At 41.9% G+C, this 256,241-nt stretch overlaps 1 protein-coding gene across 1 annotated transcript; it reads left to right on the forward strand.

Moving 5' to 3' along the window:
* The first annotated feature begins 110,173 nt into the window (after window positions 1-110,173).
* LOC139411278 (mitogen-activated protein kinase 8 interacting protein 1b) lies at window positions 110,174-237,349 on the forward strand. The gene is made up of 13 exons (XM_071157348.1): window positions 110,174-110,414; window positions 131,389-131,450; window positions 157,800-157,911; window positions 172,444-172,698; window positions 207,520-207,601; window positions 208,917-209,996; window positions 216,070-216,145; window positions 219,808-219,980; window positions 228,289-228,392; window positions 230,268-230,384; window positions 231,308-231,378; window positions 231,646-231,744; window positions 236,563-237,349. Exons 1-13 carry the CDS (start codon window positions 110,295-110,297, stop codon window positions 236,633-236,635), a joined length of 2,424 nt encoding a protein of 807 aa, XP_071013449.1. The 5' UTR covers window positions 110,174-110,294; the 3' UTR covers window positions 236,636-237,349.
* The last annotated feature ends 18,892 nt before the right edge of the window (window positions 237,350-256,241 follow it).

Here is a 256,241-nt window from a genome sequence, read left to right on the forward strand (position 1 = left end):
GAATTACGCTTTGTTGCCGACTGACATTTCCTGACACCGGACATTTTCAACAGGTGTTGAGCGTTCAGAAATTCATCAGTTATGCTGCGCTCTGGCACACTAAGATGAGGGTCTTTTGTTGAGAAATGTAGCTAGATAGGTAGCTAGGTAAACAATGAATCCCATCGTATGATGTTTGCAAGACAGCCAGCTAACACTAGCTAGCTAGCTAGATAGTTAAAAGTACACTTTAACTTGAAATGAAAATCTTTGTCAAAATTAGAGTGGAGTCTTTTGTTGGGTATATTGAGTTTCGCCCCCTTTTTGCCCTAAGATCCATCTCAATTCGTCGGGGCATGGACTCTACAAGGTGTTGAAAGCGTTCCACACTGATGCTGGCCCATGTTGACTCCAATGCTTCTCATAGTTGTGTCAGTTGGCAGGTAGTGGATCTCTAGTCTGACTAGCTCGTTCCATCTCATCTCACATATGCTCATTGAGATATAATGACTGATCAGGCCACTAAGCTGAATTAACTGTTTATGGAACCACTCCTGGACAATCCTAGCCTTGTGGCATGGGGCATTATCCTGCTGAAAACATCCATTTGCAGATGGATACACTGCTGCCAAGAAGGGATGCACCTGATTTGCTGTGTTGTTCAGATATCCTGTGGCATTCAAAAGTAGCTCCACTTTTATAATGGGGCCCAATGTGTACCATGAAAACACAACCCACACCACCATTCTGCAAGGTTTACATGAGGCATGATGGATGCATGTACTCATGGTTTTGTCCATACCCTAGTCCTCCCATTAACGCGAAACAGCAGGAACCAAGATTCATCAGATCAGGCAATGTTTTTCCAATTCTCCTGTGATCAGGGTTTCCATTCCTTAGCCCACTGCAACTGAAGTTTATTGTTTTTGCTGAAAGAAGTGGAACTCTGCAAGGTTGTCGGCTGCCATAGCCCATTCGTGTCAAGGTACGACGAGTTGTGCATTCTTAGGCACCAATGTTGTACTGGACTGTCAGTTGACTAACAGTAGCCAGTCTGTTGCTCTGCACAATTTGTGTCAGTCTCCTTTGTCCTCTTTCATCAATGACCAATTTTACACCACTAGCCTGCCGTTGGCTGGATGTAGTTTGGGTGATGGACCATTCTTGATACAGTGGTTGCTCCACAAAAAAGTTTTGCGATTATGCTGTGGTACTTAGAGGTCATTTGTGGTTTAGTATGGTACCCTGCGTCACCACTTCATTGCTCCAGACCAACGCAAGGGGAAGTTAGAGCACAGATTATGCTTTTGGGTCCTACTATGTCCCTAATTGACAATGAATGGGCGACATAAACCTAATTAGAAACTGATAATTGTGCACGACTTCAGTATTACTTACTAAAACGGTTGTTACAGTAACGTTTATATATATTTTTTTGTTAGGATTATTTTGCTCTTACTGTAGTAGTGTTGCCCACTCCCGAACAATCACTTTGTACAGTGCCTGAGTGGTGCAACGGTCTAAGACACTGCATAGCAGTGCATAATTTGTTGCTACAGATGCTGGTTCTATACCTGTGCCAGCCTCAACTGGGAGACCCATGAGATGACTGTAGGTTTGTGGTTTCTCACCCTATAAAAACATAAATAAATAATTCTAAATAACAAACTGGCTTTATTTACAAATTAGAAAAAATGTCTCACCCCATTTTCAAGATTGGCCTTTTTCTCGCTGATTTTATGTTATTTGAAAAGGAAATCATCCCCAAAATATTGTTATTTTTAAACAAAGCGATTATTCTTATTAATTTAGAATGATATAAAAGCCCCATGGATAATCTCACAGATATATTATTAACCCTGTTATTAGGAGGACAATACAGTAAATATTGGTCATGGCTCCCGAGTGGCGCACAATGGTATTGCCTTGCAGTTCTCCAGCTGTATCCGCTGAAAGCGTGCGAGGTTCAAGGTACGAGGGCAGGGGGCACGTGATGGGCCGTAGAGCCGCACACAGAAGACAGACCTAGCCCATGGAGGAGGAATATAACAATATAAACAATATAACTAATAATTGCATCTTTATGCTTTCGTTAATAAAATAATGATAAAAAAGTATTTCAAAATGCCAATGTTTATTTAGTTATGGATCCATAACGAATTACTATGAAATAAAATATCACTGAAGTACAGAAATATCCTCCAATCCTCTATACGTACAGTGGGGAGAACAAGTATTTGATATATGCTGCCGATTTTGCAGGTTTTCCAATTTACAAAGCATGTAGAGGTCTGTAATGTGTATCATAGGTACACTTCAACTGTGAGAGATGGAATCTAAAACAAAAATCCAGAAAATCACATTTTTAAGTAATTAATTTGCATTTTATTGCATGACATAAGTATTTGATACATCAGAAAAGCAGAACTTAATATTTGGTACAGTAACCTTTGTTTGCAATTACAGAGATCATATGTTTCCTGTAGTTCTTGACCAGGTTTGCACACACTGCAGCAGGGATTTTGGCCCACTCCTCCATACAGACCTTCTCCAGATCCTTCAGGTTTCGGGGCTGTCGCTGGGCAATATGGACTTTCAGCTCCCTCCAAAGATGTTCTATTGGGTTCAGGTCTGGAGACTGGCTAGGCCACTCCAGGACATTGAGATGCTTCTTACGGAGCCACTCCTTAGTTGCCCTGGCTGTGTGTTTTGGGTCGTTGTCATGCTGGAAGACCCAGCCACGACCCATCTTCAATGCTCTTACTGAGGGAAGGAGGTTGTTGGCCAAGATCTCGCGATACATGGCCCCATCCATCCTCCCCTCAATACGGTGCAGTACCCTTTGCAGAAAAGTATCCCCAAAGAATTATGTTTCCACCTCCATGCTTCACGGTTGGGATGGTGTTCTTGGGGTTGTACTCATCCTTCTTCTTCCTCCAAGCACGGCGAGTGGAGTTTAGACCAAAAAGCTCTATTTTTGTCTCATCAGACCACATTACCTTCTCCCATTCCTCCTCTGGATCATCCAGATGGTCATTGGCAAACTTCAGACGGGCCTGGACATGCGCTGGCTTGAGCAGGGGGACCTTGCGTGCGCTGCAGGATTTTAATCCATGACGGCATAGTGTGTTACTAATGGTTTTCTTTGAGACTGTGGTCCCAGCTCTCTTCAGGTCATTGACCAGGTCCTGCCTTGTAGTTCTGGGCTGATCCCTCACCTTCCTCATGATCATTGATGCCCCACGAGGTGAGATCTTGCATGGAGCCCCAGACCGAGGGTGATTGACCGTCATCTTGAACTTCTTCCTTTTTCTAAAAATTGCTTGTTGTTGCCTTCTCACCAAGCTGCTTGCCTATTGTCCTGTAGCCCATCCCAGCCTTGTGCAGGTCTACAATTTGATCCATGATGTCTTTACACAGCTCTCTGGTCTTGGCCATTGTGTAGAGGTTGGAGTCTGTTTGATTGAGTGTGTGGACAGGTGTCTTTTATACAGGTAATGAGTTCAAACAAGTGCAGTTAATACAGGTACTGATTGGAGAACAGGAGGGCTTCTTAAAGAAAATCTAACAGGTCTGTGAGAGTCAGAATTCTTACTGGTTGGTAGTTGATCAAATACTTATGTCAAATCAAATCAAATCAAATCAAATTTTATTTGTCACATACACATGGTTAGCAGATGTTAATGCGAGTGTAGCGAAATGCTTGTGCTTCTAGTTCCGACAATGCAGTAATAACAAGTAATCTAACTAACAATTCCAAAACTACTGTCTTGTACACAGTGTAAGGGGATAAAGAATATGTACATAAGGATATATGAATGAGTGATGGTACAGAGCAGCATAGGCAAGATACAGTAGATGGTATCGGGTACAGTATGTACAAATGAGATGAGTATGTAAACAAAGTGGCATAGTATAGTATAAAGTGGCTAGTGATACATGTATTACATAAGGATACCGTCGATGATATAGAGTACAGTATATACGTATGCGTATGAGATGAATAATGTAGGGTAAGTAACATTTATATAAGGTAGCATTGTTTAAAGTGGCTAGTGATATATTTACATCATTTCCCATCAATTCCCATTATTAAAGTGGCTGGAGTTGAGTCAGTGTCAGTGTGTTGGCAGCAGCCACTCAGTGTTAGTGGTGGCTGTTTAACAGTCTGATGGCCTTGAGATAGAAGCTGTTTTTCAGTCTCTCGGTCCCAGCTTTGATGCACCTGTACTGACCTCGCCTTCTGGATGATAGCGGGGTGAACAGGCAGTGGCTCGGGTGGTTGATGTCCTTGATGATCTTTATGGCCTTCCTGTGACATCGGGTGGTGTAGGTGTCCTGGAGGGCAGGTAGTTTGCCCCCGGTGATGCGTTGTGCAGACCTCACTACCCTCTGGAGAGCCTTACGGTTGAGGGCGGTGCAGTTGCCATACCAGGCGGTGATACAGCCCGCCAGGATGCTCTCGATTGTGCATCTGTAGAAGTTTGTGAGTGCTTTTGGTGACAAGCCGAATTTCTTCAGCCTCCTGTCATGCAATAAAATGCAAATTAATTACTTAAAAATCATACAATTTGATTTTCTGTATTTTTGTTTTAGATTCCGTCTCTCACCGTTGAAGTGTACCTATGATACAAACAGACCTCTACATGCTTTGTAAGTAGGAAAACCTTCAAAATTGGCAGTGTATCAAATACTTGTTCTCCCCACTGTAATTATTGACGAAAAGTCACGTCATATGTTTTGATATACTGTAGGCCTACCGTAGACGACATGAGCCTCACTAGTGTTGAGTAATGTTCTGTTAATGTGTTTAAGCCAATCAGTCGTGTTGTGACAAGGTAGGGTTGGTATACAGAAGATAGCTCTATTTGATAAACAATCAAATCCATATTATGGAAAGAACAGCTCAAATAAGCAAAGAGAAACAACAGTCCATCATAACTTTAAGACATGCAGTTCAGTCAACGCGGATAATTTCAAGAACTTTGAAAGTTTCTTCAAGTGCAGTCACAAAAACCATTAAGTGCTATGATGAAACTGGCTCTCATGAGGACCACCACAGGAAAGGAAGACCCAGAGTTACCTCATTAGAGTTACCAGCCTCAGGCCAAATAAAGGCTTCTCGGATTTCAAATAACATACACATCTCAACATCAACTGTTCAGAGGACACTGCATGAATCAGGCTTTCATTGTCAAATTGCTGCAAAGAAAACACTACTAAAAACACCAATAATAAGAAGAGACTTGCTTGGCCCAAGAAACACGAGCAATGGATATTAGACCGGTGGAAATATGTCCTTTGGACTTATGAGTTCAAATATGAGACTTCCAACTGCCAGGTCTTTGTGAGATGCAGAGTAGGTGAACGGATGATCTCCATCCGTGGTTCCCAACGTGAAGCATGGAAGAGGAGGGGTGATGGTGTGGGGGTGCTTTGCTGGTGACACTGTCTGTGATTTATCTAGATTTCAAGGCACACTTAACCAGCATGGTTACAGCAGCATTCTGCAGTGCAACGCCATCACATCTGGTTTGCGCTTAGTCGAACTGTAACAAATCTCTTCTTCATCTGAGGAAGAGTAGGAAGGATCGGACCAATAAGCAGCGTGGTAAGTGTCCATGTTACTTTATTAGCACTGAACACACACAACAAAATAATAAAGTGAATGGAAGAAACTAAACAGTTCTGTAAGGTGACATATACTAAACAGAAAACAACTACCCACAATCATAGTGGGAACACAGGCTACCTAAGTATGGTTCTCAATCAGTGACAATGATTGACAGCAGCCTCTGATAGGGAACCATACCAGGCCAAAAGCAGAAATACAACACGTAGAACAAAAAATTGAATGCCCACCCCAACTCACGCCCTGGCCAAGCTAAAACAGAGACATAAAAAATAAACTAAGGTCAGAACGTGACAGTACCCCCCCACCCCCCAAAGGTGCGGACTCCGGCCGCAAAACCTAACCCCATAGGGGAGGGTCTGGGTGGGCAACTGTCCAAGGTGGCGGCTCTGGCCAGGGACGTGGACCCCACTCCACCATAGTCTTGGGCCACTTAGGTGGCACCTTTGGAGCGGCGACCCTCGCCGCCGACCTCGGACTGGGGACCCTTACAGCGGGCCCCGAATAGACGGGAGATTCCGGCAGCGCTGGACAGGCGGGAGGGAGACTCCGGGAGTGCCGGCATGAAGGGCGACTCCGGCGGCGCCGGAGTGACGGGCGATTCTGGCAGCACCTGACTGACGGGCGGCTCTGACAGCTCCTGACTGACGGGCGGCTCTGGCAGCTCCTGACTGACGGGCGGCTCTGGCAGCTCCTGACTGACGGGTGGCTCTGGCAGCTCCTGACTGACGGGCGGCTCTGGCAGCACTGGACAGGAGGGAAACTCTGGCAGCGCTGGACAGGAGGGAGACTCTGGAAGCGCTGGACAGGAGGGAGACTGGAAGTGTTGGACAGGCTGGAGCACCTGGAGGGAGGAGACGGAGAGACAGCCTGGTGCGTGGAGGAGGCACCGGATGGACCGGACCGTGGAGGTGCACTGGAGGTCTTGAGATCCGAGCCTGCACAACCTGTCCTGGCTGGATACTCCCCGTAGCCCGGCAAGTGCGGCGGGGTGGAACAGACCGCACTGGGCTGTGCTGGCGAACCGGGGACACCGTGCGTAGGGCTGGTGCCATATACCCCGGGCCGAGGAGAAGTACTGGAGACCAGATGCGCTGAGCCGGCTTCATTTCTCCTGGCTCGATGCCCACTCTAGCCTGGCTGATACGAAGCGCTGCGATATAGCGCACCGGGCTATGCCTGCACACTGGGGGCACCGTGCGCCTCACGGCATAACACGGTGCCTGCCCGGTCCACCTCTCGCCACGGTAAGCACGGAGAGTTGACTCAGGTCTCCTACCTGACTTAGCCACACTCCCCGTGTGCCTCCTCCCAATACATTTTTGGTGCTGCCTCTCGTTGCTGTTGCGCTGCCGTGCTAACTCCTCATAATGCTGCCGCTCTGCTTTTTATTTATTTATTTAAAAAAAAATTTTTTTACCTTTATTCAGTGAAGTCAGTTAAGTCAGTTAAGAACAAATTCTTATTTTCAATGACGGCCTAGGAACAGTGGGTTAACTGCCTGTTCAGGGGCAGCAAAGTGAATCGAAGAAACTAAACAGTTCTGTAAGGTGACATACACTAAACAGAAAACAACTACCCACAATCATAGTGGGAACACAGGCTACCTAAGTATGGTTCTCAATCAGAGACAATGATTGACAGCTGCCTCTGATTGGGGACCATACCAGGCCAAAGACGAAATTCAACACCTAGAACAAAACATTGAATGCCCATCCCAAATCACGCCCTGACCAAGCTAAAACAGAGACATAAAAAGGAACTAAGGTCAGGACGTGACAGGAGCTATCATTTATTTTTCATCGGACAATGATCCAACACACCTCCAGGCTGTGTAAGGGCTATTTGACCAAGAAGGAGAGTGATGGAGTGCTGCATCAGATGACCTGGCCTCCACAATCACACGATCTCAACCCAATTGAGATAGTTTGGAATGAGTTGGACCGCAGAGTGAAGGAAAAGCAGCCAACAATTGCTCAGCATATGTGGGAACTCCTTCAAGACTGTTGGAAAAGCATTCCAGGTGAAGCTGGTTGAGAGAATGTGCAAAGCTGTCATTAAGATAAAGGGTGGCTACTTTGAATAATCTAAAATCTAAAATATACACACTTTCTTGGTTACTACATGATTCCATATGTGTTATTTCATAGTTTTGATGCCTTTACTATTATTCTACAATGTGGAAAATAGTACAAATAAAGAAAAACCCTTAAATAATTAGGTGTGTCCAAACTTTTGAATGGTACTGTTTCTGATTATGAACTTTGTAGCACCAATGTTGTCACTCATCTCAAATATTCAGTTATTTTCTACACATGCATGTACATATTTGTATGGACTTTAGAAAAGGCATGATGTACTGCAGATAGTCTACTTCGGAATGCTTCTAAAAAAGACTGGGTTGTTTGGATGACCCATATGCTGGGTTGCAGGTATTGGGTCACTTAGTTGTTGTTAAAAAAAAGTATATCAAGTTTGGGTTGTTGATGCTGCGTTATTGAGTGGGTCAGATCAGAAGACTGGTGGCACAGCTTAGTAGGGCTGTGGCTTTCAGATAGTTATTTTTGGCCACCCATGAGAGTAAATGTAATTCCAGTTAATCTGTTCTGTGTTGTTATCACATGAACACTGACATATTTGTAGTTTTAATGAGGCTTACATAAGTTTATGAGTTCCTCAAGAGCCTATGCATATCCCAATGTTGGGGTAGTTTGTCTCTTACCTAAGTTACCTCTCTTTGTTACAAGTGAGCAATTGTAATCTGAATAAAGGCCAAAATAATTTTTGTAAAGGCCAAAACATGTATTTATTGTTTTAGAAGAAGAAGAACGCTGAGCCAATTGTGCGCCACCCTATGGGACTCCCAATGTGATACAGTGCCTTGCGAAAGTATTCGGCCCCTTGAACTTTGCGACCTTTTGACACATTTCAGGCTTCAAACATAAAGATACAAAACTGTATTTTTTTGTGAAGAATCAACAACAAGTGGGACACAATCATGAAGTGGAACGACATTTATTGGATATGTCAAACTTTTTTAACAAAATTATTCAGCCCCTTTACTTTCAGTGCAGCAAACTCTCTCCAGAAGTTCGGTGAGGATCTCTGAATGATCCAATGTTGACCTAAATGACTAATGATGATAAATACAATCCACCTGTGTGTAATCAAGTCTCCGTATAAATGCACCTGCACTGTGATAGTCTCAGAGGTCCGTTAAAAGCGCAGAGAGCATCATGAAGAACAAGGAACACACCAGGCAGGTCCGAGATACTGTTGTGAAGAAGTTTAAAGCCGGATTTGGATACAAAAAGATTTCCCAAGCTTTAAACATCCCGAGGAGCACTGTGCAGGCGATAATATTGAAATGGAAGAAGTATCAGACCACTGCAAATCTACCAAGACCTGGCCGTCCCTCTAAACTTTCAGCTCATACAAGGAGAAGACTGATCAGAGATGCAGCCAAGAGGCCCATGATCACTCTGGATGAACTGCAGAGATCTACAGCTGAGGTGGGAGACTCTGTCCATAGGACAACAATCAGTCGTATATTGCACAAATCTGGCCTTTATGGAAGAGTGGCAAGAAGAAAGCCATTTCTTAAAGATATCCATAAAAAGTGTAGTTTAAAGTTTGCCACAAGCCACCTGGGAGACACACCAAACATGTGGAAGAAGGTGCTCTGGTCAGATGAAACCAAAATTGAACTTTTTGGCAACAAAGCAAAACGTTATGTTTGGCGTAAAAGCAACACAGCTCATCACCCTGAACACTCCATCCCCACTGTCAAACATGGTGGTGGCAGCATCATGGTTTGGGCCTGCTTTTCTTCAGCAGGGACAGGGAAGATGGTTAAAATTGATGGGAAGATGGATGGAGCCAAATACAGGACCATTCTGGAAGAAAACCTGATGGAGTCTGCAAAAGACCTGAGACTGGGACGGAGATTTGTCTTCCAACAAGACAATGATCCAAAACATAAAGCAACATCTACAATGGAATGGTTCAATAATAAACATATCCAGGTGTTAGAATGGCCAAGTCAAAGTCCAGACCTGAATCCAATCGAGAATCTGTGGAAAGAACTGAAAACTGCTGTTCACAAATGCTCTCCATCCAACCTCACTGAGCTCGAGCTGTTTTGCAAGGAGGAATGGGAAAAAATGTCAGTCTCTCGATGTGCAAAACTGATAGAGACATACCCCAAGCGACTTACAGCTGTAATCGCAGCAAAAGTTGGCGCTACAAAGTATTAACTTAAGGGGGCTGAATAATTTTGCACGCCCAATTTTTCAGTTTTTGATTTGTTAAAAAAGTTTGAAATATCCAATAAATGTCCTTTCACTTCATGATTGTGTCCCACTTGTTGTTGATTCTTCACAAAAAAATACAGTTTTATATCTTTATGTTTGAAGCCTGAAATGTGGCAAAAGGTCGCAAAGTTCAAGGGGGCCGAATACTTTCGCAAGGCACTGTACATAATAATAATAATACTTTTTGTTGTATTATTTGTTTGGTCTTTTCTGGTGGATTAAACTGAAATTGCAACCAATCACGGCCAACCTAACTAGTAAATACATTTGACGATAGAATTCTCCCCCTACCCTCCTTCTAGGCAAGTCTATTGTCCAGCTACCTGATAATAGCCATAATGGCGCTTTACAACATGACTGTGTGTGTTAAAGAGTATTTTCACGTAAGCAACAATTTGTTTGTCTTCATTAGACAACTTTGTTCCAATTTTTCTGTAATTCAATGATATTTATTCCCATAGTAATTCATTATGGATCCATAACTAAACAAACATTGGCAATTTGAAAGAGTATTTTTATCATTATTTTATTAACGAAAGCATAAAAATGCTGATGAAGAAATACAGTACTGTACAGTATATGCTTTTACACTTGGATAAAAACGCATTTTGAAGATATAAGCCACCTGCATTTGTTTATTAGGCTATAGCAGACCAGCATAACGGTCCGGACAGCCCTTGCTGTGTCTGGTGAGCAGTTGGTCAAGTTCTGTTGTCAGAAGAGGAATGGAAATGTCAGGGTGAACTGACAACCTGATGAACCCGCCAGGTATATTGACTCTGCCTGTCGGAGGTGAAGTTCCAGAGCTCACATGTGTGCCTGACAGGGATTGTGATTCCATCGCGTTCCTCTCCCTCTTCAACGCATAATTCTCCGCCTGAATCTCTGCCAATGCCGCCTGGCTCTGAACCAATGCATCAGCTGTCGCCCATATCTCTGCCCTCAGATAATGTTTCTCTTTCTGCTGGTCTGCCTTCAATGACTCGATCTCGGTCTTCAAAGTTTGAATCTGATCCATGTGCACCTTCATCAGATGAGCAGAATGGTACCGCCCTGATCCCCCATCGATTACAGTGGCCACAGTAGTAGGTACAGTAGGCGACAATACTGTAAAGTAGCCCTAATAATGCTACTTTGCTAATAATACTAATAATGCTGCTGGTCTTTACTGTATGCTGCACATTTTTAGATTGTATTCCATTTCCAGCGAGACAATTCAAGCCATCGACTCGCTGATGGCTGAAGATTGCCTTTGACAATCTGGAATCTGCTGGTATCACAGCACAACATCAACATCACTCAATTTGTATTGTTTTTATTTCACCTTTATTTAAACAGGTAGGCTAGTTGAGAACAAGTTCTCATTTACAACTGGGGCCTGGCCAAGATAAATCAAAGCAGTTCGACACATACAACAACACAGAGTTACACATGGAATAAACAAACATACAGTCAATAATGCAGTAGAAAAAGTCTAGAAATAGGCCATGGTAGCGAAGTAATTACAATATAGCAATTAAACACTGGAGTGATAGATGTGCAGAAGATGAATGTGCAAGTAGAGATACTGGGTGCAAAAGAGCAAGCTAAATACATAAATACAGTATGGGGATGAGGTAGTTGGATGGGCTATTTACAGATGGGCTATGTACAGCTCTGACAGCTGGTGCTTAAAGCTAGTGAGGGAGATATGAGTCTCCAGCTTCAGTGATTTTTGCATTTCGTTCCAGTCATTGGCAGTAGAGAACTGGAAGGAAAGGCGGCCAGAGGAGGAATTGGATTTGGGGGTGACCCATGAGATATACCTGCTGGAGTGCGTGCTATGGGTGGGTGCTGCTATGGTGACCAGTGAGCTGAGATAAGACGGGGCTTTACCTAGCAAAGACTTGTAGATGACCTGGAGCCAGTGGGTTTGGCGATGAGTATGAAGCGAGGGCCAGCCAACAAGAGCGTACAGGTCGTAGTGGTGGGTAGTATATGAGGCTTTGGTGACAAAACGGATGGCACTGTGATAGACTGCATCTAATTTATTGAGTGGAGTGTTGGAGGCTATTTTGTAAATGACATTGCCGAAGTCGAGGATCGTCAGGATGGTCAGTTTTATGAGGGTATGTTTGGCAGCATGAGTGAAGGATGCTTTGTTGCGAAATAGGAAGCCGATTCTAGATTTAATTTTGGATTGGAGATGCTTAATGTGAGTCTGGAAGGAGAGTTTACAGTCTAACCAGACACCTAGGTATTTGTAGTTGTCCACATATTTTAAGTCGGAGCCGTCCAGGGTAGTGATGTGGGCAGGTGCAGGCAGCGATCGGTTGAAGAGCATGCGTTTAGTTGTACTTGCATTTAAGAGCAGTTGGAGGCCACGGAAGGAGAGTTGTATGGCATTGAAGCTCGTCTGCAGGTTAGTTTACACAGTGTCCAAAGAAGGGCCATAAGTATACAGAATGGTGTCGTCTGCATAGAGGTGGATCAGAGAATCACCAGCAGCAAGAGCGACATCATTGATGTATACAGAGTCGGCCCGAGAATTGAACCCCCATAGAGACTGCAAGAGGTCTGGACAACAGGCCCTCCTATTTGACATGCTGAACTCTATCAGAGAAGTAGTTGGTGAACCAGGCGAGGCAGTCATTTGAGAAACCAAGGCTGTTGAGTCTGCCAATAAGAATGTGGTGATTGACAGAGTCGAAATCCTTGGCCAGGTCGATGAATACGGCTGCACAGTATTGTCTCTTATCGATGGCGGTTATGATATTGTTTATGACCTTGACCTTGTTTTGTACTCTTCTGTAGTTTCGACCCAATGATTTGTCTGACAAACAAAGACCTTCACGTCATGCAGGCCCAGGCATGGTTCAAAGCTGGAGAGACATTCATCGATGCCATCTTCACAGACGAATCAACCATGGCCCTTGATCAATTTGATCAAAATTGCTACAGAAAAAAAGGAAGAAGATCAAGTATCTGCTCAAACTCCATGTGTGGGGGCAATTTCTCATCAGGGACCAGGCCCATATTTGTAATTTGATGGTAAGTTTTGCTTTTTACAAATCAAAAGGTACATAAAATATTGTAGCCTACACCACACAGACTGCAATGTGTTCCACAATAGTTCATTTTTCAGGCATCATGGCTAGAGATTTCTTTGAGGAAGAAATCATCAAGAAATATGCTGGACCCTATGTCAGAGAGGTGTTTCTAGGTAGGATTATAGCAATATTTTGTTATGTTTAGGCCTATGTACATGTATATTTCTAGTATTGTACCTAATGTTGGCCTAAGGTTAAATAAATATAAATTAATAAAAGACCTACAACACCTACGGTTGTCCTACACTATATCTAAAAATGTTTTTTTAATCTCTACATGTAGGTCTCCAGATTTAAACCCGATCAAACTTGTTTGGCATCAACTGAAAACATCCATCCGTATCTCTGCCAAGCCTACAAGCAAAGATGAGCTGGTCAAGACCATCAAGACGTTCTGGTTAGAGAAATTGACAATACTACAGTGCAACAAATACAATGATCATCTCAGCAAGATTTTACCTGTGGTCGTGGAGCTGGGTGGAAGTACAACTAAAATATAGGTTAAATAACCATCTGCATTTTGAATGTCTTTTTTCTAATTATTGTATTAACAAAAGCATAAACATGTTGATGAAGAAGTACTGTACTGCTGTTTTGATTTAGAAATGTAACACTTCAGAGTACTTAAGCATCGAAGAGATTGCAGGTGGGGGGATGTTCATACCTAGAGTAGCTAGGCTATAAAGAGTATATTGTCCTGTTAATTGGGCTACAAGTGTTTGAACCTCTCTAGTGTACGTGGGACGGTAGCGTCCCAGAAATCCGTCCCAGAAATCCCATTATTAAAATTCCTCAAACATACATGTATTTTACACCATTTTAAAGATACTCATCGTAAATCCAGCCACAGTGTCCGATTTCAAAAAGGCTTTACGACGAAAACAAACCAAACGATTATGTTAGGTCAGAGCCAAGTCACAGAAAAACTCATTTTTCCAGCCAAAGAGAGGAGTCACAAAAAGCAGAAATATAGATAAAATTAATCACCTTTGATGATCTTCATCAGATGACACTCATAGGACTTCATGTTACACAATACATGTATGTAAGTTCATATTTATATCCCAAAATCTGAGTTTAAATTGGCACGTTATGTTCAGAGGTTGCAAAACATGTGGTGATTTTGCAGAGAGCCACATCAATTTACAGAAATACTTATAATAAACATTGATAAACTTAATGCAACCGCCTCGTCAGATTTTTTAAAAACTTTACAGAAAAAGCAAACCATGTAATAATCTGAGTACAGCGCTCAGACGACAAATCAAGCCAATTTGATATCCGCCATGTTGGAGTCAACAGAAGATGGAAATAGCATTATAAATATTCACTTACCTTTGATGATCTTCATCAGAATGCACTCCCAGTAATCTCAGTTCCACAATAAATGTTTGTTTTGCTCGATAATGTCCATAATTGATGCCCAAATTCCTCCTTGTTGTTAACGTGTTCAGCCCAGTAATCCAACTTCATGACGCACGAGCAGACAAAGTCCAAAAGTTCCGTTACAGTTCGTAGAAACATGTCAAACGATGTATAGAATCAATCTTTAGGCTGTTTTTAACATAAATCTTCAATAATGTTCCAACCGGAGAATTCCTGTGTCTGTAGAAAACAATGGAACGCAGGTTGCTCTCATGTGAACGCACGATACTGAGCTCGTGGCTGCTGGCAGACCTCTGACTCATTCTCCTCTCATTCGGCCCCACTTCACAGTAGAAGCCTCAAACAAAGTTCTAAAGAATGTAACATCTAGTGGAAGCCTTAGGAAATGCAACATTATCCCATAGACACTGTGTATTCGATAGGGCAAGAGTCGAAAATCTACAAACCTCAGATTTCCCACTTCCTGGTGGATTTCCCACAGACATCATTCAAACAGTTTTAGAAACTTCAGAGATTTTTCTATCTAAATCTACTAATTCTATGCATATTCTAGCTTTTATGGCTGAGTAGCAAGCAGTTTAATTTGGGCACGCTTTTCTTCCAAAATTCCCAATGCTGCCCCCTACCCTAGAGAAGTTAAAATATGTTTTCATAATGCCAGCAGCTATCCATCACTACTGTAAAAAAAAACACAGTATCTTGTTTACATCTGTTTACATTCTTTATTGTAACCACAATGTTACAAATATTTTGTATCTACCTTTCCAATTACTTTTAGAGTTTGGGATTAATTTGATTGATATTATGGTGTTTTTATTTAAAAAAAAACGAAAAACCCTACGGGTTTCCTTTAGGATGGAACGGAGAATATGGCGCTGTACAACGTGATGGTAGGGAGTAGGCTACAGTACTGGGCTATTTAGCTAAAGAATCCCTGTCGTGCTGCCACGTGAGAGACCTGTGATTAACTCCCTGATGGGGAGGAAGGAGTAGACTGTCCTTGTAAATAAGAATTTGACTTGTCTAGTTAAATAAAGTTTACACTAAGAACATAACATTTCTACACCCTAATTGTATAATAGTAGTCTAACCAATACTCACATGGAGATTCAGTAAAAATAGAAATCTCATTGAAAAATAAAGACCATGCATGTCCCCATGCACGTCTCAGGACAGCTTGAAATGGGGCTAAAATAGTTGTAAGCTGTGCTTCAAATCCTATTGCTTCTTACTTCAATATTCTCTTTAAAGAAATAAGACCTCACAACTTTTAACCTCTAGCGACTCCCAAACCCGCATGCGGGACCGTAATCATCGCCTGAAACTAATTAGCATAACGCAGCGGACATAAATATCCCTAGAAAATGTTCCTATTCATGAAAATCACAAATGAAATATATTGAGACACAGCTTAGCCTTTTGTTAATCACCCTGTCATCTCAGATTTTCAAAATATGCTTTACAGCCAACACTAGACAAGCATTTGTGTAAGTTTATAATAGCCTAGCATAGCATTATGCCTTGCTAGCAGCAGGCAACCTTGTCACGGAAATCAGAAAAGCAATCTAATTAAATTGTTTACCTTTGATGAACTTCGAATGTTTTCACTCACGAGACTCCCAGGTAGATAGCCAAAGTTCATTTTTTCCAAAAGGCGAAACAGCTCCGTTTGTTCTTCACGTTTGGCTGAGAAATTGCCCGGAAATTGTGGTCACCACAACGACTACATTTTTTTCCAAATTAGCTCCATAATATCGACAGAAACATGGCAAACGTTGTTTAGAATCCATCCTCAAGGTGTTTTTCTAATATCTATTAGATAATATATCCGCCGGGACAATTCCTTTTTCTCTAGGACCGATTGGAGTAATGGCTACCTCTGTACTTTACGCGAGAATCTCTCTTGGAGCCACCATGTGACCACTTACGCAATGTTCCCCCATACGGCTATTCTTCAACAGAAATGCGTAAAAAGACGTCACAATGCTGTAGACACCTTGGGGAATACGTAGAAAGCGTAAGTTTGTTGATGGTACATTCACAGCCATATAGGGAGTCATTGGAACGCAGCGCTTTCAAAACCTGGGGCACTTCCGGATTGGATTTTTCTCAGGCTTTCGCCTGCAACATCAGTTCGGTTATACTCACAGACAATATCTTTACAGTTTTGGAAACGTTAGAGTGTTTTCTATCCTAAGCTGTACCTCCCCTAGAAAATACCTCCCCTAGAGTCGCAACAGGTTTTAAAGAAGGAAAGAAATTCCACAAATTAACTTTAACAATGTTAATTGAAATGCATTCCAGGTGATTACCTCATGAAGCTGGTTGAGAGAATTCCAAGAGTGTGCAATGGTGTCATAAAATTCGTTTTGATTTGTTTAACACTTTTTTGGTTACTACATGATTCCATGTGTGTTATTTCAAAGTTTTGATGTCTTCACTATTATTCTACAATGTAGAAAATAATAAAAATGAAGAAAAACCCTTGAATGAGTACGTGTGTCCAAACCTTTGACTGGCACTGTATATATGTATAACTTATGTTTTATCAGTGGGTGCTGCTGCACCCCTAATTCCTGTGCTGCAGTAACAGATGTGAAATCACATTACCAAAGTGCTGCAATTAGTCTCACTCGCTCACGGGTTAATGAGTTTGTGGAAATGGGTGACCCATTCCTCATTAGATAGTTTCTCACGCACTGATGAGAGAGAGAGAAACAAGGGTATGTGGTAACTACCCAAAGTAAATAGTAGGCTACTCTATGCATGGGGAAATGGTAATCTACTACTGGGGATATGGTAACTTTCTCAAATACTCTCACATTCTCACTGCAGAATTCAACGTTCATCCACGTTCTCCAAACATCAAACTTTGAAGTGTTTTTGTTGCTCATGCTGCTCTGTGCCATTCCATCTTTCCAAACATCAAATTTAAAAGTTAATGGTTAAGTTCCGGCACTTATTCTGAATGGTTAAGGTAAGGGCTAAGGTTTGGGATAGAGTTAAAACAAAACAAAAATAAAAAAACTGTGTCCACAACTGGGATTGAACACAACCTTCTTATCCATAGTCATGGGATTATGCCTATCTGCCACCCACATCCACAATGCTTTAGCAAAACCCAAGCCTACTTGATGGTACTAGTGCCCACCGTTGTCCCTAATGGCTGGTTTTGAAGGCATTTACCAACATCCTCAGGACATGGACAGAGGTCCAATTTTGACATCAACCTACATTTTAATTGTACAGTATGGTAACCTACTATAGGGAATATGGTTACCCAGAAAATGAGGATATTGCAATATGCCTGACAAAGATCTTCCAGTCAAAATGTTGCAAAATAAAATCACATGAGTAACTGAAAACAAGGAGGGAGTATATATTATATATATATTATTTTTTAGAGACATGGCTTGATGCAGAGGTCAGAGATTGGCAGCAAATAGATAGCCTGGGGAGTAAGTCTTCTAGGGCACAATGGAGGACATTAAAGCAACCAATTAGCAATCAATTACTGACATGTCTCTCTTCTGTACCTTTTGTTTAGTTAGTGTAGAGCAGGCTACTGCTGGGGAAACCCCATTCAGATACCAGGCACCTGCTCTGTGTGTGTGTGTGTGTGTGTGTGTGCGCGTGTGTGTGTGTGTGTGTGTGTGTGTGTGTGTGTGTGTGTGTGTGTGTGTGTGTGTGTGTGTGTGTGTGTATGGGGGGGTTATGTGGTATCTCAGTGATATGTGGCTCCTGCCTGAGAATGTTACTGTCTTAAATGAGAGTTAAGGGAGAAGAATGTTGTAATTACTGGGGTTGGGTTTAGAGAGACTGATGGACAGACAAACAAGACACTTCCATGTGTTTCTTTGAACCAACACTCACTTACTTACATCCTCTTCTCACTATGTGAGAAAGAGAGAGAATAAAGTAAGCAAGAAAAGTAGGGCTGTATATTTGGAGCTATGTTTTGACAAATGGTGTTGAAGGATGTTGAGTACACGCACACACACACACGATTCACACCTAGGGAGAAATGGCGTGTGTGGAAGCTCAGGGTGACTATCATATTAACTCTACATCCCAACAGCCAGTATCTATCATCATCAACACTAACGTCTGCTCTGAGCCTCAGCACTAATTTCTCTCTAGCATTGGTTTACACCGGGCGCTAACATGCGTCCTTTGTCATGATCTTGTCCACATTCTGATTGCGCCCACATTTTCAGAAATATGTCTATACATGGTATTAAAATGTGTGTCATATCCGCCACTGTGTCTGCATTGTGACCAGATGTCCTGGTCCATCCCTGTATGCTAATTATTTGACAGCTATTCTTTCAAAATAATATTTATTAATTTTAAGACAAATATTGATGCCATAACTCAATGGTGCCTGTCAATAATTTTAGAAGGTGGGATGGATAATGATGATTTAAAATTGTTTCACTGGCTCCTGAGTAGCGCAGTGGTCTAAGGCACTGCATCTCAGTGCTAGAGGTGTCACTAATGACTCTGGTTCGATTCTGGGCTGTATCACAACCGGCCTGATTGAGAGTCCCATTCGGGTGTGCACAATTGGCCCAGTGTCATCCGGGTTAGGGGAGAGTTTGGCTAAGGTAGGCAGTCATTGTAAAATAAGATTTTAACTGCCTCGTTAAATAAAAAATAAAAAAATAAGTCTACACTTAGATATACAAGATATCCAGAGCTAATGCGTACCTGACTATTTCCGGAGGTTGCCAGGAAGATCAGATCATAATGTGTCTTTTGATCATCTACACCCGTGTGAAAATTTGGTCACAATCAGAACGTAGACAAGATCAGGACGAAGGATGCATGTTAGAACCAGGTATTTACACGGGACTTCTCTCTCTCTCCCTCCTCCTGTTTGTCTCTGGCTCTCTCCATGTTTTCCCTCTGCCTGTATCTCCAATCCCTTCCCTGTCCTTCCCTGTCCTTCCCTGTCCATTTCTATGTTTCTCTTCCTCTCTCTTTCCCTCGCTTTGTCTCCAGCACTGTTTATCTCAAATCAAATAAAATCACATTTTATTTGTCACGTGCCGAATACAACAGGTGTATTACAGTGAAATGCTTACTGACAAGCCCTTAAACAACAATGCAGTTTTAAGAAAAATACCTGAAAAATAATAAATAAAGTTACAAATAATTAAGTAAAATAACAATAGTGAGGCTATAAACAAGGGGTACTGGTACATAGTCTATGTGCGGGGGCACCGGTTAGTCGAGAAATTGAGGCAATATATACATAGATAGGTAGGTAGGTAGGTAGGTAGGTAGAGTTATTAAAGTGACTTATGCATAGATACTAACAGAGAGTAGCAGCAGCGTAAAAGAGGGGGGGGGGGGCAATGCAGTGGACTTCCGGCGCCGACAGAGATGGCCGCCTCGCTTCGCGTTCCTAGGAAACTATGCAGTTTTTTGTTTTTTTACGTGTTATTTCTTACATTAGTACCCCAGGTCATCTTAGGTTTCATTACATACAGTCGAGAAGAACTACTGAATATAAGATCAGCGTCAACTCACCATCAGTACGACCAAGAATATGTTTTTCGCAACGCGGATCCTGTGTTCTGCCTTACAAACAGGACAACGGAGTGGATCCCATGCAGCGACCCAAAAAAACGACTCCGAAAAAGAGGGAAACAAGGCGGTCTTCTGGTCAGACTCCGGAGACGGGCACACCGTGCACCACTCCCTAGCATTCTTCTTGCCAATGTCCAGTCTCTTGACAACAAGGTTGATGAAATCCGAGCAAGGGTAGCATTCCAGAGGGACATCAGAGACTGTAACGTTCTTTGCTTCACAGAAACGTGGCTCACTGGAGAGACGCTATCCGAGGCGGTGCAGCCAACGGGTTTCTCCACGCATCGCGCAGACAGAAACAAACATCTTTCTGGTAAGAAGAGGGGCGGAGGCGTATGCCTTATGACTAACGTGACATGGTGTGATGAAAGAAACATACAGGAACTCAAATACTTCTGTTCACCTGACTTAGAATTCCTCACAATCAAATGTAGACCGCATTATCTACCAAGAGAATTCTCTTCGATTATAATCACAGCCGTATATATCCCCCCCCAAGCAGACACATCGATGGCTCTGAATGAACTTTATTTGACTCTTTGAAAACTGGAAACCATTTATCCGGAGGCTGCATTCATTGTAGCTGGGGATTTTAACAAGGCTAATCTGAAAACAAGACTCCCTAAATTTTATCAGCATATCGATTGCGCAACCAGGGGTGGAAAGACCTTGGATAATTGTTACTCTAACTTCCGCGACGCATATAAGGCCCTGCCCCGCCCCCCTTTCGGAAAAGCTGACCACGACTTCATTTTGTTGATCCCTGCCTACAGACAGAAACTAAAACAAGAGGCTCCCACGCTGAGGTCTGTCCAACGCTGGTCCGACCAAGCTGACTCCACACTCCAAGACTGCTTCCATCACGTGGACTGGGACATATTTCGTATTGAGTCAGACAACAACATTGACGAATACGCTGATTCGGTGTGCGAGTTCATTAGAACGTGCGTTGAAGATGTCGTTCCCATAGCAACGATTAAAACATTCCCTAACCAGAAACCGTGGATTGATGGCAGCATTCGCGTGAAACTGAAAGCGCGAACCACTGCTTTTAATCAGGGCAAGGTGTCTGGTAACATGACCGAATACAAACAGTGCAGCTATTAATTCCGCAAGGCTATCAAACAAGCTAAGCGTCAGTACAGAGACAAAGTAGAATCTCAATTCAACGGCTCAGACACAAGAGGCCTGTGGCAGGGTCTACAGTCAATCACGGACTACAGGAAGAAATCCAGCCCAGTCACGGACCAGGATGTCCTGCTCCCAGGCAGACTAAATAACTTTTTTTGCCCGCTTTGAGGACAATACAGTGCCACTGACACGGCCTGCAACGAAAACATGCGGTCTCTCCTTCACTGCAGCCGAGGTGAGTAAGACATTTAAACGTGTTAACCCTTGCAAGGCTGCAGGCCCAGACGGCATCCCCAGCCGCGCCCTCAGAGCATGCGCAGACCAGCTGGCCGGTGTGTTTACGGACATATTCAATCAATCCTTATCCCAGTCTGCTGTTCCCACATGCTTCAAGAGGGCCACCATTGTTCCTGTTCCCAAGAAAGCTAAGGTAACTGAGCTAAACGACTACCGCCCCGTAGCACTCACTTCCGTCATCATGAAGTGCTTTGAGAGACTAGTCAAGGACCATATCACCTCCACCCTACCTGACACCCTAGACCCACTCCAATTTGCTTACAGCCCAAATAGGTCCACAGACGATGCAATCTCAACCACACTGCACACTGCCCTAACCCATCTGGACAAGAGGAATACCTATGTGAGAATGCTGTTCATTGACTACAGCTCGGCATTCAACACCATAGTACCCTCCAAGCTCGTCATCAAGCTCGAGACCCTGGGTCTCGACCCCGCCCTGTGCAACTGGGTACTGGACTTCCTGACGGGCCGCCCCCAGGTGGTGAGGGTAGGCAACAACATCTCCTCCCCGCTGATCCTCAACACTGGGGCCCCACAAGGGTGCGTTCTGAGCCCTCTCCTGTACTCCCTGTTCACCCACGACTGCGTGGCCACGCACGCCTCCAACTCAATCATCAAGTTTGCGGACGACACAATAGTGGTAGGCTTGATTACCAACAACGACGAGACGGCCTACAGGGAGGAGGTGAGGGCCCTCGGAGTGTGGTGTCAGGAAAATAACCTCACACTCAACGTCAACAAAACTAAGGAGATGATTGTGGACTTCAGGAAACAGCAGAGGGAACACCCCCCTATCCACATCGATGGAACAGTAGTGGAGAGGGTAGCAAGTTTTAAGTTCCTCGGCATACACATCACAGACAAAACTGAATTGGTTCACTCACACAGACAGCATTGTGAAGAAGGCGCAGCAGAGCCTCTTCAACCTCAGGAGGCTAAAGAAATTTGGCTTGTCACCAAAATCACTCACAAACTTCTACAGATGCACAATCGAGAGCATCCTGGCGGGCTATATCACCGCCTGGTACGGCAACTGCTCCGCCCTCAACCGTAAGGCTCTCAAGAGGGTAGTGAGGTCTGCACAACGCATCACCGGGGGCAAACTACCTGCCCTCCAGGACACCTACACCACCCGATGTCACAGGAAGGCCATAAAGATCATCAAGGACATCAACCACCCGAGCCACTGCCTGTTCACCCCGCTATCATCCAGAAGGCGAGGTCAGTACAGGTGCATCAAAGCTGGGACCGAGAGACTGAAAAACAGCTTCTATCTCAAGGCCATCAGACTGTTAAACAGCCACCACTAACATTGAGTGGCTGCTGCCAACACACTGACACTGACTCAACTCCAGCCACTTTAATAATGGGAATTGATGGGAAATGATGTAAATATATCACTAGCCACTTTAAACAATGCTACCTTATATAATGTTACTTACCCTACATTATTCATCTCATATGCATACGTATATACTGTACTCTATATCATCGACTGTATCCTTATGTATCACTAGCCACTTTAACTATGCCACTTTGTTTACATACTCATCTCATATATATATACTGTACTCGATACCATCTACTGTATCTTGCCTATGCTGCTCTGTACCATCACTCATTCATATATCCTTATGTACATATTCTTTATCCCCTTACACTGTGTACAAGACAGTAGTTTTGGAATTGTTAGTTAGATTACTTGTTGGTTATTACTGCATTGTCGGAACTAGAAGCATTTCGCTACACTCGCATTAACATCTGCTAATCATGTGTATGTGACAAATAAAATTTGATTTGATTTGATTTGAGTATGGGTAGCCATTTGATTAGATGTCCAGTATTCTTATGGCTTGGGGGTAGAATCTGCTTAGAAGCCTCTTGGAGGCTTCACGGCAAGCGGAAGCCTCTAATAGGCTTCTAAGCAGAGAGAACCGTCTATGACTGGGGTGGCTAGAGTATTTGACAAATCTTTGGGCCTTCCTCTAACACTGCCTGGTATAGAGGTCCTGGGTGGCAGGGAGCTTGGCCCTAGTGATGTATTGGGCCGTACGCACTACCCTCAGTAGTGCCTTGCGGTAGGATGGCCGAGCAGTTGCCATACTGGTTGCATCCCTGCCTAGTATGGCAACTGCTCGGCCATCCTACCGCAAGGCACTAAAATGAAAATACTGCCCCCTAACACCAAGAGGTTTTAAGAGCATATTAGCATTGGAATATGAAGGGGAACACCTATATGAAGGGGAACACCCCAACGAACACCTATGGGAATGCATTCAACCAAAATGTATCTTCCGCATGTAACCCAACCACTCTAAATCAGAGAGACACCCATGGCTCATCCAACCATTGATCTATTAATTCACAGGAACATAAACATATGCTCCCGTCACTTCTCACACTACATACAAGAGTACATTTTAAATGTAACATTTATTTAACTAGGCAAGTCAGTTAAGAACAAATTCTTATTTACAATTACGGCCTACCGAGGAACAGTGGGTTAACTGCCTTGTTCAGGGGCAGAATGACAGATGTTTACCTTGTCAGCTCAGGGATTCGATCCAGCAACCTTTCGGATACTAGCCCAACGCTCTAATGACTAAGCTACCTACCACCCCTGTAGATATACTACATTGACACAAGTATGTGGACACCCCTCCAAATTGATTTCAGCCAAACCCATTGCTGACAGGTGTACACAATAGAGCACACAGCCATGAAATCTCCATAGACAAACATTGGCAGTAGAATGGCCCGTACTGAAGAGCTCAGTCACACTCAACGTGATACCGTCATAATACGCCAACCTTTCCAGCAAGTCAGTTCGTCAAAATTCTCCACTTCTAGAAATTTCCCCAGTCAACTGTAAGTGCTTTTATTTTGGAAACTGCTAGGAGTAACAATGGCTCACCTGTGAACTGGTACAGCCACAGAAGCTCGCAGAACGGGACCGTCGAGTGCTGAAGCGTGTAAAAAATGGTCTGTCCTCGGTTGCAACACCCACTACCAAGCTTCCTCTGGAAGCAATGTCAGCACAATAACTGTTCATCAGGAGCTTCATGAACTGGGTTTCCATGGCCGAGCAGCTGCACACAAGCCTAAGACCACTATGCACAATGCCAAGCATTGGCTGGAGTGGTGTAAAGCTCACCACCATTGGACTCTAGAGCAGTGGAAACGCGTTTTCTGGCGTGATGAATCATGCTTCACCGTCTGGTAGTCTGACGGAAGAATCTGGGTTTGGAGGATGCCAGGAGAATGCTACCTGCCCGAATGCATAGTGCCAACTGTAAAGTTTGGTGTAGGAGGAATAATGGTCTGGGGCTGTTTTTCACAGTTCAGGCTAAGCCCCTTAGCCCCTTAGTTCCAGTGAAGAGACATCTTAATGCTAGCATACAATGATATTCTAGACAATTCTGTGCTACCAACTTTGTGGCAACAGTTTGGGGAAGACCCTTTCATGTTTCAACATGGCAATGCCCCCATACACAAAGCGAGGTCCATACAGAAATCATTTGTCGTGATCGGTGTTGAGAACTTGAGCCCTGACCACAACCCCATCGAACACCTATGGGATGCATTGAAATGCCAACTGCGAGCCAGGCCAAATCACCCAACATCAGTGCCCGACCTCACTAATGCTCGTGGCTGAATGGAAGCAAGTCCCTGCAGCAATGTTCCAACATCTAGTGGAAAGCCATCCCAGAAGAGTGGGACCGTTACAGCAGCAACGGGGGGATCAACTCCATATTACTGCCAATGATTTTGGAATGAGATGTTTGACGAGCAGTTGTCCACATACTTTTGTCAATATAGTGTATCTAGTCTCAAAGTGACTGCATGGTTCTAAGCTCTGGTCTCTTAGTTTCCATTAACCTCTCTGAACCACCCTTCCCGGATCCGGTATAATTGTCATCAGCAACGCTGAATAGCATAGCGCCACAATCAAATAATATTACTAGAAAATATTCATATTCATGAAATCACAAGTGCAATATTGAAAAACACAGTTTAGCCTTTTGTTAATCCACCTGCCGTCTCAGATTTTGAAATTATGCTTTACAGCGAATGCAATATAAGCGTTTGTGTAAGTTTATCGATTGCTCGACAAAACAATAAGTACACTTAGCATCAGGTAACTTGGTCACGAAAATCAGAAAAGCAATCAAATTAATAATTTACATTTTGATGATCTTCGGATATTTTCACTCACGAGACTCCCAGTTAAACAACAAATGTTCCTTTTGTTCCATAAAGTTATTTTTTTATATCCAAATACCTCTGTTAGTTTGGTGTGTTATGCCGAGGAATCCACCAGGAAAGAGCGGTCATGACAACGCAGACAAAAATGTCTAATTATATCCATAATCTCCACAGAAACATGTCAAATGTTTTTTTATAATCAATTCTCAGGGTGTTTTTCAAATATCTATTCGATAATATATCAACCGGGACAGTTGGCTTTTCACTAGGACCGGGAGTAACAATGGCCGCCTTTCTCTTTTGCGCACAACTCACTCTGAGAGCCCCGACCTATCCACTTACGCAATGTGTTCGTTCACGCTCATTCTTCAAAATAAAAGCCCGAAACTATGTCTGAAGACTGTTGACACCGTGAGGAAGCGATAGGAAAAGGAATCTGGTTGATATCCCTTTAAATGGAGCAATGGGTGGCTATGGAACATGGAGTTTTCAAAATATAATCCACTTCCTGGTTTGATTTTTCTCAGGGTTTCGCCTGCAATATCAGCTCTGTTTAACTCACAGACAACATTTTGACAGTTTTGGAAACTTTAGAGTGTTTTCTATCCCAATCTGTCAATTATATGCATATTCTAGCATCTGGTCCTGAGAAATAGGACGTTTACTTTGGGAATATTATTTTTCCAAACATAAAAATAGTGCCCCCTAGCTTCAAGAGTTTAAGGTTGCGCTACTGGTTATCAAGGACAATGTTGAAGACGTAGATGTTGTTTTACACAGTCAATCGAAATCTGTACATTTTCCCCACAAAGCTGTCGCCTCAATCTCAAAAAGGAATTTCTTACTTTCAATTACCCTCAAACTTTGGAATCAAATAGGCAAGGTTCCCTTCATTCAACATATCATTTTCAAAATTGTCCATTGGCCTTGACCTCTGAATTTATTTACAGAAATAAAGAAATGTTAGAAAAATAGCTATCTATGCTAACTTAACTACATAAAATGTAAGGTAAAATGTAACCACAGAACAATGCTTTGCTCTGACATTAGTTAGAGTGGCTTGCGAAAGTGTTCACCCCCCTTGGCATTTTTCCTATGTTGTTGCCTTACAACCTGGAATTAAAATGGATTTTTGTATCATTTGATTTACACAACATGCACACCACTTTGAAGAAGCAAACTATTTTTTATTGTGAATCAAACAAGAAATAAAACCAAAAAAAGAGAACTTGAGAGTGCATAACTCTTCCCCCCCAAAGTCAATAGTTTGTAGAGCCAACTTTTGCAGCAATTATAGCTACAAGTCTCTTGGGGTATGTCTCTATAAGCTTGGCACATCTAGCCACTGGGATTTTTTCCCATTATTCAAGGGAAAACTGCTCCAGCTCCTTCAAGTTGGATGAGTTCCGCTGGTGTACAGCAATCTTTAAGTCATACCACAGATTCTCAATTGGATTGAGGTCTGGGCTTTGACTAAGCCATTCCAATACATTTAAATGTTTCCTCTTAAATCACTCGAGTGTTGCTATAGCAGTAGGCTTAGGGTCATTGTCCTGCTGGAAGGTGAACCTCCGTCCCAGTCTCAAATCTCTAGAAGGCTTTGCAGCTCCTTCAGTGTTAACTTTGGTCGCTTTGTTGCCTCTCTGATTAATGCCCTTGTCTGGTCCTTGAATTTTGGTGGGCAGCCCTCTCTTGGCAGGTTTGTTGTGGTGCCATATTCTTTCCATTTTTTAATAATGGATTTAATTGTGCTCTGTGGAATGTTCAAAGTTTCCAAAGTAATCCAACCCTGATCTGTACGTCACATTTAGATTGCACACAGGTGGACTTTATTTAACTAATTATGTTACTTCTGAAGGTAATTGGTTGCACCAGGTCTTTTTTTAGGTGCTTCATAGCAAAGGGGGAGAATAACATATGCATGTACCATTTTTCCGTTTGTTATTTAAAAAAAAAAATTTAAACAAGTTTTTTTTCATTTCACTTCACCAATTTAGACTATTTTTTGTATGTCCATTACATGACATCCAAATAAAAATCAATTTAATTTATAGGTTGTGAAGCATTAAAATTGGAAAAATGCAAAGGGGGGGGGTGAATACTTTTGCAAGGCACTGGATGTGTGTCCGTGTATGTGTGTATTTGAATGAGAGTGTGTGTATATGCATGTATAAAAACACCTGCAAGGCATCAGCCTCAGGCCTCAGGCAAACCGGCATTAGCAAACATACTTTTTATTTTGACTTTATTTTTTTTACTTTATCTTTGACCATCATTCATGCAACTCCACTCCCACTTCTTCAAAACACCAGTCTCAACATCAACAGTGAAGAGATGATTCTGGGATGCTGGCCTTCTAGGCAGAGTTGCAAAGAAAAAGCCGTATCTCAGACTGGCCAATAAAAATAAAAGATTAAGATGGGCAAAACAACAGACACTGGGCAGAGAAACTCTGCCTAGAAGGCCAGCATCACGGAGTCTCTTCACTGTTGACGTTGAGACTGGTGTTTTGCGGGGTACTATTTAATGAAGCTGCAAGTTGAGTACTTGTGAGGCTGTTTCTCTGTTTCTCTATTTCTCTGTTTCTCAAACTAGACACTCTAATGTACTTGCCCTCTTACTCAGTTGTGCACCGGGGCCTCCCACTCCTCTTTCTATTCTGGTTAGAGCCAGTTTGCACTGTTCTGTGAAGGGAGTAGTACACATCGTTGTACGAGATCTTCAGTTTCTTGGCAAATTCTCAGAATAAGAATAGACTGATTTTAAGAAGAAAGTTATTTGTTTCTGGCTATTTTGAGCATATAATCAAAACCACAAATGCTGATGCTCCAGATACTCAACTAGTCTAAAGACCAGTTTTATTATGTGATAACATAATTGCAAAATTATTTTCTAATGATCATTTGGCCTTTTAAAATGATAAACTTTGATTAGCTAACACAACGTGCCATTGGACACAGGCGTGATGGTTGCTGATAATGGGCCTCTGTACGCCTATGTAGACATTACATAAAACAATCTGCCATTTCCAGCTACAATAGTACACTGTATTAATGATCAATTTGATGGTATTTTAATGGACTAAAAATGTGTTTTAATAAAAAAAAACAAGGACATTTCTAAGTGACCACCAAACTTTTGAACGGTACCCCATATCTTTCAACTATGCAGTGATGTTTAACATACAATTTCTATATAATCGAATATAATACACAGATTGCGAGTTGAAGATACAGCTGAAGTCAGAAGTTTACATACACCTTAGCCAAGTACATTTAAACTCAATTTTTCACCATTTCTGACATTTAGTCAGAGTAAGAATTCCCTGTCTTAGGTCAGTTAGGATCACCACTTTATTTTAAGCATGTGAAATGTAAGAATAATAGTAGAGAGAATTATTTTTTTCAGCACGTTCTCAGTGAATCAGACGTTTACATACACTCAATTAGCATTTGGTAGCATTGCCTTTAAATTGTTAACTCCGGTCAAACGTGTTAGGTAGCCTTCCACAAGCTTCCCGCAATAACTTGCGTGACATTTGGCCCATTTATCCTGACAGAGCTGGTGTAACTGAGTCAGGTTTGTAGGCCCCCTTGCTCACACACGCTTTTCAGTTCTGCCTACAAATGTTCTATGGGATTGAGGCCTCTTGTGATGGCCACTCCAATACCTTGACTTTGTTGTCCTTAAGCCATTTTGCCACAACTTTGGAAGTATGCTTGGGGTCATTGTCCATTTGGAAGACCCATTTGCGACCAAGCTTTAACTTCCTGACTGACGTCTTGAGATGTTGCTTCAAAATATCCACATAATTTTCCTTCTCATGATGCCATCTATTTTGTGAAGTTCGCCAGTCCCTCCTGCAGCAAAGCACCCCCACAACATGATGCTTCCACCCTCGTGCTTCACGGTTGGGATGGTGTTCTATGACTTGCAAGCCTCCCCCTTTTTTCCTCCAAACACAATGATGGTAATTATGGCCTACAGTTCTATTTGTGTTTTATCAGACCAGAGGACATTTTTCCAAAAAGTGTGATCTTTGTTCCCATGTGCGGTTGCAAACCGTAGTCTGGCTTTTTAACCTCTTGGAACTCCCCATACCGGATCCGGTATCAGGAATACAGACTCAAGCTCATTACCATAACGCAACGTTAACTATTCATGAAAATCGCAAATGAAATGAAATAAATATGCCATCTCGCAAGCTTAGCCTTTTGTAAACAAAACTGTCATCTCAGATTTTCAAAATATGCTTCTCAACCATAGGAAAACAATAATTTGTGTAACAGTAGCTAGCAAACAAAGGATTTAGCGTTAGCATTAGCGTTAGCATCCAGCACGCAACATTTCAACAAAAACATAAAAGCCTTCAAATAAAATCATTTACCTTTGAAGAACTTCTGATGTTTTCAATGAGGATACTCTCAGTTGGATAGCAGATGCTCAGTTTTTCCAAAAAGATTCTTTGTGTATTAGAAATAGCTCCGTTTTATACATCACATTTGGCTACCAAAAAAAAAACGAAAATTCAGTCCTCAAAACGCGAACTTTTTTCCAAATTAACTCCATAATATCGACTGAAAACATGGCAAACGTTGTTTAGAATCAATCATCAAGGTGTTTTTCACATATCTCTTCATTGATACATCGTTCTTGGACACATGCTTTCTCCCCTGAATCAAATGGTAAAGTGGAAGCAGCTGGCAATTGCGCACCGAATTCGACGCAGGACACCAGGCGGACACTTGGAAAATGTAGTCTCTTATGGTCAATCTTCCAATGATATGCCTACAAATACGTCACAATGCTGCTAAGACCTTGGGCGAACGACAGAAAGTGTAGGCTCATTCCTTGCGCAATCACAGCCATATAAGGAGACAATGGAAAACAGAGCTTCAGAAATTCTGCTAATTCCTGGGTGATGCATCATCTTGGTTTCGCCTGTAGAATGAGTTCTGGGGCACTTACAGACAAAATCTTTGCAGATTCTGAAACTTCAGAGTGTTTTCTTTCCAAAACGGTCAAGAATATGCATAGTCGAGCATCTTTTCGTGACAAAATATCGCGCTTAAAACGGGAACGTTTTTTATCCAAAAATGAAATAGCGCCCCTAGAGATCCAAGAGGTTAATGGCGTTTTTTGGAGCAGTGGCTTCTTCCTTGCTGAGCGTCCTTTCAGGTTGTGTCGATATAGGACTCGTTTTACTGTGTATAAATATACTTTTGTACCTGTTTCCTCCAGCATCATCACAAGATCCTTGCTGTTGTTCTGGGATTGATTTGCACTTTTCGCACCAAAGTACGTTCATCTCTAGGAGAGAGAACGCGACTCCTTCCTGAGCGGTATGATGGCTGCGTTGTCTCATGGTGTTTATACTTGCGTACTATGGTTTGTACAGATGAACGTGGTACCTTCAGGCGTTTGGAAATTACTCCCAAGGATGAACCAGACTTGTGGAGGTCTACAATTTTTTTCTGAGGTCTTGGCTGATTTCTGTTGATTTTCCCATGATGTCAAGCAAAGAGGCACTGAGTTTGAAGTTAGGCCTTGAAATACATCCACAGGTACACCTCCAATTAACTCAAATGATGTCAGTTAGCGTATCAGAAGCTTCTAAAGCCATGACATAATTTTCTGGAATTTTCTTCTGACCCACTGGAATTGTGATACAGTGAATTATAACTGAAACAATCTGTCTGTAAACAATTGTTGGAAAAATGACTTGTGTCACGCACAAAGTAGATGTCCTTACCGCCAAAACTATAGTTTGTTATCATGTAATTTGTGGTGTGGTTGAAAAACGAGTTTAATTGACTCCAATCTAAGTGTATGTAAACTTCCGACTTCAACTGTACATTTTAAACCTGGACCCTAAACCTGTACGGTTTACCACGACCTGGTTCAAATTAAAGGTACACCAAATTTAAAGAGATGGCTTTAGATAAATGTATTGAAAACCCTATTGAATGAAAACTCCATGCTAAAAAATTTTGGCCAGCAAGTGGGAGGGTTTTCAGTGGTTGAATTAAATGTATTCAGTGTGCGCAAGGGAGCCACACCTGCAAAGCCCTTTACACACCTGCATACGGTAGCTAAGTCTGAATATCAAATATCAACAAACACATAGAAAACAAATAGATTTGAGTCAGGCCCAATGTGTTTCAGAGTAGGAATGATGATCTAGGATCAGTTGTGTCTTTTATATTGTAATTAATAAGAAGGGGGAACTTATTCTAAAATCGTCACTCTTACTATGAGATGCAATGTCTCCCACCTCTCCTGTCTCAGCCTCCAGTATCTATGCTGCAATAGTTTATATGTCGGGGGGCTAGGGTCAGTCTGCTATATCTGGTGTAATGTGTGAATTTAAGCATCCCTCTAATTCTCTCCCTCTCCCTCCCCTCCCGGAGGACCTGAGCCCTAGGACCATCTCCCAGGACTACCTAGCCTGATGACTCCTTGCTGTCCCCTGTTCACCTGTTCGTACTGCTTCTCCAGTTTCAACTGTTCTGCCTGCAGCTATGGAACTCTGACCTGTTTACTGGACGTGCTACCTTGTCCTGGACCTGAGGTTCGACTCTCTCTCTCTCTACCGTACCTGCTGTCTCGAACTCTGAATGCTCAGCTATTAAAAGCCAACCTACATTTACTCCTGAGCGGCTGACCTGTTGCACCCTATACAACCTCTGTGATTATTATTATTTTACCCTGCTATTCATCTATGAATGTTTGAACATCTTGGCCATGTAGTGTTATAATCTCCACCTGGCACAGCTAGAAGATGACTGGCCACCCCTCAGAGCCTGGTTCCTCTCTAGGTTTCTTCCTAGGTTCCTGCCTTTGTAACGAGTTTATCCTAGCCACCGTGCTTCTACATCTGCATTGCTTGCTGTTTGGGGTTTTAGGCTGGGTCTCTATATAGCATTTTGTGACATTGGCTGATGTAAAAAGGGCTTTACAAATACATTTGATTGATTGATAATGAATACGGTTACAGACCTCTGATCCTATTCCAATAAAAAGTCATTTTAATCAAATTATCTTCATTAATGTGTGATGCATGAATACAGTATTGCTCCAGGGACATAGCAAGGAATATGCAGCACATTACTTCAGACAATCAATATTGGATTTCTCTCTGAGCAGCTGTGTTGGCTCCTCTGACATTTTCTACCAGCGCAAAGTGATCTGTCATGATTAAACGGGTCTTTGTAGTTTATCAACATTCATTATTAGCCCTGTTGATGCATGGATTGGGACTTGGTGGCAATCAACTAAGCAAACCTAAAATAGTTTTTGTTTCTGTTCTCTACAAATAGGAAAGAGGGTGTTATTTAAATCTAAACCAAAACACAAAACGTGTGAATGCAGCTTCTGATAAATACATATATCAGTCACACTTTATTTGGATAGTCCATCTGTAGATGCTGCTTGCTAAGGTTATGGTTAGGTGTAGAATAAGGGTTAGGGTAAGGGTTAAGTTTAGGGTTAGGATAAGGGCTAACGTTATTGTTAGTAGATATTTAGTTGAAATGTTACTGATGGAGCATCTACAGATGGACTATTGTTTTAAAGAGATTGTTTGTGTCTGTAACAACCAAATAGTAGTGGTACGTCTGTGGGGTACATGCTTGTCTGTGCGGCATACATTTCTTCTCTCAACAAAAGAAGGATGAGGAGAGATGGGTGTGTGTGTGTGTGAGAGAGAGAGAGCGAGAGAAAGAGTAGGAGAGAGAGAGAAAATGAGTCTATGTGCTATTCAGTACAAGTGTGTTTGTGCGTCTGTGCAAGCTTGAGTGTACACTAAAAGATCTGTGAATGTTACAGGCATCAATGGCTGCTGTCTCTTTTGGACAGAGAAAACACTAAAATCGTAATATTTAATTATCTGTCCTGGTTTGTCTGTATAGATGTTGATATATTTAGGACTGTGTCTGTGAAAACTCACATGGTAGTTTTGTATATAAAGATATGTATCACTTTTAGTATATCTATTTGTGTACACATGATCATTGCGTTACCATGTTAAATTTTTTAGAAGATTGTGTGTGTTATCTGATGAGGCTATGCAGGATACGTAATCTTCCCACTAGATTGTAAATGGTGGTGTTTATTTTATATACATGTGCATGTTTAAATTGAACTATGTATTATGCAATAAATCTATCTATACATGCCGACGGGTATGTGTTGATTTACCGCTAGACCAAGCTCCTCAACATTGGGAATGGGAGTAGATAGGTAAATACTGTCATCTGCTGGTAACAGGTAGGAACTGATGTCTACTGCTGGTAAGTTCACAGCTACACAGTAGGCCTACTCTCCTCAGAAGTGACAATCAATTGATATTTCAACAGTTCTCTCGCACTAACCTCATTGTCTGTGCAGCCTATAAGCATCAGAATTCTGAATGATTGTTTGCTTAAAATTTTATCCCAATAAAATATTGAAAATACATAAAACATGATTGTTACCAAGTGTGTTTGAATGGAATCAATAATTTTATGCAGTGTGCTAAATCATTGTCATTGTGTGCATAGATGGTGTACCATATAAGGCTCTCAGAACATCTCTCTCTGTCTGGCTGGTCCAAACTGGGAGGTGCCGCTCATTACAGCCACCACAGGAGATTAATGGTTCAGTCAGAGTGGGAGGGAGAACCAGGCTGAAAGAGGTAGAGGTCCAACTGATGATGCGTTGCGATTTTCAAGTCTAAAGTAGCCTGCCCTCCTTGTCTCCTCCTGTAATCTGAGCTAACGTGAAGTGACAGGTGAAAGCTAAATTCTCAGTAGGTGTCTACCATTTTGCTTTCAATGCAGTTCAAGGACAAGAGAGGAAGCTAATTTAGACTATTGAGCCCTAAACTCTGCTGCTCCCCTCCCTCTGACCCATAGGCATAAGACCTGGACTTTCAGGGCTTCAGTCCCAAAGCCATAATTCACTTTCATCTCACACACCGTCCTGATATGCATTACATTCATTTACAGAGATACATATAACCATTCAAAATAGGAGAGCATTGTTATCCATAGAGGATCATTAGCTTATTTTTTTAATCACAAGCACATTCAGAAGGGAGGACCATTTAACTTTTATAAACAGCTGATCATTGAGTTGCAGCTGTCAGTGAGCAGCAGCTAAAATAGACCTTTTGCAACACTCCAAATTACAATTGCTGGAAAACAGTTTGGAAAGCAATTGGCTAGGCCTACTGAAAGAGGAGAATCTCATCTTTCCAAAACTATCTCAACTCCCTATATTGCTGCAAACAGCACCTTTTTACAACCGGAGAAGCCTATCAAGTATGGTTTTGAAGGGGAGCTTGTTGGGCCATCCCCGGTGAGTGCGCATATTCACTATTTATCATTGGGTGAGTTAGTGCTGCTGGCAATTTTTTTTAAAGACAAATGTTTTTCCCAGTCCAGGCTAGTAAGATGCAGTTGGATAATTCACCTGAATATTGAGCATGCATTGAAAGCCCATCAATTAAGTCCTAGATGGTACTTGTCAATTTCTGTACTGAGCCAGGCAGTGCATGATTTTGAATATGCTCCCAAAAAAACACGTGAAAACAAAAAATCGGCCAAGACAGTGTGTGATTATGTGGTTCAGTGTTGTTTTTTGGCAAAAATAGCAAGTCATGGCTGAGGGTCTGATGGTCTGGCTTCTTCTATTCTGGTTCAAATGAGGAAAAGGAAAACAAGCCTTCAGATGGATGTCATAGTCTACTGTTCAATCTGTGTCTACCCTCTTTGTTTCGTATTGGTTGCATACAAGACAAGGGGTTGGGTTGTCAGTGTAGCCAAGTAATTGTTGGTCTATTAATGGAGTGGACTGTAAAGGAGTGGGCTGGTTCATAGGTGTAACTGGTTGACACTCCTTGTTGACACCTATCCAACCAGATTTTTGAGAGTCAGTGAGGTGAGAGGTGCTTCTAGGATTTGCCTACATTTGGGGCTCAGCCTCACTGACTTACCCTCGAAAATCTGGTTTGATGGGTGTCAGCAAGGTGGTTTAAAACAGTTCCACCTACAGTATGAGCCAGACCACTCCATTACAGAGGACAACACCGACACACAAAGACTGTAATCAGACATGATTGTGTGTGTGTGCTTGTGTGCATGTGCGCATGTGCCTGTGTGCGTGAGTGCTATCTGGGAGCAGGTGTGAGAAGGTGGCCTGCACGCTGGGATTTAAAATGGTTACGAAGTGTGAACTCAACACATGATCTGAGTTAGCTATGACCACAGCGGGGATTTTAGGTTTCACGCCTGGCAACCAGTGGTAATCCTCACCATTATAGAGAGCTCTCTCCGAATGGCTTCTCTTGTCTCTTTCACTGCTCAGCTAACGCAGGGATTATGGAGCACTTTCCCTAGTTTGGTTTCGTGAACTGAATATATTCTCCGACAACCTCCATGAGTATTCCATTTTACTGTGTACTGTTTTTCTGTCCTACATTATTTATTTATTTTATATCAAGGTTTCGGACCATAGCTGCTGGAGCAATGGGTGTGAAAGGTGTCATGACTATCCTGTGAGGTCCAAATAGGTCAGATCAGGTTTGAAATGAATAACTTCTACCAGAACCCCTCTCACCCGCAGAGGGGGGGAGGAGGGAACTGGAGGGGGTAAACTCACGCCCTATTGTAATTCAATGTCGAAGATTCAGGGATCCCTCTCCAAATTCACAGAAAGAATGTGACTTTGTTTCAAGATACTTTTTCCCGCCGAAAATCTAACACATTCAAAAGCGAATACTGGAACTATATTTCTTACATAGAACATGGGGAATGGTCAGAGTTGATCTAAAGAACACGAATGTTGTTTTGTTTATGTTGTGATGTCATAAAAAAATTATAAAGGAAATACTGTAACTTGGAAAGTATACCCACTACATGTGTGAAGTGTCCATCCTATGCGTTGTGCATGAAATATAAAAATTATAGTGTTTTTGTTAAGGGACATGATTTTAAGAGCCATAAGAGATCATTGTTTTATGTAAACTTTGCACATTGACAAGTGACACCCCTGAGGGAGGTCAGAGAGTGTGTCAGCTTGACGGAACCACCCTTCACGTTACTCTCATCATCCCACTGGGAACCATCGACACGGCTGGCTAGCCTATCTTCAAAGAAGCATCTTCCAGAGTGAAAGGAAGGAGAATAAACTCAGTGGTTCTGTTCAGGACTACACGACAAGTCACAGAATACTGGACAACTACAGAGAAGAACAACAGTAGAAGACTTGTTGGAACCATTAGGGACAATCAGAGCCTAACCTCCTTTTCAAGGCCCTATCCACCAAGATAGATACACAGCGAACCAAGGCATTTCACGTAAATACATTCATGATTTCTTACTCCAAGCAGGCGGGGGTTTGTGTGCAAAGTATAGCAGTACTATAAGTGAGAGTAGTTTCTAAATGTACCAACGCTAAGTGTCTCTGTGCCTCTCGCCCTCTCCATGTCTTTTGTAGCAAGCAGCCATATTGTTGTCAGTCCAATATGGACCTGTTTTAAAGTATTAAGTGTGTATGTTTATCCTGTGTTCCCATTTAATTAGCTAGTAAATAAATAATTAAACCAATTTGTGTAGTACTGAATCATAAGTAAGGCTCTGGTCTTTGCACAACGATGATATGATAAGAGGTTATGATTAATAAGGTGACTGTTTATTCAGTTGGATTTAGGGGGCGCTATTTTAATTTTTGGATGAAAAACGTTCCCGTTTTAAACAAGATATTTTGTCACGAAAAGATGCTTGACTATGCATATAAAAGCTTTGGAAAGAAGCCACTCTGACGTTTCCAAAACTGCAAAGATATTGTCTGTGAGTGCCACAGAACTGATGTTACAGGCGAAACCCAGATAAAAATCCAACCAGGAAGTGCCGCATTTTTTGAAACCGCCTCATGCCAATGACTCCTTATATGGCTGTGAATGAGCTACGAATGAGCTTACGTTTTCCACGTTTTCCCCAAGGTGTCTACAGCATTGTGACGTCTTTTTAGGAATTTCCCTTGAAGAATGGCTGCAAGGGACCATATATGGCATGTGGTCACATGGTGTCTCCCGCAGAAAACCTTGCGTAAAATACTGAGGTAGCCATTTTTCCAATCGCTTCTTATGAGAAACCAACTGCCTCGACGGATATATTATCGAATATATTTGTTAAAAACACCTTGAGGATGGATCCTAAACAACGTTTGCCGTGTTTCTGTCGATATTATGTAGCTAATTTTGAAAAAAGTTTGGCGTTATAGTTGTAGCATTTTTCGGTCGATTTCTCAGCCAAGCATGGTGAAGAAACGGGAGCTTTTTCGCCTACAAAAATAATATTTTTGGAAAAAAGGAACATTTGCTATCTAACTGGGTGTCTCCTGAGTGAAAGCATCCAAAGTTCTTCAAAGGTAAATTATTTAATTTGGTTGCTTTTCTTATTTTTGTGAAAATTATGCCTGCTGCCAGCAGAGCCTAGCATAGCATTATGCCATGATAAACAAATGCTTGTCTAGCGTTGGCTGTAACGCATATTCTGAAAATCTGAGATGACAGTGTTGTTAACAAAAGGCTAAGCTTGTGTTTGAATATATTTATTTCATTTCATTTGTGATTTTCATGAATAGGAAAAGTTTAAAGGGGTATTTATGTCCGTTGCGTTATGCTAATGCGTTTGAGGCTATGATTACGCTCCCGGATACGGGTTTGCGCGTCGCAAAAGGTTAAAGATGTGATTGGTAAAGACCTTCAGAGTTTAATTCGGGAGATGGTAAATCTTTAACCTTTTTGGGATAGGGGGTAGCATTTTCACTTTTGGATGAATAGTGTGCCCAGAGTGAACTGCCTCCTACTCTGTCGCAGATGCTAATATATGCATATTATTATTATTATTGGAGAGAAAACACTCTGAAGTTTCTAAAACTGTTTGAATGATGTCTGTGAGTATAACAATACTCATATGGCAGGAGAAAACCTGAGAAAAATCCAACCAGGAAGTGGGACATCTGATGTTTGTAGTTTTTCAAAGCTTTGCCTACCGAGAACACATTGAGATATGGATGAGGTTGCACTTCCTACGGCTCCCATTAGATGTCAACTATCTTTTAAAAGTTGAATGAGGATTCTACTATAAAGGAGGGGCTCATGAGACCTGTTTGAGTCAGTGGTCTGGCAGAGAGCCTCGGTCTCATGACTCGCGCTCCCAACAGAGTTACCACGCGTTTCAGTGCTTTTTCTGAAGACAGGAATTCTCCGGTTGGAACATTATTGCTGTTTTATGTTAACAACATACTATCGATTGATTCCATACATCGTTTGACATATTTCTAAAGGACTGTAACGGAACTTTTCGGGTTTTTGTCTGGATGAAATGCTCATGCCTCATGAAGATGGATTACTGGGTTGAACACGCTAACAATAAGTGGCTATTTGGACATAAATGATGTAACTTTATGGAACAAATCAGTCATGTATTGTCTAACTGGGATTCTTGGGAGTGCATTCTGATGAAGATCAAAGATAAGTGAATATTTATGGTGTTGATTCCAAAATGGCGGCTATTCCTCTGGCTGTTTTTGGTTCTGAGCGCCGTTCTCTGATTATGCTTTTTCCATAAAGTTTTTTTAAAAATCTGACACAGCGGTTGCATTAACCTTTTGAATCTAGGGGGCACTATTTTCATTTTTGGAAAAACAACGTCCCCAAAGTAAACTGCTATTTTGTCAGGACAAGATGCTAGAGTATGCATAGAATTGACAGCTTAGGATAGAAAACACTCTAAAGTTTCCAAAACTGTTTCCAAACCTTAGGGAAGCCATAGAAAAAGGAATCTGGTGGATATCCCTTTAAATGGAGGATAGGCATGCATAGGAATAGAGAGGTTTCAAAATAAGAGGCACTTCCTGATTGGATTTTCCCCAGGTTTTCGCCTGCAATATCAGTTATGTTATACTCACAGACAATATTTTGACAGTTTTGGAAACTTTAGAGTGTTTTCTATCCTAATCTGACAATTATATGCATATTCTAGTTTCTGGGCCTGGAAAATAGGCAGTTTCAAATGGGTACGTTTTCTTTTTGCCAAAAACGAAAATCCTGCCCCTTTCCCTCAAGAAGTTAAAAACATTCTTAAGATTGATTCAATACATCGTTTAACATTTCTCCACTGACTGTTACGAAACTTTGTCACGTTATAGTGGACGCGCTTTGTGACTTTGGAATTGTTTATTAACAAACGCACTATCCAAAGTAGCTAGTTGGACATAAATGACTGACATTATTGAACAAATCAAGCATTTATTGTGGACCTGGGATTCCTAGGACTGCATTCTGATGAAGTTCATCAAAGGTAAGGAAACATTTATCATGTATTTTCTGGTTTCTGTTGACTCCAACAAGGCGGCTAATTTCACTTTTGTTTTGAGCGCCATCTCAGATTATTGCATGGGTTTCTTTTTCCGTAAATTTAAAAAATAATCTGACACAGCGGTTCATTAAGGAGAGGTATATCTATAATTCCATGTGTATAACGTATTATCATCGACATTTATGATGAGTATTTCTGTTGTATGATGTGGCTATGCAAAATCACTGGATGTTTTTTGAACTAGTGAATGTAATGCTCCAATGTAAACTTTCTGATATAAATATGAACTTTATCAAACAAAACATGCATGTATTGTGTAACATGAAGTCCTATGAGTGTCATCTAATGAAGATTATCAAAGGTTAGTGATTAATTTTATCTCTATATGTGCTTTTTCTCTCTCTCTCTATGGCTGGTAAAATTGGCTGTGTATTTTAGTGAGTTGTTGGTCAGCTAACATAATAACTTGTGGTGCTTTCCCCGTAAATCCTATTTGAAATCGGACACTGTGGTGGGATTAACAACAACACTACCTTGAAAACAATATAAAATACATGTATGTTTGAGTAATTTTAATTATGAGATTCCTGTTCTTTTGAATATGGCGCCCTGTACTATCACTGGTTGTTGTTATATCGCTCCCAGTAACGGGATCTCAGCCATAACAACTTAACATACATCTTGAATAACGTTACAAAAGGAGAATTACATTGACTTCAAATGAGCGATGGAACCGAGCTGCCTCTCACGTGAACGCGCGTGGTCACCTCATGGCAGTGGTTACTCATTCCTGTCTCCTTCAGCCCCCTGTCACATTAGAGTCATCAGACAAAGTTCTATTGACTGTTGACATCTAGTGGAAGCCTTAGGAAGTGAAAACACATCCATATCTGGCTTTAATTTCAATGGGAGCTTGTTTGAAAATCTACCATCCTCAGAAAAAATCCAAACAGGAAGTGGAACTTCTCAGGTTTTTGCCTGCCATATGAGTTCTGTTACACTCACAGAGATAATTCATACAGTTTTAGAAACGTTGGAGTGTTTTCTATCCAATACTAATAATAATATGCAAATATAGGCAACTATGACTGAGGACCAGGCCGTTTGATATGGGGACCTTTCATCCAAGCTAATCAATAATGCCCCTGCCCCCTATAGGCTGTCTCATCGTTGTTGTGTCATCTGCAAACTTAATGATGGTGTTGGAGTCATTCCTGGCCATGCAGTCATGGGTGAACAGGGAGTACAGGAGGGGACTGAGCACACACCCCTGGGGTGCTCCGGTGTTGAGGATCAGCATGGCAGATGTGTTGCTACCTACCCTCACCACCTGGGGGCGGCCCGTCTGGAAGTCCAGGATCCAGTTGCAGAGGGAGTTGTTTAGTCCCAGGATCCTTAGCTTAGTGATGAGCTTTGATGACACTATGGTGTTGAACGCTGAGCTGTAGTCAATGAATATCATTCTCACTTAAGTGTTCCTTTTGTCCAGGTGGGAAAGGGCAGTGTGGAGTGCAATAGTGATTGCATCATCTGTGGATCTGTTTGGGTGGTATGCAAATTGGAGTGGGTCTAGGGTTTCTGGGATAATGGTGTTGATGTGAGCCATTACCAACCTTTCAAAGCACTTCATGGCTAAAATTATGTCTGTGAGTATAACAGAACTCATATGGCAGGTAAACTTCCAAACAGGAATTGGAAAATCTGGGGCTGGTTGATTTTTCAACTCATCGTCTATTCACATCCCAGTAAGATATGGATCTGTTCGCACTTCCAACACCTTCCACTAGATGTCAACAGTCAGGAGAAACTAGAATGAAGCCTCTAGTGTGATGTGGGGCCGGATGGCAGCTATTTGAGTCAGTGGTCTGGCATAATACCAGTTCCTTGTCAGGCACATTTCTCGTGATATCGCCGTGCATTCCTTTACTCTGTAGACAAAAATGAATGCTCCGGTTGGAACGTTATTGGATATATGATAACAACATCCTGAAGATTGATTCTCTACTTAATTTGACCAGTTTATTCGACTTGGAATATAACTTTTTGAAGTTTTTGTCTGAGTTCGCCTGGACTGGCGCCAGCATTTGGACATGTGAACTAAACGTGCTAGCAGAAGTAGCTCAAATGGACACTAGTAATGGACATTATCGAATAAAACAACGATTTATTGCGGAACTAGGATTCCTGGCACTGCATTCTGATGAAAGATCATCAAAGGTAAGGGAATATTTATGATGTAATTTCGTATTTCTGTTGACTCCATCATGGCGGAGAAATGTTATGTACCTCTGAGCGCCGTCTCAGATTATTGCATAGTATGCTTTTTCCGTAAAGTTTTAAAAAATCTGATAGCGGTTTCATTAAAAACAAGTGTTTCTTTAATCATATGTAAAACATGTATCTTTCATCAAAGTTATGATTAATATTTCTGTTATATGACGTGGCTCTCTGTAATTACTCCAGATATTTTGGAGGCATTTCTGAACATGGCACCAATGTAAACCAAGATTTGTGGATATAAATATGCACATTATCGAACAAAACATAAATGTATTGTGTAACGATGTCCTATGAGTGTCATCTGATGAAGATTATCAAAGGTTAGTGATTCATTTTATCTCTATTTCTGCTTTTAAGACTATCTTTGTCTGGGAAAAATGGCTGCGTGTTTTTTTGGATTTGTTGGTGATCTAACGTAAATATATGTTGTGTTTTCGCTGTAAAACGTTTTAAAAATCAGACACGATGGGTAGATTAACAATATGTTTATCTTTCATTTGCTGTATTGGACTTGTTAATGTGTGAAAGTTAAATATTTCAAAAAAATATTTTTGAATATCCCGTGCTGCCTTTTCAGTGGAATGTTCTGGGGGGTTCCGCTAGCGCAGTCCTTCTCAAATAGTGGGGCGCGCCCCCCTGGGGGGGCTCGGAGCGATGCCAGGGGGGCACGTGTGACCCCGGGGAACATGCTTTTTTAACCGCAGGGAGTAGGGTTTTTTTGCACCGAACAAGAGCACACAGCACAGAGCAGGATATATGAAGTGCAGATAACAAACCCTTAAGAGACACCATGGAAAAATATTTAACAGGGATGAAAAGAAAGGCGGATAGAGACGGAGATAACGAGACAAACGTAAGTCTCCCGAAAGCTAAGACGAGGAAATATGACGAATCGTATGTAGCGCTTGGCTTCACTGTGACTACGGTGGGAGACGAGGAAAGACCGGTATGTTTACTGTGTCTAAAAATGTTGGGAGCGACAGCATGAAGCCAAATAAATTAAGGCGTCACTTAAAGACATTACACCCCAATCACGCTGATAAGCCGCTTGAGTTTTTTCAGCGAAAACGTGCTGAATATTGCCAACAATCGTCCCGCTTTGTGAATGCTACTTCAGTAAACCAGCAAGCACTGTTAGCATCATATAAGGTGGCGTACCAAATTGCTCAGTGCAAAAACCCCACTCCATAGCAGAGGAGCTGATACTGCCTGCAGCATTAGACATGGTCTCTGTCATGCTGGATGACACAAGTGCTGCTGCAAAAAAAAACTCTCCCTCTGTCCAATGACACTGTCGCCAGACGTATAAATTACATTGCTAACGATCTTAAAGAACAGCTGGTAGATAAACTCAAATACAAACATTTTGCCTTACAGTTCAATGAAGCGACTGACAGCTTATGTACGTTTTGACATGACAAACTCCGTGTGAGGATCTACTTTTTTGAAAATATGTCAGAGACAGAGCCACAGCTGAAGAGCTATTCAAAATGCTGGACTGCTTTCTGACTGAGAATGGGCTAAAGTGGGAGAACTGCATTGGTGTTTGAGGTGATGGTGCACAGACCATGGCAGGGATGAGAAAAGGACTTAGGGCACTCATCAAGAAGGCCTCACCTAATGCTGAGTGGACACGCTGTGTTATACACAGAGAAGCACTGACATCAAGGCACCTTTCCTCTGAATTAAGTGAGGTTATGACTGACATTGTAGGTGTAGTCAATTTTATAAAGACCAGACCACTAAAAACAATCTGTGAGATGGGAGCTGAACATCAAGCTGTGCTGTTTCACAGTGAAGCAAGGAGGCTGTCACGAGGAAAAGTCTTGTCCCGAGTTTGAGCTCAGAGAGCAGATAAGAATGTTTTCGGAGCAGGAGCACAAGTATGACCTCACAGAAACATTTTGTGATGAGAACTTCCTGGCAAAACTGGCCTACCTGAGTGACATATTTGGAAAGCTAAATGAACTAAATCTACAGCTTCAAGGGAAAGATAAACACCTCCCTCAGGTCACAGACAAGATCAGCTCTTTCACTCGAAAGCTTGCAATGTGGGGCAGGCGACTTGGTGAAGGAAATACTGATTCATTTGAGAACCTGCACTACTGACTATGATGCCACCTCAGTGATTTCATACCTTAAGGAGCATATTTCATCACTGATGGGATTCTTTAAAAAGTACTTCCCTGAAAACAGTTCCCAATATGACTGAGTGAGAGATCCTTTCAATGCACCAGCTCCAACTGGTTTCAGCTCTGCAGAGGACGACCAGTTCATTGAAATGATGTCTGACTCCACATTGTGACTGAGGTTCACATCACAGACACTGAGTGAATTCTGTCTGAGTGTAGAGAGGCAGTATCCACTCTTAGGGCAGAGGGCCATGGCCATTCTTCTTCCTTTTGCAACATCTTATCTTTGTGAGACTGGCTTCTCTGCTGTTGCTGCACTGAAGACCATGTACAGGTCCCAGTTAAACGTTGAGCAGGAGCTGAGAGTTGCAGTATCATGCTTCAAACCCCGCTTCGAAAAGCCGTGCTCTGCAAAACGTGCTCATTGTAGCCATTAATCCTGACTTCCTCATTTTGATTTTAAAAAATCTGCACAAATTGTTTTATTCATTTTTGTTTTATAGGTCAAAGTGTTTCATCAATTGTGCTCCTGAGTTAATGTTGCTGATCAGTTCGAATTTATTATTATTTATTGATTATATTTTATTTTATTTTTCAGTATCAAATGGTCAAAAAAGGTTTACAGTTTAAATAAGTTTTAATTTTTAATTTTTTAAATTTCAGGCAAATTGATGCACTTTAAGTATTTTCTGTTACAGACTAAAAAACAATGTTAATGAACTTATTCTTTCTTGTAAGTTGATCTATATTTATAAAATAATTGAGGAGCACTGCGCTAGCGGAACGTGTGTCCTGGACTCCCCGTCCTATCTCACACACCTATTTGTATCCCTTGCTAATAACCTCTCGGCCATTCCTCAAATAACCTTTTGGCCATTCCTCACAGACCTCAATTATTAAGCTAGTTTTATTTATGATAGTAGTTTATTTATGATAGGTCATTGCGGACCTGCTCCTCTCTCAATCGATTCCTTGCTAATACATAAAGTAAAAGTCTCCTATCCCCCAAATTCGTGAATAAAGATTGCTGACCTTGTCTTGAAGACTGTGAAAAGCAATATGGGTTGGATCTCGTCACCACCTATGTCGTGTACCAGTTCACCTCTGGCCTGAAATATTCCCTCAATTCAGAGGTCAGGTCTATGTCTTACGGATCCTGGATCCGCCCGTGTACGGTTTTCAGCCGTTCCTTGGGACGACAGAGGCAGGTATTGAGATCCGGCTCGAAGGACCAATTGTCACGAGAATTATGTTCTCAATGTTCATAAACTCAATTTAATTAATTACTCAGCCTGAAACCCAGAAATTGTAAGAAACTGGTTGAAATGAATCAGACGGAGGCCCAGCTACAATAGTCAGAAAATGTATTTACGAGAGCGCGCTGCTCTATTGTACAAAACAATTCATTTTATACTGGCTTCTCACGTGCACACACATTCACACAAACATACGCACACACATTCACACTAACATAGCATACAATGTCCTGCTACCCGGCCGAGAAAGATAAGGGGATTCCGTGAGACTTACTCCCCCTCCTCCCTTAAGATATGGAGACTGGGAAGTACTCTCTGTGGCCGCAGCCAAGGTCGGCACTGAATCTTGCTCAGACAGTCTGTTATTCAAATAAGGTTTATTGTACAGACTATGGTCATGCATAATTTTAATCAATTTCATATGCATACGATTATATGGCTTCAGGGTTCAGAGTGGATTATTCTAGACATTCATATAAATTCCATCAACAACCAAACCGTGATATAGCATAGCAATGTAAAACAACAATAATTCAGACTGTACATTTTTTTCCCCTCAAGATCGATGTCACAGTACCTGTGCTGAACTTCACATCCTGTCTTAGCACATTGACGGCAAACTTGATAGATCTGATAGAGTGGGTACTGGTCTTCCACTGTCAACTGTGACTCCATATACCAGGTAGATCTGTTCCGCTCTTTTGAGGAGCTGAAAGTGTCAGCCCCAGGAATGTCCCGTTGGGTGTTATGTGGATTTTGGAGCAGCGAACTGACTTCTTTTGGCAGGGTAACAATAAATTATACTCCACTCTACCAGTGTATGACTTCAGTTTCCAGTACATCAACTATGTTCAAACTTTAGGTCCCTCGCTACTATATGGGTTAGCCTCCTGCACCACTGTCCTGCCATGCCTCCCTTGCATCCAATATTTCTTGCTCTTTACAACATAAGTACTTTTCTACTTTTGCGTTGGCTTTCACCTGCATTGCTGGCAACACTATGCACTGGCCCTACTTTAACTCAAACATAGTCAGCCATAGTGAATTAGAGTATGTGTTGTTATAGTATTATATAGTATAGTTATAGTATTGTTGTAAGTTATTTCATATCTTCCCCATATGTATTTTTCTCTTACCAGAACAGAATGATCTGTCGGGACACTTTTATAAAAAGCTTCTTTGAGTGGACGTACTGCTGCTCTGAAATTGATCAGGTCTGCGATATACAGTACTTTGACACCCCAGCCTGTTCCCCCGGCATGCTTGTAGTGTCAGTGGATGGGAACAAGAAGCTGTATTGACTCAAAAAAGGGTATGTAAAACTATTCCTAATTGATCAAATAACACCATACTCTATACAATTTAAACAATCCAAACAGGCTTTGGCTTTTCTCTGTCCAGTCTTCAAATGCAGTTGAGCTCATTTTTAGCTTAAATGTTTTCAGTTTGTAATTAAATTAATTATCAATATTGTCAAGTGTCCCACAATCAGTTACTGAGATTGATTGATATTTCATGTCATATATAATGCATTTTATGTATCCTTTCAAGGGCTAATGACAAATTATTATTTGATGGCGTATTTATCTGCAAGGATGAGGATGTGTCTGACTTTGTGAACTATGTCCATACAACGACTAAACATGTACATTTGATGCATATCTTCTCATCTGTCAAATAGGACTAGCCTTGGGCCATCTGACTCAAAGGCGGACTCGTTATACATTGTTCCAATAAGAACGTGATTTTGGAGAGATAGTAATCCTCTCTTCAAGTCCAGGGTCGTTACACCACTCCCTCCGTTCAGAATGCTTCACTGTCCCAAATGCAACACACTTTACAAGTGCTTCTATTTGACAGTCAATCTCCCACTTCTGATCTCCATTGTAGCGAACACAGGTCAGTGCACAGGTCAGTGCTATCTAGATTTGAAAAACCTAGCCGCGTTAAGGCTTTCTCCAAAAAATGTTCAACCTATACACTTCTACTTCCATGTCTAGGGTTATGGAAAAGTGGTATATGGAGCATCCCAGTGGACAGCAGCTAAAGAGTTGTCAAGGAAAACAAACAAACTTGATGAAGAGGGACTCGAGATTGTCGTCTGCCACCATGGAATACTTCTGAGGAGCATCAACATGATGCGTAGAGAGACCTTAGCATACCCACTGTTCTTGCAGAAGGAATTGTCTGGCAGCAGGAACATACAGTTCAGGTGTACGGATGTGATCTGCAAATTTTGGCCATACCTGACCGAAGTTGCCCTTCATTGTCCAGAGCTCGCCAATCTTCTAGACATGAAGCCACTTCTTTCTGTCATGCATGCAAAGGCACATCGTTTGAAATGCAATACGTTTTTCTTTATTAAACTGTTGAAAGAGAATTTTCAACATCAGTCCTTTACAAGGCTTCCTATTTAGATTTGTGTTATTCACATAATTGCTATACTAAGTCAATATTATTTCTGAATTAAGATGAAGTGGGGAAGATGGAATCAGGAAGGAGCTGGCACAACTCTGAGGGAGGAGGTGTTTTTTTTCCTAACCCTAACTGGTTTGTTCTTTATCAATTTATTTTCCAATATCATTCTAATTGATGTGTAGAATGATATGTAAATTCATTAGAACATACATAACGCTGTACTGAATCAGCACATGTCAATTCAATGTCTGAAGTGGTGCACTTTTTGAAATGTGTTTTTCATCATAACTATTTAAGAGATAGCAATATACACACCAATAGTGAGACACATAGGAGTAATTAAAGAGCCACACACAGATTGTGATATCAACTATAGTGATTGGATAACGGTAAAAAGAGCACATACATAGATCATAGAAATACATACACATAGATTGTGAGAAATATCATAGTAACTACAAGGTTTTATTAAACATGGGTAGTATATCCTCAAAGGAGGAATTAACGGGAAATGAGAAATATATGCAGGGAAAAGATAAGAGGAACACCTATTTTGGCCCGAAATGGAGGAAAAAGTACGGATTTGACGGCCGTTTAAATATAGAAAAACTGGAATCAATGATTAAACAAATAAATAGGGTTTGTGGAGACAAGGCAGATAAACAACGGGCAGAGGGGCAAGACACAGCGAGGGTATGGTTAGCCGAGGCGAGGAAGAGAGCTGAGGGAGAAAAGAAAAAGAAGGAAGATGTAAGTTGCCGGCAACAGAGAGCAAGCACTCCCACGGCTCCTCTGAAGGTCCCTCATCAGCCTAAATTATGCCCCACCCGGTTAGACCAGGCACGGAGAGAGAATCCTGATGATGCAGAGGGAGGGGTAGAGTCGGATGTGGATAGGGCTGGCTCATCCGACTCTACCCCTCCCTCATCATCAGGATTCTCTCTCCGCGCCTGGTCTAAACGTCATGAAAGATTTAACTGAACGAGGACGTAGGCTGAACAAGCGACAGGATGTAGGGGAAAGAGGTAGAGACAGGGCTTTACCACGCAAAAGGCTGAAGTCGCATAACCAGAGCCCAGGGAGGAGAGGAGTAGCAGAGTGTAGCAAATCAGGACATTTGGCTAAGGAGTGTGAGGAACCATGCATGCACTGCGATAAGGTGGGCCACAATCACAGAGACTGTAGAAAGGATAGGAGAGAGGCTCAAAGGCAAGAACAGACAGAAAAAGTTCAGGCACCTACACCCAGACTCGGAGGAGGAATAGAAAAAAAGGAGATCAGTACCTAATGGTCACTATCGGAGTATCTGTAGATTAGCATAAAGGAAGATCAGACAGGAACGGAATATTTCATCTTGGGGAAAGAGCAGGAAAGATTTTAAACAGAAGGGGAAAAACAGAGAAACGCGATGATAGATACGGAGAGTTTCCTAGGAACGCGAAGCGAGGCGGCAATCTCTGTCGGCGCGGCGGCCATCTCTGTCGGTGCCGGAAGTTACAGATAGAAGCTAAAACAAGAAGCTCCCACGCTGAGGTCTGTTCAACGCTGGTCCGACCAATCTGATTCCACGCTCGAAGACTGCTTCCATCACGTGGACTGGGATATGTTTCGTATTGCGTCAAACAACAACATTGACGAATACGCTGATTCGGTGAGCGAGTTCATTAGAACGTGCGTTGAAGATGTCGTTCCCATAGCAACGATTAAAACATTCCCAAACCAGAAACCGTGGATTGATGGCAGCATTCGCGTGAAACTGAAAGCGCGAACCACTGCTTTTAATCAGGGCAAGGTGACCGGAAACATGACCGAATACAAACAGTGTAGCTATTCCCTCCGCAAGGCAATCAAACAAGCTAAGCGTCAGTATAGAGACAAAGTAGAATCGCAATTCAACGGCTCAGACACAAGAGGTATGTGGCAGGGTCTACAGTCAATCACGGATTACAAAAAGAAAACCAGCCCAGTCACGGACCAGGATGCCTTGCTCCCAGGCAGACTAAATAACAATTTTTCCCGCTTTGAGGACAATACAGTGCCACTGACACGGCCCGCAACCAAAACATGCGGACTCTCCTTCACTGCAGCCGAGGTGAGAAAAACATTTAAACGTGTTAACCCTCGCAAGGCTGCAGGCCCAGACGGCATCCCCAGCCGCGCCCTCAGAGCATGCGCAGACCAGCTGGCTGGTGTGTTTATGGACATATTCAATCGATCCCTATCCCAGTCTGCTGTTCCCACATGCTTCAAGAGGGCCACCATTGTTCCTGTTCCCAAGAAAGCTAAGGTAACTGAGCTAAACGACTACCGCCCCTTAGAACTCACCTCCGTCATCATGAAGTGCTTTGAGAGACTAGTCAAGGACCATATCACCTCCACCCTACCTGACACCCTAGACCCACTCCAATTTGCTTACCGCCCAAATAGGTCCACAGACAATGCAATCTCAACCACACTGCACACTGCCCTAACCCATCTGGACAAGAGGAATACCTATGTGAGAATGCTGTTCATCGACTACAGCTCAGCATTTAACACCATAGTACCCTCCAAACTCGTCATCAAGCTCGAGACCCTGGGTCTCGACCCCGCCCTGTGCAACTGGGTACTGGACTTCCTGACGGGCCGCCCCCAGGTGGTGAGGGTAGGTAACAACATCTCCACCCTGCTGATCCTCAACACTGGGGCCCCACAAGGGTGCGTTCTGAGCCCTCTCCTGTACTCCCTGTTCACCCACGACTGCGTGGCCACGCACGCCTCCAACTCAATCATCAAGTTTGCGGACGACACAACAGTGGTAGGCTTGATTACCAACAACGACGAGACGGCCTACAGGGAGGAGGTGAGGGCCCTCGGAGTGTGGTGTCAGGAAAATAACCTCACACTCAACATCAACAAAACTAAGGAGATGATTGTGGACTTCAGGAAACAGCAGAGGGAACACCCCCCTATCCACATCGATGGAACAGTAGTGGAGAGGGAAGTAAGTTTTAAGTTCCTCGGCGTACACATCACAGACAAACTGAATTGGTCCACCCACGCAGACAGCATTGTGAAGAAGGCGCAGCAGCGCCTCTTCAACCTCAGGAGGCTGAAGAAATTTGGCTTGTCACCAAAAGCACTCACAAACTTCTACAGATGCACAATCGAGAGCATCCTGTCCGGCTGTATCACTGCCTGGTACGGCAACTGCTCCGCCCACAACCGTAAGGCTCTCCAGAGGGTAGTGAGGTCTGCACAACGCATCACCAGGGGGCAAACTACCTGCCCTCCAGGACACCTACACCACCCGATGTCACAGGAAGGCCATAAAGATCATCAAGGACAACAACCACCCGAGCCACTGCCTGTTCACCCCGCTATCATCCAGAAGGCGAGGTCAGTACAGGTGCATCAAAGCTGGGACCGAGAGACTGAAAAACAGCTTCTATCTCAAGGCCATCAGACTGTTAAACAGCCACCACTAACATTGAGTGGCTGCTGCCAACACACTGACTCAACTCCAGCCACTTTAATAATGGGAATTGATGTAAAATATATCACTAGCCACTTTAAACAATGCTACTTAATATAATGTTTACATACCCTACATTATTTATCTCATATGTATACGTATATATTGTACTCTATATCACCTACTGCATCTTTATGTAATACATGTATCACTAGCCACTTTAAACTATGCCACTTTGTTTACATACTCATATGTATATACTGTACTCGATACCATCTACTGCATCTTGCCTATGCCGCTCTGTACCATCACTCATTCATATATCTTTATGTACATATTCTTTATCCCTTTACACTTGTGTGTATAAGGTAGTAGTTTTGGAATTGTTAGCTAGATTACTCGTTGGTTATTACTGCATTGTCGGAACTAGAAGCACAAGCATTTCGCTACACTCGCATTAACATCTGCTAACCATGTGTATGTGACAAATAAAATTTGATTTGATTTGTTTCAATTGCAATGAGACAGGACATTTCACCCGGGAGTGTAAGGCTCCCTGAAACATTGTGTCCAGGTAGGACACAACCACCGAAGTCGTAATTCAACAAAGGGGAAGGACAGGCGTGACAATCGGGAGAGAATAAGAAAGGAAGAGACAAGGAGAGCGAGATTAATGAGAATCCTCGATGGGGAGACGCTTGGACCTTTAAATTAGGGCTATTTTCTGGGAATGGTTTCGGTAGTGCGTGCCGGAGTTTGTGATTACAGACAAATATAATAATAGGGTTGTTTGCGGGGTTGCTCCGTCATTGCAATAGTGATGGTGGTTCAGCCATGCGGGAGACTCGGGTTTGTATCTCAGCCTTGGCACCGATAGACTAAAATAATTTCTGATTGTAATTCAAATACTGATATGTTTTGCCGGGAGAGATGCGGTCAGTTAGTGTTTGTTTAGGATATAAACTGAACATTTTAATATCTTGTTTAGGTTAAATTGAAAGACCAATCCATTCTAAATAATAGCAGGGTGATTTTTATGGAATGCGTGGTCTTCCCTAAATTGTCCGCTGGAATAACGTATTGGGAATGGAGTCGTATTTAAAATGCTGAATCATAGAAGAGACAGTTAGTTACCTGAAGCTAATGAATTTTAAATAATTAAGGAGAGATAATTACGATAGAGTTGTGCCCATCGAAATGTGTTTTTATTCTTATGGATTGACGGGTGTAGGTTATAAATCTTGGCGATTTACATGTTACTTTTCAGGCTGGAACAATTCATAAAAGTGAAGCCGAAAGAAGGGCCAGTTGTAAAGTTTGGTTTAATCGTACGATGGCAGTAAGGTAGAACGTTGTTGGAGGGGAGGTTATATTTTTGTCCACTGGTAAGAAGAGGACAGTTAGTAGCGCTCAATGGGCTATATTTAGCTGTAAGAGATTCAGGTCTGAATAGTTGAATCGTAAAAGTTTTGTGATGGTTTCTGGTTATTGATTTTTGGTTTGAAACTAATGATTGGAGGGAGCACAATGGAATTATCATTATTATTAAGTTTTGTTTGTAGTCAACATTTGGATTTCTGAATCGGGGTAGTCTGACAAAGCGTTTTTTCTGGGAAAAGAAGTGCTTCATTGTATTTCTGTGGAAATGTTTTCCGGGGCTGTAATCTTGAAGGGAGCAAGTGAGGCATGTTTATACCAAAATTGAAGAGGCCTGGAAATGTTTTGTTTGCTTTTAGCCTTTGGGTTTAAGGAGATTTCCAGTTTCCCAGAGACACGATATCTTAAAGGGGTACACTCACATTTGAAATATTGGAAGTTTTATTTACTGAGTTTTAATTAAAACATGTGAATTCTTTAGATAAAGGGAATGTTCTGGCAACCTGGGATACAACATGTAGAAAACATGTTTGATGGTTTTTCTTTAATTTGTCTAATATAGTATGGAACCCGACTCTAAAAGGGTGGTATGACCTTTGACCTCTATCATGGCTTTCCGTTGTGGTCTGATCAGCTTCATGGGAGGGCCATTTGGATGATGAATTTAAGGTAATTTGTGATACTGATTTTAAGGTAATTGATAATTATGAACGAGTTTTATTGACATAGTTGTAATTTGAACCAATGAGAAGAAAGAAGAGACAAAGCCCTGGGATAATGGTAGACTTACAGATTACTACCATAGACATGTTTTTTCTAAAATCCATGAGTTCAGATAATGCCAAACAGCGAGACACTTAGTCGAGATTTGGAAACAACCCATATTTGATACTGACTGTTATGAGAAAGAGCGCCAGACAGATAGGAGAAAGGGCAGACGGAGGAGCCCTCCCCGCACTGCGGAGACCTTGAAGGTTTGGGAGCAGAGAGGAGAAGGTGGGGAAGGGGTCAAGGAAATGAGCAAGATAGGAGTGACACAGAATGGGTAGATAACAGTTACTGAGTGGAGACAAAAGGGGAATGACAGCTTAGTTGGTTTCAGGAACTATGGTGTTAAACATGTAAACATTGCCCCGAAATAATAGCATTGACTAGTGCCTTAGACAAGTACATAGACATCTAAGACCATACAGAGCAGCACAGATAGCTATTAAAGTAGATAAGACACTTGACAGAGAATGGTCAATGATGGCCATGACGGAATGCCCCGGGGAGAATTGAACATGTAGAGAATGAAAGGGGCACTCCTACAACATAATGGTAAACAACTCTTACCTAAGTCATCGTTTAGATATGCGGCAATGTTGATACTTGGGCGGAGCCAGGTATAAAAGTGGGGATAGGTAGGCCTAGGATAGGACGGGGCCTAGGATACGACACTGTCGTGACGTTGTGTTAGTTAATGTGACGACTGTTGTTCATCGAATGATTACAAGTTTCCAATTGCGTGATTAACTGAATCAAGCAATTATTAACTCATTAACCTGGGGCACCATGGGAAAACGAGTTTTTATTAAGTTTCTATTTCCCAAATTAACTCAAAGAATATCAGAATAACGATTTTACAACAGCCGCTAATTAACCAGTTACCTCTACCAATCTCGTTCTGAACGTCGTATAGCCCGTGAATCTGCACAGACTAGGGTCTCACCAATGAGTTCGTACCACACTAATCTTAGTTGAATATTTATTTACTAAAAAGCTAAAATGATGATAAAAGACACACATAGACAAATTACTATATAGGCTATTGATTAGAACTTAGTATAATGGGCCAACACACTATGGCGCATGTTACCCAAAAATGGGGATTTCAAAGAGAGAGAAAAAAGAAAGTACGAGAGAAATATACATTTGGGTGAAATTGTCAGCTATGCTATTCTAACCCTAGCCTTGCCCCAAACTGCCTCTCTTATGGGTCAGAATATAATGATGTAATTACGTGGGGATGATCTCCGAGGATTTTCTGCATGGACTGTTCAGGATGCTCGATGACGCACTACTCCGGCGCACCTCTCTGATCGTCCTCCCGATGTCAGTGTCCTTTTGGCTTAGGAGTCTGTTCCCTCACCCTTTGCTCTGGAAGGGGTCTTCTGAGGACAGACAGCTCTGTAGCTCAGAGCTCACAGCATAGGAATGAAACCCTTTATATACCACGATTCGATGGGAGATGGAGGCTAGGTGGTTTGGCTTGAATTCACCCGCTTAGACACAGCTACTCATCCGTAGCTTGGGTAGAAAATTATTTATTTGTCTTCAAACTTGTGTTGCGTTCTGGGTTCGTTGACTTTTTAGACCTTGGCTGCGGCTCGGGTCATGTAGTCTTCCTGTTAATTCTATACTCATAGGTTTTATACCCTTGGGTCAGAAGTGGGTGTAACCGCCTTTAGGTTAATTCTCTGGGCGTACCAAGTTAATGAGGCAAGGTCTAGATTTTATTCAAATCCAATTTTAGACAACTAACTTAACATTTCATCTTCCCCAAAACATTCTCTTTGATTTGGATATTTTCCATACAATGTACAATGTATAAACATCAAACATATACTAGGAAAACTCTTCACATTACAATGTTTTCGTAATAACGTCATCTATTAACCTTTAATAACAAAACAAAAATGACATTTTCATATTCCATCTATAGTCATGACCACCATTGTGGCTGACGGAAACCATTGTTCCAAAGTCCCTTTATTTCATGTTTAATGTTCTGAGGCTGGTTGTCCATAGTAACAGGACAAATGAATTTGTCTGTGGCCTGAGATTTACCAGGGGCGTGAGGGGTCATAAAACCCTCACATCTTCAGACCCCTAAATCACTCCTCCTCTGTTGGGGTTGAGAGATAATCTGTATGGTTGTGGTCTCCTGTAACCTGACCTGGTCAGGACAGTCATGACAACACTGTGGCCAATTGGATAATAAACTAATAAAAAAATGTTAAGCTAAAATATTAGGTCAAGATAGAGTTGGTTTACTAGGATCTATTTATTTAAATATGGATGACATTCTAGCTAATCAGATAGAACAAATAGAATGACAGAGTTAGGAACCAGAACAAGTAAACATAGACGTTGAAAATATACAGGCAGAACACATGAGAAGACTGTTTGTTAACCAAAACCGTATGTCCAAGATTTTATGCTCTACATGTGAATTACAGGAGAAGGTGATTCACTCAATCCAGTCCCTGAGGAGAATAGACAGGAAACAGCCCCGTTGAGATGGGCCATACCAAGTACACCTGGTGACAGTCTTCGCGGTGAGAATAGCTGAAAGAGCCACCTGGTTTCATATCACACATCACAGGAGGGTAAGACGCACTGACACTGTTGAACAATCACAGAGTTAGGAGAAGAACCGAATACCAATAGGGTCCGGGAGTTACCTCTCTAACAAAGATTCCCTGACCCCACCCTATCCTCCCTGTGTGCATTCATAGAAGTGAAAATGTGGGCTGGCCTCTAGCTGAGGATATGTTTTCCGGGAAAGGGTGGGGCTTTACAGGTGTGTTGATTGGTCTGAGCTGTCTTATTGTGGGAGCAATATTCCTAAATACACCATGACCCATCCTGAGAATGCAGGTGGTGGTAACTTGACCCATAGTTAGACAAGGAGGATTTTGTATTAACCAACAATATGAGATCACATGATCTGGGTAAACAGGAAGTGAGAGTGGAGATCGGGAAGGATGTCTCAGTGGAGTTCTATGTAGACCAAATGGGGTCTCTGACTCCTTGCAGTCTAGGACTATGAGCCATTATGGAAGATATCTGTGCAGGTCCCCGTGTAGTTCATGGAAGCAGGTCATAGCCCACACAGAGAGAGAGGGCTATATTAATCTACTTACCCAGTATGGAAGGAGGTGGAGTATAGTGAAGGTGAGGGTTTTTGACTGCAATCCGGAGCGAGAGAAGAATTGCATAAAGGTACAAATTACTATTGAAAACGTAAAGAAGGAGGATATAGGGTTATGGTATGTTGGTTTTTGATCAGGTTTCGGTTGACACCATAGTACCCATTCCGGGTAGAAGTTAGGGCAGGTGAGAGCTATATAGTCAGCAAGAATACAAGCAGAGCCCCTGACAAAACAGATACTGACAGCAGAGTTGTCCAGAGCCAAGGGCCGGTGCGGATGGTGCAGACGAAAGATCTTAACCTGTCCAGGACTGGGGTTCTGCTAGCGGAACCCCGCCGCAACAGTCAGTGAATTTGGTACCAAATTCAAAACAACAAAAATCTCATATTTTAAATTCCTCAAGTATATTACACCATTTTAAATATAACATTTCGTTAATCCAGCCACAGTGTCTGATTTCAAAAAGGATAAACAGCGAAAGCACCACAAACGATTATGTTAGGTCACCACCAAGCACAGAAAAACACAGCCATTTTTCCAGCCAAAGAGAGGAGTCACAAAAAGCAGAAATAGAGATCAAATTAATCTCTAACCTTTGATGATCTTCATCAGATGACACTCATAGGACTTCATGTTACACAATACATGTATGTTTTGTTTGATAAAGTTCATATTTATATAAAAGAATCTGAGTTTATATTGGAGCGTTACGTGCAATAGTTCTAAAACATGCGGTGATTGTGCAGAGAGCCACATCAATTTATAGAAATACTTATAATAAACATTGATAAAGATAGGACTATTAACATGGAACTTTAGATAAACTTCTCCTTAATGCAACCGCTGTGTCAGATTTCAAAAACACTTTACGGAGAACCCAAACCATGCAATAATCTGAGTACAGTCTTTAGACAACAAAGCAGCCAAAAGATTCCCGCCATATTGGGTAGTCAACATTACTCAGAAATAGCATTTTAAATATTCACTTACCTTTGATGATCTTCTTCAGAATGCACTCCCAGGAATCCCAGCTCCACCATAAATGTTTGATTTGTTCGACAATGTCCATCAGTTATGACCAAATATCTTCTTTTGTTAGGGCTTGTGGTAAACAAATCCAAAAGCGCGTTCAGGTTGCGCCGAACGTCAGACAAAAAGTTCAAAAAGTTCCGTGACAGCCCGTAGAAACATGCCAAACTAAGTATGGAATCAATCTTTAGGATGTTTTTAACATAAAACTTCATTAATGTTCCAACCGGACAATTCCTTTGTCTGTACAAAAGAAGTGGAACGTAGCTACCTTTCACGTGAGCGCGCCAGACCGAGTTTGTGGCACTCTGCCAGACCACTCACTCAAAGAGCTCTTATAAGCCCCTCCTTTAGAGTGGAATCCTCAAAACAGGTTCTACATACTTTTGACATCTAGTGGAAGCCTTGGGAAGTGAAAGATAACTAATGTCCCACTGTATTTTCAATTGGGGATGAGTTGAAAAACTACAAACCTCAGATTTCCCACTCCCTGGTTGGATTTAAGGTTTTTGCCTGCCATATGAGTTCTGTTCTGTTATACTCACAGACATCATTCAAACAGTTTTAGAAACTTCGGAGTGTTTTCTATCCAAATGAACAATTATATGCATATCCTAGCTTTTACGGTTGAGTAGCAGGCAGCTTAATTTGGGCACATTTTTCATCCAATCTACCCAATACTGCCCCCTACCCCAAATAAGTTAAGAAAGTGATTGAGGTGGAAACTGGTCATGGCGATTCTAACCTATGGTTAGAATGGATTCAGTATACAGCCAGATCAGTAGCGAAAGAACAATGTTATGCCTGCGCCACAGCAAAACCTCAGTTGACAACCATTCCCTTTCCATTTAATGGAATTGTTACACCCAGAGGAATGGCCTGTATGGTAAAGCTGTTCATGAAGGCAGGGAATCAAGACAATGACAGTTGCATTGATCTGCATTATCTATATCCCCATGTTCCCGTTACATCCAGATTTCCCCCTTTTGCAGGAGGACATTATTATTGTATGGCTCCCTACATCACACACGGATGGGACTTAGGGGAAGTAAGAACATGCAATAGGACAGAGAATGTTACCACAGACAAGGCAATGAGGGACCTGACTGGAGGGTTGAGTTCCGAGGACATTAGTAAGATAAAAAGGCCTAGAGCGGATGTCTGGTGGTTTGTGGAGGTGTGAGGCTGTGGCCTAACCGGCCTACCAATTGGACCGGTAGTTGTGCACTAGTGCAGTTAGGAATGCCTTTCACCCTTATCAAACACAAAGACCTAGGCCAGGTAGAAGAGAGAGAAGGAGTACTCCGTCAGGATCTTTTGACGATAGTTTACATTGATAGCTTTGGAGTACAAAGGGGGGTACCTGATGAGTTCTGGATTGGAATCATGCATCTTCTGGTGGTAACAGCTGCAACTAGGTTGATGGGATGTCAGAATTGAATAGCCTTGGATATGTTACTGGCTGAAAAGGGTGGGGGGTGCATGAGGTTCGGAGCAGAATGTTGTACTTTCATCCCCGATAACACAACTCCAGACGGATCAGTGACCAAGGCCCTGGCTTGGTTAACCACATTAGCTCGCGAATTGGCAGAGAACTCTGGGTTAGATAATGCTCTAGCAAATTGGTTTAATAGTGTGTTTGGGAAATTGAAAAATGTCATAATCACTGTGTTGTGGGCAACTTTCACCTGTATGAGTGTTTTGGTATTGTGTGGATGTTGTTTGGTCCCCTGTGTGAAAGGTTTGCTCACCAGGACTCTGGAGAGGTCAATGACGCAACAGGTGGTGAGGTACAGACCGATTTCGAGCTCCGCCCAGGTGATGACGAATACGGGCCTCCAAGCCTAGGAGCTCCATTTCTTTTAACTACGAGGAGCCCATGTTGGATGAGACTGTTTTTGAGGGTTAAGACTGTATTTTTATGGAGATTATAACAAAAATCCTAACAGGAAGCATTATGATCGGATAGGCCTATAACAGTCATTGATGAATATCGAATGTACATACATGTATTGGTTTGAATTATTCTTGGATACCATTTATATTTCCATATAGTAAATGAGGTATCAGTGTGTATTATTAAGGGTGGATGTGTTGATGGAATTTATATGAATGACTAGAATAATCCACTCTGAACCCCGAAGCCGAATATTCGTATGAGTATGAAATTGATTAGAATTATGTATGACCATAGTCTGTACAATATGTCTATAAACCTTATTTGAATAACAGACAGACTCTCTGAGCAAGATTCAGTGCCGACCTTGGCTGTGGCCACAGAGTACATCCCAGTTTCCATATCTTAAGGGAGGAGGGGGAGTAAGTCTCACGGAATCCCCTTATCTTTGTTGGCTGGGTAGCAGGACACTATGGTACTGTGAATGTGTGTGCGTATGTTTGTGTGAATGTGTGTGTGCGTGAGAAGCCAGTATAAAATGAATTGTTTTGTACAATAGAGCAGCGCGCTCTCGTAAATACATTTTCTGACTATTGTAGCTGGGCCTACGTCTGATTCATTTCAACCAGTTTCTTACAATTTCTAGGTTTCAGGCTGAGGAATTAATTAAATTGGGTTTATGAACATTGAGAACATAATTCACTATGGCTGACTATGTTTGAGTTAAAGTAGGGCCAGTGCATACTGTTGCCAGCAAAGCAGGTGAAAGCCAACGCAAAATTAGAAAGAGTACTTATGTTGTAAAGAGCAGGAAATATTGGATGCAAGGGGGGCATGGCAGGACAGTGGTGCAGGAGGCTAACCCATACAGTAGCGAGGGACCTAAAGTTTTAACATAGTTGATGTACTGGAAACTGAAGTCATACATTGGTAGAGTGGAGTATCATTTATTGTTACCCTGCCAAAAGAAGTCAGTTCGCTGCTCCAAAATCCACATAATCCACATTCCTGGGGCTGACACTTTCAGCACCTCAAAAGAGCTGAACAGATCTACCTGGTATATGGTGTCACAGTTGACAGTGGAAGACCAGTACCCACTCTATCAGATCAATCAAGTTTGCCGTCAATGTGCTAAGACAGGTTGTGCAGGTCAGCACAGGTACTGTGACATTTTATTCTAGCGACCTTGTTGTTTTACATTGCTTTGCTACATCACTGGTTCTTGTAGATACTGCACGTGGCATTTATTCCTACAAGGATGATATGTTTCCCAGGGCCAACATGGATTGTGCTTGTTGGGCAACCACATATCACCTCTGGTACGCCCAATGGTAAGAAACGATCTAGGGACAATATTTTATACAACAATAAACAAGAATACATTTGAACATTAATATAATTATTTCAGCTGCAAAAAAAAATGTAAAAACACAACCTGTTCACAAAGTGCATATTTGCCTTCACTTTGGAGAGATATGGCTTCTGTTGGAGGAAGGGGCATGTAAAATCCCTCTTAAGTCAGCTAGGAGGATGTTAATTCCGCTATGAAGTATTGCTTTTTTGAAAACACAATGAAAACATTATATAATTAATCTATTAAATCGCACATAGGGCTGTAGGTGACAGCAAATATATCTCTGCACAATCTATGGTTTGACAAGCCAAAAACCTCAACTTTGATTCTACAGTAAATTAAATTGCAGGGCAGACCAAAATATTGAGTATTAAGTATAAAATGGAATATCACACAATAGAACTTGATCCCATCATCGAATAGATAAAAACACAATGAGTGTACAAAACATTCTTTCCCTGACAGACTGACCAGGTTAAAACTATGATCCCTTGTGAAATCCAATTCAGTGTAGATGAAGGGGAGGAGGATAAAGGAGGATGTTTAAGCCTTGAAATAATTGAAACATGGATTGTGTGCTATTTAGAGTGTGAATGGGAAAGACAAAAAATGTAAGTGCCTTTGAACGGGGTATGGTAGTAGATGCCAGATGCACTGGTTTGTGTCAAGAACTGCAACGCTGCTGGGGTTTTCACGATCAACAGTTTCCCGTGTATACCCAGCCAACTTGACACAACTGTGGCAAGCATTTGAGTCAACATGGGCCTGCATCCCTGTGGAACGCTTTCGACACCTTGTAGAGACTATGCCCCGACGAATTGAGGCTGTTCTGGGGGCAAAAAGGAGCGCATCTCAATATTAGGAATGTTTTGTACACTCATTGTATTTCGACTACAGAGTAAACTCTCCTCAAAGGCAAATGCTTCCGGCTTCCACAATTACAGACAGTGGCTGCAAAAGGCAAGACACTGTGTAAACATTCTAATAATGGATTTGAATGAATTCAACCAAAATTAATTACATAATGTGGAATGGCAGATTGCTTCATATTAAAAGGAAATGTGCAGAAAAAACTCTGCCAGGATTTTGTTATTGCACTCCCCTACAGAAGTATTTGGACAATGATGCTAAAATGTTGAATTTTTCTCTATATTCCAGCATTTTGAATTGCATTGTTAAGAAGGAATCTGCAAGTAAGCATTTCATTGGATGGCGTTACCATGAGTATCCTGTACATACAACTAATAAAACTTGCAACTAGCTCAACCATGACGATGTCATAAGTATTTAGACACATTTCGTGTATGTTTTAATGTTGTCAGAAATGGAGTATTTGGGCCCATATTCCTAGAAAACAATGACTACATAAAGCTTGTGAATCTACAAACTTGTTGGATACATTTACAGCTTGTTTTAGTTGTGTTTCAGATTATATTGTGCCCAATAGGAACTGAATGGTGAATAGACATATAAAGTCCTTTCATTTCTAAATGGTAAATCAGATATGTATGAAAATACACTAAAATATTCTGTACTGTAAACTTATATGAAACATTTGATCTCAAATCCAAAATTCTGGAGAATAGAGCCAGATTTAACCATTTTGCATCACTGTCAAAAATATGTAGTGGAGAATAATTCAGTAACACCAAGATGACCCCAATATTGACAGTGAAACTATTTAAACATACCTATATCTTTATCAATGCTGAACACTGGAGTGAATTCCAATCCACTGGTCCTTGTCTCTAGAATAAGATATGCAAATAAGGGTGGGAATTAAAGGGATATTCAGAAGTTGATACAGCCATTTTTGGACTTATATTAGGATATGTACCCATTGATTATTGAATGTTATAACTAATTACCGTCTCATGAGTTTAGTTCAACTGTTGTACCCCATCAGAACTATAAGCTTGTTTTAGTAAAATGTTTGCAAAGTAATGTAAAAAAAAAACTCTATATAGCCTTAAAACATGGTTAGAACTATTATTTTAATATCATTGATGGTAAGTTCTTGCATCTATAGCTCTGTCTATAAATTGAAAGTGGTTGCATGTCCCCAAACCCATCACTCACTTTTTTACCAAAATAGGGGAGGATAGTGTGCTTTGTTATTGTTTCAACAGCTTTAATAAAAAAAATATATACAACAAATGAATTACAAGGCCTCTGAATAACAAGGAATTGCATGGATGAATCTATTCAATCACTCACCAATACTGGATCCTTCCTCCTCAGTGAATGGCCCAAAAGTTTGCACTGGTCTGGCTCTTGATGTACTGGCCCTTGGAGCTGAAAGAAATATTCATAATAATGTTTTTAGTTCAAAAGATTTGCTGGAGCCCTGACTCTGCTTTCATTAAATATTTATTTTCCTTGGAGACAGACAACAACAGTTAGAGACAGGGAAAGGTGGGATCAGATTTGCATGTAATCTATTATGTGTTGTGGGTAGATGGCACTAGACCGACCTATGGCACGGCAACAAACGTTTGATATGCTATGATACAGTATGTTTGAAAGGAAAAAGTCAGATCAAGGACGAATAAAATTAAAACACGGGATGAAATTTACCAAGAGAAGTGGATGTAGTTGCCTTCCTGGCTTGAGGAACAATCTGTCCTCTCTCATCCCTTTGTCTCCACCTGAACGTAATCCCTGTAGGCTTGTTTGTCTTTTTCTTCTTATTTTCCTAAAAAGCTAATTTCAGTTATCATGCCTTGCCCACTAATAAAAGTCTCTCACAAGCATGGCTTGTTGCACACAAGTGGAGCACAAGCAAGACTTTTATTTTCACATAATGTGAAGTGATTTGTCAGCTGAGGAAAGGCACCTGCAGTAGACCCACTTTCTGGCTCACTCACACAGCTAACATGTGTAGAAGTTCACAAGGATACTAACAAGTGCACCCTTGTGCCTCATGCTCAATATCATTGATGCCCATGATCATATTTCCATATAAATACACATTTGTGCCATGTGGGCTCTACTTTAACAAGCCAAATGCAATGATAAATCGTAACGCTTTGTTGCTGGGTGTGGTTTGGGAATATTTGTGCATGTATTGGATGTCAGGGATGCAAACTGCTGAGGGCCCAAAAAGGTGACACTTTTTTGGCTTCTCGCCTAACGTTACCACTTCGTTATCATTCAGGGGACGTGCTGTAGTAACTGGCAAGCTGACTTTCCAGACTGCGCGGTGATACTGTAACTAATAAATTGGTTGTCTATATGGAAGGCCAAGAGTTTCAAATCGTCTTGAGTCTCTTCTTTCTTCAGTCACCTGCTGCGCTGTATTCTGTTATTATATAAACAATTGGCTGAGCCTTGGATACAGCCAGTATTGCGCTCCAAACGTGCATAACTTGCTGTAAGCGAACAAGTGGTGATCCGAAACCCCCCCCCCCCCCCAAAACTTTTCTCATCGGATGTACACAAATCATGTAGGTCACCTATTTTGGATTCAAAACGGCAAATTTCGCCACAAGGTGACTAGTTTGCATCCCGGATTGTTTAGTGTTGTGTTTTGTAGTGTAGTTTCTTTGCCCTACCAAGATTTACATGCTAACATCGCCACTGGCTCTAACACAGACTGGACCCCAACCAAACTAAATTGTAGCTGTAACTCCATACATTTTTCATTGATACATACTTGTTATTAAATACAGAAAAATCTTCCATTAAGTTACACAAATCTCAAAATGTTATTATTTCTCTAAATTAGGCTAAATCACATTTTATTTTCTGCACTTCCACCATCACAGTATATATTTGAACAGTAGTTTCACCTGAACATTTTCCAATCAACAGTATTATAATGGCTATCTTGCTTGGTTAAGAGTGACATAATCCAGAGAGTAAAGGTGAATTACGGTGACCATATGAATAGCCTCACAACAACTAAATCAATTTGTGGAGTATTCCGAATGTCCATCTTTTTCCCGAAGTGTGCACTACTTCTCATCACGGATTTGAAAGTTTAGGATTGGTATAAGCATTGGCTGGATTAAGTTTGATCCATTATTAAATCCATGCAAGAAAATATTTATCCCTTTAAGAGAAGGGTGGAGAATCAGGACACATACCTAGAGCAGGGGAGTTACTACTCCCTAGAGAGGGTGTACAGATGAGTCCTAGGGGTCGGCCTGGAGTGACAGTCCCTCAGTCTCCGTCCCCATACTGAGGTTGTCCAGCAAGGCCACAAAGGGTTGGTCCAAGCTGTATTCCATGGCAGCGTAGATGAGGTAGAAGAGGCAAGTCAAGATGAGGAAGACCAGGATCTAGACCAACAGAGGCACCAGGCGGCGTCCAATGCCCATCTCTGTAGGGTCATGAGACTGGCAGGGAGATCTGGGAATTTAAACTGGACTGGTCGCCCCGCTGCACCCTTGATAGGCCTCCGATGGGTGGCACTGGAAGAAAGAGGAAAATGTGCCACATAAAAATGTAGACAAATAGTATGAGAATACAGAATCTAAGTAGCCTGAGTAAGCAGAAACCAAAAAGTATTATTTAACATAGCCTTATTTAACCTGAGAGAGGCTACCTTACAAATGGTGACTATTCCCTAATTGTTAGTCTTCTGTATGTGTAGTGTTGTTTTATGGGAAACTGGATTTACGCAATGCCAGTGCGTGTAGGTTCTGTCTCTGTGAACATCTCCATCAGGACATCTGTGACCTGCTCCTGAAGAAGTAAAACATATAGAGGAACAAAATCAGACTGTCTGACCCAAACCAAAAGAGATGAGAGGAAAGAGATAAAAGGTTAGGGGAAAGTCATAAAGCCACTTGTGGTTATTGTGCAAGACCTTAGGTTCAAAGTCCTGAAGTGAAAGTACAGTGAACCAAGACATTTTCCCCAAACCATTTCTCTGTAAAACATTAATTTAGGTATGAATGAACACTTTGATTAATGCAGTAGCTTGGTTGTACACATGAACAACCCAATCAAACTTACAGTGATGGTAAAACCATTAACAGGATAATAAAGTATACAGTTTAGACCTGCATATACACCGTAGCTCTAGTGTATGAACTGTTGAAAGAGTGAAAAGATAGGAATGAATCTGAAAGACAACTAAACAATCTAATGTAAGTGCATTGTTATGCTGTTTGAAAAAGGAGGTCTTTGGGGTGACGCAAGGTGATCAGTTAGTCATGGTATACCTGTCCACGATCGCCATGTCCTGAAGGAAGAAGTGAGAAACAACTCATTAAGTACACTACTGGCCAAAAGTTTTAGAACACAGACACATTAAAGTTATTTTTTTTATTTGACTATTTTCTAGATTGTAGAATAATAGTGAAGACATCCAAACTATGAAATAACACATGTAATCATGTAGTAACCAAAAAAGTGTTAACAAATCGAAATATATTTTATATTTGAGATTCGTAAAATAGCCACCCTTTGCCTTGATGACAGCTTTGCACACTCTTGGCATTCTCTCAACTAGTTTCACGTGGAAAGCTTTTCCAACAGTCTTGAAGGAGTTCCCACATATGCGGAGCACTTGTTGGCTGCTTTTCCTTCACTCTGCAGTTCGACTCATCCCAAACCATCTCAATTTGATTGAGGTTGGGGAATTGTGGAGGCAAAGTCATCTGATGCAGTACTCCATCACTCTCCGGGGGTCAAATATCCCTTACACAGGCTGTCCTGTTGAAAAACAAATGATAGTCCCACTAAGCGCAAACCAGATGGGATGGCGTATCGCTGCAGAATGCTGTGGTAGCCATGCTGGTTAAGTGTGCCTTGAATTCTAAATAAATCATAGACAGTGTTACCAGCAAAGCAGCCCCACCACACTTTACGGTGGGAAATACATATGTGGAGATCAGTTCACCCACACCGCGTCTCACAAAGACACAGCAGTTGGAACTAAAAATCTAACATTTTGACTCCAGATCAAAATTACAAATTTCCACCGGTCTAATGTCCATTGCTCGTGTTTCTTGGCCCAAGCAAGTCTTCTTATTGGTGTCCTTTAGAAGTGGTTTCTTTGCAGCAATTCAACCATGAAGGACAGTCTCCTCTGAACAGTTGATGTTGAGATGTGTGTTACTTGAACTCTATGAAGCATTTATTTGGGCTGCAATTTCAGAGGCTGGTAACTCTTATTAACTTATCCTCTGCAGCAGAGGGAACTCTGGGTCTTCCAATCCAGTGGCAGTCCTCATGAGTGCCAGTTTCATCATAGCACTTGATGGTTTTTGCGACTGCTCTTGAAGAAACGTTCAAAGTTCTTGAAATATTCCTGATTGACTGACCTTCATGTCTTAAAATAATCATGGACAGTCGTTTATCTTTGCTTATTTGAGCTCTTCTTGCCATAATATGGACTTGGTCTTTAACCAATTAGGGGTATCTTCTGTACACCCCCCCTACCTTGTCACAACTCAATTGATTGGCTTAAACATATTAAGGAAAGAAATTCCACAAGTTAACTTTTAAGAAGGCACACCTGTTAACTCAAATGCATTCCAGGTGACTACCTCATGAAGCTGGTTGAGAGAATGCCAAGAGTGTGCAAAGCTGTCATCAAGTCAAAGGGTGGCTATTTGAAGAATTTCAAATATATTTTGATTTGTTTAACACTTTTTTGGTTACTACATAATTCCATGTGTTATTTCATAGTTTTGATGTCTTCACTATTATTCTACAATGTAGAAAATAGTAAAAATAAAGAAAAACCCTTGAAAGAGTAGGTGTTCTAAAACTTTTGACCGGTAGTGTATATTCCACATCCCCTCAACTTAACCACAGCCCAGTGAATCACATTGATGGGTTCTGACTTCTAAACTTGAAATATCCTTGTTCATGTTACTGAGGGGGCGAGGGGGGAATGCAGAACGTTTACATTGTCAGAACATGTTACTGTTGGACATCAGGTATCCTATGGAAAGGAGAAGGGCCACAGTCTGGTACAAGTTAAGCCATGAGTTGGGGAGGAGTGAGGAATTTGGGCCAAGGTCAGGTCACATGAAGTGGTTTTGCTGTCCAGGTGTGTAAGGAGGAGACTCAGCATGGGAGGAAGGTTTAAATACGAGTACTTGGTCTGTTCAGCTGTCTGACCCATTTGGTGAATACACTTGGTTTGAGCTTTTCATAGTTGTCCGTGAGTTTTTACTCTGTTTATTTAGAACCTAACAACATCCACCCTGTAACCACCAACAACAACAGTGTGTCACTGATAAGATTACTGAAGTGTTTGTGAGTACTACTGACCTGGTGGGGCCTTGGCCAAGAAACCAGAATTTTACTCCTATGTGCTTCTGTGTTCTACTACTGGAGAGAGGGCTTTTACTCTCAATTTGTGGTTCCAGAGGAAAATGTTAATACAGCATATCACTCATTGGTCAAAACTTTAGTGGGGATTAGATATTTAGGTTGTTGATGTGATCGTCAAGATTAGATAACAAAAACCTGATAAAAACAAACTTCCCTCCTCTACCATCTCAGTAATGCTGAAGCTCTGTGAAGAGGAATAGGAGGAATCATCACCACCACCTCCCAGAGATACAGACGGAGGCTGCATCTGCATGGGTTTAAAGTAAGACGGTTGTTCAGAGCCACAGCCGATAACAGGTTATCCAAAAATATGCTCCAACAGCTTGCTTGATCCCTTAAGTTGTCCCTTAAAACCCCAAATATGCACCAGCTTTAGAGTGTGAGATGTAAAAATTGCAAGTAGAACAGCAGAGATCCCATTCCCATTGAAGAGTTACTGAGTGAGTTTTTCTAGAAGGGTTACCACTGATCCTGTGGTATGTCTTAGCAGAGAGGATGTTCTGCTCAGTCCAGCTCCGTACCCAGGAGTAACAGGCGATGGGGGCATAATAATCCATAAGTAAGGGTGCTGGTGGTCAAAGTAGTTGTCAGATTTACCATTCTCGACGATGGCATAAAACACTGATGTTTTTATTATTCCGAGAGTGCCATACCATCTGCTAAAAGTAAGAAATAACTGAGCTGAGAACCAATCCTAAAATGTAACAACTTCTTTTATCATTGAGACCCAACAGTTAGAACCCAGGCACAGAAATACCTATCTACAGTCACAAGGTGGCACTGCAGGCAACATTTTTCCTTACTTGAGGAGAATGACATAGCTGCATAAGAAATTCACTATTCATTGGTCAAAGTCTCAAAATAAGATCCTAGTATGAACTCACTCACCTGATCATTAGCATGCTGATATTCCTCCACTGCTCTGGTCTTCCTTGTTCTGAACCTATAGAATCAGAGGTAAACACATCCTTGTTTGAGGACACCATTTTGTCATCCATTTTAGCATACAGAATCCACATCTGCGTCTGTATATCACAAATGGCAGTAACAAATCTTAATGATTATACCCCACTCTTCCTCCTCTTCTTCACTGTCATAGTACTGGTTTGCATATCCTGTGCCACCATTCTGTCTGGGCTGGGTAGGTTCTAGTAGCCTTTTAGCTTCCTCTCATAGATGGTGGTGGCTATCACAAACATACACACATGAAGAGATCCATTTCAAACTAAAGACATTGTACAAAGTACCATATGGAAATGTTGTATTAGCAAGTACAGACAGATCAAATACAGAGATTAAAAGGGGCAATCATCAGTAGCTACATCCATTTTTGGACATACATTTAAGATATGAACCCGCTGATTCTTGAAGAATACATATAAACAAATAAATTCCTCATGAGTTTAGTTCAACTGTCGTACCCCATCAGAACCCAAAATAAGCTTGTTTTACTCCGATGTTTGTAATCAAAGCAAATAAAAACAAACACTGCATAGCCTCAAAACATGGTTAAAACTATGATTTTGATATCCTGGATGGCCAGTCCTTGCATCCATAGCGTGGTCTATGAATTTGAGAGTGGTGCCATTTCTCCAGCCCGAGCACTCAGCTTTTTAGCTTTTCTGTCTCAACTGCTGATTGCCGCTTTAATGTAACGTCTTTAATAAGTGTAGTCTTCAGTAGTCTCACCTACAATGGGTCTAGCTTCGACTAAATATTTGAGCAGTGTGGCCTTCTGTTCATCATCCGTAAGTCCACATGGGTCAGTCAGTCTCTGGATCTTCCTTATTTTCTTCTTCCTGAGGGGACAGGAAATGACCAGGTATGATTGAAACTCACTGAAATCCCTTGACACAACTTTTACCATAACTGAGAAGTGTCTTTTAAAAACAAATTTCAGAACACGGAGCATGACTAACTGGACAGGGTAAACACAGTCATGTTGATTATAATGCTAGACACAATCATGACTACTATAATGAAAATAAGGACAATTGAATGCTGATTAAAACGTCAAGATAATAAGCTAGCTGTTTCAGCAAAACATTAATAATCAATATAAGAGCAGAATGCCCCGAATAATTCAGGCTGTTCTGAAGGCAAAGGGAGGTCCTACCAGGTACTAGTTGGGTGGGTGTACCTAATAAACTGATCAGTGAGTGTATATAAACAGGTGTGAGAAGAAGAGATCAGCATGACTCTAATGTGCCAGTTCGCTATCCTTCTTTGCAATACATTCTCAAATGTAAATATAGAAATACAACCGTCTGGTGTAAAGCAGTAAAGCACTAAGCTCTAACTAAGTGTGAAACCATACTGAATGATGGCATGGCATTGGCAACCCAGTTCTGGAAGACAGCCACTCCCCCTCACCCCCAATCCCCTCACCCCCTCCATGGGCTCCTCCCTGCCCTCCTCTGCAGTCTAGTCAGTTAGGCCAACTATATAGCTGACCTTGCAGAGTATCAGTTGATATGGGGCTACAACAACTGCATGCCACCCTGTGTGCTCCCTTCACTTTAGGCAAACACCCCGGGACCTTATCAATAACATGTTTAACTTCATTTACCAGAAGATCTGCCCCATGCACCATGAAATAAGTATTGAAACAATGCATACAACATTTTAGTATAGTACAGTAAAGTATAGTAGTAGCTAAGCTAAAACCATTTGAACATATTTTGGTGAGCACATGACTCTGTAGCTTTTGAAAACACTTTTCCGTATATAGGGTTTTCAGCCATTACAGTCACCCACATTTGGCTCTGTGTAAACTACAGTTCTGACCCTGGGTTTTAACGTTTAACCGTACAAAACGGTTTCGAAACATATGCTGATATGTCCCTTATCTTTCAAGTCAGCGAGAAAGAATCTTTTAATTAAAAAAGATACACTTACTGAAGCAATTTTGCACAGATCCATACACTGTGTGTGCCTCCAGTTGATTAACTACTCTTCCTGCACAGTTAGCTTACACACAGGTGTTCTTTGGCACACTAGCAGGGCTGGGGAGTAACTGACTACATGTAATCAGTTACATGTAATCTGATTACAAAACAATTGTTACATTACCAGCTAAAAATATTGTAAAGAGATTACAGATACTTTTGAAAAGTATATGATTACTTCTTGGATTACCTTACAATTGAAAAGGGATGTTTGCAACAACAAAAAACATGACCTTTCTGTTTTCTCAATGACATTCTATTCAGCATTGAAAAAGGGTACAAGTTTAAGTTTGTTCCAACTGAGCGAGTCTCACCACAAGCGTTTGTTGGATCCTTTTTGTGTTGTTTAAAAAAATAAAATTGAGGTATTACCAACAGTAAAAAAAACTCTGAAAAGTTCAACTGTAGCATACCGTAAATTATTGTGCTTTGTGGTAAAATTGCTGTATTTCAAATGGTACTGTAATTCCACCCCACAGAATACAGTAGTGGGTGCGTGGTATTGTTGTTTTTGTCTCATTAACATAGAGGCGTGCGTTGTAAGAGGCTATATTTGTTTCACCCGTGAGTGAGAATGTTGTACCAATTTAACTCTTATGTGGTTATAGTGCCCCATCAATTAAAAATGTTTAGGGGAAAGATCAGAGTGGCAGCAAGTCTTAAACCTTAAATGGTTGATTATTTTGCCATGTCCTTATGGTCTGTTTTGCCCTATAGTTGCTGCCAGTTTGGAAGCCTTTGTTAAGGCCTCTAGAAGTGCAAGTGATATAAAAAACACAAAATATGTATTAATATGCCAACCTGCTTGCACCAATCCCTTGTAATTACAGTAAAATACAAAACCGTCCCCTCAACAAATGTAATTAATTCATCCATTTATTCATGCCAATTACAGTAAAATGTACTTTTAACAGTATGATACAGTACATTTTACAGTATTGTAGGCCTACTGTGTGTCATTACACAGTACTTGCTTTGATACCGTATTTATATTATGGGAATTATACTGTAATATGAAATACAGAATTTTACTTGCCACCAAGCTGCTTGTAAGTTAATGTGAAATTCATGGAAACCCATGAAAAAGTAATCAAAAGAGAGTAATCAAAAAGTAACTGAAAATAATCAGATATTGTTTCTGAGTTTAAGTCATCCAAATGTTACGTTACTGATGAAAATTTTGGTCAGGTAACTAGTGAAGGATTACATTTAGAAAGTAACCTACCCAACCCAGCATGCTAGATAGCTAATTAGCACAGGTGGGGTCCATATCTTGTGTCTGTCTTCCGTAAACAAGCGCTGTAACATGGAGATATGGCCGTGGGAACACGGACCGTATAAAAAGGTGTGTAGTAATTTACTTTTTGTTTAATGACTTCTTGCTGATATGAAAGATACGTTCCTTATGTTTCCAAAACCCTACCACAGGCGATGCGTGTTAATGTTTAGAGCAAGCCTCAGGGCTCTCAACAAAACTCCCCCATTCAGAAGATACTATCGTCAATATGCGCTAGTTAGTAGTTAGCATGATGAATGGTGTAATAACTCTGAAGAAGGGAGGGTGGACACAATAATAAACACTGATAAGTGACTTACGATCAGAGTTGATATGCATATGGTTTTGATTGCTATTCCCAAATAGATTGTGAGGACTGGATATAGAAAGATCTATTGATCTAGATCAGAAGAACACAAATCTGCAACAATGTATATAAAATAGTTTGAAGCGCTCTCCCACTATTTATTGTTTCTGCAGTGAGGATTCCCACTCTAGATAATTATTTTATGACTTATCTGCAGAGAAATTGTTTTTAGTTTAAAAAAGCAGTAGTAGCAATATGCAAAACGGGTAGCCAAATGAATGGCTTTTTCACCGATGCCATTCGGTTTCGACGTTCACCAAAAATATTAATTCAAGAAGAGCCGTTCGAACGACCCATGATTACTACTCACGCAGTCCTGGCTGTCTTGTACTTCCACAACTTTTTGCTGGTCATCTTCCTCATCGCTAGAGAAATCTGAATAATTTTTCTGACTGATGTGTTTCAAACAGACTTGCTTCTTGCTTTCTGCCACAGGTAGCGTAACATTGTGGGCTATCAAGTCCGACTTCAGTATTGGCTTGAGGGGCCGACCAAAAAACACCAAAGCAAGCAATATGCCAACTTGTTTACAAGCTACTCAAGTAGACACTGTCAATGATCCAGCAATGGTTTCTAGCTAGCTAGCTAGCTACATCGTCTACCCTGCCGGTAAGTCAACTACACACTCCGCCAGAAGAACAGGTGCTGCCTGGAAGGGGTTAGAGGGCACTAGTTACTTGATATGCCAGCTAACACAGTCAAGCAAGCAGCTGCAACAGTAGTAGGAGCAAGCTGCATGATTAGCTATCTAAGCTAATTTAATCAGTGAGCATAGTCGGATTCCCTTGCTTTGTGGCATTTAACGTTGATAGCATTAAATCACTTTAATTGTTGATACTGTTTTATGCTTAATTTAGAGTTTCTTAAAGTTTTACCTTTATTTAAATTAACTGGAACACGGTCCTGGTCGTTTCACGTTCTGATTTGGCGCCAAATTACATACAGAGCATCTTGATTGGATGCTTTTCACATCAGACTTGCTTGCTTTTACCAATGACAAATCACCTCCTTTTTAAAACTTGTTGAGGATAGGGGGCAGTATTTTCACTTTGGATGAATTGCGTGCCCATAGTGAACTGCATCCTACTCTGTCCTAGATTGTTAATATATGCATATTATTATTACTATTGGATAGAAAACACTCTGAAGTTTCTAAAACTGTTTGAATTATGTCTGTGAGTATAACTGAACTCATAGGGCAGGCAATCTTCCAAACAAGAAGTGAAATTCTGAATGTGGGGCAACTTTGACGTCATCGCCCCCTCCTTTCCCAACAAGATATGGATCTGGTAGCTTCCTACGCCTTCCACTAGATGTCCTCATTCAGTAGAAAGTGGAATGGAGCATTTGCTGTGAACTTTGACCGAATGGGAGGGGAAATAGTCAGTGTCCCGACAGAATGCCATTTTCCTGTGGCGCATTTCTCTGTGGGTGCTACCGCCGTTCCATTTGGCTCCATCTGAAAACGTATGATCCGGTTGGAACGTTATTGGGTATATATGATAATAACATCCTGAAGATTGATTCTCTACTTAGTTTGACAAGTTTCCGTGCGAGTTATCCTGGACCAGCAGTCAGTTTTTGGGCACGTGAGCTGAAAGTGATAGCAAATGCAGCTACTTGGACACTACTATTGGACATTATGGAACAAAACAATGATTTATTGTGGAACTAGGACTCCTTGCACTACATTCTGATGAAAGATCATCAAAGGTAAGGGAATATTTATGTTGTATATGGCTCTCTGTAATTCCTCCGGATATTTTGGAGGCAGTTCTGAACATGGCGTCAATGTAAACCGAGATTTGAGGATATAAATATACATATTATCGAACAAAACATAAATGTATTGTGTAACATGTCATATGAGTGTCATGATGAAGATTTTCAAAAGGTTAGTGATTCATTTTATCTCTAATCCTGCTTTTGTGACTCTTTCTTTGGCTGGAAAAAATGGTGGTGTTTTATATATATATATATATATATATATATATATATATACAGTGCCTTGCGAAAGTATTCGGCCCCCTTGAACTTTGCGACCTTTTGCCATATTTCAGGCTTCAAACATAAAGATATAAAACTGTTTTTTTTTGTGAAGAATCAACAACAAGTGGGACACAATCATGAAGTGGAACGACATTTATTGGATATTTCAAACTTTTTTAACAAATCAAAAACTGAAGAATTGGGCGTGCAAAATTATTCAGCCCCCTTAAGTTAATACTTTGTAGCGACACCTTTTGTTGCGATTACAGCTGTAAGACGCTTGGGGTATGTCTCTATCAGTTTTGCACATCGAGAGACTGAATTTTTTTCCCATTCCTCCTTGCAAAAGAGGGGGGGGGGCCATAACAGGATTTATTAATCCATGTCATATAATGTCATATAATCCATGTCATATGAAGAGAAATAATGAAGCGAAATTATGGATAAAATGTATCATCGGACATAAAGATTACACAAGTTGGAAATCGCAAATTCAACCATGAGTAACAGGATTTATTAACCTCTTGAACCTATAGGGGCGCTGTGTCATTATTGGATAAAAATACGTGCCCGTTTTAAGCGCAATATTTTGTCACGAAAAGATGCTCGACTATGCATGGAATTGACAGCCTTGGAAAGACACAACTCTGACGTCTCCAAAACTGCAAAGATATTATCTGTGCGTGCCCCAGAACTAATGCAACAGGCGAAACCAAGATGATGTTTCATACAGGAAATGCCCCGGATTCTGAAGGCGCTGTGTTCCAATGTCTCCTTATATGGCTGTGAATGCGCCAGGAATGAGCCTGCGCTTTCTGTATATTCCCCTAGGTGTCTGCAGCATTGTGACGTGTTTGTAGGCATATCATTGGAAGATTGACCATAAGAGACTACATTTACCTGGTGTCCCGCCCGGTGTTCTGTGTGCGTAATCAGTAAGTCCATGCGCGTTCCATTTCTTCAGAATTGAAAGTAAACTGCCACGATGGATTTTATGTGTGAAAAACACCTTGAGGATTGATTCTAAACATCGTTTGCCATGTTTCTGTCGATATTATGGAGTTAATTTGGAAAAAAGTTCGCGTTTTAATGACTTTTTTTTTCTTACCCAAACGTGATGAACAAAACGGAGTGATTAGTCAACACAAATAATATTTTTTGTAAAAACGGAACATTTGCTATCTAACAGAGTCTCCTCATTGAAAACATCTGAAGTTCTTCAAAGGTAAATTATTTTATTTGAATGCTTTTATGGTTTTTTGTGGAAAATGTTGCATGCTGAATGCTAGGCTTAATGCAATGCTAGGCTATCAATACTCTTACACAAATGCTTGTTTAGCTATGGTTCAAAAGCACATTTTGAAAATCTGAGATGACAGTGTTAACAAAAGGCTAAGCTTGAGAGCAAATAGATTAATTTCATTTCATTAGCCATTTTCATGAATAGTTAACGTTGTGTTATGCTAATGAGCTTGCTGATAGATTTACACAATCCTGGATACAGGGGTTTTTTCGTAGCTAAACGTGACGCAGAAAACGGAGCGATTTGTCCTAAACAAATAATCTTTCAGGAAAAACTGAACATTTGCTATCTGAGAGTCTCCTCATTGAAAACATCTGAAGTTCTTCAAAGGTAAATGATTTTATTTGAATGCTTTTCTGTTTTTTGTGTAAATGTTGCCAGCTGAATGCTAATGCTAAATGCTACGCTAAATGCTACGTTAGCCATCAATACTGTTACACAAATGCTTGTTTTGCAATGGTTGAGAAGCATATTTTGAAAATATGAGATGACAGTGTTAACAAAAGGCTAAGCTTGAGAGCAAATAGATTAATTTCATTTCATTAGCCATTTTCATGAATAGTTAACGTTGTGTTATGCTAATGAGCTTGCTGATAGATTTACACAATCCTGGATACAGGGGTTTTTTCGTAGCTAAACGTGACGCAGAAAACGGAGCGATTTGTCCTAAACAAATAATCTTTCAGGAAAAACTGAACATTTGCTATCTGAGAGTCTCCTCATTGAAAACATCTGAAGTTCTTCAAAGGTAAATGATTTTATTTGAATGCTTTTCTGTTTTTTGTGTAAATGTTGCCAGCTGAATGCTAATGCTAAATGCTATGCTAAATGCTACGTTAGCCATCAATACTGTTACACAAATGCTTGTTTTGCAATGGTTGAGAAGCATATTTTGAAAATATGAGATGACAGTGTTGTTAACAAAAGGCTAAGCTTGAGAGCTAGCATATTTATTTCATTTCATTTGCGATTTTCATGAATAGTTAACGTTGCGTTATGGTAATGAGCTTGAGTCTGTATTCACGATCCCGGATCCGGGATGGGGAGATCAGAAAGGTTAATCCATGTCATATGAAGAGAAATTATAGATAAAATGTATCATCGGACATAAAGATTACACAAGTTGGAAAAGTCTAAAAATGTCTTGTATGCCGCTGCATAAATGATGTGATATGTAAGGGAGATACAGTGGGGCAAAAAAGTATTTAGTCAGCCACCAATTGTGCAAGTTCTCCCACTTAAAACGATGAGAGAGGCCTGTAATTTTCATCATAGGTACACTTCAACTATGACAGACAAAATGAGAAAAAAATCCAGAAAATCACATTGTAGGATTTTTAATGAATTTATTTGCAAATTATGGTGGAAAATAAGTATTTGGTCACCTACAAACAAGCAAGATTTCTGGCTCTCACAGACCTGTAACTTCTTCTTTAAGAGGCTCTTCTGTCCTCCACTCGTTACCTGTATTAATGTTAATGTTAATGGTTAATGAAGTTTTATGTTAAAAACATCCTAAAGATTGATTCCATACTTAGTTTGGCATGTTTCTACGGGCTGAATCTGAACTTTTTGAAATTTTTGTCCGACGTTCGGCGCGACCTGAACACGCTTTTGGATTTGTTTACCACAAGTCCTAACAAAAGAAGACATTTGGACATAACTGATGGACATTATCGAACAAATCAAACATTTATGGTGGAACTGGGATTCCTGGGAGTGCATTCTGATGAAGTGAATATTTAAAATGCTATTTCTGAGTAATTTTGACTACCCAATATGGCGGGTATCTTTTTGGCTGCTTTGTTGTCTAAAGGCTGTACTCAAATTATTGCATGGTTTGCTTTCTCCGTAAAGTTTTTGAAATCTGACACAGCGGTTGCATTAAGGAGAAGTTTATCTAAAGTTCCATGTATAATAGTCGTATCTTTATCAATGTTCATTATGAGTATTTCTATAAATTGATGTGGCTCTCTGCACAATCACCGCATGTTTTAGAACTACTGAATGTAACGCGCCAATGTAAACTCAGATTTTTTTTTATATAAATATTAACTTTATCAAACAAAACATACATGTATTGTGTAACATGAAGTCCTATGGGTGTCATCTGATGAAGATCATCAAAGGTTAGTGATTCATTTTATCTCTATTTCTGCTTTTTGTGACTCCTCTCTTTGGCTGGAAAAATGGCTGTGTTTTTCTGTGGCTTAGTGGTGACCTAACATAATCGTTTGTGGTGCTTTTGCTGTAAATCCTTTTTGAAATCAGAAGCTGTGGCTGGATTAACTAGATTGTTATCTTTAAAATGGTGTAAAATACTTGTATGCTTGAGGAATGTAAATTATGAGTTTTTTGTTGTATTGAATTTGGCGCCCTGCAATTTTACTGGCTGTTGCGGGGGGGGGGGGGGGGGTCCGCTAGTCCTGGACAGGTTAAAACCTCTTGAAACTAGTCGGCACTATTTATATTTTCGGAAAAATAATGTTCCCAAAGTAAACGGGCTATTTTTGAGGACCAGATAATAGAATATGCATATAATTGACAGTGAGTATAACAGTGAGTATAACAACGAAAGACTGAGAAAAATCCAATCAGGAAGTGACTCTTATTTAGAAAACTCTGCGTTCCTATGGGTCCCTATTGAGCAGTGAAAGGGATATCAACCAGATTCCTTTTTCTATGGCTTCCCTAATGTGTCTAGTGTCACAAGACATAATTTCAGGCTTTTATTTTGAAAAATGAGCGCGAGCGACAACATTGCGTCAGTGGTCAGCTGGTGGCTCTCAGAGTGATATGTGTGTAATAGACAAATGCGGCCACTGTTTCTCTCACTCCTACTAAGAAGCCAATCGACCCGGTTGATATATTATCGAATAGATATTTGAAAAACACTCTGAGGATTGACTATAAAAAACGTTTGCCATGTTTCTGTCGATATTATGGATCTAATTTGAAATATTTTTTGGCGTTGTCGTGACCGCAATTTCCTGTCGATTTGTCAGCCAAACGTGAAGAACAAATGGAGCTATTTCGGCTACAAAAATAATCTTTATGGAAAAAAGGAACATTTGCTATCTAACTGGGAGTCTCTTGAGTGAAAACATCCGAAGATCATCAAAGGTAAACTATTTAATTTGATTGCTTTTCTGATTTTCGTGAACAAGCTGCCTGCTGCTAGCAAGGCATAATGTTATGCTAAGCTATCGATAAACTTAGACAAATGCTTGTCTTCCTTTGGCTGTAAAGCATAATTTCAAAATCTGAGATGACAGGGTGATTAACACAAGGCTAAGCTCTGTTTCAATATATTTCACTTGTAATTTCATGAATATGAATATTTTCTAGTAATATTTTTTGTCCAATGCGTTATGCTAATTAGTGTCAGTTGACAATTCTCCCTGATCCGGGAGCGGTAGTTCCAAGAGGTTAATGTTCCAACGGACAATTCCTTTGTCTGTACAAATGAAGTGGAACGTAGTTACCTTTCACGTGAGCGTGCCAGACCGAGACTGTGGCACTCTGCCAGACCACTCACTCAGAGAGCTCTTATGAGCCCCTCCTTTAGAGTAGAATCCTCAAAACAGGTTCTAAATACTGTTGACATCTAATGGAGGCCTTGGGAAGTGAAACATAACTAATATCCCACTGTATCTTAAATGGGGGCTGAGTTGAAAAACTACAAACCTCAGATTTCCCACTTCCTGGTTGGATTTTTGCCTGCTATATGAGTTCTGTTATACTCACAGACCTCATTCAAACCGTTTTAGAAACCTCAGAGTCGTTTCTATCCAAATCCGTAGCCTGGGTGAGGTACCGCATTTTACCACTAACGTTACTGTTAATTACTGTGAACGCCTGCCAAAGTCAAGCACTGTTACTGCCCTACCAATACCTACTGTCATTGATTTGCCCTGGACATTAGGGAATTTGCTAATAAAGGCATTTCAATTCAAATGCATTATGATGTCTACATTAGATAGCTACCTGATTTAACCTGTTGCGACTCTAGGGGCAGTATTTTCATTTTTTGATAAAAAACGTTCCAGTTTTAAACAAGATATTTTGTCACGAAAAGATGCTCGACTATGCATTTAACTTCTAATGACTCTCAAACCCGTATCCGGGAGCGTAACCATAGCCTCAAACTAATTAGCATAACGCAGCGGACATAAATCTTCCTAGAAAATATAACTATTCATGAAAATCACAAATGAAATATATTGAGACACAGTTTAGCCTTTTGTTAATCACACTGTCATCTCAGATTTTCAAAACATGCTTTACAGCCAACGCCAGACAAGCATTTGTGTAAGTTTATCATGGCATAACGCTATGCTAGGCTCTGCTACCAGCAGGCAACATTTTCACGAAAATAAGAAAAGCAATCAAATTAAATCATTTACCTTTGAAGAACTTCAGATGTTTTCACACAGGAGACTCCCAGTTAGATAGAAAATATTATTTTTTGTAGGCGAAATAGTTCCGTTTGTTCTTCACGTTTGGCTGAGAAATCGACCGGAAAATGCAGTCACTACAACGCCAAACTTTTTTCCAAATTAGCTCCATAATATCGACAGAAACATGGCAAACGTTGTTTAGAATCAATCCTCAAGGTGTTTTTCACATATCTATTCGATAAAATATCCACCGGGACAATTGGTTTCTCATAAGAAGCGATTGGAAAAATGGCTACTTGTGTACTTTACGCAAGATTTTCTGCGGGAGCCATCATGTGACCACTTGCTCAATGTGGTCCCTTACGGCTATTCCTCAACATAAATGCGTAAAAAGACGGCACAATGCTGTAGACACCTTGGGGAATACGTAGAGAACGTAAGCTCATCCGTAGCCCATTCACAGCCACATAAGGAGTCATTGGCATGAAGCGGTTTAAAAAAATGCGGCACTTCCTGATTGGATTTTTATCTGGGTTTCGCCTGTAACATCAGTTCTGTTGTACTCACAGACAATATCTTTGCAGTTTTGGAAACGTCAGAGTGTTTTCTATCCACAGCTGTCAATTATATGCATAGTCGAGCATCTTTTCATGACAAAATATCTTGTTTAAAACGGGAACGTTTTTTCTCCAAAAATGAAAATACTGCCACTAGAGTCGCAGCAGGTTTTAATTTAAGTTCATGTTCACATTTATCACACAATTTTGAAAATACAATATGTTTTGATATTTTAGTTGGTTGTGAAATAAACATACAACTAACCTATGCATGCATCATCAGCTGTACCTGCTTTAAAAAACAAGTGACACAGCAGTTAGATACAGTATCAGAAATTCTTATTGAAACACAATGGGAGTCACTCATTTAAAATTCAAATGAGCTTGATAGAAGATAAGCAGGTACAGAAAGTACTTGTTAATCAATTCACTAACATGACTTATACAGTTGAAGTCGGAAGTTTACATACACCTTAGCCAAATACATTTAAACTCTGTTTTTCACAAATCCAAGTAACAATCCAAGTAACAATTCCCTGTCTTAGGTCAGTTAGGACACCACTTTATTTTAAGAATGTGAAATGTCAGACTAATAATACAGAGAATGATTTATTTCAGCTTTTATTTCTTTCATCACATTCACAGTGGGTCAGAAGTTTACAAACACTCAATTCGTATTTGGTAGCATTGCTTTTAAATGTTTTGACTTGGGTCAACTGTTTCGGGTAGCCTTCCACAAGCTTCCCACAATAAGTTGGTTGAATTTTGGCCAATTCCTCCTGACAGAGCTAGTGTAACTCAGTCAGGTTTGTAGGCCTCCTTGCTCGCACACGCTTTTTCAGTTCTGCCCACAAATCTATAGGATTGAGGTCAGGACTTTGTGATGACCACTCCAAAACCTTGACTTTGTTGTCCTTAAACCATTTTTCCACAACTTCGGAAATATGCTTGGGGTCATTGTCCATTTGGAAGACCCATTTGTGACCAAGCTTTAACTTTCTGACTGATGTCTTGAGATGTTGCTTCAATATATCCACAACATTTTCCTGCCTCATGATGCCATCTATTTTGTGAAGTGCACCATTCCCTACTGCAGCAAAGCACCCCCATGACATGATAATGCCACCCCTGTGCTTCAAATCAAATTGTATTGGTCACATACACGTGGTTAGCAGATGTTAATGCGGGTGTAGCAAAATGCTTGTGCTTCTAGTTCCCGACCGTGCAGTAATATATAACAATTTCACAACAACTACCTTATACACACAAGTGTAAAGGAATGAATAAGACTATGTATATATGGATGAGTGATGGCCGAACGTCATAGGCAAGATGCAGTAGATGGTATAGAGTACAGTATATGCATATCAGATGAGTAATGTAGGGTATGTAAACATTATATAAAGTGGCATTGTTGAATGTGTACATTTACTACATTCAATTTCTTATTACTAAAGTGGCTAGAGATTTGAGTCAGTATGTTGGCAGCAGCCACTCAAGGTTAGTGATGGCTATTTAACAGTCTGATGGCCTTGAGATAGCAGGGTGAACAGGCAGTGGCTCAGGTGGTTGTTGTCCTTCGTGATCTTTTTGGCCTTCCTGTGACATCGAGTGGTGTAGGAGGACAGGTAGTTTGCCCCCGGTGAAGCATTGGGCAGACCTCACTACCCTCTGGAAAGCCTTAAAGCTGTGGGCGGACCAGTTGCCATACCAGGCGGTGATACAGCCAGACAGGATGCTCTCGATTGTGTTTGTTTTTGGTGACAAGCCAAATTTCTTCAGCCTCCTGAGGTTGAAGAGGCACTTTTTTCCTGACACCACACTCCGAGGGCTCTCACCTCCTCCCTGTAGATCGTCTCGTCGTTGTTGGTAATCAAACCTACCACTATAGTATCGTCTGCAAACTTGATGATTGAGTTGGAGGCGGGCATGGCCAATGCAGTCATTAGTGAACAGGGAGTACAGGAGAGGGCTGAGAACGCACCCTTGTGGGGTCCCAGTGTTGAGGATCAGCAGGGTGGACCGTCACCTGGGGGCGGCCCGTCAGGAAGTCCAGGACCCAGTTGCACAGGCAGGGTCGACCCAGGGTCTAAATGACGAGTTTTGAGGGTACTATGGTGTTAACTGCTGAGCTGTAATCGATGAACAGCATTCTTACATAGGTATTCCTCTTGTCCAGATGGGTTAGGGAAGTGTGCAGTGTGATTGCGTCGTCTGTGGATCTATAAGGGCGGTAAGCAATTGGAGTGGGTCTAGGGTGTCAGGTAGGATGGAGGTGATATGATCCTTGACTAGTCTCTCAAAGCACTTCATGATGACGGAAGTGAGTGCTACGGGGAGATAGTAATTTAGCTCAGTTACCTTAGCTGTCAGTAGTCTGTCTGGGATATGGATTGATTGAATATGTCCGTTAACACACCAGCCAGCTGGTCTGCATGCTCTGAGGACGCGGCTAGGGATGCCGTCTTGGCCGGCAGCCTTGCGAGGGTTAATGCGTTTAAATGTTGATGGAGAGCCTGCAGGCTTTGGTAGCGGACCGTGTCAGTGGCACTGTATTGTACTCAAAGCAAGCAAAGAAGTTGTTCAGTTTGTCTGGGAGCAAGACATCGGTGTTTGCGCTGGGGCTGGTTTTCTTTTTGTAGTCCGTGATGGATGATCCTCATGGTTGGGATGGTGTTCTTTGGCTTGCAAGCCTCCCCCTTTTTCCTCCAAACATAACGATGGTCATCATGGCCAAACAATTATATGTTTGTTTCATCAGACCAGAGGACATTTCTCCAAAAAGTTAAATCTTTGTCCCCATTTCCAGTTGCAAACTGTAGTCTGTCTTTTTTATGGTGGTTTTGGAGCAGTGGCTTCTTCCTTGCTAAGCGGCCTTTCAGGTTATGTCGCTATAGGACTAGTTTTACTGTGGATATAGATACTTTTGTACCTGTTTCCTCCAGCATCTCCACAAGGTCCTTTGCTGTTGTTCTGGGATTGATTTGCACTTTTCGCACCAAAGTATGTTCATTTCTAGGAGACAGAGCGCGTCTCTTACCTGAGAGGTATGATTGCTTCGTGGTCCCATGGTGTTTATACTTGTGTATTATTGTTTGTACAGATGAACGTGGTACCTTCGGTCATTTTGAAATTGCTCCAAGGATGAACCAGAGGTCTAAAGAAAATCTTGGCTCATTTCTTTTGATTTTTCCCATGATGTCAAGCAAAGAGGCACTGACTTTGAAGGTAGCCCTTGAAATACATCCACAGGTACACCTACAATTGACTCAAATGATGGGGCGGCAGGGTAGCCTAGTGGTTAGAGCGTTGGACTAGTAACCGGAAGGTTGCGAGTTCAAACCCCCGAGCTGACAAGGTACAAATCTGTCGTTCTGCCCCTGAACAGGCAGTTAACCCACTGTTCCCAGGCCGTCATTGAAAATAAGAATTTGTTCTTAACTGACTTGCCTGGTTAAATAAAGGTAAAATAAAAAAAATAAAAAAATTAGCCTATCAGAAGCTTCTAAAGCCATTACGTAATTTTCTGGATTTTTCCAAGCTGTTTTAAGGCACAGTCAACTTAGTGTATGTAAACTTCTGACCCACTGGAATTGTGATACAGTGAAATAATCTGTCTGTAAACAATTACTTGCGTCATGCACAAAGTAGATGTCCTAACCGACTTGCCAAAACTATAGTTTGTTTGACAAGAAATTTGTAGAGAGGTAGCAAAACAAGTTTTTATGACTCCAGCCACGCTGTCAGACCAGCTGAGTTCACTAAAACAGTATCTCCATCACATGGTGATGACCTAAGTCACATAATTCACACATTAATCTACTGTGAAACTCATTACAAATTGTGTTAAATTTCATGTCTTTTCACTAGCTCCCTCAACACCTGTGAAGCTCTCTGTGCCCATTCCACCCCAGATGCTCTCCTTGGTCCAACTGCCTATAGCAAAGCAGCAATACACTGCCATTTTAGCTGAAAGAATGTATTACTATCATGGTTTGAATTGTACTGTATCTACAGTAAAACAGTACATATCACATAAGGCATATACGAATGAGTACTGTAGCATGGTCAAGACAAAGATAAATATGTCAATGTAGATCTGTTATGTACTTACACATGTTTTAATAACTATGTGTTCTTTATGTTTTTTAAAGCACACAACAGAGCACACAGCAAATCAACAGCTGTCTCCATCGCAACAGCCGTGGGTGCTGCAAATACACCTTCCACTCTCTCTAATGGTAATCCAAATCGAATTACATAAACTGTTGCCACTTAATTTAGTGTGGATGTATACCTCTATAAACTATGCGTCCTCAGTTCATTGTTTAATTATCTGTGTTTGCATTACCCTAAATACTACATCACTGAGTGAAAGACCCCCTGCCCCTACCAGAGCAGAGTAGGAAAGAGTGTTTGCTCAAGGTAGGTCAACATTTATTGTGGGATTATATTTAACAAGTGATTCGTCAACAGAATATATTTTTGGTTTATTCATGTTTCATGCTCTGCCACACACTACCATTTATCCAGTATGCCCTGCAGTCCCTCTCCATCCTCCCCCCAACTACGACCAAGTTATCAGCCGCTGGAACTGTTCTCTCAATCAGAGAATTTGTATGAAGACAGAGCTGGAGGCCATTGGAGTTCATCCATAAGCGTCTTACAGATGGCAATTGTGTATACAAGGAAGGATGTAGTTGTTCAGACGAGGTCTCTATGAGTTCGGGCTGAGGTGGACAACCAGTGGGACCCGACCAGTGTGGCACCTCATGAACATGGTCTCCTTGTGGCGTTTTCCACCTCAGCCCGAACTCATAGAGACCTCGTCTGAGCCGCCGTCACCAAAGTACTTCCAGCTCCACCCATTCATCTGAAAGCCAGAGCATGACATCATGGAGAGGCTAAGGAACAACTACATCCTTCCTTGTATACACAATTGCCCCAAACCTCACTTTGCCTCTTCTGGTGTGGGAAGACCTCAGGTGATTGTTGGCATCAGTGGCCAATACTACCTGCTAGCTTCCTGTCTCGTCTGCAAGGTATGTAGGAAGCACTGGTTTGTTGACAATCCCCAGTAGCTGGACAAGCTACCGAGGCGCTTTGTCAACATCTTGCCAGCGTTCCTTACCTACAAGAAGGCCATCTGTAAGACGCTTATGGATGAACTCTGGCGCAGTGGCAAGTCATTCGCATTCATCGCAAACAGTACATTAATCAATCTTAAGTATACACTACCGGTCAAAAGTTTTAGAACACCTACTCATTCAAGCGTTTTTCTTTATTTTTACTATTTTCTACATTGTACAGTAATGTGGGGCATCAGAACTATGAAATACCACATATGTATGTCATGTATCATATAAAAAGTGTTATTTAAAACTTCTTAAGGCTAGGGTCCCGCTAGCAGGACAACGTCCTGTGAAACTGGAGGGCGCGCAATTCAAGTAAATAATCATAAATAATATGGACTTTAACCATTTATGTACATATGTGTGTTATATCGGCTGAACGTTTAAATTCTTGTTAATCTAACTGCACTGTCCGATTTACAGTAGCTATTACAGTGAAAACATGCCATGCGATTGTTTGAGGACGGCGCCCCACATCAAAATATTTTTCCAACGGAACAGGTTTCATACATTCACATATAAAGATTAAATATTCACTTACCTTTTGAAAATCATCCTCTGATTTGTCATCCAAAGGGTCATTTTGTTAGATAAAATCTTTCTTTATATCCCAAAATATCTGTTTAGTTGGTGCCATCGATTTGAATAATCCACTCGTTCAACTTGACAAAATAGGAATCCGAAAATCTACCCCTAAACTCTATTTCTATTTACTCCTCAGATACCCTAAAATGTAATCAAGCTATAATATTTCTTACGGAAAGAAGTGTGTTCAATAGGAAACCAATTTTAGCAGGTGCGTAATGTCTTCGTAGTCTTGGAAATGTGTGTTTGCACGCGCTATGTCCTTCTGCTAAAACTGATATTTCTTATTCGTTTTTGAAGTTACAAGCCTGAAACCTTGAACATAAACTGCTGACATCCTGTGGAAGCCATGACCTTTCTCTTGAATTTCTAAGAGGATGGTCTCTCACTCAAAATACTTCTGGTTGGATTTGGATTATATGGATTATATTATACGCATATCCTGGCTTCAGGGCCTGAGCTACAGGCAGTTAACTTTGGGCACGTCATTGAGACAGGAAGTAGAGAAAAAAGGGGCCTAGCTCTAAGAAGTTTTAAACAAATAGAAATATATTTTATATTTGAGATTCTTCAAATGTCCACTCTTTGCCTTGACAGCTTTGCACACTCTTGGCATTCTCTCAACCAGCTTCACCTGGAATGCTTTTCCAACAATCTTGAAGGAGTTCCTACATATGCTGAGCACTTGTTGGCTGCTTTTCCTTCACTCTGCAGTCCAACTCATCCCAAACAATCTCAATTGGATTGAGGTTGGCTGATTTGTGAAGGCCATTTCATCTGATGTAGCACTCCATCACTCTTCTTCTTGGTTTAATAGCCCTTACACAGCCTGGAGATGTGTTCATTGTCCTGTTGAAAAACAAATGATAGTCGCACTAAGCGCAAACCAGATGGGATGGCTTATCACTGCAGAATGCTGTGGTAGCCATACTGGTTAAGTATGCCTTGAATTCTAAATAAATCACATGCAGTGTCACTAGAAAAGCACCCCCACACTATCACACCTCCTCCATGCTTCACAGTGGGAACGACACATGCAGAAATCATCCGTTCACCTACTCTGTGTCTCACAAACACACGGCGGTTGGAACCAAAAATCTCAAATTTGGACTCAATGGTCTAATGTCCATTGCTCGAGATTCTTGGCCCAAACATGTGTCTTCTTCTTATTGGTGTCCTGGGTTAGTGGTTTCTTAGCAGCAATTCGACCATGAAGGCCTGATTCATGCAGTCACCTCTGAACAGTTGATGTTGAGATGTGTCTGTTACTTGAATTCAGTGAAGCATTTATTTGGGCTGCAATTTCTGAGGCTGGTAACTCCAACTAACTTATCCTCTGCAGCAGAGGGAACTCTGGGTCTTCCATTCCTGTGGCGGTCCTCATGAGTGCCAGTTTCATCATAGCGCTTGATGGTTTTTGCGACTGCTCTTGAAGAAACTTTCAAAGTTCCTGATTGACTGACCTTCATGTCTTAAAGTAATGATGGACTGTAATTTCTATTTGGTTATTTGAAGTGTTCCTGCCGTAATATTGACTTGGTATTTGACCAAATAGGGCTAATGGCGGCGGAGGAGATGGCTAACCAAGTCCCCTAACCAATTGTGCTATTTTGTGGAGTTTTTTGCTCCATCGGTCCTATTAGACAAAATATAATCAATGGATAATAAAATAGATGAACTACGATCACATATGTCCTACCAATGGGACATTAAAAACGAATATCTTATGTTTCACGAGTAGTGGCTGAACGACGACATGAATAACATACACCTGGCGGGTTTTACGCTATTTCGGCATGATGGAACAGGAGCGTCTGATAAGACAAGGGGTGACGGTCTATGTATACTTGTAAACAAGCTGGTGCACGAAGTCTTGGTTTCTTTCGCCTGAGGTAGAGTATCTCATGATAACCTGTAGACCACACTATTTACAAGAGTTTTCATCTATGTCCTTCGACGCTGTCTATTTACCAACACAAACCCGATGCTGGCATTAAGACTCCACTCAATGAGCTGTATACGGCCATAAGCCAACAGGAAAATTCTCATCCATAGGCGGCACACCTAGTGGCCGGGGACTTTAATGCAGGGAAACTTAAATCTGTTTTACCTAATTTTTACCGGCATGTTAAATGTGCAACCAAAGGGGGGAAAAAAACTCCACACACAAAGACGCATACAAAGCTCTCCCTCGCCCTCCATTTGGGAGATCTGAACACAATTCTATCCTTAGAAACAAAAACTAAAGCAGGAAGCACCAGTGACTCGGTCAATAAAAAAGTGGTCAGATGAAGCAGATGCTAAATTACAGGACTGTTTTGCTATCACAGACTGGAATATGTTCCGGGATTCTTCGGATGGCATTGTACACCACATCAATCACTGGCTTCATCAATAAGTGAATCGATGACGTCGTCCACACAGTGACTGTAATTACAGTGCCTTGCGAAAGTATTCGGCCCCCTTGAACTTTGCGACCTTTTGCCACATTTCAGGCTTCAAACATAAAGATATAAAACTGTATTTTTTTGTGAAGAATCAACAACAAGTGGGACACAATCATGAAGTGGAACGACATTTATTGGATATTTCAAACTTTTTTAACATATCAAAAACTGAAAAATTGGGCGTGCAAAATTATTCAGCCCCCTTAAGTTAATACTTTGTAGCGCCACCTTTTGCTGCGATTACAGCTGTAAGTCGCTTGGGGTATGTCTCTATCAGTTTTGCACATCGAGAGACTGACATTTTTTCCCATTCCTCCTTGCAAAACAGCTCGAGCTCAGTGAGGTTGGATGGAGAGCATTTGTGAACAGCAGTTTTCAGTTCATTCCACAGATTCTCGATTGGATTCAGGTCTGGACTTTGACTTGGCCATTCTAACACCTGGATATGTTTATTATTGAACCATTCCATTGTAGATTTTGCTTTATGTTTTGGATCATTGTCTTGTTGGAAGACAAATCTCCGTCCCAGTCTCAGGTCTTTTGCAGACTCCATCAGGTTTTCTTCCAGAATGGTCCTGTATTTGGCTCCATCCATCTTCCCATCAATTTTAACCATCTTCCCTGTCCCTGCTGAAGAAAAGCAGGCCCAAACCATGATGCTGCCACCACCATGTTTGACAGTGGGGATGGTGTGTTCAGTGTGATGAGCTGTGTTGCTTTTACGTCAAACATAACGTTTTGCATTGTTGCCAAAAAGTTCAATTTTGGTTTCATCTGACCAGAGCACCTTCTTCCACATGTTTGGTGTGTCTCCCAGGTGGCTTGTGGCAAACTTTAAACAACACTTTTTATGGATATCTTTAAGAAATGGCTTTCTTCTTGCCACTCTTCCATAAAGGCCAGATTTGTGCAATATACGACTGATTGTTGTCCTATGGACAGAGTCTCCCACCTCAGCTGTAGATCTCTGCAGTTCATCCAGAGTGATCATGGGCCTCTTGGCTGCATCTCTGATCAGTCTTCTCCTTGTATGAGCTGAAAGTTTAGAGGGACGGCCAGGTCTTGGTAGATTTGCAGTGGTCTGATACTCCTTCCATTTCAATATTATCGCTTGCACAGTGCTCCTTGGGATGTTTAAAGCTTGGGAAATCTTTTTGTATCCAAATCCGGCTTTAAACTTCTTCACAACAGTATCTCGGACCTGCCTGGTGTGTTCCTTGTTCTTCATGATGCTCTCTGCGCTTTTAACGGACCTCTGAGACTATCACAGTGCAGGTGCATTTATACGGAGACTTGATTACACACAGGTGGATTGTATTTATCATCATTAGTCATTTAGGTCAACATTGGATCATTCAGAGATCCTCACTGAACGTCTGGAGAGAGTTTGCTGCACTGAAAGTAAAGGGGCTGAATAATTTTGCACGCCCAACTTTTCAGTTTTTGATTTGTTAAAAAAGTTTGAAATATCCAATAAATGTCGTTCCACTTCATGATTGTGTCCCACTTGTTGTTGATTTTTCACAAAAAAATACAGTTTTATATCTTTATGTTTGAAGCCTGAAATGTGGCAAAAGGTCGCAAAGTTCAAGGGGGCCGAATACTTTCGCAAGGCACTGTACATACCCCAACCAGGAGCCATGGATTACAGGCAACATCAGCAATGAGCAAAATGATAAAGCTGCAGCTTTCAAGGAGCAGGACTCTAACCCGGAAGCCTATAAGAAATTCCGCTGTGCCCTTCGAACCATCAAACAGGCAAAGCATCAATACAGGACTTAGATTGAACCGTACTACACTGGCGCCGACGCTCCTCGAATGTGGCAGTGCTTGCAAACTATTACAGACTACAAAGGGAAGCACAGCCGTGAGCTGCCCAGTGACACACAAGCCAACCAGATAAGCTAAATTACTTCTATGCTCGCTTCGAGGCTAGTAACACTGAAGCATACAAGAGTGCCAGAGATGTTCTAGACGACTGTGTGATCACGCTCTCCGTAGCTGACGTGAGTAAGACCTTTAAACAGGTCAACATTCACAAGGCCACGGGCCAGCTGGATTACCAGGACGTGTACTCCGAGCATCCGCTGACCAACTGGCAAGTGTCTTCACACTTTCCAACTGTCCCTGACTGAGTCTAATACCAACATGTTTCAAGCAGACCACCATAGTCCCTGTACCCAAGGTAACCTGACTAAATGACTAACAACCCGTAGCACTCACATCTGTAGCCATGAAATGCTTTGAAATGCTGGTCATGGCTCACATCAACACCATTATCCCAGAAACCCTAGACACTTCAAATTGCATACCGCCCCAACAGATCCACATTTCTGACCTGGACAAAAGGAACACCAATGTGAGAATGCTATTCAATCAATCAATCAATCAATCAATCAATCAACTGTTTTTATGAAGCCCTATTTACATCAGCTGATGTCACAAAGTGCAATACAGCAACCCAGCCTAAAACCCCAAACAGCAAGCAATACAGATGTAGAATCATGGTGGCTAGGAAAAAAGGAAAGGCAGGAATCTAGGAAGAAACCTAGAGAGGAGCCAGGCTCTGGGATGGCCAGTCCTCTTCTGGCTGTTCTGGGTTGATATTATAACAGTACATGGCCAAGATAATCAAACGTTCATAGATGACCTGCAGGGTTTTATTTATTAATTATTATTATCATCAGTGGTTGTAGAGTGTGCAACAGGTCAGCATCTCAGGAGTAAATGTCAGCTGGCTTTTCATAGCCAAGCATTTAGAGTCCGAGACAGCAGGTGCGGTAGAGAGAGTCGAAAACAACAAGTCCCGGACAAGGTAGCATGTCCGGTGAACAGGTCAGGGTTCCATAGCCGCAGGCAGAACAGTTGAAACTGGAGCAGCAGCACGACCAGGTGGACTGGGGACAGCAAGGAGTCATCAGGCCCAGGGCTCAGGTCCTCAGGGAGGAGAAGGAGAGAGAGAATTAGAGGGAGCGTACTTAAATTCACACATGACACCGGATAAGACAGAATAAATACTCCAGTCATAACAGATTGACCCTAGCCCCCCGACACAAACTATTGCCAAATAAATACTGGAGGCTGGGAGACACTGTGGCCCCGTCCGATGATACCCCCGTACAGGGCCAACCAGGTAGGATATAACCCCACCCACTTTGCCAAAGCACAACCCCTACACCACTAGAGGGATATCTTCAAACCACCAACTTACTACCCTGAGACGAGGCTGAGTATAGCCCACTAAGATCTCCCCCACGGCACGAACCTGAGGGGGGCGCTAAATCAGGATGGGAAGATCACGCCAGTGACTCAACCCACTCAAGTGACACACACCTCCTAGGGACGGCATGGAAGAGCGCCAGTGACTCAGCGCCCATAAGAGGGTTAGAGGCAGAGAATTACGGTGGAGAGGGGAACCGGCCAGGCAGTGACAGCAAGGGTGATAATTACTCCAGTGCCTTTCCCTTCAACTTCACACCCCTGGGCCAGACTTTACTCAATCACAGGACCTACTGGAGAGATGAGTTTTCAATAAAGAAGGCTCCAGACCGAGTCTGCGTCTCTCACATGGATAGGCAGACCATTCCATAAAAAGGGAGCTCTATAGGAGAAAGCCCTGCCTCCAGCTGTTTGCTTAGAAATTCTAAGGACAATAAGGAGACCTGCGTCTCGTGACTGTAGGGTACGTGTAGGTATGTACGGCAGCACCAAATCGGAGAGATGGGTTGGAGCAAGCCCATGTAATGCTTTGTAGGTTAGCAATAAAACCTTGAAATCAGCCCTCACCTTTACAGGAAGCCAGTGTAGAGAAGCTAGCACTGGAGTAACATGATCACATTTTTTGGTTCTAGTCAAGATTATATCAGCTGTTTAGCACTAACTCAAGTTTATTTAGTGCTTTCTCCGGGTAAAGTAGAGGATTGCAGTAGTCTAATCTAGAAGTGACAAAAACATGGATACATTTTTCTGCATCATTTTTGGACAAAGTTTCTGATTAGACTTATTTTTGCAATGTTACGAAGGTGGAAAAAAGCTGTCCTTGAAACAGACTTGATATTTTTGTGAAAAGGGCGATCAGGGACCAGAGTAATGCTGAGGTCCTTCAGTTATATTTGGGAGGCTGGGAGACACTGCGCCATTGCTTTTTATTTAGCGATGCGGCGGTATCAAAAATACATTTGGGTCTTATTCTCAATAAATTGTAAAAATGGAATGATCGAGCTCTTCAATATTGTACGGTACTGTCTTTCCAACCTTGTCGGAAGACTTCCAGTTTGGTGGAGTGCCATTTCCGTTCCAATTTTCAGGAAGATTTTTTCAACGTTCTTGCTTAGGTGTAGGGAGTCTGGAAGTTCATCTAGGAATCTTTGGGTTGTCCTGGAATTTATAGCACGGCTTTTGATGATCCTTGGTTGGTGTCTAAGCAGATTATTTGTTGTGATAGCAAACGTAATAAATTGGTGGTCCAATAGTCCAGGATTATGAGGAAAAACATTAAGATCCATAACACTTATTCCACGGGACAAAACTACGACCAGATTTTGACTGTGGCAGTGATTAGGTCCAGAGACATGTTGGACAAAAGCCACTGAGTCGATGATGGCTCCGAAAGCCTTTTGGAGTGGGTCTGTGGACTCTTCCATGTGATTATTAACCTCTAGCGTCGAGCAATCCCGTATCCGGGAGGGTAATCATAGCCTCAAGCTCATTACCATAACGCAACGTTTCCTATTCATGAAAATCGCAAATGAAATGAAATAAATATATTCAAACACAAGCTTAGCCTTTTGTTAACAACACTGTCATCTCAGATTTTCAAAATATGCTTTTCAACCGAAGCGTATTGATAGCCTAGCATAGCATTAAGCCTAGCATTCAGCAGGCAACATTTTCACAAAAACAAGAAAAGCATTCAAATAAAATAATTTACCTTTGAAGAACTTCGGATGTTTTCAATGACGAGACTCTTAGTTAGATAGCAAATGTTCATTTTTTCCAAAAATACTATTTGTGTAGACGAAATAGCTGCGTTTTGTTCATCACGTTTGGCTAAGAAAAACACCGGAAAATGCAGTCACTTACAACGGCAAACTTTTTTCCAAATTAGTTCCATAATATCGACAGAAACATGGCAAACATTGTTTAGAATCAAGCCTCAAGGTGTTTTTCACATATCTATTCGATAATCACTGACAATATCTTTGCAGTTTTGGAAACGTCAGAGTGTTTTCTTTCCAAAGATGTCAATTATATGCATAGTCGAGCATCTTTTCATGACAAAATATCTTGTTTAAAACGGGAACGTTTTTCATCCAAAAATTAAAATAGCCCCCCCTATATCCAAGAAGTTAATGTCACCAAAAATTTGAATATTATCTGCCATGACTACAACGTCCGATAGGAATTCAGGGAAGAGTGAGGAACACTGTACACGACCCAGGAGGCCTGTAAACAGTAGCTACGAGGAGATTACCTTTATAACAAGTGATTGAGTAAGCTCAATAGATTTCATGACTAGAAGCTCAAAAGGCGAAAGCAGTATTTTTATTTTTTATTTTTTATTTTTTATTTTTTATTTGCTATCGTAAATGTTAGCAACACCTCCGCCTTTACGGGATGCGCAGGGGATATGGTCACTAGTGTAACCAGGAAGAGAGGCCTCATTTAACACTGTAAATTCATCAGGCTTAAGCCATGTTTCAGTCAGGCCAATCACATCAAGATTATGATCAGTGATTAGTTCATTGACTATAACTGTCTTCGAAGTGAGGGATCTAACATTAAGTAGGCCGATTTTGAGATGTGAGATATCACAATCTCTCTCAATAATGACAGGAATGGAGGAAATCTTTATTCCAGTGAGATTGATAAAGCGAACACTGCCATGTTTAGTTTTGCCCAACCTAGATTGAGGCACCGACACTATCTCAATGGGGATAGCTGAGCTGACTATATTCACTGTGCTAGTGGCAGACTCCTCTCAGCCTGGCCTGCACCCTATCTTATTGTGGAGCTAGAGGAGTTAAAGCCCTATGTTCATAGATTAGATGAGAGCACCACTAGCTAGGATGGAGTCCGTCACTCCTCAGCAAGCCAGGCTTGGTCCTGTTTGTGTGTGAGTCCCAGAAAAAGGGCCAATTATATACAAATTCTATCTTTTGGGAGGGGCAGAAAACAGTTTTCAACCAGCGATTGAGTTGTGAGACTCTGCTGTAGAGCTCATCACTCCCCCTAACTGGGAGTCAGCCAGAGACAATTACTCGATGCCGACACATCTTTATAGCTGACTTACACACTGAAGCTATGTTGCGCTTGATGACGTGACTGCTTCATGCTTACATAGTTGGTGCCGACGTGGATGACAATATCCCTATACTCTCTACAAGCTCCAGTTTAAGCCTTAGCCAGCACCATCTTCAGATTAGCCTTTATGTCGGTATCCCTGCCCCCTTATAAACAGTGTATGATCGCTGCATGATTCTTTGTAAGTCTAATACCGCGAGTAATGGAGTCAAAGACTCCAGCCACCCTAGTCTCATAGACTGTTCTCTCTGCTACTGCACGGCAAGCGGTACCGGAACACCAAGTCTATGTCCAAAAGACTTAACAGCTTCTACCCAAAGCCATAAAACTCCTGAACAGCTAAGCAAATGGCAATCCAGACTATTAGCATTGCCCCCCCCCCCAACATTCCGCTGGAAAGGCAGCGTGGGAAATTCACAAATATTTTTTTAGAAATGTTTAACTTTCACACATTAACAAGTCCAATACAGCAAATGAAAGATAAACATATTGTTCATCTACCCATTGTGTCCGATTTTTTAAAATGTTTTACAGCAAAAACACTAAATATATTTGTTAGATCACCACCAAATCCAAAAAAACACACAGCCATTTTTCCCAGCCAAAGATAGTCACAAAAGCAGGATTAGAGATTTAATTAATCACTAACCTTTGATAATCTTCATCAGATGACACTCATAGGACATCATGTTACACAATACATTTATGTTTTGTTCGATAATATGCATATTTATATCCACAAATCTCGGTTTACATTGGCCCCATGTTCAGAAATGCCTCCAAAATATCCAGAGTAATTACAGAGAGCCATATAACAGAAATACTCATCATAAACTTTGATGAAAAATACATGTTTTACATATAACTAAAGATACACTTGTTCTTAATGCAAACGCTGTGTCAGATTTTTAAAAAGCTTTATGAAAAAAGCATACCATGCAATAATCTGAGACGCGCTCAGAAATACACAACATTTCTCCGCCATGTTGGAGTCAACAGAAATACAAAATTACATCAGAAATATTCCCTTACCTTTGATGATCTTTCATCAGAATGTATCCTAGTTCTGCAATAAATCGTTGTTTTGTTCGATAATGTCCATTACTAGTGTCCAATTAACTACTTTTGCTAGCACGTTTAGTTCACATGTCCAAAAGCTGGCGCCAGGCCAGGCGAACTCGGACGAAAACTTCAAAAGTTATATTCCAGGTCGAATAAACTGGTCAAACTAAGTAGAGAATCAATCTTCAGGATGTTATTATCATATATATCCAATAACGTTCCAACCGGAGCGTTCGTTTTTATCAACAGAGTAATGGAATGCATGGCGATATCATGAGAAATGCGTCTGACCAGGAACTGGCATTCTGCCAGACCACTGACTCAAATAGCTGCCATCCGGCCCGACATCACACTAGATGCTTCATTCCACATTCTACTGACTGTTGACATCTAGTGGACGGCATAGCAAGTGCGAACAGATCCATATCTTACTGGGATGTGAATAGGCGAAAATCAACCAGCCCCAGAATTTCCACTTCCTGTTTGGAAGTTTGCCTGGCATATGAGTTCTGTTATACTCAAAGACATAATTCAAACAGTTTTAGAAACTTCGGAGTGTTTTCTATCCAATAGTAATAATAATATGCATATATTAGCATCTGGGACAGAGTAGGAGGCAGTTCACTATGGACACGCAATTCATCCAAAGTGAAAATGCTGCCCCCTATCCTTAAAAAGTTACCTGTTTTGTTGGTTAAAAGGGCTCGTAAGTTAGCACTGTGTCATGGCATTGGCCTGTGGGTAAGGTTTATGACCCCCCCATAAATACCTCTCTCCCCTCTCTCTCTTGACTCTACTGAAGGACTCTTGAATAGCCTTTGTTAAACATAGAGAGTCTTGGAACATCAAACGAGTGGGGGAAAGAAACCATATTTCGGAAATAGGACCAGTTGAAGCTAATTTTTTCAATTTCTGCCTGAAGACATACCCAAATCTAACTGCCTGTAGCTTAGGCACAGAACCAAGGATATGCATATTCTTGGTACCATTTGAAAGAAAACACTCTGAAGTTTGCGTAAATGTGAATTGAATGTAGGAGAATAACACAATAGATCTGGTTTAGATAATATAATGAAAAAAAACATACGTTTTTTTATTTTTATTGTTGTATCATCATCTTTAAAATGAACAAGATAAAACAAACATTCAGATAGGATGATGGGGACAATTTCAGTGAAAACATAAGAGGGCAACAGTACTTGTGCAAAGTTTCAGAATGATAACTTCTAAAATGAGTGTGCTACATGACATGTATCATGAAGTCACCCAGGTGTCCCACACAAGTAGCCCAAATGTACCCAAGTGGCCAAATTGGTGAAGTTATACATTTTGAATGGAATACCTATATACAAAATACCAAAATGGTATTCTAACACACCCCCCAAAAAAATGGAGAAAAAAACATGAAAAAAATATATACACATTTACAAAATAACACTTTCAATATTTGGAAGACCCTCAGTCCTCTACACAATATTATGCTGCTGATGACAGATGCCATAGCACATCCATGCCTGCAGAAATACATTTGGGCAGATGAACACTACTTGTGGCAGGAGCTGGATGAACCAGATTCAGTGGGGGATGGACACCTTGGCACTGGGGGCTCCCATTCGGAGTCAGTCAGTGTTTTGGATCATTGTCATGCTGAAAGACCCAGACACGCTTCATCTTCAATGCCCTTGCTGATGGAAGGAGGTTTTCACTCAAAATCTCACGATACATGGCCCCATTCATTCTTTCCTTTACATGGATCAGTCGTCCTGGTCCCTTTGCAGAAAAACAGCCCCAAAGCATGATGTTTCCACCCCCATGCTTCACAGTATGGTGTTCTTTGGATGCAACTCAGCATTCTTTATCCTCCAAACACGACGAGTTGAGTTTTTACCAAAAGGTTATATTTTGGTTTCATCTGACCATATGACCGTTTCATCTGACCATTCTCCCAATCTTCTTCTGGATCATTCAAATGCTCTCTAGCAAACTTCAGACGGGCCTGGACATGTACTGGCTTAAGCAGGGGGACACGTCTGGCACTGCAGGATTTGAGTCCCTGGCGGTGTAGTGTGTTACTGATGGTAGGCTTTGTTACTTTGGTCCCAGCTCTCTGCAGGTCATTCACGAGGTCCCCCTGTGTGGTTCTGGGAGTTTTTCTCACCGTTCTTGTGATCATTTTGACCCCACGGGGTGAGATCTTGCATGGAGCCCCAGAACGAGGGAGATTATCAGTGGTCTTGTATGTCTTCCATTTCCTAATAATTGCTCCCACAGTTGATTTCTTCAAACCAAGCTGCTTACCGATTGCAGATTCAGTCTTCCCAGCCTGGTGCAGGTCTACAATTTTGTTTCTGGTGTCCTTTGACAGCTCTTTGGTCTTGGCCATAGTGGAGTTTGGAGTGTGACTGTTTGAGGTTGTGGACAGGTGTCTTTTATACTGATAACAAGTTCAAACAGGTGCCATTAAGACAGGTAACGAGTGGAGTACAGAGGAGCCTCTTAAAGAAGAAGTTACAGGTCTGTGAGAGCCCGAAATCTTGCTTGTTTGTAGATGACCAAATACTTATTTTCCACCATAATTTGCAAATAAATTCATTAAAAATCCTACAATGTGATTTTTGGGATTTTCTTTTCTCATTTTGTCTGTCATAGTTGAAGTGTACCTATGATGAAAATTACAGGCCACTCTCATCTTTTGAAGTGGGAGAACTTGCACAATTGGTGGCTGACTAAATACTTTTTTGCCCCACTGTATATAGAGTACAGGGAACATAAGGTTGAATATATTATTATAGACCTGCTAGATCTGCTGTCTCTATTAAATTATGACAGACCAGCTAGATCTACTGTCTTTATTATATTACAACAGACCAGCTGTATCTACTGCCTCCATTTCACTTTGGCCATTGTTGTGGGCCTGCCCTCCCCTGAACAGCCTCAAATAGGCTATTTCATTTCACAAATAATATTTTATATTATTAATTTTAAATAATGTCCTCTCCGTTCAAAAAATGTTCCTCTATTTGGGAATCGCTAAATGAATCGTCCTTGATCAATTTCTTCTAAAATTGTGTGCACATCTGTATATCTAGACTTAGATTTAGCTTTCCCTGACTTAGTCGCCATACTGAATGATATATAAACAGCTGAATATGCGCTTTACCAAAACAATGCTGTGCGCAACATGCGTTGCTCCTTCCGGTATGAATCGTCAATGGCGAATGAACCTCTTTACGCCAGAGTTTACTACACGGGTTGGTCTTCCAACACATAAACATTACATATTGCCGTTTACCTCAGCTCATTGGCTAGCCAGCTAGATTTCAAGACAATCAGTGGTCATTGGGTTAAAATACAGTCAATCAATGAAACAGAGGGCAAATCATTGGTGCACAATGATTACTTGTCATTACTTGTTGTCTTCAAATCGGTTTCTTTCAGTCAATACGTCCAGTGAAATGACCCACCAGGTTTGGTTGTGTTACAAAGAAACCAGTTGATTGCAATGAAACCAAACATGACTGGAAATGTCACGTTCTGTGTGTGTATTTACCTCAAATGTGTCGTCAAAAATGGAATGAGACGGAATCACGACACAAGCGGTTCACAAAATGTTTCGTGTTAGGCTATAAAAATAGATTTTTATCAAACAATAGACCATTCATTGTGTAACAATGAGTATTGGGATTGCAAACAGAGGAAGATCGTCAAAGGTAAATTATTTATTTTATTACAGTTTGTGATTTTGTTACGCCTGTGCTAGTTGAAATAGTTGTTTTTTTTATGGGGCTCTATCCTCAGATAATCATATTGTATTATTTCGCAGTAAATCCTTTTTTAAATTAGCAAGATTCTAGGCTTTCGAAACATGTGAGACACTTGTATTTTCATGAATGTTTAATATGACTATTTATGTAGCGATCACCGTATGTTGTCGAATTTCAGCCCGCTACCGGGTTCGGTGCGCAGAGAGGTTAATGAATATGATGTCAGTTCGGTTATCATCTAAGACATTATGACTGATGACAGGACGACATAAACTGTATCTGGGAAAGTCTACACATTCTAGTTATCAGATTCACATGGACATGTTGTGCAATTTAAATGTTTAAATATGACACTATTTGTGAAAAGATTACATTTAATTTTAGCTTCCAAATTAGAGATTTGGGTTTTCATAAAGTTAGAGCTCTGTTCAATCAGTGGCCCGCCCCTGTGAAGAGACATGGGTTATAAACTATGAAACACACCCTTCTCTCCCTCCACTATATAAGCCCTTGATGAAAATGTAACCTCCTGTTCCAAGGACGATAGCACGTCGGTCCATACGTTGAAAAGGACTGACTTGTCAACTACAGAACTAAGCCAACCTCAGCGTGAGCTTTGGTTGTGAATGGTATGAACTTTGAACTCTTATTCACTACAGAAGTGATACCTCCTAGCCTTTGAGTTAACAGTGGCCGCTGAAAAGATGGGCTAGGAAAGGACGGACAGAGTATCAAATCTACCACACAACGACGACACTACAACGTATCCCGTTCACCACCAGAGACACTCTTCAAAGGACAAAAGACTCTGTTGGGCAACACGGCCTTCCATCTACCACCAACCTATTGAAGCGTAGCTCAGGGTAAATATGTATTGCATTTTCCTTTTCCAAATGGGCGATAATTTAGAATGCATAAGATTCTGTATTTACGATAGAGTAGCTGCCTACAGCCCGATAGAGACATTCTCCCTTTGTTCTTCAAGTCTTCCCTCTCTTTCACTCAAACCCAACCCCCGTTCTTTGTGTAACCAGCTGTCATATCTGTTCCGTCCGCATGGGACGTTTTCCTTTATGACATAATTTGTAATCAATGTATGATTCATTCTGTGTATATGTAATTCTGTCTGATTAGTTAGGTATTTAGTAAATAAATTATTAAACCCCATTTTGTATTGCTGATTCAACTTGTTAGCCAGGGTTCGTGAAGATAACCAAGAATTTACAACTTTCAGATGAGAAAAACACGTTTTTTTTGTTTTTATTATCTTTTACCAGATCTAATGTGTTATTCTCCTACATTAATTGAACATTTACACAACTTCAAAGTATTTCCTTTCAAATGGTATCAATAATATTCATATCCTTGCTTCAGTTCCTGAGCTACAGGCAGTAATTATAGGCGAAAATTGAAATAAAGTGTCCGATGCTGCACTATTCCTCCCATCTCTCCCCATCTCTCTATTTTTCAGCTCCTGATGACAAAACGTGCACGCAGTCCAAGGGTTGCAGGTCTGCCGACTTCCTTTTGGTCACACATTGTATTCTGAGAAATATCCAATAAACCAAAGACATTGATTTAACTGTGAATGGACTTTATTGCATATATTTTCCTCAAATTAAATGGCGCATACATAAAATAAACTAGTTTTACAATTTATTTATATTGGGTCTAATGTGGGTTTGTGAGAGATTCAAGTTTTGTAACAGACAAAAGCACACATACTTTTTATTTTGTGTGGCAGAGAAGGAGTGAGAGTGTGTGCATGTTGTATTTTATTTTTCCTTGTCAGCCACCATCTCTCCTAACCATGACCTCTCCACCAACTGTGAGTAAGCACAACTGCACATTTCCGTTGTGGGAAATAGATAACACAATCTGTAGGCCTATATATCCCAAATCCTAAAATAAAATGGAGCATTTCTGCTTCATTAAAAACTGAGGTCTGGAATTCCCTTCAGGCCATCTCTCTCCATTCCTTGGCCTTGGTTGCCTGATGACTCACCCTGAATTGTATCGCTACATACATTCATTATGGATAACAAATGTCAGTTTGGCCTGAGCGATGTGGATGGGTAGCCAGGGAATGGCTTTGGTACATATTTTTTTTGCAGGACAATAAACATATTTGCCTGCCACTCCTGGGAGCCCTGTACATATGTGAGGGCTGTTGGGGCCCTGATTCAGCTCCAGATGACAAAACCTACACACATTCCCAGAGTTGTTTTATTTAACTAGGCAAGTCAGTTAAGAATAAATTCTTATTTCAATTATGGCCTAGGAACAGTGGGTGAACTGCCTTGTTCAGGGGCAGAACAACAGATTTGGGGATTCAATCTAGCAAGCTTTTGGTTCCTTGCCCAACACTCTAACCACTAGGGTGCCTGCCGCCCTTGTGGTTTGCAGGTCTGACGACTTCTTTTTGGTCATTAATTTGTAATCAGAGAAATATTTAATAAACCAAACTGTTTTAACTGTGTTTGTATTTTATTGAACACAATCCTCAAATAAAATGGATCATACATAAAATAAACAATGTATTTACATAGGGTCTAATGTGTGTGTGTGTGTGAGGAGGCATGTTTTTTCAACCCAGAAAAAAGCACTCAGAATTTTCTCAAACTGTACAAATTACGCAATAGTTGTATGCAATATTATCGATCACACTTTGATTGGATATATATTTAGAGTAATTAGATAGATATTGATAATGGATATGTAGGTGTAGATATCTCCAATCCTTAAATAAAATAGAGCATTCATAAAATAAACAAGTAATTACAATTGATTTACATTGGGGATGATGAGAGGGACTGTGTGCATGTTGTGTTTATTTTTCCTTGTCAGCCACCCATCTCTGCTTTGTGAGTATTGATAGGCCCAGTGCATGCACTTCTGGGTGAGACTGTCGGGCAGTGGTGGAGTGCATGGCAGATCTGAAAGAGAGCTGCACAAAGTGACAGTAAATATACAGTTCCACATGTTTGTGTGCACATCTGTTGGTTCGAGTGAGCATATGTGTATGTAATATAATTCTGAATTACCTGTATCCATCTGGGAATCCTCAAAAGTAACTCCCTTCACGGCCAGTGTAGTAGGAACTGGTGCAGCCAGTGAATTAAATACAACAGCAGAGGACTACTATGACTGCAGCTGAACTGCTGGGGGTGGCAGATCTAAAAGAGAGAGGCACACTTTTCTTAACTGACAATAATCATACAACTAAACATACTGAATGAGTGTCTTCAGGCTTAAAAATTATTCTTTGATGTGTCTCTACCCCTTCATCTACACTGATTGAAGTGGATTTAACATGTGACATCGATAAGGGATCATAGCTTTCACCTGGTCAGTCTTTCTCATGGATAGAGTAGGTGTTCTTAAAGGTTTTTACAATCAGTGTAGACTTATTTGGGTAAAGTTAAGAATGGAGGGGGGCATGACTTAAAGAATGGCAGAGCAATTACATTTTTTAAATTCATGTGCAGTCCAAATGACTGCTTTAGAGGTTCTAGTGTTAAAATGAACAAATGGCTTTGTCACTGTGTGTCACGCAATGGTCTTAGTATTTTCTTTATTATTTTGGTCAGGCCAGGGTGTGACATGGGTTATTTATGTGGTGTGTTTTTTCTTGGGTTTTTTGTAGGTCATGGGATTGTGGTTAGTGGGGTAGTCTAGAATAGTCTATGGCTGCCTGGAGTGGTTCTCAATCAGAGGCAGGTGTTTATCGTTGTCTCCGATTGGGAACCATATTTAGGCAGCCGTATTCTTTGAGTGTTTTGTGGGTGATTGTTCCTGTCTCAGTGTTTGTTTGCACCAGATAAGGCTGTTTAGGGTTTCACGGTATATATTTTTTTTTTGGTTGTGTTTATCTTTTATTAAACATGTATCGCAATAACCACGCTGCATTTTGGTCCGCCTCTCCTTCACCGGAAGAAAACCTTAACACTGTGGTGGTACCCTAAAAGGCAAATTAGTATCTCATCCAAACAAAAGGTATGCTTTTGTACCTGTACTATCTTGTCCTCTAAGGTATACTATTGGCTCTTTTAAGGTACAAACTGCAAGGGTACAATTATGTACCTATAACTACAATGAACAAGATATAAAAGCAACATGTAAAGTGTTGGTCCCATGTTTCATAAGCTGAAATAAAAGGTCCAAGAAATGTTCATTATTTCTCTCAAATGTTTTCTATCCCTGTTAGTGAGTTTCTCCTTTGCCACAATAATCCATCCTCCTGACAGATGTGGCATAATCAAGTAGCTGATTAAACAGCATGATCATTACACAGTTTCACCTTGTGCTGGGGACAAAAGCCCACTCTAAAAACACAATGCCACAGATTACTCAGGTTTTGAGGGACTATGCAATTGTCATGCTGACACCAGAGCTGTTGCCAGAGAATTTACTTAATTTCAATTGAATTGATTACTCAGCCTGATACACATAATTTATAGGAAACTGGTTGGAATGAATCAGACGGAGGCCTAGCTACAATTGTCAGGAATGTTTTTTTAGAGAGCTCTGCCTTTCATTTCCTGTACATTGGTCTATATACCTCACATTTCGTCATAAATGTCCCTACTCTCAGATTTAATCTGAGAGGAGTATGGAATTATGGTATGGGCAGGCATAAACTGTGGATAACAAAGACTTGCATTTTAACGATGGCAATTTGAGTGCTTCTACACTTGCATTGCTTGCTGTTTGGGGTTTTATGCTGGGTTTCTGTACAGCACTTTGATATATCAGCTGATGTATTAAGGGCTATATAAATACATTTGATTTGAATGCACAGAGATACTGTGACGAAATCCTGAGGCCCATTGTCACGCCATTTATCTGCCGCCATCACCTCATGGTTCAGCATGATAATGCATGGCCCCATGTCGCAAGGATCTGTACACTATTCCTGGAAGCTGACAATGTCCCAGTTCTTCCATGGCCTGCATACTCAGCAGACGTCACCCATTGAGCATGTTTGGGAAGCTCTGGATCAACGCATACGACTGTGTGTTCGAGTTTCCAACAATATCCAGCAACTTCACTCAGCCATTGAAGAGGAGGCCACAATCAACAGCCTGATCAACTTTATGCAAAGGAGATGTGGAGCACTGCATGAGGCAAATGGTGGGCACACCAGATACGGACTGGTTCCAGGAACTCTAAATGATCGGCTATGAAAAGCCAGCTGACATTTACTCCCGAGGTGCTGACCTGTTGCACCCTCGACAACCACTGTGATTATTATTATTTGACCCTGCTGGTCATCTATGAACATTTGAACATATTGGCCATGTTCTGTTATAAACTCCACCTGGCACAGCCAGAAGAGGACTGGCCACCCCTCATAGCCTGGCTAGGTTAGGTTCTAGGTTTTTTCCTAGGTTCTGGCCTTTCTATGGAGTTTTTCCTAGCCACTGTGCTTCTACACCAGCATTGCTTGCTGTCTGGAGTTTTAGGCTGGGTTTCTGTACAGCACTTTTTGACATCAACTGATCTAAGAAGAGCTTTATAAGTACATTTGATTGATTTTCTGATCCCTGCCCCTACCTTTTTTTTAAAAGATACAGTGCCCTCGGGAAAGTATTCAGAACCCTTGACTCTTTCCACAGCTCTACGGACAATTCCTTCAACCTCATGGCTTGGATTTTGCTCTGACATGCACCTTCAACTGTGGGACCTTTTATAGACAGTTGTGTGCCTTTCCAAATCATGTCCAATCAATTGAATTTACCACAGGTGGACTCCAAGTTGTAGAAACATCTCAAGGATGAACAATGGAAACAGGATGCACCTGAGCTCAATTTCGAGTCTCATTACAAAGTGTCTGAATACTTTTGTAAATAAGCTATTTCTGTTAGTTTTTTTTAATACATTTGCTAAAAAAAATGTAAACCTGTTTTTGCTTTGTCATTATGGGGTATTGTGTGTAGATTGCTGAGGAAAATGTATTATTTAATACATTTTCAAATAAGGCTGTACCGTAACAGAATTTGGAAAAACTCAGTCTGAATACTTGAAAGCACTTTATCTGTGACCAGCAGATGCCTATCTGTATTCCCAGTCCTTTTAAATACATTTATTTAAATTGACTGATTTCCTTATATAAACTGTAACTCATTAAAATCATTGAAATTGTTTTGAGATGCATTTATGGTTTTGTTCAGTATAAATTAGTGGTGGTCAGTGCTGTTTAAGATGAGGGAGGACAATTTATCTTTCATGAGCATGGCCTTATTTCTATTACAGCATATTGGATGACTCATTCATATTCCATTCACCAAGTTCAATTTATGAGCTATAGGTTTAGGCTACTCCATGATACTCAAGTTTTCACTATACCCATCACGACGTTGCTACAACCTAGCCTATGAATGAAAGTTTACAACGGATGTCAGGTCGAGCGACAAATTTGAGGTCACAGACAGTGACTTTCAATACTGCCTTGCACACTCTTGCCTGCATCTAGCTGATATAGGGTGTAATCATTTTTCCAACAGTTGCAAGCGAGAGTTTCTATTGGACAAATTCAGGCATGTTTATCCACATTTTGTTCCATTTGCTTCCGTTTAAGAAATGTTTTTCAACAGAAAAGGCAGAAAGAATACACCTTTGATCATGCGTAAACAGAGGTCACTCTCATAACAGCCACGTTGTATTCCTTCCCTTCTCTTCGCTTGTGGACATCAGCTGTATGTGACCAAACAAAAAAACCTTTCCAAAACAAACCGCTACACACAGCCTACATCGTTGACACCATATTATTTAAAGTAAGGTCATAGTCAGCATAGCTAATAGAACACATTAGTAAACCCCTACAATCATGCAGTAACGTTAGTGTACAGTCAGTAAGCAGTGACACCGGCGGTCCCCAGTCGCAAAAAAATTGTAATACCAAAAGCTTACCTTGACTTGAAAGAGTTCCAGTGTTGTGTTGGAAAGTCATAGCCAGCTAGCTAACATAGCTTCCCTCTGTTTGAGTGTGGGGGTGTTCCAGTAGGCTAAACTAGATAGCTGTATTTGCTTGCTTCTCCTTCATTTTGGAATAAATTAATTTGTCTTTCTCTCTGAGTCAATTACTCACCACATTTTATACATTGCAGTTCTAGCTACCTGTAGCTTATGCTTTCAGTACTAGATTAATTCTCTGATTGGGTGGACAACATGTCAGTTCATGCTGCAAGAGCTCTGATAGCCTGCTGTGTAAGTCCATGGAAGGGGTGAGAACCATGAGCCTCCAAGGTTTTGTATTGAAGTCAATGTACCCAGAAGAGGACGGAAGCTAGCTGTCCTCCGGCTATACCATGGTGCTACCCTACAGAGTGCTGTTGAGGCTACTGTAGACCTTCTTTGCAAAATAGTGTGTTTTAATCAGCTATTAGGCAATGTGATTATATTTAATACAGTTTTATCTAAAAACCCTTTAAAATGTTTTACAATTACATTTGTATGTATTTCACTGAGGAGGATGGTCCTCCCCTTCCTCCTCTGAGGAGCCTACACTGGTATAAATGTACAAATGTACAAACCTTACAGGGAACCATGACAGTGGCAAGCGTTTGTACCATGTTAGGAACAAATCGAAACCTTCATTTTCTGAGACTGTATGGTGAGATCTGAAAACAGCAGTTGGTGGAGGGCATCCCTAAAACATTGAAAAGTTAGTCACGTTTGCTGCTGAAAAGTGGGCCAAATTGCCAGCAGAAAGGTGCAGCAAGCTCAATGATGGCTACAAAAAGATTTTGTCTGCAGTTATCTTGGCCAAAGGCTGTGAAACCCAGTACTAGCAGCAGGCTGCCAATAATGTTGTCCATGCCATTTGCCTTTATTTTATAAATAAAACATTTAAATGTAAGTTTTCAAAATTAAAATGATCTGCTTTAATTAACATTCAGCTCATAAATGCTTCATAAAGCCTTCATAATGCCTTCATGAGCACTACATAAATGTGCTACAAAGCATCTATAACTGTATGTCATGCTTTTTAAAGGGTTCATAAATGTGGCCTAACTGTGTGACATAATCACCAATGTCAAGTGTGACATAATCCACTATGTCGAATATGATAAAATTGTATTTTTCACATGCGGCGAATACCTTACCGTGAAATGTTTATTTACAAGCCCTTAACCAAAAAGAGTTTAAAAGGAGTTTTTAAAAAGTAAGTAAGAAATATTTTCTAAATAAACTAAAGGAAAAATAGTAACACAATAAAATAACAATAACGAGGCTATATACAAGGGGTACCCCGTAGTCAATGTGCAGGGCTACAGGTTAGTCAAGGTAATTGGGGTAATACTGTATGTAGGTTGGCAAGTAGCCTAGTGGTTAGAGCGTTGGGCCAATAACCGAAAGGTTGCTAGATCGAATCCTCAAGCTGCCAAGGTAAAAAATCTGTTGTTTTGCCCCTGAACAACCCACTGTTCCTAGGCCGTCATTGTAAATAAGAATTTGTTCTTAACTGACTTGCTTAGTTAAATAAAGGTTAAAGACCTTATGCATTGCTAATAATACCTATTCAAGACTCGTTGCTCACCACTGTCTCTCTGCTGGTTCAGGCTCTGTCTCACTCTCTGGGCTTCTCCTTCTCAAGAACTTCTGCCTGAGTCTCAGTGACTGGCTCACTAGTACTAACAGTTCATTTTCCAAACATAATATATTACATACATTGTATAAAGCAGTGACAGGGGGTTATTAGAATGAAGTAGACGTTTAGATAGACATTATATTCACAAATGTATTCATGGTCACCTTCCTGTAGCTTCCAATCATGGCATCTTGCTTTGAGAGGTAAATAATTCAATGATTTTGCCTTTGTCCTTGGTTTCTCTGTCAAAATATGAACAAGAGCTAACTAAGTCCCATGTAAGGTCTACTGAGAGCATTGTCTGCTGAAGTGATGTACCTCAAAGCTCTTAGACTTGTCCAACAACTAAAAGATAATCAAATCACATTTTATTTGTCACATGCGCTGAATACAACAGGTGATTTTCTTCCTTTAAATAACCAAACCAAAGTATTCTCTGATTAACTTAGATCATACAATAGATTATGTGAAATTATATTGTCAAAATAATATGCTGCTCCTGCTTCTAGCTAGGAAGCAGGTACATATACACAACATTTCATATTTCAACAATATACATGGTGCTTGGTATTCCTTTGTTCAATAAAATATGACTAACACACACACACACATACACAGAGTTCTGTAGAAGGCATGAAGGTGGCATGAAAGTCAGGGTTAATGGAGTGTACACCCCCCCCCCCCCTATCAGGAGATGAAGCAGATCCTCCTGTCTCCTTTCATCCATCTTGTTTAGAGCAAAAGGGAGAGAGGAGGAAAAGAGGAAAGGGAGAGAAGATGAGAATAACCCTAGCATGATCGATCTGCTCCATGAATAATTGAAGAGGGATGTGTTTTGGAGAGTTCTGTTCTCAGCCCAGCCAAGCCCAGCTCTCCTACAATTATTTCTCTTTCTACTCCTGCTTGTGACACAGGGCAGCAGTTTCCTGCAGTGCACCTCTCGCATAGTAAATCTGATGTACATCCGGGACAGTGTAAACACTGATGACTCGAAAAAGGCTCTCAGTGGGAGAGGGGTAGAGAGGAGTCGGTTATCTAATAGAACTTTGCGCTGTCTGCTCCTGCCGCCGCTAACGACGATACTCCTATATTCCCTTTCTGGGCTCAGGAACATTTAGGGCGACAGGAGGAAGGAATAACCAGAGCAGGGCTTTGAATCATATGCCTAACCTATCGACCCAGCTGAGCACACCTCCTCTCCTCTGTGAATGCACTCACTTGCAGCATGGACTCCGCAGGGGAAAGAGAGGAAGGGTGGATGGAAGACCAGTGGGAGAAATGGTAGGGCAACACAACATCTCTCTTTCCTATCCTAGGTCCTTACCACACTGGCAGAAACCTAGTAGAGAGCTGGGTGATCTTGTGTGTGTATGTAACTGCTGAAAATCTGTCGCTCCCTATGCTTCGCTCAGTGTTGCAGCATAGGACAGGGATGCCCTTGAAGTAGAGCGGATGCATAGGAGAGAGGCGAGATGCATAGGAGAGAGAGAAGACAGCTAGAGAGTGGAGGTTGCACTATAGGTAGATGTAGTAGCTTTTATCATATAAGACACATGTAATTTAACTCTTGGGAGAATAAGAATACAGAATATGATGATATCACCAGGATGCTGGTATGTTGAAAGCGCAGACTTGCTGACTCTGTGTTTGTTGTTGTACGGTGTTGGATGTAAAGGTGACCCATTAGATGGGACTGTCCTTACGATGCACACCAAATGTAAGCAGCAAAGGTTGATGAATGAACGGTATGCCTGATTTGGAATTAAGATGTATATTAGCAGGAGAGCGAGGCAGGCTGATGTGGCTGTATTAATGAATCAATCATGTGTCTAATGCTTAAGATGGAGAAGCCATAAGTGGGATAATTTAATCAGCAAATGAAGGAAGACTCACAGCCATATACAGTATGATGTCAGTAATTGGGTATTTCAATAAATCACCCTAAGCAGATTCACTGATCCTCTGACTGTGTTATGGTTTATTATAAATCTTACAGGCTTAGGGGTTTTGCTTGATTTCGTGTTCGATTAAATTTTCCATTTCAAGGTTGGTTCTGTTTGGGCGTGGCTGGCCCTGATTGGAATTATCTTCATTGGTCAGGATGTGTTCAAATCAGAATAATATGCTGCTCCTGCTTCTAGCACAATATTTACACAACATTTAATATTTAAACAATATGCATGGTGCTTGGTACGCCTTCTGTGTTCAATAGAATATGACTAACAAACACACACAGTTTTGTAGGTGGCATGAAGGTCAGGGTTAATGGAGTGTACACCTTACCGTGAAATGCTTACTACAAGCCCTTAACCAACAATGCAGTTCAAGAAATAAGCATTTCGCTACACCCGCAATAACATCTGCTAAACATGTGTCTGTGACAAATACGATTTGATTTGAATACAGTTAAGAAAATATTTACTAAATAAACTAAAGAGAAAAAAGGTATTAAGACAATAATACAAAAGTAACAAGAAAATTACATAGCAATAACGAGGATATATACAGTACCGAGTACAATGTGCAGGTTAGTCAAGGTAATTTGTAAAGTGACTATAAACAGCGAGTGGCAGCATTGTAAAAACAAAAAGGTGGGAGGGGGAGTCAATGTAAATAATCCGGGGTGGCCATTTTATTAATTGTTCAGCAGTCTTATTGCTTGGGGGTAGAAGCTGTTAAAGAGCCATTTGGTCCTAGACTTGGCGCTCTGATACTGCTTGCGGTGTGATAGCAGAGAGAACAGTCTATGACCTGGGTGACTGGAGTCTTTGACAATTTTTGGAGCCTTCCTCTGACACACCTAGTATATAGGTCCTGGATGTCAGGAAGCTTGGCCCCAGTGATGTACTGGGCTGTACGCACTACCCTCTGCAGCGCCTTATGGTCAGATGCCGATCTGTTACCATACCAGGCGGTGATGCAACCGGTCTGGATGCTCTCGATGGTGCAGTTGTAGAACTTTTAGAAGATCTGGGGACCCATGACAAATCTTTTGGGGACCCATGACAAGTCTCCTGGGGGGGAAAAGGTGTTGTCGTGCCCTCTTCACAACTGTCTTGGTGTGTTTGGGCCATGATAGTTAGTTGGTGATGTGGACACCAAGGAACTTGAAACTGTCGACAAGATCCACTTCAACCGCGTCAATGTTAATGGGGGACTGTTCGGCCCTCCTTTTCCTATAGTCCATAATCAGATCCTTTGTCTTAATCACATTGAGAGAGTTTGTTGTCCTGCCACCACACAGCCAGGTCTCCGACCTCCTCTCCTGACTCTTCACTGTCGGTGATCAGACATACCACTGTTGTGTCATCAGCAAACTTAATGATGGTGCTGGAGTCGTGCTAGGCCACACAGTCGTGGTTGAACAGAGAGTATAGAAGGGAATAAACCACGCACAACTGAGAGGCCCCAGTGTTGAGGATCAGCTTGGCAGATGTGTTGTTGGTGCCCTTACCACTTGGGGGCGGCCCGTCAGAAAGTCTGGGATCCAGTTGCAGAGGGAGATGTTTAGTCCCAGGGTCCTTAGCTTCATGTGGGCACTATAGTGTTGAACGCTGATCTGTAGTCAATGAACAGCATTCTCACATAGGTTTTCCATTTGTCCAGGTGGGAAACGGCAGTGTGGACTGTAATTGAGATTGTGTCATCTGTGAATCTGTAAGGGCGGTATGCGAATTGGAGTGGGTCTAGGGTTTCTGGCATGATGGTGTTGATGTGAGCCATGACCAGCCTTTCAAAGCAATTCATGGCTACCGACATGACTGTTACGGGTCGGTAGTCATTTAGGCAGGTTACCTCCGCTTTCTTGGGCACAAGGACTATGGTGGCCTTTTTGAAAAATGTAGGTCTTACAGAATCGGTCAGAGAGAGGTTGAAAATGTCAGTAAAGACACTTGCCAGTTGGTCCACGCATGCTTTGATTTGAGTACACATCCTGGTAATCCGTCTGGCCTGTGACCTGTTTAAAGGTCTTGCTCACATGATCTGGAACAGCTGGTGCTCTCATGCATGTTTCAGTGTTGCTTGCCTCAATGCGAGCATAAAAGGTATTTAGCTCGTCTGGTAGGCTCACGTCACTGGGCAGCTTGCGGCTGGGTTTCCCTTCGCAGTCTGTAACATTTTTCAAACCCTGCCACAGGGTTACACAAAGCCAGTGGCATGTCATTAGTAAAGATTACTTTTTTCAAAGGGCCTAGACAGCTGCCCTGGGGAATGTCTGATTCTACCTGGATTATGTTGGAGAGGCGTTCATTAAAGAACAACCTCTGAACTCTGTTAGACATGTAACTCTTTATCCACAATATAGCAGGGGGTGTAAAACCATAACACAAACGTTTTTCCAGCAGCAGACGATGTCAAAGCCTCATTGAAGTCTAACAAAACAGCTCCCACAATCGTTTTATCATCAATATCTCTCATCCAATCATCAGTAATTTGTGTAAGTGCCATTCATGTTGAATGCTCTTCCCTATAAGCGTGCTTAGAGTCTGTTGTCAATTTGTTTACTGTAAAATAGATTTGTATCTGGTCAAACTATTTATTTTCCAAAAGATTACTAAGGGTTGGTAACAGGCTGATTGGTTGGCTATTTGAGCCAGTAAAGGGGGCTTAACTATTCTTGGGTAGTAGAATGACTTTTGCTTCCCTCCAGGCCTGAGGGCACACACTGTCTTATAGGCTTAGATAGAAGGTGGAGGGGCAATATCCTCTGTAATTTTCCATCCAAGTTGTCAAACCCAGGGGGCTTGTCAATAATCACATATAATTAAATAAACACACACACAGGATAGATTATACATTGGTTACTAACATGATGCAATGAAAAGTCCCTAGTGGACTAACCCGATATGACGGCTTGTTACACAATGAAATGGGGGGAGAAAGAGCGGGAGAAGAAGAGACAAAGGAATTCTCGTGCATACAGTTGAATAATACGCTCATCATATATATGGATATTTAGCACCCTGACAACCACTCAGTCAGATTTATAAATGCCACACATATTTACGCGTGTATGTCTTTGTTGTCTTGCTCTCTTGAAAACACTAGATCCATCTATGTGGAGTAATTCGAACAGAAAATCTCTGGTTGTGTAAGTCTCTGGTTGTCCACCAGAGGTCACCATGTCCTTTGCAGTTGTAGTAGGTTGGTCTCAGAGTGTCAGAACGGTTCTTCCCAAGGTGTACTGATGGGGGGTCACCTTGGGGTCATGATAGGGGCTGCACCAGATGATTGATGTATTATAATAATTTATTATGATTATGTTGTATTAATAGAAGGGGAAGGGCTATAAGACCCCTATCCCACTACATTTATAGGGTCCTGGACTACAGATTAGCAATATATATGCATTATAAAGTGTAATATTGTTCACAGTTCTTTTCTAGTCTCTGCTTCTTATAAGAAACAGTCTGAGAGATGTGTGAGTTATTGCAGTCAAAACAGGGTGTCTGTGAGAAAGCGCCTCAAGGCTAAAAGAGATTAATAGACAAAGAACCCTGCAGGGAGTAAAAAAGATAAGAGACTAGTCAGACATACCACTATAAAGCAACTTGGGCAGTGGAAAATTACTGCTGAGCCTTTAGAAAACACTGGAACTATTGTCACTTCTGCAAGTTTGTATAACTGTATATGCATGGGATTGGTCTGATGAGTAGAAGGTGTTGACGTAGGCAGTTACATCACTAGGGGTTGACTGCAAGCAACTTGGACCCTTTTCTATTTTGCAGAACTTACTCAGAAACATGCGAGCTATGTTCCCATTGTCAACTTCTGTCTGCAATTGCATTAATAAAGGTTTTTGATTGATATATTTAAAGATATTGTCTGATTGCTGATTTCACCAATAAGCAATGACTGACAAGGAACACGAACCTACACAAACATTTGGCGAGCTTGTCGGGAGTGAGTGTCCACCCTGGTTGGAGGAGATTCTACACCATGGTGCCAGAGCTCCAAATTAAACAAGCTAAGCAGACACCTGTTTAATCTAAGTCTGTAATTAATTGACATTCACTTGTGTGGTTTCCCTCTAACAAGTAAATGTCAGCCCACTCACTCTAAAATATATACATACACTTTGAAAATGACATAGTCAAATTCTAGATTGGAGAAATTACATAACGGCTATTGGTGAAATGCATGATTTCAATATATGATGAATGATTGATGATTTTAATTTTAATTTTGTGTGGTAATGCAGCTACCATTACTGAATACTAGTTATTTTATTTTTTGAGTGGTGATTCAGTAATAATCATCTATTTTATTTTGAGTAGTACTGCGGAGACCAATACTGAATACTAGTTATTTTATTTTGGAGAGGTGGTGCAGCGACCATTGCTGAGTACTAGTTAGTTTTGCAGAGGTGATTCAGCAAGAATAATCTATTTTTACTTTGGGTTGTAATGCAGCGACCATTACTGAATACTAGTTATTTTTTAGGTAATTCAGCAACAATTACACAGGCCACCTTGACCTATAGGAGGGTGGTTTATTTTTTATTTTTGTAGAAGTAATTCTGTGTGACATTTACCCAGTGAATGAGTTGAGTTCTTTATGAATTGTTGTAATTCTGTGTGAAATTTACCCAGTGACTGAGTTGAGTTGTTTATGAAAAGTGCGTATGTTTCATGTGTTTGTTTGTCTGTGGATTATGGCAGGGTTTATTGGGTAATGGCCCAATGGTGGAATAAAACGTTAGGAGTAGGACAGAAGTTATTTGAATAAAAGGTTGAACGTATTTGTTAGTGACACTTTCCTACCATGGGACATTATAGGAAATGTACAACCCTTAGTATACCAGTAAAATTATTACAAGGAAGTTCTGTAGAGATTTTCATAGAAAATGACTTTGTGATTCTATCACCAGGGGGCAAAAAAAATGAATAGCTTACCTTTGATGATCTTCGGATGTTTTCACTCACGAGACTCCCAGTTACACAATAAATGTTCCTTTTGTTCCATAAAGACTATTTTTATATCCAAAATACCTCTGTTTGCTTGGCGAGTTATGTTCAGAAATCCACAGGCTTGAGCTGTCACGACAACTCAGACGAAAATTCCAAATAGTGTCCGTAATGTCCACAGAAACATGTCAAACATTTTTTTTATAATCAATCCTCAGGTTGTTTTTAAAATATATAATCGATAATATATCAACCGGCACTGACTATTTTTCAGTAGGAGAGGGAGAATCAATGGCTGCCCCACTGTGTTACGCAAGCAAAACTCATGGGAACACCCAGCTATCCACTGACGCGATGTTATCTCTCTTGCTCATTTTCCAAAATAAAAGCCTGAAACTAGTCTAAAGACTAAAGACCTTGAGGAAGCGATAGAAAAGGGAATCTGGTTGATAACCCTTTAAATAGAGCGAAGGCAGGCTATGGAACATGGAGCTTTCAAAATAGAAGCCACTTCATGGTTTGATTTTCCTCAGGTTTCACCTGCAATATCAGTTCTGTTATACTCACAGACAATATTTGGACTGTTTTGGAAACTTTAGAGTGTTTTCTATCCTAATCTGTCAATTATGTGCATATTCTAGCATATAGGCCTAATAAATAGTCTGTTTACATTGGGAACGTTATTTTTCCAAACATAAAAGTACTGCCCCCTAGCTGAAAGAGGTGGATGGTTCATTCAACAAGACTAGTTTGGATTTATTCAAGGAGATAATTCAGACAAGAAAAATGGACAAGGAGAAGGGGATGAAGAAAAGTATCCTTGTATCAGAAACTGTGATAGGAATGATGATGCTGGAAGGACAGCTCTTCATGAACAAGGTGACGTACTGTGACCAAACTTAAGCCACAGCCCTGCCGCCGTATGAGAATCAACCCAGAGGTCCTCCGGGTGACTATACATAGATCTACCCTCTAATACCACTGACAGAAGAAAATGGAGAAGCAACCACAATTATCCTCAAGGGGATTTTGATGAAGGAGGTGGATGACACAACAGCAGCAACAAGCAGCAAAAGAACAATAGAATTGGATGAAAAAAGGAGGCACAGTTCCTGGAGGGAGTTTCCCTCGGCACTCCAACTCACTCCACAAAAAGGAACACACTGGAAGACCCTAGACATATGGCCGCCTGTAGAAAACAAACTAACTACTAAAGAAGTAAAAGAAAAGTAGAAATTGTTACCATCTATGGGTGACCTATTCAGAGACCAGAGAGAAAGGGAAGAAAGAGAGAGCGAAGGAAAATAATAAGTTGTATACATTACGAAAAGAGAAGAGAAAGTTGATCGAAGATCTGCAGGTGCTAATTGCTAATAAGATTAAGGAGACAATGGACAAAGATGATGTGGACGAAAGTAAGAAGCTAAAATAGGAGGTCAGACAAGCCACGGATATGGTAAAAACAATACCAGAGGGAGATAGAATAGTGTGAAAGGAGGACTAGACACTGCACTGAAGAAGGCCCAGCTTGCACAGATCGAGAAAGAAAGTGGTGATTTTACTCACAATATGATGGCTGCTCAAGTTGTTTCTACTGGCTCACCACAACCACAGTCTGCAGCTCCCCCAGAGTCACATCAGTCACACCTGTGAACCCAGTGCCTGCAGGGTATGTGCTTTTCACCACTCAGCATTATGGTGACCCACAAACATGGACAGGAAGAGGAGGTGGCCCCGCCAGAGCCCTTCGTGACTGGAACAACACTCAATGCTGGACCTGTGGGCAGTTGGGGCATGTGTGTTCGCTGTGTAGGGGAAATGAAAGAGGAAGAGGTTACAACAGCGACAGAATAAACTTTGGGCCTGGCAGAGGAAGAGGAAACTTTAATAATGCACATCCTGGAGTGTACTACCCACCATGGCAACAATATGCTCCTCAACCACAGTACCACTCGCCCGGAGCTGAAAATGCTCCCCAGGGGCCACCTATGCCCTATGGACAAGGAGGACAAGTTAATGACAGAGGACAGCCATGGCCAATGGGAAATCAGAACACCAACAGTTCTTATTTCCCTCTGAGTCAACAATGAAGGCGCCCGACTCCCCTGCTCCAGTGTTCCCAGTATGAATTCAGTGATGAAAGAGAAGAACCAATGGTTACTCTTAATGTTAATGGACATCACCTACCATTTCTAATAGACACTGGAGCTCACTGTTCCTGTTTAGGCAAACCTGGACAAGTTGTTCGGGTTTCCCTGAGCAAATCATCAGTAACAATAACAGGGGCATCAGGACAGCCCAGGAATGTGTATCGGACAAAGACTTGTTTGATGAACCTTTGCTAGACTCTGACATGGTGCTGTTCGTTGATGGTTCTGCTTATATAGATCAAAGCACAGGGAAGAAACATATAGGATTTGCTGTAGTTGATGTGGAAGGTGATATTGAGGTTATACAGCCCCTACCAGAACATTTATCAGAGCAACAGGCAGATTTATTAGCTCTGAAAACAGCTTGTGAAATGGGGAAAAGGAAGACCCTTACTGTCTACTCAGACTCAGCATATGCTATTGGGGTTTGTCTGTCCTGGTGTGGGGTTTGGAGAGCAAGAGGGTTTACTAATACCACAGCCATACCTATTAAAACAGACCTTAGTTTAAATCAACTGTTCAACATATGCGAAAACCTAACAAATTGGCTATTGTTAAGGTTGAGGCACACACAGGTAAGAGTGATTATGTTAGTATCAGTAACAGCATAGCTAATGAGGCGAACAAATTGGCTGCTTCCCGTTGCCACACACATGCATTCTATTTTTAGTTGTTTGTGTCATCTGAAGCTGCTGATCTTGAGAAACAGCAGCAGGCTGATATTCTCAATCACCAAGTGTGAGGGTGTGCTCTCTGTCCTAGGTCTGGCTTATGGCTACATCTTTTGTCTGGCATGCCCTGTTTACCGTCAACCATGATTTCTACTGTTTGCCGATTGGCTCATGGAGTGAGCCATTCGTCAAGGGGGGATATGGTGGAGGAGAAGATTTATATGGTGGAGGAGAAGATTTATATGGTGGAGGAGAAGATTTCGGCCCAATGGTTTTGCCCAAATTTGAATCAGCACGTTAATCTTGTAACTACCCATCCCGGATCCGGGAGTGTTGTCATCAACTACAGTAATTAGCAACTATTGTTAATTACCTTAACAAAGGTATTGGATGTACACCTCACGAGATGTTAACAAGACGACCCATGAACACACCAGGTGTTCGAGACCTATGACTGACCGACAGATAGACATGACTGAGACACAGTGTGATCATATAGAGAACATGAAAGAACTAACCTCTTGTAAGTTTTTTCCACTCTCGCAATAGGAAAGCAACAGACCCAAACCCAGGTGAGGATCCAGATGCTCTGACCATCTGTGTATGAGACTGAGTGGAACTTCAAGTCCATAAAAGAAAATGGAACCAGCCAAGATAGATGGGACCCTTCCAGGTGACCATGGCAACACCAACTGCAATCCGGGTAGGGGAGAGGTCCGGCTGGCATCATCTCTCCCACTGCAACCACCTCCCAGAGTGGAAGCCATGGATGAGCGACTGGAGGGAGGGAGCGCAGGGCCACGAGAACATCTGAAGAAGGAAGAAGGTCCAAGCCAAAGAACAGAAGCAGAGGGCCCAGACCAAAAGGCCGGAAAGAAAGATGAAAAAGAAGGCTCTAGCCAACGAGCAGAAGAAGGAGACATCATTTCACACACACTCAGGTTCTATAACTGGGAAAAATAGACTACACTGGGTCTAGTGGTTTGTTTTCCCCATCATCCTTCCCATGGGTCTCCTTACTGGCGTAGCCACAGGACCCCCTGCGGGATCTGAGGAAAACAACAAATGGATACAAACGGTGAAAATATTTTGGGATATCAGAATAACAGGCCAGGAACCCAGATTTTAGTATTTAGAAAGCCTACATCAACCACTGAGTTGTCAGTTTGAGCCTATGAGAAGGACGGAGTTTGAATGTGGGTTTTTTATACTTTATGCAGAGAGGTAATGAGAAACAACATAATAGGCGAAGGGAGACCAAAGGACTGTTCTTTGGGAGTAGAACTGAGAGGTTAGCCAGGTATCATGGGACACATGTATGTTGGGGTGGTCACAAGAAGGGAGCAAACATACTTAATGTGGTAGAAAGAAGCAGGCAGATCCCTCTATGGCCTACAACTCACCTCAGGTGAGGTGAGTCAGGTTTCACGGTAAGAACTATCCACTCTGTACGGTGTAATTATCCCAGCACCCACCTGTGTATAGAAATGTTAGGAAATGGAAGCTTGAGCATCAATCCCATACTGACCTCCCTAAGCTCGATGTCAACCCTTGCCCTGTGTCTTTGTAATGATGGGAAGGAAGATATGGGAGATACTAGAGCTTGTCATGTATATATGGGTCAACTGAGAGAAGAGTATAGTGATAGGAGAAACTATGCTAAGGTGGATTTTAGTGTGTTAGACTTACAGCAACAGGTGACAGGTGTAAACCTTTCCAGGGTTGAGGAAGGCATGGGAGCACCTTTTGGATAGATGTGGGTATGCAGTGACAAGGGGTACCTCACTTTACCTCCTGGATGGGGGGGATGTTGTTATTTGGGGAGAACAGAAATGTACATGTTAAGAATTCCGGTCACCAATCTTTTCAATGAGACAGGTAAAACCAACTCTGGGGAACTGAAGCGCGCCAAACAACTCATCCCAGACAATCAGGAAGCCTATGGTTATGTCCTACACCCGTGTGAGATTTTTGGTATGTCAGTCATACCCTCCTGGGGTGTGACTATCCTAGGAAAGTTACAGGCCCATATGAATTTAACGATCCAAGGATTTAGCCAACTCTCATTAGATGTCCAAAATCTGAAAGCAGTGGTCAGCTGCCATAAATTGGCTTTAGAGGAGGACACTGCAACGTACTAGGTATTGTTGATTCTGATAATTGTGTTATGTTCCTCCCTGATTCCTCTGAGAATATGACTACGATAATTGATAAGATTGCGGATCTTAGTAAAACTCTCTCAAAATCTGAAAAATCTGTTTTTGACAAAATTGGTGACTGGTTTAATGCTAAATTTGGAAATGTAATGGAGAAAGTTATGTTGACTTTGTTTTCAGTGTTTACTCCTACACTTGTAAGAGGTTTGGTGATTTTGGCTACTGTTTAGATTTGTAAGAAAATTACTAACTGCTCTTGAACATGCTAGAGTGATGGTGTTGGTGGAAGCTGATACAAATCGTACTGAAGGTGAGACTGGTGTATTTCTGGTTTCTCTTAATCCCATTGTCTATCCAACTCGTGTGGTTCTTCCCAGGACTCAGAAGGAATGGGAGTATAGACAGACTCACCCCACCCGAACAGCATTCCAGGAACCTCAGGAGTTGTTTCTCCCTTTACAGGCCATCCCTGTGATCAAATGGATCCAGGGGATTTGCCAAATCTGTTTGATTTCAGAGGAGAATATTATGATTGAAGGTGTGAGACTAATTAGTCAAAGGGGAGAATGATGGGGGGTCACCTTGGTGCCATGATAGGGGCTGCACAAAATGATTGATGTATTATAATAATTTATTATGATTATGTTGTATTAATAGAAGGGGAAGGGCTATAAGACCCCTCCCCCACTACATTTATAGGGTCCTGGACTACAGATTAGCAATATATATGTATTATAAGGTTTAATATTGTTCCACAGTTCTTTTCTAGTCTCTGCTTCTTATAAGAAACAGTCTGAGAGATGTGTGAGTTATTGCAGTCAAAACAGGGTGTATGTGAGAAAGATCCTCAAGGCTAAAAGATATTAATAGACACAGAACCCTGCAGGGGAGTGAAAGAGATAAGAGACTAGTCAGACATAAAGCAACTTGGGGAGTGGAAAATTACTGCTGAGCCCTTATAAAACACTGGAACTATTGTCTCTTCTGCAAGTTTGTATAACTGTATATGCATGGGATTGGTCTGATGAGTAGAAGGTGTTGACGTAGGCAGTTACATCACCAGGGGTTGACTGAAAACATATTAAAGCAACTTGGACCCTTTCCTATTTTGCAGAACTTACTCGGAAACATGCGTGCTATGTTCCCATTGTCAACTTCTGTCTGCAATTGCATTAATAAAGGTTTTTGATTGATATACTTAAAGATATTGTCTTAATGCTGATTTCACCAATAAGCAAATTATTGACAAGGAACAAGGAACCTACCCCAACAATACCACGCGGTGTTCAGCGGGGCTTATCCTTCACTCAGTTTGTTTAGACTAGATACCCTAGAGGTATCTATAGGGGTGAAAGGAAATTGTTCTTTGTCTCTCGTCTTCTGTCAAGTTTCCTAGGCTAACAGTGCATAAACAACTGCAGACTGAATGTTCCTGTGTAGTCTTTTTCTTCTTCGAGAGAGTTTCAGAGTTGCTAACCATTTCACACCTTTTAGCTCACGCTGTCGGTCACGCTGGTCTTTAGTTTTAAACCATTTCCCATCCGTGTAGCGACTGCTTTGCTGTCTGGTCTAGTAGAGTCTAACCATTTCAACGTGTGGATGTTTTCTGGTCTAATATGTTAATTCTTCAGCAAGTTCTTTTAAGCACTCGCCTTGGAGGGCGGTTCCATCCTGTTGTCACAATGTCTGTGCTCACGTGGGCGTGGTTACTGACTTGACAAAAGTATTTTGATGTTACGGTATTATCTAATTTAGAAGGATAAAATCACATTTCATCTTCTCACAAACAGTTTCATATTTAAATATATAAGTTCCACAACATTTAGATGCACACTACTGTTCAAAATGTTCTTGTTTTTGAAAGAACAGCATATTTTTTGTCCATTGAAAAAAACATCAAATTGATCAGAAATACATTGTTGCAAAGAAAGAAGGCAGAGTTGCAAAGAGAAAGCCATATCTCAGACTGCCAGGAAAAAAACCCATTAAGATGGGCAAAAGAGAACAGACACTGGACAGAGGAACACTGCCTAGAAGGCCAGCATCCCAGAATCGCCTCTTCACTGTTGACTTGAGACTGGTGTTTTGAGGATACTATTTAATGAAGCTGCCAGTTCAGGACTTGTTAGGCATTTGTTTCTCAAACTAGACAATCTAATGTACTTTTCCTCTTGCTCAGTTGTGCACCGGGGCCTCCCACTCTTTCTATTCTGGTTAGGCCAGTTTGAGCTGTTCTGTGAAGGGAGTAGTACACAGCGTTTTCAGTTTCTTGGCATTTTCTCGCATGGAATAGCCTTCATTTCTCAGAACAAGAATAGACTGATGAAAAGTCTTTGTTTCTGGCCTTTTTGAGCCTGTAATCGAACCCACAAATGCTGATGCTCCAGATACAGAACTAGTCTAAAGGCCAGTTGTATTGCTTCTTTAATCAGAACAACAGTTTTCAGCTGTGCTAACATAATTGCAAAATTGTTTTCTAATGATCAATTAGCCTTTTAAAATGATAAACTTGGATTAGCTAACATAACGTGCCATTGGAACACAGGAGTGATGGTTGTTGATAATGGGCCTCTGTACTTCTATGTAGATATTCTATAACAAATCAGCCATTTCCAGCTACAATAGTCATTTACAACATGAACAATGTCTACACTGCATTTCTGATCAATTTTATGTTATGTCAATGGACAAAAAATAGCTTTTCTTTCAAAAACAAGGACATTTCTAAGTGACCCCAAACTTTTGAACGGTAGTGTAAATCTTATAACTGGGACATATACATTTGTGGAGTTACCATTATTTGGTTATACCATCCCTAATGATATCATAAACAACAACTTATTGTCTCGAGCCCCACGAACCATTTACCACATTATTTAAATTAGAAATGTCCAACCTTTTTATGTTACAGTATTGCAAAGTATCTCTTTGTGGTAACAAAGGGATTTTTAACTTCCATTTCTGCAGAGTGGGAGAGAGAGTTGTTAAGTCATAAAACTCTGGTGGAAGAGAGAGAGAGAGGGGGGGCTGATCTGGAGCCTATGATCCTCACCCAAGAGGGACAGTAGGGTAGGCGCTTGTTGGTGGAATGTCATGCCTAAAGTTTGCTAACCTTGCCAATGAAAAAAATATTACAATAGTTTGCAATATCACTGGGTTTTTGTGATGTATTAGCCATCTGACTCAATGAATGGTGGAGCTGAGTTGGCCTTTTTGTCCAACATTATTTTTAAGGTGCTCCAAAGCGTTTTTACTATAATTCTTTATATAATTTATATTTTTTTCAGTATAGTTTTGTTTTATTCAGTTTAGTCACATGATTTCTCAATTTGCAGTATGTTTGCCAATCGGTTGTGCAGCCTCATCCCGCTCAACCATACAATTTTTCAATTCCTCATCAATCCATGAGGATTTAACATTTTGTGTAGTCTTTTTCTAATGGGTGCATGCTTATTAGTAACTATTTAGTTACTATTTAGTAACAATTTCATAAATGTGTCAAGTGCAGTGTCTGGTTGCTTCTCATTACACACCACATACAAACAAATATTCTTTACATCATCAACTTAGGAATCATTGCAAAACGTCTTGTATGACCTCTCATACACTATATTAGAACTAGCCTTTGGAACTTTCATTTTTCTAGATATGGCTACTGCATTGTGATCACTACATCCAATTGGTTTTGGATACTGCTTTAAAACAGATTTATGCAGCATTAGTAAAGATGTGATCAGTACATGTGTATGACTTCATTCCTGTGCTGTTTTTAAATACCCTGATATGTTGACTGCTAACCTGAACCAGGATGCAAGCTCTGGTTACCGTTTTAAGCTTTTTCTTGAGTGGCAACACATACATTATCAAGCATTTCACACATATTATCCAGATATTGACTGTTAGCACTTGGGCAGATGAACCTGTAGCCAACAGTATCTCACATGAGATCCTCTCTAAGCTTTACAGGAATATGGTTCTGAATATAGACTGCAACAATCAATCAAATGTATTTATAAAGCCCTTCTTACATCAGCTGATGACCCCAAACAGCAAGCAATGCAGGTGTAGAAGTACGGTGGATAGGAAAAACTCCCTAGAAAAGCCAGAACCCAGGAAGAAACCTGGAGAGGAACCAAGCTCTGAGGGGTGGCCAATCCTCTTGTAACGGGTTTCTTCTTCCTCCTCTGAGAAGGAGTAGTAGGAAGGATCGGAGGACCAAAATGCAGCGTGGTATGTATCCAGAATGTGATTTAATGGAAAATGAATACAAATTACAAAAGAACAAGAGAATCAAAATGAAAACCGAAACAGACCCGAATGGTGCAAACACTGAAACGGAAAAATAATCACCCACAACTCAAAGGTGAAAGCAGGCTACCTAAATATGGTTCTCAATCAGGGACAACGATTGACAGCTGCCTCTGCCCACCCCAACTCACGCCCTGACCATACTAAAACAAAGACAAAACAAAAGGAACTAAGGTCAGAACGTGACAGTACCCCCCCCCCCCCCCCAAAGGTGCGGACTCTGGCCGCAACACCTGAACCTATAGGAGAGGGTCTGGGTGGGCGTCTGTCTGCGGTGGCGGCTCTGGTGCGGGACATGGACCCCACTCCACCATAGTCTTTGTCCTCCTCTTAACCCGCCTCCGTGGACTCTTTAGAGCGGCGACCCTCGCCGCCGACTTCGGACTGGGGACCCTAGCCACGGGTCCCGAATGGACGGGAGACTCCGGCAGCACCGGACGGACAGGAAACTCCGGCAGCTCCGGAGTGAAGGGCGATTCTGGCAGCGCCGGAGTGACGTGCGATTCCGGCAGCTCCGGAGTGAAGGGCGATTCCGGCAGCACCGGAGTAACGGGCGGGTCTGGCAGCTCCTGACTGGCGGGCGACTCTGGCAGCTCAGGACAGATGGGCGACTCTGGCAGCTCAGGACAGACGGGCGACTCTGGCAGCTCAGGACAGACGGGCGACTCTGTCAGCTCAGGACAGACGGGCGACTCTGTCAGCTCAGGACAGACGGGCGACTCTGGCAGCTCAGGACAGACGGGCGACTCTGGCAGCTCAGGACATATAGGCGACTCTGGCAGCTCAGGACAGATGGGAGACTCTGTGGCGAGGAGACGGAGAGACAGCCTGGTGCGAGGGGCTGCCACCGGAGGCCTGGTGTGTGTAGGAGGCTCCGGATGGACCGGACCGTGGAGGCGCACTGGAGGTCTCGAGCACCAAGCCTACCCAACCCTACCTGGCTGGACGCTCCCCGTAGCCAGGCCAGTGCGGCGAGGTGGAATCGACCGCACTGGGCTGTGCTGGCGAACCGGGGATCCCATGCACATGGCTGGTGCCATGTACCCCGGCCCGAGGAGACACACTGGAGACCAGATGCGCTGAGCCGGCTTCATGGCACCTTGCTCGATGCCCACCCTAGCCCGGCCGATACGAGGCGCTGCTATGTAACACACCGGGCTATGCCTGTGCACCGGGGACACCGTGCGCCTCACGGCATAACACGGTGCCTGCCCGGTCCACCTCTCTCCACGGTAAGCACGGGGAGTTGGCTCAGGTCTCCTACCTAACTCAGCCACACTTCCTGTGTGCCACCCCCAAGACATTTTTGGGGCTGCCTCTCGTCCCAGCCGCACTGCCGTGCTGCCTCCTCATATCGCCGCCTCTCCGCTTTCGCTGCCTCCTGCTCTGCCTTGGTGCGGCGAAATTCCCCAGCCTGTGCCCAGGGTCCTTTGCCATCCAAAATCTCCTCCCATGTCCAGGAGTCTGGAGATCTCTGCTGCTGCCTGTTACCTCGCTGCTTGGTCCTTGGTTGGTAGGTGATTCTGTAACGGGTTTCTTCTTCCTCCTCTGAGGAGGAGTAGTAGGAAGGATCGGAGGACCAAAATGCAGCTTGGTATGTATCCATAATGTGATTTAATGGAAAATGAATACAAAATACAAAAGAACAAGGGAATCAAAATGAAAACTGAAACAGTCCCGAATGGTGCAAACACTGAAATGGAAAAATAATCACCCATAACTCAAAGGTAAAACCAGGTTACCTAAGTATGGTTCTCAATCAGGGACAACGATTGACAGCTGCCTCTGATTGAGAACCATACCAGGCCAAACACAGAAATCTCAAATTATAGAAAAAGGAACATAGACTGCCCACCCCAACTCATGTCCTGACCATACTAAAACAAAGACAAAACAAAGGAACTAAGTTCAGAACATGACACCTCTTCTGGCTGTGCCAGGCGGAGATTATAACAAAACATGGCCAAGATATTCAAATGTTCATAGATGATCAGCAGGGTCAAATAATAATAATCCCAGTGGTTGTAGAGGGTGCAACAGGTCAGAACAAAATCAAATCAAATCACATTTTATTTGTCACGTGCTGAATACAACATGTGTAGACCTTGCAATGAAATGCTTACTTAAAAGCCCCAACCAACAATGCAGTTTAAAAAAATAACAAACAAAAAAATAAGAATAAGAAATTAAAGTAACAAATAATTAAAGAGCAGCAGTAAAATAACAGTAGCGGGGCTATATACACGAGGTAACTTTACAGAGATAAAGTGTGGGGGCACCGGTTAGTCGAGGTAATTTAGGTAATATGTGTAGGTTAATAGGTTGGGGGGGCAATGCAAATAGTCTGGGTAGCCATTTGATTAGATGTTCAGGAATCTAATGGCTTGGGGGTAGACGCTGCTTAGATGCCTCTTGGATCTAGACTTGGCGCTCCATTACTGCTTGAAATGAGGTAGCAGAGAGAACAGTCTATAACTAGGGTGGCTGGAGTCTGACAATTTATAGGGCCTTCCTGACACCGCCTGGTATAGAGGTCCTAGATGGCATGAAGCTTGGCCCAAGTGATGTACTAGGCTGCACGCACTACCCTCTGTAGTACCTTGTGGTCGGAGGCCGAGCAGTTGCCATACTTGGCAGTGACGCACCCTCTCGAGGGTGCAGCTGTAGAACATTTTGAGGATCTGAAGACCCATGCCATATATGTTCTGTCTCCTGAGGGGGAATAGGTTTTGTCCTACCCTCTTCACGACTGTCTTGGCGTGCTTGGACCATGTTTGTTGGTGATGTGGACACCAAAGAACTTGAAGCTCTTAACCTGCTCCACTACAGACCCGTCAATGAGAATGGGGGCATGCTAGGTCATCCTTTTCCTGTAGTCCACAATCATCTCCTTTGTCTTGATCACGTTGAGGGAGAGGTTGCTGTCCTGGCACCACACTACCAGGTCTCTGACCTCCTCCCTATAGGCAGTCTCGTCGTTGTCGGTGATCAGGCCTACCACTGTTGTGTCATTGGCAAACTTAATGATGGTGTTGGAGTCGTGCATGGCCATGCAGTCATGAGTGAACAGAGAGTGCAGGAGAGGACTGAGCACACAACCCTGAGGGGCCTCTGTGTTGAGGATCAGCGTGCCGGATGTGTTGTTACCTATCCTTACCACCTGGGGGTGGCCCATCAGGAAGTCCAGGATCCAGTTGCAGAGGGAGATGTTTAGTCCCAGGGTCCTTAGCTTAGTGATGAGCTTTGAGGGCACTATGGGGTTGAACGCTGAGCTGCAGTCAATGAATAGCATTCTCACATAGGTGTTCCTTTTGTCCAGGTGGGAAAGGGCAGTGTGGAGTGCAATAGATATTGCATCATTTGTGGATCTGTTAGGGTGGTATGCAAATTGGATTGGGTCAAGTGTTTCTGGGATAATGGTGTTGATGTGAGCCATGAACAGCCTTTCAAAGCACTTCATGGATAAAGACATGAGTGCTACGGGTTGGTAGACATTTAGGCAGGTGACCTTAGTGTTGTTTGGCACAGGGACTGTGGTGGTCTGCTTGAAACATGTTATGACAGGCAGAGGTTGAAAATGTCAGTGAAGACACTTGCCAGTTGGTCAGCACATGCTCGGAGTACACGTCTTCGAATCCGTCTGGGCCGTCGGCCTTGTGAATAGTGTCCTGTTAAAAGGTCTTGCTCACATCGGCTGCAAAGAGCGTGATCACACAGTCGTCCGGAACAGCTGATGCTCTCATGCATGATTCAGTGTTACATTCCTCAAAGCGAGCATAGAGGTTATTTAGCTCGTCTGTTATGCTCGTGTCACTGGGCAGCTCTCGGTTGCTTCCCTTTGCCACATCTGACGAGCGTTGGAGCCGGTGTAGTTCGATACAATCTTAGTCCTGTATTGGCGCTTTGCCTGACTGATGGTTCGTAGGAGGGCATATCAGGATTTCTTATAAGCTTCCGGGTTTGAGTCCTGCTCCTTGAAAGCGGCAGCTCTACCCTTTAGCTCAGTGGGGATGTTGCCTGTAATCCATGGGATCTGGTTGGGGTATGTACGTACAGTCACTGTGGGGACGACGTCATCGATGCACTTCTTAATGAAGCCAGTGACTGATGTGGTGTACGCCTCAATGCTATCGGAAGAATCCTGGAACTTATTCCAGTCTGTGCTAGCAAAACATCTACAAAAAATACAGATGAAAACTCTCTAGGTAGATAGTGTGGTCTACAGCTTATCATGAGATACTCTACCTCAAGCGAGCAAAACCTTGAGACTTCCTTTGATATCGTGCACCAGCTGTTGATTACAAATATACATAGACTGTCACCCGTTGTCTTACCAGAGGCTGCTGTTCTGTACTGCCGAGTTTACATAAACAGTGGATGTCGAAAGTTTACATACACCTTGGCCAAATACATTTAAACTCAGTTTAAATGGGAAGACGCATTTGCAACCAAATTCCTGACAGATGTCTTGAGATGTTGCTTCAATATATCTACATAATTGTCCTTCCTTGTGAAGTGCACCAGTCCCTCCTGCAGCAAAGCACCCACACAACATGATGCTGCCACCCCCATGCTTCATTGTTGGGATGGTGTACTTCGGCTTGCAAGCCTCCCCCTTTTTCCTCCAAACATAACGATGGTCATTTTGGCCAAGCAGTTCTATTTTTGTTTCATCAGACCAGAGGACATTTCTCCAAAAAGTATGATCTTTGTCCCATGTGCAGTTGCAAACCGTAGTCTGGCTTTTTTATGGCGGTTTTGGAGCAGTGGCTTCTTCCTTGCTGAGCGGCCTTTGATGTTATGTCAATATAGGACTCGTTTTACTGTGGATATAGATACTTTTGTACCTGTTTCCTCCAGAATCTTCCCAAGGTCCATTGCTGTTGCTCTGGGATTGATTTGCACTTTTCGCACCTAAGTATGTTCATCTCCAGGAGACAGAACGATTCTCCTTCCTGAGAGGTATGATGGCTGCGTGGACCCATGGTGTTTATGCTTGCGTACTATTGTTTGTACAGATGAACATGGTAACTTCATTCGTTTGGAAATTGCTCCCAAAGATGAACCAGACTTGTGGAGGTCTAGAATTTATTTTCTGAGGTCTTGGCTGTTTTCTTTAGATTTTCCCATGATGTCAAGCAAAGAGGCACTGAGTTTGAAGGTAGGCCTTGAAATACATCCTTAGGTACACTTCCAATTGGTCAATTAGCCTATCAGAAGCTCCTAAAGCCATGACATAATTTTCTGGAATTTTCCAAGCTATTTAGAGTCACAGTCAACTTAGTTTATGTAAACATCTGACCCACTGTAATTGTGATACAGTGAATTATAAGTGAAATAATCTGTCTGTAAGCAATTGGGGAAAAATGTCTTGTGTCATGCACAAAGTAGATGTCCTAACCAACTTTCCAAAACTATAGTTTGTTAACAAGACATTTGTGGAGTGGGTTAAAAACAAGTTTTAATGACTCCAACCTAAGTGTATGTAAACTTACAACTTCAAATGTATTTGGCTAAGGTGTATGTTGACTTCCAACTTCAACTGTATACACTAGGCGGTGTCAGAGGATGGCCCAAAAGATTAAGGACTCCAGTCCACCAAGTCATAGACTGTTCCCTCTGCTACCGCACGGCAAGCGGTACCAGAGTCGAGGACCAAAAGGCTCCTTAACAGCTTCAACCCCCAAGCCATATGATTGCTGAACAATTAATCAAATGGCCATCCTGATTATTCACAATGACACTTTATTTTTACACTGCTGCTACTCGCTGTTTATAATCTACGCATAGTCACTTTACAAATTACCTCGACTACACATTGACTCGCTACCGGTACCCCCTGTGTATAGCCTTGTTATTGTTATGTAGTTTTGTTGTGTTACTTTAATTTACTTTAATTCACTTTAGTTTTTTGGTAAATATTTTCTTAAACACCATTTCTTGAACTGCATTGTTGGTTAAGGGCTTGTAAATATGCATTTCACTGTATTCGGCGCATGTGGCAAATAACATGTGATTTGATTTTGATTTGAAATCTTATTTTTCAACTTGTTTTCTTTCAGGGACTAAACAGGGCAATTGATGCTTTGGCAGGACAAATCCCTCTTTCCCGATTGGTGTGGAGGTAAGAATTTGTATCATTATCTGTTTATTTTTTTGTTGAAATTCAGCTAGCTGTTTTTTGCTCCATTTAGGCTTGCTTGCTAGCTATCCAAGAAATTTGTTGTGCAGGGTGCTGAGATCTAAGCAGGGCATGAGACTGCAGACCTGTAGATGGGGCTAACAAGCTAACTTTTGGCCTAGCATCGCAGTGGGCTCTAAGCCTGGCAGGCTAGGATGCTGCGTACCCAATAAGGAGGGGGTCTGCGGTCCATGCAGGGCAGGATATATTAGACCTACTTAAGGGTCATGACAGACTTGGCTTACTTGGAAGGCAAGGAACTCAAAACATGACCCTACTTGAAAGGAAGGGAACTCTGACCCTACAAGGAAGGAAGGAAACTCTGACCTTACCGGGAAGGAGTGGAACTCTGACCCTACCCGGGAAGGGAACTGTAACCCTACCTGGAAGGATGGGAACTCTAAACCTACCATGTAGGCAGGATAAACTGGACCTACATGAGGGGCAGGACACTCAAAGCCAGGACACTTTACATCTGCCGGGTAGGCCCAAAACTGTAACTCTAACCCTACCGGGAAGGAAGGTAAGGGGATCCCCTATGAAATTGACAAAATTAATGGCATATTATTGGCATTGGGCCAACCATATACACAATCGCAAATACCATTCAATTGGGCGGCAGTTGGTCAAAACCATATAGCAAATGGAACATGTCAGATGCTCGGTGTTATAAACCAAAAATCCAAAAGGGGGCGAGCGCACTCCACTGTAGGATTTCATATGTGAAATGGTCTGAAAGTCAGGTCTCAAGTGTGAAATCTTAAAAATGTTAAAACCTCGTAAAACGTGTGTTTTGGACCGTTTTTGTTAAATACATTTTTTAGTCAATTATACATATGTAGGAACGGCATGGACATAGATTTGTCTTATTTTATGCGAGTTTGTCATAAGGCCTATGTTTTGTCCATTTGCCATATATGATCAAAGGAAGTCGGGTTCTGAACCCAAAAGTCACAGAACTATGTCCAACTGGCATAGGAAATGTCCAAATATATATAAGTTGTGGCAGACCAGGGGGTTGGGTCAAAATGTTTACACAGATTAGACACGGACAGATTAAGATTAGCTCAGTTTCAAAGGTGTTTATTAAACTAATGGTTAAAAAGAAAATAATAGGTCTCCCCCATGAGACCCTCTCTGGGATACCGTCTTCTGGGCTCGGGGTCTTGCCGTATCCTGTGGGGATCAAAAACTGAACTCACTCCTGTTATGTCTGTAATTATCCCCAACTTTACGGGAGTCCTTTCTTCCCCCAGTCTCTCCCCTGTGCACTGCCCCTTTATGGGACTCGTACAGCTGGTGAGAAATCCGCCCTTGATTACTCACCAACCCCAATCAACCCCAAATAGCCTTGGTTGGAGAGCCCGTCGAGACCTGGCATGTCCAGCAGAGGGAGCCATTGCCTAGTGATGTATACTCTGTCTGTCACCAGGCCTTGATGAGTCTCCCCCTGGTGGCTGACCTGCTGTATGCCTCAAAGTATTGAAAGTACTAAATCATGGTGTTATGTCCATTAGCCATATATGATCATAGGAAGTCAGTTCTGTTACTTTTGTGTTAGGAACCTATGTCCAAATGGCATGTGAATTGTCCAAAAGGCTTATATAAGTATTGAACGTACTAAATCAGGATGTTATGTCCATTTGCCATATATGATCATCAGAAGTTTGCTTCCAAACCCAAAAGTCAGTGAACCATGTGCAAATGGCATATATCCTGCCCTACAAAAAGTGTTGGGGCACTGTAAAGTCGATGGAGAATAAAAGCACCTCCTCCCAGCTGCCCACTGCACTGAGGATAGGTAACACGGTCACCACTGATAAAGCTATGATAATCGATCATTTCAATAAGTATTTTTCTACGGCTGGCCGTGTTTTCCACCTGGCCACCCCTACCCTGGCCAACATGTCAGCACCCTCTGCCGCAACTTTCCCAAGGCCCCCCCCCAACCTTCTCTTTTCACCCTAATCCAGACAGCAGATGTTCTAAAAGAGCTGCAAAATCTGGATCCCTACAAATCAGCTCTCTTTCTAAAATGATCTGCCGAAATTGTTGCAACCCCTATTACTAGCCTATTCAACCTTTCTTTTGTATCGTCTGAGATCCCCAACGATTGGAAAGCTGACATGGTCATCCCCCTCTTCAAAGGGGGAGACAATCTAGACCCAAACTGTTACAGACCTATATCCATACTGCACTGCCTTTCTAACATCTTTGAAAGCCAAGTTAACAAACAGACCACTGACCATTTCAAATCCCACCGTCCCTTCTCCACTATGCAATCTGGTTTCCGAGCTGGTTATGGGTGCACCTCAGCCACTCTCAAGGTCCTAAACTATATCATAACCACCATCGATAAAAGACAGTACTGCGCAGGCGTCTTCATCGACCTGGTTAAGGCTTTCTACTCTGTCAATCACCACATTCTTATCGGCAAACTCAATAGCCTTGGCTTCTCAAATGACTGCCTCGCCTGGTTCACCAACTACTCCTCAGATAGAGTTCAGTGTGTCAAATTGGAGGGCCTGTTGTCTGGACCTCTGGCAGTCTCTATGGGGGTGCCACAGGGTTCAATTCTTGGGACGACTCTTTTCGCTGTATATATCAATGATGTCGCACTTGCTGCTGGTGATTCTCTGATCCACTTCTAAGCAGACGACACCATTCTGTATACATCTGGCCCTTCTTTGGACACTGTGCCAACAAACCTCCAAACGAGCTTTAATGCCATGCACCACTCCTTCCATGGCCTCCAACTTCTTTTAAATGCTATTTTTTTAAATATATTTTTTTATCCGTTATTCTACCAGATAAGTTGACTGAGAACACGTTCTCATTTACAGCAACGGCCTGGGGAATAGTTACAGGGGAGAGGAGGGGGATGAATGAGCCAATTGTAAACTGGGGATTATAAGGTGACCATGATGGTACGAGGGCCAGATTGGGAATTTAGCCAGGACACCGGGGTTAACACCCCTACTCTTACGGTAAGTTAAACTAAGTGGTCTTTTGCTCTTCAACCGATTGCTGCCCGCACCCTCCCGTCCGACTAGCATCACTGCTCTGGACGGTTCTGACATAGAATATGTGGACAACTACAAATACCTAGGTGTCTGGTTAGCCTTTTAAGGTATAGGGGGCAGCATTTTCACTTTTGGATAAATAGCGTGCCCAATTTCAACTTCCTGCTACTCATGCCAGGAATATAAGATATGCATATTATTAGTAGATGTGGATAGAAAACACTCTGGAGTTTCTAAAACTGTTTGAATCATGTCTGTGAGTATAACAGAACTTATGTAACAGGCAAAACCCTGAGGACTAACTGTTCAGAATTATTATTATTTTTTTGCCCCTGACTGCTCCCTCAGTTGTCTTTGCCAAGGGATTTTTGATAGGAACCATTTTTCAGTTCCTACCACTTCCACTGGATGTCACCAGTCTTTGGAATTTGGTTGAGGTTATTCATTTGTGCAACGAAGAAGAAGCACATCCTGGAACAACGTTACACTATTGAGAGTTGCGCAAGACGTAAAAAGGAGCATGGTTTGTTTACTTGCTGTATTGAATACAGATTGCCCCGTCTACAATTTGATAGATTATTAACGTTTTAAAATACCTAAAGTTGTATTACAAAAGTAGTTTGAAATATTTTGGCAAAGTTTATAGGCATCTTTTGAAATGTTTTGTAGTGACGTTGTGTTTTTGTAGGCTGTTTTTTTCTGGATCAAACGCGCTTTATAAATGGACATTTTGGGTATATATGGACGAAATTAATCGAAAAAAAGGACCAATTGTGATGTTTATGGGACATATTGGAGTGCCAACAAAAGAAGCTCGTCAAAGGTAATGCATGTTTTATATTATATTTCAGCGTTTTGTGTAGAGCCTGCAGGTTTGAAATATGCTACACTCGTTATTGACATTGTGCTATCATCAGATAATAGCTTCATAATGCTTTCGCCGAAAAGCTTTTTAAAATCTGACATGTTGGCTGGATTCACAACGAGTGTAGCTTTAATTGAGTATCTTACATGTGTGATTTAATGAATGTTTGATTTTATCATTATTTGAATTTGCCGCACTGCATTTTCCCTGTTTATTTTCCAAGTGGGACGCAAGCGTCCCCTATATCATAAGAAGTTAAACTGTAAACTCTCCTTCCAGACTCATATTTAGCAATTCCAATCCAAAATGAAATCTAAAATCGGCATTCCTATTTCGCAACAACGCCTCCTTCACTCATGCTGCCAAATATACCCTCGTAAAATTGACTATCCTACCGATACTTGACTTCGGCGATGTCATTTACAAAATAGCCTCCAACACTCTAGTCAGCAAATTGGATATAGTCTATCACAGTGCCATCCATTTTGTCACCAGTTCTCTGCTGCCAGTGACTGGAACTAATTGCAAATATCACTGAAGCTGGAGTCTTATATCTCCCTCTCTAACTTTAAGCATCAGCTGACAGAGCAGCTTACCAATCAATGTACCTGTACACAGCCAATCTATAAAAAGCACACCCAACTACCTCATCCCCATATTGTTACTTATCCTCTTGGTCTTTTGCACCCCAGTATCTCTACTTGCACATCATCATCTGCACATCTATCACTCCAGTGTTAATGCTAAATTGATTTTTTTTGCCTCTATGGCCTATTTACTGCCTTACCTCTCTACTCTTCTACATTTGCACACACTGTACATGGATTTTTCTATTGTGTTATTTGACTGTGCGTTTGTTTATAAGTAACTCTGTGTTGTTGTTTTTGTCGCATTTCTTTGCTTTATCTTGGCCAGGTCGCAGTTGTAAATGAGAACTTGTTCTCAACTGGCCTACCTGGTTAAATAAAGGTGAAATAAAAATTTAAAAAATAATGTTGAGATGGCCTGAATCAACCAACTGAATCAAAGAAGGTATTTTTGTCATGTTTGATCATAGGAAGTCAGAATTTCTCGTTGGTGTTGATTCAACCTGTCAATTTCATAATGGGAAGTGCTAATGGATATGTATTGGCATTGGACACTGTCAACTTGCAGAAGAGCATGGTCACACTGACAATATAGCAAATGTGTAATGGACATTGTCCAAAAGGAATATTTTGGCAACATGTTAAGACTGGCAATGTATTATTAATATCGGACAATGTCCATTAGCAATACATTTCAATGGGCATTTACCATCATGAATTGGACATGCTCCAATATATTGCTGAAATTTCCAATTGACTTGCTCATTGAACTCGGTACTGCCGAGCAGTGATAGTGGTTCCTCTCCTTTGCTCGTTGGTGTTGATTTCAGCCTGCCCATTAGGTGTTGGTAAATCCCTAGTTAAATGTATTGTAAATGTACACTGTCCATTAGCAATACTTTACAATTGGCATTTACCATCACGATTTGGACATGCTCTAATATATTGCTGAAATTCCCAATTGACTTGCTCATTGTTCTCGGGATGGCCGAGCAGTGATAGTGGTTCCTCTCCATCGCTCGTTGGTGTTGATTTCAGCCTGTCCATTTGGTGATGTTAAATCAATGTTTAAACTTATTGGAAATAGACACTGCCGCTATGACCCAGGTTGTCACAGGAAGCTGAGAGTAAACAAATATCCTCCTTGGGACACCCTTATACAGACTCCTGAGTTTCAAGTCTTTACATTAAGAACTGATGGTTGAATGCAATGTTTTTCACTAATTGTAGAGTGAAATCCCAAAAATGTTTGGGTCAATGTAACCACTTCCGGTTACTCCAGGAATTAAAATCAACACATGTCATCCTTATAGTGGCCTGATGGATTGTTATTGAATATGATTGATATGGCAATCATAATCCACATAGGCATCAGGTTGAAGTTGTGGCAGCAGGCAATGTTTCCCTATGGAGAGAGATGTCAATGTCTACTGTTAGAAGAAATACTTACTGTTTTCACTGTTAAGGGTTAGTTCAACATGGTCAAGGGTAGGCTTGCACAGACCGGAAAGACCTTAGGAACGTTCCTGGGATTGAATTGTGTTTCTAGCCTCAACGGTTTTGCCGCTGTCACCCAAAACAGCCTCAAATTTAGGTCAGGCTTCATTTTGGGCCTACTTTTTTGCACTCTTGCTGCGGTGCTAAAAGAGTTGCAGGCCATTGCTTCAAATCCTATTGCTTCTAACTTCAATATGCTCTTTAAATAAATAATACCTACAACACTTTTAACATCACATTGCTCAACACTAGTGAGACTACAGTAGGCCTACAGTATATCGAAAAATATGACATGACTCTCCACCAATAATTACATATAGAGGCCGGCACAGGTATCGAACCTGCATCTGTTTGCACTGCGGGAGCTCCCATCCACTCCGGACCCCCATCCACAAAGTCACAAAGTATCAAAATACAGTGAAGTGTTGGTAAAGGTATGTTGTCCTGCTAATAGCCCATAATGTCCCGGGCAGGATAACCAAAACATGTATTTATTTAAGACTATCAGAAAGAATGTTGGTACTTATTCATTTAGATCCAAAGCCATGAATGAATGAGTCACTCAGCTTTATGTAGGTGCCAGCTATATGACTGTGCCATCAACTTGATAATATATAATAATGCTTTTTGTGGTATTATTTGTTTTGTCTTTTCTGGTGGATTAAACTGAAATTGCAAACAATCACGTGATACAGCCAACCTAACTTAGAAATACATTTGACGATAGAATTCTCCCCATACCCTCCTTCTAGGCAAGTCTATTGTCCAGCTACCTGCTAATAGCCATAATTGCACAGTACAACGTGACTGTGTGTGTTTGAAAGAGTATTTAGTGAAAATGATATCCTGGTGATGGTTTTTATGTGGGATACAAATGAGAGGGAACTTTCCAGGGTGACACAGAGGCTTTTAACTTGTGTTGACAGAGGTACTGGGAAACCATCTATGGTGATGCTGAGGTTGTACTGTTTGGAGAGGTTGGATTTGGAGCCGATGAGCATGACCTCTTCTGTTAAGTTTTAGGAGGTTCATTCTCATCCAGCTCTGGATGTCTTGAAGGCAGCTGATGAGGGAGGTGGGAGGGAGGGGAGTGGTGGGTTTGTTGGGAGGTGTCATCTTGGTGTCATCTGCATTGCAATGGAAGTGAACTTTGATGTTTCATCTTTCCCAGGGGTAGGTCACGCACCCTGATCTGTGATTTTTCAGTTGCACAAACTGTTGATGGTCAGTGAGGTAGGAGGAAAACCAGGAGAGTGCAACACCCTTAACACCAAATAGACGTTTCATGAGGAGTGGGTAGGAGATGGTATGAAAGGCTGCATTCAGGTCGAGGAGGATGAGGATGGATAGCAGCCCTGAGTCAGCTGCATGGAGGGAGTTGTTACTGATTTTGACCAGGGCTGTTTAAGTGTTATGTTTGGAGCGGAAACCAGACTGGAATGGTTCGTGAAGGTTATGTGATTGAGTGGCCACAACCCACTCCAGTATTTTGGAGAGGAAGGGAAGCTTTAAGATGGACAGAAGTTGTTCATGTTCATGTTCATCTGAATTGCTTGAGTGAAGGTTCTGCAGGGAAGTTGTCAGGGGGCTGAAGTAGGAAGTTCAATGTGGAGAAGTGAACTTTTGGGTTGTTTTTACCAGAGTTGATTATGTCGGAGTAATAGGATGTTCTTGCAGCTGAGATGGCATTCTTATATTTTAACAGGTGATCTGTGTATGTTTGAGAGTGAACTACTCAACCAGTCTACTTGTACAAATGCTCAGGACGCCGTGCACTGGCTTTTAATAGGCGTAGCTCCGGGGTGGTCCAGGGAGCAGTGTGAGTGAAGTGTGAGTGGGTTTTGAGGGGAGCGAATGGGACTGGAGGAGATTGATGCCAATTTACGGGCTCCAAAGTAATTTTGCTATTGTGTCTGTTTTTTCGTGTTATTTGTAACTTATTTTGTACAAAATATTTCTGCCACCTCCTTTTATGACCGAAAAGAGCTTCTGGGTATTCAGACAGCGATTACTCACCTCGAACAGGACAAAGATTTTTTGCTTAACGAATAGTACGCAAAGGATTTACTTCAGACATCGGACAAGGCCCAAATCTCTGTCATTCGCATGAAGAAGAGACGGAGATATCGGGGACATGGGTCGGGGTGACTTGTAAGGATCCGACGGCAATTGGGAAATCCGCCTCTACCATCAGTCCTAATAGCCAACGTGCAATCATTACATAACAAACTGGATGAGCTCTGATCAAGACTATCCTACCAACGGGACATTAAAAATGGTAACATATTATGTTTCACTGAGTCGTGGCTGAACGACAACATGGATAACATACAGCTGGCCGGGTTTTCCGTGCATCAGCAAGATAGAACACTTGCCTCGGGTAAGACAAGGGGTCTGTGTCTATTTGTAAATAACAGCTGGTGCACAAAATCTAATATTAAGGAAGTCTCATGGTTTTCCTTACCTGAGGTAGAGTATCTCATGATAAGCTTTAGACCACACTATTTACAAAGAAAGTTTTCATCTATATTTGTCGTAGCTGTCTATTTACCACCACAAACTTATGCGGGCACTAAGACCGCATTCAACAAGCTGTGTAAGTCCATAAGCAAACAGGAAAATGCTCATCAAGAGTCAATGCTCCTAATGGTCAGGGACTGTAATGCAAGGAAACTTAAATCCATTTTACTTCATTTCTAACAGCATGGTAAATGTGCAACCTGAGGGAAAACACTCTATACCACCTTTACTCCACACACAGAGACACGTACAAAGCTCTCCCTGCCCTCCATTTGGCAAATTTGACCATAACTCTATCCTCCTGATTCCTGCTTACAAGCCTAAACTAAAGGAGGAAGTACCAGTGACTCGCTCAATGACGCAGATGCTAAGCTACATGAGTGTTTTGCTAGCACAGACTGGAATAAGTTCTGGGATTGTTCTGATGGCATTGAGCAGTACACCACATCAGTCACTGGCTTCATCAATAAGTGCATCGATGACATCGTCCCCACAATGACCGTACGCACAACCCCTAACCAGAACCCAAGGTTTACAGGCAAAATCCACACTGAGCTAAAGTGTAAAGCTGCCGCGTTTCAAGGAGCGGAACAAGCCGGACGCTTATAAGAAATCGCGCTATGCCCTCCAATGAACCATCAAACAGATAAAGTGTCAATACAGGAATAAGATTCAATACAGGACTAAGCCTACACTGGCTCCGATGCTTGTCGGATGTGGCAAGGCTTGCAACTATTACGGACTACAAAGGGAAGGACAGCCTGGAGCTGCCCAGTGATACGAGCCTACCAGACGAGCTAAATTACTTCAATGATCGCTTCGAGGCAAGCAGCACTGAAGCATGCAAGAGAGCACAAGATATTCCGGACGACTGTGTGATCAAATCAAATCAAATCAAATCAAATTTTATTTGTCACATACACATGGTTAGCAGATGTTAATGCGAGTGTAGCGAAATGCTTGTGCTTCTAGTTCCGACAATGCAGTAATAACTAACAAGTAATCTAACTAACAATTCCAAAACTACTGTCTTGTACACAGTGTAAGGGGATAAAGAATATGTACATAAGGATATATGAATGAGTGATGGTAAAGAGCAGCATAGGCAAGATACAGTAGATGGTATCGAGTACAGTATATACATATGAGATGAGTATGTAAACAAAGTGGCATAGTTAAAGTGGCTAGTGATACATGTATTACATAAGGATACAGTCGATGATATAGAGTACAGTATATACGTATGCATATGAGATGAATAATGTAGGGTAAGTAACATTATATAAGGTAGCATTGTTTAAAGTGGCTAGTGATATATTTACATCATTTCCCATCAATTCCCATTATTAAAGTGGCTGGAGTTGAGTCAGTGTCAGTGTGTTGGCAGCAACCACTCAATGTTAGTGGTGGCTGTTTAACAGTCTGATGGCCTTGAGATAGAAGCTGTTTTTCAGTCTCTCGGTCCCAGCTTTGATGCACCTGTACTGACCTCGCCTTCTGGATGATAGCGGGGTGAACAGGCAATGGCTCGGGTGGTTGATGTCCTTGATGATCTTTATGGCCTTCCTGTGACATCGGGTGGTGTAGGTGTCCTGGAGGGCAGGTAGTTTGCCCCCGTGATGCGTTGTGCAGACCTCACTACCCTCTGGAGAGCCTTACGGTTGAGGGCGGAGCAGTTGCCGTACCAGGCGGTGATACAACCCACCAGGATGCTCTCGATTGTGCATCTGTAGAAGTTTGTGAGTGCTTTTGGTGACAAGCCGCATTTCTTCAGCCTCCTGAGGTTGAAGAGGCGCTGCTGCGCCTTCTTCACAATGCTGTCTGTGTGAGTGGACCAATTCAGTTTGTCTGTGATGTGTATGCCGAGGAACTTAAAACTTGCTACCCTCTCCACTACTGTTCCATCGATGTGGATAGGGGGGTGTTCCCTCTGCTGTTTCCTGAAGTCCACAATCATCTCCTTAGTTTTGTTGACGTTGAGTGTGAGGTTATTTTCCTGACACCACACTCCGAGGGCCCTCACCTCCTCCCTGTAGGCCGTCTCGTCGTTGTTGGTAATCAAGCCTACCACTGTTGTGTCGTCCGCAAACTTGATGATTGAGTTGGAGGCGTGCGTGGCCACGCAGTCGTGGGTGAACAGGGAGTACAGGAGAGGGCTCAGAACGCACCCTTGTGGGGCCCCAGTGTTGAGGATCAGCGGGGAGGAGATGTTGTTGCCTACCCTCACCACCTGGGGGCGGCCCGTCAGGAAGTCCAGTACCCAGTTGCACAGGGCGGGGTCGAGACCCAGGGTCTCGAGCTTGATGACGAGCTTGGAGGGTACTATGGTGTTGAATGCCGAGCTGTAGTCAATGAACAGCATTCTCACATAGGTATTCCTCTTGTCCAGATGGGTTAGGGCAGTGTGCAGTGTGGTTGAGATTGCATCGTCTGTGGACCTATTTGGGCGGTAAGCAAATTGGAGTGGGTCTAGGGTGTCAGGTAGGGTGGAGGTGATATGGTCCTTGACTAGTCTCTCAAAGCACTTCATGATGACGGAAGTGAGTGCTACGGGGCGGTAGTCGTTTAGCTCAGTTACCTTAGCTTTCTTGGGAACAGGAACAATGGTGGCCCTCTTGAAGCATGTGGGAACAGCAGACTGGTATAGGGATTGATTGAATATGTCCGTAAACACACCGGCCAGCTGGTCTGCGCATGCTCTGAGGGCGCGGCTGGGGATGCCGTCTGGGCCTGCAGCCTTGCGAGGGTTAACACGTTTAAATGTCTTACTCACCTCGGCTGCAGTGAAGGAGAGACCGCATGTTTTCGTTGCAGGCCGTGTCAGTGGCACTGTATTGTCCTCAAAGCGGGCAAAAAAGTTATTTAGTCTGCCTGGGAGCAGGACATCCTGGTCCGTGACTGGGCTGGATTTCTTCCTGTAGTCCGTGATCACGCTCAATGTAGCTGATGTGAGTAAGACTTTTAAACAGGTCTACATTCACAAGGCCGCATGGCCAGACCGATTACCAGGACATGTAATCCGAGCATGCACTGACCAACTGGCAAGTGTCTTCACTGACATTTTCAACCTGTCCCTGATCAAGTCTGCAATACCAACATGTTTCAAGCAGACCACCATAGTCACTGTGCCCAAGAACACCAAGGTAACCTGCCTACATGACTAAAGACCCATAGAACACGCGCCTATAGCCATGAAGTGCTTTGAAAGGCTGGTCATGGCTCACATCAACACCATTATCCCAGAAAGCCTAGACCCATTCCAATTTCCATTCCACCCCTACAGATCCACAGATGGCGCAATATCTATTGCACTCCACACTGCCCTTTCCCACCTGGGCAAAATGAACACCTACGTGAGAATGCTGTTCATTGACTGCAGCTCAGTGTTCAACCCCATAGTGCCCTCAAAGCTAAGAGCCCTGGGACTAAACACCTCCCTCCGCAACTGGATCCTGGACTTCCTGACGTGCCGCACCCAGGTGGTAAGGGTAGGTAACAACACATCTGCCACAATGATCCTCAACACAGAGGCCCCTCAGGGGTGCGTGCTAAGTCCCCTCCTGTACTACCTGTTCACCCATGACTGCATGGCCAAGCACGACTCCAACAACATTATTCATTTTGCCCAAGACCCAACAGTGGTAGTCCTGATCACCGACAACGAGGAGACCTGGCAGTGTGGTGCCAGGATAACAACCTCTCCCTAAAATTGATCAAGACACAGGAGGTGATCGTGGACTAGAGGAAAAAGAGGATCGAGCATGCCCCCATTCTCATCGACGGGCCTGAAGGGGAGCAGGTTGAGAGGTTCAAGTTCCTTGGTGTCCACATAGCCAACAAACTGTTATGGTTCAAACCCATGAAGACAGTCGTGAAGAGGGTACAGCAATGCCTATTCCCCCTCAGGGGCCTGAAAATATTTGGCATGGGTCCTCAGATCCTCAAACGCTTGACAGCTGCTCGATCGAGAGCATCCAGACTAGTTGCATCACTGCCTGGAATGGCAACTGCTCGGGTTCGACCGCATAGCATAACAGAGGGTAGTGTGTACGGCCCAGTGATGACTGGAGCCAAGCTTCCTGCCATCCAGGACCTCTATACCAGGCGGTGTCGGAGGAAGGCCCTATAAATTGCCAAAGACCCCAGATACCCTTGTCATGGACTGTTTTCTCTGCTACCGGAAAAGCAAGCAGTACTGAAGTGTCAAGTCTACATCTAAAAGGCGTCTTAACAGCTTCTACCCCCAAGCCATAAGACTCCTGAACAGCTAATCAAATCAATCAAATGCATTTTTAAAGCCCTTATTGCATCATCCGATGTCACAAAGTGCTATACAGAAACACAGCCTAAAAGCCTAAAAACTCAAACAGCAAGCAGTGCAGATATAGAAACACAGTGGCTAGGAATAACTCCCTAGAAAGGCCGGAACCTAGGAAGAAACCTAGAGAAGAACCAGGCTTTGAGAGGTGGCCAGTACTCTTTTGGCTGTGCCGGGTTGAGATTATAACAGTACATGGCCAAGATGTTAAAATGTTCATAGATGACCAGCAGGGTCAAATAATAATATTAATTCCAGTGGTTGTTGCGGGTGCAACAGGTCAGCACCTCAGGAGTAAATGTCAGTTGGCTTTTCATAGCCGATCATTCAAATCAGTGTTTGAGACAGCAGGTGTGGAAGAGAGAGTCGAAACAGCAGGACCATGACAAGGTAGCACGTCCGGTGAACAGGTCAGGGTTCCATAGCTGCAAGCAGAAATGTTGAAACTGGAGCAGCAGCACGACCAGGTCGACTGGGGACAGCAAGGAGTCATCAGGCCAGGTAGTCCTGAGGCATGGTCCCAGGGATCAGATCCTCCGGGAGGTAAGGGAAGACCCCCCTGAAATGGACAAAATGAATGGCAACTTATTGCCATTGGGCGATACACAATCGCAAATACCAATCAAATGGACGGCAGTTCATCCAAACCATATTGCAAGTGGAGCATGGCAAATGCCATTTGTCAAACCCCAAAATTCCCAAAGATGACGAGTTCGCTCCACTGTAGTTTCATATGGCAAATGGTCACTAAATCATGACTCAAGGAAAAATCTAAAAAATGTTTCAAAAATTCATCACCCTCTAAAAAATCAAAGGTGCTTTCTGGACCGTTTTTCAATAATAATTTTTAAAAAATCGTCAATTATACGTATATAATAACCGTATGAACCTACATTTGTCTTATTTTATTGTGTTTGTCCATAAGGCCTATGTTTAGTCCATTTACCAAATATGATCATAAGTGGTCGGCTTCCGAACCCAAAAGTCAGTGAACCATGTTCAAATGGCATAACAAATGTCCAAATGGCATTTATACAGACCAAATGATATGTTACTGTCACTATGTTAATCCCTGAATCAACCCAGAAGGTCTATTTGTCATGTTTGATCATATGAAGTATTAGGAAGTAAGAATTTGATGCAATGAGAGATGTGGGATTTTTTGAAAAATGTCCAAAATGACCAGGGGCATCCCCAATTGGATGGGTATGAGTGGGGTGTGCTCCCTACCCGGACATAGACCCCTTGCACCCCCCTAAAGGTATTACAAGCCATTTTAAAAATGTGCTCCTGGTAACCTGTTCCGATCATTGCAATGTCTTACAATGGGCATTTACCCTCACAAATTTGACATTCTCTAATATACTGCAGAAATGCCCAATTGACTGGCCCGTTGAACTCGGGATGGCCGGGCAGTGATAGTGGTTCCTCTCCATCGCTCGTTGGTGTTGATTTCAGCATGTCAATTTGGTGATGGTTTAACATTTAAGTTTCATAGCTCTAGGTCTGACGGTTCTTTGATAGTTCAAACGCAGGAACTGTAACTATTGCAGGCTCTGTAGGTCTGTAAGCCCAACACTGTGTTACTCCATCCTGGCTATGTGTGTGTGTGAGTTTTTCTTGGACATCTGATTGGAGAAATTACTGATTTACAGTTCATGAGGGTTGCCTAATCACACATGAAGTTTTGGAAAGATGTGACCTTTCGTCTTCAAAGTCTTTTTTCCGTTTAGGAGAAATGGCCATGTCACTTTGGTGATGTTTTGTCCATTTGCAATAAGCAGCCAGTCGCCATCTGGAGGAATTTTCTGGAACAGTGGAAAAATGACCAAAACGTAAAAATGTAATAAAACGGAAACCAAGTGTCCAAGAGGCTTTATTTGATGACTTCCCGGAAGATCTAACCCTGGGGCACGACCTGAGGCTCTTGGACTATTTTTTAAACATTTGCGGACGAATAGTAAGAGGCCGTAGATTTGCAATATGGAGATCCTCATCAATCATACGGGAAATGCCATCGGCGTCCCTTTTGTAGGGGAGTTAGAGGGAGAGAGAGAGAATTAGAGGGAGCATACTTAAATTCACACAGGACACCGGATAAGACAGGAGTAATACTCCAGACATAACAGACTGACCCTAGCCCCCCAATGCATAAATACTGAAGGCTGAGACAGGAGGGGTCGGGAGACACCTTGGCCCCGTCCGACGATACCCCCGGACAGGGCCAACCAGGTAGGATATAACCCCAAAGCACAGCCCTCACACCACTAGTGGGATATCAACCTCTTGAATCTAGGGGGCACTATTTTCATTTTTGGAAAAATAACGTCCCCAAAGTAAACGGCTATTTTGTCAGGACAAGATGCTAGAATATGCATATAATTGACGGCTTAGGATAGAAAATACTCTAAAGTTTCCAAAACTGTAAAAATATTGTCTGTGAATATAACAGAACTGATATTGCAGGCGAAAGCCTGAGAAAAATCCAATCAGGAAGGGATTCTTATTTAGAAAGCTCTGCCTTCTTCAGCATCCCTATTGAGCAGTGAATGAGATAGCAACCAGATTCCTTTTTCTATGGCTTCCCTAATGTGTCTAGTGTCACAATACATAGTTTCAGGCTTTTATTTTGAAGAATGAGCCTGAAGGTCAACAATTGCGTCAGTGGTCAGCTGAAGTCTCTCAGAGTGTTTTGTGCGTAAAGGACAAATGCGGCCATTGTTTCTCTCTATCCTACTAAGAAGCAACCAGTCCCGGTTGATATATTATCAAATAGATATTTGAAAAACACCTTGAGGATTGATTATTAACAACGTTTGCCATGTTTCTGTCGATATTATGGAGCTAATTTGGAATATTTTTCGGAGTTGTAGTGACCGCAATTTCCGGTCGATTTCTCAGCCAAACGGAACTATTTCGCCTACAAAAACAACATTTTTGGAAAAAGGAACATTTGCTATCTAACTGGGAGTCTCATGAGTGAAAACATCCAAAGCTCATCAAAGGTAAACGATTTAATTTGATTGCTTTTCTGATTTTCGTGACCAGGTTGCCTGCTGCTAGCTAGTCATAATGCTATGCTAGGCTATCGATAAACTTACACAAATGCTTGTCTTGCTTTGGCTGTAAAGCATATTTTTAAAATCTGAGATGACAGGGTGATTAACAAAAGGCTAAGCTGTGTTTCAATATATGAATAGGAATATTTTCTAGTAATATTTATGTCCGTTGCGTTATGCTAATTAGTGTCAGTTGATGATTACGCTCCCAGACCTGGGGTGGGTAGTATCAAGAGGTTAAAACACCAACTTACTACCCTGAAACAAGGGTGAGTATAGCCCACAAAGATCTCCCCTATGGCACAAACCCGAGAGGGGTGCCAAACCCAGACATGACGATCACGTCTGTGACTCAACCCACTTAAGTGAAGCATCCCTCCTAGGGACAGGATGGAAGAGAGCACAAGAAAGCCAGCTACTCAGCCCCCGTAATAGGGTTAGAGGCAGAGAATCCCGGTGGAGAGAGGACAGCTGGCAGAGACAAGGGCGGTTCGTTGCTCCAGTGCCTTTCCGTTCACCTTAACACCCCTGGGCCAGACTACACTCAATCATTGGACCTACTAAAGAGATGAGTCTTCAATAAATACTTAAAGGTCGAGACGGAGTCTGCGTATGCCACATGGATAGGCAGACCATTCCATAAAAATTGAGCTCTATGGGAGAATTCCGTGCCTCCAGCTGTTTATTTAGAAATTCTAGAGACAATAAGGAGGCCTGCATCGTGTGACCGTAGCGTATGTGTAGGTATGTACGGCAGGACCAATTCGGAGAGATCGGTAGGAGCAAGCCCATGTAATGCTTTGTAGGTTAGCAGTAAATCCTTGAAATCAGCCCTAGCCTTTACAGGAAGCCAGTGTAGAGAGGTTAGCACTGGAGTAATATGATCAAATTATTTGGTTCTAGTCAATATTCTAGCAGCTGTGTTTAGCACTAACTGAAGTTTATTTAGTGCTTTATCCGGGTTGCCGGAAAGTACAGTAGAACATTGCAGTAGTCTAATCTAGAAGTGACAAAAACATGGATGAACTTTTCTGCATCATTTTTGGACAGAAAGTTTCAGATTTTTGCAATGTTTTGATGGTGGAAAAAAGCTGTCCTTAAAATAGTCTTGACATGTTTGTCAAAAGAGAGATCAGGGCCCAGAGTAACACCAGGTCGTTCACTCTTTTATTTGAGACAACTGTACAACCATCAAGATTAATTGTCAGATTCAACAGAAGATCTCTTTGTTTCTTGGGACACAGGACTAGGATCTCTGTTTTGTCCGAGTTTAAAAGTTAAACATTTGCTGCCATCCACTTCCTTATGTCTGAAACACAGGTTTCCAGGGAGGGAAATTTTGGAGCTTCACCATTTTTCATCAGAATGTACAGCTGTGCATCATCTGCATAGCATTAAAAGTTAACTTTATGTTTCAGAATGACATCACCAAGAGGTAGAATATATAGAGAAAACTATAGTGGTCCTAAAACGGAGCCTTGGGTAACACTGAAACTTACAATTGATTTGTCAGAGGACAAACCATCCACAGAGACAAACTGATATCTTTCCGACAGATAAGATCTAAACCAGGCCAGAACTTGTCTGTGTAGACCAATTTGGGTTTCCAATATCTCCAAAAGAATGTCATGATCGATGGTGTCAAAAGCAGCACTAAGGTCTAGAAGCACGAGGACAGATGCAGAGCCTTAGTCTGACGCCATTAAAAGGTAATTTACTACCTTCACGAGTGCAATCTCAGTCCTGTGATGGGGTCTAAAACCAGACTGAAGCCTTTCATATACATTCTTTGTCTTCAGGAAGGCAGTTAGCTTTTTCAAAACTGTTTGTGAGGAATGGAAGATTCGAAATAGGCAGATAGTTTTTTATATTTTCTGGGTCAAGATTTGGCATTTTCAAAAGAGGCTTCATTACTGCCACTTTTAGTGAGTTTGGTACACATCCGGTGGATAGGGAGCCATTTATTATGTTCAACATAGGAGGGCCAAGCAGAGGAAGCAGCACTTTCAGTAGTTTAGTTAGAATTGGGTCCAGTATGCAGCTTGAAGGTTAGAGCCAATTACTATTTTCATGAATGTGTCAAGAGATATAGTATTAAAAAACTTGAGTGTTTTCCTTGATCCTTGGTCCTGGCAGTGTTGTGAAGACTCAGAAAAACTGAGCTTTGGAGAAATACGCATATTTATAGAGGAGTCCATAATTTGCTTTCTAAAGATCTTTTCGTCAAAGATGTTCATCGATTTATCACTGCTGAAGTGAAAGCCATCCTCTCTTGGGGAATGATTTTTAATTAGCTTTACGACAGTATCAAAAATACATTTTGGATTGTTCTTATTATCCTCAATTAAGAAAATAGGATGATCGAGCAACAGTGAGTACTCTTCGATATTGTACGGTACTGTCTTCCCAAGCTAGTCGGAAGACTTCCAGTTTGGTAGGGCGCCATTTCCGTTCCAATTTTTCTGGAAGCTTGCTTCAGGGCTTGGGTATTTTCTGTATACCAGAGAGCTAGTTTCTTATGACAAATGTTTTTTGTTTTTATGTGTGCGACTGCATCTTGGGTATTACGCAAGGTTAGGTTGTTAACCGATTTTTGTACTCCGATGTCCTTGGGTAGGTGGAGGGTGTCTGGAAGGGCATCTAGGAATCTTTGGTTGGTCTGGATTTTATAGCACGGCTTTGATGATCCTTGTTTGGGGTTTTGTTGCGATTAAAAATGTAATCAATTGGTGGTACGATGGTCAAGGATGATGAGGGAAAACGTTAAGATCTACAATATTTATTAGGTCCAGAGTATGACTGTAGCAGTGGTTAGGTTCACAGACAACCCACTGATTCGATGATGGCTCAGAAAGCCTTTTGGAGTGGGTCTGTAGACTTTTCCATGTGAATATTAAAGTCACCAAAAATTTGAATATTATCTGCCATTACTACAAGGTAGGAATTCAGGGAACTCAGTGAGGAACGCTGTATACGACCCAGGAGGCCTGTAAACAGTAGCTACGAGGAGATTACCTTTATAACAAGTGATTGAGTAGGCTGCATAGATTCCATGATTAGAGGCTCAAAAGACTAAAACGCAGTCATTTTGTTTTTTGTAAATTGAAATTTGCCATCGTAAATGTTAGCAACACCTCCGCCTTTGCGGGATGCGCGGGGGATATGTTCACTAGTGTAACCAGGAGGAGAGGCCTCATTTAACACAGTAAATTCATCAGACTTAAGCCATGTTTCAGTCAGGCCAATCACATCAAGATTATGTTCATTGACGATATCTGCCTTGGAAGTCTGGGATCTAACATTAAGTAGCCCTATTTTGAGATGTGAGATATCACAATCTCTTTCAATAATGACAGGAATGGAGGAGGTCTTTATTCCAGTGAGATTGCAAAGGCTAAAAATACCATGGTTAGATTTGCCCAACTTTGATTGAGGCACAGACATGGTTTCAATGGGGATAGCTGAGCTGACTACACTGCCTGTGCTAGTGGCAGACTCCTCTAAGCTGGCAGGCTGCTGCCTGGCCTGCACCCTATCTCATTGTGGAGCTAGAGGAGTTCGAGCCCTGTCTATGTTCATAGTTCTAGATGAGAGCACCCCTCCAGCTAGGATAGAGTCCGTCACTCCTCAGCAGGCCAGGCTTGGTCCTGTTTGTGGGTGAGTCCCAGAAAGAGGGCCATTTTTCTACAAATTATTTTGCGAGGGGCAGAAAACAGTTTTCAACCAGCGATTGAGATGTGAGACTGCTGTAGAGATAATCACTCCCCCTAACTGGGAGGGGGCCAGAGACAACTACTCGATGCCGACATCTTTCTAGCTGATTTACACACTGAAGCCATGTTGTGCTTGTTGACCTCTGACTGTTTCATCTTAACATCGTTGGCTACCCGGACTATTTGCATTGACCCCCCCCCCCTATTTTTACGCTGCTGCTACTCTCTGTTTATCATCTATGCATAGGTACTCTACCTATACCTACATGTAATACTTTAATTACATTGACTAACCTGTGCACACGCACGTTGACTCTGTACCGGTACCCCCTGTATATAGCCTCGTTACTGTTATTTTTATTTATTTATTGTTTATTACTTTAGTTTTTTTTGTAAAAACTTTCTTAACACTTATTTTTTTTAAGACTACATTGTTGGTTAAGGGCTTGATAGTAAGCATTTCACTGTTGTATTCAGCGTGTGTAACAAATAAAATGTAATTTGATTTAATATCCAGGGCAGAGCAAAGGCAGTCATTGATTTGAGTGATGAGGTCAGAAGGGGACTGGGAATCAGGACTGGGGTATGTATTAATAAGGCTCATGAGATCAATGGGTTTTCTGTTTTAAAAATGTCTAAAGGAAATGGTGAGTTGGACATTTTGCTTGGAAAGGGGGGCTTTGTGATGAGAGATGGGGAGCTCAACATCAGTTATATTGCAAGGAGCAATATATACCAGCGGAGCAGACTAAATCGAAATGTGACCTGTAACATTTTGAAAGATATCAAGACCATAGATTGATATAAAGACAGCAGCAAAAGTACATTTTCCAATAGCGTCAACGTGGATATTAAAATCATCTAACAGTACAATGGGAGACATGGCACAGACATCGTTAATTTAATATTTTTTATTTTACCAGGCAAGCCAGTTAAGAACAAATTCTTATTTACAAGTATGGCCTACACCGGCCAAACCCGGACGACGCTGGGCCAATTGTCCGCCACCCTATGGAACATCAAATCAATGCCATTTGTAATAGAGCCTGGAATCAAACCAGGGTGTCTGTAGTGCCGTCTCTAGCACTGAGATGCAGTGCCTTAGAATGCTGCGCCTCTCGGGAGCCCATTAATGAGGACAGTTCAGATAAAAACAGCTCAGATGGCTTAAATAGTCTATAAATGGTTCCAATTATCAGCTGCTTTTGGACGCTACTGCAAATCCACACTAATCAAACTCCTGTTTCTTTCAGGCCTTTCCTGAGTTGGAGATTGGAGTTAAAAGAGTGTTTGTACTGGTTTGTCTTGAAAGTGGGGAATCCTCCTTTCTGACTGTGCCCACCCTTCACACAATGAGCAAAACATCCCTGAAAGTTACATGCTGAACCACCATATTTTTTAGATCAGCGATGCCAAAACTCGATTCTGGGGACGCCAAAGGGGTGCAGTTTTTTTAAACTTCAATACACAGCTAATTCGAACAATCAAAGCTTGATTATGAGTTGATTATCTGAATCAGCTGTGTAGTCGTGTTAGGGTATAACCCCAAAAAGTCCAACCCTTGTGGTCCCCAGGACCGAGTTTGGGAAACATTGGTAGACTCAGCAGTCAGATCAAACAAGGGCCTGAAATAAACAGGAGCTTGACTAGTGGGGAGTTGCAGTAGGGTCCAAAAGAAGCTGGCCAGTGGTAGAACAGGCCAAGTGAGGTCATGGTTCTACAGTGCATTAGGAAAGTTTTCAGACCTCTTGACTTTTTCCAAATGTTGTTAAGTTACAGCCTATTCCAAAATTTATCAAATCGTTTTTTCCCCTCATCAATCTACACACAATACCCCATAATGACAAAGCAAAAACAAGTTTAGAGAAATTCTTGCTCAAGGACACATCAACAGATTTTTCCCTTTGTCAGCTCAGAAGTTGAACTAGCAACCTTGCAGCTACTGGCCCAACGTGTTACCCGCTAGGCTACGTGCCACCCAAGGAGCTTCAACTTTCAAGGAACACGACCATTTTGAATAGATACCACTGTATTCTTATGGTCCTCATTCAAACCAATGTTATTTTATCCATATTTAGAATTCTTATAAACTCAGAAAAAAACATTCTCACTGTCAGCTGCGTTTATTTTCAGCAAATGTAAATATTTGTTTGAACATAACAAGATTGTATGAACATAAACATTAGTAAATATTTTTATGAACATAAGATTCAAAAACTGAGACATAAACTGAACAAATCCCACAGACATGTGACCAACATAAATTAAATAATGCGTCCCTGAACAAAGGGGGATCAAAATCTAAAGTAACAGTCAGTATCTGGTGTGGCCACCAGCTGCATTAAGTACTGCAGTGCATCTCCTCCTCATGCACTGCACCAGACTTGCCAGTTCTTGCTGTGAGATGTTACTCCACTCTACCACCAAGGCACCTGCAAGTTCCCTGACATTTCTGGGGGGAATGGCCCTAGCCCTCACCTTCCGATTCCAACAGGTCCCAGACAGGCTCAATGGGATTGAGATCGGGGCTCTTCGCTGCCATGGCGAAACAAGGACTTTTCTGTCCTCCTCATGCACTGCACCAGACTTGCCAGTTTTTGCTGTGAGATGTTACTCCACTCTACCACCAAGGCACCTGCAAGTTCCCTGACATTTCTGGGGGGAATGGCCTTAGCCCTCACCCTCCGATTCCAACAGGTCCCAAACAGGCTCAATGAGATTAAGATCGGGGCTCTTCGCTGCTATGGCGGAACAAGGACTTTCCTGTCTCACAGGAAATCACACACAGAACGGGCAGTATGGCTGGTGGCATTGTCATGCTAAAGGGTGATGTCAGGATGAGCCTGCAGGAAGGGTACCACATGAGGGAGGAGGATGTCTTCCTGCAATGACACCAAGTCAGTCCGATGATACTGTGACAAACCGGCCCAGACCATGACAGAACCTCCACCTCCAAATCGATCCCACTCCAGAGGACAGGCCTCGGTGCAACGCTCATTCCTTCGACGATAAACGTGAATCGGACCATCCCCCCTCGTGAGACAAAACCAGGACTCGTCAGTGAAGAGCACTTTTTGCCAGTCCTGTCTGGTCCAGCGATGGTGGGTTTGTGCCCATAGGTAACGTTGTTGCCGGTGATGTCTGGTGAGAACCTGCCTTTATAACAGGCCTACAAGCCCTCAGTCCAGCCTCTCTCAGCCTATGGCGGACAGTCTGAGCACGGATGGAGGTATTGTGCATTCCTAGTGTAACTCAGGCAGTTTTTGTTGTCATTCTGTACCTGTCCCGCAAGTGTGATGTTCGGATGTACCGATCCTGTGCAGGTGTTGTTATACGTGGTCTGCCACTGTGAGGACGATCAGCTGTCCGTCCTGTCTCCCTGTAGCTCTGTCTTAGGCGTCTCACAGTACGGACATTGCAATTTATTGCCCTGGCCACATCTGCACCCTTATGCCTCCTTGCAGCATGCCTAAGGCACATTCACGCAGATGAGCAGGGACCCTGGGCATCTTTATTTTTGTCTTTTTCAGAGTCAGTAGAAAGGCCTCTTTAGTGTCCTAAGTTTTCAGAACTGTGACCTTAATTGCCTACCATCTGTAAGCTGTTAGTGTCTTAATGACCATTCCACAGGTGCATGTTCATTAATTGTTTATGTTTCATTGAACAAGCATGGGAAACAGTGTTTAAACTCTGAAGACCTGTGAAGATATTTGGATTTTTATGAATTATCTTTGAAAGACATGGTCCTGAAAAAGGAATGTTTATTTTTTTGGCTTAGTTTAGTTCATAATTAATAGTATAACACATCTGAATGCAAGCACAATAAGTTGAGTCCATCTGCACACTTCAGCCTTAGTTTGGAATTGATAGCTTAAACGGTTAAAGCATAGTACCTTCTAGAATTTGATGATGTTTTACCATTCTAGTCTTTGGACTTTGAAATGAATGGTTTTCTGCAAATGTGGTTGTCATATAAAAAGTATAAATAATATCAAAAACAATGAATCTAAGTTAGGGCAGAATGCACATTTGAAAGTTGGTTTATGTTGATAGCTGAAACTGTTTAAGCACTAGAGCCAGCAGAAGAAGTCAAATAATATGAGTATGGAAGAGTTCTAGACAGGTCTCGCTTTCAGCAAGCACATTCATTGCATGGGATTGGTGCATGCAGGTTGGCTGCTATACATTGGGTCTTTAGCCTGGTTTGCTAACTTCCTCTCTCAAAGAGTGCAGTGTCAGAAAATCTGCTGTCTCAGTCACTGCCTGTCACTAAGGGATTAGCCCAAGGCTAGATCCTAGGCCCCACGCTCTTCTCAGTTTACGTCAACAACATAGCTCAGGCAGTAGGAAGCTCTCTCATCCATTTATATGCAGATGATAGTCTTATACTCAGCTGGCCCCTCCCCAGATTTTGTGTTAAATGCTCTACAACAAAGCTTTCTTAGTGTCCAACAAGCTTTCTCTACCCTTAACCCTGTTCGGAACACCTCCAAAACAAAGATCATGTGGTTTGGTAAGAAGAATGTCCCTCTTCCCACAGGTGTTATTACTACCTCTGAGGGTTTAGAGCTTGAGGTAGTCACCAAGTTCTTGGGAGTATGGCTAGACGGTGCACTGTCTTTCTCTAAGTAACATATCAAAGCTGCAGGCTAAATTAAATCTAGACTTGGTTTCCTCTATCGTAATCGCTCCTCTTTCACCCCAGCTGCCAAACTAACCCTGATTCAGATCACCATCCTACCCATGCTAGATTACGGAGACATAATTTATAGGTCGGCAGGTAAGGGTGCTCTCGAGTGGCTAGATGTTCTTTACCATTCGGCCATCAGATTTGCCACCAATGCTCCGTATAGGACACATCACTGCACTCTATACTCCTCTGTAAACTGGTCATCTCTGTGTACCCGTCGCAAGACCCACTGGTTGATGCTTATTTAGAAAACCCTCTTAGGCCTCACTCCCCCCTATCTGAGATATCTACTGCAGCCCTCATTCTCCACATACAACACTAGTTCTGCCAGTCACATTCTGTTCAAGGTCCCCAAAGCACACACATCCCTGGGTCGCTCCTCTTTTCAGTTCGCTGCAGCTAGAAACTGGAATGAGCTGCAACAAACACCTCAAACTGGACAGTTTTATCTCAATCTCTTCATTCAAAGACTCAATCATGGCCACTCTTACTGACAGTTGTGGCTGCTTTGTATGATGTATTGCTGTCTCTACCTTCTTGACCTTTGTGCTGTTGACTTTGGCCAATAATTCTTGTACCATGTTTTTGTGTAGCTACCATGTTGCGTTGCTACCGTGTTGTTGTCACGTTGTGTTGCTACCATGCTGTGTTGTCATGTGTTGCTGCCTTGTTATGTTGTTGTCTTTGGTCTCTCTTTATGTAGTGTTGTGTCTCTCCTGTTGTGATGTGTGTTAAAAATGGCTCTAAATACTTTTCTGTACTTGATATAAAAATTCTGATAAATAAGCACGTCAGTGGACGTTGGCCTATGGCGGTTCTAGTAATGACGTCATTCACAAGGCAAGAGGGGGTGCGCCCTGAGTAACTTTGCTTAGGAAATAGATTATTTGTGGGAGAGACATGAGATAGAGACTGATTAAGTGAATGAATATAGTTTTAGTGGCAATCAGCATATTTTGCGTTATGGTTTGCATATTATTAGAAACATAGTAGCTGGTTAGAGAATTGATTATAGCTTCAGCTGTAAGCCAGCAAGAACAGTTAGCCTACAAAGCTGGAAGCTACCGGTATCTTCTTGCATTGTAAAGTGTCCTAACAGTTTCAACATTTCTACATGCTGTGTCGCATTATTCAAGTGTGTTAACTTCTGTGCAGCATTATAGGGGGGACATCGGCTGCGCAGATAGACAGAGTTGATCTGTGAGACACATTTGACAGATATACCAAAAGTAACAACATTTCTAGTACCAACTGGGCTTAATCTGTGCTTTATGAAATAGCCATTTGGCAACATTCTCCCAAACTGACTGTGCATATTTTCCACAGACCACTTGCCTAAATGTTTCAGAAGTTTCATGAGTTACAGTATGTTTGGCTATAAGAATGGGCAAAAACACGAGTTTACTGGATACGTTCCTTGTTATTATCCAGCACATCCAAGCCAAACATTCTCACATTGTATGATGTCATGTTAAAACATTTTTTACTATATTAAAAATGTAATATGAACATGTTGCTGACTGTATACATGTGCCATTCACAATGTTGCATTATAGTGCCCAAAATGAACTGGATAAAAGTGTGAATTATTTTGTTTCTAACAATGTCCCACATTTAGAAAACGTCACTGAGTGAGAACCACCTCGTTTCTTTGCCAACAGTAATATATTTTTTAATAGTGTCAATGGTCAAAATTACCTTTGCGACGGTTTTAGTAATAATATTTGAAAAATATTCCAACACGCTCTGCACTTTATTTGATTTTAATCTTATCTTAACTCTCAGTTGTTGTCATAGACATCATAGATGGCAATTGTTTTTAAACAACATCGTCCATCATGGGGGTTAGCGAGAGTTGCTGTCAATGAAGATGTCAAAGTTCAGTTAGATTGATCAGACAGATTGTACAGAAATATATTGCGCTTTGGAGGGTTCAGAGAGTTTAACATTTCCTCTCCCTGTGTCTTCTTATTCTATCCCACCCCTTCCCAATCTCCTTCCACTCTCCTTCTCTCCCCAGGTTGACCCATGACATCAGCCTGAATGAGTTTGAAGATGACGACTTGTCTGAGATCACTGAGATCACAGATGAGTGTGGGATGAGTCTCAACTACATGGGCCTAGAGATTAAGGTAAAGTAGCACTTCAAACCTGCAGTTGCTTAATGACAGTCGCACACACACACACACACACACACACACACACACACACACACACACACACACACACACACACACACACACACACACACACACACACACACACACATATATAATGGTCTGGAGAGTTAAAACACCACTTTAAAATAACAGTTTAAATACTTCCCGCTAATAAAAACAACGCCACACAACAATATTGTCCAGCTAATCTGTGCGCACCTCAGAATTTGTTTTACCCAGTTGATTGGCTTGAAGTTTTTGAAATAACCAAATTGGTCTGCGTCAGCAGTCCTGGATAAGGAAACATGTAGCCCTTTCCTGCTGTCAAATGGTTATTAATATTTTTCATAGTTTCATAGTTATTAATCAACATTATATAAAATAACTGCTGAAAATCTGATGTTTCTATGTCAAAATCCCCTTTAGCTGACACCAATTGCTCATTCTAGGGCAATGTGTCCAATGTGTCCTGATGGTGGCACAGTGGCACACAGCTGAACATCGGCAGCTCTGCTTGCAGCTTTAATTATTATTATTATTATTATTATTTCTACTGCATGAGGCTATAAATCTGCCACAGCAAGTTGATCCCTGCGATGCAAGGATTTATTTTGCAGCCTGTCCGCCAAATCCATTCACTACGCATGGTTCTCAGTCTCCAGCGACCCTTTTCGAGGATGCTTTCAAATATATTTTTTGTTGTTGCTTTGGCTTAAAATTACTAGGTTGCGATCATCGGTGCTATTGGAAATAGGATATCTAAGGGGCCTAGCCCGAACCATGAAAAACAGCCCCAGACCATTATTCTTCCACCAAACTTTACAGTTGGCACTATTCATTCGGGCAGGTAGCGTTCTCCTGGCATCCGCCAAACCCAGATTAGTCCATCGGACTGCCAGATGTTGAAGCGTGAGTCATCACTCGTGAGAATATGTTTCCACTGCTCCAGAGTCCAGTGGCGGCGAGCTTTACACCACTCCAGCTGACGCTTGGCATGGTGATCGTAGGCTTGTACAGTGGGGCAAAAAAGTATTTAGTCAGCCACCAATTGTGCAAGTTCTCCCACTTAAAAAGATGAGAGACGCCTGTAATTTTCATCATAGGTACACTTCCACTATGACAAACAAAATTAAAAGAAAAAAAATCCAGAAAATCACATTGTAGGATTTTTAATGAATTTATATGCAAATTATGGTGGAAAATAAATATTTGGTCACCTACAAACAAGCAAGATTTCTGGCTCTCACAGACCTGTAACTTCTTCTTTAAGAGGCTACTCTGTCCTCCACTCGTTTCCTGTATTAATGCACCTGTTTGAACTTGTTATCAGTATAAAAGACACCTGTCCACAACCTCAAACAGTCACACTCCAAACTCCACTATGGCCAAGACCAAAGAGCTGTCAAAGGACACCAGAAACAAAATTGTAGACAAAATTGAGAACTTGCACAATTGGTGGCTGACTAAATACTTTTTTGCCCCACTGTATGCGGCTGCTCGGCCAAGGAAACCCATTTCCCGAAACTCCCGACAAACAGTTATTGTGCTGACGTTGCTTCCAGAAGCAGTTTGGAACTCGGTTGTGCGGGTTACAAACTATTTTTACACGCTATGCGCTTCAGCACTCGGTGGTCACGTTCTGTGCGCTTGTGTAGCCTACCACTTTGTGACCGAGCCGTTGTTGCTCCTAGACGTTTCCACTTCCCAATAATAGCACTGACAGTTGACCGGGGCAGCTCTAGCAAAATTTAACAAACTGACTTGTTGGAAAGGTGGCATCCTATGACGGTGCCACATTGAAAGTCACTGAGCTCTTCAGTACGAGCCATTCTACTGCCAATGTTTGTCTATGGAGATGCATGACTGTGTGCTCAATTTTATACACCTGTCAGTGACGGGTGTGGTTGAAATAGCTGAATCCACTAATTTGTATGTGTCCACATACTTTTGCATATACAGTGTATGGAGACTGTTTAGTGCCAAAAATTAGGGGTTAAATACAAAACGACGTTTCCTGATCTTTCTTATATCTGTCAGATAGAGGACAGACATGGGAGGGGGGGGGGGGATTCTCTGTTATTCCACAGTGCATTCAGACATTATTCAGACCCCTTGACTTTTTCCACTTTTTGTTGAGTTACAGCCTTATTGTAAATTGATTATTGGCTTTTTTTCCGCATCAATCTACACACAATACCCCATAATGACAAAACGAAAACAGTTTTTTATTTATTCAGACCCATTTGCAAAATGTAGAAAAAGTCAAGGGGTGTGAATACTTACCGAATGCACTGTATGTAAGTGCATCTGTTATTCAATGCATTTGTATTGGCTAATAGCATTAAGGTCAAATACACTTTAAAAAAACGAATTATGTTTTCATATTTTTATTTTTTATACTTCAAGTGGGTCTTAAAATTCTAAATGAAATAGCAAAATGATACTTGATTTGACCTCTTAAAAATGATTTAAATCTTAGTAGACTCCCCAGTTTAGGCAAGGCTTCGACTGTAATGGGTTAATTCGCTCAAATTAGATAATAAGTAGTTCAAACGACATACTAAGTAATTCAAACAAGATACAAAAAAAAAAAAATCGTTCAAACGAGAAAATTCCAAGAGTGTACGTTTTTGAACTTTTTTTTTGCCTTGGGTGTCAGGGCTTCTGTAGAAAGTGGAAATGTATTGTGTGAATAAGTATATGAATTTGCTATATGGAAAGATAGGTTCAAGGAACAGAAATGACTTAATTTAATAAGGCACACAATATGTTGAATGGACTTCATCTGTGTGTATTTACAGTATAGAGATTCAAATGATTTTAGAATGAATTAAGTTCCTCTGCGTACACATCATGGACAAACTGAAATGGTCCACCCACACAGACAGTGTGGTGAAGAAGGCACAACAGCGTCTCTTCAACCTCAGGAAGCTGAAGAAATTTGACTTGTCACCTAAAACATTCCCAAACTTTTACAGATGCACAATTGAGAGAATTCTGTCGGGCTTTATCACCGCCTTGTATGGCAACTGCCCCGCCCACAACTGCAGGGCTCTCCAGAGGGTGGTGCGGTCTGCACAACACATCACCGGGGGCATACTACATGCCCTCCAGGACACCAACAGCACCCGATGTCACAGGAAGGCCAAAAAGATCATCAAGAACAACAACCACCCGAGCCACTGCCTGTTCACCCCGCTACCATCCAGAAGGCGAGGTCTCTACAGGTGTATCAAAGTTGGGACCGAGAGACTGAAAATAGCTTCCATCTCAAGGCCATCAGACTGTTAATCAGCCATCACTAACACAGAGCGGCTGCTTCCTACATACAGACTTGATATTCATGACGACTCTATCAAATGGATCACGAGTCACTTTATTAATGCCACTTTAATAATGATGTTTACATATCTTGCATTACTCATCCCATATGTATATAGTGTATTTTATTCCATCTATTGCATTGTGCCGAGGCCTCTCGGTCATTGCTCATACATATATTTATATGTGCATATTCTTATTCCATCCCTTTACTTAGATTTGTGTGTATTAGATAGTTGTTGTGGAAATTTTTGATTACTTGTTGATATTGCTGCAATGTCAGAACTACTGTAGAAGCACAAGGATTTCGCTACACTCTCAATAACATCTGCATGTGACCAATAACATTTTATTTCATTTGATTTGATTTAAACGAAAGAGTCAGGTTGGCAGCCTTGCGAGGGTTAACACGTTTAAATGTTTTACCCATGTTGGCTGCAGTGAAGAAGAGCTTGCAGGTTTTGATAGCGGATTGTTTAGTTTGTCTGGGAGCAAGACATCGTTTTCCGCAACGGGGCTGGTTTTCTTTTTGTAGTCCGTGATTGACTGTAGACCCTGCCACATACCTCTCGTGTCTGAGCTGTTGAATAGCGACTCTACTTTGTCTCTATACTGACACTTAGCTTGTTTGATTGCCTTGCGGAGGGAATAGCTACACTGTTGGTATTCGGTCCTGTTTCTGGTCACCTTGCTCTGATTAAAAGCAGTGGTTTTCGCTTTCAGTTTTGCGTGAATGCTGCCATCAATCCACGGTTTCTGGTTGGGGAAGGTTTTAATAGTTGCTATGGGTACAACATCACCGATGCACTTGCTAATACTCGCTCACCGAATCAGCGTATTCATCAATGTTATTGTCCGACACTATGCGGAACAAATCCAGTCTACATGATTGAAGCATAGAAGCGTAGAAATCGATTGCTAGGACCAGTGTTGAACAGATCAATACCATTAGTGGGGAGGTTCAATTGTGTACTGATGTGTGTTTTCTTGTTGGTGGTACGTAATCTGATTCTACCAGCATGTGCTAACGACCCCTCGCTCTGCACAAGTTGAAGGAAAGTTGGCAAAAATATTTACAATTTGATGGCTAAGATATCTACATTTACAGTAATAATGGCATAAACATGATTTTGGTAGTGTAACAATATTCTTTGTCCTCCTCTGAAGAGGAGTAAGAAATGTCGGACCAATGTGCAGCGTGGTATGTGTTCATGATGTTTACTGACTGAACACTGAAAATACAAAATAACAACGTGAAATAAACGAAAACCGAAACAGTCCTGAAAGGTGTCGAAAACACTAGACAGACAATAATCACCCACAAGACACAGGTGGGAAAAGGCTACCTAAGTATGATTCTCAATCAGAGACAACGAACGACACCTGCCTCTGATTGCGAACCATACCAGGCCAAACACATAAACACAACATAGAAAAAAGAACATGGACTACCCACCCCAACTCACTCCCTGACCAAACTAAAACAAAGAAATAACAAAGGAACTAAGGTCAGAACGTGACAGGTAGTGTTTGTATGGGTTTGTGTAATGCGGTTACAGGTGGTTAGATGTAGCCTGAGGACCACAGAGTACCTTCCAGACCATGTAAGCAATTTAATCTACTCCTTTTCACTTTGTAAACTCACAGTGCCCTGCTGAAAAATACCCCACAACAGCATTTTGTGTACATGAGCATGAGGGAGTGGACAAACCTTACTGTTATATTCTTATGGTATAGGGGGCGCTTGCCAAAAGCCAGGGAAAATGCAGCGCGGCAAATTCAAATAAAATCTAACTTTCATTCAATCACACATGTAAGATACTCAATTAAAGCTACGCTCGTTGTGAATCCAGCCAACATGTCAGATTTTAAAAAGGCTTTTCGGCGAAAGCATAAGAAGCTATTATCTGATGATAGCACAACAGTAAACAAAGAGGGTAGCATATTTCAACCCTGCAGGCGCTACACAAAACGCAGAAATAAAATATAAAACATGCCTTACCTTTGACAAGCTTCTTTTGTTGGCACTCCAATATGTCCCATAAACATCACAATTGGTCCTTTTGTTAGATTAATTCCGTCCATATATATCCAAAATGTCAATTTATTTGGCGCATTTGATCCAGAAAAAAACAGCTTCCAAATTGCGCAATGTCACTACAAAATATTTTAAAAGTTGCCTGTAAACTTCGCCAAAACATTTCAAACTACTTTTGTAATACAACTTTAGGTATTTTTAAGCGTTAATAATTGATGAAATTGAAGACGGGTCTATCTGTTTTCAATAGAGGACGAGAGGAACCTAACGCTACTTTTCAAGTCTTGCGCAACTCTCAACAGTGTTACCCATTTCCTAGATGGACATACTTCTTCATTGCACAAAGGAATAACCTCAACCAAATTCATAAAACTGGTGGCATGCAGTGGAAGCTGCAGGAACAGGTGCCTACAAAATATAGTTTCCCAATGAGAACTCACTGAACAGACAAAGAACTCAAAAAAAAGAAATCTGAATGGTTAGTCCTCGGGGTTTTGCCTGTTACATAAGTTCTGTTATACTCACAGGCATGATTCGAACAGTTTTATAAACTTAAGAGTGTTTTCTATCCAAATCTTCGAAAATATGCATATCTTATATTCTTGGCATGAGTAGCAGGAAGTTGAAATTGGGCACGCTATTTATCCAAAAGTGAAAATGCTGCCCCCTATAACTTAACAACCTAACTGTGGGACAGAAACTAGCAATGCAAGGGAAACTGAAATATATAAAATCAAGACTACAACAGTAGACAACCACCTCATTCTTCTCTCTGCAGATTCTCCAAACACAATACAAATACACACCTAGAAAAATCAACCACCAAGGGCTACTCTTGACGAGAATGATCTGTCAAAGTCAAAAGGCTGGGGGAGATGTACAGATGGGTCTTTGAGATGAGGAAGGGGTTTGTTTGTACAGGGTTGTGATTAGAGATGGTTTTGTATGAGAACGATTGAAAGGTGCCTTTTCTCCTCAATTGAGATGTTTGATTGGGCTCAAGTCCGGGTTCTGGCTGGGCCACTCAAAGACACTCAGAGACTTGTACCGAAGACACTCCTGCGTTGTCTTGGCTGTGTGCTTGGGGTCATTGTCCTGTTGGAAGGTGAACTTTCACCCCAGTCTGAGGACCTGAGCGCTCTCGAGCAGGTTTTCAGCAAGGATCTGTACTTTGCTCCGTTCATCTTTCCCTCGATCATGACTAGTCTCCCAGTCCTGCAGCTGAAAAACATCCCCACAGCATGATGCTGCCACCACCATTCTTCACCGTGCAGATGGTGTCAGGTTTACTCCAGACGTCACGCTTGGTATTCAGGGTAAAGAGTTCAATCTTGGTTTCATCAGACCAGAGAGTCTTGTTTCTCATGCTCTGAGAATCCTTTAGATACCTTTTGGCAAACTTCAAGCTGGCTCTCATGGGCCTTTTATTAGGAGTGGCTTCCGTTTGGCCACTACAATAAAGGCTTGATTAGTGGAGTGCTGCAGAGATGGTTGTCCTTCTGGAAGGTTCATCCATCTCCACAAATAAAAAATAAAAAATAATGATAATAAAATTTGACAAAAGTATATTCATACAGTTCTTATACATGTGTAATTAAGAAAAAATCTAAAGAATTTCGAAAAACTGTCCAGAAAGCACTTTTTTAAGGGGGTGATACGTTTTTGAAAAAATGTTCAAATTTTCAAAATTTTACTTTTGGGTCTTTACATTTGCAATATGAAAAATTACGGTGGAGCGCACTCGCCATCTATTGGATTTTTGCAGTTTTACACTTGGCATTTGCCATAAGGCATTTGCAATCAACTTTGAAACAACGTCCAATTGAGTGGTATTGGACACCGTGTATATGGTTCGTACGGTGCCAATATGTTCCCATTCATTTTTGTCCATTTCAGGGGGAGTTCCCTTACATAACTAAATAAACACATAATGTATATATTAACATATAAGATGTGAATTGGCAACATTTCATTCCAAATTCTGAGTTTATTTCCTCTCTTCAGCTCGACAACGGATGCCATCGATTCATTCTTCAAAGTGTGTAGAAATTATGTACTCATCCAAGAAGTGCCCTCCGTGCTCAGTCTCGCATAATTTGATTTGGATTCATACTCCAACCATTTGCATGCTATAATTTTCTTGCTTGGAGCATCGTAGTATGCATTTTGAGAAACACCAACTGTATCACACACGAAGAAGTGAAGACTGCTGGATAATCATATTATTTCATTATAGTATCTACACTATTATAGAAACACAGGCCACATGGACATGACTGGACGATAAACTATACCCTGACTATGTAAAGGATAACCTGTATAAATAAAGCAATAAAGGTTCTGAATATATTATGTAAATAAGCCATTTCTGTTTGTAATTTTTTATAAATTTGCAAAAATGTGGGGTATTGTGCATAGACTGATGAGTTTTGTTTGTCCATTTTAGAATAAGGTTGTAACGTAACAGAATGTGGAAAAAATGAAGGGTTCAGAATACTTTCCGAATGCACTGTATATACAGTATATACACTACTGGTCAAAAGTTTTAGAACACCTACTCATTCAAGGGCTTTTCTTTATTTGTACTATTTTCTACATTGTAGAATAATAGTGAAGACATCAATACTATGAAATAACACATATGAAATCATGTAGTAACCAAAAAAGTGTTAAACAAATCTAAATATATTTTATATTTGAGATTCTTCAAATAGCCACTCTTTGACTTGATGTCTGCTTTGCACACTCTTGGCATTCTCTCAACCAGCTTCACCTGGAATGCTTTTCCAACTATCTTGAAGGAGTTCCCACATATGCTGAGCTGCTTTTCCTTCACTCTGCGGTCCAACTCATCCCAAACCATCTCAATTGCGTTGAGTTGGAGGATGCAGCACTCCATCACTCTCCTTCTTGGTCAAATAGCCCTTACACAGCCTGGAGGTGTGTTGGGTCATTGTCCTGTTGAAAAACAAATTATAGTCCCAATAAGCTGAAACCAGATGCGATGGCGTATCACTGCATACTTACTGCTAATATTGGCTGCTTAATTAATTATATCAGACAGACTCAACAAAAGCCCTACTTACAGTTACAAATGTGGTAGCCTGCTGTCTCTGGGAGAGAAATGTGTCACTATTTGTAAAATGATTTTCATTCAATCTAGCCATTTGAACTATTCGGCCTAGAAAAAAAAAGAAACAAAATGCATTCTTGTTTTAGGCTCCTTCTTTCAAATAGTTTTACTTGTCATATATATCCTGCTACAATAACTGAGTATTTTCTTATTGTCTCATCCCGCATAAAACAGAGTTTTTGTCTTCATCTACTGGATATATCACACAGCTAGGAGCCAATATTAGCAGTGTAGCAAAAAGTTGCCTACACAACAAATGAGAGCTTGCATTTGTTATGGAGTTCATCATTCTTCTTTGTGCTTAACTTATTTGTGCATAAATTCTTGTTTGATAAGTTGGAGTGAGAAAGTGTCCAAAGAAATGAGTACCACTGAAATAAAGCATAAATATATATATTTTTAATTGAAACACATCCAACCAACACAAAGAAACATGCGCACACACACTCATCCTTGTCCCCGATGCTATGTCTGTGAAGAGTGAGAGATGACTTGTGTGCATGCATGCTTCTGCAGAAAGTTGCAGGAAATTAGAATCACTGTTGCGTTCTTTTAATATCTTACGTGAATTAAGTTTAAAACATTTAATTAACTTTCTACTAAGTTCAATATATTTGTTAATTATGTTTAATTATTGTGCATGCATGTACGTGTGGTTGTGTAGGTAAACCTTTACTCATTAGAGTGCAGGGCAATTGGATTTGATTTGCGGTCATTTGTTTGGATATAGTAAAATACAAAATGTCAGGGCTGAATCGGGCTACTATTCCTTATTCCTATGCATTATTCCTGAACACGCACGCACGCACGCACGCACGCACGCACGCACGCACGCACGCACGCACGCACGCACGCACGCACGCACGCACGCACGCACGCACGCACGCACGCACGCACGCACGCACGCACACACACACACACACACACACACACACACACACACACACACACACACACACACACACACACACACACACACACACACACACACACACACACACACACACACACACACACACACACTGCTGAGAGGACAAACAGCTGACTTTTTATTCCTCAAAGAGACCTCTTTGTTTTAGAAGAAACAGCAAAATGAAGGGAGGGGAGATGAGGGAGGGAGGATGGAGGGAGCAGAGAAAATGAAGAGAAGGAGGGACATGGGAGGGGGTGATGGAGGAGAGAGGGAGGGGGCGTATCGGTGGAGTGTGGGTGTGCATGAGCCAACGAAAACACGGACAAGGAGGAAAAGGAAACCTATCTCCATGGCAACAGTTTTATCTCAACTACTGCAAGATTCATTGCTGAAAATATATGCAGCGTTGGAACACGCGTCTTATGTACGACGTAACGCGGAGTGCCTGGATACAGCCCTTGGCCACATACCACAAACCCCCAAGATGCCTAATTGCTATTACAAACTGGTTACCAACGCAATTACAGCAGTACAATTTTTTTTTTTGTCATACCCATGGTATACGGTCTGATATACCACGGCTGTCAGCCAATCAGCATTCAGGAATCAAACCACCCAGCTCATAATAGAACTGGTATCTTCTATTTCAAAAACCTTCTAGCATTATGAAGATAAACCATCCTTTTGTAGCTTGTGTTTGGTCATACACATACAGGATACAAACATTGGGGCTGTTTTCATGGTTCGGGCTAGGCCCCTTACTTCCACTGAAAGAAAATCTTAACGCTACAGCATAAAATGACATTCTAGACGATTCTGTGCTTCCAACTTTGTGGCAACAGTTTGGGGAAGGCCCTTTCCTGTTTCAGAATGACAATGCCCCCATGCACAAAGCGAGGCCCATACAGAAATGGTTTGTCAAGATCAGTGTGGAACAATTTGACTGGACTGCACAGAGCCCTGACCTCAACCCCATCAAACACCTTTGGGATGAATTGGAACGCAGACTGCGAGCCAGGCCTAATCGCCCAACATCAGTGCCCGACCAAGTCCCCGCAGCAAAGTTCCAACATCTAGTGAAAAGCATTCCCAGAAGAGTGGAGGCTGTTATAGCAGCAAGGGGGGGACCAGCTCCATATTAATGCCCATGATTTTGGAATGAGATGTTCGACGAGCAGGTGTCAACATACTTTTGTGCATAGACATTTTATGTTCATGTCTGGTATGCCTGTGTCAAAAAAATGGTGATTGGCCAATGCAATGCCAGGCATCAGGATCCTCAGGCTGTGGTGGTATTCCTGCCCAACTACATTGCAGACGCATGCCAGACAGTTGGGAAGAACTACTGAATATAAGTGCAACGTCAACTCACCATCAGTACAACCAGGAATATGACTTTCGCGAAGCGGATCCTGTGTTCTGCCTTCCACCCAGGACAACGGAATGGATCCCAGCCTGTGACCCAAAACAACGACGTCGTAAAAGAGGCAAACGAAGCAGTCTACTGGTCAGGCTCCAGAGACGGCCACATCGCACACCACTGCCTAGCATACTACTCGCCAATGTCCAGTCTCTTGACAACAAGGTTGATGAAATCCGAGCAAGGGAAGCATTCCAGAGAGACATCAGAGACTGTAACGTTCTTTGCTTCATGGAAACATGGGTCACTCGAGAGACGCTAACAGAATCGGTGCAGCCAGCTTGTTTCTTCACGCACCGTTCCGACAGAAACAAACATCTTTCTGGTAAGAAGAGGGGCAGGGCGTATGCCTTATGATTAACGAGACGTGGTGTGATCACAACAACATACAGGAACTCAAGTCCTTCTGTTCACCTGACTTAAAATTCCTCACAATCAAATGTCGACCGCATTATCTACCAAGGGAATTCTCTTTGATTATAATCACAGCCGTATATATTCCCCCCCAAGCAGACACATCGATGGCCCTGAAATAACTTTATTTGATTCTTTGCAAACTGGAAACCACATATCCTGAGGCTGCATTCATTGTAGCTGGGGATTTTAACAAGGCTAATCTGAAAACAAGACTCCCAAAAATGTATCAGCATATCGATTGCGCAACCAGGGCTGGTAAAACCTTGGATTATTGCTATTCTAACTTCCGCGACACATATAAGGCCCTCCCCCGCCCTCCTTTCGGAAAAGCTGACCACGACTCTGACCACGATTTTGTTGCTCCCTGCCTACAGACAGAAACTAAAACAAGAAGCTCCTGCGCTCAGGTCTGTTCAACGCTGGTCCGACCAATCTGATTCCACGGTTCAGGACTGCTTTGATCACGTGGACTGGGATATGTTTTGCATTGCTTCCAACAACAACATTTACGAATACGCTAATTTGGGAGCGAGTTCATTAGAAAGTGTATTGACGATGTTGTTCCCATAGCAACGACTAAAACATTCCCAAACCAGAAACCGTGGATTGATGGCAGCATTCGCGTGAAACTGAAAGCGCGAACCACTGCTTTTAACCAGGGCAAGGTGACCGGAAACATGACCGAATACAAACAGTGTAGCTATTCCCTCCGCAAGGCAATCAAACAAGCTAAGCGTCAGTATAGAGACAAAGTAGAGTCACAATTCAATGGCTCAGACACAAGAGGTATGTGGCAGGGACCAGGATGTCTTGCTCCCAGGCAGACTAATTCACTTTTTTGCCTGCTTTGAGGACAATACAGTGCCACTGACACGGCCCGAAACCAAAACCTGCGGACTCTCCTTCACTGCAGCCGACATGAGTAAAACATTTAAACGTGTTAACCCTCGCAAGGCTGCAGGCCCAGACGGCATCCCCAGTCGCGTCCTCAGAGCATGCGCAGACCAGCTGGCTGTTGTGTTTACAGACATATTCAATCATTCCTTATCCCAGTCTGCTGTTCCCACATGCTTCAAGAGGGCCACCATTGTCCCTGTTCCCAAGAAAGCTAAGGTAACTGAGCTAAACGACCACCGCCCCGCCCCGTAGCACTCACTCGACCCCGCCCTGTGCAACTGGGTACTGGACTTCCTGACCGGCCGCCCCCAGGTGGTGAGGGTAGGTAACAACATCTCCACCCCGCTGATCCTTAACACTGGGGCCCCACAAGGTTGCGTTCTGAGCCCTCTCCTGTACTCCTTGTTCACCCACGACTGCGTGGCCATGCACGCCTCCAACTCAATCATCAAGTTTGCGGATGGCACTACAGTGCTAGGCTTGATTACCAACAACGACGAGACGGCCTACAGGGAGGTGGTGAGGGCCCTCGGAGTGTGGTGTCAGGAAATTAACCTCACACTCAACTTCAACAAAACAAGGAGATGATTGTGGACTTCAGGAAACCGCAGAGGGAGCACCCCCCATCCACACCGATGGGACAGTAGTGGAGAGGGTAGTAAGTTTTAAGTTCCTCAGCGTACACATCACGGACAAACTGAATTGGTCCACCCACACTGACAGCGTCGTGAAGAAGGCGCAGCAGCGCCTCTTACACCTCAGGAGGCTGAAGAAATTTGGCGTGTCACCAAAAGCACTCACAAACTTCTACAGATGCACAATCGAGAGCATCCTGTTGGACTGTATCACTGCCTGGTACGGCAACTGCTCCGCCCACAACCGTAAGGCTCTCCAGAGGGTAGTGAGGTCTGCACAACGCATCACCGGGGGCAAACTACCTGCCCTCCAGGACACCTACACCACCCGATGTCACAGGAAGGCCACAAAGATCATCAAGGACAACAACCACCCGAGCCACTGCCTGTTCACCCCGCTATCATCCAGAAGGCGAGGTCAGTACAGGTGCACCAAAGCAGGAACCGAGAGACTGAAAAACAGCTTCTATCTCAAGGCCATCAGACTGTTAAACAGCCACCACTAACATTGAGTGGCTCATGCCAACACACTGACTCAACTCCAGCCATAATGGGAATTGGTGGAAATTGATGTAAAATATATCACTAGCCACTTTAAACAATGCTACTTAATATAGTGTTTACATACCCTACATTACTCATCTCATATGTATATACTGTACACTATATTATCTACTGTAATCTCCATGTAATACATGTATCACTAGCCACTTTAAACTATGCCACTTTGTTTACATACCTACATTACTCATCTCATATTTATATACTGTACTCGATACCATCTACTGCATCTTGCCTATGCCGTTCTGTACCATCACTCATTCATATATCTTTATTACATATTCTTTATCCCTTTAGACTTGTGTGTATAAGGTAGTAGTTTTGAAATTGTTAGGTAAGATTACTCGTTCGTTATTACTGCATTGTCGGAACTAGAAGCACAAGCATTTCACTACACTCGCATTAACATCTGCTAACCATGTGTTTGTGACAAATACATTTGATTTGATTTGGTTTTAAAGGACTATGTTCAGATTTTTTGGAAGATGTAGGTGGCTTTCAGAAGCACCACATATGTGTATAAAGTTTATATAGCTCTGAGATAGGAGTATATATTGTAGGTGCAGAATAGTGTCCACATCATAACATATTACACCTGCCCTGGGTGTCTCTTTCTGGTATCATTAGAGCTACAGTCTGGGAATTGAGAAGCTGTTCAGTCATCATTTCAATTCTTAATATTTTCCCATTCATTATTGAAGAATATAACCTATTAATGCCTCATGAGGTTACCCTAATGACTGTCTTTATCATAACCCAGAATATAAGGCTTTATAACTTAATTGTTTACAAATAACAATAATGAAATGAACATTATATATATTAAGGTAGATACAGTCAGTAAACAAACTGCTGCAATGAATAGTCTCTCTGCCTTGATCTCTCCATTTGGCTCTTTCCCTCTCTCTCTTTCTCTCCCTGTTATAAGTGGCTCAGCATTGGCAGTGACAGTGTGCAGGCTGATGTCAGATCAGCCTCTAATTGGCCAACTCAATCCCCCTTCCCCCCTATTTTCTCCTTCCTCCATCCTTTGCTCTCTCTCTACCTTCTCATCTTGTTCCATTTCCTCTGTCTCTCTCAATCTTTATCTCCCTTTGTGTGTCTCTGCTTGTAGCTCCCATTGCCTTTCTCTCTCTCTGGACTGACGTGAGTAACTTCCAATCCCTGCAGGGTTGTGTGAGGCAGGGGACCAATAGTGGGGTGGGGAAGGAGGAGCTGGGTGCTGTCGGCCAGCTCCAGGCCGAGATACTCCATTTGGATCTGATCGACGGGGCCGATGGTTACCGCGATGACAAGGAGTCATCTAAGCCATCTTCCACAGCACCCCTGCCAGTAACTGAGGACCCCCCTCTAGTAACCATGAATATATACCGGCCAAAGAGACCCACGACCCTTAACCTTTTCCCCATGGTGCCACGCACTCAGGTGAGTCCAAATGAACCCTCCGTTATCCCTTTATTACTCTTCCCATCCTTTCACCCACCTCCTTCCTTCTGCTGGCTGACCCCACTCGCTGTCCCCTTTTCTTTCTTCCTCGTTAACCTCTGTGACAGCTGAATTAATATTGATAGCTGGAAGGATGGAGGGGTGGATGAATGAAATGATAGAGTAAAATGTACGAGAATGTGAGGACAAAGCTGATATTCTGTACTGTATCTAGTCTATATGTGTGTATAAAATCAGTGAGGACAAAGCTGTGATGATATCACCCCCCTAGACACCATGTCTGTTTTTCTCTGGGTGTTATGCTGGTTGAAACAATGGGTGGGATTGTCAGGAGAGAGAGAGTGTGTTCTTTTGGTACACATCTCCTTTTGTGTGTGACAACTGTGTATGTGTGTGACTGAGGCATGTGACTGTATCAGTGGTGGTCGGTGCCATTTAAGATGAGGGAGGAATTATATTTTTTTTATGAACATGGCCTTATTTCTATTACAGCATATTGGATGACTGTCATTCATATTCCATTCCCCCAGCTCAATGTAACATCGATAGGTTTAGGCTACTACATGATACAACATGTTTCCCTATGCCCATCATGAGGTTGCTACAATCTAACCTAGTGGTTCCCAACCTTTTTTGGGTACTGGAGTGATTCCTATATTATATTGGACAAAAATGTATTTTAAAATCAATATTATTTGTCTATGCCTGTCATTTAACTGCAAATAAGGATAATGTGTTACTATAATAAACACTCATGTACTCTTAACATGCAAGCAGTAAAATTAGATTTTAAAAAACGATAAAAATACATCTTATGGAACAGCGGAGACTGTGAAGCAACACAAACATAGGCACAGACACATAAATACAAACACACAATAACATACACACTATACACACACATTTTGTATTGTGAATATGTGGTAGTGCCTGAGGGCACACACGTAATATGTTGTAAAATCTTGTGTGAATGTATTGTAATGTTTTAAAAAATGTATACTGCCTTAATTTTGCTTGACCCCAGGAAGAGTAATGGGAATCGATAATAAATACAAATCCAAACATCAGTTTAATCTTTTTTATAGGATTTATTCTCATCTTGAAGTGTCCAGAAAATTATACAAAAACAAAGATCAAATGTTACATTTACTGGGAGAATGTGTGTAACCCATATTTCTAGACTTGTGTATGACACATGATGACTCACCAATCAGTGAGAAACTTGATCATGTCTTTCACTCATACTCTGTCAGTATTTTGGGACAGCAGTGATCAGGCTTTTCTCCAAGTCCAGTCTGTTCCTGTGCTTGGTCTTGATTAGGGTCATGGATGAAAATGTCACTTCACATAAGTATGTTCAGGCCCCTTGACTTTTTCCACGTTGTTATGTTACAGACTTATTCTAAAATTGATAACATTTTTGCAAATGTGTAAAAAAAAAATGAAATATCACATTTAGATAAGTATTCCGACCCTTTACTCAGTACTTTGTTGAAGCACATATGGCAGCGACTAAAGCGTTGAGTCTTCTTGTTTATGATGCTACAAGCTTGCACACCTGTATTTGGGGAGTTTCTCACATTCTTCTTTGCAGATCCTCTCAAGCTTTGTCAGATTGGATGAAGAGCGTCGCTGCACAGATATATTCCAGGTCTCTCCAGAGATGTTTGTCTGGATGGTCCAGAGGCCAGAATTGAACCCGATCCCTAAGCCATCCCTAAGCCACTCCTGTCTTGGCTGTGTGGTTAGGGTCGTTGTCCTGTTGGAAGGTGAAAATTCACCCCAGTCTGAGGACCTGTTCGCTCTGGAGCAGGTTTTCATCAATGATCTTGCTGTACTTTGCTCTGTTCATCTTTCCCTCGATCCTGGCTAGTTTCCCAGTCCCTGCCGCTGAAAAACATCCCCACAGCATGATCCTGCCACCACCATGCTTCATCGTAGAACTGGTGCCAGGTCTCCTCCAGAAGTGACGCTTGGCATTCAGGCCAAAGAGTTCAATCTTGGTTTCATCAGACCAGAGAGTCTTGTTTCTCATTGTCTGAGAGTCCTTTGGGTGCCTTTTGGCATACTCCAAGAGGGCGTACATGTGCCTTTTACTGAGGAGTGGCTTCCGTCAGGCCACTCTAACATGAACACCTGATCGTGGAGTGCTGCAGAGATGGTTGTCCTTCTAGAAGGTTCTCCCATCTGCACAGAGGAACTTTGGAGCTCTGTCAGAGTGACCATCAGGTTTTTGTTCACCTCCCTGACCAAGGCCCTTCTCCCCCGATTGCTCAGTTTGGCCTGGCGGCCAGCTCTAGGATGAGTCTTAGCGGTTCCAAACTTCTTCCATTTAAGAATGATGGAGGAAACTGTGTTCTTGGGGACATTAAATGCTGCAGAATTTTGGTGCCCTTCCTCAGATCTGTTTCTCGACACAATCCTGTCTCGGAGCTCTACGGACAATTGCTTCGACCTCATAGCTTGGTTTTTGGCTGACATGCACTGTCAAATGTGGGACCTTACATAGACAGGTGTGTGCCTTTTCAAATCATGTCCAATCAATTTAATTTACCACAGGTGGACTCCAATCAAGTTGTAGAAACATCTCAAGGATGATCAATGGAAAGAGGATGCACCTCAATTTCAAAACTTATAGCAAAGGGTCTGGTTACTTACTTAAATAAGGTATTTCTGTTTTTATTTTGAATACATTTGCAAAAAAAGATAAAATGCTGTTTTTGCTTTTTCATTATGGGGTATTGTGTTTAGATTGATGATAAATGTTTTATTTAATCAATTTTAGAATAAGGCTGTAACGTATAATAATGTGGAAAAAGTAAAGTGGTCTGGAGTCACGTAATGCTGCAAAGCAAGATGGTTGTCTTAAAGGAGCCTTCCAATAAAATCCTCAGAAGTTTGATAGAATAGAACATTTAGTATAATTTTTTGGGAGGGGAAAGTTAATTTGATTTGTTTTATCAACGTTTTTCAACAATGTCTGCGTTGAATTCAGCCTCAACACGTACACGTAGCGCAATTGCAGGCGCAGCGGTTAACAAGGCTAGCTCAGTTGCTAGCAATTCAGCAAGCATGACTTTGAAAGGGCAGAACATATAACCCAGCTCTTTGTCAGCTTTGCAATCATCCCTATAGAAGGCCATGGAAGAAATGGGTAGAGTCAGCACCATTCTTGAATCTCTTGAATCGGATGTATCGGTCATATTACAGAGGCTAAATTAGTCAGAAGGTCGGATATCGGATATCAATGCTGGAGGACGACAACGATTGACTGATTAAAAACGTAGAGAAGAACGCCAAACTGTATGAGGATCTCCACAGAAGCGTGCAAGCCACAGCTAACTGAGACAGGCCCCTCAATTTAAGACTTCTAGGAGTCAAAGAAGGTCTGGAGGATGGCAAGCCGCAGGAATGCGTGAGACAAATTATCTTGGAGACTCTGGGGGTGAATCTGGACGAATCCGAGCTTCAACGAGCTTGGTATAGCACCAATACCACGGGAGAATATACCCTTAAGCAAAGATGTCAGTAAAGTAAGTAGATGGAACTAACAACCTTGACCTTATTTTAATTGATCTGATATTATATGGTTGCATAGAACATTTTGTTCTCCCACTTTCCTAAAATTTCAGTTTTATTTATTTTTCTATTCTATTATTTTTACTTATTGCCATTTGGTGTGGGAATACAGGATTTATCAAGTGAGTTAAGGTATTGTACTCCAATCCAAGAGCAGCAGTCCCCACAGGCTATGCCTGTATCCAAATTCTGTTCTCCTGTTGAAATGACTTCATTACAGATAAAATGAGTGCCATCAGGGATGAAATACCTGGGTATAAAATTGAGCAATGAATGACAGAATATCATGCAAATGATTATGATGCCACTGCTACAAAAAAATAAAGAATACTCTTGATAAATGGAGGCTGCTTAATATTACATTATGGGATAAAATAAATACTTGTCACACCCTGAACTTTCCTTTTTCTATGTTTTGTATTTCTTTATTTTGGCTGGGTATGGTTCTCAATCAAGGACAGCTGACCATCGTTGTCTCTGATTGGGAACCATACTTAGGTGGGAAAAAGCTACCTATGTTTTGTGGGTAGTTATTTTCTGTTTAGTGTTTTGCACCTGACAGGACTGTTTCGGTTATTCTCTTTGTTATTTTGTTATAGTGTTCAGTTTCAATAAAATGCATGAACACTTACCACGCTGCGCTTTGGTCCAATTCCTCTTCTTCAGACGACGAAAACCGTTACAATACTATTCAAATGGTTCTGGTCCAACACTTTAATTGTGTGTCCATGATGCTCCCTGTGACCATTTCTCCCTTACTATTTAAGCAGTACAATCAAATGATTAAGAATTATCTTTGGGATGGGAAAAAAACAGAATAAATGTGAACAAGTTATATGCTCCAAGGGATAAAGGAGGACTAGCATTTCCCAATGTAGAACTATACAACATATCATTTGAAGTAGCCAAATTGGCCAGACACTGGGGCAATTATGATTCCCATTTGGGATGGACTCAGATTGAGAGGTATTCTATCACAACTCCGTTTAAGCCTATTGAGGCCTTATCACAATTCTACAACATTCCCGAGAGGTATGGGTTAAGATTCATAAGATGTTTGGCATTTCCCAGTATGAACAAAACTATTCTTCCATGTGGCACAACCCATCGGTTTGCATAGGAAAACATTAATTTATCTGGGAGGTATGGCTTAGACAAGGCCTGCATGTACTAGGGGATGTATATGAGAAAGGAGTGATTATGTCCTATCAGGACCTGAAGGGAAAATGTTATTTGCCAGATAAGGGATATTTCTGGAAATACTTACAACTAAGGAGCAGCATGGGGTCTCTTATGAGAATTAACCTCCAGAGAGATTAAACATTTTTAGAACAATATTTCATGTTACCTGGAATATCACACTCTGCTTCAGTGTTTTATAAAAGAGTCTCATATGCACAATATGGAAACTGTGAGAATTTAAGGTTGATTTGTCAGAGGGACGTTAATTGGGACTTTGAGATAGGATGTATGGAATTTTGGTTCCGATTTAGGGTGGTGTTCCAGGGATACAAGGGGTACATTATAGGATTGTTCATAGATACTACTGGACCCAAGTTAGATTACATGAAGTGGGTTTATTGCAAAATAGTTTATGCTGGAAATGCAAGGGTGATGTAGGTACCTTTATGCATGCTATATTGGAATATCCCATGGTGCTCCCTTTTTTGAAGGAGGTTCTTAACCCTAACCCACACAAGTGGCTCAGGTAGTGCAGCTCATCCAGGATGGCACATCAATGCGAGCTGTGGCAAGAAGGTTTGCTGTGTCTGTCAGCGTAGTGTCCAGAGCATGTCCAGAGCATGGAGGCGCTACCAGGAGACAGGCCAGTACATCAGGAAACGTGGAGGGCAACAACCCAGCAGCAGGACCGCTACCTCCGCCTTTGTGCAAGGAGGAGCAGGAGGAGCACTGCCAGAGCCCTGCAAAATGACCTCCAGCAGGCCACAAATGTGCATGTGTCTGCTCAAACGGTAAGAAACAGACTCCATGAGGGTGGTATGAGGGCCCGACGTCCACAGGTGGGGGTTGTGCTTACAGCCCAACACCGTGCAGGACGTTTGGCATTTGCCAGAGAACACCAAGATTGGCAAATTCGCCACTGGCGCCCTGTGGTCTTCACAGATGGAAGCAGGTTCGCACTGAGCACATGTGACAGACGTGACAGAGTCTGGAGACGCCGTGGAGAACGTTCTGCTGCCTGCAACATCCTCCAGCCTGACCGGTTTGGCGGTGTGTCAGTCATGGTGTGGGGTGGCATTTCTTTGGGGGGGCACACAGCCCTCCATGTGCTTGCCAGAGGTAGCCTGACTGCCATTAGGTACCGAGATGAGATCCTCAGACCCCTTGTGAGACCATATGCTGGTGCGGTTGGCCCTGGGTTCCTCCCAATGCAAGACAATGCTAGACCTCATGTGGCTGGAGTGTGTCAGCAGTTCCTGCAAGAGGAAGGCATTGATGCTATGGACTGGCCCGCCCGTTCCCCAGACCTGAATCCAATTGAGCACATCTGGGACATCATGTCTCGCTCCATCCACCAACGCCACGTTGCACCACAGACTGTCCAGGAGTTGGCAGATGCTTTAGTCCAGGTCTGGGAGGAGATCCCTCAGGAGACCATCCGCCACCTCATCAGGAGCATGCCCAGGCGTTGTAGGGAGGTCATACAGGCACGTGGAGGCCACACACACTACTGAGCCTCATTTTGACTTGTTTTAAGGACATTACATCAAAGTTGGATCAGCCTGTAGTGTGGTTTTCCACTTTAATTTTGAGTGTGACTCCAAATCCAGACCTCCATGGGTTGATAAATTTGATTTCCATTGAACATTTTTGTGTGATTTTGTTGTCAGCACATTCAACTATGTAAAGAAAAAAGTATTTAATAAGAATATTTTATTCATTCAGATCTAGGATGTTATTTAGTGTTCCCTTTATTTTTTTGAGCAGTGTATTTTACCACCAGGTATTAGCAAAGAAGAGTTTGGTCTTGCCTCAGTGGGTTTTCTTATTGCGGCTAGACTCATACTATATATCTGGAAGAGCGCAGAAATCAACAGATTGGCTGAATGAGCATAATCTTGTCTGCAAATCAACTTGCAGACAAGAATATGCTCATTCATTTCCAAAATGTCTTTGAATCGCACAAATTCAATCAACTGGGCTACCTCACTGACATCAGTGGCTTCATCCAATAGCAGAGAAAATGGACCAGATTTTTTTTTACATTTTCCACCACTTGATCTACGATATCAACGCCCATGTCATCGATCCTACAGTACATCATGTGATTTGAAAATGGTACCATCTTCAGTGCGTCCGCTGTTGTCTTATCAATGATTGGTCTTATCAATGATAGTTTCTGTTAGAATAACAGCAGCAGGCACTCTAGTGCACAGAGCAAAGGATCACATGCACTTTGTGCGAGCAGAGGATCAACCATTGAGCGAACAGAGGCCAGGTAGACAGAGAAATGCACACACACCCAAAGTAAAAAAACAGGCCTATAAATATAAACTAGCTACATTTCACACCAGTGACCTCAGTAAATGGTTTCCTACCTATAAAGACTGAAATAACTTGAACATATTTTGGGGAATAATATTTTTCCAAATATATATATATATATTTTACTTCACAATTTTGAAAATCCACCAGTGTACCCCCAGGGCTCTGCCCATGTACCCCTAGGGGTACGCCTACCCTCGGTTGGGAAACCCTGACCTAGCCTATGAATGAAAGTTTACAACGTAGGTGCACAGATCGAGATACAATTTTTCAATCAAGGTGACACAGTGACACACTCAACACCACCTTGCCTGCATCTAGCTGATCTAGGGAGTAATCATTAGTCCTACAGTTGCAAACGAGAGTTTCTATTTGACAAATCCAGATATGTTTATCCCCATTAAGTTAAATTTGCTTCCGTTTAAGAAAGGTTTTTCAACGAATTGGCGGAATGATTTCACCCCAGATCACACTCAAACACAGTTCACTTTCATAGCATCCAGATACAAACAGCATGATCACTTTGCTCATTGTATAATTCCTTCTTGCGTCTATACACTCTTCTCCTCTCACCTTTTCCCTTTGCTTGTGGACTTCAGTGCACAACACATCAGCTATCTGTGGCCAGGAAAAAATACCTTTCCAAGCCAAACCTTCATATCATAACTGCTACCAACTAAATACAACCTACAACATTGTCACCATATTAGCTAGCATCATAGTCAACATAGTTATGTAGAACGAATGCTTTAGTAAACCCGCTACAATGTACAGTGTAGTTACACCGGCATGTTCCAGTTCCCACCAATATCCAGCAACATCGTACAGCTATTGAAGAGGAGTGGGACAATATTCCACAGGCCACAATCAACAGCCTGATCAGCTCTAAGTGAAGGATATGTGTTGCGCTGCATGGTGCAAATTGTGGTCACACCAGATACTGGACTGGTTTTCTGATCCACGCCCCTAACCTTTTTTTCAGGTATCTGTGACCAACAGATGCTCATCTGTATTCCCATTCATGTGAAATCCATAGATTAGGACCTCATGAATTTATTTCAATTGAGTGATTTCCTTATATGAACTGTAACTCAGTAAAATCTTTGAAATTGTTGCATGTTGCATTTGTATTTTTGTTCAGTGTAGATTAATTCTCTGATCATTTGATTGGCTGGTCAGTTCATGCTGCAAGAGATCTGATAGGTTGAAGGACTTCTTCCGGAAGTTGTCAGAATTACTGTGTAAGTCTATGGTAGGTGGTGAGAACCATGAGTTTCGTTCCTAGGTTATATATTGAAGCCAATGCACCCAGAGGAGGATGGAAACTAGCTGTCCTCTGGCTACACCATGGTGCTACCCATAGTGCTGTTGAGGCTACTGTAGACCTTCATTGGAAAACAGTGTGTTTTAATCAATAATTTATTGACATTAATATATTTTGTGTAGTTTTATCTAAAAAGGAAAACTTTTTCAATGTTCCACTATTTACATTTTTATTAAATTCGCTGAGGATGGTCCTCCCCCTTTCTCATCTGAGGAACCTCCACTGCTGTCTATGTGCGACAGTGTGTGTGTATGTTTGTTTCTTGTTTTCTGTAAATTCAGTTAGCTTACATTCATGTCATGACCCTGTGCATTTATTGTTTCAGTTGGAAGAAGTATAATGAGTATGTGGGGTTATGGGTGGATGTGTGTGCACACATGAGACACACTATAATGTGAGCTTGTGAGGTATGTGTTTTTTCATTAGTAGCAGAAATAAGAACTAGGGTAGACAGTTATGGTGGTCAGAGAAGGAGCGACACATACACCAACACTCGAGCAGAGGCTGTCAGAAGGAACATCCACTGTGTGTGCTTGATTTCTTTTACCAGTCTGATGGGAGAGAAGTAGGAGTGTCTGTCTGTCTGTGTCTGACTGTCTGTGTCTGTCTGTCTGTGAGCTGTCATAAGTAATAATTGCCCCTGAGCGCTTCGTTGTTGCACAATCCCTTGAAGGCTAATTTAAAAGGCATTCGATGGAATGGTTGTGATACATTTTTCTGCACAAAATAATAATTATCCTCTTGATACTAGCCATCCCGGATCCGGGATCGTGAATACAGCCTCAAGCTCATTACCATAACGCAACGTTAACTATTCATGAAAATCGCAAATGAAATGAAACAAATATGCTAGCTCTGAAGCTTAGCCTTTTGTTAACAACACTGTCATCTCAGATTTTCAAAATATGCTTTTCAACCATAGCAAAACAAGCATTTGTGTAACAGTATTGATAGCTGTTGTTAGACTGTTTTGTTAGACTTCAGTGCGGCTTTTGACATTATCGATCATAGTCTGCTGCTGACAAAACGTATGTGTTATGCCTTTACACCCCCTGCTATATTGTGGATAAAGAGGTAGGCCTCTTACTTTTTAAAATCTTTACCTCCAACTTTGGGTAAAGCCAGTGTGTCTATGTATGCAGATGACTCAACACTATTCACGTCAGCTACTACAGCGACTGAAATGACTGCAACACTTAACTTCTTAAGGTATTTTGGGCAGCATTTTCACTTTTGGATAAATAGCGTGCCCAATTTCAACTTCCTGCTACTCATGCCAGGAATATAAGAAATGCATATTATTAGTAGATTTGGATAGAAAACACTCAACTTTCTAAAACTGTTTGAATCATGTCTGTGAGTATAATAGAACTTATGTAGCAGGCAAAACCCTGAGGACTAACCGTTCAGAATTGTTTTTTTTTGGTCTCTGTCTGTTCAGTGAGTTCTCATTGGCAAATGGTATTAGTTAGGAACTTGTTTTTAGTTCATACCGCTTCCACTGGATGTCACCAGTCTTTGGAATTTGGTTGAGGTTATTCATTTGTGCAATGAAGAAGTATGCCATCTAGGAACTGAGTAACACTGTTGAGAGTTGGCCAAGACATGACAAGTAGCGTTAGTTTCCTCTCATCCTCATCCTATATTGAAAACAGATAGACCCGTCTTCAATTTGAGCGATTATTAACGTTTAAAAATACCTAAAGTTGTATTAAAAAGTAGTTTGAAATATTTTGGCAAAGTTTATAGGCAACTTTTAAAATATTTTGTAGTGATGTTGCGCATTGTGGAAGCTGTTTTTTCTGGATCAAACGCATCAAATAAATTGACATTTTGGATATATATGGACGGAATTAATCGAACAAAAGGAACAATTGTGATGTTTATGGGACATATTGGAGTGCCAACAAAAGAAGCTCGTCAAAGGTAAGGCATGTATTATATTTTATTTCTGCGTTTTGTGTAGCGCCTGCAGGGTTGAAATATGCTACCCTCTTTGTTTACTGTTGTGCTATCATCAGAGAATAGCTTCTTATGCATGCTTTCGCCGAAAAGCCTTTTTAAAAACCGGCCTTTTTGCCCAGATTCACAACGAGTGTAGCTTTAATTGAGTATCTTACATGTGTGATTTAATGAAAGTTAGATTTTTATATCAATTGATTTGAATTTGCCGCGCTGCATTTCCCTGCTTTTTGGCCAAGTGGGACGCGAGCGTCCCCTATCCTAAAATTTTTATTTTATTTTATTTATTTCACCTTTATTTAACCAGGTAGGCTAGTTGAGAACAAGTTCTCATTTACAACTGCGACCTGGCCAAGATAAAGCATAGCAGTGTGAACAGACAACACAGAGTTACACATGGAGTAAACAATTAAAAGTCAATAACACAGTAGAAAAAAAAGAGTCTATATACATTGTGTGCAAAAGGCATGAGGTAGGCGAATAATTACAATTTTGCAGATTAACACTGGAGTGATAAATGAACAGATGGTCATGTACAGGTAGAGATACTGGTGTGCAAAAGAGCAGAAAAGTAAATAAATATAAACAGTATGGGGATGAGGTAGGTAAAATTGGGTGGGCTATTTACCGATAGACTATGTACAGCTGCAGCGATCGGTTAGCTGCTCAGATAGCAGATGTTTCAAGTTGGTGAGGGAGATAAAAGTCTCCAACTTCAGAGATTTTTGCAATTAGTTCCAGTCACAGGCAGCAGAGAACTGAAATGAAAGGCGGCCAAATGAGGTGTTGGCTTTAGGGATGATCAGTGAGATACACCTGCTGGAGAGCGTGCTACGGGTGGGTGTTGCCATCGTGACCAGTGAACTGAGATAAGGCGGAGCTTTACCTAGCATGGACTTGTAGATGACCTGGAGCCAGTGGGTCTGGTGATGAATATGTAGCGAGGACTACAGCATACAGGTCGCAGTGGTGGGTGGTATAGGGTGCTTTAGTAACGAAACGGATGGCACTGTGATAAACTGCATCCAGTTTGCTGAGTAGAGTATTGGAAGCTATTTTGTAGATGACATCGCCGAAGTCGAGGATCGGTAGGATAGTCAGTTTTACTAGGGTCAGTTTGGCGGCGTGAGTGAAGGAGCCTTTGTTGCGGAACAGAAAGCCGACTCTAGATTTGATTTTAGATTGGAGATGTTTGATATGAGAGTTTACAGTCTGAGAGTTTACAGTCTACAAAATAGCACCCTATACCAAGGAGAGTTTACAGTCTAGCCAGACACCTAGGTACATATAGATGTCCACATATTCTAGGTCGGAACCATCCAGGGTGCTAGTCGGGCGTGCGAGTGCAGGCAGCGAATGGTTGAAAAGCATGCATTTGGTTTTACTAGTGTTTAAGAGCAGTTGGAGGCCACGGAAGGAGTGTTGTATGGCATTGAAGCTTGTTTGGAGGTTAGATAGCACAGTGTCCAAGGAAGGGCCGGAAGTATACCGAATGGTGTTGTCTGCGTAGAGGTGGATCAGGGGATCGCCCGCAGCAAGAGCAACATCATTGATATATACAGAGAAAAGAGTCGGCCCGAGAATTGAACCCTGTGGCACCCCCATAGAGACTGCCAGAGGACCGGACAACATGCCCTCTGATTTGACATACTGAACTCTGTCTGCAAAGTAATTGGTGAACCAGGCAAGGCAGTCATTAGAAAAACTGAGGCTACTGAGTCTGCCGATAAGAATATGGTGATTGACAGAGTCAAAAGCGTTAACAAAGGGCTGCACTTAGTTTCAGAATGGAAGACAAGGAATAAGTTAGTCCTAAATATTTCAAAAAGCATTGCATTTAGGACAAATCATTCACTAAACCCTCAACTAAATCTTGTAATGATTAATGTTGAAATTGAGCAAGTTGTGGAAATTAATGTGGAAATTGAATAAATTGCTTGGAGGAACCCTGGATTGTAAACTGTCACTGTAAACATATTGATACAAGAGTAGCTAAGATGGGGCGAAGTCTGTCCATAATAAAGCACTTCTCTGCCTTCTTAACAACACTATCAACAAGGCAGGTCCAACAGGCCCAAGTTTTGTCGCACCTGGACAGTAGTTCAGTAGTGTGGTCAGGTGCCACAAAGAAAAATTACAATCGGCTCAGAACAGGGCAGCACGGCTGGCCCTTAAAAGTACATGGGGAGCTAACATTAATGATATGCATGTCAATCTCTTATGGCTCAAAGTGGAAGAGAGATTGACTTAATCACTACTTGTTTTTGTGAGAAGTGTAAATCATGCAGCGCCTTATGTCAAGATCTCAAATTTTAGAGAAACAACAAATGTCGGTACATACAGTACAGGTGTCTTATATCGGCTGAAAGCTTAAATATTTGTTAATATAACTGAACTGTTCAATTTACAGTAGCTATTACTGCGAAAAAAAATGTCATGCTATTGTTTGAAGAGAGCTCCTAACAATAAAACACTTTTTTTCACCGCGATAGGTTTGATAAATTCACCTCTGAAGGTGAAATGTGTTCTTACATTCTGAAATCTTGCCCTGATTCATCATGCAAAGGGTCCCAGAGATAACATTAAGCGTTGTTTTGTTAGATATCATATTTTTCATATCCTAAATATGTCCATATAGCATGCACGATCCATTTTGTATTTCCACTCGTTCAATTTGCAAAGAAAGGAATCTGTAAAAAATATCACCCTAAACGTTGTTTCAACGAGTCAAATCACATTTGTATATATTCCTCAGAGATCCTAGAACGCAACAAGACTTCACTATATCATTAGGGGTGTAGTATATCCTATAGGACACCATATTTGGTCAGAGAGCGACGCCTTCATGGCACACCCGTGACGCGGGCCGTCTTCACTTGAACGACTGTATTTTGTCAAATTAGCACCAATCGGGGTCGAACAAAGCTAGCTCGATAGCCAATGAGCTGGGCTTTACGGGAGTATCCGGAAACCCTGTGTCTGTTGCTAAATGTAGGTGCTAACCATGCGACAGCATGCCTCTTCCTTTTGGCAGTTATGAAAGTTATGAAAACTGGTTGTTTTGCAAATGTTGAACTTATATGGCTACTAATACTGCAGAAAAATGTCATATGAATGCAAATGTCTCTCATGATTTGCCCATATGTACCTGGGTGACTTCACACTAAATGTCCTGTAGTTCGCTCATACTTTAAACTATTAGTCTTAAACTTTGCACATGCGATGCTGCCATCTTATGGACACCATCGAAATTACAGCCAGAGTGATGGCTGGAACTGGGACCTTTCTCTTGCATTTCAAAGATTGTGTTAGAAAAAAACGTTTGTTTCGTCTGAAATCTTGCCCTGATTCATCATGCAAAGGGTCTCAGAGATAACATTAAGCATTGTTTTGTTAGATATAATATTTTTCATATCCTAAATACGTTTGTTTTTTTCTTTGTATTTTCTACCAGATCTGTGGTGTTATATTCTCCTACATTCAATTCACATTTCCACAAACTTCAAAGTGTTCCCTTTTAAATTGTACCAAGAATATGCATATCCTTGCTTCAGGGCCTAAGCTACAGGCAGTTAGATTTTGATATGTAATTTAAGTGAAAATTGAAAAAAAGGGGGCTATCCCTATTAAACTACTAGCACACAGCTCGGACACCCATATATACCCCACAAGACATGCCACCAGAGGTATCTTCACAATCCCCAGAACAGACTATGGGAGGCGCAGAATGCTACATAGAGCCATGACTACCTTAAACTCTATTCCACATCAGGTAACTACTGCAAGCAGTAGAATCCGATTTTAAAAACTGGTGAAAATATACCTTATTGAACAGTGGGTACTGTGAAGAGACACACACAAAGGTACAGACACACACAAGCGCTAGCACACATGCTTTACACACATTCGTTGTAATATTGTTGTGTGATTGTATTATACATTTTGTATTGTAGATATGTAGTGGTGTAATAATGTTATATGATGTACTGTTTTATCTTTTGTTTTATATGTAATGTAAGTGCCTTGAGGGTAGGGAGACGCTAGCGTCTCAACTGGCCAATTGCCAGGGGAAATGCAGAGCGCCAGATTCAAATGAAATGCTATAAAATTCAAACATTCATTAAATCACACATGTAAGATACTAAATTAAAGCTACACTGGTTGTGAATCCAGCTAACATGTCAGATTTGAAAAATGCTTTTCGGCATAAGCAGAAGAAGTTATTATCTGAGCATGCACCCATTTGAACCAGTAGTAAACAAAAGAGCTAGCATAGCAGGCGCTACACAAAACGCTGAAATAAAATATAAAATATGCATTACCTTTGACGAGCTTCTTTTGTTGGCACTCCAATATGTCCCATAAACATCACAATTGGTCCTTTTGTACGATTAATTTTGTCCATATATATCGAAAATGTCCATTTATAAAGCCCGTTTGATCCATAAAAAAAACAGCTTAGAAAAACGCAACGTCACTACAAAATATTTCAAAAGTTGCCTATAAACTTTGCCAAAATATTTCAAACTACTTTTGTAATACAACGTTAGGTATTTTTAAACGTTAATAATCGATCAAATTGTAGACGGGGCAATCTGTATTCAATACATGAACGAAAAGAAACCAACTCTGCTCATCACGTCTTGTGCAACTCACAAAAGGGTCCCCCGTTCCGAGTTGGCCTACTTCCTGCTAAGACAAAGATTACTGGCGACATCGTGTGGAAGATGTAGGAACTAAAAGTATATTTCTATTACATTTCCAATGGCAAAGACAATATATAAAAAATTCTGAACAGTTAGACCTCGGGGTTTTGCCTGCTACATAAGTTCTGTTATATTCACAGACATGAATCAAACAGTTTTAGAAACCTCAGAGTGTTTTCTATCTATGAATAATATGCATATCTTATATTCTTGGCATGAGTAGCAGGAAATTGAAACTGGGCACGCTATTCATCCAAAAGTGAAAATTCTGCCCCCTAGCTTTAAGAGGTTAATGTGTTTGGACCCCAGGAAGAGTGGCTGCTGTCTTTGCAGCAGCTAATGGGGATCCTTAATAAATGCAAAATTCAAGGCTTTAATATGTGGCACTGTGCAGACATAGCAAAGAAAATACTAGTTGATGAGCTAAGTTAGCTAGCAAGATAGCTATGAACAGACTGCCTCTGAGTCAGGACAGGGGTACAAAAACACTGGTACACAGATGCATAGCTCATACAATTATATTTTGTTCTAGTCAATGACAATACATGTTGCAATGTAAATATCTGTGTGAAATACATCTCATTCCATGCGAGTGCATAAAATATGGAATTGTGTTTGTTTTGCTTAGGAAAGGGGACTCACCCATCATCAAGCTTGTGAAGGAGACACATTTATGATAGCTAGTGATTGAGGATGAAAAACCTGGTGAGCACGAGATGTCCTCGTATACCCATATTTAGATCAAATGCACTTGATTTTCCATGTCTGTGTGAATGACAAGCCCATTCAGTCTATTTTGGGGTATTTATTAAAACCATAATGTTTTATACTCAGCGGGTAGGGGCTTACATACTTAAGATAATTTGTCTTCATGAATGGTTGTATCCTCCATTTTAAAGTGTGAGAAAATAAGGCATTTGATTTCACAAAGTATATTGTATTTCCATCTCTCCAGGATTGCCATTTCTCATTTCGTTACCCCACCTCAGAAATGTTTACATGTGTCAAACAGATCCATCCATAAGTCTTCTCCAAAATGTCCCAGATATGTTAATATACAAATCATATGTAAAATTAACATTACACCAGTGCAGCAAGCTGGTGGACTCCATCAAGTACTATCGATCTGTGGGAATACGGTGACACCTAGGGGTCGTATGTTTGATTTCTTCCTAATCATAGTGTTTATCTCTCCCTCGCAGTTCTGGTAGGTCCTTGAAAATTGTATCCACTTCTTTCATGCACAAGAACTAACTACAAGTCAAATGTCAGAAAAATGTTGGACTAATATGAAATGTATTGAGAGATTTTGTTGTATGCATTTTTTATGTGATAGCAAAATGTATAGCTAATGGAGATGATGAAACATCTAGTTAACTACTTTACAGTTTACAACATGCTCACTCATAGCTATTTTATGTGTACAGACTGTTATTAACTACAGATCATTACATTGCATGAGATCTGCATCTGTGTATACAGTGCCTTGCAAAAGTGTTCACCCCCTTTGCATTTTTCCTATTTTGTTGTATTACAACCTGTAATTTAAATAGATTTTTATTTGGATTCCATGTAATGGACATACAGAAAATAGTCAAAATTGGTGAAGTGAAATTAAAAAAGATCTGGTGCTAAATAAGATCTGGTGCAAACAATTACCTTCAGAAGTCACAAAGTTAGTTCAATATAGTCCACCTGTGTGCAATCTAAGTGTCACATGATCTGTCACATCATGCTGTGGGGATGTTTTTCATCGGCAGGGACTGGGAAACTGGTGAGAATTGAAGGAATGATGGATGGAATTATGGATGGCGCTAAATCTTGAGGGAAACCTGTTTCAGTCTTCCAGAGATTTCAGTCTTCCAGGGGCAGGACAATTTATTTATTTATTTTTACCTTTATTTAACTAGGCAAGTCAGTTAAGAACAAATTATTTTTTTCAATGACAGCCTAGAAACAGTGGGTTAACTGCCTTGTTCAGGGGTAGAACTTACCTTGTCAACTCAGGGATTCGATCTTGCAACCTTTTGGTAACTTGTCAAACGCTCTAACCACTAGGCTACCTGCCTATATATATTGCTAACTACAGCTGCTAGCCTTCTACTAGCTAGCTGCTACTGTTGCGAAGCAACCAAGTTGTTTGACCGGAATAGAACACTGAGATTTAGCTGAAAATATGTTCAAATTGTCAGAAATGCTACAAAAAGGTAGCACATCATTGGGTTTTATTGGGCAGAAATGCGAAAGCGATAAATTGTGAATTTAATCAAAACTGTTGCACCTACAAACTTGTTCTGCCCAAATGGATCTCAGTCTAATGGTCAGTCACCCTATGGACTCTGTAGCCTCGGTTTAATCGCTTTAAGCCTAATGGTTAAAACCATTTATTCAGTAACCAGAAGGTAGCTGGTTCGAATTCCCATTCTGCCCTTGAGCAAGGCAGTTAACCCCCAACAATAACTACTCCCTGGGTGCCAATGACATGGACGTTGATTAAGGCAGCCCCCACACCTGACTGATTCAGAGGGTTTGGGTTAAATGCTGAAGACACATTTCGGTTGAATGTTTTGCAACTGACTAGGTATCCCTTTTCCCTTAATCCGACATCTAGAATTTGAGCTAGATTTGGGGGGAAATGGTCTGACAAGCCTAAAGAAAAAAATCAGGTATCGTGGTTCTCGTTAATGGCCGAATGGATCATTGTGAGAGGCAGGGAGTGTGTTTTATACCTTGAAGTTGATTTGCGAATTTTCATTGGCTTGATGATGGTAAGGAGATTTTAATTTAAAATTGCCCTTCAATCAATACACACTACAGTTGCGCCAACCAGCACAACTATAATAAAATAATACCTCCCACTAACTAGGTGATGGCTGCACGGTGTAGTTGGTGAGAAGCAACGGCAACATCTAGAAGACGACTTCATCAAACACTGCGTTAACTTTGATCACATGGTTTTTGTAAAGTTCCTGCTTCCTACATGTAGGTGCAAGTCAGAGCTTTTTATCCCAATAATGCAACACACGATTGATCCTCTAGAAAGCGCCCATTGTTAACGTGTCAAGCAAGTTTGATTCAGACAGCTGTTAATGGTAATTCAGAAAAAATACGAAACAATCAAATAAAATACACTAGGCAGTAGCAGGCACTGCAAGAAGCCACTGGAGTGATGCAGTGCCTGCTAATATTGGTTGAGATTTCACAAAGCAGGGCACCGCCAGTTAGATGTCAATGTCGTCACTCAGTCAGTCTACAGCATAGCACAGAGCAAATATGCATATTCGAAACTTCCTCCGAAAGAGAGGCAAAAAAAGCGAGCAGGTTTAGTAGGTTGAGCACGAGCAGTGAATGAGGAAGAGAGGGCAGAACAGCCAGAAAGTCAAAGTGCAGCAGCAGAGTTAGCCACAGGTTTGTGCAGGGTTGGTGGTAGCTAACTAGCTAGTCTCCCTCAGCATTAACGGTTGGCTAACATGCTTACTACACCAACTACACCGCCTTCGTGCGCATTATGATTTTGTCCATCCACGCCAGACATTATCATGACGCACAGGTCATTATATCAAAACCAACTGTGAAACAACTATATTAATTTGTGGACAGGTCAAAACACATGAAACATTCATGGACATTTAGCTAGCTAGCTGTTGGGCTGTAAACATTGGGCTGTAAATGTACCTGACATGCATATGGTCCTCTTTGTAGCTGGTTCTTTGTCAAATTTTGACTTTGATTGCTGCTGGCTTGTTAGCTAGCTGAGAGCGAAAGAGATGAGAGAACATTTTTCTGACTGAAGCACATGTCTTCTAACAATGACAAAGTGCCCCCTGTGGACTGAAGCTGAACATTACTACAACTAGATATTTAACCAGGGAAGAATGACTGCCGCCCTCTTATTGAAACCATGGAAGTTCAAGGCCTATCACGGTGCTGCAGGCATAGTTTGCAAAAAAACAGGATCTCCATTATAGTGAACCAAAAATCTCCATCTTCATGGTCACTCTTTGTGTCATTAATTTTATATCGCTCAACGAAGAAGTTATAAAGATAATTTAGTTGCTAATGGCAGCCTGCAGTATCCCGGTCGTCCTTCAACTTGATTTACTCAATGAGAGGGGGCAGCACTGAGCTAGCTTGCAACGTCACTTCCTGGAGTAGCTCAAACTGCACATATTATATCTCCATGAGATGCCATCTTAACCCACTCCATTTGGCTTCAATGCGCTATTGAGTCATGTGGTGTCATGTGATCGATGGCTTTGTCGATTCATATATAGTTATTGTATTTAACCCTGCTTAAAATGGGCAATGTTGAGGTGGTAGAACTGACAACGAAGTCAATCTTATAACCTATTTCATTCTAGGTAAACATGTTTGGCTTATGTATGATATTTCCATATAGGCTATGTAACATTTGTAAAATATATATTAGGTTTTATATATATATATTAGGTTTTTGCAGGGTTATTGAAATTACTTCATTGAGCTTCACATTCATTTAGCTACTTATTTGTTCTATTGTTGTTGCATTGTCAAGAGTTGAACCTGCAGGTTAGAATTATATTCCATTGTGTACTCCATCTACTGTATGTCATGTGTATATGACAAGTACACAAGCTTGAACATAGAAGGGAAGGGGGCGGGCAGCCAGAAAGATAAGGAAAAGATGTCCAACGTTGTGATTAGATTGAATGTGAACAAAATATTGAAAATATATAGGCCCTTAAGGAAAAGTCCAATCAATGACTATCTTATGGTATTTTCTCCATTAGTCCACTGTTGATACAGTCTCAAAATGTTTTGCATATCAACAGTAAAGATTTCAAGATATAGGATTTCTATTGTGCATCATCATGATTATGTGACACTGCTTCTTAAAAACATTATACCACTTTTACATAAAGTAACTTTTACATAGATACAGGCAGACAAACATTGCCCATAAGGGGTATTGTGAATAGGCCACTTACACAAAATCTAGAGTTGGAAAAATTCAAGTGGTGTGAATACTTTTTGAAGGCAATGTTTGTCTGCCTGTATCTATAAGATTGAAAATATATCATGTATAAATAAAGACTTAGCAAAACAAATATATGTTCTTATTGAAAGCAAATCTGATAAGATCCTTTCTATGTCCAATATTTCTGCAGGGTTAGTTTTTCTTCAATGTTACCTTTGGTTTTGTAAAGACAGCTGAGAATACAACCATTACCTTGCTTGTTGTGTTACAAACTGAATACTTGTCGCCAAACCCACTGGCTCCAGGTTATCTACAAGTCTCTGCTAGGTAAAGCCCTGCCTTATCTCAGCTCACTGGTCACTATAGCAGCACCCACCTGTAGCACACGCTCCTGCAGGTATATCTCACTGGTCACCCCCAAAGCCACTTCTTAATTTGGCCGCCTCTCCTTCCAGTTCTCTGCTGCCAATGACTGGATCAAACTGCAAAACTCTCTGAAGCTGGAGACTCTTACCTCCCTTACTAACTTTAAGCACCAGCTGTCAGAGCAGCTCACAAATCATTGCACCTGTACATAGCTCATCTGTAAATAGCCCATCCAATCTACCTCATCCCCATACTGTATTTATATATTTATTTATCTTGCTGCTTTGCACCCAAGGATCTCAACTTGCACATTCATCCGCTGCACATCCTACCATTCCAGTGTTTTTAATTGCTATAGTGTAATTACTTTGCCACCATGGCCTATTTATTGCCTTACCTCTCTTAACCTACCTCATTTGCACATGCTGTATATAGATTTTCCTACTGTATTATTGATTGTATGTTTGCTTATTCAATGTTTAACTCTGTGTTCTTGTATGTGTCGAACTGCTTTTCTTCATCATGGCATTGTCGCAGTTGCAAATGAGAACTTGTTCTCAAATAGCCCACCTGGTTAAAAAAAGGTGAAATAAAAAAATACAATTTTAGACATTTTGGAAACCATAAAATTGCATATCTAAATTCTACAAAGTGGGTCTTTAATCTAGTGATTCTATTGATTCATTGTACAGTTGAAGTTGGAAGTTTACATACATCTTAGCCAAATCAATTTAAACTCAGTTTTTTACAATTCCTGACATTTAATCCTAGTAAGAATTCCCTGTCTTAGGTCAGTTAGGATCACCACTTTATTTTAAGAATGTGAAATGTCAGAATAATAGTAGAGAGAATTATATATTTCAGCTTCTATTTCTTTCATCACATTCCCAGTGGGTCAGAAGTTTACATAAACTCAATTAGCATTTGGTAGCATTGCCTTTAAATTGTTTAACTTGGGTGAAATATTTTAGGTAGCCTTCCACAAGCTTCCCACAATAAGTTGGGTGAAATTTGGCCCATTCCTCCTGACAGAGCTGGTGTAACTGAGTCAGGTTTGTAGGTCTCCTTTGCTCGCACATATTTTTTCAGTTCTGCCCACACATTTTCTATGGGATTGAGGTCAGGGCTTTGTGATGGGCACTACAATACCTTGACTTTGTTGTCCTTAAGCCATTTTGCCACAACTTTGGAAGTATGCTTGGGGTCATTGTCCATTTGGAAGACCCATTTGTGACCAAGCTTTAACTTCCTGACTGATGTCTTGAGATGTTGCTTCAATATATCCACATAATTTTCCTGCCTCATGATGCCATCTATTTTGAGAAGTGCACCAGTCCCTCCTGCAGCAAAGCACCCCCACAACATGATGCTTCCACCCCCGTGCTTCACGGTTGGGATGGTATTCTTTGGCTTGCAAGCCTCCCCCTTTTTCCTCCAAACATAATCCTGGTCAAACAATTCTATTTTTGTTTCATCACACCAGAGGACATTTCTCCAAAAAGTACAATCTTTGTCCCCATGTGCAGTTGCAAACCGTAGTCTGGCTTTTTTACAACGGTTTTGGAGCAGTGGCTTCTTCCTTGTTGAGCGGCCTTTCAGGTTATGTCGATATAGGACTCGTTTTAGTGTGGATATAGATACTTTTGTACCTGTTTCCTCCAGCATATTCACACGTTCCTTTGCTGTTCTTCTGGGATTGATTTGCACTTTTCGCACCAAAGTGCATTCATCTCTAGGAGACAGAAAGTGTCTCCTTCCTAAGCGGTATGACGGCTGTGTGGTCCATTGTATTTATACTTGCGTACTATTGTTTGTACAGATGAACGTGGTACCTTCAGGCGTTTGGAAATTGCTTCCAAGGATGAACCAGACTTGTGGAGGTCTACAGCTGATTTTTGGGGGATTTTCCCATGATGTCAAGCGAAGAGGCACTGAGTTTGAAGGTAGCCCTTGACATACATCCACAGGCACACCTCTAATTGACTCAAATGATATAAATTAGCCAATCAGAAGCTTCTAAAGCCATGACAACATTCTCTGGAATTTTCCAAGCTGTTTAAAGGCACAGTCAATTTAGGGTTTGTAAACGTCTCACCCACTGGAATTGTGGGTAATTAGACAATTACCCACCTCTGACACCTCAAAAACAACTGTTATGCGGATGTCGGCTAGCACGGATCTGATAGAATATAGCCCAAGCTAGCCATCCTATGGTTAGTCATCAAGGTTTCTGACACACACATACAGTGCCTTGCGAAAGTATTCGGCCCCCTTGAACTTTGCGACCTTTTGCCACATTTCAGGCTTCAAACATAAAGATATGTAACTGTATTTTTTTGTGAAGAATCAACAACAAGTGGGACACAATCATGAAGTGGAACGACATTTATTGGATATTTCAAACTTTTTTAACAAATCAAAAACTGAAAAATTGGGCGTGCAAAATTATTCAGCCCCTTTACTTTCAGTGCAGCAAACTCTCTCCAGAAGTTCAGTGAGGATCTCTGAATGATCCAATGTTGACCTAAATGACTAATGATGATAAATACAATCCACCTGTGTGTAATCAAGACTCCGTATAAATGCACCTGCACTGTGATAGTCTCAGAGGTCCGTTAAAAGCGCAGAGAGCATCATGAAGAACAAGGAACACACCAGGCAGGACCGAGATATTGTTGTGAAGAAGTTTAAAGCCGGATTTGGATACAAAAATATTTCCCAAGCTTTAAACATCCCAAGGAGCACTGTGCAAGCGATAATATTGAAATGGAAGGAGTATCAGACCACTGCAAATCTACCAAGACCTGGCCGTCCCTCTAAACTTTCAGCTCACACAAGGAGAATACTGATCAGAGATGCAGCCAAGGGACCCATGATCACTCTGGATGAACTGCAGAGATCTACAGCTGAGGTGGGAGACTCTGTCCATAGGACAACAATCAGTCGTATAATGCACAAATCTGGCCTTTATGGAAGAGTGGCAAGAAGAAAGTGGAATAGACAACAGGTGGAAATTATAGGCAATTAGCAAAACACCCCCAATAAAGGAGTGGTTCTGCAGGTGGTGACCACAGACCACCAGTTCCTATGCTTCCTAGCTGATGTTTTGGTCACTTTTGAATGCTGGCGGTGCTTTCACTCTAGTGGTAGCATGAGACGAAGTCTACAACCCACAGAAGTGGCTCAGGTAGTGCAGCTCATCCAGGATGGCACATCAATGCGAGCTGTGGCAAGAAGGTTTGCTGTGTCTGTCAGCGTAGTGTCCAGAGCATGGAGGCGCTACCAGGAGACAGGCCAGTACATCAGGAGACGTGGAGGAGGCCGTAGGAGGGCAACAACCCAGCAGCAGGACCGCTACCTCTGCCTTTGTGCAAGGAGGAGCAGGAGGAGCACTGCCAGAGCCCTGCAAAATTACCTCCAGCAGGCCCCAAATGCGCATGTGTCTGCTCAAACGGTCAGAAACAGACTCCAAGAGGGTGGTATGAGGGCCCGACGTCCACAGGTGGGGGTTGTGCTTACAGCCCAACACCGTGCAGGACATTTGGCATTTGCCAGAGAACACCAATTTTGGAAAATTCTCCAGATGAAAGCAGGTTCACACTGAGCACATGTGACAGACGTGACAGTCTGGAGACGCCGTGGAGAACGTTCTGCTGCCTGCAACATCCTCCAGCTTGACCGGTTTGGCGGTGGGTCAGTCATGGTGTGGGGTGGCATTTCTTTGGGGGGCCGCATAGCCCTCTATGTGCTCGCCAGAGTTAGCCTGACTGTCATTAGGTACCGAGATGAGATCCTCAGACCCCTTGTGAGACCATATGCTGGTGCGGTTGGCCCTGGGTTCCTCCTAATGCAAGACAATGCTAGACCTCATGTGGCTGGAGTGTGTCAGCAGTTCCTGCAAGAGGAAGGCATTGATGCTATGGACTGGCCCGCCCGTTCCCCAGACCTGAATCCAATTGAGCACATCTGGGACATCATGTCTCGCTCCATCCACCAACGCCACGTTGCACCACAGACTGTCCAGGAGTTGGCGGATGCTTTAGTCCAGGTCTGGGAGGAGATCCCTCAGGAGACCATCCGCCACCTCATCAGGAGCATGCCTAGGCGTTGTAGGGAGGTCATACAGGCACGTGACTACTGAGCTTCATTTTGACTTGTTTTAAGGACATTACATCAAAGTTGGATCAGCCTGTAGTGTGGTTTTCCACTTTAATTTTGAGTGTGACTCCAAATCCAGACCTCCATGGGTTGATAAATTTGATTTCCATTGATAATGTTTGTGTGATTTTGTTGTCAGCACATTCAACTATGTAAAGAAAAAAGTATTTAATAAAAATATTTCATTCATTCAGATCTAGGATGTGTTATTTTAGTGTTCCCTTTATTTTTTTGAGCAGTGTATATCTACAGCTATCCATTTGGTTTTAACCAGGGTTTTAACCAGGCCCAGCAATGCTTGGCTTTGTTATTTGTTACTGAACACTACCAATATGCTATCATAAGGAAGATTATTGAGAGATTGCTTAATAACTAGAAAGATTCACTGTTGCTGTCAAAGTCATTTCAAAGGGTAGGTTTAACAGAGCAAATGAAATGTATCAATACTTTATAAGTCATAACTAGAAACTTATACTTATATTTTGGGGTGGAGATATGAATCCAACATATAAATTATGTGTTCGTAGACAAACTGGGTATTAAATTGTGCTTTGTCAGTCCAACCAAATATCAACATTTGAAGTAGATGTACAAAAATATTCTGTTTGGATAGTTCTATCTCTCCCACTGACTTAGTCTGTCTTTAATTCCAGTTTGTCTACCAATGTATAATTGATATGTTGGACTCAATTATACTTTAAGTGCACTTTAAATAAATATACTGATATTTGCATTGTTATTACTTTTGTAATACAGAAAATAGCCTATCTTCAAATATAACAGTATTTATTCAACCTTAAAATTATCAACACATCCATTGCCACATTGAGGTTACTGTGACTATAATGTCTTCGTATGTAATCATAGAAAGCATGCATGTTCAAATCAAATCAAATCAAATCAAAACAAATTGTATTTGTCACATACACATGGTTAGCAGATGTTAATGCGAGTGTAGCGAAATGCTTGTGCTTCTAGTTCCGACAATGCAGTAATAACAAGTAATCTAACTAACAATTCCAAAACTACTGTCTTGTACACAGTGTAAGGGGATAAAGAATATGTACATAAGGATATATGAATGAGTGATGGTACAGAGCAGCATAGGCAAGATACAGTAGATGGTATCGAGTACAGTATGTACAAATGAGATGAGTATGTAAACAAAGTGGCATAGTTTAAAGTGGCTAGTGATACATGTATTACATAAGGATACAGTCGATGATATAGAGTACAGTATATACGTATGCATATGAGATGAATTATGTAGGGTAAGTAACATTATATAAGGTAGCATTGTTTAAAGTGGCTAGTGATATATTTACATCATTTCCCATCAATTCACATTATTAAAGTGGCTGGAGTTGAGTCAGTGTCAGTGTGTTGGCAGCAGCCACTGTTAGTGGTGGCTGTTTAACAGTCTGATGGCCTTGAGATGGCCTTGAGACAGAAGATGTTTTTCAGTCTCTCGGTCCCAGCTTTGATGCACCTGTACTGACCTCGCCTTCTGGATGATAGCGGGGTGAACAGGCAGTGGCTCGGGTGGTTGATGTCCTTGATGATCTTTATGGCCTTCCTGTGACATCGGGTGGTGTAGGTGTCCTGGAGGGCAGGTAGTTTGCCCCCGGTGATGCGTTGTGCAGACCTCACTACCCTCTGGAGAGCCTTACGATTGAGGGCGGTGCAGTTGCCATACCAGGCGGTGATACAGCCCGCCAGGATGCTCTCGATTTTGCATCTGTAGAAGTTTGTGAGTGCTTTTGGTGACAAGCCGAATTTCTTCAGCCTCCTGAGGTTGAAGAGGCGCTGCTGCGCCTTCTTCACGATGCTGTCTGTGTGAGTGGACCAATCCAGTTTGTCTGTGATGTGTATGCCGAGGAACTTAAAACTTGCTACCCTCTCCACTACTGTTCCATCGATGTGGATAGGGGGGTGTTCCCTCTGCTGTTTCCTGAAGTCCACAATCATCTCCTTAGTTTTGTTGACGTTGAGTGTGAGGTTATTTTCCAGACACCACACTCCGAGGGCCCTCACCTCCTCCCTGTAGGCCGTCTCGTCGGTGTTGGTAATCAAGCCTACCACTGTTGTGTCGTCCGCAAACTTGATGATTGAGTTGGAGGCGTGCGTGGCCACGCAGTCGTGGGTGAACAGGGAGTACAGGAGAGGGCTCAGAACGCACCCTTGTGGGGCCCCAGTGTTGAGGATCACTGGGGAGGAGATGTTGTTGCCTACCCTCACCACCTGGGGGCGGCCCGTCAGGAAGTCCAGTACCCAGTTGCACAGGGTGGGGTCGAGACCCAGGGTCTCGAGCTTGATGACGAGCTTGGAGGGTACTATGGTGTTGAATGCCGAGCTGTAGTCGATGAACAGCATTCTCACATAGGTATTCTTCTTGTCCAGATGGGTTAGGGCAGTGTGCAGTGTGGTTGAGATTGCATCGTCTGTGGACCTATTTGGGCGGTAAGCAAATTGGAGTGGGTCTAGGGTGTCAGGTAGGGTGGAGGTGATATGGTCCTTGACTAGTCTCTCAAAGCACTTCATGATGACGGATGTGAGTGCTACGGGGCGGTAGTCGTTTAGCTCAGTTACCTTAGCTTTCTTGGGAACAGGAACAATGGTGGCCCTCTTGAAGCATGTGGGAACAGCAGACTGGTATAGGGATTGATTGAATATGTCCGTAAACACACCGGCCAGCTGGTCTGCGCATGCTCTGAGGGCGCGGCTGGGGATGCCGTCTGGGCCTGCAGCCTTGCGAGGGTTAACACGTTTAAATGTCTTACTCACCTCGGCTGCAGTGAAGGAGAGACCGCATGTTTTCGTTGCAGGCCGTGTCAGTGGCACTGTATTGTCCTCAAAGCGGGCAAAAAAGTTATTTAGTCTGCCTGGGAGCAAGACATCCTGGTCCGTGACTGGGCTGGATTTCTTCCTGTAGTCCGTGATTGACTGTAGACCCTGCCACATGCCTCTTGTGTCTGAGCCGTTGAATTGAGATTCTACTTTGTCTCTGTACTGGCGCTTAGCTTGTTTGATAGCCTTGCGGAGGGAATAGCTGCACTGTTTGTATTCGGTCATGTTACCAGACACCTTGCCCTGATTAAAAGCAGTGGTTCGTGCTTTCAGTTTCACACGAATGCTGCCATCAATCCACGGTTTCTGGTTAGGGAATGTTTTAATCGTTGCTATGGGAACGACATCTTCAACGCACGTTCTAATGAACTCGCACACCGAATCAGCGTATTCGTCAATGTTGTTATCTGACGCAATACGAAACATCTCCCAGTCCACGTGATGGAAGCAGTCTTGGAGTGTGGAGTCAGCTTGGTCGGACCAGCGTTGGACAGACCTCAGCGTGGGAGCCTCTTGTTTTAGTTTCTGTCTGTAGGCAGGGATCAACAAAATGGAGTCGTGGTCGGCTTTTCCGAAAGGGGGGCGGGGCAGGGCCTTATATGCGTCGTTCAAGATAACATGCAAAGGTCGGAGGTCTGTGGAGATCTTCACAATTGCTATATTAATCTGCGTAGAATCTCGAATAGCGTTTATCACTTGCACTAGGTACTTTTATTGTACTCTCAACTGCAATCCAGGTAATCTGGCTGTGCTATTAGATCAGTGATAACACAGTATCCCTTCCCACTCACAGCCCCTGTTATCCGTATCCCGGTTGAAAATGGCAGATTTTGTGATTGAGCGCTTAAATTGGAATGCAGTGGCCGTACAGTAACATGCTATCAGAGCTCAGGTTCTCCACTTCACAGCGCTGTATGGGTTTTGACTGACATTCATTATAAATTGAGCAGCATGCACAACAAGAAGATGTCCCCATCCCTTCTGCTACTTGGGAAACTTTTGCACAGGGTGAGGGGAATGCTGTAAAGCAAGAGGAGTGTATGTGTTCTGAAAGAGGATGAGGATTATAATAAATACTGCTTTGATGTTATACAAGCAAACTACAAACCCAAGAGTCCAAATGTGCACTTCATACTCACACTTGAATGTACTCATGACTCCATTAAATGCGCACCAAAATTACAATATGTTTGCCTTTTGAAAGCCTAACGCTATAAAATATTACTTTATAACTTGTTGCCATGTTGGCAATAGAATAACCTGTCAAGATTGCAATTTATAATGAAACTTTTTTTGATTGTATGATGGTGTGGATGCAGGGCTGTGTTACAAAAAAAAAAATAGAGGTGTACTTGCTTCAGTTCGTCAATGGCAAAGCTAGGAGAGCAACTTTATTTTCTTTGAGTTTTAAAGTGCATTGAAATTACTTAGGAACTATGCACAGTTTGGAGAGGTGTGTGGCCACACGTAGACACCGTTTAGACCTCTAACTCAAACTGTAAATGTTTTTATCTTGCACCTACTCCAAAATGTAAATTAATATTCTTATTATGTTACTGAATGTATCCAGAGTATTTTCAAATTTCGTTATTGATGTAATGTATATGCTTGGAATCAGGAAGTAGGTGCAGAAGGTGAGTTTAATAAACATGAACAAGGCAGATAAACAAAAAAGTACAGTAACAGTACCCACCCCCCTGACTCGCGGCTCCAGCTGCAGGACGACGCTGGCCGGGAGAATGACCCCAAAGGGGCGAGGAGCAGGCTGGTCCGAACGGCGGAGATGGAAATCCCGGCCAATGTTGGGGTCCAGGATGTGGCCCACTGGAACAGCGCTTCTCTGGACCGTTCCCCTCTCAGTCCACCAGGAAATGAAGCCCACCCCCACGATGTCAGGAGTAGAATAGGGACCTGACGGCATAGGCGGGGGTCCCATCTACAGTGGGGAGAACAAGTATTTGATACACTGCCGATTTTGCAGGTTTTCATACTTACAAAGCATGTAGACGTCTGTAATTTTTTTATCATAGGTACACTTCAACTGTGAGAGACGGAATCTAAAACAAAACTGCAGAAAATCACATTGTATGATTTTTAAGAATATAATTAGCATTTTATTGCATGACATATGTATTTGATCACCTACCAACCTGTTAGATTTTCTTTAAGAAGCCCTCCTGTTCTCCACTCATTACCTGTATTAACTCCAAAAATTCAGAAAATTACATTGTATGATTTTTAAGTAATTAATTTGCATTTTATTGCACAACATAAGTATTTGATCCATCAGAAAAGCAGAACTTAATATTTGGTACAGAAACCTTTGTTTGCAATTACAGAGATCATACTTTTCCTGTAGTTCTTGACCGGGTTTGCACACACTGCAGCAGGGATTTTGGCCCACTCCTCCATTACAGACCTTCTCCAGATCCTTCAGGTTTCGGGGCTGTCGCTGGGCAATATGGACTTTCAGCTACCTCCAAACATTTTCTATTGGGTTCAGGTCTGGACACTGGCTAGGCCACTCCAGGACCTTGAGATGCTCCTTACAGAGCCACTCCTTACTTGCCCTGGCTGTGTGTTCCGGGTCGTTGCCATGCTGGAAGACCCAGCCACGACCCATCTTCAATGCTCTTACTGAGGGAAGGAGGTTGTTGGCCAAGATCTCGCGATACATGGCCCCATCCATCCTCCCCTCAATATGGTGCAGTCGTCCTGTCCCCTTTGCAGAAAAGCATCCCCAAAGAAGGATGTTTCCACTTCCATGCCTCACGGGTGGGATGGTGTTCTTGGGGTTGTACTCATCCTTCTTCTTCCTCCAAACACGGCGAGTGGAGTTTAGACCAAAAAGCTCTATTTTTGTCTCATCAGACCACATGACCTTCTCCCATTCCTCCTCTGGATCATCCAGATGGTCATTGGCAAACTTCAGACGGGCCTGGACATGCGCTGGCTTGAGCAGGGGGACCTTGCGTGCACTGCAGGATTTTAATCCATGACGGCATAGTGTGTTACTAATGGTTTTCTTTGAGACTGTGGTCCCAGCTCTCTTCAGGTCGTTGACCAGGTCCTGCCGTGTAGTTCTGGGCTAATCCCTCACCTTCCTCAGGATCATTGATGCCCCACGAGGTGAGATCTTGCATGGAGCCCCAGACCGAGGGTGATTGACCGTCATCTTGAACTTCTTCCATTTTCTAATAATTGCGCCAAGGGTTGCTGCCTTCTCACCAAGCTGCTTGCCAATAGTCCTATAGCCCATCCCAGCCTTGTGCAGGTCTACAATTTTAGCCCTGATGTCCTTACACAGCTCTCTGGTCTTGACCATTGTGGAGAGGTTGGAGTCTGTTTGATTGAGTGTGTGGACAGGTGTCTTTTATACAGGTAACGAGTTCAAACAGGTGCAGTTAACTTCTTGAGAATACTTGACACGCAGACGTCCCAAGTATGCCCCTGGAAATGCAAATGCGCTACGCTAAATGCTAAATGTACTCGTTACAACTCAATCTTTGATCAAAATTCACAAGCAGGGTATTGAATTAAAGCTACACTCGTTGTGAACCTAGCCAGCAAGTCAGATTTTTAAAATGCTTTTCGGCGAAGCATCAGAAGCTATTATCTGATAGCATGCACCCCCCAAAATGCCAGCTCGACACGTAAACAACAGATTTTGCGATAGCCGGCGCTACCCAAAACGCAGAAATAAAATATAAAACATTCATTACCTTAGACGAGCTTCTTTCTTGGCACTCCTATATGCCCCATAAACATCACTATTGGGTCTTTTTTTCGTTTAAATCGGTCCATATATACCCAAAATAGCTTTGTATGGAAGTTGTGTCATTCAGAAAAAATCATCGTTTTTAAACGCTGCGTAATTTTTTAAAATTAAAAAAGTCAACGATAAACTTTCACAAAACACTTCGAAATCCTTTTGTAATCCAACTTTAGGTATTAGTAAACGTTTATAATCTATCAAAATGATTACAGGGCGATGTCTCTTCAATAGGTCTTCACTTCAAAAACAATGCCATCTGATATCTCCCTCAACTGCATCCGGGTGAAGACTGGGAAAATGGAGGTCAGATAGATGGATTTTCCAACAATTAATTCAATTGAAAATTAGGACAATGGCGCCATCGTGCGGAATTTGTATGAATTGCAGGCAGATTCCCATTAAATTCTGTTCTCTTTTAACAACTGGTGGAAGTGACTTATGGAAATTATTTTTTGCTTTCAGAGAGCAGTTTTTCTTGCGTTTTTCAATGAAACACACGATCTGTTATAGTCACAGCCGTGATTTAACCAGTTTTATAAACTTCAGAGTGTTTTCTATCCACACATACTAATCATATGCATATACTATATTCCTGGCATGAGTAGCAGGACGCTGAAAAGTTGCGCGATTTTTAACAGAATTTTCAAAAAAGGAGGGGGTAGAAGTAAGAGGTTTAATACAGGTAATGAGTGGAGAACAGGAGGGATTCTTAAAGAAAAACTAACAGGCCCGCTGATATCCCAGGATGTACTGGAAGGGAGTCAGCCCAGTGGAGGAGTGACAAAGTGAGTTCTGGGCATACTCCGCCCAGGGAAGGAACTGGGCACACTCCCCCTGCCTGCCTGGCAGTGACTTCTAAGGAACCTCCCCAGCTCCTGGTTGGTCTTCTCCACCTGCCCGTTGGACTGAGGCCAGTACCTGGATGTGAGGCTGGCCATGGCCCCCAGCTTCTCCATGAAGGCTCTCCATACCCGCAACGAGAATTGGTGACCATGGTCAGAGATCAAGTCCTCCGGAAGGCCATAGTACCGGAAGACCTTCTGGAACAGTGCCTCAGCGACCTGGAGGGTGGTAAGGAGACCAGAGAGGATAAAACGGTTGTCCACAACAACCATGGTGAAACCATCCAGATGGATGGAGATCAGTAAGAAATCTATGGACAGAAGGGACCAAGGCCGAGTTTGGGAGATTTGGTTTGGGCATATACAGAGTAGGAGTTGAAAAAGCGGGCGATGACCTGTGCCATGGTAAGCCACCAGTACTTTGCAGAGATGGATTGAATGGTACAGGTGAAAGCTGGATGTCCAGCGGCGAGGGATGTGTGTGCCCAGGTCTCTTACCACCTGTGGGGACATAGATGTGCTCAGGAGAGCATGTAGCAGGTGCGGGTTCCTCCTCCAGAGCATGGCATATGTTTACATCTACATCCCAAAACATGGGGCCAACAATACAGGAGGACAAAATTATGGGCTGGAGGGCACTTACAGGACTCTCAAATGACATGGAACCTAGGAAGGGTTTGGCCCTCTGCCCCAGTGGACCCTGGGTTGGGAAGCATCGGACACAGCTGAAGCTGGTGCCACTCCTGGCTGTTTGGACCTCCTTGTGTAGTCCTCTATACAAAATAGGGTGTAGAGCACCGGTTCATTCCATCCGCTGGAGGCTGCCACGTACCGGAAGGTGAGGGTGTACTCAGTAGCAGTCTGGGCTCCCTGTTGGAGTTGGAATAGTTGCTCACCTCCCTCTCTGACCTCTGGTGGATTGTCGAAGACTGCCCTGAACATAGCCATGAACCTCTCGAAGAAACCCAGCTCTTTCTCGCCTCTCTCCCAGATGGCTGTAGCTCACTCTAACGCCTGCCTGGTCAGCAGGGAAATGACTGTGGCAACCTTGGACCTCTCGTGGTGGGGGCTCCCATCTGATGGCCGAAATAGAGGGAGTACTGGAGTAGGAAGCCACGGCATTTGGATGGAGTCCCGGAGTCCCATCATACTTGTCTGGGAGGGACAGCAGGGCATTGCCTCCCTGGGCGGACTGCTGGGTAGGTTGGGTGGCTGGCTTGCTGAGACGACTCGTGGTAGGAGGCCCTCCACTAGTTGGAGGTGAAACCTCTCGAGTGGCTTCGAGGCGGTGTAGGACACCGAGGACCTCATCCGGAGGTCATGGCGGAGTAGGTATGCCTGTTCACGGCTCTTTTCTGGATTTTGATAATTAGTGGGAATTGGACTAATTCTTCTGTACATGCATTAAATGAACAGAGAGATGAACTTGGAGAAGAGTGCCGTAAGGAAGCTGGTCCTGGGATTCTGTTCACAAACACAAACAGACCCCCAAGACACACAAGAAACACAATTACCACAATGACCTCTCTGCTTTCTCTCCCCCAACTCCATCTAATCCAGATATTCTGTGCATCCACAAATCAACGGCCCTACAGATCATCACTGGCCAATTAAGCCATTAATATGTATATAGTATGAAACGTAATTATTATTTCCTAAATTGATTAATTGATTGAATAATTGATACCTTATCAATGTATTTGCATTCTCATGATTATGATGAACCCTTATGATCCTAAATGACTCAATCATGCTTCGTATTGAATTCCTATTGAACTGAATTTGCTGAATTACCTAATTCTGTTAGTAATGAGAATGATTGTTATGATTTCACTTTTGTGAATATGAATTTTATTTGATACATGTTATTCTGTTTCCTTTGTTATGCAGCACACACAAAATATCCAGGAAAATATACTATCCAGTAAATTCCTGCCTCAGTCTCCTCCATTCCTCTCAGTCACCTGACCCATGACCGCCTGTTTACCTTCACTATTGTCAGTCATCCTACCTGTCCGGCTACACACAGAGATTCCAATAATCTTTCAGTATAACGGACGTTTACTATGTAAACAGGGGGCAGGCAAGGGGACCGTAGGCCAGGAAGGAGCCCGAAAGGTACAGAGTGGCAGGCAGGCTCAGGGCAGGCAGATTGATCAAATAACGGGAAAACTAGAAAACTCAAGGAAATAGGAGTAATAAAAAACACGCTGGTAGGCTTGACAAGACAAGACTAACTGGCAACAGACAAACTGAGAACACAGGTATAAATGCACCTGGGATAATGGGCAACGCCTTTTTTAAATTTATTTAACTACTCCCAGTTGGAGCGGAGTGGAGACAAGCACATATAGCCATAAAATTAAATGTTTGAGAGAGAGAGAGAGAGAGAGAGAGAGAGAGAGAGAGAGATATTTTACACCAAACCAGATGGGGGGAATCAGTGGGGGTTCTGGATGTAAGACAGGGGAGCTGTTGGCCCCCCAGCTTGTGTTTCACAAGCTTGGAAAAGGGACATTGGGTCCCTTTAAATGCACACCACGGAGCACAGACAAAAGACTCCCTGGTCATTCAACAGAATAAAAGCTTTGTCTGTGTGAAAGTGAGTGAGTCAGTGAATGAGAGAGAGGCAGGGTAGAGAAAGAGATTGTGTACATTGACTTTGTGCATCCAAATCTCTCTCGCTCACAATCTCTCCATTCCCTCTCTTTTGCCGTGTCATTCTCTCTCGCTTCATCTCTCTGTCTTTTTTTTACCGTTCTATCTTGCCCTTTCAGGACACATTAAACAACAACTCATTTGGTAAGAAGTACAGCTGGCAGGAGAAGGTCTCGCTCTCATCCTCCCCCCTCAAAACAGGTGAGCTGTTCCACCACCACTTCACTTTACATGAGAATGCTGGCTCGTACCACCAGTTTTAATCTTTTGGGGGGTTGCTGATTTTGCTGATTTAGTAGATTTTAACAAAGCAGTGACTGCAGAATCAACCACTGCCCCTAGAACTATAAACATATTTCCTTTCATCCATTGTAACATTGTCCAAAATCTGTCTGTGAGAGAATTAGAATGGCCTCTCTGAACTACAGTATATGTAAAACTAGCAGAGAGTATTTTGAGTTACCGACTAGCACCGCCGACTCAGATGTTAAAAAGATGGCCAGTGCTGCACAACTATGAAGCTTCTATTACCCTAGCTGTCACTAAATGTGTATGGACAGAAAGAATAGCAAAATCAAATAGAAAATGGTTGACTTTTTATTCTTGACGCACATACACATAAACCGTTCTTTTGAAGTTACATCTGTCTCTCTAATATATAACCGTGTCATCTTTAGGTCCACTAGTACCAATTTGGTTTGATGCTTTATATTGCTGTTTTCTTGATCAGATATCTCTTGAAAAATATAGTTCTCCATTCCAATGTCACTTCCTGGTACAATTTTCTGTATTGGCCAACTGCATGCTCTCCGGGATACATGTGTCTCCTTATAATGACAATATCTGACTCTCTTCATTGCTTCACACCCCCAATCATTAGTAATCGTTGTAATTATAACTTAATTTATTAAAATGTTTTTATACATTGCTCTCAAAGCATGTATTAGTGTCCTCTGATAGCAGTGACAGCATCCCTGCAAGGCTCTAATAGTTTTTGACAATGGATTATGACGTACTAGGTCAATCACATTCTATTTGCTGCCCACTGAATATGATGAGTAACGTGGATTAAGAGTGTAATCCCAGTGTTACCTAACCAACTAGACATTTCTGATATTTGTGTGTGTTTGTCTGTGCATGTTGATCTGTATTTGCACTGTCTGTGTGTACTGTATGTGAACTGCTGCATAAGTTTCCATCTGTTCTATTTTTAATTTAACTAGGCAAGTCAGTTAAGAAAAAAATATTACTTACAATGACGGCCTAGGAACAGTGGGTTAACTGCCTTGCTCAGGGGCAAAACGACAGATTTTTACCATGTCAGCTCAGGGATTCGATCTAGCAACATTTCGGTTACTGGCCCAACACTCTAACCACTAGGATATATGTTATGTGCCCTTGTTTGTGTTTGTGTATTTTCTATGTTAATGTGTACATGTGTGGATATGTCTGTCTTTGTGTCTTCTTGTATGTCTGTCTGTGAATGCTTGGGTCTCTGTCTGTCTCCCTCCCCCAGGCGGGCTGATCTCTCCCCATGAGCACAGCTGTCTAAGCGACGAGGACAAGCTGCAGCACGGAGGTGGGACGCAGACCAAGGACCGCGGCACATCCACTGACACTCCCTGCAGATACAAACACACCTCTGGACACACCGAGAGCTCCACAGCGGGGACACGTTCCAAACTGCCGGAGAAGCCCCCAGCACCCCCACCTCCCCAAAACTACACACTCGCACCTCTGGGCCCCCCAGGGACACACAGAGAGAAGATCCGCTATCACACAGATGTACGCCTAGAACCCACCGAGGAGATCTATCTGACTCCCGTGCACCATTCCGAGCAGGACCACCCATTCCTGTCCCAGCAGCCAGAGCACGGACGCATGTCAATCAGCTCTGACAACGAGGGCCCGCCCCCTTACCAGCCTCTGCCCGACCGGACCAACCCTTCCATTTGTGAGGAGGATGAGGTTTACATGCCCCCTCCCTCCTACGCCTCCTATGTGGAGGCTCTCTTCACCCCTCCCTCTACCGCCCTCCCCATGGAACCCCCAGGCTTAGCCCTGAACCTCGGCCTGAGGGAAGGAGGAGCAGGGGCGATGGTGAGGGCAGGGGCAGGGGTGGAGTATGTTGATGCCCAAGATGAGACATTTGGGGTAGAGGGTGAGGATGAGAGGGTAAGTGTTGTGGGAGGCAGGCAGTATTTGGGACGTGGTGGCTGTGGTGCCCCCACGAGTACTTTGATGAGCTCGGAAGCGAGTGGTCTGTCTTACGACTCTGTGAAGTACACACTCGTTGTGGACGAGCACGCGCAGCTCGAACTGGTAAGTCTGAGGCAGTGTTACCAATGTTACAGCGACGACAGCAACTCTGCGACCGTCTACGACAACTGCGTCTCGTCTCCGTATGAGTCGGCCATAGGGGAGAAGTATAAGGAGGAAGAGGAAGAAGAGAAAGAGGAGGAGGAGGAGGAGAGAGTGAGAAGGGTGAGGAGAGAAGCCCCCGCCTGTCTGTCAGAGGACTCCACCCCGGAGGCGAACTTGCACTTCTCTAAGAAGTTCCTCAACATCTTCATGAACGGACGGTCACGATCATCCAGTAGGTACCACCACTGAACCAGAATGACACCATCTTGTGTTCAGACACTGCAGTTTCTTACGTTAGGCTTAAAGGGCAACTCAATCACTTTTTAACATCATATTCATTATCTCCAGCACAAAACCAGTGTCAACATATGTGAAAACGGAGCATTTCTAAGTTTTGTAGAAACAAATATAAAGTTCAAAAGTTCTGTCCGATGACGCCATTAAAAGTTACAACATTTTAATCCTTAGTCTATTGACTCACCCATGTATCAATCTAAGTAACATAATAAAACAAATTCCCATGAAAATCCAGTTTAACTTAACCTGTTGCGACGACCAAACCCGGATCCGGGATTCTATTTATAGACCTAAGCTCATTACCATAACGCAACGTTAACTATTCATGAAAATCGCAAATGAAATGAAATAAATATGCTATCTCTCAAGCTTAGCCTTTTGTTAACAACACTGTCATCTCAGATTTTCAAAATATGCTTTTCAACCATAGGAAAACAATCATTTGTGTAACAGTAGCTAGCTAGCGTAGCATTTAGCGTTAGCATTAGCGTTAGCATTTAGCAGGCAACTATCACAAAAACAAGTAAAGCCTTCAAATAAAACGAAAATTCAGCCCTCAAAACGCAAACTTTTTTCCAAATTAACTCCATAATATCGACTGAAACATGGCAAACGTGGTTTAGAATCAATCCTCAAGGTGTTTTTCCACATATCTCTTCAATGATATATCCTTCGTGGAAGCCTGGTTTCTCCTTGCTCTCAAATGGAAAAATAATTGCACCTGGCTTTACGCTCCAATTTCGACGCAGGAACACCAGGCGGACACTTGGAAAATGTAGTCTCTTATGGTCAATCTTCCAATGATATGCCTACAAATACGTCACAATGCTGCTAACACCTTGGGGGAACGACAGAAAGTGTAGGCTCATTCCTTGCGCAAACACAGCCATATAAGGAGACAATGGAAAACAGAGCTTCAGAAATTCTGCTCATTTCCTGGTTGACGCATCATCTTGGTTTCGCCTGTAGAATGAGTTCTGGGGCACTTACAGACAATATCTTTGCAGATTCTGAAACTTCAGAGTGTTTTCTTTCAAAAACTGTCAAGAATATGCATAGTCGAGCATCTTTTCGTGACAAAATATCGCGCTTAAAACGGGAACGTTTTTTATCCAAAAATGAAATAGCGCCCCTAGAGATCAAAGAGGTTAAGCTAGAGATACTTTTTGTGTCTCAATCAGTGACGGTCGGTACAATTTAAGATGAGGGAGGATGATACATTTTTTCATGAACATCGCCTGGCGCCTTTGGTTTATTGGACATAGCATATTGGATGACTGCCATTCATATTCCAGTGACCCAGCTCAATGTAACATCGATAGGTTTAGGCTACTACATCATACTGTACTTGAATTTTGCCTGTACCCCTTATGAGGTTGCAACAACCTAGCCTATGAATGAAAGTTTACCATGTAGGTGCACAGGTCGATATAATTTTTAGTAATCAAGCTGACAGACACTGACACTTCAATACCGCCTTGCACACTCTTGCCTTTACCTAGCTGATCTAGGGTGTAATCATTAGTCCAACAGTGGCAAACAACAGTTTCTATTGGACAAATTCTGGTATGTATATCCCTGTTTTGTTCTGTTTGCTTCTGTTTAAGAAACGTTATTCAACAGAATCTGCGCAATGAATACACCCCTAATCGCGCTCAAACAAAGTTCAATTTCATAGTAGCATACAAACAGCTCGTTGTATACAGCATATAATTCCTCGCATCTATCTACTCTCTCTCCTCCTCTCACCTTTTCCCTAAGTGTGTGGACTTCAGTGCACAACACATCAGCTGTCTGTGACCAGGCAACAAAACTTTTCCAAGCCAAACCTTTATATCATGACCGCTAACTGCTTCACACAGCCTATAACGTTGTCGCATCATAGATAACATAGCTACTAGAACTAATGTGTTAGTAAACCCACTACAATCATGCAGTACAGTGTACAATCATCAGCAGTTACACCGGCAGGCCCCAGTGTCAATAAATTAATACAACCAGAAGCTTACTTTGACTTGTAATAGTTCCAGTGTTGGATAGCTATAGCCAGCTTTCTAATATAGCATCCCTCTCTGTCTGAGCCGGGTGTTTGAGTAGGCTAAACTAGCTAGCTACGTTACACTCTAGCTAAGAAAGTGAAAGTGAAAAAATATATATTACGAAATATAGCTAGCTCTCTTTCTCTCAAAACTGTTAAACTATTGTCTTTTTCTCTCTTTGAGTCAACTACTCACCACATTGTATGCACTGCAGTGCTAGCTAGCTGTAGTTTATGCTATCAGTACTAGATTAATTATCTGTTCCTTCGATTGGGTGGACAACATGTCAGTGCAATGCTGCAAGAGCTCTGATAGGTTGGAGATGTCCTGGGCGTCCTCCGGAAGTTGTCATAATTATGGTGTAAGCCTATGGAAGGTGTTGAGAATCATGAGCCTCCTTGGTTGTGTGTTGAAGTCAATGTACCCAGAGGAGGACAGAAGCTAGCTGTGACCGGGTATGGTATCTCGTACTTCTTTAGGTTAGTAATAATTTGAGTAATGCTGGAGTTTTTGCGAAGGAGCTTGATAAATGAACAGCATGTAATGTTTCGACCTATTCGACGTCAGAGGCCCAGCCTACTTTTTCATAGAGAAAACCTGTCACCCTTGATAAAAGGAAGTCTGCTATCAAATCAAATCAAATGTATTGTCACATACAAGTGTTTAGCAGATGTTATTGCGGGTATAGTGAAGTTCTTGTTTCTAGCTCCGACAGTGCAGTAACATCTAACAAGTAACATCTAACAATTTCACAACATATTCCCAATTCACACAAATCTAAGTAAAGGAATGGAATTAAGAATATATAAACATATGGACGAGCAATGTCAGAGCATCATAGACTAAGATACAGTAGAATAGAATACAGTATATACCGTACATATGAAATGAGTAATGCAAGATGTGTAAACATTATTAAAGTGGCCAGTGTTCCATTTATAAAAGTGGCCAGTAATTTCAAGTCTATGTACAGTGCCTTGCAAAAGTATTCATCCCCTTAGCTTTTTACCTATTTTGTTGCATTAAAACCTGTAATTTAAATGTATTTTTATTTGGATTTCATGTAATGGACATACACAAAGTAGTCCAAATTGGTGAAGTGAAATGAAAAAAAATGACTTGTTTCAAAAAATTTAAAATAACAGAAAAGTGGCACATGCATATGTATTCACCCCCTTTGCTATGAAGCCCCTAAATAAGATCTGGTGCAACCAATTACCTTTAGAAGTCACATAATTAGTTAAATGATTTCCACCTGTGTGCAATCTAAGTTTCACACGATCTTAGTATATACAGGTGTAGTTGGAAGTTTACATACACCTTAGCCAAATACATTTAAACTCAGTTTTTCACAATTCCTGACATTTAATCCTAGTAAAAAATCCCTGTCTTAGTTCAGTTAGGATCACCACTTTATTTTAAGAATGTGAAATGTCAGAAAAATAGTAGATATAATTATTTATTTCAGCTTTTATTTCTTTCATCACATTCCCAGTGGGTCAGAAGTTTACATACACTCAATTACTATTTGCTAGCATTACCTTTAAATTGTTTAACTTGGGTCAAACATTTTGGGTAGCCTTCCACAAGCTTCCCACAATTTTGGGTGAATCTTGTCCATTCCTCCTGATAGAGCTGGTGTAACTGAATCAGGTTTGTAGGTGTCCTTGCTCGCACACACTTTTTCAGTTCTACCCACACATTTTCTATAGGATTGAGGTCAGGGCTTTGTGATGGCCACTCCAACATCTTGACTTTGTTGTCCTTAAGCCATTTTGCCACAACTTTGGAAGTATGCTTGGGGTCATTGTCCATTTGGAAGACCCATTTGTGACCAAGCTTTAACTTCCTGACTGATGTCTTGAGATATTGCTTCAATATATCCACATCATTTTCCTGCCTCAAGATGCCATCTATTTTGTGAAGTGCACCAGCCCCTCCTGCAGCAAAGCACCCCCACAACATGATGCTGCCACCCCCGTGCTTCACAGTTGGGATCGTGTTCTTCGGCTTGCAAGCCTCCCCCTTTTTCATCCAAACATAACGCTGGTCATTATGGCCAAACAGTTCTATTTTTGTTTCATCAGACCAGAGAACATTTCACCAAAAATTACAATCTTTGTCCAAATGTGCAGTTGCAAACCGTAGTCTGGCTTTTTTTATGGCAGTTTTTGCGCAGTGGCTTCTTCCTTGCTGAACGGCCTTTCAGGTTATGTCAATATAGGACTCGTTTTACTGTGGATATAGATACTTTTGTACCTGTTTCCTCCAGCATCATCACAATATCCTTTGCTGTTGTTCTTGATTGATTTGCACTTTTTGCACCAAAGTACGTTCATCTCTAAGAGACAGAACGCATCTCCTTCCTGAGCGGTATGACGGCTATGTGGTCCCATGATGTTTATACTTGCGTATTATTGTGAGTACAGATGAATGTGGTACCTTCAGTCATTTGTAAATTGCTCCCAAGGATGAACCAGACTTGTGGAGGTCTACAAATCTTTTTCTGAGGTCTTGGCTGATTTATTTTTATTTTCCCACGATGTCAAGCAAATAGGCACTGAGTTTGAAGGTAGGCCTTGAAATACATCCACAGGAACAGCTCCAATTGATTCAAATGATGTCAATTAGCCTACCAGAAGCTCCTAAAGCCATGACATAATTTCTGGAATTTTCCAAGTTGTTTAAAGGCACAGTCAACTTAGTGTATGTAAACTTCTCACCCACTGGAATTGTGATACAGTGAATTATAAGTGAAATAATATGTCTGTAAACAAAAATCATTTGTGTCATGAATTAAGTAGATGTCCTGACAGACTTGCCAAAACTATAGTTTGTTAACAAGAAATTTGTGGAGTGGTTGAAAAACAAGTTTTAATGACTCCAACCTAAGTGTATTTAAACTTCTGACTTCAACTGTATACACCTGTTCTGAAAGGCCCCAGTCTGCAACACCACCAAGCAGGTGGCACCATGTGAAGACCAATGAGCTCTCCAAACAGGTCAGGGACAAAGTTGTGGAAAAGTACAGATCAGGGTTGGGTTATTAAAACATATCTGAAATGTTGAAGAACCCACAGAGCACCGTTAAATCCATTATTAAAAAATTGAAAGAATATGGCACCACAACAAACCTGCCAAGAGAGGGTCGCCCATCAAAACTCACGGACCACGCAAGAAGGGCATTAATCAGAGAGGCAACAAAGATACCAAAGATAACACTGAAGGAGCTGCAAAGCTCCACAACTAAGATTAAAGTATCTGTCCATAGGACCACTTTAAGCCATACACTCCACAGAGCTGGGCTTTACGGAAGAGTGTCCAGAAAAAAGAAAAAAATCTACACTGGAGTTGCTTACCAAGACGCCATTGAATGTACCAGAGTGGCCTAGTTACAGTTTTGATTTAAATTGGTTTGGAACTTTTTGGCAAAACTGGAAAATGGCTGTGACCAATGACCAACAATCAACTTGAAGAATTTTTAAAAGAATAATGGGCAAATATTGTACAATCCATGTGTGCAAAGCTCTTAGACTTAACCAAAAAGATTTACCGCTGCATTTGCCGCCAAAGGTGCTTCTACAAAGTATTGATTCAGGGGTGTGAATACTTATGTATTCACCATATTTATGCATTTAATGTTCAATACATTTGAAAAAATGTCTTCAAATATTTTTCACTTTGTCATTATGGGGTATTATGAGTAGATGGAAGAGAACATCAATTTAATCCAGGCTGTACACACAACAGAATGTGGAATAAGTCAAGGGTATATGAATACTTTCTGAAGGCACTGTAGATATTAAAAAGTACTGAACCCAGAGTAGACGCTTGCGGGATACCTTTTATTAAATAAAGGATAAATAAAATAAGCGATTATTGTAAGTACAGTGTGTATTCTGTTAGGTATACTTTGGAAACAGTACTTCAGAATAAAAACAAAAACAATTTTCCTCCCGACTTCTCCAGGTGCAGAGCCGTTTGGCTTGTTCTCCTGCCTCATAAATGGGGAAGAGAGGGAACAGAGTCACAGAGCCGTCTACAGGTGAGATACACCTTTATTATCATCATCACATCATCATTGTCTTGGTCACCATCATCATTGTCGTCGACGTCACCTGCACTATTGCTAATGAAATTTGGCAAGTATTTATACAAAGATACTCATTAAACACATAATTTCAGTATATAGCTGATGTGGGAATTGAACCCATAACTATATCTTAACACTGATTAATAAGCAAAGACCTCTAACCCGTCATACTTACTCAGATGACTTAGGTAATCTTAACCACTAAAGTAATTGACCATTTACACTTTGGCCTTGCTTTGTAGCATTTAGTAATGTGACTTATAAGTTATGCTCCATGACATATAGATTTGACAGGCCAAATGGGTCTCTTGGTATCAGTAGAGCAGAAAAACCTATGCATAGTTGCATCGTTCTACAAATAGAGTACATTTTGAGTTCTTTTGATATGTTAAGTAGAAATTGTGCACAAATATTGCATTTTAAAAGACTATTACAGTATATTAAAATTAAGTTTTCTTTAATATAGACCATATGGACAGGTCTATGCATTGTTCATAAAGTGCCAAAATTCTGCATTTTGGAAGCCAGGTTTTTCCGACTTCTAGGAAGATTTCAACCCATTTAACCACAACATTTCTCATAACTTTACAATGATGGTGAAAACTAAGGTCAACCCCTGTTGAACTGAAATCTCGTTTTAATATGGTGAAACTATTCCTTTTTAAAGGGATACTGCGAGATTTGGGGATTTACAGTAGCTCTTTATTCTACTTACCTAGTCCGATGAATTCAACATCATTTTTATGTCTCTGCATGCAGTTTGAAGGTAATTGACATTAGCTTATCGTTAGCATAGCTCAATTGCTGGAATTCTCCAGGTACAGTAACCAGCTCCTCTCAAAAGCAGGGAAATATACCTTCTAACTATTCCAAAGCTGGTTGGTTGGTTTATAAATTCTCACAATACACTCACAAACTATATTGGACAGCTATCTAGCTCAGAACTGAAGCGCTGTCCTGTTGTCGCAGCTGGCTGGCTGTGTGGAGAGAGGTTGCACATAGCCTTTTCTTGCACCTACGGCAGATTAATGAAATGTGTATAATTGCATTTAAAACAACGAGAATGTCACGCCCTGACCTTAGTTATCTTCTTGATCCTACTTGAGACGCAGATGTCTCAACTAGGCACCTGGAAATGCAAATGCGCTACGCTAAATGCTAAATGTACTCGTTAAAACTCAAACCTTAATCAAAATTCACATACAGGGTATTGAATTAAAGCTACACTCGTTGTGAACCTAGCCAACAAGTCAGATTTTTAAAATGCTTTTCGGCGAAAGCATGAGAAGCTATTATCTGATAGCATGCAACACCTCAAAATGCCTGAATGCGACGTAAACAAAGACTTTGCTTATCCGGGCGCTACACAAAACGCAGAAATAAAATATAAAACATTCATTACCTTTGACGAGCTTCTTTCTTGGCACTCCTATATGCCCCATAAACATCACTATTGGGTCTTTTTTTCGTTTAAATCGGTCCATATATACCCAAAATAGCTTTCTATGGAACTGTGTCATTCAGAAAAAAACATCGTTTTTAAACGCTGCGTCATTTTTTAAAATTAAAAAAGTCGACGATAAACTTTCACAAAACACTTCGAAATACTTTTGTAATCCAACTTTAAGTATTAGTAAACGTTTATAATCTATCAAAATTATTACAGGGCGATGTATATTCAATAGCTCCTCGTCTGCAAATCAATGGCTGCCAATGTGCACATTCAAACCATCCTGGTGGAGACCGGAAGAAACGGAATCCTGTTAGTTGGATTTTCCAACAAAAAAGTCCATTGAAAATTACGACAATGGCGACATCATGTGGAATCTGTATGAATTGCATGCAGATCCATAATTATTTAATTATTATTATTTAATTATATTATTAAAGCTACACTCGTTGTGATCCATAATTATATTATTATTTTGTGCTCTTTTAACAACCCATGAAAGTGACTTATGGAAATTATTTGTAGCTTTCAGAGAGCAGTTTTTCTTGCGTTTTTCAATGAAACACACGATCTGTTATAGTCACAGCCGTGATTTAACCAGTTTTAGAAACTTCAGAGTGTTTTCTATCCACACATACTAATCATATGCATATACTATATTCCTGGCATGAGTAGCAGGACGCTGAAAAGTTGCGCGATTTTTAACAGAATGTTCGAAAAAGGAAGGGGTAGACTTAAGAGGATTTATCTTTGTTTTCTTTATTATTTTGGTTAGGTCAGGGTGTGACAAGCGTGGTTTGTTTAGTTTTTGTATTGTCTATGTGTTTTCGAATATCTAGGGGTTTTGGTAGTCTAGGTGTTTATGTCTATGGTTGCCTAGATTGGTTCTCAATCAGAGGCAGCTGTTTATTTTTGTCTCTGATTGGGGACCCTATTTACGTAGCCATATTCCTTGGGTAGTTTGTGGGTTCTTATTCTATGTTTAATTGCCTGTCTGCACTAGCCATATTAGCTTCACGGTTCGTTTTGATAGTTTGTTCAGTGTTCTTTCTTAATTAAAGAAGAATGTACGCTTACCACGCTGCACCTTGGTCTCCTATTTATGACGACCGTGACATAGAATAGAAATATTATAGTTTATATATACTGGTAAAAATACATAGAAAGTGCCAAACGCCCAGCTTTGGAGTAGCTTGAAGGTATTTTTCCATGCTTTTGAGAGGAGCTGTCTAGTGTACCTGTAGACCTCCAGCAATTGTGCTAAGCTTATGATGATCTAATGTAAATTATCTTTAAACTAAGCATTGGGCGAGTAACCAAAAGGTTGCTGGTTTGAATCCCCAAGCCGGTAAGTTCTGGAGTCATAAAAACAATTAAATAAATGTAGGTTATTTGGCAGGTCAAGGATCTCCGGAAAATTCCCAGACCCCCTGAAAGTAAAAAAACAAAATAACATTTTCAATAAATATTGTGTGTTTGACTGATTTGGACACAGAATGTGCAAAACCAACGGGCTGCTCAATACAGGTTGTTTGGTGTATTGTTGGTCTGTGTTCAACAGACCAACAATACAGTGAAATTCATGAAAGTACTACCACAGAAATGTTTCAATTTGTTGAGCCTTTTACCATTACTTGTAACTTCATCATACATTTGAACAGTATAAGACAAGTGATCATTCATTACTGTCATGCAACCCTCTGTTTGCAAAACAATAGATTAAAACACGCTTATATTTTGGGTTATGATGGGGTATGACAGTTGAAATAAGCTCATGACGCAAGTTATATTCTTCAAGAATCAATGGGTATACAACTGCATAATTAATTCAAAAGTAAATAAATGTATGTAGCAACTGCAGATTGCCCCTTTAAGGAAGACAAATATTAAACAGTTTGATCCTGATAATCAAATGATTCAAGCACATGACATTGTAAGTACAGGAATATTTCTTAACTATGGTGTTTGACCACTATAAGCAGTTCAGTAGAATATCTGTGAATCTTCTAAGCTGAGTGCTATGTATCTGCTACCAGCCAAAGTGCACAGGTGTGGACTTGAACGTTACATCGTTAACAAATTGCCTCTGTAAGCATGAACAGGTTCTAAAATCTGACTTGTTGTTATATCTGGCTGCTTGTCCCTGTTTCTGTGACGACAACAGGTTTGTCCCTCGCCATGATGATGAGCTGGAGTTGGAGGTGGATGACCCTGTACTGGTGGAGATACAAGCAGAGGATTACTGGTACGAAGGCTATAACATGCGTACAGGCACCTGTGGCATCTTCCCTGCTTACTACGCCATAGAGGTCGCCAAGGAGCCAGAGAGCTTCAAAGGTGCAGTGCTTTGATCCCTGCTTATTTACACAGTGCTAAAATGCTAAATGTGTATTTGTATCTCTTTAAAGGGGCAATCTGTAGTTCAAACAATAACAAAGCCAACACCCAGCCACTGATTTGGTAAACAGGGATGGGACTAGAGAATATTTACAATTAAAATGTTTACACAGTGGAGTAAAACAAGCTGATAGTTAAAAACTAAGCTAATGAGAATGTATAAATTATATTCTTCAAGAATCAATTGGCCTACAGTATATCATTAAATTAGAAGTCTAAAAATAGATGTAACAACTTCATATTGCCTCTTTAAGGAACACAAATATTAAATAGTTTGATCCTCATAACCAAATGATTCAAGCACATGACATTGTAAGTAAGGTCATATTTTTTTTTACCTTTACCGCTAGCATCTCACCTGGCCAACAGGAAATGGAAATGCGCAACGCCAAATGCTAATAGTACTCGATAAAACTCAAACTTTCATTAAAACACACATGCAGGGTACTGAATTAAAGCTACACTCGTTGTGAATCTAGCCAACATGTCAGATTTTTAAAATGCTTTTCGGCGAAAGCATGAGAAGCTATTATCTGATAGCATGCAACCCCCCGAAATACCTGAAGGGGAGATAAACAAAATAATTAGCGTAGCCGGCGCTACACAAAACGCAGAAATAAAATATAAAACATTCATTACCTTTGACGAGCTTCTTTGTTGGCACTCCTATATGTCCCATAAACATCACAATTGGGTATTTTTTTCGATTAAATCCGTCCATGTATACCCAAAATGTCCATTTATATAGCCCGTCTGATCCAGGAAAAAACAACTTTCCAAAACGCAATGTCATTTTTTTAAATTAAAAAAGTTGCCTATAAACTTTGACAAAACACTTCAAACGACTTTTGTAACCCAACTTTAGGTAATAGTAAACGTTAATAATCGATCAAATTGATCACGGGGCGGTCTGTATTCAATAGCAGCTACTCTTGAAATCATGGTCCACATTCTCTCTTCCATAAACTTCCTGTTGTGTACTCGACGAGAGGAAGTGCCTATTTCTCATACCACCAAGGATTAACTTCAATCTAATTGCCAGTACTGGCGACATCGTGTGGAAGCTTTAGGAACTGTAAACTGACCGCTATCTATTTTCCCTTGCCATAGACATTCAGAGACTGGCAGATGGATACTGGTTTTTTTTTTTGTGAACAGGTTTTTCTTGGGATTTCGCTTGCTATTCACGTTCTGTTATAGTCACAGACATGATTTAACCTGTTTTAGAAACTTCAGAGTGTTTTCTATCCACACATACTAATCATATGCATATACTATGTTCCTGGCATGAGTAGCAGGACGTTGAAATTTTGCGTGATTTTTAACAAAATGTTGAAAAAATTCAAGAGAGCCTTAAGAGGTTGAGGGAAGACCCCCATGAAATGGACAAAAATGAATGGCAACATTGGGCGAAACATATACACAATCGCAAATACCACAGCAGTTGATTCAAAGCTTATAGCAACTGGCATATGGCTAATGCCAAGTGTCATACAGAAAAAATCCCAAAGATGGCGAGTTCACGCCACCATAAATGTTCATATTGCAAATGGACATGAAGTCAAGACCCAAGGGTCAAATTTTGAAAATTTGAAAATGTTTAAAAAAACACAACTCCTAAAAAAAGTGCTTTCTGGACCGTTTTTCAAATAAATGTTTTTTTGTGTGTTAATAATAATACATATATAACAACGATATGAACATACCTTTGAATTATAAGGCCTATGTTTTGTCCATTTACTATATATGACAAAAGGAAGTCAAAAGTCAGTGAACCATGGCCAAAAGTCATAAGAAATGTCCAAATGCCATACATACAGTGCCTTGCGAAAGTATTCGGCTCCCTTGAACTTTGCGACCTTTTGCCACATTTCAGGCTTCAAACATAAAGATATAAAACTGTATTTTTTTGTGAAGAATCAACAACAAGTGGGACACAATCATGAAGTGGAACGACATTTATTGGATATTTCAAACTTTTTGAACAAATCAAAAACTGAAAAATTGGGCGTGCAAAATTATTCAGCCCCCTTAACCTGTTGGATCTCTGGGGGCGCTATTTCATTTTTGGATAAAAAACGTTCCCGTTTTAAGAGCGATATTTTGTCACGAAAAGATGCTCGACTATGCATATTCTTGACCGTTTTGGAAAGAAAACACTCTGAAGTTTCAGAATCTGCAAAGATTTTGTCTGTAAGTGCCCCAGAACTCATTCTACAGGCGAAACCAAGATGATGCATCACCCAGGAATTAGCAGAATTTCTGAAGCTCTGTTTTCCATTGTCTCCTTATATGGCTGTGATTGCGCAAGGAATGAGCCTACACTTTCTGTCGTTCGCCCAAGGTCTTAGCAGCATTGTGACGTATTTGTAGGCATATCATTGGAAGATTGACCATAAGAGACTACATTTTCCAAGTGTCCGCCTGGTGTCCTGCGTCGAATTCGGTGCGCAATTGCCAGCTGCTTCCACTTTACCATTTGATTCAGGGGAGAAAGCATGTGTCCAAGAACGATGTATCAATGAAGAGATATGTGAAAAACACTTGATGATTGATTCTAAACAGCGTTTGCCATGTTTTCAGTCGATATTATGGAGTTAATTTGGAAAAAAGTTCGCGTTTTGAGGACTGAATTTTCGGGTTTTTTTTGGTAGCCAAATGTGATGTATAAAACGGAGCTATTTCTAATACACAAAGAATCTTTTTGGAAAAACTGAGCATCTGCTATCCAACTGAGAGTATCCTCATTGAAAACATCAGAAGTTCTTCAAAGGTAAATGATTTTATTTGAAGGCTTTTATGTTTTTGTTGAAATGTTGCGTGCTGGATGCTAACGCTAATGCTAACGCTAAATCCTTTGTTTGCTAGCTACTGTTACACAAATTATTGTTTTCCTATGGTTGAGAAGCATATTTTGAAAATCTGAGATGACAGTTTTGTTTACAAAAGGCTAAGCTTGCGAGATGGCATATTTATTTCATTTCATTTGCGATTTTCATGAATAGTTAACGTTGCGTTATGGTAATGAGCTTGAGTCTGTATTCCTGATACCGGATCCGGTATGGGGAGTTCCAAGAGGTTAAGTTAATACTTTGTAGCGCCACCTTTTGCTGCGATTACAGCTGTAAGTCGCTTGGGGTATGTCTCTATCAGTTTTGCACATCGAGAGACTGAAATGTTTTCCCATTCCTCCTTGAAAAACAGCTCGAGCTCAGTGAGGTTGGATGGAGAGCATTTGTGAACAGCAGTTTTCAGTTCTTTCCACAGATTCTCGATTGGATTCAGGTCTGGACTTTGACTTGGCCATTCTAACACCTGGATATGTTTATTTTTGAACCATTCCATTGTAGATTTTGCTTTATGTTTTGGATCATTGTCTTGTTGGAAGACAAATCTTCGTCCCAGTCTCAGGTCTTTTGCAGACTCCATCAGGTTTTCTTCCAGAATGGTCCTGTATTTGGCTCCATCCATCTTCCCATCAATTTTAACCATCTTCCCTGTCCCTGCTGAAGAAAAGCAGGCCCAAACCATGATGCTGCCACCACCATGTTTGACAGTGGGGATGGTGTGTTCAGGGTGATGAGCTGTGTTGCTTTTACGCCAAACATAACGTTTTGCATTGTTGCCAAAAAGTTCCATTTTGGTTTCATCTGACCAAAACACCTTCTTCCACATGTTTGGTGTGTCTCCCAGGTGGCTTGTGGCAAACTTTAAACGACACTTTTTATGGATATCTTTAAGAAATGGCTTTCTTCTTGCCACTCTTCCATAAAGGCCAGATTTGTGCAATATACGACTGATTGTTGTCCTATGGACAGAGTCTCCCACCTCAGCTGTAGATCTCTGCAGTTCATCCAGAGTGATCATGGGCCTCTTGGCTGCATCTCTGATCAGTCTTCTCCTTGTATGAGCTGAAAGTTTAGAGGGACTGCCAGGTCTTGGTAGATTTGCAGTGGTCTGATACTCCTTCCATTTCAATATTATCGCTTGCACAGTGCTCCTTGGGATGTTTAAAGCTTGGGAAATCTTTTTGTATCCAAAACCGGCTTTAAACTTCTTCACAACAGTATCTCGGACCTGCCTGGTGTGTTCCTTGTTATTCATGATGCTCTCTGCGCTTTTAACAGACCTCTGAGACTATCACAGTGCAGGTGCATTTATACGGAGACTTGATACACAGGTGGATTGTATTTATCATCATTAGTCATTTAGGTCAACATTGGATCATTCAGAGATCCTCACTGAACTTCTGGAGAGAGTTTGCTGCACTGAAAGTAAAGGGGCTGAATAATTTTGCACGCCCAATTTTTCAGTTTTTGATTTGTTAAAAAAGTTTGAAATATCCAATAAATGTCGTTCCACTTCATGATTGTGTCCCACTTGTTGTTGATTATTCACAAAAAAATACAGTTTTATATCTTTATGTTTGAAGCCTGAAATGTGGCAAAAGGTTGCAAAGTTCAAGGGGGCCGAATACTTTCGCAAGGCACTGTAAGTATTGAAAGTGCCAAATCAGGATGTTATGTCCATTTGCCATATATGATCATAGGAAGTTGGTTTCCGAACCCAAAAGTCAGTGAACCATGTCCAAATGGCATTAGAAATGTCAAAATGCCATACATAAGTATTGATAGTACCAAATAAGATGTTATGTCCATTTGCCATATATGATCATAGGAAGTCAGCTTCCAAACTCAAAAGTCTGTGAACCATGTCCAAATGGCATTTATACTGACCAAATGATATATATATCACTATGTTAAGCCCCAAATATATTTATCACATTTGACGAGAGAAGTGGGACTGTTGTTTTTTTAAAGATTTTTTGAAAAACGTCCAAAATGACCCCTATTAGATGGGCACGGGTGGGGGGTGCTCCCTATCCAGCTGTGGCTTGATAGGTCATTCGGAGCCTGAGCAGCGACCTTAATTAGTGCTGAAAATGCACTTTTTCTGGGTGTTGCTACGGGGTCCCTGACAGAGCACAGAAACTTTAGGGTCTGTCTCTATGGGCCAAGGCGGTTTCAATGCACCAAGTCTTGAGACTCTGGGACTTTTCTAAATGTCATCATTTTGAGATAGTCAAAATGAATTGAAGTCATTGCAAATGTACAAGGCTGTTTCTCTGCCTGGGAACCTTCTAAAGCCACATAACTCACCGTGCACGGTCGACTTAAACTCTAGAACATGTATATAAAGTTTCAGAGCTCTAGGCTTGACAGTTCTTTGGTAGTTCGAACGCAGGTAACTATTGCAGGGTCGGTGTGTCTATTAGCCCCACATTGTGTCACTCCCCATTGACTGTGTGATTTCAGAAAATCACAAATCACGTAGAGCTCCAAAACCCATCTTAACTGATTCATCTGAACACGCTGCAACTGGATCTATAACGTTTTTGGGGGAAAAAATACATTTCTTTAACTATCCCCAATTGTACATTGTATGATTTCTCGTAAGTTACGACAGATAACTGTCTGGTTCTTTTTTTAGTGACACCGTAGGCTCATGTACTTTGACGTGAAACGGTCAAATTAGCGCTCTATGACCGTTTTTTACCTTTAATCCCAGAAAATGGGCCTTAACTCAGAAAGCGTTGAGGCCTCGATGCCATCTTGTTTCTGGGCTAAAAGCCCATTTGGTCAAACCTGTGCTCACCGAGTTTCGTCTTCAAAGTCTTTTCCGTTTAGGAGAAATGGCCATGTCACTTTGGGGATGTTTTGTGCATTTGCAATAAGCAGCCAATTACTATCTGGTGGAATTTTCCAGAACAGCGGAGACATTACCAAAAATGTAACATTTTATAAAATGGAGACCAAATGTCAGAGAGACTTCATTTGATGACTTCCCGGAAGATCTGTCCCTGGGGCACGGCCTGAGGCCATCGGTCTATTTTACAAACATTTACGTCTAGTAAGGGACCGTACATTTGCAATATGGAGATCCTCATCAATCATACAGCAAATGCCATCGGCGTCTCTTATGTAGGAAAAGCCCATCGAGACCCAGAGTCTCTTTATCAAGGGAAACCTGGCCAAGAAGGCAGCAACAATCAATACATGACATAATTACAACATACAACAATACAACACATCAACATGATCCAGCCATAAAAAAAACATTTACATTCCTCTGTAAAAGTCTCCCATCAATATTTTAAATTCATTCAGTGGCACTAACATATCTAGATTAAGCATGGGTTGTAGAATATTCCATGCATCTGGTGCACAAGAAGATAAAGCAGTCTTGCCTAACACTGTGAATTTCCTGGGGACTTTAAAACCTCTTAGAGCTACCCCCCTACATTTCCGCCTGAAGACATACCCAAATCTAACTGCCTGTAGCTCAGGCACAGAACCAAGGATATGCATATTCTTGGTACCATTTGAAAGAAAACACTCTGAAGTTTGCGTAAATGTGAATTGAATGTAGGAGAATATAACACAATAGATCTGGTTTAGATAATACAATGAAAAAAAACGTGTTTTTAAAATGAACAAGATAAAACAAAAATTTAGATAGGATGATGGGGACAATTTCGGTGAAAAACATGAGGGCAACAGTACTTGTGCAAAGTTTCAGAATGATAACTTCGAAAATGAGTGTGCTACATGACATTTATCATGAAGTGACCCAGGTGTACCACATAAGTAGCCCAAATGTACCCAAGTGGCCAAATTGGTGAAGTTATACATTTTGAATGGAATAACTATTTACAAAATACCAAAATGGTATTCTAACACACCCCATCATAAAATAGAGAGAAAACATGAAGAAAAAAAATATATACATTTACAAAATAACACTTTCAATATTTGGAAGACCCTCAGTCCTCTACAGACAATATTATGCTGCTGATGCCTGGGCAGATGAACACCACTTGTGGCAGGAGCTGGATGAACCAGCTTCAGTGGGGGATGGACACCTTGGCACTGGGGGCTCCCATTCAGAGTCAGTGTCACTGTGAAAGTAAATGTTCAGTTAGAATAGTTTCACATATGAGCCCTGTATCAACAGGTATAATAATAATAAACAGATATGCAGTATATAGAGTACAGGGAACACAAGGTTGAATATATTATTATAGACCTGCTAGATCTACTGTCTCATTTATATTATGACATTTCAGCTAGATCTACTGTCTCTATTATATTATGACAGACCAGCTAGATCTACTGTCTTTATGATATTACAAAAGACCAGCTGTATCTACTGTCTCCATTTCACTTTGGCCATTGTTGTGGGCATGCCCTCCCCTTCAACAGCCTCAAATAGGCTATTTCATTTCACACCCAAAAAATTATATTATTAATTTCAAACAACGGCATTAGCATGAGAAGAACTTACCAGTCCAAAACGATGTCCTCTCCATTAAAAAAATATTCCTCCATTTGGGAATCGCTAAATGAATCGTCCTCGATCAATTTCTTCTAAAATTCTGTGTACATCTGTATATCTAGACTTAGAATTAGCTTTCCCTGACTTAGTCGCCATACTGATTGATATATAAACAGCTGAATATGCGCTTTACCAAAACAACGCTCTGCGCAACATGCATTGCTCCTTCCGGTATGAAACTTCAATGGCAAATGACCCTCTTTACGCCGGAGTTTACTACATGGGTTGGTCTTCCAACACATTACATATTGCCGTTTACCTCAGCTCATTGGCTATCTACCCAGCTAGATTTCAAGACGATCAGTGGTCATTGGGTTAAAATACAGTCAATCAACGAAACAACGGGCAAATCATTGGTGCACAATGATGTCATTACTTGTTGTCTTCAAATCGTTTTCTTTCAGTCAATACGCCGCGCGAAAAAACCTATCAGGATTGGTTGTGTTATATATTGCCGTTTACCTCAGCTCATTGGCTATCTACCCAGCTAGATTTCAAGAAATAATAATGAAATAATAAGTACATAAACACACATTAACAAGGAATATGAATACTTACAGATGATGAAATGATTAGTTACAGGATGGTGAAGGATGGAATGTTGCTTACCTCGAGGATAGTTAAGTGGTTGCTAGTTACTAAGCTGCAATATACAAAAACAGGTTAGGATAAATCTTTATGCGGTCCATGACAGTTATTGGCGGTACAATTATTCTCTACATTATATATTGCATTTGTCATTAGAAACCAGGAAATGGCAGAGATATTTCTACATATTGCGCCTTTAAATGTACTGTAGCATCCATATTTCATATTTCTCTATTTCTCTCTCCTTCCCCCCTCCCCCACACAGTGAAGAACAGTGACTGGGTAGACAGGTACCACATGAAATTCCTGGGCTCGGTCCAAGTACCCTACCACAAAGGCAACGATGTTCTGTGTGCAGCTATGCAGAAGGTATGGGCGGTGCTGTGCATTTTCTTGTGAAAGAAAGAGTGAGAGGGTAGAAAGAGTATGAGAGAGATGTCATCTGGCACATTACCAAAGCAGACCATAAACTTTAACTGAGAGGGGGGGGGGGAAGAGACAGATGGATGAAGAGACAAATGGAGGGAGTAGGAAGATGGGAAATAATTGGGGACAAAATATGATTGAAAATAGTGTTATTACACCAGGATTGGGGTTGGAATTCAGAATCTAATTCAAAGTCTATATCCTGTAGGGTGTGGGCAAATAAAACAAAATTCAAATTTAAGAATAGAATTGGAATTAAAGAGCAATTCGCATCTCAATTCAGAATTGACCCCAACCCTGTATTACACAAACAAGCATTGACAGGAGAAGAATCTGAGATTACAAATTAGAAAGGTTAGGAGAGGAAATCATTAAAACAAGGTAGAAAAGAAAATAAGACAGAGGCAGGTTGAAAAGAGGTATTAGCCATTGCTCATAGCTACACTACATAACCAAACGTATGTGTACACCTGCTTGTCGAACATCCCATTCCAAAATCATGGGCATTAATATGGAGTTGGTCCCCCCTTGGCTGCTATAACAGCCTCCACTCTTCTGGGAAGGCTTTCCACTAGATGTTGGAACATTGCTGTGGGGACTTGCTTCCATTCAGCCACAAGAGCATTATTTATTTGTATTTATTTATTTAACCTTTATTTAACTAGGCATTAGTGAGGTTGGACAGTGATGTTGGGCGATAAGGTCTGGCTTGCAGTCGGCATTCTAATTCATCCCAAAGGTTTTTGATGGGGTTGAGGTTAGGTCTCTGTGAAGGCCATTCAAGTTCTTCCACACCGATCTCGACAAACCATTTCTGTATGGACCTTGCTTTGGGCACGGGGGCATTGTCATGCCGAAACAGGCAAGGGAAGGACATTCTCCAAAATGTTGCCACAAAGTTGGAAGCACAGAATCGTCTAGAATGTCAATGTTTGCTGTACCATTAAGATTTCCCTTCACTGGAACTATGGGGCCTAGCCTGAACCATGAAAAACAGCCAGAGATCATTATCATTATTTCTCATAAACCTTTACAGTTGGCACTATGCATTGGGGCAGGTAGCATTCTCCTGGCATCCAGGTAGTGTTCTCCTGAAGCATCATTCATCACTCCAGAGAACACATTTCCACTGCTCCAGAGTCCAATGGTGGCGAGCGTCATTCCACTCCAGCTGATGCTTGGCATTGCGCATGGTGATCTTAAGCTTGTGTGCGGCTGCTCGCCCATGGAAACCCATTTCATGAAGCTCTTGTGCAGGCGTTGCTTCCAGAGGACAGATGATTTTTACACTCAACAGTCCCGTTCTGTGAGCTTGTGTGGCCTACCACTTCGCGGCTGAGACGTTGTTGCTCCTAGATGTTCCCACTTTACAATAATAGCACTTACAGTTGACCGGGGCAGCCCTAGCAGGGCAGAAATTGAACAAACTGACTTGTTCGAAAGGTGGCATCCTATGATGGTGCCACGTTGAAAGTCACTGAGCTCTTCAGTAAGGCCATTCTACTGCCAATGTTTTGTTTATGGTCAGCAACGGGTGTGGCTCAAATAGCTGAATCCACTCATTTTAAGGGGTATCCACATACTTTTGTATATATAGTGTATACTTCTAGCTGAGATGCCGCTAGAATTTTAAGACTAATAACCCACCTCTTTCCTATGTCTCCTTTCCCTGTTCACATTTTAAATTCCAATTATAGAATAAGGGCGCAGAAGTTTTTTTTTTTTTTTTTTACATATACATTCAATATCTAAACCAGGCCTGACATTTCAGCTGCTGCTTTTTTCAAGGGATGCTGATGCTGTTTTGATTGCCACCAGATTGCCACCAATAGGAGGATGACAGTGCAGTATAACCCACCTTCGTCTTGTATCCTTGAGATCAACGTGAAAGGCGTGAAGCTCCTAGTCCAGGATGACTACTATGCCTCTGACAAAGTAAGACTTTCACACTAAAATACACACATTGTACACATACACACACCCACCACACAAACAGGACAGGTACACAGACAGACACTCAGATTTATGCACACACACGTACACACTCTACACATGTATTTGCATCACACACACTTCTTCAGGCACACCCTCAGCGCATGTTAGAAAGACAGCAGTTGAGTTTGGACCAAAGTACGACGACAAGACTAGATACATGGAAGCTTTTTAATCAAACCTCTGACCAGCAAGATCACACTGGGGGAATATTCCCAGTAAAGAAGGTTGATAACACTCCAGTGTGGGCACTAAAGTGTATTGCAGTCCACACATAATAATCCAGTTGTATTGTATAGAGGAGAGTGAGAATTTACATCTGGCAATAGCGGTGCCCACCTAAACTGAAGTCAAGCTATGTAACCATCAGTGGGTTCTTTGTTGACATTAAGGCTATGATTTGTTTTAATATCTAATTGACCAATCATAAAGTTCACTAGCTATGGCTCCTACAGATGATGTGGTGTAAGCAGATAGCTAATTCCATGACAAAACGCAGTTGTTGACATGGAGAGTAGATACTTTTTTTACCCCCAACAATTGTTTTTCAGAGCCATAGAATTTGGTCAATGAGGTTTGTACCAAAGAATTAGGATGCATTCATACTGTATGTAGTGTGCATTTCATTGTGACATCACAGTTGCCCAATGTTACTGACCCCCCTTCAAAAAGAATGCAGTGGAATGGTCCCATGGTCCCAGACAATACGCTTATTTTGAGCCCAAAATGAAGAAAGTCAGTCCAAAATTTAAGGACGCAAATCCGGCACTAGTTTATAATATAATATAATATAATATAATCAATCTGTCTGTCTGTCTGTCTGTCTGTCTGTCTGTCTGTCTGTCTCTCTCTCTCTCTCATCACAGAGTAACCAGTGCAGCCACTTCTTCCAGTTGAAGAATGTTTCCTTCTGTGGATATCACCCTAAGAACAGCAAGTAAGTACCTGCACCAGGATGACATTTTGCCAGTCATGCTCACCATTTTCAAATAAAAATGTGCTTTTTGGGAGAGTCGTTATGCAGGCAGTGGAGGAAATTGAGAAAGAGAATCACTTTGGGAACCTTCCATTGTAAAATCTGCATTTATACATTTCAAAATTATTTTACTCCCGGAACCTGGTTCCCCCTTGGGGGAAACTCCTCTTACCTCTGTATTTTTTTTTTTTTTTTTACCTATGTGTGGTTTGTATGGTTTCCCCTTAGGTACTTTGGCTTCATCACAAAACACCCAGCTGACCAGAGATTTGCCTGTCATGTGTTTGTGTCTGAAGATTCTACTAAACCCCTGGCAGAGTCTGTTGGGTGAGGGTTGAGAACTTTATATATATCATGTCACTCTTTTGCTCTTTGTCCTTCACTTTTATATTGTCAGAGGATTCAAGCGGTTCTTAGCCATAGTGGGCCAATTACAACCAACATTGAGTAATGTCTCAACATGAGGCGATCTCTCGTTAAACCACCAATATGCGCTAAATTCACCAGAACAACTGATCTCATTTGCAACCACAATTGGCCATTATATTATCGCTCCCTAAAGCTGATGTCAGTGTATAAAGGGCGATAGCACTTTGGGATTTGGCCCCGTTGATATAGGTCTTTCTTGGGTTTGTCTTTGTCATTCAATCACAACAAACAAGTGCAGTAATGAATATATCCAGTAAGCTAGCTTTGAAGTTGAGGACTTTAAAACAAATTGTATTGGTCACCTACACATATTTTGCAGATGTTATCACGGGTGTAGTGAAATGCTTATGTTCCTAGCTCTGACAGAATAGTAATACCTAAAGATACAAAGCAATACCAGTAAAACTGAAACAGAAGAAGAAAGTAATATAGAAATATTATAGTGAGCAATGTCGGAATCCAGAATATAATTCTATATGTACAGTGCATAGACTTTTTCCACATTTTTGTTACGCCACAGCCTTATTGTAAAATGTATTGAAAAAAAGATTTCCTTATCAATCTACACACAATACCCCATAATGACAAAGCAAAAACAGATAAAAAAAAAATGTATATTAAAAAAATGAAGTATCAAATTTACATAAGTATTCAGACACTTTACTCAGTACTTTGTTGAAGCGCCTTAAGCAGCGATTACAGCCTTGAGTCTTCTTGTGTATGACGCTACAAGCTTGACACACCTGTATTTGGGGAGTTTCTCCCATTCTTCTCTGCAGATCCCCTCAAACTGTGTCAGGTTGGATGGGGAGTGTCGCTGCATAGCTATTTTCAGGTCTCTCCAGATATGTTTGATCGGGTTCAAGTCTAGGCTCTGGCTGGGCCACTCAAGGACATTCAGATACTTGTCCCGAAACCACTCCTGCGTTGTCTTGGCTGTGTGCTTAGGGTTGTTGAGCTGCTGGAAGGTGAACCTTCGCCCCAGTCTGAGGTCCTGTACTTTGCTCCATTCCTCTATCCCTCAAACCTGACTAGTCTACCAGTCCTTGCCGCTGAAAAAACATCCCCACAGCATCCCCACAGCCACCACCAAGCTTAACTGTGGAGTTGGTGCCAGGTTTCCTCCAGATGTGACGCTTGGCATTCAGGCCAAAGAGTTCAATCTTGATTTCATCAGACCAGAGAATCTTGTTTCTCATGGTCGGAGAGTCGTTTAGGTGCCTTTTTGGCTCCAATCGGGCTGTCGTGCCTTTTACCGAGGAGTGGCTTCCATCTGGCCACTCTACCATAAAGGCCTGATTGGTGGAGTGCTGCAGAGATGGTTGTCCTTCTGGAAGGTTCTCCCATCTCCACAGAAGAACTCTGGAGCTCTGTCAAAGTGACCAACAGGTTCTTGTTCACCTCCCTGACAAAGACCTTCTCCCACGATTGCTCATTTTGGCCGGGCCGGACAGTCTAGGAAGAGTCCTGGTGGTTCCAAAGATTGATGGAGGCCACTGTGTTCTTGGCAACCTTCAATGCTGCATATATTTTTTGGTACACTTTCCCAGATATGTGCCTAAACACAATCCTGTCTCAGAGTTCTATGGACATTTCCCTCGACCTCATGGCTTGGTTGTTGCTCTGACATGCACTGTCAACTGTCTATACCTTATACAGTATAGACAGGTGTGTGCCTTTCCAAATCATGTCCATTCAATTGAATTTACCACAGGTTGACTCAAATCAAGTTGTAGAAACAAGTCTCATAGCAAAGGGAGGCTGAAGAAATTCGGCTTGGCCACTAAGATCCTCACAAACTTCTACAGACGCACCATTAAGAGCCTTCTGCCGGCTATATCACCGTCTGGTAAGTTAACTGCACCATCCACAGACACAGGGCTCTCCAAAGAGCAGTCAGCCCAACGCATCACCGGGGGCACAATACCTGCCCTCCATGACATCTACAGTAGCCGGTGTCACAGTAGGTCAAGTAGACCATCAAGGACCTCAGCCACCCCAGCCATGGCCTGTTCAACACGCTACCATCTAAAAGGAGGAGACAGTACAGGTACATCAAACCTGGGACCGAGAGACTGAAAAAAACGTTCTATCTCCAGGTCATCAGACTGTTAAATACTCACCACTAGCTGGCCTCTGCCCAGTACTCCACCATCTACACACAATACCCCATAATGACAAAGCAAAAACAGGTTTTTGGACATTTTAGCAAATTTATTAAAAATAAAAACTGAAATAACTTATATATACTGTCGGTGTGGTTGGACCATTTCAGGTCCTCAGTGATGTGCACACTGAGGAACTTGTAGCTTTTGAAACTCTCCACTGTGGCTCGTTGATGTGGATGGAGGCTGCGGAGGACGCACCCCTGTGGGGCCCCTGTGTTGAGGATCAGCGTGGCAAAGGTGTTAGTGAGCTTAGTGATGATCTTGGAGTGCACTATGGTGTTGGTGTACGTCACTGGGGCCGAGTTCCCTCCTATCCTAAAATAAAATTGTAAAAAACCTCAGCCACCCAAGCCATAGACTGTTCACTCTGCTACCACACGGCAAGCGGTACCGGGGAGCCATGTTTGGGCCCAAAAGGCTCCTGAACAGCTTCTACCCCCAAGCCATAAGACTGCTGAACAGCTAATCAAATGGCTACCCAGACTATTTGCATTGACCCTCTCTTGCACTGACTCTATGCACACTCACTGGACTCTACCCTAACATACTTACACTTATAGTCTAACAAACACATACTGTACACTCACACACGCACACACTTTCACAGTCTTCACATACACTGCTGCTACTCTGTTCATTATGTTTCCTGATTGCCTAGTCACTTTTACCTCTACATACATGTACATATTACCTCAACTACCTCGCACATTGACATGGTACCGGTATGCCTCGTTATTGTTATTTATTGTTACTATTTATTAGATTTTTTTGCAAATGTTCTTACTTTTTAACTATGCATTGTTGGGAAATGGCTCATAAGTAAGCATTTCACAGTAAAGTCTGCACCTGCTGTATTCAGCGCATGTGAAAAATACAATTTGATTTAAAGGCAGAGTTCAGTACAGTAGAGTGGAGTTCAGTACAGTCTGTACTCTACTGTACTATAGCATACTGTACTCTACTGTACAGCAAACACGAGTAGAGTATAGTACAGTACAGGAAAGTAGAGAAGAGTTCAGGATAGTAGACTTCAGTGCAGTACTCTACTGTACTCTAATGTACTGAACCATATTGCACTGTACTCTAATGTACTGAACTATACACTACCGTACTCTACTGTACAGTAAGCTCAAGTATAGTTCAGTACAGTGCAGGAAAGTAGAGTTCAGTACAGTATAGTTCACTTCAGTACAGTACTGTATTCTACTGTACTGAACTATACTCTACTGTACTCTACTGAACTATACTCTACTTTCCTGAACTATACGCTGCTCGAGTTTACTGTACTCAAGTTTCTTAAAATTCATTGGGTCTATATTCTAACAATAAGTGTTTGTTATTAATTACCAGCCTTCCTATTTTCAATGTTCCTGATATTTCATTGGGCCAAGAGTAGAGAACCTAAACGCAACTGTCTGGCATCTAACTGAAACAGTAACAACATCATGTCAACTGATCTGCTAGTTTATTTTAGTGTTTTTGGTTGCAAGTAAGTGTTTTAACACGCAGATTCATGTAATCTCCTGTTAGTAGTGTTTTAAGAAATCCAGAGCTAAATTCTGCCTGTTGGTTGCAATTGGCCCAGTACACTCAGAGGCCAGTTTATTAGGTACACCACCCCGTTCACGAAAATGGTTCGCACCTAGACAGTGAGTCACATGGCTTACTTTATAAAGCAGGCAGACAGGCATTGAGTCATTCAGTTACTGTTCAATTGAATGTTAGAATGGGAAAAACGAGTGACCTAAGCTACTTTGAGCGTGGTATGATCGTCGGTGCCAGGCGCGCCGGTTCTAGTATCTCAAAAACTGCGGGCCTCCTGGGCTTTCACGCACAACAGTGTCTATGCTTTACTGAGAATGGTGTGACAAAGATAAAACACCCAGTGAGTGGCAGTGCTATGGGCGAAAACTGCTCATTGATGAGAGAGGTTGAAGGAGAATGGCAAGAATCGTGCACGCTAACAGGAGGGCCACAGGCATATAACGGTGCAGTACAAGAGTGGTGTGCAGAACGGCATCTCGGTACGCACAAGTTGTCAGTCCTTGTCACGGATGGGTTATTGCAGCATACAACCATACCCTATCGGGTTCCAATCCTAACAGCTAAAAACAAGAGCACACGCGGTCACCAACACTGGACAATTGAGGAATGGAAAAACATCACCTGGTGCAATGAATCCCGATTCCTGTTGCATCATGCTGATGGCAGTCAGGATTTGGCATAAGCAGCATGAGTCCATGGCCTGCCTGGTGTCAACGGTACAGGCTGGTAGCAGTGGTACAATGGTGTGTGGAATGTTTTTGTGGCACACGCTAGGTGCATTGATACCAATTGAGCAATGTTTCCATGCCTCAAAGAATTAAGGCTGTTCTGGAGGTAAAGGCGCTCCGACCCGGTACTAAATGTGTGAACCTAATAAACTGTATGTTTCTGTAGAGAGTTGTCATACCTGTCAGGTAAGGAACTGATTGATTGAATAACCTTTATTTTTTATTTTTTATTAACTACCCCCCGGATCTTTTCTCCCCTCTTGTCTCTTCTACAGGAAAGCCTTCCAGTTGTACTATAAGGAATTTGTAGATTGCTCCTGTCCGACAGAGGATATTTACCTGGAATAGCACCCCGCCTTCCACCACAACCCTGTACATTACAGTGTATCATAACATAATGTTGCATGACAGAGAAAACAATTCTAACAAATGTGAACTAATAAATTTGACAAAAAGATGAAGGAGAGAGAGAAAGAAGGAGAGGTACTGGTGTCTAACGTTTGTCCAAAGATTTTAAACAGTATGAAGATTGAACAAGTAATTGATCGAAACATAGTGGAGATGTTGAAGAGGGGGTCCCAAAATATGTAAAATGGAGTCACTGATGAGGAAGTTAATGTGCCACTCAAGCACAATGCTCAGATCATAGTGACCATGGGCCTCATTTATAAAAGTTGCGTAGGCACAAAATAAGGCGTACACCACTTTCTAAGCAAACTTTGGGATTTCTAAAAAACGGGAGAATGAGCGGTTCTCCATGGACACTTTGGCACATACGTATGCACATAAGCTGGATAAATGAAAAACTGTGACTCCGATGGCAGAAGGATGAAACTCGAGAAATGCTTTGAAATTGATACCATTGTGTAAAATAAATAGAAATGTTACCTCCCACGTGTTATATATGAAGAGTTCTCTGGAGTACACACAAAAAACATGATTTAGGATAATAAATACAAATAGAGATATCTGTTTTTGCAAAATAACCCCTCAAATATGTTGTACAGTTTAATCGGGAATCATATTTAATTGGATCTGTAATTATTAAACAATACTTGCATGTTATGAAATGTATTCTCTTAAATAATAAGGTGAACAGTAGGACAAATTACGTTTAAACTGATGCCGTTTTCAATGCCTCAGTCGGGTAGATACCAGTGCACAGTTTCATATGTTCGTTGCACAGAACTGTCAATGTGATAATGGCCCTGTCATTGTCAGTTACAATCAGGGTAATTACCACACCTAAAGGTGTTACACAATTGGGTGGCTTTGACAATCAAATGGGTGGGTATAAAAAGGCATGCAATTACAATGCTTAATGACTCACAATGGCTGCTTTGGCACTGTTGGAAGATTTGACGAATGGAAGAATTCGGAGAGAGTGAACTTTCAGAGACCAGACAGATTTACTGGAAAATGATGAAGAGTGGCTTATTAGCCGGTTCCGATTACCGAGAGCTGTTCTCTTGGATCTCTGTGCTGTAGTAGGCCCAGCTTTACAGAGAAGCACCCGCAGAAACCAAGCTGTGCCTGTCCCACATCAACTCCTTGGCAACATCGTTAATAGCGTCGATGGTGTCTCTTCGCGTTTGCAGGACTGCATCTGTGAGGAAATGGGCACTGGAGGGTTGTGACGCATGAGGTACAGTGGAGGCTGGGCGCACTCAGCTCCTGCTCAGCTGTAGCTCCACCGACCCCACAGGGACAAACGGCGACTAAAAACAATCGAAAATGTCATACATACAGTGGGGCAAAAAAGTATTTAGTCAGCCACCAATTGTGCAAGTTCTCCCACTTAAAAAGATGAGAGAGGCCCGTAATTTTCATCATAGGTACACTTCAACTATGACAGACAAAATGAGGGAAAAAAATCCAGAAAATCACATTGTAGGATTTTTAATGAATTTATTTGCAAATTATGGTGGACTTTGTTATATACCCTTTGTTGGCAATGACAGAGGTCAAACGTTTTCTGTAAGTCTTCACAAGGTTTTCACACACTGTTGCTGGTATTTTGGCCCATTCCTCCATGCAGATCTCCTCTAGAGCAGTGATGTTTTGGGGCTGTTGCTGGGCAACACGGACTTTCATCTCCCTCCAAAGATTTTCTATGGGGTTGAGATCTGGAGACTGGATAGGCCACTCCAGGACCTTGAAATGCTTCTTACAAAGCCACTCCTTCGTTGCCCGGGCGTGTTTTGGATCATTGTCATGCTGAAAGACCCAGCCACGTTTCATCTTCAATGCCCTTGCTGATGGAAGTAGGTTTTCACTCAAAATCTCACGATACATGGCCCCATTCATTCTTTCTTTTACATGGATCAGTCGTCCTGGTCCCTTTGCAGAAAAACAGCCCCAAAGCATGATGTTTCCACCCCCATGCTTCACAGTAGGTATGGTGTTCTTTGGATGCAACTCAGCATTCTTTGTCCTCCAAACACGACGAGTTGAGTTTTTACCAAAAAGTTATATTTTGGTTTCATCTGACCATATGACATTCTCCCAATCTTCTTCTGGATCATCCAAATGCTCTCTAGCAAACTTCAGACGGGCCTGGACATGTACTGGACTAAGCAGGGGGACACGTCTGGCACTGCAGGATTTGAGTCCCTGGCGGCGTAGTGTGTTACTGATGGTAGGCTTTGTTACTTTGGTCCCAGCTCTCTGCAGGTCATTCACTAGGTCCCCCTATTGCAGATTCAGTCTTCCCAGCCTGGTGCAGGTCTACAATTTTGTTTCTGGTGTCCTTTGACAGCTCTTTGGTCTTGGCCATAGTGGAGTTTGGAGTGTGACTGTTTGAGATTGTGTACAGGTGTCTTTTATACTGATAACAAGTTCAAACAGGTGCCATTAATACAGGTAACGAGTGGAGGACAGAGGAGCCTCTTAAATAATAAGTTACAGGTCTGTGAGATCCAGAAATCTTGCTTGTTTGTAGGTGACCAAATACTTATTTTCCACCATAATTTGCAAATAAATTCATTAAAAATCCTACAATGTGATTTTCTGGATTTTTTTTCATCATTTTGTCTGTCATAGTTGAAGTGTACCTATGATGGAAATTACAGGCCTCTCTCATCTTTTTAAGTGGGGGAACTTGCACAATTGGTGGCTGACTAAATACTTTTTTGCCCCACTGTACCTGGATCATCCGGTGCGTCTTGCATGTCCGTGTCCCCCTCCGTCACTACTCCACTCAGGAGGGATATCCCTATAATACTGGCAAGTTGCTCATCAAGGAGCAAGGGGATTGGCCTCCACTTTTATGTCTGACCACTTCTTTTTTTATTTCTGAGAAAGCCCGACCTTCTGAGCCAGCAGCATTCACAGCATCCGCCATATGCTGCCACTAACGCCTTTTTGGCATTTGTAATTCCCACAATGTGTCCACCAAACAATATATGTTTTCTTGCTTCAACCTCCCCTACAAGAACTTCCATTTCACACTGGATTAAATTTATTTTTTTAGCCTTTCTGTCAGGATTTGTTGTCAATGTTGTCATGCAGTCAGTATGGATGAATATTAATTAGGAACGTTTCACTGACTATTTATAGGCAACCATGGGCGTTAAAAGGGTGGGACAAGATGCTCGCTCACGTGTGCCAAATTTCGAGTTGATCGTGATATATACAGGGAAACAGGTGTGGGTCGTGCGTGCGCATTGTGGTATAAATCTGAATATTTTTGCGCATAAGCACTTTCTGTGTTTCTCCGTACGCCACCTTTTGATGTGAATCATCCGCACAGTTTTATAAATGAGGCCCCTGAACTGGAGTATTCTAAGACTAATCTTTGTGGATTTAGAGCTTGAATCCCAGATAGAACCCTGGGCTTTGTGGACTTGGTGAACTGAAAAAAGACCAATAGTCGCTAAGGTAACAGCAAATGGAGGTCAGGGAAAATAAATCAATAAATGAATAAAGATCTTGTTAAATTACTAGTATTTGAGTATTCTAATCCCTAATTCTATGGAATCTCGAATGTTGGTGTGATACATTGTGTGAGGAAAACAGTGATTCTCCATGAGCTAATGCTGCAGTGTGTTTGGAGAGGGTGATAAGGCCTCACTGGAGAGTCCTGTGGTCTAAGGTAACTAACGATCTAAAATCAGATTACCCTACCCTATCCTTTACAATTAAGGGGATGACAAATGATCTGCCAAATTATCAGTGGCTCACACTGTTACTTATTTTCCATGTGTTTGTTCCCCCTAAACCAAAAACAAGTAAGCATTAGGGTCACACTGTTAACCAGGAATAGTGTCTTTAACATGCTGCAAAGACTTTGGTGTTCTCTCTGGTACACTGTCAGAACCCTCAAATATATTCACATTAAGGAATCAAGAGCAAACTTTTAAAACAGAGGTTCCTACCAATAAAAGCGCTCACACTGTTTTCTGTTTGAAAATGCTTCCGTTTGTTTGTGCTGAACATGACCCTAGATATTATTTGATTTGTGGGAAGACTGATTCTTGTTAAATCATTAAGGGTACACTCCTTAATTGAATTACAGTATTGTAATTATATTACCAGAAACAAGGAGATGGACGACAGAGTTTCCAGTCAACCGCTTTGGCTTGCTTTTAAGGTAGTTTTAGTCTTCTAATTTGCAGGAAGGGTCACTGTGGACTGCCTCATAGTTCTTCTCATGCTCAGTTTCAACATGAAATGAGAGTTCATATTGAGAGTTCAGATGGGGTTGCCATTCAGATAACTGGGTATAGGATAAGGATGCTTACTCAAGCTGTAGAGACAGCAGGAGTGGTAGAGATACTTTTAATTGTAATATTTGTGTTGTGGAGAAATGACCAGGCAGGAGACGGGAGTACAGTTAGTTTTCGTTTAGTCAAAACTCCTCGTGCTCTACAGTTCCCGGCACCCTAGTGCGCATGTGCATTTCCTATTAGGTGTAGTAACGTAACACTGCCGTAATACATTACTGCTTAGTAACAGCATAGTAACTAACCTAAACAGATGTAGATCCCAGATACTACACTCCTCCCCCATAGTGTTTAACTCCCAGAGAACAAGGTAAATATGTTAGGGAACTACTAATGCAATATCTGAACAATGCATTCTTTAAAAAAATTCAACTACTGGGTTGAAACAGACTTTTCAGAGCCCAGCACAAATCCAAGGGATTATTCTGCCCCGAAGATGGAGTTTGTGTCCTAATAACTAACCCAGGTAATGTCATTTTTCTTTCCTTTTATCTAGGACATATTAAAGTGTTTGTTTGTTTTACTGTCTGTTACCTCCTTAACCAGCTCAACTCACAGGTCAAGCTTTTGAGGTGCCCTTCGCTGTCGAATAGGATATCTCCACTCCTCCTGGGCTTCCGGTGGTGGGCCAGGTTCAGGTGGAAGGTCAGGTTCTGTCTCTCCCGTACGTCCACAGTCAGGAGAATAGTCCTAGGGGTTGTTATTGTTCTTGTTCTCTCGGCATGTCTCTGCTGGGGCGTTGGACCATAGCAGATGATCCACATGAACGTTGACCTGGCGATGACCAATTTGGACTTGGTAAGTCAAAGGTCCTCTGCGTTGCAAGATCACACCTGAGTTCCACAGGCGCTTGGTGTGTCTGAAATCACGTACCATCACCCTCTCTCCCTCTTTGAATTCTATGACAGTCTTTGAGTGTCTGTCATGAGCTTTCTTCTGCTGTAGCTGGTGCTTTGCCACAGTGCTTGACAAGTCTGGTTTCAACAATGTCAGGCGGGTACGTGGTTGGCGTTTCAGAAACAGTTCAGCTGGTGTACATTCCGTTACTGTGTGTGGTGTGTTACGGTAAGTAAACAGGAACTGGGGAAGCCTTTGGTGGGTGGGCACAGACTGAAGCTCGAGTCTAGTCCAGGCCTTCTTAAAGGTTTGCACGGCTCTCTCCGCTGCTCCGTTTGATGCCGGATGGTAAGGTGGTGACAGGATGTGCCTTACTCCGTTGTTCTTGAGAAACATTTCAAAATCGTTTGACGTGAAAGGAGGGCCATTGTCCGATACGAGCTCCTTGACTAGTCCAAAGGATGCAAACAGGTATCTGAGAAGATTGATGGTCTTCTCAGCTGTGGTCAGTTGAGTAGGGAACACTTCCATCCACTTGGAATGGACATCGACGACAACAACTGCGAGCAAGTGCTTTCATTCAAGTGATCCCTGGATGTCCCTCATGCAGGTCAGATAGCAGTCTCCTCTGGAATTTGTGCGGTACCACCACCCTTGATCCCCACAGAACACATCCTTGATCAGTGGACAACTGGTCTTTCTTGTCGATGAATGGACGAAGGTTATCGTCATTTGTCAAGGTTGGCCAACCGCCTAATGTTAAGTCCAAGACTTTGGAAAGCACTGGGTCTTTCCTTGTTTCCTCTGCTATGTCTGAAGCAGATATGGGTAGTTCGTCAATGAGAGAGATCTGGAAGACTGCTCTATCTTCACTGTCGGAGTCAATATTGCACGGTAGTTTTGATAGTGCATCGGCATTTGCGTGATCACTGGATCGTCTGTACTCAATCTCGTAGTCGTAGGCTAACAATATCAGAGCCCAACGTTGCATTCGAAGTGCAGCAAGGGTTGGTATAGCTGATTTTGGTCCAAGGATGGCCAACATAGGCTTGTGATCTGTCAGTAGTTGGAGCTTCCTTCCGTCAAGGTATTTGTGAAACTTCTTCACTCCGAATATTATGCTCAGGGCTTCCTTCTCAATTTGAGCATAATTTTTCTCACTTGGTGACAGAGTTCGTGATGCAAATGCAATAGGGTGTTCTTCACCTGACGGTAGAACATGTGAGATGACGGCTCCTACTCCGTATGGAGATGCATCACACGCGAGTCTCAGCTTCATCTCTGTGTTGTAGTGGGCAAGCCACTTGCTCTTTAGCAGACACTGTTTGCAAGTCTTGAATGCTTCTTCGCATTGTGGGGACCAATTCCACTTTGTATCGGCCTGCAGCAGTTGGTGAAGCGGATGCAACAATGTGGACAAGTTTGCCACAAACTTTCCGTAATAGTTCAGGAGCCCAAAAAATGACCTCAGCTCTGAGATATTTGTGGGTGCTGGTGTGTTTACGATTGCTTCCACCTTGCTGTTGGTTGGGTGCAGGCCTTGTGCATCAATCTTGTATCCAAGATACTCCACTGAGTCCTGGAGGAACTCACACTTGCTGCGTTTCATTCTCACTTCGTATTTCTCCAGTCTTGACATCACTTTGTCCAGCACTACAAGGTGCTCTCCAATGGTTGGTGCTGACACGAGGATGTCATCCATGAAGCACACAACATTGTCTATACCGTCCAAGATCTGATCCATTGAATGTTGGAATATCGCTGGAGCTGTCGAGATTCCATTGGCCAAGTGATTGAATCTGAATAGCCCCTTGTGTGTATTGATGGTCAGACACTGTTCTGACTCCGGATCCAGCTTCAGTTGCTGATAAGCGAATGCCAGGTCCAGCTTACTGAAAACCTTCCCACCAGCTAGAGTGGCAAACAGATCTTCAGCGTTTGTTAGTGGATATTCCTCTGGTAGTATGCAGCGATTTACTGTGACCTTGTAGTCACCGCACATTCTGACGGTCTTGTCTTTCTTTAGGACTACAACAATCGGAGCGGCCGAGTCGCTCCTCGCTACTTTCATGATTATGTTATTCTTCTGTAGTTGGTCCAGTTCCTTCTCTACTGCTTCCTTAAGAGCATAAGGAACTGGACGTGGTTGTGAAAGATAGGCTTGGTTCCTTCTTGCACTCAGACTTTTGCTGTGAAGTCTTGTATTTCACCGTAGGACAGGACTTTGAAAAGTTCTGTGTGCTTCTCCAGCATGTTAGTCATGTTAGCCTGACTCACTGGTTTGTCATTTCTCATACTGAAGATTTCTCCCCAGTTCAACTTGATCTTTTGTAGCCATGTTCTGCCTAGCAAGGCTGATTTTTCTCCTTTAACAATGACAAGCGGTAGCGTCCACTCCTTCCCCTAACTTCAATGGTTTCAATGAAAGTTTTTTTATTTATTTAACCACCAGAGGGCAGTGTCGCTATTCTGGACTCCAGTAGTCTTGCTACTTGGCAGCTCCTGAATACTGTACCGACTAGCAGTGCTTAGCCTTCTCTACTGGCGAAAGAAAACAAAAAATAACTGACGAATTACATCATTATTTTGAGTTTCATTACTCACGCAACATTCTTCCCTTCAAGCAATGTCCGTTTATGTAGTTTAATCACCTCGTCGCCACTGTAATATTTGTGTTGTGGAGAAATGACCAGGCAGGAGACGGGAGTACAGTTAGTTTTCGTTTAGTCAAAACCCCTCGTGCTCTACAGTTCCCGGCACCCTAGTGCGCATGTGCATTTCCTATTAGGTGTAGTAAGGTAACACTGCTGTAATACATTACTGCTTAGTAACAGCATAGTAACTAATCTAAACAGATGTAGATCCCAGATACTACATTAATGATCGGCTATGAAAAGCCAACTGACATTTACTCCGGAGGTGCTGACTTGCTGCACCCTCGACAACTACTGTGATTATTATTATTATTTGACCATGCTGGTCATTTATGAACATTTGAACATCTTGGCCATGTTCTGCTATAATCTCCACCCGGCACAGCCAGAAGAGGACTGGCCACCCATCATAGCCTGGTTCCTCTCTAGGTTTCTTCCTAGGTTTTGGCCTTTCTAGGGAGTTTTTCCTAGCCAATGTGCTTCAACACCTGCATTTCTAGCTGTTTGGGGTTTTAGGCTGGGTTTCTGTACAGCACTTTGAGATATCAGCTGATGTACAAAGGGCTATATAACTAGATTTTATTTTATTTGATCTGTTACCCTGGTAACATAAAAGGGAATTACCTCTGACCCTCACAAAAAGGACATGAAAGGTGAAGTGTGTAGGAAATGCATGATGGGAGATGTAGTTTTAAAGGTAGTGCCTGACTAGGAATTACAAGGCAGGGGGAGAGTGGTATCTATGAAGGATCACTGTTGTAACTGCTATGTCATTTAGATTTACCACAATGTGTAGGAGAGGTTGAAAAAAAGGCTGTTTTTGTGGAGGAGATATCATGTGTGTTGAGATGGTAAGAAAATAATAAAGTAAGACTAGATCAAGGATCAACATATTAAGATAGGAATTAAAATGGCCAATTCCTGGCCAGAGGTTTGTGCCTAGAAACAATGGCTTGGTCTGAAATCAACCAATTGCTCATACCCATTTGATGCTTGTAGATTCTGATGGAACCAGAGGTGATTTTTATACCTTAAGTTCACTGGAAGGCTAGGTGGAGCCATCCCCCTATTGCCTACACCTTTCCAGTCTTCAGATTTGCCATCACAGAAGGGGCAGGGATTAGGGTAAAGCGCAAATAATTGTTTTGTTTAGCTTTCTGACACAGTGATTTCTAATGTGGCTGCCACAGAATCACATTCTAACAAGAACTTGTAGCACAATGTATTGTTTATAAGAACTGTAATTAACTGAACATGTAAAACATTGTGAGAAGGAATGCTTGTAAAATGGGTGTCTCTAACTTATGAAAGCATGGGATATGAAACCACATTCATTCTACCACCTGTCAAGCATCTTCCTATGAATAGTGACATTTATTTCCAAGTCACAAGTTTACATTTTATCTTCATCATTCCTATTTTTCTTCTGAGCCAAGAAACAAAGGCCAAAATTCAGATCAGATCTGTCTTAAACCATGATAAATGACAATTGCATAGCATATCATTGTTTTTTGTGTTGTGTGTTGTAATCTACACCTTGATTAGGCTGATATAAATCCATATTATTTTATATAGCCTACACTTTCACATTCGGAACTTCTAACACAGGTGGGACTGGTGTGACAATGACCTCAAGAGCAGCCATTCGCCATTTGACAGCTACAATGCAGAACACCTGTAACATCACCTAAACAAAAACAATTATATGCAATGCAGTCTGTCGGTTATTGCAGGTTAAGGGGAATCTGATTGAATCATGCTTGATTTTTACGACATTCTCCGAGACTACTTCTATTTTCAGTCCCCAAACAGTCATTCTGGCCACTATGAGGAAACCAAGTAAAGGTTATAAAAAGTGTACAGATATGCCATATATACATACATATATTGTAATTACAAATGTTACACTGTACCAATTCTTACTGTAGTAATTTAAATTATTTTAAATTTATTTTTAAGTGTGAATTGTAATATTTATTTAAAATGTTCAATGCAGCATCTGTGGTGTCTTGTCATTATTATAACTGTGCTCTACTCTATAGCTTAGCTTACCAATTACCCCAAACAATCCCCAAAATACCAGAGACCAAAAAACCAAAAAACAGCTACCCCAAAATACTAGAAACTTGCTACACGAAAAAACTAGTTGTTTTGGGTAATTATTAGGACATGGTACAGTTATGGTCAACAGAAAGTTAATGTTTCAGTATTGTCAGAACGATCGTTGGAATGCATGGGTAACTGCACTAAGTATTTTCTTCCATTTAGGGATATATTTTAACAAATCAAACGTAATGTTTGAGGTGACTAAACTGCTTGGAGTAACCCAGAACTGTAAACTGCCATGGTCAAAACATATGGATACAACAGTAGCTAAGATGGGGAGAAGTCTGTTCATAATAAAGTGTTACTCTACCTTCTTAACAGCACAATCAACAAGGAAGGTGCTACAGGCCCTAGTTTTGTCGCACCTGGACTACTGTTCAGGTGCCACAAACAGGGACTTAGGGACTTAGGAAAATTGGAATTGGCTCAGAACAGGGCAGCACGGCACATAGAGCAAATAGAGCAAACATTAGAGCAAACATTAATAATATGCATGTCAATCTCTGCTGGCTCATAGAGGAGGAGATATTGACTTCATTACTACTTGTAATTGTGAGAGGTATTGACATGTTGAATGCAACGAGCTGTCTGTTTGAACTACTCGGACACCCATGCACACCCAGCTCGGATACCCATGCATACCCCACAAGACATGTCACCAGAGGTCTCTTCACAGTCCCCAAGTTCAGAACAGACTATGGGAGGCGCACGGTACTACATAGAGCCATGACTACATGGAATTCTATTCCACGTCAAGTAACTGATGAAAGCAGTCAAATTAGATTTAAAAAACAGATGAATAGACCTTATGGAACAGTGGAGACTGTGAAACAACACAAACATAGGCACAGACACATGCATACACACACATAATAACATACGCACTATACACACATACACATGGATTTTGTCTTGTAGATATGTGGTAGTGGAGTAGGGGCCTGAGGGCACCCATTGTGTTGTGAAATCCGTTATGAATGTCTTGTAATATTTTTAAAATGTATAATTGCCTTAATTTAGCTGTAACCTAGGAAGAGGTGCTGCTGCCTTGGCATCCATAATAAATACAAAGAGGTCAAACTTAGCACTGTTCTGTAAGCCATAGGGCATTTCAGAAATATTTTTCAGTTTGCACAGCTGGAATAAAGGGAGCAATAACTGGCGGTGGTGAAAAAGGGCTGGTGTTTTGATTAATTAATATGTTGGAGGTGTAGCGAGGGCTTGGTAACTCACTGGCCAATGAACGAGCTTCATGGCATAAAAAGAGACTGTAATCGCTGATTTCGAATCGGTTTTCCGCCTCCTCATGAAATGTATATATTTTTTTTATTTAAACTGGGAACAATATACATTCACCGCCATACTGTATGTATTTGGACAGTGAAGTTACATTTTTTTATTTGTCTCTATACTCCAGCATATAAGATTTGAGATAAAATGTTTTATTTGAGGGTATTTTCATACATATGTTTTATCATTTAGAAATTAAAGTACTTTATATACGGTATCTAGTCCCCCCTATTTGAAAAAGTCATGAGTGATAAATTCACTGATAGTGTATTACAGTAGTCAAAAATGCAGTATTTGGTCCAATATTCCTTGCACTCAGTGACTACACCAAGCTTGTGACTGCAAACTTATTGGATGCATTTGCAGTTTGTTTTGGTTGCATTTTTAGTTATTTATGTTTCTGAACACGTCTACATTAATGTGAATGCTACCATTATTATGGATAATCATGAATGAATAGTGCATAATGATGTGTGAGGAAGTTACAGAGGCACAAAGATCATATCCCCCAAAATGCTAACCCCCCCTGCTATAGGTAATGGGGAAAGGTTAGCCTGTTTTGTTGTAGCCTTTGTAAAATTCTCACTCATTATTATTCATGATGAGTGAGAAGGCTGTACCTCATGAGTACCTTAGGGATACATTTTAGGGCCACACTTATTCCTTATACATCGAGTGCACAAACATTAGGAGCACCTTCCTAATATTGAGTTCGTAAGGGCTTGGACTCCAGAAGGTGTCGAAAGCATTCCACAGGGATGCTGGCTCATGTTGACTCCAATGCTTCCCACAGTTGTGTCAAGTTGGCTTTTGGGTGGTGGACCATTCTTGATACACACAGGAAACTGTTGAGCATTAAAAACCCAGCAGCGTTGCAGTTCTTGACACACACACCGTTCAAAGGCACTTAAATATTTTGTCTTGCCCATTCACCCTCTGAATGGCAGACATACAGACATTCTTTAACCTGTCTCCACCCCTTCATCTACACTGATTGAAGTGTATATAACAGGTGACATCAATAAGGGACCATACTTTTCACCAGAGTGAGGTGAGCAACTTTTCCAACTCCAGCAGGGTGCCAAACTGCTGCGATGTACGCCCTCACCTTCCGGGCTGTGCCAGCCTCCAGCGGCTGGAATGAGCCGGAGCTCCGCATTCTATTCCGCAGTGGATTGCGCAAGTAGGTACAGATGGAGTTGGCATGTCGGGATGACAACATATCCTTGGACACACACGATGGCCAGCCGTCTGGATGACCTTCTTCGGGGGCGCCGGTGTCCACCTCGCCACTCGCCTCTCTCCTTTGGCTGTCCTGAGGCAGAGCCTGAACCCATGGAGGTAGGGGCCACACACCTCTACGCGGCAGAGAGGCATCGCCGGGGACAGCTGGTGTCTGGTGTGTCCCAACCCGGGGTCCACTAGAGCAGAGGGGCGGCCCCATGACCTTCCATCTCCCAGGGTAGGCGTGAGTGTTCCATTATTGTTTTCCGCCAAACCCTTTCTGGTTCCCATTTCACTAGCTGTTGTCCCTCAAGTGTTGTCTTTACAGCTCTAGTGGACTCTGGTGCCTCTGGGAACTTCATCGACCAGGCCCTCGCCTCCTCCCTGAATTTCATACCCTGTCTGTTCTCCTTTTCCTGTCCAAGCCATGGACACGCAACCATTGGGATCTGATACAATTACACACATCAGAGCACCACTCACACTCACCGTGGGACCTATGCACCAGGAAAGGCTTCCCTTCACCACCACACCCGTACACAAAGTCATCCTCAGCCTCCCGTTGCTCCAACTTCATAACCCCACCATCTCCTGGTCGAGGGTGAGAATCACCACCTGGGCACCAGGATTCCGGAAGACCTGCTTTCCCGCATCCTGTGGTTCCACGTTGGTGGAGTGTCCTGTGAGTGCACTCCAGCCTATCAATGTTGTTGTACTCGCGAATCGTTGGCCCTGTGTGTTGGATGTAGATGTGGACATGCGCCAGGCTCTGGAGAGGGAACCCACTACTGCTATCTGCCCTCCAGAGAAAATCTACATCCCTGAGGGGGTGAGAGATTGACTGTTGACCTGGACACAAACATCCCTTGAGTAGAGCCTTGGAGAAGCTGGGGGCCATGGTCAGCCTCACATCCGGGTACCGCCCTCAGTCCAATGGGCAGGTGGAAAAGACCAAACAGGAGCTGTTGAGTTACTGCCAGGACCGGCAGGGGGAGTAGGCCCGGTTCATTCCTTGGGCAGAATACGCCAAGAACTCACTTTGTCACTCCTCCACTGGGCTGACTCCCTTGGGAGTCCTGGGATATCTGCCGGCCCTGGCGCCGTGGATTCCGAATCAGACCGAGGCCCCTGCAGTGGACGAGTGGTTCCGACACGCAGAGGAGGTATGGAACACCACCCACGTGAGGTTCCAGCGCTATGTCCGCCGTCAGAAGGATCAGGCGGACCTCCACCGCAGTGAGGCTCCCGTGTTCCACACTGGTGATTGTGTCTGGCTCTTCACCAGGAACCTCCGGCTCCACCTACCCTGCCGGAAGCTGAGCCGTCGGTTTGCTGGGCCCTTCAAGGTCCTATGGAGGGTTAATGAGGTAACTTACTGTTTACAACTCCCCATCAACTACCGGATCTCACCCTCTTTTCATGTTTCCTTCCTCAGGCTGGTGGTTCCTTGTCCCCTTGCTGATGCCATCCCCCGCAACACCCATCCTCCTCATCCACCCCTGAACCTCGATGAGTCCCCTGCCAATGCCGTCAAGACCCTACTGGATTCCCAACGTTGTGGGGGTCGGCTTCAGTACCTGGTGGACTGAGAGGGGTATGGCCCAGAGGAACGCTGTTGGGTTCTGGCGGCCGACATCCTGGACCACAAAATTGTCTCGGTTTCCATCTCTGCCATCCGGACTGGCACACTCCTCACCCACGGGGCCGTCCTCCTGGCCGACATCCCCCTGTGGCTGGAGCCACACGTCGGGGGGTACTGTCACATGTACTCCCTTTCACTCTCTCCAGCGCTCAACATCGCCGATCTACTAACCACCGGTCCTGGCAACCCACATTACGCACACCTGGCAGCCATCATTACACATACCTGTTCCCCATTGTTATGCACATCTGGACTTCATCATTACCTTGATTACTTCCACTTTATTTAGCTCTCAGTAGCCTCAGTCTTCAGGCAGTATTGGTTTTGTTCACAATCAGTACGCTTCTCCTGATTTATTTATCTGCTACTTCTCATTATGAAATTTACATTCTGCACCTGCTTCCTGACTCTTAGCATATACAATACATCAGCTGTGTGTCAGGGAATGCTGATGTGTGGATCACGTGTAGTAATTACTTCCAAGTTACGAACCGGTGCATGAGAGACACAGCATACTGCATATATTCTGCATACTGTATGTCACTGTTTCTAATCAATTGAATTAATGGTTCACCCCTGACATTTTTGTACATTATGCAATGTTTGGAATATTATGCTAAAAATGAGTGGGGGTGTCAGTTCAGAAACCATAACCACCCTATTGTCAACACAGGTTGTCATGAATCTTGCCCTGGAGGCAGCTCGGCAGAGTGGTCACTAGCTGGCACAGCCACAAGTACTTAAATCAGATTTTAAACATAACCCTAACCACACTGCTAACCCTAGCCAAATTTGACTTTCCAGCTGGCCCATCTAGCGGAAATAGGCCTATTTCTATTTTGCCCTGTTTATCAAAAGTGTTGGAAAAACTTGTCAATAATCAACTGACTGGCTATAGTAATCTTGCTGGTATGCAATCTGGTTTCCGCTCAGGTTATGGATGTGTCACTGCAACCTTAAAGGTCATCAATGGTTTCACCATTGCCCTTGATTCTTAGCAATGTTAAGCTGCTATTTTTATTGACTTGGCCAATGCTTTTAATATGGTAGACCATTCCATTCTTGTGGGGTGGAAAAGGAGTATTGGTGTCTCTGAGGGGACTTTGGCCTGGTTTGCTAATTACCTCTCTCAAAGAATGCAGTGTATGTCAGAACATCTGCTGCCTCAGCCACTGCCAGTCACCAAGGGTGTACCCCAAGCCTCGATCCTAGGCCCCTCGCTCTTCTCAATTTACATCAACAACAAAGCTCAGGCAGTAGGAAGCCCTCTCACCCATTATATGCAGATGATACAGCCTTATTCTCAGCTGGCCCCTCCCCGGATTTTGTGTTAAACGCTCTACAACAAAGTGTCCAACAAGCTTTCTCTGCCCTTAACCTTGTTCTGAACACCACCAAAACAAAGGTCATGTGGTTTGGTAAGAAGAATGCCCCTCTCACCACAGGTGTGATTACTACCTCTAAGGGTTTAGAAGTTGAGGTAGTCACCTCATACAAGTACATGGGAGTATGGCAAGATGGTATGCTGTCCTTCTCTCAGCACATACTGTATCAAAGCTGTAGGCTAAAGCTAAATGTAGATATGGTTTCCTCTATTGTAAATCACTCCTCTTTCACCCCAGCTGACAAACTAACCCTGATTCAGATGACCATCCTACCCATGCTAGATTACGGAGACATAATTTATAGATCGGCAGGTAAGGGTGCTTTCGAGGGGCTAGATGTTCTTTACCATTCGGCCATCAGATTTGCCACCAATGCTCCTTATAGGACACATCACTGCACTCTATACTCCTCTGTAAACTGGTCATCTCTGTATACCCGTCACAAGACCCACTGGTTGTTGCTAATTTATAAATCCCTCTTAGGCCTCACTCCCCCCTACCTGAGATATATACTGCAGTCCTCATCCTCCACATCCATTCTGCCAGTCACATTCTGGTCCCCAAAGCACACATCCCTGGGTCGCTCATCTTTTCAGTTCTTTTTTTTCTTTTCTTTTCAGTTTTCTGCAGCTAGTGACTGGAACGAGCTGCAACAAACACTCAAATTGAACAGTTTTATCTCATTTTTTTCATTGTAAAGACTCAAATCATGGACAGTCTTATTGACAGTTGTGGCTGTTTTGAATGATGTATTGTTGTCTCTACCTTCTTGCACGCTTTTTTCTGTGCCCAATAATGTTTGCCCCATTATTTGTGCTGCTACCATGTTGTTGTCATGTTGTGTTGCTGCCATGCTATGTTGTTGTCTTAGGTCTCTCTTATTGTGATGTGTGTTTTGTCCTATATTTGGTCGGCCAACACTGTAAATAAGAATTTGTTCTTAACTGACTTGTCTAGTTAAATAAAATAAAAATGACAATCGGTTTGCATTGCTAGTACTCTATGGATTGGGATTATGGTTTATTTTTTAGCTAGCTAGCTAGCTATCTAACTAGCTACAAATCTGAACAAAATACCCCCAGTTAAAGCTGACGTAATGTTAGCTAGCGAGTCAGCTATTTAACGTCAGCTAGCTAGCTAACATTACGTTTATGATCTGTGTAGTAATGTTGTCAGAATGCCATTTCGCATTGCTAGTTTTAGCCTAATGTTAGCTAGCTATGACAATCGGTTTGTACTGCTAGTACTCTATGGATTAGGATTATGGTTCATTGTTTAGCTAGCATGACTAAACAAAAGACTCCACTTCGCCAAATGATTACATGACCCATGAAGTTAGCCAGGTGTGTCTGACAGTGTATAATAATTGTATAATAATGCCAAAATGTTTGTATCTGGAATTAGTCTTTCAGCATCAGTAGAACACACCTGCCTCTCCTCCACTCGTCATACAAGGAGAATGGTCTAATGCCTCCGAGAGCTGTCCTAAGCAAGCACAGGTTACACCTGAAGCATGAGGACTTGCATTGAGTCGTGAACTTCATCAAAAACTACGCAGAGGATAATGCAATAGTATTACCAGGACGCCACTCAGGACACAAACAATTTGGTGGAAATCTGCTGCCATCCCATGTGACAAAAGCAGCAGTATGGGGTCTCTACAAGGAATTGATGACAACACTTGGTATGTAAAGCATAAACAACACGTTTTGATTATTTAATTGACCTACAACATGATTGGCACTACTTTTATTGATCTCACATTATTTCTGTATTTTCCAGAGGTGCGTGTGGTCGGGCTGTGTTTTATCATTTTAACTTCCTGTTTCCAAGATTATGTTTCTGTATGCAGTGCTGCTGCTCTGCACATTTGTAGGTAAATGGAACTTACCTAATAATGATGCATTTAAAAATGATATGATTTAAGTTACATTATCTTTTCATTTACTTATCTTAATGTTATTTTGTTGTTTGCAGGTGCACTATTCTTCTGACCCCACGCAGCCATGTCCCATCTACTTTTTAAGTCCTCGCAACTGCAGTGGCCAAAACAAGAGCAAGTTTGTGCTCTGGTATTGTGCCTGGCGGACCATGCACAAGCTCCACCACAGTCTGGACCTTCACATCCTGATCACAGACCACACCAAGTTTGCCCCTGACTGGTGCTTCGGCCTCATCAAGCAGCGCTTCAGAAAGACCAGAGTGAACACTTTGTCTGAAATTGCTGGTGTTGTGAAGGACAACACTGTGACAGGGGTCAACATTCCAAAGTTGGTTGGACTGGAGGATGGTACGGTGCTCGTGGAAAGCAATGGCTGGCAACAACACCTGACTCCGTACCTCAGGCTGCTGCCACAGTTCAAGCAGTACCAGCACTTCAGGTGAATATAATTTTCATTGCACTGTATGAGGTTATTCTTCTTATCTAAACTTGGGAGATGAATTGATGTTGTGCAAGGTTGTAATGTCTTCTAAAATGTTTTTGTTATTTCCTGTTTTACAGCTTTGATGATCTGGAGCCTGTTGTTGTCGCCAAGGAGCGTGCGGACTCAACGCTGACATCCTTCCTCCCTTAGATGGTCTGCCTGTACAAGCACCACGTGGACTGGACACAGCTAGACAAATGTATGTTTTTGAGAAGATCAGTGAGTTTAACGACGAAGAGGCTATGGACATCACATGCACCAAAGTCAAGGGCAGGACAGAAACAGGCTCTCCGAATATAGATTCCCTTGTTCATGCGGACCGGTCATCAGCACTATCTGCAGTGCCTTTATTCAAATGACTGTCTCCTAACACACACCATACGTTGCTGCTATTTTTTTTCCTGCTGCTCAACCACTTTACCCCTGATAGTATGCATATTACTACATCGTTATTGATATTGTTCTGGTACATACGGTATATTATTTGATTTATATTGAAACTATCCATTTCTGATATTGCTACTTTGCAAGTAACCATTTACACCCATCCACTTGGCAAAACTTTATTTTTACCAGGTAAGTTGACTGAGAACACGTTCTCATTTACAGCAACATCCTGGGGAATAGTTACAGGGGGGATGATTAGGTGACCATGATGGTCAGATTGGGAATTTAGCCAGGACACCAGGGTTAACACCCTTACGATAAGTGCCATGGGATCTTTAATGACCTCAGAGAGTCAGGACACCTGTTTAACGTCCCATCCGAAAAACTGCACCCTACACAGCGCAGTATTCCCAATCACTGCCCTGGGGCATTGGGATATTTTTTAGACCAGAGGAAAGAGTGCCTCCTACTGGCCCTCCAACACCACTTCCAGCAGCATCTGGTCTCCCATCCAGGGACTGACCAGGACCAACCCTGCTTAGCTTCAGAAGCAAGCCAGCAGTGGGATGATGTGGCTGGGGGTTTCTTTCACATGACCCATCAATTTATTGTATCTGGTTAAACGTCATCTAATATTTATAACATTTTTATCTGGACACTTTCTGTTTACCTGGACTTTTTCCTTATTGTAGGCTACTACTTTTAACACTTTTAGTCTTAATCTTTAGTACAACTCACTGTTGAGAAAATGACCTCACATGTGAATCCTTAAAAGAGATGGGTGGGGCTGGTTTAAGAGGGTGTGAACAATGCTGAATGGGTGTAGACAAAGGAGACCTATCCAGTAGGTACCAAAACATTCAAAGGCCATTTTCTCAAAAGTGAGTTTACAAGTTTATCAACTTTCAAAGCAGAATTACTTTCCCCATTGTTCATCAAAAATGCAGATAAGCTACCATTTTGTAGCTCTGAGTCTCTACTTTTATCCAATGTAAAAAAAAAAAAATTCAAATTTTGCTACATAGCCACTTTTTGCCTTCATGATAGCTTTGCACACTCTTGGCATTCTCTCAACCAGCTTCATGAGGAAGTCACCGGGAATGCATTTGAGTTAACAGGTGTGCCTTCTTAAAAGATCAACTGTTCAGAGACGGCGTGAATCAGGCCTTTATGGTCGAATTGCTGCAAACAAACCATTACTAAAGGACACCAATAAGAAGAAAATACTTGCTTGGGCAAAGAAACACGCGCAATGGAAATATGTCCTTTAGTCTAATGA

The sequence above is a fragment of the Oncorhynchus clarkii genome, chromosome 6 (genome assembly GCF_045791955.1).
Source record: "Oncorhynchus clarkii lewisi isolate Uvic-CL-2024 chromosome 6, UVic_Ocla_1.0, whole genome shotgun sequence".
Taxonomy (NCBI): domain Eukaryota; kingdom Metazoa; phylum Chordata; class Actinopteri; order Salmoniformes; family Salmonidae; genus Oncorhynchus; species Oncorhynchus clarkii.

What these genes read in the sequence shown, in the direction of transcription:
- LOC139411278 (XM_071157348.1), top strand. Translation starts at nt 110,295, where the DNA reads ATGCCTAACCTATCGACCCAGCTGAGCACACCTCCTCTCCTCTGTGAA. An exon ending in AGTCACAGAGCCGTCTACAG is followed by an intron (nt 216,146 to 219,807) that starts GTGAGATACACC and finishes TGACGACAACAG; the next exon opens with GTTTGTCCCTCGCCATGATG. An exon ending in TATCACCCTAAGAACAGCAA is followed by an intron (nt 231,379 to 231,645) that starts GTAAGTACCTGC and finishes GTTTCCCCTTAG; the next exon opens with GTACTTTGGCTTCATCACAA.